We start from the raw sequence: 288,358 nt of genomic DNA, 5'->3' as shown, positions 1-288,358 counted from the left end.
CTGAACCCATTTAGATTTATGGTCCCCGCGATGGAATCATTACGTTACTGCGGAAGTGTCATAGACTATATAAATATATATGTAGTAGTGGAAATTTTCCGGTTGAAGCACAGAATTTAATGAATTCAATTGTGAATTCAACTGTGAGTTTCTATCACTGTGTGAACTGGATTTGAACTAAACGATTCAAACTAATTGAATTAATAATAATATTACGTTAAAAGTAATATTTTACGTTAATAAAATAAAGTAATAATAAAATAAAATATCAAATAAATTTAAACAGATTTTGTTTAATAAAGATTTCTGTTTTTTCTGTTTTCACCTATCTAGCCTCACACGCAGTCCTCCACGGCTTCCCGTGGAGGACTGCGTGTGAGGCTAGATAGGTGAGGTGATGCGAGTTACGGTTTCATCTGCAGAAAAAAATCATGGCTACTGTGTCTTTGGGGTTTTCGTGGCAAGGTGCACATAGACCACATGGAAAAAGGCAGGAGCATCACCAAGGAGCATTACATTGTACTGCTGAACCGATCGAAGTATACTAATCAGGCTTAACGTGCACACGTGGCCAGAAATAAACTGCTATTTCACCATAATGTTTCCGGGTTGTTACTGCAAAACTTTGTGATCTACGCTTCGAAGTGCTTCTACATACGTTGTATTCACCGGCGTTTTTATTCCTCTTTTCAAAGCTGAAGAAAGGCTCGCTGGAGGAAGGTTCTCTTCAATTGATGACAAAGTCAAAGCTGAGACCACCGCTTATTTTGAATGTTGGATAAATACACTAAGGGTTTTAAAAAGCTGAAAATTTTTTTTCTTTATAAGGCCGAGAACTTCCGATTTATTAGTTAATAATATATCTTTCCGTAACTGTATTGATACGGAATACTTATTACTTAATTGGTATACACGAACACTGTTTGAACACTTCCTTTTAAAACCACTGACTTATGATATTTCAAATTTTCAGACACACTAAGTCAAATAATATTATCGGGAAGATTAATAGTGTTCGGCAAGTGTCGACTATGCCAGTACACACCTGCTACCTCACTCCGTATTCAAATCAATCCGTGCAATTTCCTAGACGATCATTATTAATAAAATACTCAAAGAAATCTTTGTTTTTATATAAATTATATTATAATGTAAGGTAGTATTGATGGTTGTTTGTTTTTTTGTTTTTTTTTACTAAAATTACGGCATGATTCAATGTTGCTCAATAAACAAAAATAATTTGTAATTTTGATTTACAAAAAACTTTACGTTTTCCATCCTCAGAATCTTTTCAAAAATTCTTTCTGTTTACGTCTTGTATTGTAAAAACGAATATTGTAAAACGTGATTATTTTAATTTTTTTTTTTTTTTAGTAACTTGTTATGGTTCTTGACAACAGACAAGACATTAGAACGGTAATGTCCTTGATTGTCTTCGTCAATTCTGCACGCAACACGGCCTTTTTCTATACAACGAGTGACCTTGGAAGAATATCAGTACTTTGAATTCCGTCACTCACTCGATTCACTCTTTTGTTTTATATGATGTAGTACTGTTACCCCGTTGCTCCTTATTATTCTTGAAGTGTTACAACAAATTCCTGGTCGGAAGTCAGTTTCCTGTATGATTTGCAAATATTGATTCTATTGTCAGCAGCTAAAACGACTGGAACAAACAAAAATTGTTTTTTTTTTTATGGAGCCTCCCGTATTACTTTTTGTTCAAAAATAAAAGACCGGTTTATTGTATTCCATTTAATTTTATTTACCTATTACGATTTTAATTCAGCAGTTTGAGTAAAACGGTATAGTTTAATCTGTTTATTAGACTCTAATAATATTTTCCCTTTTAGCAGTTCCCGGTGTTTTCTAACAACTTATCAAACTTATTCCTTATGCGATTAAAGTACGTGAAAATGTATTCTTTTAATTATAAAGACATGCAGGCCTCCGTGGCCCGAGCGGTTGCGTCTCTGCCTTTCATACGGAAGCCCCGGGTTTGAATCCCGGTCAGGCATGGGGTTTTCACACGCTACAAAAATTTCATTCATCTCATCCGATGAAGCAATACCTAATGGTGATCCCGGAGGTTAAAAAAAAATTATAAAGACGTATGTTCTATTCACGTAGAGTTGAGCCTTACGATAATAGGAAACTACTCGTTTAATTTAAAGAAATTAAAAAATCACCACTTGTTAAAAGAATTAAATTTTACCTTTATTTTCGCCAAGAATATTTCGGTTCTGAAATCTAAGAGATTTATAAAACCTGAATTTCGTAACACAATTTAATAAGTAGTTTTCATACGATTATGGAAGTCAAAATCTATGAAATGACGTCCCGTTTAATCTATTCCATCCTGCACAAAGGAATATCATGGGTTGATCCATTTTTTTACATTTTTTAAGCGTGTGAAATATTTTTGTTCGTAAAGCTGATTTTATCATAGAGCTTCAAGAAGAAAAACCTTAAAGTGTTAATTGATTTGAAATTAATTAATTAAAAATATGTTAGTTTTAAATAATTACTCTGCAAAACTGTGTTCTCCACGAATCTTCTAATATCCCAAAGGGAGTAAAGCCCTCTTTTGGAATCACTATATCGGCTGTTTATAAATGAAATAGATAGGCTAAGAAATAAATTAATAACCATTATTAAAATATGCGTTTGATTTAAATATTACATTGTAATATAAACATCTTTTTTTTCTTAATGTGTACATTGCGGTCTGTTCAACTGGTGAATTAAAGTAACTCCCTTACGACCCGATGAGATGAGGATGGTACGAATGACATGTAAATGAGGTGTAGTCTTGTACAGACTCAGGCCGACGTAACGTGTGGTTAATTGAACGCTAACCACCAATGTACACCGCCTATCTACTGCCTAGTATTCAAATCCATATAAAAGTAACTAAACCTGTACTAGGAATCGACCTCAGAACTTTCAAAATCAATTGTCGTCGTAAATCAGTTGTTTAACAATTAAACAACTAGACGAGCCAAAAGGACTGTAATGTATAATTTGTAAATTATTTAGTTTATAAATATGGCAGATTAGGTTTTATGTCATTTCCTACCGTCTTTCTCTTCTATCTAGAGATGTTTAAAAACTGCTACTCTAGGCGGTGTTCAATTAATTAATGCTACTGTGAGTTCCCTGTTGTGCACGTATGAGAAAAGACGAGAAGAAAGTCTGTGGAGGAGTGGGGAACGAATTTTTGTTTGTAAAGTGTCATTACAACGATTTTAAGTGAAACGATATGAATCATATTTCACTCCCAAAAATAATATACCATCGTTAAGAACAAAAAGTATCCCGTGTCGTGCTTATTAAGGAGAGTGATGAATGAAGTGATGTGTCTTCTCTGCTGAACCGAATGTTTGATTGCATATCAGCAAGCCTAACGCTTATAGCCCGAACAGAAAATGAACATCATCACTGACAGAGAAAGAAAGTGTGTTTAATGCCTCTTTAGTATCACAGATGCATCGTAGGTATAAGAAAGACTAGGACGAATAATAAAAAGGAACATATTAATGTACTTCTTTCTGTAATAAAATAATGCGTTATATATACTGTTTCGATTGGAAAAAGGTAGGTGAAATAGGTTTATCTAACAGTTTCATCTTCCTGAAAAGAAAAAAAAGTCGTATTTCGCAGGAAGTTATAAGCACGACTGAACGGTTCGGTTGCCTGCACGTCCCAGTGCTCATATCTGACCTCACCTGTTATATCAAACTGTGAATTCAGAATAAACGTATAATATACAGCGGTGGCGTACGAAATGATCCGACCAGTTTTGTTAAGAGATATTTATATGAATCGCAGTACAGAAAATTAAAATACAAGTGGTTCACTACATACCTGGAGATTATGTTTTGCTTATCACACCTTCAATACGACCACCATCACGTCTAGCAACTTCTTCAAAACGAACTCCTATGTTGTTAATAACTCGACGAAACATATCCTTGTTTATCTTGTTGCATGCCGTAATGATAAGCACTCGCAGTTCCATCACACTAACCCACCGGGTCGGTCTAGTGGTGAACGCGTCTTCCCAAATCAGCTGATTTGGAAGTCGAGAGTTCCAGCGTTCAAGTCCTAGTAAAGCCACCTATTTTTACACGGACTTGAATACTAGATCGTGGATACCGGTGTTCTTTGGTGATTGGGTTTCAATTAACCACACATCTCAGGAACGGTCGAACTGAGAATGTACAAGACTACACTTCATTCACACTCATACATATCATCCTCATTCATCCTCTGCAGTATTATCTAAACGGTAGTTCCGGAGGCTAAACAGAAAAAAGAAAGAAAAGTTCCATCACACTAACCCACCGGGTTGGTCTAGTGGTGAACGCGTCTTCAAAATTTTGTAAAAATCATTAAACAAAAACGGTGTAGACTATCAAGTCGGTTCAAACACACCAATATAAGGTTTACTAAAACATATAACTCTATTGGTTTTGTAAATCATGTGTAAGATCCAAAAATGTTGGAAAAACTAGCTTTTTAATAATTGAAAAAAAACCCATAAAACCGGAAAAACACGAGATAAATAAATTTTATTAATTTAGCATATGTATTAACCCAATAAAGATTTATTAAAACCATAAATATTAAAAAGCATTTTTAATATTTAAAATTAGAAGAATGTATAACGTTTTAATTATGACAGATACTGAAAAGGAAACAACGTCTTATAAGACTATAAATTATCATTAACATAGTATGTGAAATCAAACGATAATACGAGTTAAGTAGAAGTTATAGATAATAATAACTTTCTTAGAAATCAATTAATAATTGAGAGCACAGTAAAAATAATAAGAATGTTCCTTCGGGGAAGTCTTACTAGACTTCTCATTGATGGTTTTTCATAATTATTTTACGTGATATGAAATCGAATAATAAAAAAAACTGCATAAAAATTTACAATCACATTTTTTATATTTAGTTTAATGATGCACTTTAATTATAATTACTATATGAAATTATCAGTATTATTTTTAAACTAAAATTGTTTGAAAATGAACATGAATCTTTTTTGGTTTTTTTGTTTTGTTTTTCTTATGTTTTTTTTGTTGTTATAAGTGCATATGCAAGCGCGCGCGCGCATACACACATAGAATAAATGTAATATCTATTGTGTACTCGTTTTATGCGCAACATATTAAAATTTAATGTAATAGAAGAGTAGAAACGCAATAAGATAAATTTTATCAGTTCATTAATTTTGTTAAAATGTGAACATAATTAATTGTCAACGTGCAATAATAAAATGAAAATAAAAGATATTTAATATTATTACGCTGATAACTTCTGTCTTATAAATATTTACCGTAGTAGTAATAATAATGGTATACTAGTAGCGATAATATTAATAGAATATATTGAAGTCAGAAATAATTAATTAATCTCTGTGACGTAATTAAAATTTACTGAATTTACTAAATAGCATGTATACCTTATTGCTATTTATATAGTTTTTTTAATATACTTTTGCGCGCGCACGCGTGTGTGTACCCGTATCTTATATATTTAATTGTTATACGTTACACCTATTTCATGTCAGATAAATCGTATGCGTATATTTTATTGTAATATTTAATGATGAATTGCTTTTTGAAGGACGACATAATTAATAAAGCATTTGGCTTTTTTTATACGGTGTTATTTAGTAGAACTAACATTTAGATATAAAACATAGATAGCGACTACATACAGCTTTATTTCTCTCATAAAAACTCCGATTAAAGAATACATACACACACACACACATATATACATATATATATATACATACACACAACAGACACTCATGGACACCACCTCCAAGATAAAATTCATTGGAGAAACTTCAGCACCATTCGAGATACAAACAGGAGTCGAGTTCTCTCCGCTGTTATTCAACGTGGTCTTGGACTTAATTATCAAACACAGTTAAAAACATGTCAAGGGGATTAGTCTGGGAAGATTAATGTCTGGTACAAGATACCAAAACAATCACAAGACGCCTGGCTCTTGCAGATGACCTGGCAGTACTCAGCAACAATAGGCAGGAAGCTCAAGAAGCGCTGGAATTTTTACACGTAATTGCTGCCGTAACGGGGTTACAAATATCATACGAGAAAACACAATACATGAAAAGACAAAACAACGATACAAAAATCGTACGCACGAGAATATAAAGAAAGTCGAAAAATTCAAGTGCCCAGGAGATTAGTTTGCTTGGTATTTCTCCCGCCACCACCCCATTCGGTCGCCCTAAAGTATAAAGATTTATGTGCCGCAAACGGCTACTGAACCTCGAAACAGTTTAGCGACCGGTGTCCTAAATAGCTCCTAGAGCTTATCTAACAGCGTGAGCGGACTAAGCGTGTTGTCATACACCACCGGCTAACGTGTCCCAATCGCTCACTTGTCATATATTTACTGAAACGGGTAGGCGCACCCCGTCAACTACTAAAAATATATATGATATCCATAATAAAATTTACTTCGTCTAGACAGAAATTCGCTGCCACCCCTAGATCGCTGAATGCCAGCAAGTACCTGTACACCATATTAAAGCGCATGGAGCTTTAATTGGCTGGTGGTCAGCCGTATATCTCTAGGTTAGCTTCCCACATCAGTACGGTAGGAGTCTTTCCCTTAAGTAAACTACTGATGTCGGTTGAATAAAGCAGCCGCATCAAGGAACTCCCATACGGTTCGACAATGCAGCTCTCGCCACATCGGCACGCTAATTACCCAGGGGAATATATATAAATGGGAGGATCAAATAAAACATCCGACATGAAAAGAACAGAAAAACTTCAGAAAGCATGCAGACTCGCACGGTCGTACTAAAACAAGTGAAGTATATAGAGTCAGGCGAAACTCAGACTCTACCGGAGGCACTGTACGCATCAGGAACCACCTCAATTGGTGCATCAGGCATCACAGGAACAGAAAAAATAGAACGGAAAATACTTAGAAAACGTTTTGGAGCAGTACATACTCGTAGACGTGGCATTACGGAGGAAGAGACTAAACGAAGTATTATTGAACGAACGACATACAAACATGACCAGAAAACGTAGACTCACGAAGAGGATCTTTGATGTAATGAACGGTATAATCAGGAAAACCAATCGGTTTCATGAAATAGAAGATGACCTAAGACCTGCAGGAATCAACAGGGAAATGATAGAAGAAAAAAAGAAGAAAAGTTAGAAACATAATTATGAACACGAAATATTTGAAGTGAAAGAAAAAAAAAGAAAAAGAAGAGAAAAGTGGACAGAACAAAGGGAACAAGAAATCAGTCAAACAATGAAGAGATTTTGGAAAAAGAAGTATAAAACAACTTAGGATCTTATAATCATGAAACATTGAAGTTCAAATACTGTCCTTAAGGGCAAAAATGAATAATAATAACGAATGAATAAATAAATATGTGTGTGTGTGTGTGTGTGTGTGTGTGTGTGTGTGTGTGTGTGTGTGTGTGTGTGTGTGTGTGTGTGTGTGTGTGTGTGTGTGTGTGTGTGTGTGTGTGTGTGTGTGTGTGTGTGTATGTGTGTGTGTGTGTGTGTGTGTGTGTGTGTGTGTGTGTGTGTGTGTATATAGATAGAGATAGACAGAGAGAGAGAAATGGTTGAGTTTCCCTTAAAGAGATGCTTAAGCCTCGTTTCCAGTTTTAAATGGCTCTTTAGTATTTGAAGGAAAAACGCTTATTAGGAGGTACATGTCGGTCATTAGATCTAGTCAGCGGAAAATCTTTAACGAGGAATAGACTTTATCATCTCGTAAAAGATATCCCGATATACCATGGGATTGACTGTGAAAGATGTGAATGCTAGCTATCTGTTGAGTGTCTAAGATACTTTTACTATGTGTTTTTCTCCCTAAGGATGATATATGAATCCTTTTTGCTACTTTCTTTTATCCCAAACGGTTAACTATGGGTTTTAGCTAGCTATTAAATCCGTTTTAAAACCGTAGTCACCTCTTTGAACTATGCGTATCTTGTACTTGTGTGGTCCACGGGTGTTGCTCTGTCCTTTTCTACTCGTTGGAGAGGTATTATTTCCTATCCGGTGCCTGTAGAAAAAGTCCTTTTTGGGTCTGAGGCATTTGTCGGGCAAAGCCTAGCCTTTTAGCCTTTCTAATTGATTATAATATTATCACAACATAGGCTATCTGCCATGCGGTCTCTTTGCACCCCCTGTCCACTTCCTTCTATTTTCAGCTAAACTTTTTAAGTTCATGATTGTTTCCTATTTTCTTTTTTAGATCGTGTAATCTTTAATTTTTTCTAGCCTTTCCACCAAAAATGTTGATCTTTTTATCATAGCTGTAATCAGTCCTTCTTCTTTCACGATACGCCTCTCTCGATTTGCTTTCCTATTCTGAACTGTTTTGATTAACTTTCTTTTTTCATTCGTTCTTCATATTACGTCTTCATTTTTCTTTCTGTTGAATTTATCTTCTTCTTACTATATTTCAAATCCTTCCAGCCTTTTTTTTCTCTTTTTCTTAGTATCCATTTTTACATTTATACAGAAGCACTCTCCGAACTTAACAATTCACATGATGGTTCTTCAAATAACTTTCTTTTGCTACAATAGTTATTTTTATTAAACGATTTCTTTGTTATTATTATTCATGGTTTTTTCTTTTCACTTTTTCAGTCTTCTTTTTAACACTGTACTTAAGTACCCGTACTGTTTTATTCGTTCATTTTTTGCAGACACTCATTGACTTATTATTGATTCTTATCGTCATTACTTTGGTTTTCTAAAAATTTATTTACGTTAGATATTCTGAAACAATATAATTTTTAAATCATATATTAAATATTTTTTTATTTATTTTCTAAAAACATCAAGTCATCAGTAAAATATATCGGATGCATTTTATTTTCTACATGTAAATTGTAAATTTGGAATTTTTTATTTTTTCCTGTTATTCACTTTACTTCTTGAATTAACTGTATTAAATATTTATAATAATCAATTATATATTACGGTCTTGGGTGGTGCTTTTTTCAGTTCACCCGGTGTCTTTGCCGACTCTTACAGACACCCTCTTAAGGTATCCTCGCAAGAAAAAATCACAAACCGATAAATCTGGTGATCTTGGGATTCAAAGAATTTCACATAATCTTGGGATGACACGGTTACCGAATGATTCTCGCACAGCTGCCATCGATCGCCTTACAGTGTGCCTTTCATCATCCTGTTGAAATCAGGCTTTGTGCTGGTGCGGGAAATTTTTCGATGTTGATGTAACAAAAGACTGCAGCGTGTGAACATACCGATCCGAAGTGATAGTCGTTGTGATCCGCTCCTCATTTTTTTGAAAAAGTACGTTCCGATGATCCCATGTGACGAAACTACACGCTATACCGTTACCTTGCTGCTGTGTAAAGAAAATTCATGAACTTCTAGTTTCTGGATTTAATGTTGAATATAGATCGTTTAGTTTTTTCTCTTTTTTTTTTTGTCTGAAAGTCGGGGTTGCTGTCCACCCAGTAACGATAATTCTTATTTTTCACGTAACCGGTGAGATGGAAATATGCCTCACCTTATATCCACAGCTTGTCCAGAAATTCGTTGACCTCGGTAATGCTTGCCATAATTTTTTGACAGAAATGAAATCGGAACTGGTGATCGTTCTTCTTCAGTTCTTGCGCGATTTACAACTAGTAAGGATGAAATTTTAAGTCGCAATGAAGAATTCGGCGAACAATTTTTCGGGACAACCCGACCGCCGGTGCTTGTTTTCAAATTGAACGCCGTAGACTCTGTACGACTGAGACGCGTATAGTCTCAATATTGTGTAGAGTACGAGCACTTCTTCTACGTCTTGTCGGTTTCTTTTACAGAGCCGATCCTTTCTTTTTTCTGTTTAGGGTCCGGGAATTACCGTTCATGTATTACTTCAGAGGATGATATGTACGAGTGTAAATGAAGTGTAGTCTTGTACAGTCTCAATTCGACCATTCCTGAGATGTGTGGTTATGATTAATTGAAACCCAACCACCAAAGAACACCGGTATCCACGATCTAGTATTCAAATCCGTGTAAAAATAACCGACTTTACTAGGACTTGAACGCTGGAACTTTCTACTTGCAAATCAGCTGATTTTGGGAAGACGCGTTCACCACTAGACCAACCCGGTGGGTTCGTTACACTGCTCCATGATAATTGAGTAGGCAAGAGAGAAGAGCCAATTTGAAACTAGTGCAACGAGATAGATGATGCTGAGCACACCTTTTTTGAGTGCAATAGGTGGGACACACTTAGACATAGTAAGCCACTCACAGGTATAACTTCAGAGACAGCAATCGAATACATGCTAAGAAGCGAGTTAAACTGAAATAATATTGCTAGTTTTGTTAGACAAGTCGTACTACAGAAATACTCCGATGAGAGAAGACAAGGTGTTGGCTAGAATAGGACCGGGTGGACAGCCTTGCCGGTGAGGTCCAACATGATGCGTTGTGTTGGCACTGATGAGCCACCAAGGACTCCGTGGTAACAGTCAGGTAACAGCACACTGAATACCGAAAAGACCCGGCACCACGTCACGACAAACTAGGTATGGCGTGGTGTCCAAAAGGGCAATAATAATAACAAAGAACTCTCAAAAAGAGCTAACCGGTAGGCCGACCTGCCATGCCGGTATATAGCCGGTAGGGGAGGCCTATTTGAGTTTAAAGACACTCCCCTGGGTGGCGTAATACCAACAAGTCGGTCCGGCCCAGGGGAGCTGAGAGAAAAAAAAAAAGAAAACATAATTGAGTGGCACAGCTGCCTCTGCATAAAGCAGTGCTGCCAACTGTACACGGTTGCCTCTAAACATTTCAAAACTTTTCGTTTTCTTTGTGTCGCCTTTATTATAATCTTCTTTTTAAGAATATTTTAAGTTTAATTTCATTAATATGTGAACAATTATTCCACTTATATAAATTGATCTCATCGATTTGTTTAAAAATACAATAAATGTAAAAATATCTCCCGTTACCGGTACCTTAAAGAAGTTTTTTTTAGATTTGAAAGAAAAAAGTAAAATTCGTTACTGAAAGTGTTATCCATTAAAGGTATATAATTTTTTTTTTTTTTTATTTGATGAAGGAGATTTTTTATGTTGTCTTTTGGTAATAGCATTAAGATTTTACATTACTATTTCTAGGAATGAAATTTTTAATAATTTTAATTAATATATTTTTCGGATTATTTAACTGGCCGAGTAGCGCTGAATCCCCCCACCTCTTTTCAGTTCCTCGTTCTTATTGGAAGATGAATAGTGAAGAGTACTTTTAATCGGGTGCCTATATTTTAATAAGTGAATGTTTACACTATGTCCTCTTATGTTTATCTCTTTTTATCTTTTTTTTTAAATTGTTCCTCACGTGAACAAACGGAAGTAACTTTAGTACAGCCTACATATATTAAAAATTATTTTTACAAATAATAATAGGAACTATACCCACGTCGTTTTATTCTTCAGCTGTTTATATAATGATTGACGCTCTAGTACCGGAACTTCAGTGTACTGAACGCGTTTCGTATGCTGTTACTCATTCGCTACTTTTTGACGAGCAAATTAAAAAACGTAATTCTGTTTACATCAGAATAGAACTAAGAACTCTTAGAGTGTTAATGTTTTGAATGTTGATGGCTTCTCTCTGTTTACGTCAGGATAAATCCAAGAATAAATAAGCTTTAACTTCTTTCTTTAATCGTTCGATAATTATTATTTGTAAGTTATATGGATTTTTATACCGTACATATAATTTAATTTGTTGCCTTAAAATTAGAGGTATTAAATAAACTACTCTTACTAAAATTATTTGAGAAATTACCTTAAATAGTTACAGTCCTAATTTGTTTTTAATTAGAATAAACATTACTTGAATTATCTTAATTTAAATTTGATTTTTGTTTACTTTATTTTACGACTATATTATGTGAACTCAAGCAATTTAGAAAAGAATTTTTTATAGTAACCGAATTAATAACGATTACAATTATCGGTAAACTATTAATGAGTTACTTTTATGGAATTTTAGTAGTATTTTATGTTATTTAGCACAGACTGTTGGCATTTGAAATACCGACAATCTTTTTTTTTCTTTTTTAATTAACTTGTTGTAAATAAGTAAAATAACTTAGTAACAAGTAGTAATTACACAATATTTCTAACTGGAATTATAAATTATAATAATGTAATTTTATAATCCTGATTTGCCTATTTCATTTTCCTGTTGGACGTAATATTAAAACAAGTTATATGCCTTGTAGTGCCATATATATGTCTGAGTGTGTGTGTGTGTGTGTGCGCGCACACACACACACACACATACACACATAGAGTTTTATAAATTTAATTTATTTTTATTTCGTCAGAGAATTTACTTTTATTAACTAACTGTCTAGTCGACTGTTACGATATTGTGACGTCATGTATGACCTAATTGGTCGTTGGCCCTTCATTATTTCAGTACTTATCTCTTTTCTCAGTCTGTTTGTCGTTTTTACGTTATATTATGCAATACGAGTATTCAACCTCACTTAACAACTCATATATGACGTAGTTATAAATAACAGTTACGATTAACCAGTCACAATGTAGTAAAATTGCAAAGTATTACAGATCGAAAATTGTATTTTATCTTTAACCCGTATTTTTTTGGGGTGTGTGTGTGTGTGTGTGTTAGAGAGAGTGAGAGCGAGGGGGAGAGAGAGAGAGTGAGTGAGTGAGTGAGAGAGATTAGTAAAGGTGATAGTTTGGAACATTTTTTATTTGACTTTAAAATCTCTTAAAATATATCTCAGTTAACTTTCTCTTAAAATAATTTTGACTTTACAATTCAAAGACAATAAAAAAGTGACTTTTAATTTCTCCTACCACCTTTTAAAGATGAAACATCGTAAAAAAAAAAATCAGAAAATCAATTTCGGCTGCAGCGCCAAATTACACTATAATTCTGTTCTTTTTAGTTTTTAAGTTTCTGATTTGTATTTTAAGATAAAGAACGTGTAAATAAATATAAGCAAAAATGTAATGGAAAAACAATATTTTCTAATTAATCTATGTAGAAAATAAAACAAAACTTAGATAAGCTCTGATTATAAATAAACGGTAAAATAAAAAAATGGGTTTATCTAAACTTGTTTCTAAAACAAAATGGTAGCCGAAAAACTTTTCCACCCATGTTAAAAAAATTCTGAGGCGGAGACCATATGACTTCCGTGTACGCATATTAAATTACATCCACACATTTTTTAAAATGAGAAGTACAAACATTTTTTTTCATTAACTTCCGACGTTTTTTTCATTTTTGTTCTTTGTATTGTAATTATTGAATTATTATTTATTGTAATTTTTTTTACACTCGGAGGTTAATAATTATTAATAAATGAATATATTTAAATTAAAAATAAATGTTAAAAAAAGGAGATTAAGTCGGATTCGAACTTATGTGATTTCCCCTTGTGAGATCCAAATATTTCATTAATTAAATTTTTTTTTTGGTTGTAACTCTGGAACCAATGAAATTAAGTACATTTAATGATATATCGTTAAAAATCTCTCAATGAGGGCTCATTACTGCGCTCAAGAGACGGCGCAAAATCCAATTTTTTTAGATTTTGGGCTTTTCTGGACATTTTTGGTCAAGTCGATTGCACTCAAAAGGAAAGGTTCACAACTAGATGTTAAAACAGTCCTAAATGAAAAATTTCAACATTCTTCGGCTAATCGTTTTTGAGTTATACAAGATATGTACGTACGTACAGACGTCACACCGAAAAAAATCAAAGTGGATTCAGGGATGGTCTGAATGGACATTTCAGTTGAAATTTGAAAACCGAAATTTTTCGCGATTACAATACTTCCTTTACTTCGTGCAAGGAAGTAAAACAATGGTAGTCCAAAAATAATTTACATATAAAAAACGAACCAAATTTGTCCATCCTTTTTTAAAAAAGTTTTTCTATATAATAAGCATAACCGTTTCAAAAAATAATAAACAACTTATAAAAATAACACAGAAACTACCTAAACTGCAGAACAAAAGAAAAACCAATTAAAGATATCTTGAAAAAATTAGAAGAAAATTATTGGCGTAAAAATAAAGAAATATAGGGAAGATTTTCACCAGAAAAAAAGAGTTAAAAATAAAAATCTCTAGTATTTTACAGAAAATTACAAAAAACCCGAAGACAAAATAAAAGAAATAATTTTAAAATCTAATCTTCTAAACGACAATTTAATAGATATCGGAAAAATTAATTATTGTAATGGAGAAATAGAAGAGAAGAAGCATTTGAACATAATTTTTACTATATTTTTATTGATAATATAATGTTAACGAAAGTTTTCCCTGACATACGCAGAGAAAAAGTTGTAAAAAATTACAATTAAAAATTATTTAGGTTTTATTAATTCTCTTATTAGAATTTTTGCTAAAGAAATAAATGCACCAGTTTCTGATAAATGCTTTAACCCATATTACTTGGATACAAAACCAATAACAACAACAATCTACGGTAAAAGAATAGACAATAATTTCCAGGAAAATAGAGCTTTTATGTATAAAGAAATTTCTTCACAAAAAACGACAATAAGATTTAATGTGAAATAAAAGACAAGAATTAGAAAGAATATATAAATTTAAATTATCCTTATTATCAATTAAGATTAGTTTATCTAATTGTTCTTTCGACGATTTTATAAAGTTTTTACGAGAAAATAAGGGAAAGTTAGAACAAGAAAATATTTACCACATGGACACAGATGTAACGCAAGATTTTTCTTGAATTTTTTCCGAAATAGAAATGGAATATATTTGTACTTACTTAAAAAGGATTTAGACTTGGAAGAAATAGAAACGATAATAGAGAATTTATTAGCGAACATGATTACGAATAATTTGGCCTTCTATGCCTTGGGCCATAGAGTTTTAATTTACGTATAGAAAAAAGTGTTTATCCTAAAGAATTAAAAAATATCACAATCGCTACAATTTATAAAACTAAAGGAGATAAATGCGATCCAAGAAATTAACCACCAATAATCTTTGCTCCCAATTTTTAATAAAATTTTCAAAAAATGCCTTTACGATAGATTGTATTTTTTTGTAACAAAATATGAAATTCTCTCAAAATTTCAATTCGGGTTTAGGATAAAATTAAATACAGATGATACTATCGCTAAATTAATTACAAAAATCGATAACATACTTGTAATCTTTCTAGATCTTCAAAAAGCATTCGATACAGTCGACTTTTTTATATTAAAATAATAAAATGGAAAGGATAGATGTTACAAAAATTGCTTGGAACTTATTTAATACTTATTTAAACGAAGGATACTATAATACTAGAATTAAATGTAAGACATCTATACGGGAAAGAATAACCTGCGAAACTGCAGAACCCTGCAGAACAGGGGTTCTGTTTAAGTCCATTATTATTTAATATGTACAAAAATGACATTACAAATTTTAATTAAACGGATAAATGTTAATTATTCTTTTTGCCGACGATACAACTTTAATCGTTACAGCAGACAAGGACTTATTTTCTAAAGAAAATGAAGAATTGCACAGTATAAAAGATCGGTTGCAAGCCGATAAAATATCTGTAAACATAAGGAAAACAGAATATATAATTTTTTCAAAAAATTATGACCAAAACGGAATATTAATTACGATTACGACCTTGACCAGAATTGTACCTGTTTTTACAATTAAGACTGTTGACTCTGACAAGTATCCAGGTTGGATAATAGATAAAAAGTTCAGTTTTAAGTTGCATATAGATAAAGTGATTACTAACATAGAATTACACAGAAAGCTTTAAATGTTGTAAAAGAGGAAATGTTTAAAAAAACAAAAGTTTTTCAAGTTTATAATAACTGAATTTAGAAAAGCAAATGTTTTAAAAGAGTATTCCGCTTTCATACAATCGTATCTACAATATGCGATTAAAATATGGGGGAAAGCAAGTTTATCGCAATTATTAGAACTGCGTAAAAAAATTGTAAAAGAATTTAAAATAGATAAAGTTTTATTAGAATATAAATTATATTTATAAAGTATAAAGGAGAAGTTAAAACACAGGAAGAAAAAATGTTTAGAGCAAAACTATATTATCAAAACTATAGGATATCAATACGTATCTCAATAATATATAACTAAAAAACCTATTGAAATAAATATTACCGACATGGTAAAGGTTTGTTTATAAACCGGCTAATTTAAGACTAGATCAACGCGAAAACTTAACAAAAAAACCCGTTTAAACAACGCTTACAGACGTTTAAATAGAGCTTAATTATTTTTAATATAATTTTGCTTATCGCTAATCCGTTAACCTAACGTTAAAATAAACGTTTATCAAACATAAAAAGACCGAAATGTTGCAAAATTTCGGTCTTGTTTTTCTGTTTAGCCTCCGGAATCACCGTAAGGTATTACTTAAGTGTAGTTTTGTACAGTCTCAGATCGACCATTCCTGAGATGTGTGGTTAATTGAAATCCAACCGTCAAAGATTACCGGTATTCACGATCTAGTACTCAAATCTCCATAAAAGTAACTGCCTTTACAACGATTTGAACCTTAGAAATCTCGATTTTGAAATCAGCTGATTTGCGATGACGAGTTAACCACTAGCCCGGTGGGCTAGTCTAGTGGTTAACTCGTCTAATGATCTAAAATGTCTAGCGGTCTAAAATGAGTCTTAATAAAACGTAATTGAACGCTATAAGATGCAATCTAACGTTTCACGTTTTTAGTAAAGCGTTTATAAACGTTATCACACGTCATACGACCGTAATGAATTTTAGTAATATGTTATCAAACATTTAAAAAAAATCGTTGGACGATCGTAAGAGATCTTTTAAGTAAGTACCTACAGTAGAATGAGTACCTAAAATCATAAAATAATTAATAATTATTTTTACCTAATCAAATAGACACCGTACAGAAAGTCTTTGCTACAGCCTTTACTACATAACGCTTATTTTTATTAATTTCCTTTGTAATACATTCCAGTCACGTTTTTCTTAATATCTAAACTATTATACAGAGCACATACACTATACACGGATACAGATTTAGTTTTATCTATTTCTTTATAAGAACATCTATATAACATTTTATTTACATCAAACTTAAATAAGTAAAAAATATTTGTATAATTATTGCCTATAATTTTCTGGACAGGTATAAATTAGGAGAATCTCTGATGACTTAAATTCTGATAAATCTTTACTAATAAATAATATATAGATAAAATTTTGTATAAGACGTCCCATTTCTTTGGTTTTACCTTTTTTACCCTCATCTCGATATTAGCTACTAAAAACTTAACGTTTTCCTGAAACTTTGAATACATGTAGAGAGGTGACTTTAATTGATTCTCATTCTCAGGCATCTTTACATACGTAGATATGTTTAAGACAGATTCTGCTTAATTTCTTTTAAAAGTCTTCGCTCGCACTAGATTTTCTAAAGAATTCAAATAAAAAATTATGTCTGTGTCAGTTATATTTAACTTTTTTCTTAAATATGACACACTATGCAGGCAGTCTTTAGATATGTTTATTTGGTACCTTTAGAATTAAAATTTTATCATTCTGACGTAGATCTAATAAAAAACTTAAAAATAAATCTGAATCCTCGGCATCTGCTCTTCCACTCATAACAACATCTCTTAACGTTTGTAACTCCATCATACCAATTTTTGTAGGATATATTTAGTCTAAAATGTATTTTTATAATCAATTTGACTAACAATACATTTACTTAAAAATACATATATATTTTTTTTCTTTTAATTTTTAAGTACCCTGATGTTACCTAATAACTGGCAAAGACAGCAGACCGAAAAAATTTAACTATTGAGAATGTATAATAATTTAATGTCGCTATCAGCTACTCTGTATCCCTCATACTGTGCCTCATTTTCAATCATTTGTTCAGTCATTTTGTGTTTTTTAGCCAATCTACTGACTTCTTCTAACGTAAAGCCATAATACAGACTAAACTTTGATCAAACGGAAAAGTATTACTCGCATCCGTTGTACTCCCGACAGCCTTACACAAGCGTTAAGGAGAGCCCTATCTACACGAAAATTCGATTTTAATAAATTAAAAATAAATTCCCTAATGAAAGAAATAATTTTTCCTGTATCTTTATCTGCATTAAAAATGGCTTTTTGAGCTGGAGCATCATATTCATCTATTATCACAATCATATTTGTTTTGAAATACATGCGCATACAGAATTTGACATAAAAATTTTAATCCTTATATTAGATCTGCTTCATTAAGGCTTTCTTTATCTATTTTCCCGTAAAAAAAATGTCCCAGTTCTCTAACCTGCCGTATATTTAAATTATTTCTTTTTAGAAAATAATGTTTCTTTCGTAAAACTATAAAAAAATTTATTAAAAACTTTTTCCACTTAATTGTTTTAAGTCTAAAAATAATGTCGGAATTTACTGAATATTTCATTTTAAAAAAATTAGAAATGTTCACATATGAATAAATGTTCATATATTCTTGATATTCACCACTTTTATTGTATTTATTAGAAAAAAACTTAAAAATTTCCTTTTTTCATTCTCTATTCTCGTTCCATTGCTGTCAAAACTCGGTCAACAAACCTATGAATCATGTTCATGTTGTTTGGTACTCTTACCAAAGTGCCTGGATGCTGTAATGAGAATACCGCACCGCTCACGGTCAAAAAACGTTTATTAAAGTAGATTTGTCAATAAAATACAATTGTGTTCTTACAATTGATTGAAATTCGCTGATAAATACACGTCTCATCTCCATGTTTTGTACCTAAAATGTGAAACAACAAATAAATATGTTTAATATAAATATTTATAAAGAAATCCAAATTAATATCTACATATTTTTATCAATAAGAAGACAGTTACTAAATTTAAGTTTTTACCCAGACAATAACAGAAAAAAATCTGATGTGGACACCACATGACTTCCTTGTACGCCTATTAAATTACATGTACACACTTTTAAACGTACGTAAAATTTTATTTCACTAATAACTTCTGATTCTTTTCATTTCTTTATTGTTGTTATTAAATTATTATTTATTGTCATTTTTTTTGTCATCACAGGTTAATAATTATTAATAAATCAATAATTTAAATTTAAAAAAAAGGAAATGAAGTCGAATTCAAACCGACGTGCCTTCCCCTTGTAATATCAAAATATTTCATTAATTAAGATGTCATTTGTTAAGTCGATTGCAATCAAAAGGGGAGATGCACAACTAGATGTTAAAACAGTCCTAAATCCAAATTTTTAACATCCTACGGCTAATTGCTTTTGAATTATGCGAGATATATACGTACGTACGTACAGAGGTCACGTCGAAACTAGTCAAAATGGATTCAGGGATGGTCAAAATGGATATTTCCGTTGAAATCTGAAAACAAATTTTTCGCGATCACAATACTTTCTTTACTTTGTACAAGGAAGAAAAAAGTAATGTGTGTATTTTCCGTAAATTTGTTGCACTCAGAAAACCTCATAAATTGTTAACTTTCTTTATATTGTGTGCTTTAAATCAGTAAAATTTTAAAGTGAGATATTCTAATACTATAAAACTAAATAGTTCGTCTCAAATAATGGAATATATTTTCGGCTTCGTTTGGAATAATTTGGAATAAACACTCAAAATAAAAAACTATTTGATTCTTTTTCTTTTCTTTTTTTGAAAAAAGAATCATCTTAACGCTTCCATAAAATATGTATTACAAGTTGAACAGCTTGTGGTAAATATAAAGTATAAATTACTTCTTTTTTTTTTTATTCTAGGAAGTGTAGTACTTATCTTCAGTGAATTCTAACTGTAGAATCTATTCAGTTTGACTTAAAAAAATTAATGGTAATACCACTTTTTTTTATACCAGATAATAACTAACGGTTCAATTTCAGTTACTTCAGTTTCAGTTTTTTCCCGACAAATTTTTTTAGCATTGTTACCATTACAAAGTCAAGAGGATTTTCGTGTTAAAATTACTCGAAATCTAAAATATTGTACAAAAGTCGTAAATAAAAATAATAAAATTAATAAAATATGATGGAAGTTAATGTAAATACTTACAAATGAGTGTCCAATAAAACAGATTAAAACAAACATTACTAAGAGATTCTGAAATAAGTATTTTGATGAAAATGACTCGAATGGCAAAAATAACACATCATGTATTCCACTTATCATCATCAGTATAAATAAAAGTTGAACGTTGTTTTTACACAGGAAAAACAAGGTAATAAAAGTAGCTTGTGTCATTTTATCTGAAATAATTACACACATTCTATTCGATGAAATTCTTCTTAATAAAAATAATAAAACATTATAAAACACTTTAATCTGAAAATGTTGTTATCGAGATAATAACCAATCATTAGATAATTAAAAAGATAATAATTTTATGTAAATCGATTGCGCAACACCACAGAAAATAATTATGTAAAAATTAAATTACCGACTAAAAAAACTACGTTCTAAAAAATAAAACGCTTGGGAAAATATAAATTTTCCTTCTTATACATATTTAAAGAAATATGTAATACATTAAAACAAATGTCATTTGTGTAGGAAATAGTTATTCTTTTGAAATATAATTAGCCTACCCGTATCTAAAAATTTAGAAAGAAATAAAATCTATAATATAGTATAGTTTTGCTCTGAAAATTTTCTTTTGTCTTCCGGTGTTTCTTTAGTTTATAAATATAATTTACAACTGGTAAAATTTTATCTATTTTAAATGCTTTGACAATTATTTTAAGCAGTTCTAATAATTGCGATAAATTTGCTTTGCCCCATATTTTAAATAGCATATTGTCGATAATATTTTTATGAGAGCGGATTACACTGCTTTTTCAAACAGTTCCTCTTTTACCACATTTAAAGCTTTTTTGTGTGATTTTAAGTTTGAAATCAATCACTTTATGTATACGCAACTTAAAACTTAACTTTTTATTATCTTTTATGCAACTTGGATACTTGTAAGAGTCAACAGTCTTAATTGTAAAACAGATACAATTACTGTCAAGAACACAATCAAAGTTATATATTAAAATTACGTTTTGGTCATAATTTTTTTTAAAAATTTATATATTTTACTTATGTTTACGGATAGTTTATCGGTTTGAAGTACGTTTAAAAATACTTTGTAAACCGGAAAAAAGTTGTTTATACAAGCTGTTGTGTAATATTATATCATAGTTTTTTTTATATCGTTTATTAGTGACAGTTGCTACGATTTAAAGAAATTAAGACGATTGTTTTTATATTACTGATTTTTATCTTCACTCGTCTGTTTTAACCCCGCGTTAATTGATTAATATGCGATCACGTTTTTACAACTAAAAAAATATTTTACATACAATAAAAATGTATAGTCATGTGATTTACTGAAAGAAAATAAGAAGTAATATGGAAAAATGAAGCTAATTTTATTTTTAATTATTTGTTAGTCATCGTTAAACGTGTTGGAATAAAGAAAACACATCACTTCTGTTTTTAAGTACTTCTTACTGGTATTCTATACAGATTTACACGACTTAATTCTTTATTCAAAGTCACGGAACGATTAATTTTCTGTCAAAGAATTTTTATTTAATTTATAAAGGTGGGGATGAAGTAACTGTAAAACATGTTAACGCATAAATTTTGTAATAATGTTATTTCATTATGTATTAAACGCGTCTGGTTTGTTACGATTTTCAAATCGGATCTCTTATTAATTGAATTTTTGTTTAATCCACATTTGTCGAATCTTATATGAATAACAGAAAAATCTGTATTTTATACTTAGTTCGTCGAATAGATAACGTTTACGCGAATAAAAAAGAATAATCTGGTTTATCAAATATAATTATACGACTTAGAAATAATTTTTTGAAAAAATTTGTACCGAATGCTGAGCTTCGTAGAAGTGAAACACGAGTTTTAATTAGTTGATTAATTATGCGGGTCGATGAAATTAGAAATCAAAAGATCTTAAGACTAATAAAAGAGGAGAAAATTTCCGTCATACTCTTCTAGAGCCGAACCTAGGTGGATCGGTCGATTATCACCCATATTTAGTTAATTTAGTAATATAGGCATGCCTAGAAGATAAAAACAGTAGAGGGAAACGAAGGTTTATATAATAACAATTGATGAAGTATTGTACGCGTATAATATATAATAAATCGATAGTAAATATATATATATATATATATATATATATATATATATATATATATATATATATATGAAACGGAGTTCGTTAGAAATTCGTCGGTAAGAGGCGACGAAGTCATCGAACTACGTTTACAGTTCTAAACATGACCTAACCTAACAGTGAAATGAAAATGGGGGAAAAAATAAGCGTGAAAACATTATATTTCAGTTCAATTACATTAGTAATAAAGAATGCTTTCAAAAAATACCTTCTTTCTTTTCCTGTTTAGCCTCCGGTAACTACCGTTTAGATAATACTTAAGAAGATGAATGAGGATGATATGTATGAGTGTAAATGAAGTGTAGTCTTGTACATTCTCAGTTCGACCGTTCCTGAGATGTGTGGTAATTGAAACCCAACCACCAAAGAACACCGGTACCCACGATCTAGAATCCAAGTCCGTGTAAAAATAACTGACTTTACTAGGACTTGAACGGTGGAACTCTCGACTTCCAAATCAGCTGATTTAGGAAGACGCGTTCACCACTAGACCAACCGGGTGGGTTTCAAAAAATACCTGGTATTTTACATACAACGTTTTTTTCCATTTGATGAACCACGGGACTCGAATATGTCATTTTATTCAATTTTTTAATGTACCTTTATGAATCACGCCCGCTAGATAGCAGTACTTGGTAGTACTAAGTACCGTACAAAAACTTTATAATGACTTGAAATAACAAAATTTAAAAAAATATATACTAGAGCTTGTTTTAAGAGTAAATGAAAGTACTGAAGTTGAAACACTTTTTTTAATTCCCATCATTACTTTAAAAAAAAATAAAAATATTAGTTTACAAAAGACTGTACTAGCTTTATTAAAAAAGGAATAAATAAAACAGAAATAAAGTCGATTGGTAAAATCGCATTTAACGATAAAAATCGAGGGTTACACTTACAAAGTAAGTGCAATATTACATCACGGATTTTCGATTCGTGAAGGTCATTATACTAGTTATTAAAAAAGAAAAAAAAATATGGTATGAAGTGAATGATATGACAAACAAAAAAAAAATTGGCCGTGAAATTCAATTTGTTTGTTCTAAGGCAATAAATATTAATAATAAATCCATAAGATAACATTCAGTAATTCATAAAAAAAAATAAAACAACCCAAAAAAACGCAGTCATATCCAAAAAAAAAATTATAATGTAATTGTAAACGGTACGGTAAGAGTCTCGCAGAAGTCATTTCTTCCGCTCAAAAAACAAAACTTTCTGCAATATAAATAAAACTGTTTTTAACATAACGATACTGATATCAAAAAAGGTAAGACACTACATTTCTATTATCAAAATCCGTTATTAATTTAGAATTTTCTTTATAAAAAAGATATATGTTAAATATATGTAATAGGCAATAGGTACACAATAATATATAATAAACAATGTTTAAACGTTCCATGTAATAAGCAAAAAAAAAAATTTGTTACAAAACTTACCGGTTCGATTTTATTTATATGTAATACATATCACATTTACAGAACTAATACAATTCTTATGATGATTCGTTGTTTAATAAATGAAATCGGGCCGGTAAGAGTTTTGTAACAAATTTTTCTTTTTGTGCTGATTACATGGAACGCTTAAACATTATTTATTATCTATTATTGTATATCTATTGTCTATTACATTTAACATGTATTTTTTTTAAAGAAAATTCTAAATTAATAAATAACAGATTTTGATAACAGAAATGTTGTGAGTTTTCTTTTTTGATATCAGTATCGTTTTATAAAAATAGTTTTATTTATATTACAGAATTTTTTTGTTTTTGAGCCCAAGAAATATCTGCTAGATTCTTACCCTACGATTTACAATTTCATTGTAATTTTTTTGGATATATATATATATATATATATATACATACACACACCTTATTGAGGTTTAGAAAGTAACACAGAACAGAAAAAAATATGGAATAGTATCAAACTAGTCAACTAGCTGAAGGCTCCATAAAAAAAGTAAATTAATAATGTAGAGATTTATTACATTTTTTAATAAACTTTCGTGCATATTCCAACGACATTTTTCATTTATTCGTAAAATTTATCGTATGTAAATTATATGTTCGACTGGTATGGATCAATATTTAGTACTTGTAAATGTATCATGAAAATTCTACACTAATTCATTGCGGTTCAGTAATAAAATATTACGAACGTACACTTTTACGTCACTAACCGAACGCTATATAAAGACCTGAAATTGCCGACTGTAATAGGCTAAATTAAATAAAAGTATTGGAAAAAATATAACAAACCCGTTGAATATAACAATCATTTGATACGGAACTCTTTCGATGAAGGCGGCTCAAATGTAATTAAAACAGACTTTCTTCATCCACTGTAAAATATTGCACAAAATTTTCTAACAAATTGGTAGAGCTTGAACTTGAATTCTATTTTAACCCGCAAAAAAAATTCTATTAATTTTTAATCTAATAATTTTAATAGTTTTCCATCTAAATTCGACATTTTATTAATCATTAAGTTTAGATAAATTTATTTTATTTTGTTATCTATTTGCTCTATTTTAAGTCATGTTGCAATTAAATCGGTTTTATTCTGCGACATCGGTTCATTTTCTTACCAGAAGGATGTTAGTTGTTTTTTTTAGCTACATTATTCGACACAAGTTGTAAATATGTAAATTAAAAGTTTTTAAAAATGAAATTTTAGTAGAAAGAAAAAGATTATGATTGAAATCATAATAAATTACGAATGAATATCATAATTGCTGAACAACGAATTGACGCATAAAAGTTTGAGGTTGTATCTCCCGATGCTTGTTCTGTAAGACTTTTCTTTAAAATATTTTCAGATGTATAAAACCTATCCATTTATAATCTTTTCCCATTTATAATGGTAAAAGACGTTTACCATAGGGAATTGTCCCAACCGTTTTTTCAAACCGGTGGCCCCAAATTGTGAACCAAATACCTGGATGTAAAAGCCATTTAACGAAGAGTGCACGGCACCCTCTCTTTTTTCTGTTTACCCTCCGGAACCACCGCGGTATTACTTCAGAGGATGATATGTTCGAATTTAAATAAACTGTACTGTTGTGCAGTCACAGGTCTACAATTTCTGAGGTGTGTAATTAATTGAAACCCAACTGCCAAAGAACACCGATATCCACGATCCAGTATTCAAATCCGTGTTGATTATGGCTTTTTATAACGAACGAAATTCGTTCCTTTTAGAATACTATATGAGTAATATTATAAGAATACGAGAACGCTAATCAAAATATGAACGCAAATTTATTTAATACTATATTGTAAAAATACAAATGACACACTAAAACGATTCAAATTTACTTATAAAATTTAAATCGTACCTTTAAAATTATCGTTTATTAAAATACCCCAAAGATTTCACGTACTGCAGTCTCTCCGTTTCATGATATTTACATATTTATTTTGCTTCTAAAAATCATTTAAACGTCTACTTACAGGATTCTTAATTCTGATTCGTTTACACTTTTCGATTGATATAAGCATCTGTTTGAAATTGTAAAAGGTATTTATTTACATAATTATTTTTTGTAAAAACTTCCATTAAATCGCGAGTGAAACGATTCGTAGAGATTTGATTTTCTTTCAGAACTAGCTATGAAACCGGCAGTAGAAACACTACATTACCCGATATCTATGAAAACAAAAAATATATAAATATTTTTCAGATAACGAGTTAATAACTAGAGGTAGGCTTGGCGCGCTATTCGTGTTGTTTTCTATCGCTGCACGCAGCAGAAAATAAAAAGGGATTAAACGAGTGCGCAGTACGTGAACGCCCTCTCAAAAAAAAATCCTTAGCCTGTCTGCCGTAATGGTTGTAGTAATTTTTTTTTTCAGAAAATTTTTTCTCTTCAATATTAGGCTAGTCTATATTTTTCTGTTTAGCCTCCGGAATCACCGGAAGGTATTACTTCAGAGGATGAACGAGGTTAATATGTGTAAATATATGAAGTTTAGGCTTTTACAGTCTTAGTTCGACCGTTCCTGAGATGTGTGGTCGATTGTAACCCAACCAACAAAGAACACCGGTATCCACGTTCTAATATTCAAATCCGTATAAAAGTAACTGCCTTCACTAGGACATGAAACTTAGAACTCTCGACTTCGAAAGCGGTTTATTTGCGATGACGAGTTCACCATTTTATCAACCCGGCGTGATAAAATTAGACTAGTAGTTATAGATATAATATTTGTCCGTAACTTTATTCACACATTAAATTCATTACCATAAGGCTCGAAAGATTCAGTATAGATATCAACTGGATTTCTAGCCGCCAACAAAATATAACTCCAGAACTGCTTTTCCGATTAGATTCTTTGCCTGACCGTAAACCGAAAGAATTCTGCAGCAGATTTTAGTAAAATCCCGTCCTTCAGATACTTTACCTATTAATCACGCCAAATTTTTTTGTTACTTTGCTTTAGATTAGAATATTGTTTTTTGACGCGTGAGTTCTTCCGTCGGTATATTCCGGTGTAGTCTTCATCGCAGTTTTTTTTTTTGGCATTCATATATAACTAAATATTCTATTATGATCATGTACATAATAATAGATTACGTAGATCAGATATTAGGTATACTTCTCTAATTATAATAGAAAAAATGAAGGATTCTAGGAACTTCCTAGCATTTACCTTGATGATGGATTAGCCGTGGTAAAACCTTGATCCGAGCAGCGACAAAAAATTCGCTATTAATTATTAAAAAAAAAAAATATTAAACTCCATATGAATCATTTAAAATATATGTATATAAATGTACGCGTTAATAGTGAATTAAATATATACTAAATTAACAAAAACTATTCAGGTTTTAATGAAAATTTCGGTTGAATGTCGATGTTGTTGGGTCAAGTAATCAGCTTTAGGGTTGATTTTTTTTGCTGTTTAAATCGGAATTTCACGTACACATATGACGTTCTGTTAATTATCAAAACATCAGTTTTTTTCTGAAATTTTTGAGAATTATACTTAAAAATAATATATATTTAATACTGATACGATATCAGACATTTTTTTAATGAATTTTTATGAATGAAATATTAATAAAATATTGCGTCAGCTCGGAATCGGATAATATTTAAACGTTCAGTATTTTAATTATAATTGGCATAGAAAAAATATTTAAATTGTTAAGTAAGCAACGTTTCGTATTAAACTGAATGGGCTTAGTGAAAACTTAATTTTTAGTGCAATAGATAAATTAAATATTAAAGTCTTTTCAAATATACTAAATTACTTAAAGTTCATTCGATTATGTAAGTGTTAAATTACGCAGTCTATTTTTTTTTAATATATATATATAATTAAAGGGTTCAATTGTACGTATTACACTAAATTTTAAATACTCATTTTTTGTCTTTTTATTTTGATTTTTGTAAGTTTGTTTAGCGAAGGAGCCATTTTATATTAATAAATAATATAAAATAAATAATTATTACCCTTCTAATTTAATATATTTTCTTTCTCGAACATATTAATTTTTACTTTCGCATCTAAATAGTACTATAGCACCGCTGTAGAAGGGAAAGTATTGTAATCGGACAAGTATTGTTTGCACATATAAAACTGAGACTAAAATCCGATCTTTTGACTCGGGACACAAATCTGAGACTCACAATTATTAAGAAAATTTTAGACAAATCTGAGATACATATCTGTCTCGGATTCAAAATTCACATCTGAGGCTCAAATCAAATTGGAGATAAAAATCTGACACTTAAATCAAATTCTGTGACTCAAGACACAAGCGTAAACTTCATATATAAGAAACAAATTTGAAAAAAACCTGAGATTCAAATCAAATGCTTATTTAAAAAATTCAAAACCGAGACTCAAATCAAATTGGAGACGTTAATCTGAAACTTAAATCAGATTCTCTGGCTCGAGATACAATTCTGAGACTCATAATTAGGAAAAAACGTTAGACCCAAATTTGGGACACATATATGACTCGCATATTTAAATTTCAAATCCGAGACTCTAATCAAATTCATGACAAATCTGAGACTTAAATGAATTTCTCTTACTCGAAGCACAAGCCTTAGCCTAAGAATTAAGGAGAAAATTTAAGTCCGAATTCTTTGACAAAGATCTGATTCTGAAATTCAAAATTCAAATTTCAAATCTGAGACTCGATTCAAATTCGAAATATAAAACTGAGACTAAAATCAGAGCCTCTGATCGAGACACAAATCTCAGACAAACAATTAAGAATAAAATTTGAAACCCAAATCTGAGACACAGACCTGATTCTCAGATTCAAAATTCAAATACGAGATAAGAATCTGACACTTAAATCAGATTTTCTGACTCAAGACACAAACCTGAGGCTCATACGTAAGATGCAAATTTGAAAAAACCTGCGCGACTCAAACCTGATATATTAAAAATCGAGGTTCAAATCAAATTCGAAAGAAAAATCTGAGGCTAAAATCATAATCTATGATTCGAGACTCAAATCTCAAACTCAGAATTAAGAAGTAAATTTTAGACAGATATGTGACTCTCAGATTCAAAATTCATATCCGACACTCAAATCAAATTCCAGACAAAAACTGAGACTAAAATCAGATTCTCTGACTCGAGACACAAATCTGATAGAAACTTTAAAAAAAATTTGTGACCGTAAACTAAGGCACAGATCTGATTCTCAGTATACAAGTTCCATTAACTTACTAAGTTGTACATTAATTGTAAGTTGTATGTGAAATTAAATTAGTTTAGTTAGTGCCAACTGTAACTGTTAGTACCGCCACACTTGCTCGAATGAAATACAGTATGCACACACGCTTTAGTTAGATTCATTGAGTTAAATAACGAAAGAATATTACATTTAAATAAAATGATAAATATTTTTAATTAAGTTGTGTGTGTAAACCGTGCAACAGAACAACTCACAGTTATAGAACTTTCTGACGATTGCAGGACTTGTAAAGCACTAACTATAATTCTTTGTCAGCTTTTTTTTATTGGATGAATATAAAATTACTGAACATTTAGTACTTTACTAGCATTTTTCGAGTTTACCGAGCATTTAGTTTTGATACTGATTATTTTTTTTTTACTGGGTGTCTATTATTTTACTGAGAAATTAAATAAAATTCTGTGTATTTATACTTTGCGTTTAGTAAAAATGCTGGGTATTTAATTTATGGGTTTTGAAATTAAAAATAAAAACTAATAATAAAAATATTCATAGCATTTATCCTCGTATAGTTTTAGTGCCAGATAGTTACTCATTTTTTAAATTTTAATTACGAAAGTATATTACTTAATGAACGGCAAGTATGAAGTGCTACGCAAGAACTACCGCATGAAAATAAACAAGAACAAAACGAAAGTAATGAAATGTAGTAGAAATAACGAAGATGGACCACAGAATGTAAAAATAGGAAGAAAAAGATTATGGAGGTAGAAGAATTTTGTTATTTGGGAAGTATAATTACTAAAGATGGACGAAGCAGCAGCGATATAAAATGCCGAATAGCACAGGCGAAACGAGCCTTCAGTCAGAAATATAATTTGTTTACATCAAAAATTAATTTAAACGTCAGGAAAAGATCTTTGAAAGTATATGTTTGGAGTGTCGCTTTATATGGAAGTGAAACTTGGACAATCGGAGTATCTGAGAAGAAAAGATTAGAAGCTTCCGAAATGCGGTGCTATAGGAGAATGTTAAAAATCAGACGGGTGGATAAAGTGACAAATGAAGAGGTGTTGCGGCAAATCGATGAAGAAAGAAGCATTTGGAAAAATATAGTTAAAAGAAGAGACAGACTTATAGGCCGCATATTAAAGTATCCTGGAATAGTCCCTTTAATATTGGGGACAGGTAGAAGGAATAAATTGTGCAGGCAAGCAACGATTGGAATATGTAAAACAAATTGTTAGGGATGCAGGATGTAGGGTGAATACCGAAACGAAACGATTAGCACTAGATAGGGAATCTTCGAGAGCTGCATCAAACGAGTCAAATGACTTAAGACAAAAAAAAATTACTTAATTTCGTAACGCAAAAAAAAAATTAATATATATTTTAAGGCGTTTTTGAGTTACTCTTGAACGAGTGCAAGAGTTGGTTACATATCGGCCGGCAATGTTGCACGGTCTTGTGATCCGGAAGATTCTAATCATTGAATTTAGTTTTATACTTTTTTCTTCAAAGTAATCGCCGCGGCTGATAAAATGGGTTAAGAAATGGAGACGATAAACAGGTGATGGAGACCCTATTTACAGAATTTACTTACTAAAATTCAATTTTCTTTGACCGCTACAAAAAAATCCGATCTCGGTGGTGGAGCGGTAACGTCTCGGCTTTTCATCCGAACGTCCTGGGTTCGAGTCTCGATCAGACATGGAATTTTTCATACGCTACAGAATTACATTTCGATATCCCACGGACAAGTGTTCAAGTTTATCAATAAAATTAAAATGGCGAAAAATAGTGTACCTTTCTAATTTATCCAAAGGTTAATGCTCTACGTAGGTACATACGTCACCAGAAAATTTCTACGGGTTTTTTACGTTTTCGAATTCAACGGATCGTGAAACATCGACATTCGCAGAACAACCGATATCGTACTTTTGAACCGATCTACATACTTGCCCCTTTATAGCTATAGTTGCTACATATCAGCGATAGTGCTAGAGTTGGGAAAACGTAGTATAAATGGATGCATTATTTTTAAACTAGAGAATTTTCATTGATTATATGATAACTGTATTCTCGTTTTACGTTCTTTTGTTTTATTAGCGAAAATTTTTGCTACCTATCTATTTTTCTATGTAGGAAATTAAGTCGTTCGTACTTTGTATATATGGTGAAAAGAAATGAAACACCTTGGACCATCCGGCAGTAGAAGGTACGAAAAAACTATATGGTTGTTTAAAAACCCTACTCTACTCGGCATTAATAGTACGTGCCGTACGTACTCCGTACTACTCCGTACGTATTACGGAGTAGATGAAAAGATAGGAAATGAATTTTTATCTCTTCTCTGGATTTAGGTAATCGAAAATTATTATTTTTTGCCCTAAGAAAGTCTTTTTTAGTATTTTTTTTATAACCGAAGTAGAAAAAGAGAAGACGTCGGATAAAAGCCGTAAAGAATTCAATAGATCCAGAATAATGAGCTTGTATATAATTCTTTGTGTAGATGATGAAGAGTAGAGAGGTTGTACAGCCGATTTAGAATCGGAAATAATTTTTTATATAGGGAAGACGAATTTTCTCTAACTCCATTTTAAAAAAGGAGAACAATAAGTACCGCAGGGAAAATCATAAAACGTTATTTGACTCCAATAGTGCTTGTTAATCAGCTCCATCTAGGAATAAAAAAAAATCAATTATTTATAATAATAATAGAACCGGTGATCGATCCAATCTTGCACTCGATTTCTATTATCTCGGTTAACCAAAGGTTAACCGTCCGGTAGGTTAACCGTTCTATAGAAATGCAGTATATATGTATATATTGAAATGTAGACGTTCATGGCCAGAACTTATGTTGTAGAGGTAAAAATAAACGTTTCATTCTCGTCGTAAGTATATAAATACCGATTAATCTTTAGTTCATCGACTAAATAATAATATTTACTATATAGAACTGGTAATCGACCGAATTCTGACCTCCACTACGGACCTTAGGTTCACGGTCAGAGGGATACCGGTTCGTTAAATACTTTTTTATATTCATTAAAAGGTGTATTTGATTCCTAGTGTTACGTATACCTTAGGTGCGTAGCGATTCAAAAAGATCTTTAACTAGTAAAAATCGTGAATTAAGAACAGCGTATATTTAGTATTAGGTCTGCGGTGTACCGTTTTAATTGTCTTAATACATGAAACTTAATATTATGTGAAATAAAACATTTATGTTTATTATACAGTAGGGCTGTATTATAACCGGTGTTTTGAAGTTCAGAAAAGCGTGAGCGTGCTATGTATTATCGTTGCGGTGCGGTGCGGTGCATGCAACGGGTGGAGTCCATTGTGTGTGTACGTATTGTGTAGGCCGAGCTACAGTTTAAAGAATTATTGTGGGTGGAAGAATGAGAATTAGCGGTGAGCGTGTTTCGACCGCATAAATAAAATGTAGTAATGAAAAGACAGAAAACTCGGGCAGGGCTGTCTTAGTACCCCTACCGTCCCTCCCGACATGCAACACGACTCGCTGTTGAAACTTAACTAAGATAAGTAACTAACGGAGTTAATATACCCGCCCGTCGCCACCTCGGTCTTCTTAGTTCCTACTATTTTGTGGTCGTCCTAAAATAAAATTGGTGATGACAAGGTCGATGAGTTTGAACGGTCAAACGAGTTAAATACAGAACGAATAATTTCTCTGCGTGCGGTCTGGTTATTTATTTGTCAAGTTTTTTTCTGCCGTAAGTTTAGCGCCTACAACTATTATTAAATATATTGCAATTAATTTCATTAATTAAAAGGAAGAACTTATTTATTATTAATAAAAATTCTCTTTCAGATCTTTCACCGTTTATAAGTAAAAAGGAATTTATAAAAAAAAGAATTGGCGGAAAAAACTAGGGGTTCAATTGTACTGATTCGAAAAAATCTTCATCTGTTTAATAATTCTCCTTTTATAGACAATTTATGTGTAATTTTCTAGTTAGAAAACCTTTTCGTCGTGGTTATACCGTAATTTCCCCTTTCTTGCCGTCCCTCTGCGGTTTCATCGATCCTCCACATCCTCACATTTATTTTCCTCAACGCCTTCTTACCGGGTTAGATACAACGGTATCAGGATAGGAGCTTAATCGGTTTCATCTGTGACGGCAGGCGCAATCTACTGCGGGATAACTAGTTCCCTATTGTTACTAGATGAGAATTTCGTATCGTATTTGGGATTTAACGGGGAATATAGTCGAGCCTTTTACACCTCTTATTATGTAATATATTCTGGTCGCACATTCAAATTATCCATTTTCTTTTTTATTTGTAAACTTATAAATGTTAATTAGAAATTAAGGCGTGTTGTGTAAAATAATCGTCTGAACTCAAATCGGTAGAAATAAAATTCAACTGAAATTTCGTATTGTCTGACTGATTATCTAGCGCAAAACAACAGTAGATTGAGTAACGATTGGGATAATCTTTAAGTAGAAGATTTTTTATGGAAAATTAGACATCCTTTTTTTTGTTGTTGTTTCTTGTACGTAAAAACCGTTCGGTTTTTCGTACGTGGCAAACAAAATCAAAAAAAGCTGCTAAATTATTCCATTACATTTCCGACTATTAATAATAAATATTAAAAGATCTAGAAACAAAAACAGAAAAGAGAATATATATTTTTTAGAGGTGACGAATAAACTTTATAAGAAACTTTTTCTAAAAACATTCATATATAGGTTAACTTTAACAAATTTGCTTAAATCAAGTTTTCTCTAAATTTATCATCCCCCCCCCCCCCCAACCAATAAAGACTAAAATAGGAGAAAAAACTTTTCTCCATTTTACGTTCGGGGTCTGTAATTTTAAAAATATTGTAGACATTTCATGATAGCTCAATATGTGAAGTACAAAATTAATTTTTTTTTTAATCTTAAAACCGAAGTAAATAAATCAAAAGAAAAAAAGCATATATTTCAGTTGAAAGGAAGTCGTGGTTGATTTAACAAAAAAAAATTGGATTATTTATTTATATATTGTTGATAATAAATTTGCTTTAGTAAAGTTTTCTCTAAAATACCTCCAAAGAAAATCGAAATTTGTTTTTTTACGTTATCCCTCACCCTTTGAACGATTTTTTTTTTTTTAATTAATATGTTGAGTGCCTCATATATAGAAATATATTTTGAAGAATAGAAAATTTTGAAGAGAATCGGTTCGGTCGTTTTTAATATATAAGCCAAAATAATTGACTAGTACGCGTACATACGTACGCACATATATTCATATGTTTTTCTGGTCTACGTTAAGGAGATGGACTTAAATATAACAATTTTCAAGAGTCAATATCTTATGACATGATCACCGTATTACCTCCTTTAACATAGCTATTCTGGCTATATTAGCCGGGGGAAGTAAAAGAAAAATTCATAGTATGTTTGTCCTTTCTGGCGAAGTGAAGAGGAATGATTTTCTTTCTTTTTTCAAGATTTATAAGTGTCCCGCTGTAAAGTGTTTTTTAATAGTCAGTTTTTTGATCGTTAATATATTCTCAAACCTGTTATTTTTATTAATCGATTACATTCTGATACCGAAAAATTCTAATATCGATATCAGAATTCTGATAACTGTTTATACAGAGGTCGCCTTTATAAGTTTTTACAAACGACCAGTAGACAGAGCTATTGAGATGTGACATTACTATTGTTGTAAAATTGACTTTTTATATGTTACAACAGTGGCAGCTCAGAAATCGACCAAATAGTTTGTTTACAGTGAATATTTTTAAAAAAATTTTGTGAAAAAAATGAAAATTTCACGTGAAGGTTTTCATCGGATGATATTTGACAACTTAAGTAAGAGCCTAACTCAACAACAGTGCCTCCAATCGCTTCGTTCAACTTTAAGCAACGAATCGCTATTAGAAAACTACTTAAAATTGATTGCAGAATTTCGTCGTGGTCGTGTTTCTGTCGGCGATGAATTTCGTGAAGATCGACCAAAATCAATTTTCCAAAAAATCATCGATGCTGTGATGAAAGAAGATGGGTATGCGACTAACCGTGAGATAGGGGCATCCTTAAGCATATCGAAGAAGACTACGGCGCATTCGATTTTGTATGAACATTTAGCTGCGAAAAAATCTGTTCCCGATGGATACCGCATAATTTGACCGAAGCTGAAAAATAGGCTCGTGTAAATCGGTGTATAGAAATGCTCAAAAATTTCGACCGACGAAATGCAAAATACATCATCGTAACAGGAAACGAAACTTGGATATATTTGTACGAGCCGGAAATTAAGCAACAATCAACGGGGGGTGTTCCAAAATGAACCGAATCAACAAAAGTGGTTCGATCGCTTAGCACTTCCATGAAAATGATCGCTTGTTTCGTCGATTAAATTGAACATGTAGCAACCGTCGCTTTAGAGAATCGAAGAACAGTTTATTCTGAATGGTATACAACGATTGTAGGCCAAAAGTCATCAATTAAATCAAGAAAAACAACAGAAAACGTCGTATCGTTCTTCATCTTGATAGCCATCTTTCATACAGCAAGTCAAATAATAGATAATTCGACGGATAAAAACACTGAATTAATTTACCTTCATCGTCCGTAATCACCCGATTGATTTATGGCCTAACGACTTCTTTATGTTCCAGAATGTCAAACAAAAAATGCGTGGATAGCGATTTTCATCAACTCAAGAAACTATTGAATCCTTCCAAAACCGTGTTTTTGAGTTACCAACTTCGGAGTGGGAAAAATGTTTTGAGAATTGGTTCGAACGCATGCAAAGGTATATAAATCTTAAAGGCGAATATTCTAAAAAAAAAACAATAAAAGGATTTGTACCAAAAATGTTTTTTCTTTCTTTGTTTAAGTAAAAAATAAAAGGCGGTCCTCGTATTCTGATATCGAATAAATTCGCTAAAATCTGAAATCGATTTATGATTTTACGTATATTTTTTTAAATTATTTTCATTACAATATTATAATAATAATAATAATATATCATTTAAATTAATTAAGGATTTACCAATGTTTTATAACAAATAATTATTTTATATATATAGATATAAAATGAAGTTGAATTTAGTTTTAAACTTTATTTATTGAAACCTTTTAAAGCTTACCCTTCCTTTATAAAGAATGATCTAAAAAGAGGTTATGTTATTATAAAACAACTTATTAATATCGTTTTATTTAAAGCCAATGATAGAAATTTTATACAAGATTTTATTATTGTTTTTTTTTTTTTTTAGACTAAGTTATTTCTGGTATTATAATTGATCCGTATGAATTATACGTAGAACAGGATAAGCTTTATAGTTTGCTGAATGGAATATACAGGTAATTTATTTTCATTAAAATACACTTTGTAAATCAAGCAGTTCTTGTTGAATCGGAAAGCAAAATGGAACGCTACAATAAACAATAAGCTTTTACGTATTAATAATACTTTGTTACCATGGTGTTCGTCAGTATAAATAACTGTTGTGAAGAGGTAGTCTCCTTTTATATCGTATTATGGTATATCATAATTTATTTTAATACATGATACTTTTATAGATAACGCCATATTTATGTCGCAAAACTTAATTAGGTATTTCCTGGTATATTGGGCGATGAGAAAATCATATTAGTGGATGTTGTGCAACTTTTGTGAAGCGTGTAATGTGTTTATTCTGTTTTCTCCTTGGGTCGGCCATAATATCGTCGTACTATCTTTTTTTACTTTTTCAATTGTTTTATGTTTTATACATTTATATGTACTTTTTTCTCATTAAGTAATAATTTTTTTCTGTTTTATAATTATCTTTATTAATTCCCGTAAAAAAATGTCGATGATAATTGTTTAACAATCAAGATTTGCATTTAGATTTTGTTTTTTATCAAACAAAACGATTCTTGAGCGATTTGTGATTTCTTTATCACAGTTCATTATTTATTCCAGTATCTGTATCAAATAGGGGGAAATTCTCTCGCTAAGAATAGCTCCAGCTGTGTTCCAGTAGTTTCTATTGTGTACTATTATCGTCTATTAAGATATTAGTCTTTCTCTTTGGAAGACTTCTTTCTTAACACTTCAAAGCCATTTAAGATAGTTATAGATAATTCCCCTCGATTTTCAAGTAGATTTATGCGTGAAAATGTTATATTCATTACCGTAAATAACATGCAACGATTAAAATTAAGGTGTCAACAGAATTTCCTATTCGTACAGCGACAATCGATTATAAATACTAAACCTGTTATCTTAATAATTTTATTAAACACTATTTTCCAATTAAATACGTTTATTTATAGAATAGGATGTAAAGTTAATTTCAATTACATTAATGATATTTGCTTATACCCTTTTACTTTACTACAAATTGTACTAGCAGACCCGGAAATGCTTTCCTATTGTTAAATTTGAGTATATATATATATATGTTAAGTAAATGAACACCATTTAAAGTTTGATAAAACTTTAAAAAACTGAACATTATATGGAACATCACAAAATTTAACTTTTCATTTTATAAAAGTCAGAATGTAAATAAATCCAATTGTCAAAACAGCACTACCGGATATAATTCAAACTACTCTCTAAACAGGTAGTCGGTTCAAAATACTCCTAACTTTCTTTCTGCTGGTCAGCTTTAAACCTTCTTCGGACAACGGGGACCATTTTGCAAAAACCCGCGCGTAAATCGGTCCGGTAGTTTTTTAGTCTATATCGGACACGCATACGAACATTGCGTTATATATAAAAGAAGGAAGTCTGTTTGTAAATTTATTTGTTTGTTTCTTAAATATCTAGACACCGGCGCCACCTAGCGGATATAATTTTTGCAAAAAACTTTCTTTTCAGGTAACTAATATATATTCTGAATATGAGCCAAATCCAATCATAAATACAATTTTTCGAAATATCTTGACACCATGCCATCCTAACGGATCCAAACTAATTCAGAAACCTTCGCGGGCGTGCGCACAACAATTCACCAAAGTTTCATCGCAATCGGATGAATGGTATAGAAATGCAGACCGAACAAACAAACATTCATTGTTATATATATATATATATATATTTATATAAAATAAAAAAATAAAAAATTGTAATTTATATATATATATATATATATATATATATATATATATATATATATATATATATAAATTACAATAGATTAAAGAGTTGGCGTTATCCATACGTATCTACGATCTTAATTGAATACGAATGTCAAAGACACAGTTATTCACTTTGTAAGTATTTACTGCAACAGATTCCTTTACATGTACTAAAGAACAAATAAAACGAGGTTGAGTCTTTGGTGAGGAAAACATCCCCAGAATTTTGTGGGATGTTTTTGTTGTATCTACTGACCTGTATAAATCGTTCAGCCCAATGGAAGGTGATAAAATTTGGAGGCGCGTACCCGCAAATGATATTCAACTCTTCAAGAGTTGATTTACTATCAAGTCAAATCTGGAATGCGTTTAATATTTTATTTAATTTGATTTAAATAGTTTTCTAAAATATTTCTTCACCAAATAGATCGTTTAGAAAAAACACTCTTGTGAGAGCCAGCACAAAAATTTTAAACGAAAGGATTAGGGTTGCGACATACTGTTTATAAGTGTTTACATAAATAGTATTAAAAAATAAACATTTTGGCATAAAACACCGCCGGGAAAACATCGGATTTCAGAGCTCTTTTCAAAATTAGTGTTCTCGTATTGAAAGAAAAGATCATTTTGAGTTAAAATTATTCGCTAAACTTTTTTTTTAATATTTCGTTACTGTTGAGTAGTTATTTAAGAGATGATACCGTGGACCACCTTTGAAACTAGGTGTGAAAAACATTTTACGGGTGCCATTTTGGTTATTTTTGTCGAAGGCAGAGGTTTTTCATTTCAAAACTTTCGTTTTACAATGCTTTTTATAATCTCCTATCCTTTCCGTTTTAAAGTTTTTGAGTTGCTCCCTCTACGGTGATCCCTTGGAGACTTGTAGTGTAACGGTCACATAAAAGTAGATAATTTTGAGGTAGAAACAATAGCTAAATTTAATTTTTCTTTAACTGTTGAAAAGGTATTTACGGGTCTCCGTACTCTGTATACACATGTAATATAAATTTTTAAAATATTGAGTTTTTGAATAAAGCGAATAGAAAATACCGTAAAGGAAATGAAAATAGATTTCTTTTTGAACCGACTATATTTTCGATGTCAGAAGATTATTAATAGATATCGAATAATTATTGTATTTATTTTAAGTATAATTTTGAAGGAGATAATTCGTTGTAAAATGAGCTAATTTATTTAAATTTCAAGCGTATTGCTAATTTCATTCATGTTTCTATAATCGCATCAAGGTTAATTTAATTAAAATATGATTAAACGGTTTCTTTTAACTACTTGTTTTTCTTCTTCTTCTTCTTTTTTCTGTACAATACCTTTTTTACGACTGCTGTAGTTTCTGTTACGTAACGCTTCCGCCTTTCATAATGGAACAGAAAATTGTAAATTAAAATATCTGTAACAGTCTGTTATACTCGTAATTCCATTAAAACATTTTTAATCTGATTTTTCATTACTTTTTTAATATTTTGTAGTTTTCTGTTTTTTTCTTTATTCCGAGTTGCGTTTTGGATATAATAGTCAGTCAAAGGTGGACGGTCTATCGACTGACAATGATAATTGTACTCGATGGAAATGGACATTGTACGATCGGTTCATCATTTTCTTATCAGCGATTCTTTTTTTCTTTTTTGTCTATATGAGTAATGAAGTTTCTATGTGATTTTTAAATGATGTTGTCATTCTGTGACTTTTGTCATCATTATTGGCGTTGAAATATATCCGTGTTTAGTGAAGGAAGATGTCTCATTACAAACTATGTGGAATTTGTTAAATCATTTATAAACTATTCTTTCGTTTGACTAAAACTGACTAAATTGATTATTGTCGATCGACTTAAGTAGTCGATTGAAAAATTGACTAGATTGATTGACTAAAATTATACTAAAAACATAAATTTTTTTTTTTTTAATCGAAGAATTTTATTTTCGATTTAGAAACCTATAAGAAAACGTTTTCGAGTGTTATACTAGGAAAACAAATTTACCGCTTATTATCTGAAAGAAACCGTATTGATTTTTACCGTCTAACAGAGATTTCTAAGTATTCTGGAATAAAATGGAAGATATTATAGTTAAATACTAATTTAACCGATGTAGGATAAAAAAATTAACGAAAGAAACCTGACTAGAAAAAATCTCTTATGTTCCCCAACAGTCTACTTTTACAGAATTTTATTTATTTATTTACAAGAAATTGCAGATTAAGGTAACAGGAATCAGCCCAAATATACCTTCTTAACCTTTTATTTTTTTATAGAGGTGGTGGAACCCCATTTACGGGCACCGAAGCAGTGTCGGACTCGCTAACAGGTTCCGCAAGCTGTTACAGAAAATGCGTATGTATTCCTCCTGCGCACTACCGACTAAACCTCCACCCCTGGCGACTCACACCTGCTGGGAAACCGCTAATAAAGCATTACTACAGGAGGGGGGTAAACATCATCTATACCAAACCACTACACGCACATACTGCACACCACAAATACCTAAAGGAGGAAAACATGCATAAAATAGCACTCGTAACAGGTACTAATTCGTAACACACACATTCATACAATCAAGCCAACACAAGACATGCGCACAACAATCATGAAGACATGGCTTATCCGCCAAAGCACATTCAACAGTTAATTAAATTTTCACAATCTCACCCAAAGTACACAAATTTAAAAAAAACCATTAACACACACACACACACACACACACACCCAAACTCAACTACTTACCTTCTTAACTTTAAATAAATACATTGTTTCTTTCTAAATTACTTATATAAAAAATAATGTAGATAAAATAAAAACAGAAATGAATTAAGCAAATATATGAAACTATAAAAATTTCAGGATGGTTCAGTTAAAGTACGAAACAAGCACTTACATCAGTGCTTCTTAACATCCATGTCTGTTCCTACACAAACAATCATTAAACTGATCAATATTTCTGTTAATTAAGCTCACAATATTGAAAAGTTTAAGAGAAGAATTTAATGTAAATTGGCACGCTGCATAGTACAGGATCTTGGAATAAAAAACAAAAAAACATTGCTGTTTAACTCGGGTACATAAAATTCTTTTTCTTCTGTTTACCCTTCCGCAGGGGTGGCCCTAGCATTTTTGCCGCTGCACACAAACCCAAAAAATACCGCTTCCCAAGCTTCAAAAAAATTTTTAATTAAAAATCAAACGTAATTATAAAAGAACCATGTTAACCAGAAAATTATATATAATTGAATTAAGATAATAATACTAATACAGATTTATTCAAAACAAAATTTACATTTTTAACGAACTTTCAAAGTAAAACTACTATTTTCAGAGATAATTAAAATGTACTTTTAAAACGATAAACAAAACTTTTAAAACAATAATAATATTATTGCACTAATAAATAGCGAATAATATTATTTTCTAGATTCAAGTAATCAAAATATATTTTTGTGGTTGTGTTTAATTTTTTTTGCGCTCTAGTTCAGGCGGTTTTGCTGCTCAGTAGGAAATAGCCTACCTTGCCAACCGCCTAGGGCCGGCCGTACCTCCGGAACCACCGTAATATATTACTTCAGAGGATGAGTTAGGATGATATGTACGAATGTAAATGAAGTGTGTAGTCTTGTAAAGTCTCAGGTCGACCGTTCCTGAGATGTGGTTAATTGAAACCCGACCACCAAAGAACATCTGTATCCACGATCTAGTATTCAAATCCGTATACAAGTAACCGGCTTTAAACATTACAACGTTTTGAATATTAGATCGTGAATACCGGTGTTCTTTGTCGGTTGGATTTCAATTAACCACACATCTCAGGAAAGATCGACCTGAGACTGTACAAGACTACACTTCATTTACATTCATACATATCATCCTCATTCATCCTGTGAAGTAATACCTTACGGTGGTTCCGAAGGCTAAACAGAAAACAGAGAGAGGCACATGAAAATACAATACAATGACTTTCGAAAATACAATGACTGTAGATTAGAGTATTAAAAAAAACCTTATATATATATAAAGCATTAATAATGCAATAACACTCGTCTAATTTTAAGAGGCCTGATACCTAACATAGCAGCATGTAACTGAGATACAGAAAAATTATAGACAAAGTTTTTATTAACCTTAAAATCTGTTTTGGATTAATTCTAACTTGTTAATCCGATGACTGGTGAAAAGAATCCATATGTGTACAGAGTACTCAACATATTTATATCAAAATCGGTAAATTATTATAAAAGAATTGAAAATGATAAACGTGCGAGATATATTATTACGTATGAATTATGAAGACACCAGGAAATGACTTTAAAAAAATAATAATTATATTTTAAAAAGCTAAGTTTAATATTTAAGTCGGTTGTTGTTTCTTGTAACTACCGTTAACTAATTTAACATTTGGCTCATTAAAAAGGAAAATGAAAATTTAAATAGTTTTTACGAAGCGAACTAAAGACCGTGTCATGTCGTTTCTTCTTTGCTTCTTTTTCCTTATTTTCTCGAGTGACCCTGTTTTTTTCCTCTTTTACTTTATTTTTGGTACTCTTTCTACCTTCATCCGCACGAACCTTTGCATTATAAATTATTTTTATAAACCGCATTCTATCCAAACACTGCTGTTCCTCTTTCATCCTTATATTTAATTCTCCTTTTTCGTTCGCTTTATGTATCCTTTTTGGCTTTTTAGCTTCCAATGTTTTTCGAAAATTTGTTTATTTAATCTTTTTTGGATTCATTCGAATCATTTATCGGAAGAATTTACTCTTCTTTTTCTAATTGCGGTTCAAATTCTTCTTGGGTTTTATTAATTTGTTTATTTGATTTTAGTATGTACTCTTTTGTGTTTTTCTGGGTTCGTAGATTCTACTTTGGATTTTCTTTTCAATTTTGAGGCGATTCTCTAGACCGGTTTTAATTTGCTAATTTAATACCGTATAAGAAAACCGGTCCGACTACAGTATCGTAACGCCTCGATTTTGCTTTTACAAAAAGATTCTCTTATTAATTTTTTTTTGTTAGAAAATTTAATTATTCTAGTTTAGATTTCCGGATTTCCGAGGCTGCTTTATCAATTTTATTTTTACTAATTATTTCTATTAAATATTTATATCGGGTTGTGGCATTTCTTTTTCTACGCGTGATATAGAAAACTAATATACTTGGGATATCATTTAATTTGTCACGATTTCTGATTTTTAAAAGGAATTTGCAAGTCTGTTTTTTCTTCTGTGTTTTTGAGAAAATACTTATTAGTAAACTGTAAGGTCATCTGCTAAAGCAAAGAAGATGATCTGGGGAATTTATTCATAGTAACTAAACTTACAAAATTATTATAACAAACTAATAAAAAGTAAAATCTCACAATAATGTTGTTATACATTGGTTATTTATTCTTATATAGTGGAAAAATAATGATTCATGAAAAAAAAATACCTACAATTTATTTTTTTGGGGTAGAGATAATTTATGATGAAGTTTTATAGGAAAATTATCATTATGTATTTAAATACACCAAAAAACATTTTTTTTTTTTAAATCTGTATTTTTTCTGTCCCTCACCACCAAAATCATCTCCAATAGATTTTGTTTACGTTTTCTATGTTAAAAGAAAGAAAACAATTCACTAAAAAAATGTACAATCAATAAAAAGTTACTTAAGATTTTGTAGTTTGTGGGAGGGAGGATGAATTATGATAAAATTTTATTTAAACTATTAAAAGTAAATAAAGTCAAAAAAGTTGTGAAAAATTATTAAAAAAATCGGTATTTTTACACTTTAATCATCTATCCCACCACAATATTGTACGCAAAGTATTCTTTTTTTTTATCCCTTCCACTAAAATTATGCCTAGAAAGACATTAAAAAATTCATTTAAAAAATATGCAATAAATAAACTGGTAACTTGTTGCGATTTTTGGGGAAGGAGGAATTTTGGGACAATTTTTTTTTTTAATGGTAAGATAAGAATACCAAGCATGTACCGAGCTTGGGGTTATGTTTGTAAAACTTTAAAAAAATTTAACACAAAAATACCTCCCCACTCCCTGAAGGTATTGACTCGTAGATTTTATCAAAAAATTATGCCCCGTATACACGAACGAGTCTCTGTTGCAACTTTCATCAAAATGGTTTTTCCAGTGAAATGTTATTCAGATTCAAACAGGCTAACAGAAGTACATATGTACAAATATTACTCCCACTTTGTTTTGTATTTTGGGGTCCCTACGTCATGAAACGACGAGAAATGAAAAAAACCCGTACCCCATTTTTTGGCTGATTATCATTCTTTCCTTGTTGCAGCATAGCTATGATGCCAGGAGAGTAAATATCAAAAACTGAAAACTTTAAAATATTTTTTTGCTATTAGAAATAATACTCTTTATTAAAATATTAGCAGATCCGGCAATGCTTCGCTGTTGCTAGATTTTATATATATATATATATATATATATATAAAATCTATATATCTATAAAATCTATATATATATATATATATATATATATATATATATAGATTAAATGATCACAATTGAAAGTTTGATAAAACATTAACAAAATGAACATTACAGAACTTCACAAAATATAAACTTTCCCTTTTACCTTTCCCCTTTTACTTTTTCCCTATTTTCCTTTTCTCGTTTTCCTTTTTTGCATTTTAATTTTTACCATATCCCCTTTCCACCATTTCCCCGTCACTATCCGCTACTTTCCCTTTCCTTCCAATACTTTCTTATTTTCCTTCCCCTTTACATTTCCTTACCCGTTTCTCTTTCCCTTATTCCCCTTTCTCTTTTCCCCTTTTCTTTTTCTCCTTTCCCGTTTCCATTTCGTTTACCGTTTTTCCTTTTCCCATTTTTCCCTTTTCCCCCTTTATCCCTCTTTCCCTTTTCCAATTTTCTTTCTTTTTTCCCCGCCTGTAAATCGGTCCAGTAGTTTTTTAGTCTGTAGCGGACACACATATCGGAAACATTGAAATGGAATCGTAAAATATTTAGTATAGCGTGTGATGCTTCTACGTCCACAGATAGCGCTGTTTTAAAAAAAAACATGTTTTTACCTGTGACATCTTAGGTATATAAATAGTAGGTATATAAAAACACGCGCGTATTCGAATGCAACGTTGTGTCAAAATTTTAAAGCAATCGGTGAAGAACTTTAGGAGATTTTAGATTATGAACAAACGAACATTTACATTTTTATTTATATAGATTATTCTTTGTGTAAGTATTCTCCAATACTACACAAGTACAGATCGCTACACTTTAATATTATGAATTTTGTACACTACTCTTAAAAAATGAAAAAAAAAGTTATTTTAATCCGTAACGTTTACAAGTCGGAATTGCGATTTTTCAGTTATATTCTAAATTCAAAAATTACTACTTGTACGTAAAGATTTACGTTATATTTTTAATGTGAATACGTGTTTATATATATATATATATAAACATATATATTATTTTTAATAATGATTCTTCTTTCTTACTTTTTCTTAATTTATATGCGTACTTGTGAGCTATTTTCGTTGGGTCGCTACTATGTCAGATGAGTTGTATATTTGTAAGATAAAATATTACAAAATTATTAATTTTAAATATAGGAAAGAGACTTCTTTTACCTTCTAGTCGTTTGATAAAAGAGATTAATTATGTAAATTATTTTGTTTACTACCACTATGTGTGGAGATTAAAATTTTGTTGGCCGGTATTAAAATTATTAAATTACGTTTATTAATTTAATTTTTAAATCAAATTTAAATACCCAGCAAACTATTTATTTTTATTTTTAAAAACAGTTTCAATATTACCTACTAGTAAATAATCAGTTTTAAAAAAACGATGGAAGTTTCATTCCTATATTTTAAAATTAATGAAATATAAATGTTTATTTATTTATTTATTTTTACTTTTATTTTCCTTAACAAATAATAAAAAAATAATTCATCTGGGGTCGTAGTGATCGCTAATCTATAAAAAAATTATTTCTCTCACTCTCTCTGTGTCTATATATATGTATATGGGTGTTTGTGTGTTTCTTTTCTTACGGAATAATAGAGCAATTGACATTTGAAAAGTTTACTATACGATTTTTCAATATGATATTTACTCGTAGGTATGTATAACATATGTATTTTCGCTAATATTTGTGATAATGTTACTAATTTATAAACTTCATTACCGTTCTATTATTATGTACATTTATAATAATAATATTACACTGAGGAGTGAGGAAAGAAATACATTAAACTAATAATAAGAACCTTGTATTCATTGCACGTAAGCACTATTTTAAGGAATAATTATTTTATTTATTTTAATAGTAACCACATTATCTCTTGTACACGTTATTTATTAACGTTTTACAAATAATAATAATTATTAATTTGTTGCCGGGTAACGATATTCAGTGATTAATTACATTTTTTGTCGTAGAATATAATAAATAAATATTATTTTTTATGATAATACTTTTCTGACGCAACATTTAATTGGAATTTCATATTTACTACGTCAAGAAACTTAAAAAGAAAATTGAAGAAATTGATTCGTTAATTTTTTTTTAATAAATAAGTGCCACGGATGAGTATAAAATTGTATCGTTCTGTCTTTTTTCCATTTATTTTGTCTGTTTCTAAGGAAATACGTGGAATAACAATGATAAATCTGCGAAATACTTTTAAAAATTATTGAATTTGTGTGACTATTGGTAACGATAAGCCTAAATTTCTATTTAATTTTATCGCTGCTATTACTATCGCCTCTTGAACCTTGCCTGTGTAATGATAAGTCAATATTATTTTGACTAATTTTTAATCTAATAAAATTTGATAATTTAGTGGAAAAAAAAGAAAAAAATTTTTTTTTTTAATTTAAACCTATGCAGTTTTTTAAATATTAAAATATTGCTTAAGTGGCACACAGGTACATATCTACTGTTACATCTCAGATCCCGGGTTTCATTCCTGTTCGGTTTTGAAAAATATATAATAAATCATTGCATAAGAAAACATTTAATAATAACATATTGAAACTCTGTTCAGCACAAAATGACATTTTAATATACGTTTTCAATTACGGATAATTTTTATTGATTTTCCTTAAATTATTAAATCAATCAATTGTAAAGGTCACGTGTTACTTATTTTCTTTTTACGGAAGCGAAATGTCAAATTTAATGTTGTATTAGTATTGAAACAGTTATTTAGCGATGTAGGCCAAACTGTCTATAAGTCATGTCTACAATAATGTACATTTAATCGGTTGTTTTTTCATACCGTTACCGAACTTTAAAATAAGAATTGAATAATTTTGCTTTAGGGATATTTTTGATATATGTTATGAAAATTTACAACTCGTTTAAATAACCTTTAATCTGTACAATAATAGTGTGTTATATTAAGCAATATTTTGATAGTTTCAGATTATCCATCTATTATATTTTCTTTCAGCTTAAAAGAAATAAAAATTGATCGAAAGAGAATCTATACAAACTGTCTTATACTAAAATGTAATATAGTTTCGTTTATTATTAATGAAATTTACTTTCTCCCGAGCAGAAGTAATAGCATTTTGATTTATTATGCGTACAAAAGCATTATCTTTTGACTCAAATAATATGATTTTTTTTATTATTAATCTTTTACTTTCTTTCAATTTTAGGTGGTTAGACGTCCTGATAATACTGATTGCTGTAAAAATCATTACCTATTGACGAATTTAACGATCGAATTACTTTGATAAATATTTCTGCTCATATCCTTTTTCCTTTTTTGTTCCACCCTGCTCCCCTTCCCGAGTCCATAACAAACCAAAGCACAGCCCGCGGGGTTGTCTACTCAAACGGGCCCTTTCGCCAGCCATAAATCTAGTCCAACCGGTCAACCGACCGGTTAGATCTTTTCATTGCCTGCCTTTAACTCCTGGGGCGGGGTATCCAAGCCCGATTATGTCGTTCCTGGACTCCACCCCAGAAGCCGGGACTCTGTCTTGACGCCAATGCCTCTAGTGAGAGCACCCTGTGTAGGGAACTTACAACGGGTCTCGGTCTTTTTCGCGAAGGGATGAGGGAGTCCCAGTGCCTCATCATTGCCGCCCATCCGTGCAAGCACAACGAACGGCAGCTCCGCAGGGGGTTGTCCCTCAATCCCTCGCCGCCTCATCCTCCCTGACTTTGCGCTTGAGTATCCGTGTCGCAAAGTCAGTTACCGCACGAAACCTTTCTGCCCCTGATAATATACAGACTATGATTGTGTCAACTGTAAGGAGCCCAGTCACCAACTCGCAGCAGCCCACGTCCGGCAGTCGAACACGACGTGTTCCGGTGTATCGAGCTCTCCGCAAGAAAGGCAAAAGGGGTCGTCAGCTCTCCTCCAGGCGTGTAAATATACCCCAAATACGCCGTGGCCAGACAAAAATTGGGTCAACCAGTAGGTGACCTAACCAAAGCTGTGATCGACCCAAGACTCGACCTGCCGGATCAGACGATATGTCCATCGTCCCATGGAGGACAGGTCCCGGCGGACCTGCCATTCTCAGAACAACGGTCTGTGCATATCACTCCTGTCAGCTCCTCCAATAATCCCAACCTTCCCTGGAAGGATGCTTCCAATGACTAGCACTGCCATGTTGTGTATTTAGTTAATTAGCAGATCACTGAAGATGCTGTGGAACACACATGCAAACGATTCTCTGTAATACATGATTTCATTTCATTTCTTCGAAAAGTAGTGTAATCTAGTAGTGTATCTAGTAAAGTAGTGTGATAATCAATATCTTCTTTTAATTCATAAATTTTGGTTAGTTTAATAGTGAAGGTTTTATACTATTGACAACACTTCAAATGAAAAAGGCATTAATCCACGTGACATTTTATTGAACTGTTGTCCAATTTTCTGGCTACCTGAAACTTTATTGACGTAGTTAATAAAATAAAAATTTCCAAAATTATCAAAATATATCTGAAACAGTTTAGGTAGCCAGATATCCAGTTCCTTTATTACTAAATCTTCATAAACTATGGTCTCGGTACTTCTTATAATGATATTGCAATCAAAACTGTTACATCAGGTTGCTTCAGCTGAGTTTCGAGATGAATTTTTTTTCTAGATACCAGTAATTACAGTTATCAGTTAACTTCCCCGGTTAATTATTTTTATTTTTTTTCAAATAGTTATAAGATCTTATTTGATTTCATTGAAGAGCGACGCTGAAAATTTCAGTCGTTATCATATTATATGAAACAATTTATTAAACGTGATTTGTATCATTAAAATTATTCCTGGTGTACAATTCTTAGAATTCATGGAATTTCTCGTTCATCGGAAAAGTTTTCTTCACAACTTTCAACAGAAAGTCTTTTCTCACTTGAAGAAAGTGAAGACTTTCTTCAAGAAAGTCTCTCTACATTCATAGATGAAGATATGGCAAACCCCCTCCCCGAGAATTTGCGAATACGGTTGACGTTCGCCGACTGAAAATCTGTACTGCGGTTTTTCATACAGTTAGATCGTCTTTTCACTACCATCAACGCCTTTTCGTTATCTTTGATTCTTTCTTCTCCGTTTTAGGTTCTGCGTAGATCATATATATCTTTTGATCGGTATTGAGATTACCCGAACTGTATTACTCTTTGTTTGATCAAATGTAGGGAGCGGAAACTAGTGTTTCTTATCTGGTGACTTCAAAATAAGTCTTCATTTGATCATTCAAAAGACGAACAGTTTCAGCGTTATCAGTAAGAATCCAAAAGAATTTGATCGATACAAAGCTAGTAAATACGCAAAAAAAAATAAAGTAATAAATCAGCAAATCATTTCATTTGATGATGAAATTAATAAGAGTAATCAAAGTAATCTTGTTTTCCATTCAATGATAATATATTGTGTAACAGAAAAATTTAATCACCAGTTATAGTTTTTCAATGTCGTGTTCACATTTATTAAACAAAATAATTTACTTTAATATCACACATGATATATTTTGTCGTTTTCTAAGTTTATTGGAAAATACTGAAAATTAAATAGCCTTTCCTTCATCCTCACGCTATTTTTGTACTACGCAAGTTCAATAAACTACTTGTCACTAAATTTTATAAAATAATGCTAGAATTTAATATCCTCTTCCTTTTTAGAATAAATTCGTACATATTTATTTATAAGAAATGGATTCCTTAATTCATCGTACAACAAATTCTATAAATTTGATCCTGAGTTATAGTGCGGGTAATTAGATTAAACCCCTGTTAGTTATCGGTGCAATGTATCGGATGAACAGTTATACACGAAACACGTGTGTGTCCCAAACCGAATGAATGTTTTATTCATATAACTATAAAGTATTTTATTTTAAAAGAATTTTATGTCGGTTGAAATACATTTATCTACCTTACTCGTTATTCTCTGCATGATTCTAAGTTCACCTACTCATATAAACTTTGTTAAATTTCAGTAACTTCTTCCTTCCCCTTTACTCTCGAGTTAACTAGGAATTGAATGCAGAACATGTTAGCGTAGTACTGTTCTAGAGTATATAAGTACGTTACATACAATTCCAGCAGTTCGAGTAGAGTAATTCAAAAGATGCAATAAAAAGCTACGTTCTCCTGAACGAACGAATTCTAGTCGAGCATCGGGACTTCAGGACGTGCTTAGCACACTTTTTTTTGGGTCATCCTCCTTTCTTTTTCTTTACTTTACTTTTTTATTCTCCATCTTTTTCTTTCTACCTTTTTCTCACTTCCTCGGTTATTCTCTACTACTTCTTCAACATCTCAACCAGCCAACCACCCGCATTTTCAACCGACACAGTTCATGTCAAGGTGATTTTTTTATTCTTTTTTTTTTTTTTTTATAAACCATTGCACGTTCCGCACCACACTCAAAACTCATTGTATATTCCGCATTGTAACTCCATATTTTCTTGGTGTTTTTCGCCTCATATTTTATTATATTTTTCTCTTCGTGTTTATTATGTTGTGGTTATTCTTCTCGATTATAAGACTGATTTTTTTTTCATAAATTTTCTTATTAAGAATTAATTGTTTTGTCGTAGATTTTATAATCTTTTCCATTAACCTTAACTAGCTTTATACTTTTTTCAGTTCTCTTATTCTATCTTTATTTTAATTTTTTGTTTCTTACATCTTTACTTTGTTTGAAGATAACTTTTTATTTCAAAAAAATAATTGGGTAGAGTAATTTTTACAGCGATATAAAAATATTTTGTTTTCTTCTTATTATTATTTTTGTTTTTCCCGCAATTTTATTTTTTATTGGACACTCAGCTGGTTTTGTCATCTCAGGCTTTTCCTTGGATTAATAAAAAAAAATTCTTTGTACACACACACACAACCAAGAAAGAGAAACAGAAAATGGATTGTTTGTACATAGTTTAGCGATAGTTTACATAGTTTACGACACCAGATGAGTAGTTTATTGATTATTTGTTAAAAATAAATAAATAAAAGTAAAAAATTATAAATAAATAGGCAATTATATCGTTGATTACAATTATAGGAATAACAATTGTCTTTCTTCGTTTTATGAAACCGATTATCTACCGTATTGCAACTATTTTTAAAAAATATTTTTGATGGATGTTTAAATTAGATTAATAAAGGTAATTTAATTACCCGCCAACAAAATATTTTTTAAATTTCCACAGGTAGGATTGCTATATAAAATAGTAATTACTACCTAAGACGAATCATTTTTTAAATATATATATATTTATATACGTACATACAGAGTGATTCACGAAGAATCTAATAAACCTTTAGAACAGGTTCTACTGATGAAAATTAAGAAAAGATTTCGAATAAACATAGGTTTGGAAACTCTTTGTGAGCGAGTGTCGGGTGGCGAATGATTTCGCCCTGACTGATTTTTGCGCCTTCGTTAAAATTCTGCCAAACTAATTCTTGGAGCCCAACTTAGGGGATAAATTTAAGGGGGAAATTTTTCCTAAAGATTTTTAAATTATTTGTTATTTTTTTAAAATATTTAATTTTTGTTTTGTAATAACGAAAATTTTATTTCGTTTAATACCCAGTTAAAATCTGCTACGTTTTATTATGTTTTGTTTTTAATAAACTTCAAAATTCTTACGTTACGAGTTTTTTTTTTTTTTTTTATTTTAGATGTTTATTACTCGTTTAACAAAGCTGTTTTAAATCAAACATATAATATTGTTTTACAATTCCAACCGTTTATCTTTACCGATTACCATCCTTTTATCTTTTATTATTTTGATCATCCCTCCTTTTTGTTCAGGTAGAACATAAAAAAACCATTAAATTTACTCTTTAACTTTGGTCTCAAGAATTACAGTGGGACTTAATTCTACCTAACGAAGCGTTTCCGAACCTATGTTTACATGAACTTTCTTCTTTATTTTCACCACTTAAAAGTTTGTTACACTCTTCGTGAATCACTTCAAATATATATATATATATATATATATATATTTGAACAAAAGTTTAATAATTTAATGTACAGTATTTACGTTTTCTCTTCTCCCTTGCAGGTTTTTTTTACATTCATTTTATCAATTTACGGTTAATTAGTTGACATTCTCTGCCTTTTCTTGTTTTTTAATAGTTATGTTTCATACTTCTGTCGATTTGTTATAGGTAATACAGAAGTTAAGCACCTACGTTTGTGAATGGAAGGACAAAAGTCGAGACTTAACTGGTTTGTATAAATTTTAAAGTTGTCTTTAACTCGATTGCTTTCTTATCTTTACAGTAATTAACAATACAAGTCTTGTATGGTGAATCTATTGGCTGTATTTAAATAAATTATATAATTAGACTTAATAATATAATTAAACAATTAAATAAATATGCATCGCATATATCGATATTTCCACTTGTTATTGATATTAATTCCTTAATCATACCGAATTCACGTATAATTTCTCTTTAAAGAACTTGATTTCATTTTTTTTCTTTTGTCTTTAATCTTTTACATTTTAGATTATGTTTATCTATCTCATTTTCATGAAACTTGATCATTATCATTATATTTGCATAGTGTACTTTTACTTCCTTGTACAAAGTGAGGAAGTATTATGATCGCGAAAAATTTCGGTTTTCAGATTTCAACGGAAATATCCATTTTGATCATCCCTCAATCGATTTTTACTAGTTTCGGCGTGAAGTTTGTACGTACGTATGTATCTCGCATAACTCAAAACGATAGCCGTAGGATGTTGAAATTTTGAATTTAGGACTTTTGTAACATATAGTTACAAAATCAAACCTTTTGATTGCAATCGACTGAACCAAAAGTGTCAAAAAAGCCCAAAATCAAAAAGAAATGTGGCTTTTGAACTTTTTGTTAACTGCAATAATAATCCCTGAATCAGAGCGTTTCAACCATACAACATGTACTTATTTTAATTACTTACAGAATTATAGCCAAATGAAATTTTATTTAATGAAATATTTAGATCTTACAAAGGAAAGGCACATCCGTTCGTATCAGACTTCATCTCCTTTTTTTTAACTTAAATATATTGATTTATTAATAATTATTAACCTTTGATTGTAAAAAACTTTTACGATAAATAATAAATAATTCAATAATAACAATAAAAAAATAAAGAAATATAAATTATCAGAAGTTATTAATGAAATAAAATTTTACGTATTTTTCATTTTAAAAAAATGTGTATGCATTATTTAACAGGCGTACAAGGAAGTCATGTGGTTCCATTTCAGATTTTTTTTAAGAATTATGTAATTTAAGAATATTATGTATATTGTTTGGTATGCAAGTTTATTTTTATATGTCCTATGTTTAACTTTACTCTATATTATTTGAAAGTTTGATAAGCTTTTATCTAATGTCAAACGAATAATGCGTGTACCTGTAGTGGTAAAATTGTCAATAACTATCATTAGTTAAATGTTATCTTCTTGTAAACTTTTACGTACTCATAGTATATAAGTTATTTTAAAGGCTGTAAAAAAATTTTTTAAGTGTTATTGTCTGTGTGTATGCGCTAAATTTCGTATGTGACGTTATCTTTTGTAGGCTAAAACATTTTAGATTAGATAAAAAAAAGGCTTTTGTTTTTGTATGTCTGTCTTTCTAAATATTACTGTAATATACATGTTATATAAGTACTGCACTTATCTATGTTATATAATACTTAAAAATTTTCCGAAGTTAATCCGTTTTTATATAATTTCTACTTTATTTATTAAAGTTTTAAGTTTTTTCGTTGGAGTAATGAATTTGGAAAGGTTGAGAAAAAGGTTGAATATTGTCTGTTGTATATTAATAAATGCTTGTATATTTTTTTTTTGATTTGCATAAATTTTTTCCCTAAACTGTAAGGGAAATTTCTTGGCTCAAATACGGCCACATCGTACAAGTTTTCGTTTTTCATCTACTTCAAGTATTACCGGTTTGGCAATTCATCTGCGTGTTTATTACTGTAATTCAGGACGTAATACTGATCTGCAGTATTAGATTATGTTAAAATAATTCAAGCAGGTTTACGTGAAAAAAATATTAAATTTTTACCAATCTCTTAATTTAGGAGTTCACTGTACAGTATTTTTCTATGTTTAAATTAGAAAGTGTTGATTTCGAAAATTTATACCTTTATAATAGTGAATCGATTTCGTTAGTATGAATTTATCCCTACAAATTAAATTTATCTGAATAGATAAATGGATTCACATCAGTGAACAGATACGTAACAATACATTTTAAAAATTTAATTTATAACTAGACGGGGAGTCTGGCTAGACTGGACCCCCTCCATGTTATCCTCATGGTTGTGAGAACGATAAAATGTTCAAAAATAGACATTTGAAAGTCGCTGTTGTAGATTCTTATATTGTTTAAAAGATTTTTGATTTAGGATTGCCTGCATTCAATAATGGTTCATGTACCTTCGGTGGTTCTTGAATTGGAGATAAATGTAAATGAACCTTTCCTGACGCAAACATATCCCTTTTGGTTCCTCTTTCCATTTTCGAGTATTTCGAGTATAACACATCTCTCTCATGACTCTCAATATGTTCACGATTGGCGTAATTAATCTGTTCATTACAGCTAAAGCCATTTCTATCCTTATGCGACCGTAGTAGCTATTCACAGTCTACTAAAAGAATGAGATTATCTCGGTTCTCTGAAACAGTGCGCGGCTTAGTTAGCTGCAGCTCGAGTCTGGGCGTAGCGCTCTCGATCAGCAGCTAACTAAGAATCGAGATACTCTCATTGTTTTAGTAGACTGTGAATAATAACAAACGTTACCTCTTTTTCTTGAAGGCATTTTTTTTACTTTTGACAATCCGATATCGACAGTCAGAGTAAACAATCATAAACCATAAAAGTTCGCTAAATCTGCTAATTAAAGCTAATTACAATAAAATTAATAATAATTTTACATTATTCATATAATACAATTTTAGAGTATTATGTTTATAAATCTGAAAACAGATCTATTTCTTTTACCATGATAACAGATAAATAATAATGTAAAAGAATTGATTTTTTCTTTAATGAATATCTTTAATATCTTAATCCCCATCAGGAAAATTGTAATAATTCTAATTAGAAATTACGACCAAGCCTCTAAAGTATAAATTTGCAAAGATATTAAAAATCTAACCAGTAGTTTTTGCGTGATGCGTGCTCAAGGACAATTCTAGTTATAATTTTATTATATACTGATTAATCTGTATTTTTAGAATTAATTTATGAAATTAATTATTAAAAATTATAACGAACAAATTAACCTTATACGTACATTTTCCTACCATTACTATAGAATATTAGTGAAACAAAAACTATATTTTGTAGTTAATGTTTCGTCTTGATATTTCGTTTTTAAAGTTCCGAAAGGATTAGGTATGAATTCTAAATTTAATTTTGATTAAGAATGAAATGAGCAAATATAAAAATGTGAAATTTTGAACTAGTAATTGATTTCCGGGTCTGATTTATCGATTGTTATATTTTTGAATATCATTAATCATTCTTCACCGTACTTTTATAAATTAAATACCTTTATAACTTTATTTCCATTGTTGTGTTCTCATACTTAGTTTTAAATATCTTGAGTGGTTTTTATTTCTTTGAAAATTTGATTAAATAATAATTAATATACGAATAAAATCTTACGATTGAATCTTTACAATATTTTGGGAAGAATTTTGAAATAGGACGGCTAGAAATCCGATTTACGGTTCCTCATTGGAAATTGTGAGTAATTAATGTTAAGCATAAGGCGTAATATTATGATCGGGAAAACATTTTTTCCAATCTTTCGTATTCTATCCGTAATCTTCCGGTAGATGGCTTTAAGATTGCATAAAAATAATAATTTTAATCAAATCTGACAAAATTTGCGTGCTTTTGAAAGATCACTGAGAATTTTTAGGAAAGTATTCATAAATAAATTACATTACTTTGTTAATTGATAAGTTATTGCGGGTTGAAAATAAAGAAGAACCTCCGTTTGAAGAAGGCTGAGAAAAAAAAACTCTATGTTTAGGTGCCACATGATTTAGCAATTTTCCGTCCGGGAATCGTTGCTAAAACGGAACGAAATCGAAATATTTTTGAAACGGCTCATTGCAAGCGATAAAAAATGAATTGACGTACGACAATAATGTTTGTAAAAGACCGTGGTCGAAGCGAGGTGAAGTTCCGCAAACGGTGGCAAAGCCAGGAACGACGCGCCCAGAAAAGTGATGTTTGTATGGTGGTACTGGAAAGTAATTTTATTCTATGAGCTGGTTCCGGCCGGTCAAACGATTGATTCTAATGTTTATTGTAAAGAACTAGAAATATTATGCTAGATAATAGAGATTAAAGACCACAATTGATTAGTAGAGAGGAGTTTTACACCGTTACAACGCCAAAGCGCCTAACATCATTGGTGACCAGTTAAAAGTTGAAAAACCTTGAACGGGAATTTTTAACACATTCACCTTAGAAATGGATGTATTAAATCCACCATGTAATTCAGATCTTGCACCGTAAGACTAGTATTTGTTTCAATCTCTACAGAAATTTTTCAGTGCTTTTTCGGTTATCTGGACTTTCCAAGAAAGGCTATGCTGTCTCTCTCTCTCTCTCTCTTTCTCACCCCCCCTCTCTCTCTCTCTCCCTCTGTGTGTGTGTGTGCGCTGCGCCCGTCATACGTTTGATTCCAACATCTACCGTCCACAAGTGAATCGAAAACTCCAAACGACCAAAACTGATCGATAAGAAAGGTTTCGTGTTTCATCACTACAACGCCAGACCACACTTATCTTTTTTGATCAATCAAAAATTAGCCGAGAAGTTTTATCGCATCCACCGTATAGTCCCTGACCTTGCACCGCAAGACTACCTGTTTCGGTCTATACAGAACTCTTTTAACAGTAGAAAATTAGCTTCAAAACAGACTTATGATTTTTTGTCCAGAAAATACGCCAGTTTTATTCTGACGGGATTATGATTTAACAATAAAAATGTCAAAAGGTGGTCGATCAAAATGGTACATATCTGGTTTAGTGAACTTCATTTGAAAAATAATACCCCTTGTATATTATTTTTGTATTAAAATAGGAAAAAACATTTTCCCCCAACCGCTGTGTAGATTGTTCATTAATTTTATTTCTTCTGTAAAAAAAAAACAATGAAAAGTTTTCACCGTATGAGCTGTGAGTAGCAACCGACAATCAAAATCTCATTATACGCTCATCCATTCTGTTCAGTACTAGAAAAGCAGCACTAGATCAAATTTGTGATCAGTCACTCTTCCTCCAGCTTTGTTATGTGTGTGGGCCCGCGCGCGCAGGACATGATTAGTTTTTATCAGGCGGAAGATTAGTTTAGTTAGTAATAACCTTATTTTTTATTTATTTATTTTTTTTTGGGTGGGGGCCGAGAAACGCCTGTGCGTTATCATCGCCAGGAATTTTCTTTAATAAAAAGGTAAAATAACTCTAAAATAATAAAACTTATAAGGTTTAAAATTAATATAATCATATAATAAAAATTTATTAAAACACAAGTAAAAAAAGGTGTAATAAAACTGAAAACTAATATCGCAGACGGAGTCTTTAAAATATAAAAGCTAAAATAATAGAAAAAAGAAATAACCTCATGAACGGCAAGTCGGCGAGAGATAGATACTGGATGTTCAATATCACCCGTCCGTAATAAATGGAGAAAAGGTGATACTAAATCATGAAATTCTTCCTCCGGAATTTTGGTGATAAAACTGATCATTTCTAAGACTACCATGATATCAGAAGTTTGATGTGAAATCGTGAAGAAACTTCGGACGTTAAACCAAAACAAATAGTGTAGAATGACAAGATGGAAGTCGCTCTGCCTCCCTCTGTTTAAATCTCAAAAAGAATCTACTAGAGTTGTGAAAGTTCTAAATTTTCAAACATCTGTCGTATATTTTCACGACGCATATCCGTTTTTCAATTTATAATTATAATTTCCATTAGCTGGAGTCTTCTCGTATAGAAGGTTGATAATTTGACGCCCGGTCGAAAAAGTAAAAAAGTATTTAACTCTGATGACTCCTTGATATTTTTCTCGAACATCGTTCTAACGATGAAGCCTAATTAATAACAATTCCTGGTACGGCAACTCTATAGTTTACCTGTAACACGTACAGGACGTTGCCTAAGAACTTCTAACGAAGGAAACTGTTTAACAGCCGGAGACCTACGTAATATCGTACGAATCGATTGGCCATCCCTCCCCCTAGGCGGCCGGGATTAAACCACTTTAGCAAAATTAATTTTCGGTCGTTGAAATCAATGCGCTAATGATCGCTCGATATCTTGTTGCTGGAGTTCTTCGGCAAGCGTCTCCAAACGTCGGGGTCCCTGTACGATAAATTATGAATACGGGTATTGACCCTGAAGAGAAATAATGTAGATAAGTAAGTTACGTATTTAATTTTTTTAACAGAAAATCGAAATTTAATTTTGGAATGAATATTTTCTATTTTTTACTACCTACGTAAGAAAATTATTTTATTAAATATTAATGAATTAGTAATTTCTAATTTATAGCTTACGCGGATGTATTTCCATCTTCATTATCTAATTTAATGTAAATATGTATGACCTTATTATAAAACAATATACTTTCATAATACGGCATTATAATGTGCGTAATTGTTATATATATATATATATATATATAAATTAAATATTTAACGGGCCGCATAGCAACAGTATCGTATTACGTAATATATTTATAAATTTATTCATACTAATATATCAGTAATGTTTTTTTCCTACGATAATATAAATGGAGTGCTTATTTTTATCTGAATTGAGAATACGTATACTTAAAAATAATAATAATAATAGTAATAAAAATAAAAATTGCAATCTTTTGTTATCTCTTTTTTTTACTTTTAATAAAGGTTATTTTTTTACATTTTTCTCAATTAAATTTTGACAATTAAAAAATTTTTTATTGTTTTTTTTTTTATGGCAGAATGTAAATTATCGCCTATAATTAATATGTGACGGCAATAGCTTACAGTTCCGATAATTAGAACAGTTACTATTAATTTGTATTTATTTTTTACGTAATTTTTATGTGATAAATTTCATTAATTTATATTTTGAATATCAATTTTTTTAAGTAGTGACAGAGTACCATTTAAGAAAATAAAGTTATTTTCATCCTAAACATCGCTTGTGGTTGGTAGTTTAAAAAATGTTCAAAACAAAAGGAATTTAATGTTAGTAATATATCGCAACTCTTACATAATTTTTAAACCGTCAAAAATTTTAAACGGAAAAGGCAAGAACGTAGCACATCATTTTGTATGGAATTTAAAAAAAGTATATTTAAAACTATCAAAGTGAGGATCATTTCACTGACAGTTTCAAAAGTGGTCTGAAGTAATTCTTAAATAACCATTCACCAGTGAAACTGTAAAAAAATTAAATTTTATATATGCTGCTACCCCAAAACAATCAATTTTGAGGTAAATATTAATACTTGAGTTGTACTATAGATCGGTTTTGAAACGATTTGTGAAAAAAATATTAAAAAGCCATCATTTTGGTTAAAGTTTCGTAAATTTAAGTTTTTATGTCAAATTTTACTTTCCCGTCTAGCGGTATAGCAGAGCTACAGCTTTAGAAGACAAACTATTGTAATCGGTCTAATTTGAGCATATATGGTTTTCACCGGATCTTGACGTTTTTACACCTAAGGAAACCAAAAAAAACCGAATGGAAATTTTCCGGATATTCATATGTATATATATGTGTGTGTGTGTGTGTGTGTGTGTGTGTGTCCGTGTGTGTCCGCTCTAACACTCCTTATATCTCCAGAACTATCGGACCGATTTTGACCAAACTGGACAGATATGGGGCTTTAATACCATTAAATTTCCAACTCAAAAGGTCAAGGGAACGAGGTTGTACTCAGAAAGGTAACTCACAGTGTCTCGAAATTTCGCATAATTAAAGTCTTATTTTTCTTAGGAACATTTGTTAACAATTAAAAAATAATATTTACAAAATCCCACCCCCCCAAAAAAAAAATTATCTAAATAAACTAGTGGCTAAGTGGCTACGGTGCGTCAGTAGCATCTTTTGTCACCACAACGAGCGCTAGTGTAGTACTGACGTATAGCTGCTGTAGTCATCCGCTATGTTGTGACGTCACAGGTAGGGCCTGGTTTATTACTATAAGATGTGAAAAGTTAGAGGGTGAAAGACGACTCCCGTTGCTCATCAAGGCTGGGAACGGGAAGAGGAGTGGTGACCGAAAGAGTCACTTGGCGGGTGTCTTCCTCTATGGGATTGTGATGTGACGTCACAGGTGAGCAGTAGAATTAAAAAAATAAATAATATTTAAAATTTAAAGTAAGTATTTAAAGCGGCTGCGAGCACCGGTAACACACGCTCAAATGAAATACGGTATGCGGGTGCGCTTTACTTAAAATCATCGAATTAAATAAACAAAAAATATATTTAAATAAAATGATAAATATTTTTAATTAAATTGCGTGTATGTGTGGGTAAGCTGTTCATCAGGAAAAAGCCGCGTAACGGACAAGTCCTACACCTGTGTTGTCAGCTTTTCGTAGCACGCACTATAAAATGATTTGTCATAGCCCTATTTTTTACATTTAAAATTTTTTAGTTGAACTCGGCATTGGATGCTTGTGGTATGGTGGTGTCGTAACAAAAAATATATCGTTTTGAGGTAGGACCATTTGATAAATTTTATTTTTCTATGTTGAAAAGTTTTTTAAGCGTTGCGTGCTTTATAAACACCTCTTTGTGTTTGTGTGTGTATGTGTTACTCTTTTATTTCATTCTCTTTGTTTTATTCTCGTTTACTTTCAAAATGGAATTCTTTCTTAACAATAAACTTATCCATTTTAGTTTTCCTTTTAAATCATTTTTTCTGTCACAAGAATGAAGATTAATTTTTTCTCTTTTTGCATAGTTACTGCACTCTCAAATTTTCCCCTTAATTCCTGAATTTGCCCTTCTAAAGTTGAAAAGCAAGGAGAACAGATTACATACTCCTTTATGAATAAGAGGCTTGGTTTTCATCTTCTATTCTTACAGCTATTACCTAATTCTCGTATAATATGTAAGTTTTATATCCTTGTAATTCTCTCGTATGTTATCAAATGCCTTCTTCAGATTTATAAAAACCAATTACAGGACTTTATATTTATTTAAATATTTATATTTGAATTTAAATTTTTATTTAAACATAATTCTTTTTGACAATATAAAACGACTCTCCTTTCCTCTTTTTTTATCAAAGCCAGTTTTTTTTTTAATGGAATTGAAAGAACAACTGACAACACAATTGTTTCTAATGCACGACTTACACATCCGCGCACACAAAACTTAATTTAAAATATTTATTATTTTACTTAAATATAATATTTTTTCGTTTATTTAATTCAATGATTCTAACTAAAGAGCGCGCGCATACCGTATTTAATTCGCGCTGGTGATGCTAGCGGCGACGGTCAGCACTAACTAAAATAATGTAATTTCACAATTTACATAGAACAAATTTAGCTTGTACGGTCGTCAGACTGGGATAACCGCAAGGCATAACTCATCAGATACCGAGTCGACCGGGCGACCAAGTTTAAGACCCAGCCAGACCGAGTTATTTTTTTACACGTTAAATATTATTCATTTATTTAATTATACCGCTCACTTGTGATGTCACAACATAGCGGACGACTACAACAGCATTTTTTGGTATGGGATTTGCAAAAAGATTTTTTTTGCAATTATTGTCATTTTTTAATTTTTCATAAATGTGCCTTAGAAAAATATGACATTAATTAGGCGAAATTTCGAAATACTGAGGGTGACCTTGCTCTACAACCTTGCCCTCTTGCCCTTTTAAGTTGAAAATTTTACGGCATCAATGTTCCATGTATAGAAGGAATCTGATCAAGTTTGGTCAAAATCGGTCGAGTAGTTCTGGGGATATAAGGTGATTTATAGGACAACACCGAACACACACACACGAATATTAACATCCAGAAAATTTTTATCCGGTTTTTTTGTTTTTAAGCGTTCCTTAGGTGTCAAATCGTCCAAGGTCCGTTGGAAACCGCATATACCCAAAATGGAACGATTACAATACTTTCCCTTCTAGACCTATAGCGCTATCTAGACAGAAAAGTAAAATACAACAGCTTATTAACTCTTAATTTGGCGCTTCAAAAAGTCGAAATTTAAAAAAGAATTGAAAAACTCATTTTCCTTTTATCTTATTTACTTTTTTTTTTAAGGTTATTTTAATTTTGATTTAGTTTTATTTGTTTATTAAAACAGAGTTTAGTAGTAAAGAAAAGCATAAAGCAAGAAATATTAGAAGTTCAAAGAAACAACATGTGTGTTATTTGTGTCTTAAGTTTTCATATAAACTTTGTTGAAGTTACGCGTAGAAATACTTTGTATGAAAAATATATCATTATAACAATTCAATAATAAGCGACCGTAACACCATGCTAATAAAAATGTTTCAAGTAGACCATTTAATTTTTTTTCCGATTCTTTAACCTTATTTATCTTTTTTCCCCTGTTTAGCCTCTGGTATTTTAGTCATAAGGTATTACTTCAGTTGATGAATGAGGATGATATGTATGAATGAAGTATGTAAGTTTTGTACAGTCTCAGGTCGACCATTTCTGAGACGGGGGGTTAATTAAAACCCATCCACCAAAGAACACCGGTTTCCACAATCTAGTATTCAAACCAGTATAAAAGTAACTGCTTTTACTAGGATTTGAACGTTGGAACTCTTAACTTCGAAATCGGCTGATTTGCGAAGACACGTTCACCACTAGACCAACCCGCTGGGTTCATCTAATTCTTCTGGAAAAAAATTGTACTACTAAACTATCATAGGAAGCTTCTCTACCAAGTGTGAATAGAATAATCAAAATCGGTGCATTTGGAAAAAAGTATGCTGGAACATGTATTGTAAAAAAAGGTACATCGGATTGAATTGAAAAAACCATTAATATTGTAATTGAGGTGCATTTGAAATGATAAATAGATCTTGATTTATAGCTACTTCAATATCATAAAGTACAGACAGGGTTATCATGAAAGAATGGTGCGAGTTCAGTAATTCATAGGAAGATTGTAGGGAAATTTCTAGATGTTATATTGGTATCCCTGAAGCCTCCAACCCAAAAGTTTGATTATCAGCAGTTGTAACCAAAACGTCAGTTCTTGTATTGTTGTTGCGGTGAGTTTAGCGAGTTACTACGTTCTCAGATAAAGACAAAACAAAGTGTGTTTTATTGATGGCCGAATTAAAATCCGTAATTTTAGTTCAACGTGCGTTTCGACGTGAATTCGGAAGAGATCCGCCACACAAAAATTACATAACACGTTGGTTCAAACAATTGGAAGAAACCGGATCGGTTAAGAAACAGAAATCAACCGGCAGACCAAGTGTACCAGACGAAACGGTTGAATTAATTAGACGATCGGCAATTAGGTCCTGGGAAGTCCATCCCACGTCGAAGCGTCGAAATAGGTATTCCAAAATCAACAGTTCACAAAGTTTTACATAAAAAACTGAAATTACACGCTGATAATAACCAGATACTGCAGGAATTGAAACCCGATGATGGTGTAAAACGTTACAATTTCGCTGCTGAAATGTTGAACAGAATAAGTGAAAACGAATCGTTTTTAGATTATATAATTTTTACAGACGAAGCTGCATTACATGTGAATGGATGTGTTAACAGACACAATTCAAGAATATGAGGCTCTGAAAACCCACACGCAATTGAGAAACAACGCGATTCGCCTAAAGTTAATGTTTGGTGTGGTGTGATGAAAAATCGTGTAATAGGGCCTTTCTTCTTTGCTGAAAAAACAATTAATGGAGTCGTGTATCTTGACATGTTAACCGATTATTGCTTTCCTCAGCCGTATGAACTCGAAAACATTCATCAAGTTCATTTCCAACAAGATGGTGCTCCATCAATGCACTTCATTACATCGGTCACGGACGCTTTGAACGAAAAATTTGGAGATCGATGGATAGGCCGGCAAGGACCCGTACTTTGGCCTCCAAGGAGTCCAGACCTGACACCTTGCGATTTTTTCTTGTGGGGGTACATCAAAAGCGTTGTTTATACACAAAAAATTCGCGACCTAAACCGCTTAAAAAACAGGATTAATGAAGCAATGACAACCATTAACGAAGAAATGTTAACTAATGTTTGGAGAGAAGTTGAGTATCGTTTGGACATTTGTCGAGCGACTAAGGGCGCACATATTGAAATTTATTAATTATGTAAAAAAATGTTTGAGACGACAAATTTGAAAAATAAAAAACCTAAACTGTAAGTAATTCTGTTTTAATTTAAACCATGTTCAAAACCGTACCATTCTTTTACGATAACCCTGTATTATAAACGGAAAAGTGGGTACATCGTTCAATTTCTGTTATACGTTCGAGGTTATTTTAGAAAAAATGTCGTCTTATTTTATCCTCCTAGGTCTATATTTCCGAAACAAAAAGCAATGTTCCCCAATTTCAATTTTATCTCGCTTGCCTTTTTTACATTGTATTTTAGAAAAAAATAGAGAGCGCCTTTTTACGATAATCATCTTTGCCTCAGGTCGAATATTTATATTTCAAGAAGAAAACAATAGAAGTAATCTAATGGCCGATTAACTGAGATGTATCAATAATTACTAATGATGTAGTTATCCAAACCGGTCCACGGTCCTTAATAAGAGGTGTCTGATATAAACCTATAGCCATAGGGAAGATAATATTTATGGATATCGATAGAAAAACGAAGTTAAAAAGTACCCTGTTATACAAATCTTTCGTATTTTGAAGCCATCTCTAGTTCTTTCTTTCTCCTGTTTAGCCTCCGGTAATAACCCTTCAGAGAATGTACGAGTGTAAATGAAGTATAGTCTTGTACAGTCTCGGTTCGATCGTTCCTGAGATGTGTGGTTTATTGAAAACCCGACCACCGATGAGCACCGTTATCCACGATCTAGTATTCAAATCCGTGTAAAAATAACTGACTTTACTAGGACTTGAACGCTGGAAGTTTCGATTTCCAAATCAGTTGATTTGGGAAGACGCGTTCACCACTGGACCGACCCGGTGGATTAAGCCATCTCTAGTTAGTGAGATCTTTCCTTCCACAATCGTTAGAGAGATAATTTTAACCCGATTAGAACAGTAAGTTGCGAATCAAAGATTTTATCCAGATCGGTTTGAATATCCGCTACAAAAAATGTATTTTCTATACAAATGGGCATCTGAGGCAAGGCTCAATGTATTTTAAGAAAATTCTAACCGACTACAGCAAATTGCGTACGTTAATATGTTTTGACTATTAACCGGTTTTTTTCTTGTAATCATTTAATAGAATATGTTTAAAAGAAAACAGATAGATATTTAGTGTACCTTTTTTCATAGAAGAGTCGGGAATTTCAAAAGATTTTATGTACAGCAAAATCGTTATAATTCTTGTCGGGGATATGCTTAAATTATTATTAATTTATTTAAATATTTCGTTTAAATATAGCAATAAAAAACGTCTTGTGACGTTGACTAATATTTAGGCATAATCATAAGATAATAGGGATCGAAAAATAAAAAAAGGAAGGCATAAACGAAATGAGGTTAGAAAGTTAAAGGTCAGTGCATCAAAGATCAAAATTTTATTTATTTGTATTTATTATAACAGTAATAGTAATAACAAAAATGTTGCTACTACTAGCTTCTTTTATATATATAGATATATACACACACACACACACACACACACACAACTTCAGGTTACGTTTTGGTACTTGTTGTAACCTTAGTCTTGTAAGTTTCAATTATATTTAAATGTGACAAGATAATAGGATTATCTCTTTTTGATTTTTTTTTATTAGTATTATATTATTATCTTTCAACAAATGGTATAAGATAATATGGAATTGTTTTTAATAAGTATTATGATAAATTTTAACTGATTTATTTTAGTTATACACACACATATATATATATATATATATATATATATATATATATATATATATATATATATATATATACACGAGCTCATACATGTCATATTTTTTTTACGCTTTCATTGTGTTATTCATTCTGTTTATTATTTGTTTCATAATGAACTTTGACCGGTTGATAAAAAGACTCGACTTAAAGTCTCGTCCACGAGACGAGCACGTACCATTCACGCGTTTATTATCTCTGTTACTCTACTTTTAAACCGTCTTATTTTATCTGTATATTGTATGTATTTTTTTCTTCTTTTTGACGTCACAAAGAAGCTGTTTAATGATAATGATACTAATTTGAAAGTAACAATAAAGACTATTTATAAAAATTATTATTAAGTTGCGTTGTGGTGTTTTTATCTTTTTTCTCCTTCTCACTCAATCGCTCTCTCTCTCACTCTCTCTCTCTCTCTCTCTCTCTCAATCTCTCTATCTCTCTGAATATGCGTGCTGTCATTCATACATATTCTCTTCAGCTCGTTATCTCTTCCTTTTTTTACGAGAAAATTTTTTATAGACATACGTAACGTATTTAAAATTTCAGGCTAATATAACTTATATGTAAATAAATGTACATTTTTCCTTCTTTCTTTTCCCTGTTTAGCCTCCGGTAATTACCTTTTAGGTAATACTTCTGAGGATGAAGGAGGATGATATGTACGAGTGTAAATGAAGTGTAGTCTTGTACAGTCTCTGGTCGACCGTTCCTGAGATGTGTGGTTAATTGAAACCCGACCACCAAAGAACATCGGTATCCACGATCAAGTATTCAAATCCGTATAAAAATAACTGTCTTTACTAGAACTTGAACGTTGACACTCTCGACTTTCAAATCAGCTGATTTGGGAAGACCTGTTTACCACTAGACCAACCTGTGGGTTACATTTTTTTTCTATCTCCGTAAAGGCAACTGTGTTATAATTATTTTATAGCTACCCATTAAGATGGTATTTGTGTGAAAATAGCATATAGTTCCAGGGAACAGCGTCGTCTTAGGCTCTGTTTAGGATAAAGTTATGCGATATGCTATATACCGGTCGGGTGATGAAGAAAAGATTTCTATATTATTCGAAATCGCCGAGTTCGCCCTTCGTCCAAATGTTTTAATCATATTCGCTTTGAGTATTTATACCGCTATTTGGCAACAGGAAATCCCATAACATGGTTTTCAAATTATTATACCCGATTATTTGTTGTTACTAATTGCTTTCAATGCAAATTATATCTGTTTGGAAAATCATTTTTGATTCTCTTAATAGAAAATATTTATGTAAATCCTCAAACACTTGGGGAACATGATGAAACATTGAAGACTGTATTTCTACTGTTTCTCGATCAATACCGAAGAAAGTCTCACCTAGTGTGAGAAATTACATTATTGTATGCCATGAGGAATATACGCGTTAAATATTTTATTATACCATTGAATTAGTACTTAATGGTGCGCAATACTTCATGTAAATCCATGCTAAGGTATTTTTTTTTTGTTTACTTTTGGAAGTTAGATCACTGCTACTTGCCGTTGTTACAAGTTGTGGTCGTGGGCCTTTCTTTTGCAGTGCTGCGATATGAAGACTTGTCTTGACATGCTGGTCCATTTGAAAGATTACCGTCTTTTATTTCTGATTGGTTATTTGAATTTGTTGAGTGACTGAAATCACATTACTTTCCGGTTTTTGTGTCTCGCATTGTGGCCGTGATTCACCAAGAATCAGTCTAACAAAAATTAGCCTTAATAAAAAATAAAAGGAGCTACTAAATGCTGATAACATTAGTTCAGAAATATCGGAAACACGGAAATAGTTTTTTAAAGAAAACGTCTGGAGTGTAGCGCTGTATGGGAGCGAATGTTCGACTGTAGGTACTCTAGAAGAGAATAATTTAGAAGTATTCGAGGCGCAATAAATGGAATGTTAAAAATCAGACGGACAGACAAAATCACTGAAGAAAAGGTACTCGCTCAAATAAAAAACAGTACGTGGAACCCACTGGTAAGCTATAACAAAAGGAAGAGACATACTAATTGAGACATGAGGGGGCCTTGAGCAGGTGATTATTGAAGGAGTGAATGAAGGGAAATCACAGAGAAAAGGATAGGTCAGAATATATAACACATCACGGATGTGAATTGTTCAAATTACGAACTGTTAAAAAAAAAAAAGCTGAAGAGAAAAGGCTCTGGAAAATCATTGCTAACCAATCTGTAGATTGATAACTGAGAAATTCTGGTTATTACAGATTTTTAATTTTCTTTAGAAACGTCCTTTTTCCTGTTTAGCCTCAGGGAATCACCGTCAGGTATTACTTAGAGCATGATATGTATGAGTGTTAGTAAAGTGTAATCTTGGTACAGTCTCAGGTCGACCATTTCTGAGATGTTTGGTTAATTGAAACCCAACCATTAAAGAACACCTTTATTCACGATCTACTATTCAAATCCGTATAAAAGTAACTGCCTTTACTAGGACAAACGCTGGAACTCTCGATTTCGAAATCAGCTGATTTGCAATGAGTTTACCACTAGATCATTCCGGTGGGTTTTTGTTTAGAAACAGGTCTCTACCTCCTGTTCTCACTGTGTTTGAGTTTGGCTGACAAAAAAGATCTTTCTTATTTATATATAACATAGCAACTACGTTTCACAAGGCCTAGTTTTTTCACTTTCTCTCTCATCTCTCTCTCTCTCCCCCAGTGTTCAACACTGAATAATGAAGGATTATTTTTTAACGCTTATTGGAATTTGAGATTTTTTTATGTTAATTAGTAGCAATTTATATTACTTTAATAATATCATAGAATTTAATCTGTTGACGTTTTTATTATTTTTAATAGAGTCAGACAAATTAGTCCAAACACTTTTTTTGATAAATTTAGAAATGAAGAAAATCCTCGTTGCATTCCTGTTATAAACGTATAAGGCTAATGTAAATTTTGATCGATGAAGCTCTATACAAATGACAAGAAAAATTAGCAATAGACTAAACTTCCATTCTTCTTTTCTGTGTATCTGTGTGTGTGTTTGGTGCCCGCGCGAGCGCGCACACACGCACACATAAATAGCACGTGTAAATAGTAATAACAAAAAATTATTTTGGACTATTATTAAGTAATTAAAATCGGAAAACAGTTAAAATAAATTGATTGATTCAGTTTAAACCTGGAAATGTAAGTTACGTTAAACGTTTTGACATTTACCTGCGTATTTGTACTAGGTATACATTTTTCCTTATGCCCAATTTCTATGACCTTTGATTTAATTCTGTCATTAACTTAATTAATTATTTACAAAAATATTTTTTAAAACAAAAATAATAACTTATAATTATACTAGCATGCAAATAGATTTTTTTTTAAGTAGAATTTTAGTAAAACGAAAACAATTTTCAAAACGCTGTATTTTCATAAAGTTAGACGTTATTATATTTATGGCTTTTTGAGTTTATTTGAAGCGTTATACCTCACGTGAGGATAGCTATTATAATCTGTTCATAGGAGAGGCAGCGTTTGTTAGCATGTTCAAACTAATGTTACTAAACACTGCCTGTATCAGCTCGAAATATTTTTATTCACAAATTTCTCTTCGTCTGCGAGATAATAATGACTATTTTTCGTTTCTACACGCATTTTCTTAATCAAACAAACATTCAAAATTTTCTTAAATTTTAATAATAATCATCAAATGTAATGTTACTCGTAGCTATCGCGTAAAAAATTAACCGTTAAATGGAAAATTGACGACATAAAAACACAAACTAATCGAGGACAATGAGGAATTATTAGGTAGTTAGAAGGGCTTATTTTTTTCTTACTCGGGTTAAAATGTTTTGAAAATATTACTTTCGCTGGTTTTTGTTTCAGTTTTATAAAGAAAAAATTTTGCTAAATAAATTAAATTACGCTATCACTGTGCTCGGAAGTCTACAGTATGGTAACGTAGCACTCTGCCTTTCATCCGGAGGATTCTGGTTTTGTTAGCCAGATCAGGCTTGCTAATTTTCGTACGCTACAAAAATTCAACTCTCATTATTAATGTTAGTTGTAACCGGGATAAAATCTAAAATTACTTTACGAATAAATAAATTGTAGAGAATAAGAGAAAAGTAATTGAGGAATCAATTAGTTTTTATAAAGCGAATTATTAGCGTCATCAAAGACATGACGCGACTATTATAAGTTGTTTAATGAAATTTTAATTATTTATTTATAATTTTCTAGAAGTTTTATACCGTTTTTCAATCTATTCTGTCACAGGTACTCAGTTGTAATTAGTACTAGCCGATTATACGGAGAGTTAAACGAAAAATAAAAGGTCAAATTAAAATTGCGTTCTCTGCAATTTGAAATGTAATATTTTTCTCCGCATTCCGATACGTGTTGTACATTATTCCGGGTGTAAAATTAAATTTTCTTACCGTTTTTAACTTTGAGTTAAAGGAGGCTACATCTGTACCGTTTGTCAAAATTATATTATAATAATAAATAATCTTTCAAGTTGGATGGTATGTAACTGGAGGAAAAGATTTTTGACAGATCTGTGTAATAGGATATGATTACGCTTAGAGTTGCATATGCACTTTCTTTTAAGACAGTATACTCCGGTGATACTCTCTACTGTATACCATCACCAAGGAATCAAGAAAGCTGAAGACGCAGAAAATTATATTATACGAAAATATTGAATACGGAAAAGAATATTTGACAAATATTGAATATTAGCAATGTATGATAGTAATTAGACGTACGTGCGTCAAGGCAGAAGTATCGGTAAAGTTGTAAAAAAAGCCGAAAAAATGAATTCCATAACTTGGGAGGTACAGTCGATACCTTACCGGTACTTTGTTACGGTATAACCGATACATTGCCGACACGTAACTTTCCCGCTCAAGTTATGCAATTTATTTCTCCAATCCAATCATTTTTAAGTCTTTTTTTATCTTTATGGTAAAATAATTTTTTTATATTAAAAACAGTAACCAAAATTATGAATTTTTTCACATTTTTCTGTAAAAAATATTTATTTCTAATTTTATAATGCATAGTTAAATAAATAAATAGAAAAAACTGATTATTTCTCTATAGTTGGAGAGGACTTAATGAAAATTGAAGGGTGGGACTATTGTTTTATGTTCTTGTTCTTTTGCAAACATTTACAGTAACTAAAAGCACAGCAAGTGAATACAGAATGACTTTTGTTGATATGCCCTATACTTAAACCTCTCTTTCTTTTTTCTACCGTAAGGTATTACTTCAGATGATATGTATGAATGTAAATGAAGTATAGTCTTGTACGGTCTCAGGTCAACCATTCCTGAGACGTGTGGTCAATTGAAACCCTACCGCCAAACAACACCGGTATCCACGATCTAGTATTCAAATCCGAATAAAAGTAAGTACCTTTATTAGGATTTGAACTTGAGAACTTCGACAACGAAATCAGCTGATTTATTACGACGAGTTTACCGCTAGACCAACTCGGTGGGTAAACAATTTTATTCTGGGTTAAAATTCAAACTCGTGAACTTGATAAAAAAAAAACTTCCGACTTGCATTTTATTTCGGCTAAAATACCCCCACCCTTTTTCGAATTTTTGCAAAAATGCCATATATTGGTTCTTCTACCCCCCACGAAGGTAGTACCAAGTTTGAATAAAATCGGTCCACGAGGTGCCGAATTATAAGACCAAATATACAGGCCATCATACACGTATAAACGTCTGACAAAAATAGATTTTTTGGTCTGGGAGCATTGAAATAAAAACTTTTTCGCAAATTATTAACAATTTATTTAAATCATTTTTTTTAAATTTATTTCAATCTGTTTTAAGGCACAAAACACTTAAAAATAATTTTTTACCGATCTGTATAATTTCCCGTTCTTGCTATAGCAGCATATATCGCTATAGCCGGAAAAGTAAAAATAACTTGAACGTTTTTAACATATAGTAATGAACCCCACCGGGTTGATCTAGTGGTGAACGCGTCTTCCCAAATCAGCTGATTTGGAAGTCGAGAGTTCCAGCGTTCAAGTTCTAGTAAAGCCAGTTATTTTTACACGGATTTGAATACTAGATCGTAGATACCGGTGTTCTTTGGTGGTTGGGTTTCAATTAACCACATATCTCAGGAACGGTCGAACTGAAAATGTACAAGACTACACTTCATTTACACTCATACATATATCATCCTCATTCATCCTCTGAAGTATTATCTGAACGGTAGTTATTGGAGGCTAAACAGGAAAAAGAAAGAACATATATAGTAATGAAGTATGACTGAAAACATTAATAGGCTATAATATAGGGTGATTCAAAGAAACGGGAAATTTTAAAAATTAAATAACGTTAATGAAAAATTTTTTTTAGAAAATGAATTTTATTTCATGTAATTGTACAAACGTTGTCATTTTAGGATACATACATTTTAGTTTATTTTTTAAAGATGACATCTTGCAGGTGACCTCTTCTACGTAAACACTCACGAAGTCTCTTCGTTAAATTGTTCATGGTTTGACGTAACATCTCGACTGGAATTTCCGCAATTGCTTCTCGGATCTTTGCCTTCAGTTCTTCCGTTGCAGCAGGTCTACTGTGGAACACTTTGTTTTTAAGGTGACCCCGCAAAAATTAATCGCACGCTGAGAGATCAGGCGATCTGGGAGGCCATCTAATGTCACCGTTTCGTGAAATGACACGTTGTCCAAACAATCGGCGTACAGCTGCCATCGATAATCGTGCAGTATGTGACGTTGCTCCGTCTTGTTGAAACCAGGCTGTGTTAAGAATCGGTGGAAATCTCTTTTGTTGTTGCACAACAAAGCTTTCAAGCACGGCTACGTAACGAGCCGACGTCACTGTAATAGTAAGACCGTTGTCATTCTCAAAAAAATTAGGGCTTATAACACCGTAAGACGACATAGCACACCACACGGTCACTTTCTGGCTGTGCAACGGACGCTGGTGTAGCTGCGTAGGATTTTCTTGTGCCCGGTATCTGAATTTCTGCTTGTTAACGAATCCACTGACATCCGCAGTTCGTGAACATACTCTTCGTTATCATATTTATCTTCTGAAGAATTACATTACAGAATTGTGCTCGCACAACTGCATCGTTCGGTTTCAGTTCCTGGACGATCTGCAACTTGTATGGATGGAATTGCAAGTCCTTCACTAACATTCTTCGAACACTTGAACTATGCAATAGTATGTAATGATGCTGAGAGACGACGGATTGACCGATGTGGACTTCGTGTGACAGCATCTTGTAAAGCTTGAACATTCTGTGGTGTACGGACGGTTCGCTCACGGCCTGGAGGTTTCTTTTTCATTGCCGAACCGGTTTCCTCAAAATTAGATATCCATGTTTTAATTGCACGTGCTGATGGAACACGGTCGTGCCGTCCCAGATTAAAATGACGGGGAAATTGTTTACGCGCTCCCTCCGCACTGTCACTTTGTTTTTGTAAAACGCTTTGATAGCAAATGCACGTTGCGCACCACTCCAAGGATCCATGACAACTAAATGGCAGGTTAGGTTAGAGAGACTGGCGCCACTTATCAAGTGGTACCAATCGCCCACGGCTACCAACACAACTTTCAAAATTTCCCGTTTCTTTGAATCACCCTTTATTATGAATATTTGGAAGGAATACGTGATGCAGTCCGTTTAATACTGTAATACTACGACGTATATCGAATGTTAGTAATTTGACTTCTCATCGTTGTGCCAACTGTCATATCGATACCGATAAATGATAGATTTTCCAAAAACGTATGCTCAATAAAATGTTTCCGATAAAAATATATTACTCTCTTTTAAAATATAAAGAAGATAATTTTATCAGCTTGTTTTTATTTATTTTGTTCACAGAGTAATTGAATAGATTCAAAGAATATCCTCATATTAGGGGTAATACAAGAAGCATGTATCGTTGTTGTAACATCATGAAAGTTTGAGATGTACTTCTGATTTAAAAGTCACGTTTCAATGTTGTTATTTCGTTTTTGTTTTGTTTTTATAGTTAAAAACGTGCTTTTAAATCTTCGCGAAGCGTGAACCTCGATCCTCCTATACTATTCATGACTTAGCTAATACTGTTACTGTTTATTCTTCAGCTCTTAAAAAAGACTCTTTTGTATCGTTTAAACATCTTGTTATTCTGTTCCTTTTTTCTTAAATAAATTTCATTGAACTCTTTATAAATTATTCAGTTTAACGACAGTAACTTTATTATTTATTATTTTATTTATAAAATTCTTACGCTTATTTATTATTTAATCGATTCAGTTCGCTATCTAAAATTAAATAAATTTATAATTTTCCTTCGAGTTGAATTTATTTAGTAGATTTTTTTTTTTTTAACTTATAACTTCTAATACGTTTAATTATTTATTTAAATAGATTCTAAGAGAAAAACATTAAGTTATTTCATCCAAACAAATAAAAGTAATTTCTTTTATATATATTTTCAATAAATTTCTCAACTGCACTTCAATTTGTACCGATAGTTTCCTTTTAATTTTTTTTATTTTTGCTATATTAACTACCTTACATTACGTAGAACGAAAAAATCTTCCGAGTAATAAGAATTTTTCAATTAAAAAAAATTTATTTTATTTTCGTTTCATTTTTACATATTGATTTATCTGTTATTTAGTATAACGATTTCTAACATGGTTTATCGAGCATATATTTTTACGGAGATGAAGTAATACGAACCTTGCCAGAAATCTAATCTGAGATCAGCTAATCTATCAACCGGCATACTTCATCAATTAGTTGGTCAATTATCATAGATATTATTAATTAAAATGTTAATCTCAGTATTCTTTCGTTATCTAATTTATCATTTGTTTCATTCACAGGTATTGGTAGCTTCGTCCCTTGTTTATGTAGTGTGATTATATTTGTAGAAATTAAGACAGGATGAGTTTTTATTTAGAAACCAACAGATTATTGGCCGTAGTTTTATGTCATACAGTAATTCGTACATGATTTTGGCCATAATTTGTACATAATTTCTCTATATTTAAAAAAAAATCTACCCGCCCATTTTTCGTATTATTTAAAAATAATACGCGTTTTCGTTTGTTCCCGATAAACGCGAAAAGTACAGAACCAATCATTACGAAATTTAAACTGAGCTTTCTTATGTGTCCCGGAATATTTATTACAGTTCAAACCTCTCTAATCTCACTCCTATACAAGTCATAAATTTAAAAAAAAAAGGAAATAATCTAAAACTTTTTTTACTAAATTTAATGTCGATGTCTGTTTTTTTTTTTTTGTCTTCAGTCATTTGACTGGTTTGGTGCAGCTCTCCAAGATTCCCTATCTAGTGCTAGTCGTTTCATTTCAGTATACCCTCTACATCCTACATCCCTAACAATTTGTTTTACATATTCCAAACGTGGCCTGCCTACATAATTTTTCCTTCTACCTGTCCTTCCAATGTTAAAGCGACTATTCCAGGATGCCTTAGTATGTGGCCTATAAGTCTGTCTCTTCTTTTAACTATATTTTTCCAAATGCTTCTTTCTTCATCTATTTGTCGCAATACCTCTTCATTTGTCACTTTATCCGCCCATCTGATTTTTAACATTCTCCTATAGCACCGCATTTCAAAAGCTTCTAATCTTTTCTTCTCAGATACTCCGATCGCCCAAGTTTCACTTCCATATAAAGCGACGCTCCAAACATATACTTTCAAAAATCTTTTCCTGACATTTAAATTAATTTTTGATGTAAACAAATTATATTTCTTACTGAAGGCTCGTTTCGCTTGTGCAATTCGGCATTTTATATCGCTCCTGCTTCGATGTCTGTAAAAGACGAATTTATATTATTATCGTAATACATGTAAAACCAAATTATTGTATTTTGATAATAAAATTAAAGGGATTGACGACCATTTTACATATTTAACAACTGTTGTTATTCATTCAAATTAATCTTTCTATTAGATAAGTTGTGAATAGCAAAAATTCTGAGAGCAACAAGCTATATACAGAGAATTACTAAAAATATATTTCCAATTTTTGAAATGCTATGCACATATAGCTCGACCGAAAATGAGATGGGGGATCCTAGTAAAACTATATTACAGCTCTCTCTCTTTCTTTCCTGTTTAGCATCCGGTAATTACCTTTCAGATAATTCTTCAGAGGATGATATGTATGAGTGTAAATGAAGTGTAGTCTTGTACAGTCTCAGTTCCACCGTTCCTAAGATGTGTGGTTAATTGAAACCCAACCACCAAAGAACACCGGTATCCACGATCTAGTATTCAAATACGTGTAAAAATTACTGACTTTACAAGGATTTGAACCATAGAACTCTCGACTTCGAAATCAACTGATTTACGATGACGAGTTCACCACTAGACTAATCCAGCGGGTACATTATAGGTGTGATCTGTGAAGGAGATGGATTAACAAATGTTATTCGTCCGATAACTACAACATAAGCTGTATGATTAGAAATACTGCCGACTGGACAAAACTGAACTTAGTAAAATGTAAATAAAATTTTCAGAAGTTGATTTTTACAAAAAAAAAATTAAACAATAGGAAAAATAAAGCCTATAAAAACTAAAAAATTTTCTGAAAATGGTTATCATGTTTTTGTTAAAAATAATATATAAAGCTTTTCGAAAATTCAATTTTATTTGTTCCTAAAATATTTTTTAAATTATTTGTTAATAATAAAGAAAGGTAATGATGTTAAAGAACAACTTACATCTGGATTAAAATCTGAATCTGGAGATTCAGAAGAAACAATGAACGGCATGTATGAAGTCCTACACAAGAACTACCGCATGAAAATTAACAAGAACAAAACGAAAGTAGTGAGATGTAGTAGAAATAATGTAGATATAAAAATATAAAAATAAAAAAGAAAAGATTACGGAGGTAGATGAATTTTCAAATCACTGGTTTGGGGAGACGCGTTTTTCTTTTAAAAAATCTAACCTAATTTGCAACTGTTACTATTCGTTTATATTCGTATATAAATTGTGAACGATCGGTTATATAAATTTTTTGTTTACTACTATAATTCTTTATGATATTTTTATTATTTTTTTTTTTTGGCAGAAGTCAAGGATGAATTCGAAGAAATAGTGAACGGCATAGATTTAATCCTTTTTAAAATTACTAAATTTACTCTGAAAATAAATACGACTAAAAAAAGCTGGTAGAATATCCCATAACTTTCCCGACTTTCCCATTAATAGTAAAATTTAAAGGATTAGAAAGAAAAAAACGAAAAGCAGAATATATATTTTTTAGAGATGAGTAATAAATGCTAAGAAAACTTTTTTTAAAGATATTTATATCTAGATTACGTACGGTTAACAAATTTGCAATAGTAAAGTTTTCTCTAAATTTAACATCCGCTACAATAAAGGCTAAAATAAGAAAAATAAAATTTTCAAAATCTTTTCTGCATTTTTGGTCCGGGGTTTATCATTTTTTTAAATTGTACACATTTCTTGATAACTCTATATAATTATGAAGTATAAACTTTACAAATTTTTTCGAAGTTATTTAAACCGAAGGGAGATAGAGCAGAAGAAAAAAAACATATATATTTCAATTTTAGAAGAGGGGGTTTAATTTTTTGAAAAAACCTTTTTTAGATCGTGTACGTATATATACTTCAGGTAAAAAATTTGCTTTAATAAAATTTTCTCTAAAATGCCTCTGAAGAAAATCGAAGTTTGTTTTTTTCGCGATAAACACCCACCACCACCTTAACGAATTTTGTAAAAAAATAATAAGATCAATGCTCCTTATATATAGATATATTTGAGCTAAATTAGAAGAAAATATATTAAGTCAATCCTGACATATAAGGCCAAAAGCAGAGCGTCATATACCTGTTATTTTGGTCTAAATGAACAAGTTGGACGCTACAACGTAAAGATTTGCAGAAACCCGATACCCCATTTCTGAAATTATCATCGCATCGTACTTTCCCTTTTAATGTAGTTATTAAAGCTATTGTATTTATATTCGCCGGGAAAGTAAAATGCGAGAAATGAAATGCGTTAGAAGAGACTATAATAGAAAATTTAATTTTAAAATAGGAGAACGTAATATTATCTCCTAACAGTAATAGGATAATTTTGTTATTTAAATAGTAAAATTAGAAAGGATGGACGGAGTATTAAAAATAGATCTGAAAATTATAATTTTTCTAAGTATTTAGTGAAATGAGGTGTTAACGTTTTATAATAGTAAAATATTAATTATAGGAAAAACAAAAAGAAAAATAATTAGCCGATCTTCGTGGCGATCAAGCATGCCATTTTTCATACGCTAAAAATTCCATTGGGCTAAATCACCAAAGCAGTCCATGCCCATCATTTCATTAAAAAAAAAAACAATAAATAAAAATTAAACGCTAGTAGATGAACAGGAAGAAAGAAAATCGCAACAAAATCTTTTAAAAAGAATTGGTTAAAGCATCAAAGGATAAAATTTGCTGATAAGAGGGACGTCTAGAAGGTAAAAAACTGTAGAAGAGAGCAACGATTGAATTATATACACCTATATATAAACAGATAATTGAAGATGTAATAATTACGTTGAGGTCAAAAAATCAGTGCAGAACAGAAAAGAATTGAGAATGGCATCAAACCAGTCGACCGACTGCTAGTAACACAAAAAAATCTATCGGTTTTCTTTTAATCGCTAAAAAAATTTCTTTTTATTTTGAAAATAGTAATAAGTAAAATCAATAGTAATAGTAATAGTAAAATAAGTAAACTGTTTATAGTATTTTATATACGAGCATATAGTATTCTTTATTGCGATTTACGAGCGATGAAGAATTGAAAGAATCTTTGAAACGTTGAGTATTTTCAACCTCTTGCTTGAGTCTTTAAGAAAAAACGTTAAAAAAAATTTAATTGTAGTATTTAAAAATCAAACGAGTTTTTTACGCAATAAATAAACGATAAGAAATGTTTTTAGCTAACTATTATTTGCATTATAACGATTAAAAAACATGCGACATGTAAAGGAGTTAGAAATATCCGTCAACTTGAAATCCATCTGTTCGAAAATTGTATTATTTCCTAACCTTAATAGAGTTAAAAATATTTGTTGGCATTGAAACAGTTTTATATAATTTATAATGATTTTTTTTATGTTGGCAGGAATTTAGGTTATTTATCGATGTAGGTTTTATATAATGTATGTTATAGTAAAACATTTTTGTAACAAGTTATGACTTACATAATAATTGAATTTTCTTATCAGCCGCTTTAGTAAATTTTCCTATTAAGCGGTGTTATTATTATTTGCTAGTATTCGTTTAATATTATTGCATAATTAATTATTATGAAATATTATTCATCTCTAAGATTAGTTTAAAGTTGTTTGTTTATTATTTTTTTAAATATTTGTTTTGTTTTCATTGAAATTATTTGATTCTTTATCTCATTCTTATTATTATTATTATTACTTATTTTTTGTGCATTTAACAAGATATACAGTTATTAGTTCGATAGTCATTTTCATTTTTTATCAGCTGCTTTGACGTCATATCGTAATCTTTTAAATACTATACTTCTGCGCCTCGCTGTTACGTTATTCTATAACACCGATATATCTTATTATCATAATGCTAATATCAAATTATTTTTTATTTACGTATTTATTAATTTTATAGTATAAAATATATTAACCTATATTGTACTCAATATGTTACCAGCATTGTCAAAAAAAAAAAAAAAAAAATGAAATTAAATACATTTTTCAAACGCCTGTGTGTAATCTAATTTTGACGTGTTTGCTTCTAGAAATACACAGCCTTAAGCGGGCTATACCCCTGGCAACCTGATCGGGGAAACTTTAATTCTTTTTCTTGTTCTCCCGATGTGGATGCTAGCGATCATAGTTCGTAAACGAATTTGTTTTCCGTCGAGTTGGATCAACTTGTTTTTCGTCAGTACCTTTTGTTAGGTGCACCGAGGTCCACTTGTATTTGGAGGAAACAAACCGTAGTTCATCACTGTTATCCTCTTGGAAGTGAGTTCTATGAATCCAACATTCCTTACGAATTTTATCTAAACCTATCGGCAATACTCGTGTATTTAAAAAAAGTTAAAAGGGATTTCTAAAAGGACAGGACAAAACGAGACGAACCATTAAACTTCTTTTACTCTTGACCGTCGAAAAAATCCTAAATACGGATTTAAATTTCTTTAAACCTAGGATTGAAACACTGGAACAGAGTTTTAGATGGGAATCAAAAATCGTGAAGGATCCATTACATCTGGTGGGTCTGAAGAAAGCGTACGTAAACACAAATTCTGGTACATGAGATTTTGTTGTTCATGTTGGACCATTTTTAAGGAAAAAAAAACTTTCTCGGTCAAAAATCGTCGTGTGTGTTGGGGGAGATAATAGTACAGCGAGCGGCGTATTGCTGTGCACATAGTCTGACTGCTGGCTTACCGCGCTATTAACTATCCTGAAAACTCATGACGGTGTACTCCATGCTGTGTAAGTATACGGAGCTATACGAGATGTTTTCGTAAAGGAATGACTATCTAACTGTTCCACCCGTCCTATCTATCTATCTTTCTCGCACTCAATTTCACAGCTAGCGCCACCCGCCATACACGGGAACAATTTGCCGATCTAAAATTAGCGAGCCAGATTTTCACGAGTGTAACACGCTTGTACATACCTTTACTATAACGATGCGACGGTCGTATTAAAAACATTGATTTTTCTTCTAATTACATTCTTATTTTGACGAAAACAAAAATAAATTGATTTAGTGTTGAAGTGGGGTTTACGTTTTCGGTGATCGTAAATTATAACGAATGAATTAGCATTTTTTAAACGAAAAAAATTGAAATTTAATTCTAATACGTCGGTACGACGTACAAATTTAATTAACAAAAAAAAAGTAAACGATCAAATATTTCAGGTCCAAATTAACGTTGTGATATACGGTTCTTTTATTCAAGTCACTCAAACCGATAGAGATAACGTTCAGGAATTAATGTACATCTTATCTTATCAAAATTCTAATGTAAAAACATGTCATACCTTATCTATTAGTCCCATTTAAAACGTTCTTCTTTTCAAGATAATATAATTATGTAAAGTGTAGTTCTTATTTCATTTTAATAATTTTTTTTCAGTATATAGAAATCTCGAAAGTTCGTTAAAATTTATCAGTTTATTATAATCATAGGTAAACACTGAAAAATAATATCGAAAATTTGTTCGCTTCAACTTTGAAAAATGATGTCGGTTAAGTGGAACATATCGGTTTAAAAGTTCAGTTAATATTGGAAAATTATTAGCCTTTTACAAACATTAAGTTAAACTAAGAAAACTTTTTAACAACGTTCTCTTGTTTTCTATAACCAGTTATCCAGCTACTGCAGTCTGAATATTTGTGTACAGGCAAATGCAATTACCGCTACCGACCTGCCAAAGCTGCAATGTAAGTAGAAATGTACCGGTAAACATGTAATCTGGAACAAACTGAGGTCGGCCATTCAAGAAATTGTGGTTAATGGAAACCCGACCGTCAAAGAATACCGGTATCCGTAACAATCAAATCCGTATAAAAGTAACTACATTTACAACGACTTGAACCTTAGAACTCACTACTTCAAAAATCAGTTGATTTTGCGAAGATAATTTTAACCATTAGAATATTTTTTTTGGCGGGGGAGATTTTTCTGGGCAAAAAATGCTTCCGCGTTATCATCGCCCGGACACGACACATTTGTTGCAATAAACAAATAGATGTCGTATTTTACTTCTTAATCAGAACAATAAAACTTCCAACTTCTACACGGCAACTAGCATGAACAGTCGATACGCACCGCAATAAATCAAATATCCGAATATAAACGGACGGCCTTAAGAAAAAAAAACATCCGATCTAAAATTTCCTTATTATTATCCAGATTCTAGTGGATTTCCACTAGAAGAAACCCGACGGGTTAAAAATAAGAATATTGAAGACAATTATGCATTTTTTTTGTATGAATATACTATAATGTTATATTTCTGATATACATTTGTCAAATAATTATTTAATCAGATTATATTTAGTAATGAACTTTCAAATTCGTTACGTTCAGTTTAGTTATAACCAGCTACATTAACGTTAGTTATTTTATATGTATTGATTTATGGATTGTATTTTTTTTTTCATTTTAAGTTCCATTAACTTGATTGATTACCTAACGGATGAATGGTGTGCTAACTTATAAACGTAATGAGTCCAGACAACTGTCTTGAAGGAATTAGGGCGAAAAAATACTCTATTACGGCTCATTGGATGTGTTACTAATACTCAATTTATAAAAAAAATAAGCTGTTTGTGTATTTTATATTTTTCATAAATTAGTATTAAAGTATATTTTTGAGGGTATTATATTCTTTATTTGAAATTTCCCCTTTAAGTAATGTAAATTTAATTTTTTTTTTGTCGTTAAGCTAATTTTTTTTTCAGTCTACTCAATCGGCATAGAATTATGTAAATTGTTTGATATTAACACGCATTCTTTATGTATTTTTTGTCTACAGTCATTTGACTGGTTTGATGCAGCTCTCCAAGACTCTCTATCTAGTGCCAGTCTTTTCGTTTTAGTATACACCGTACTTCCTACGCCTATAAGTCTGTCTCTTCTTTTAACAATATTTTCCCAAATGCTTCTTTCTACATCAATTTGTCGCAACACCTCTTCATTTCTCAGTTTATCCACCCGTCTGAATTTTAGCATTCTCCTATAGCACCGCTATATCCTTTCTTGTCAGGGATTCCGATCGTCCAAGTTTCACTTCCATACAAAGGGACGCTCCAAAATATACTATCAAAAATGTTTTCCTGACGTTTAAATTAATTTTTGATGTAAGCAAATTATATTTCTGACTGAAAGCTCGTTTCGTCTGGGCTATTCGGCATTTTATATCGCTCCTGGTTCGTCCATCTTTAGTAATTCTACTTCACAAATAGCAAAATTCCTCTACCTCCGTAATCTTTTCTCTTCCTATTTTTATATTCAGTGGTTCATCTACATTATTTCTACTAATCTCATTACTTTCGTTTTGTTCTTGTTTATTTTCACGCGGTAGTTCTTGCGTACGACTTCATCCATGCCGTTCATTATTTCTTCTAAATCTTTTTTACTCTCGGCTAGAATTACTATAAAATCAGCATATCGTAGCATCTTTATCTTTTCTCCTTGTACTGTTACTCGTTTTTTACTTGTTTTTTAACACCATTACCTTTCTTTATTATTAAGTAAATAATTTAAAAAATATCTTGGAACCAAATAAAATTTAATTTTCGAAACGCTCTCTATGTTATTTATAACAAAAACAAGATAATCATTTACTCAGAAAATGTTTTCGTTTTTATTGTTTTTTTATTTTCCTTTTGTTTAATTTTTGTTAAAAATCAATCTCAAGAGAATTTTATTTACATTTTACTAAGTTTAGTTTTATTTAGTCAGCAGTATTTCTAATCGTAAGAGTTATGTTGTAACTATCGGACGAATAGATTTATTAACTCATCTCCTTCACAGATCACACTTATAATGTTCCAGCTCTGTAGGTTTTAAACCCATCGGGTTGGTCTAGTGGTGAACTCGTCATCGTGAATCAGTTGTTTTCGAAATCGAGAGTTCTAAGGTTCAAATCGTAGTAAATCAAGTTACTTTTATACGAATTTGAATACTAAGATACCGGTGTTCTTTGGTGGTTGGGTTTCAATTAACCACACATCTCAATTACGTTGACCGGAGACTGTAGATGACCGTACTTTATTTACATTCATACATATCATTCTCTGAGGTAATATCTTACGCTGGTTTAGGTGGCTAAACAGAAAAAGAGACCTCTATGGTTTCCACAAGCTCAATATATGTCTAGCCTATATATATATATATATATATATACAGAGAGAGAGAGAGAGGGAGAGAAAGAGAGAGAGAGAGAGAGAGTGAGAGACTATAATTCCGAGTGCTTATAATACGGAGACTATGACTCCCCTAAAAATGTAACACCTGAACATGTCGAACCTGATGGATGGTTAAAGAGGCATCTGAGAACAAATCTGGATCCGTCGATGTAGACACGATTGTACCGAACATGCTGCCTGGGGTCGACAAATTCAGGGCTGTGTTACAATGTATAACAACGATACTACAGCACAAAGGTAGGGACAACGAGATAGCAAGGGGTGATGGACTGCCTCCTGTGGAGTCGTCGTTTGTCCGGGCTTGCCAGGATGGCCGACGATGATGAGACACGAAGACTCCGTCGTCCTCGAGCTATTAAGACCGGAACCCGGTTGGAGGCAGACAACTGTTACGACCAACACTCGGGTGGGTCTGGTTAGGTTAAGTTGGCGACGACACCTCCTGGAGTTGAGTTATCCTTAATTGCAGGTCCGGCTCCGAGAGGGGGTATATAAAACCAAAGAAAAAAAAATATATATATACCTAGCAGGAGTTTTATCTAGATCAATAAAACCCAAAACCGGGAAAACGGATTAAAGAGTAAGAGAAAATATGATCTACATATACGGTTTTGAGGTGATCAGCTTAAATAAGTACTGTTATTACGTTACTTTTCCTCCGGGAATTAAAAAGGCACCCGAGTAAAACAATTCGGAATAGTTTAGCGATTCTGGATAGTTTTATCTTATTAATTATACGGTTTAATTGATTCCCTTTTTGGAGATGATCTCTGCGATAAATGTCGAAAAATTATTTTGTAAAGTGAAATAATTTTAATCAATTATTATGACTTTATTTTGTATTATAAAAAGAGGTATTATGATGTAGACTCGATAATAAAGTTAATTCTTTTTCTATTACTCTTTTGTTAGATAATATTTTGTTAGTTGATCTGGAAATTAAATTACTACAGATTATAAAGTATTGTGTGTGCACGCACGCGCGCTCGTCTGTTCAAAAGAAGAATCAGTAACTTAAATCATTATAGATATATTTAGATACCACGTTAAAAGAAGACTACAAAAGTGAAAACGCAATAAAACAAAAATGGAAAACTAGTTAATGAAAGCATTTACAATAAAAGAAATAGTTATTATTTAATAAGGTTGAATTAAAGTTTAAAAAAGCGTCTAATGAAGTGGAATGATTTCTTTTTTACGGATGGGAAACATAGACACTAAGAATGGAAAACTTCTCTTTTTTTATAGTTTGAAATAAAACACAAATAGTTGCTATATATAAATAGTTGAAATATGAAAGTAGTTGAAATATAAATAGTTGAATTTGACCGGCTACGTGTACGTTGCATATTAATTTAAATATTAGTAATGTATAAGCTTGTGTCAATATTTATACAAAAATATATTACGCGATAAAGAATGAAAAATTGTACGTTGCGTAATAAAAATTGCAGGTTAATTTGTCTTGCTTTTGGAAAAATTAATTATTATAATCTAACCGATGAAGTTAGAAATTAATTTACGTTGTTGAACTTCCTGCTTACGTCGGTACATTTACATAAATATACTGGCAGTCCAAATTGCCAAGAGCGCTGATCTGAGCAAACGCACTGTTTACAAAACGCCCGCATGCCCACCCCGGACACTATATATATATATATATTTACCGGTTAATATTAACAACTGACTATAAGAACGTAATCTTACGCATTACCGTCTCTATGCATTACTGGCCCGTATGATATAATAAAAATGTAATATATTTTTATCTAGATATTAAAATAATCATTGTAATTATAAACATACAATATGAAATAATGCGGTTTTTAAACGTATAATTAATTAATAATGCACATTTGTAACCGACACGATAAGATTAGTATCGGTTTATTTATTTTTATGTGTTGTTTACGTTTGGAGTTGTCAGCTATAAAATACGTAAATAAGAGTAGCGGTACTCTAGTTAAAGCTCTAAAAGACTGTATATTTGTTTAGCTTATTTAATTCCAAATTCCAAATATATATGCAAATACACAACTAAAGGAAAATATGTATTTATTCATTAAATATAATTAAAAGTATAGTTAGTGTTTTAATCTTTTTTCTGTATAAATAACTTGTCGCTAAGAACTTTGTATTTTCCCACCTAAGACCGATTAAGTTTGGCCTTTTAACTTACTTTTGCGTTAAATTTTCTGAAAAAAAAAGAGAATGAGTATTTTTTTTTGTTTTTACAAACGTTTTGAAGAAAAATACGGTGTTGCTTTGAGTCGTAAGGTGGGATTGAGGGGTGAAATTGAATTTTCTTTACGTTTTTAAGTATAAGGAGTACGAAAATAACATTCACTTAATATATAATTTCCTTAAGTACAGACTGTTCAAAAAGCGATGCGATCATCTGGATGCGTCTAGTTCAACGACCGGGGTACGCCAGGGCTCTGTCCTGGGTCCCCTCCTCTAGAACACTGTATTCGATGAGATTCTGGCTCTCCCATCCCCGGAGGAGGTCAATCCATTGGCATAAGCTGATGATTTATCCCTCGTGGTAGTCGCGAAAACCGAGGATGAAGTGGCTGTAGCCGCCAGTATCGCGAACACCGGATCAGAAGGCAGGAGCTTCGGCTCTCCAGAGAAAAGCTTAAGTAATGGCGGGACGCAGACGCATCGCGCTTCTCCGCATTAAAATTGATGAGGTAGACATACTACAGCAGGGCACTGGATCCCTCTCTCTCGAAAGCACCTCCCGGAACTGCGTGATGCTTAATTGTAGGCCCGGACCCGTGAAGAGGGGTTGGGAGGTGGAGGTTTACTTGCTAGGGCGCAGGCATTTATGCGCAATTTAATAACATCTTGCGGAACCTGTTAGCGAGTCCAAAACCAGGAGAAATGGGTTACAAAATCCAGCAGAGAATAATCATTATCTCCGAATACATTAGATGTGACAGTTATGCCCAGATCCAGAATGGTTTCACAGAAAAGTATGGTGGATGCACCGAAAACGTCCTCCATCAAGCCGCTTTACGAAATATTCCAAGAGGCAGGGAATGCGGTAGATGCACCCGAAAGTGGACGACCGAAAATGTTAACACCAGAAAAGACGATCGACGTGAAAGATGCATATTCTGTTAGTCCCACGAATTCTGTGCGACGCCTATCTAACCAGTCTGGTTACTCCGTCGGTAGTGCCCGTACGGCATCGCCCAAGTGTTTAAAGATGCAACCGTACAGAATTCGTGTTGTTCGCCGGTTGTTACCTCCAGAAATTTGAAAAACGTGCGGGTTTCTGTCAACGATTCGTCATCTGTAACGCTAGATGTGAAGAACTCTACGATCGGTTTTGTTCTAACGAGGCACCGTTCCACCTCGATGGATTTGTGAATGCACAGAATTCACACATTTGATGTACGGAAAATCCACGTCAGCTGCACAAGTATCTTCTGCACGATAAAAAGTGAGTGTTTGGAGTGCAGTTTCGCGTACGCGAATCTTTATGACATTCTTTCACGGCACAGTAGTGAACAGTTAGCGCAGCATACAGATGTTGCAACAATTTGTAAACAGTATACCTACGCCCGTTTTGAGTACACGTTGCTTCAGCAGATCAGTGCAGCGGTTCGTATAGCTAACAATACTATAACTTTCTTGGATCAGTGTTTTCACGGTTAACCGAAGGAGTTATGGCCCCCTCGGTCTCCTGATTTATCCCCTCCTGATGTTTTCTTGTGGGGATACCTTAAGGATGCCGCTTATAAAATTCATCTTCACACCGTTCCCGAATCGAAGAGCGATGTGTAGCTCAAAAATTCTGTCCAAAATTGAACGATGTGTCGCTGCAATTCCTTAACAAACGTTACATTTATTGAAGAACATACAACGTCATATTCAATTATGTGAATCGCATAATGGAGGCCGCTTTCAACAACTATTGTAACTTACTCATTTTTCCATAAGGTCGCATCAGTTTTTGAACATTCTGTATATGGGCGTATGCATAAAAATTGTGGTTCGAAAATCAACAAAATTACTAAATCAGTTTTATTGAAATTTAGATACGATGAGGTTGCGGTAGTGAGAATTTGATAGAGATTGGTTTAGTTAAGTTCAGTTTAATGTCGGCAACAAACAACGTAACCTCAAATTAAGGTATGTTGTTTATTTATTTGTGTATTGTTCATACGCGCTTATGCAGAGAGTCACAGTGGTGAACGAGTTTATATTTGATGCTTGTGTAGGGTCTAATCGTTATTTTTAATTATTTCATCAAGTTACGGTTATAATGTTTTAATTTTCTTATGGTCGGCCTCCGTGGCGCGGGTGGTAGCGTCTCGACCTTTCACTCGGAGGCCCCGGTTTCGAATACTGGTCAGGCGTGGCATTTTCACGCTACAAATCATTTATCTCATCCTCAGAAGCGATTCCTAACAGTATTCACGGAGGATAAAAAAAAAAAATTCTTACAAACAAAAAGTATATTAATATTAAATAAATTAAAAAATTATACCTCATTTAATTCATGTTTTGTATATATTGCGCAAAAAATTATAAAACACAGTTTGACAAATAAAATAACAAAATGACGGTCTTCTTGCGCAGAATTGGACAAAAATTTATTAAATTTAAATCATCATCATTCGGTGTATGTTGTCCTGATTTTGTGTTTTATTCTATACGTTGATTTTGCGCAACATAATTTTCCTTTTTAAATAATGCCTTACAGGTAAGTGAAATATATAACAATTAAGTAGGTGGTATTTTACATTCTTATTTTTTCTGCTGGAATAATATTAGAAGAAGTAGTAAATTATTTATGCGTGTCGTCATCAAGAGTGTTAACCATTTTCAAACACTGATTTAAGTGATTATATACACGTGCCAGGGTCTTACTTTATAAATATGACTGCGCGTGCGTGCGTGCGCGCGCGCGTGTGTGTGTGTGTGTGTGTTGTGTTGTGTTGTTTTATAAATATTACGAGTAACTTACATGTTTCTCCATTTTTTTTAATTAATGTTGTTTTCTTTTTATGCTGACTTGATTTATTTAATTTTTCTTAATCAGGTTACGTGTGCATACCTCATTTATATAAATAATTTTTTATCTTTTTTTTTTCTTCATCATTTATGTAATCTCTAAATGGAGATACTTCTGTTTTAATTTTATTTGACTTATCCTTGTTTTAGTACACGTGCGTGTGTGTACTTGCCTATTTGATTCTTTACCTAATGAAATTTTTATGATATTTTTTACCTATTCAACAAAGCCCGTTTTTCAACATTTTTATCCTATTGTGATTTTCCTTGATAATATTTTAATTAGTTTATTTATTTTTTCTCTTTAGTCAATCGACTGGTTTGATGCGGCTCTCCAAGATTCCCTATCTAGTGCTAGTCGTTTCATTTCAGTATACCCCCTACATCCTACATCCCTAACAATTTGTTTTACATATTCCAAACGTTGCCAGCCTGCACAATTTTTCCTTCTACCTGTCCCTCTAATATTAAAGCGACTCTTCCAGGATGCTTTAATATGTGGCCTATAAGTCTTTCTCTTCTTTTAGCTATATTTTTCCAAACGCTTCTTTCTTCATCGATTTGCCGCAACTCCTCTTCATTTGTCACTTTATCCACCCATCTGACCAAGTTTGATCAAAATCGGTCCAGTAGTTCTGGAAATATAAGGTGATTTAGTGGTCAACATCGAACATACGTACATTAACATCCGGAAAATTTTCATTCGGTTTTGTGGGTTTCTTACATGTCTAAACGTGAATTTCTTGCGAAACCCGCGTACGCCCAAATTAGTACGATTACAATACTTTGCCTTCTAGAGCTATAGCGTTCTCTAGACGGGAAAGTTAAAAGGGTTTAGAGTAATCGGGTAAAATTAATCGCCTCAAAAATATCACAACCAAAATATGACACGAAATACGTGTCCCCCTCCTTCCAAATTTAATTAAAAGCAAAAAATATGTTATGTAAATCTGGCTGACCTCCATGGCAGATTGGTGGCGTCTCTACCTTTCATTTGGAGGTTATGTGTTCGAGTACCGGTCATGAATGAATTTTTTCACACTCAATAAAGCATTATTTATCATTAAGTTTCAATCGGTAGCTGTTTTTGGGTGCAAGCTAGAGTAAACAGAATATAGAGGAGTTAAATGCCTTTGGGGTTTCTCTGCTTCAGTCAGTTATGTTCAGCATCTGTACGTTGTTACGAGGGAACAGATTGTAGATATTTAATTACGGCTAATATATGTATACGAGTGTATGTGCACCCGCAAGTGCTGGCATGTTTGAATCTTAATAACATTTGACTAGGTAAACCTACTTTGATGAAAATTTGAACAAACACTCGTGTGTATATGGGGCAATTTTTGTATAAAATTTTTGGAGTCTGTATCTCTAGGGGAAATAAGAGATTTTTTGGGGTCAATTTTCTCAAAATTTTTCAAGCATAAGCTTTATATTAAGTTCCATACATTCTTTCGTGCTTGTCCAACCACTTTTTTTTTAATTTGCCCCAAAAATCTCTCCCTCTTCCGCATACATTAAAACAGAAATTTTTTTATTTATCGCATATTTATAACCGAATTTTTGTAACTCTTCCTAGGCATAGTAATAGTGTAAGTGAACCAATTAAAAACATTGGGAATAGGGAAGCCGATCAAAGTTCAAAAATATTGATTTTTTAAATTCTTTTTATATTTTTCATTTGTTATTATTTTTACACTATATAAGAATAAATAACCAATATCAGGAAATTATAATAACTTTGTTGTCACCTTTTCTGATTTTCTTATTGATATCTGAGATCAATGTAGTTATGTTTTGGAAAATAATTTTTTTCGTGTTATTATTAATTTCGTTGCACTAATTATAGATAGTTCAGGCCGGTGTACGACATGCGGCGAGTAACAAACGGTACGTCCTGCTTCATCCACGGTCATTATGTTAATGACAGAGATAAATGTAGGTAAAAGATAAAAAGGTAATTGTCAGCGTGGAGAAAGCAGGCAGTAATATTATTAATTTCTTTGTCTTATCTGAACTACCAAACACGGTATCTCTTGTGTTCTACCGTTGACGTAAATTAATTATTTCTGTTGTTATTTCCGTGGTTTCTATGTGTAAGATATCGTGCATTCATCGAATTCAGCAGTAAGGGAACTTCCGAAGGGCGTATCGTAAGCGTAAAGGTTTTTCCCATTAATTTCACTTTTACGTCGATTTAAAATAACTTAAGTTTCTGAAAAATACGATTTTTATATTTTCTTGAAAGTATTATGAACAGAGTGATTTAGGAAGTAAGATAAATAATTTGGGAATTGATTCTAAAGGTTGAAATAAGGAAAAATAATTAATACATCATGAAAACTACGTGAGATACTGTTCTGGGGTCTTTTTTATTCGTCTTTATTTATATATATATATATATTCGTAGTGTGTGGTCAAAACGTTTGGTTGATTTGAATTGTATTCATTTGAAATATCGTTGTAGTGTGTATATACGAGGGTATCCCTAAAGTAAACACCGCTCCTTAAGTTTGGTGAACCTGTGTCGTTCATGGCCACGCTAGTAATGTACATAGTGTATTGTTGCCTGTCAGTTGTTGTGTTGTTGTATCTTTGATTACGTGTCAGTTATTACGTTATAAAACGAATAGGAAAATCGATGTTGCCCCCGACGGTGAAATACGTGGGTGGAGTCAAACGATTTTTAAACCATCAAAACGTTAAGCCGGTTGAAATTCAAAGGAAGTTGATTGCTGTGTACGATGATAACGTAATGAATTGAAAGAAACGTTCGAAAGTGGTCTGAGAGGTTTAAAGGGCATGATGTAGAACGTACGGAGAGGTCCTCGATAAACTCCTATGACTTGTTGAAACGCGTCGATGATGAAATCAGGGAAGAGCGTCGCTCAGCGATTTCCGACTTGGCCCTTCTTTTCCCTGATATTTCAAGAGCTGTTACTGGTCCCATTGTTCACGACCATTTAAGCTTCAGAAAGGTTTGTGCATGTTGGGTTCCGCACGGCTTATCGGAACGTCCCAAAATATGGGATCTCTTTTGGAATTTTGATGCGCTTCACAGAAATAGGTATAATGAGTTCCTTAATTCAATCATTATCGGCGATGAAACATGGATTTCGTATTACATGCTAGAGAGAAAACGGCAGTCAAATTAACCAAACAGATCAACAAAGGTCAAGCCATTTGCATGCACACCGATGCCCGCAGTCTTTTGGGATCGGTTTGGCATACTGCTGATGATTTCGTGCCGTGTGGAACGACTATAAATGCAGAAACCTACTGCGAAACTCTACGTAAGTTACGGCGCGCCATTCATAATCGGGGACGTGGATAGCACAATAATGCACGACCATAAATTGCGGGTCCGACACGTGATTTACTGAAAACATCTGAATGGGAAATTTACGATTACCTACCATATAGACCGGACTTAACTTATTCTGATTACCGTTTGTTTGGAAAATTGAAAGAATTTTTGAGCGGTAAACAATTTGCGGGTGACAATGAACTTAAAAATGCTGTTAATCAGTGGCTAAATGGACTGACAGCAGAAGAATACGACGAGGGTATATTGAAGCTTCTGTATCGCTACGAAAAATGCCTTAATTCACGTGGCGATTATAGGTTACTGAGATTAGGAAAGTGACATGTTCAACAATTTCTTCATACATCCTCGGTCGTCCCTTACACAGACATTCAGTCGTTTCAGAGCGATGATACCATCGACGTATGTTACTATCATTTGGAGGATCACAATTAACCTTTCTACTGAACACAGGTCGAACTGTACTACAGATTCACTATTAAACTGGCAATCATAGAAAGCTGTCTGTTCAGTGGTCACCGTCTTTGCTAATGGCGCAGTCAAGCGGAAAGATACGGAATCAAACTACGGGAATGCGCGCATCTAAATCTGTCCTTTTTGTTCTTTGATTCTACACTGTATATCTCATCCAAGAAATATTATAACAAATTAAAGCCCCGATATTCTTTTTTGTACACCATATAATAAAGTCGGATATACAAATATTATTCATATCTTATTGTTCAGTTAATTCAAAAAATACATTCTAGTTTTCCATCACGACAGACAAAGCTTTTTTTTTGAAAAAGTTTTGTATTATTTGATGGAAAAATCATTTATGACCTAAATCTTATTTGAAGAAAATTTCTTGGAATATGCTAAAGGGTTTTCCCTCTATTTTCCCGATTATTACAACTTCAACGGTCGATAAATTCGTTAATAGATAAAAGATTTCCAAATATATTTAAAAATAAAGTCCTTTAAATTTGATTTGTTATAAAATGGTAGCTTTTTAAAATAATTATTTGTGTGCCTGTAACGGAAGCAGATTTTTGTTGCACTTAAATGTTTATTTTTACAGTACTGTTATGATTTCGTATACAGGTTTAAAATTACTATTAAAAACTGAGAATAGCCAGCAATTTCGGTCATCAGTTAAAAAATATTACAGTCGCTTCACTTTTAGAACATAATTCAGATCTTGTGGTTTTGTACGTCAATTTTGCTGTAAATAAATGTTAAATGCTATATTAAAGGTGACCAAAATTACCAACATTTTAATGGAAGTTATTTCTTCCTTAATAATTATTTCCTTATCAATGAAATTTCAAAATTACCTTTCCTACCTTAATATTTTGTTTTTAAAATAATTAGTTCGCTAAAAAAAAAGGTTTTTTTTAAAGAAAATATGAAAGACAAATTATCTTTAAATAATGGCTGCTCTACTAAAATTGTCATTTGAAAATAAAAATATAAAATTAATGTAACATAGGTAAAAAAAACTTAGTAAATTAAATTTTTTATGTAATCGATTAAAAAAATGTATGAAACATTTAAATATTCCAGCAGAAAAATAAACTCCGTGGTGCCGGTCTCTGTGGCGCGAGTAGTAGCGTCTCGGCCTTTCGTCCGGAGGTAACAGGTTCGAATCCCAGTCAGGCATTGCATTTTCACACAGGCTACAAATCATTCATCTCATCCTCTGAAGCAATATCTAACGGTGGTCCCGGAGGTAAAACAAAAAAATAAAGTAGTCAAGTAAACAAAGCCTTTGTTATTTGTAATCTTTCGTAATTCTTGCACGTTTTCATTAAATAAATGTTAAATCCCATCAATAACACAAAGAAAAATTATCTTATTTTATACATTTTTTGAAGAGATAAATACTCTGTATTTTTCTGAGTAATTTTGAATTCGATTGTTGATTTTTCATTATTTCACACCGATTGAAGAGCATGTTAGAAATTCTATTGAAAAAAAAAGAAGAAATTAATAGTTTTTCCAGTTACAAACACAAATGAAATTAATTAAATTATCTTCCCGAATGAAAAAGACTGAGTCCCGGTGGGGATGCTCCACTCGGGGTGTTCCCGTTAGAGGGGACACCCCGAGTGGAGCATCTTTTCCTTTGTTCTTAATATATAATTCACATCTGGTATATAGAATCTGTACAGAAGAATTGTGAGGAGATTGTAAGAAGTGTTAGGAAAAGACCAATTTGGTTTCATGAAAAGTATAGGGACAAGGGAAGCAATTTTAGGCCTCAGATTAATAGTAGAAGTAAGATTAAAGAAAAGCAAACCCACATACTTGGCATTTATAGGCCTATAAAAAGGCATTCGATAATGTAGACTGGAATAAAATGTTCAGCATTTTAAAAAAATTAAGGTTCAAATACAGACATAGAAGAACAATTCCTAACATTCACAGGAACCAAACAGCAACAGTAATAATTGAAGAACATAAGAAAGAAGCCGTAATAAGAAAGGCGGTCCGACAAGGATGTTCCCTATCCCCGTTACTTTTTAATCTTTACATAGAACTAGCAGTTAATGATGTTAAAGAGCAATTGAGATTCGGAGTAACAGTACAAGGTGAAAAGGTAAAGATGCTACGATTTGCTGATGGTATACTAATTCTAGCTGAGAGTAAAAAGGATTTAGAAGAAACAATGAACGGCATGGATAACGTCCTACGCAAGAACTACCGCATGAAAATAAACAAGAACAAAACGAAAGTAATGAAATGTAGCAGAAATAACGAAGATGGACCACTGAATGTGAAAATAGGTGGAGAAAAGATTATGGAGTTAGCAAAGATGGACGAAGCAGGAGCGACATAAAATGGCGAATAGTGCAGGCGAAACGAGCCTTTAGTTAGAAATATAATTTGTTTACATCAAAAATTAATTTAAATGTCAGGAAAAGATTTTGAAAGTATACGTTTGAAGCGTCGCTTTATATGGAAGTGAAACTTGGACGATCGGAGTATCTGAGAAGAAAAGATTAGAAGATTTTGAAATGTAGTGGTATAGGTGAATGTTAAAAGTCAAATGGATGGATAAAGTGACAAATGAAGAGGTGTTGCGGCAAATAGATGAAGAAAGAAGCATTTGGAAAAATATAGGTAAAAGAAGAGACAGACTTGTAGGCTACATACTAAGGCATCCTGGAATAGTCGCTTTAATATTGGAAGGACAGGTAGAAGGAAAATATTGTGTAGGCAGGCAACGTTTGGAATATGTAAAACAAATTGTTAGGGATGTAGGATGTAGGGGGTATACCAAAATGAAACGACTAGCACTAGATAGGTAATCTTAAAGAGCTGCATCAAACCAGTCAAATGACTGAAGACAAAAAAAAGTATATAGAAAAAATTTGAGAGGTAAAAGTAAAAGTATTAATTTATTTTCAAAACGCTTTTTTCAAACATAATGGAATTAATTTTCAACTTAAGAATGACTGTTTTTAATTATTGTACATGTTTACTAATACAACTAAATAAAATTAAAATACTAACGCTCTTACGTTTTAAAACCTAAAACAATGATTTTATTTGTGTAGCCAACGGAATCAATTTTTCTCATCCCAGGAGAATTTTTATCCTTATCTACTGAGGGGAATTCTGTTTCATGTAGTTAGCAATAATTTCCGTTGTGATTTTTTTTTAATGATGTTGTTTTGCACAGCGTCTGTTTGTCAGAAACATATGAACAGATTAGCGTCGTGTGTGTGTGTGTGTGTGTGTGTGTGTGTGTGTGTTGTATGCGCGTGTAATTTACTTATATAAATGCTGTACTGCTTGGTGAATTTTTTTCCTGAAACTGATTTAACAGTTTTTCCGTTTCATTTTACAATATCCTATTTGGTTTAGCTACGTGGCACATTTCATGTTCAGTTAATCTTTTTAAATTTGTGCTATGTTAGCAGATTTTCCATTTAAATTTACTAGGAGTAATTGAAAAAAGTACACATGATGAATCAATATGATTTTATTATTTTGAACATAATATAATTCGGTAGTTGGAAAAATATACCCGTATCTAGACTGTGCAGTTGGTGATTGACTATTTAGCGTATACAAAATTTCCGTTCAAAATATTTATTTACACTAATGGTTCATAATTGTAATTATAAAATTAACCAATTTTTGGTAATTCATTTAGCTTTCGATCAATCGTCTTAAAATCTTTATTTTATTTTATTAAGTATTGTGATCGCGAAAAATTTCAGTTTACAGATTTCAACGCAAATATCCATTTTGACCATCCCTGAATGCATTTTGATTAGTTTCGGCGTGACGTCTGTACGTATGTAACTCGCATAACTCAAAAACGATTAGCCGTAGAATGTTGAAATTTTGGATTTGGGACTGTTGTAACATCTTTAGTTGTGCACCTCCCCTTTTGATTGCAATCGACTGAACCAAAAGTATCCAAAAACGCCCAAAATTTAAAAAGACTTGTTCTTAACTGCAGTAATAAGTCCTCATTGAGATCTTTTCAACGATATATCGTATGTGGTACTTATTTTCATTGGTTTCAGAGTTAGAGCCAAATAAAATTTTGATTAATGAAATATTTAGATCTTACAAGAGGAAGGTACATAAGTTCAAATCCGACTTCATTTCCTTTTTTCTTTTTAACTTGTTTTTTTTTTTTTTAATTTAAATATATTGGTTTATTAATAATTATTAACCTCTTGATTGTGAAAAAAATTACAATAAATAATAATTCAATAATAACTATAAAAAATTTTTAGAAGTTATTAATGAAATGAAATTTTATGTAATTTTAAAAATGTGTATATGTAATTTAATAGGCGTACAAGGATGTGGTGTCCACATCAGATTTTTATTTTTTAAATTAGGACCTTTCTCGTCAGGGGGAAGGATGTAAGGCTATTTTAATGACATCGTTAGTTTAAAAAATACGTTTTGAGCACTTAAATTTTGACATCGTGAAATTTGTATTTTTTATTTTGGGTGATCCCAAATAATAATCGAAGCAAATAATAATCGATGTTCCTATTATGGAGGAAAGGGAATTTTTATTGTAGCGTATATCTAAGCTAGTAAACGCAAACCTTTGGTCAGTAATAATGTGCTAATATTCTAGGTAAAAAAAAACTTAAATATCTCATAGGATTGTTGGTGTATGGGTATCCTATGCCTGAAGAGGTCTTAAATCTATCTACCAGCGTTTTTTTTTTAATCATGATGCAGTTCCTTCGTGGTTATTCTGTGCTATCACAATAATGGTATTTGTGACCATTTGTACCTTTTCCTTAATGATGCATTCGTATCGGTTATCAGTTATGCGGTTGTAGCTGTGACTTCTGTTAGGTTCATCGTGGTGATAGTGTTAAAACCGTATAAAGCCAAAGTTTTCTTATATCTTAAGAGAGTTATCTATAGAAAAATTATTGTATAAAAATTCCTCTCCAAACAGTATATCTATCGGCAAAAATTCAAATCTGGTAAAGCAAAACTTCTTAATCCTGCTAAGCATAAAAATTTAGAAAAATTTACCTAAAAATGTTGAAAATTTTAACTATAGTAAAAGAAGTAGTGAAATGTAAATCAGCTTAAGAAAATACCGTGAATTATCAGTTTTTTTTTCAGTTTAATCATAGATTAATGGGGAAGGAATAATCCGTTCCCCATTAATGAAATATAGAAATTAATACCGTTTTATTAGGTAATTAATAGGTAGTTTTCTAGTAATTTTAATACATTATTATTTATTTAAATTATATTAATATGTTTTAATTTCTTTTTCGTTCAGTCATTTCCTATTTGTTTTTTTATTTTTTCAATTCTATTTATAATTTGATTCATATTGTCTTCTAAACATAACGTATTTTTTTAGATAAGATTTATTTACAGTAGCGGTCTTAGATTATTTACTATCTGATTTTAGATTTATTAACAAAGTCCTATTGTTTTACTCTGTTCTGTGCTAGTTATATTATTCTCGATGTTTTAACGTTATAATGAAGTGCCCATTATTATTATTTTATTAAATTTAAAACACATTGGCAAAGATATAAGTAACTGACATAGTAAGAAAATAAATACTGGTAAACGTATCAGATTCCCTACCGAAGGTTCAAATTCTACTGAAATCTTAGAAAATTAAATAAAATCTCGTACAATTCGTGAAAATACGATTTTTGCGTACGGGTTATAAAAAATGATCCGTCTTATTTACTATAAACAAACTGTCAAAAACTAACGGCTTGCTAAATATAGCAGATCAAGGATAAATGATCGAGTATTAAGGAACAATAACGCGTAGTGGTAAAAATGTCTGTAACCGGTAAACTCTTCGGTAAAATATAATCATTATCTTACAATATTAATAAATTTATTTTTAATAATTTTATTTGAGGTAAGATTTCTCATGTCAATACAAAACGTTTATTTTTTTATTATGAAATAGAGTAATTAATCACAACACATGAAATAGGAAAAAGACAATACAAATATTTATTTGTTTCTCTATAGAGAAAAAAATCTTGAATAAATAAATCTTGAATCGGTCAAGATTTATTTTCAAAATAGAAGAAAACCGGTTAAATTGCATTTTTACTTTTACTATTTGTGTGTGTGTGTGTGTGTGTGTGTGTGTGTGTGTGTGTGTGTGTGTGTGTGTGTGTGTGTGTGTGTGTGTGTGTGTGTGTGTGTGTGTGTGTGTGTGTGTGTTCTGTGTTTTTTTTATAACTAAAAAGATTATGAAGGATTAATAGGTTCTGTTTGAATCGGTCTTATGCATAAAAGTCTTGTTTCGATTTTGTCAACCAACTGTGTATTGCATTACAGTTTTAAACCAGTTTCCTGAGAAGGAAATAAAGTAGAAAAAAGATATATATATACTAAAACACTGGATCGAGAGAATAGAATAAGAAAGGTAGAGTGACAAAACGTAGTACGGAGAGTTGTAGAACAAACGTTCAAGTTAACCGGAATAATAAGCGAGCCGGCTCGCAACAACTCGTTTAAGCTTTGGTTCGGTTTTGCTTTGCTCAACTCACAACGATGCCCTACTTGAAGGTCAAAACTACGGCTGGGTTAATGGCACTTTATGACGTCATTCAAAGATGGCGGCATTGAGGCGGCGAGGCCGTGTCGCGTCGTCAACGATGTAAAGAAAGACCGGAGATTATAATGTACAGTATAGTATATAAGTGCTGCTCGACTAGTTCTGACTCGGCTTTTTCTTGGTCTTCATCCTTTTCTATTTCTCCTTCTTCTTTCTCCTGGAAACTGTACCATGAAGGATATTGAATGTTGTTGTTGCGTGTTGTTCCGCTCGTTGCACTACAATGTGCTGTAAGATGCGATTCGAATGTTATTTGTACTTTTCTTACACTAGTATTTCATCTTCATTTTACTTTGAGCTTACCTTATAACCTATTCTAATCGTCACATTATGTAATGCTACACAATACAGTCGTGTTTTTCTTTTAATTTATACACGTTATACTTATTTGTCTCTTTCATCAATCCTTTGATTAATCTGATGTTTTGCCTTTGGTAATCGTTAAACCACAGAATATTTACTAAAATATTCAGATTAAAGGCTTCCTGCAGACAACGTAAGCCCATTTCGCCTATTATTCTTCGATGTCGGGAAATTTTTTCCAGGATTATAGCAGAATAATAATGATCGACGATTTACGATGATCTTTTTCTTCTTTGTTTACGTACCCCTGTCGTATCGGAGATTAGTTATCACTATAATAATTTACATGCCTTAATTTTTTAAATTGAATAACAATTAAACCATTCATATTTATTGTGTAGCCAGGAGATTGTCCGTCAATAATACATTTGTCCTTTAATGTTTGCGAAGTATTTTTCACCAGTTAATGTCCCAACCTATTACACTTTATTACTTCCTTATACAAAGTAAAGGAAGTATTGTGATCGCGAATAATTTCGATTTTCAGATTTCAACGGAAATATCCATTTTGGCCATCCCCGAATCCATTTTGACTAGTTCGGCGTGAGACATACGTACGTACGTATGTAATTCGCATAACTCAAAAACGATTAGCTGTAGGATGTTGAAATTTTGGATTTAGCACTGCTGTAACATCAAGTTGTACATCTCCCCTTTTGATTGCAATCGACTGGACCAAAAGTATCCAAAAAAGCCCAAAATCCCCAAAAATTTGGATTTTGTACTTTTTCTTCACTGCATAAACTCATTGAAAGCTTTTCATAAGTGGTATTTATTTTCATTGGTTCCAGAGTTATAGCCAAATAAGGTTTTAATTAATGAAATATTTGCATCAAATTGAAATGTTCGAATCAGACTTCATTTCATTTTTTTTTTTAATTTAAATATATTGATATATATATTGATATATATATTATATTTAATATATTGATATATATATTAATGAAATAAAATTTTACGTAATTTTCATTTTTTAAAAAAAAAGTGTATATGTAATTTAATAGGCGCACAAGAAAACCCACCGGGTTGGTATAGCGGTGAATGCGTCTTCGCAAATCAGCTGATTTCGAAGTCGAGAATTCCACCATTCAAGTCCTAGTAAAGGCAGTTACTTTTACACGGATTTGAATACTAGATCGTGGATACCGGTGTCGTTTGGTAGTCGGGTTTCAATTAACCATACATCTCAGAAATGGTCGATCTGAGACTGTGCAATACTACACTTCACTTACACTCATACATATCATCCTCTGAAATAATACCTGACGGTGATTCCCGGAGGCTAAATAAGAAAAAGAAGGTAGGCGTACAAGGAAGTCATGTGGTATCCTGATCACATGTTTGGTTTTAGAATTGTTCGGTTGATCAGATTTGCAAAACTGTTTTTCCCCGTGTAATTACAAGACCAAGATCCCAAGGGAATATTTTGCTCATCCTCGAATCCGTATCTGATGAATTCCCCAACTAAATCTTAAATTAGATTTAATCTCATTTTCTTTACTTTGCGCCTCTTTATTGAATTAATGTCTCTGTACAACAATTATAAGCAGATATACAAATCAACCTTTAAGCGTGTGATCATTCGTAGATAATTTTAATTATTGACGATTAGTTGTTTGTTAAAGGATGCAGTTTATCATACACACGGACTATTTTGGATTTACTATCGTTTGTTAACTTTCCTGAACCTTAATTTTAATAAACGTAAATACTTATAAATTTTATGAAGTATTCCTTTTGAGAATATCTTGCTACAAGCGCATAAGTCTTTTGTGTTATATTTGAATAGAATTTTAGTTTTCATTCAAAATAGCTACATTTTAATATATTGTTCGTTAATAATTCATGAATGCAATACATATCTTTATTGCTGTAGGTTGTTTTATGATAAAAGGCAAAGATTAATGCAAAATTTTGGCATAAATGATTGTTTCATAAGTGGTATATAATGTAAACAGAAATAAATTTAAATTTACATAGCGTTTATTCTACACATTTCTTCTTTTATTTTCTTAATGATAACTTATTGTCACACGTTTAAAATTTACATATATTCACCATTATTTTACATAAATACATTTTATTATTTCTCTTTAAAATTACTTAACAATTTAAAAGGGTTTGTAGTGCCGTGTTATATCATAATTCATTGTTATATTAAAAAAAAACTTTATTTAAAAGATAACAGGACAAGCGGGATTTTGAATGGTATATTTGTTGACGGAGGTAACTGCGACGCATATTATTAGCCATTGACGTGAATTTCTGTAATTCGTTTCCACAGCAACTGCTCCTCACCATGGATAATTTACTTTTTGCTAGTAGCTTCCTTTCCGCGAGAGTTCTTTAAATATTACAAATGTAGTTAAAATAATTAATAAAAAAATGTAAAATTATTTTTATTAGATAAAGAATTATATAAAGAAATTTATGTATTATAAGCATTCATGATTCATATTTGTTTCGCTTGGCATTCTTCTTTTCCCTCCAAATTTCTTTCATTCTTTCAGAATGTTTTTATCCTTTTCATCGTTCCATAAAAGGCCTTCTTCCGTTCTTCAGACCATTTCGGACGATGTTGTCTAGGCTTCGGCGCTTCTGGTTTAACTTCCCATTTATCTATTTTATTTCTGTATGTGTTTCTCTCTGTGATCCCCTAAATCTTTTCGTGTTTCTGCGAGCCAGGAGATTGCAACTTTTAATGATGTTAAGTACGCGATTATTCTTTTGGTCATTCGGTTTTTTCCGGCAGCCTGCAAAGGCGTCCGAAGAATTTCATTCGTCTTTTCCTTATGTCAGTTTCAATATTAGAGTATGTTTCAACAATTTCGTTCGGTTGTAATCTATACTCTTCTTCAGTTTGTCTCGGTCCCAATATTTTCCTTATAATCTTCCTTTCCTGTTTCTTTATTTCTCTATTTCGGTTTTCCTATTTAAGATCAATGTTTCACTGACATATTAGGTGCGACAATAAAGTAATGAGACTGATATGAAAAAAAAAAATGTTGCTTACCGTTTTAGTCATGTTTAGTGTTGTCTCCTTCAAAGTAGTTCCCCTCTGATTGCACACACTTATTCCAGCGCTTCTGCCATTGATGGTAACATTTCTGGAACTCATCTTCTGTAATATCCTCCAAGACCCTCGTCACAGCTTTTTGGAAATCTTGTGTTGTTTGAAAATGGTGTCCATTGACCGCCATTTTGACTCTTGGAAATATAAAAAAGTCGCACGGAGCGATATCTGGTGAATAAGGTGGCTGTGGTAGTACTGAAATTTGTTTTGAGGTTAAAAATTGCTGTACTGACAGAGCAGTATGGGATGGCGCATTATCGTGATGCAGAATCCAATTATCAGCAATGTTGGCACGGACACGAAGAACTCGTTTACGAAGTCTTTCTAAAATTTCTTTGTAGAAATATTGGTTAACTGTTTGTCCAGGAGGCACCCACTCTTTATGAACCTTAGAATCCCTTAGAACCCCTGAACCCCTTAGAATCGAAGAAGCACACAAGCATGCATTTCACTTTTGACTTTGACATGCGAGCTTTTTTTGGTCTGGGTGATCCCTTTGAGCACCATTGCGAACTTTGGCGTTTTGTCTCTGGATCGTATTGAAAAACCAACCTTTAACACCAGTGATAACACGGCTCAACAAATCTGAATTGATTTTCGTTTGCTCTAACAGATCGGCTGCCACATTTTTCCGTGTTTCTCGCTGTTGTGTCAGATTTTTGGAGACCATTTTTGCACAAATCTTTCTCATACCAAAATCTTCAGTTAATATTAGACGAACCGTTTGATGTTGAGTTCTTCTGCAATCATTTTCACGGATAATCTTCGATCAGATCGTACGATTTCACGCACCCTGGTCAAGTTGACATCTGTCCGTGAGGTTGATGGTCGTCCACTGCGGTCTTCATCTTCAACATTCGTTCTGCCTTCACTAAAAATTTTATGCCACCGAAAAACTTGAGCTCTTGGCATAACCTCCTCTCCAAAAGCTTTCTGAAGCTTACCGTAAGTTGTCGTCGCGTTTTCACCCGATTTAACGCAAAAAGAAATGGCATACCGTTGCGCACACATTTTGCAGTTTCATTTCTGTGACGAGAGACACAAACACGTGTTAACTTATTACAGCACAACTCACGAATGAGCAGTCGCATCAATGTGCCGCTTGGACTAGAAGTAGCTTATAGACCAAGATCAAAAATGGTCTGCCTACGCAAGCTGCAGGGTTGCCACATCTTGCAAAGAAAAATCAGTCTCATTACTTTATTGTCGCACCTTGTATAATGCTGTGGGTTTAATAACTGTGTTGTAATGCCGGATTTTCGTTTGGCGCGAGAGGATTTATGTATTATTGTATATAAAAATAATATTTTATAGAAGTTGATCCGCACGTTCTTTTGTGTTAAGTAAAAAAAAGAAAAATTATCCTTCTTTCTTCTCTGTTTAGCCTCCGGAACCACCGTAATGTATTACTTTAGGGGTTGAATGAAAATTACCTACCGGTATATAAAAAATTTAAATAGATTTTCAAAAATTGTTCTTTGATAATAATATTACGGGAATATTTTATTTTAACTTTTTTTTCAGTTGACGAGCTTTGGTCATTTTGCCCTATGAGAATTGAAATTTGTAACGTATGAAAAATGCCATGCCTGACCTGGATTCGAACCCAGGACCTTTAACATATTCATTTTTTATTACGGTGTGTATATTAATTGATTCAAAAAATATAACAAAAATGATGTTGACATTTAAAAAGTTCTGATTTCAAATTTATACGCTATCATGAGTTTTAAAAAAAATAATTTTTAAAAGACAGAAAAGAAGGGGGTTTTTGTTTAAAATTTTAAAACAACTTTCTGGACAATAGATCTGATAAATTTTATGTATTTTATTATTATCCAAATCATCTTTTGGTTAAGTATATTCTGAGTTTAAAAAATGTCACTAAGAGAGAGGCGAACCCTTCGTAAATATTTCACTAAATACCAATGAAACGCGTAATGATCATGAAAGTTGTTGAAAAGCTATAATTTTATTTAGTTTCGTAACATAAAAAGTTTACTTTATCGTCGATTTTATTGCTTTTTACATAGGCAGCAGCAAGGTAATTGTCCTTTTGTCTTCGGTCAACTGCATCTTCCAGACTTAATTTAATACATTTTAAGTACCTGTACTTCCTGCTCCTCATTGTCATTTCCGGTCTGCATCTTCTTATCCTCTCTCTTTTTCTGTTTAGCCTCTGAAACCACCGTAAGGTATTACTTCAGAGGATGAATGAGGATGATATGTACGAATATAAATGAAGTGTAGTCTTGTACAGTCTCAGGTCGACTATTCTCGGGGATGTGTGGTTAATTGAAATCCAACCGCTAAAAAACCCCGGTATCCTCGATGTAATATTCAAATTCGTATAAAAGTAACTGGCTTTACTAGGATTTGAATCTTGGAACTCTCGACTTCGAAATCAGCTGATTTGCAATGACGAGTTCACCACTAGAAACCCGGTGGATTACATCTTATCCTACCGTAAACCTCAGTCCTTTAATAAATATACTTTCCTTCCCTTCTCTCCATATGAGACTAACTCTAAAGAATAGACCCTAAAAGTGTGAACCTTCTTTTTAAACTCCAAGAAGCATATTCATGGAAAGTACATTATGGTTCTGACTGTATTTCTTTTGAATTATTTTTACTCGCAGTACCATCTGAATAAACGCATTTCCACTGCGTCTAACATCATCTTCACACGAGTAGCCCAACAGTAAGCATATATGATGTGATCCAATAGTCGTATGATTGATTTATACCTTGCACTATTAGTCTTCTTAGATATCTGTGTGGCTACAAAATTAAGTTACGATTGAATTTGCGGATAATTAATTATCTTGGAAATGGATTCTTTCAGATTTTCATAAAATATACATAAAAATTTTAACATACAGCTTTATTATGTTCGTGGATTTACATTTTTCATAAAACTTTAAGAAGTTTATTTTCGGTAAATTAAAAAAAAACCTGTTTTAAAGCTCTGATTTCAAAGGTAAAACTTTTATCGGATAAATATTGGCAAAATCCAGATTATTTCAGATTTTCAACATTATTCGTCGTAGAAATAGATCTGCCAATTCTTAAATTACTAACTTTTATAATTATCCATTTCTTAATGATATTTTTATGTAGGTATCATGATTCTGACAACTACAATTCATAGATATATGAGGCACACACAGTTCTCGCATCGTTACGAATTTTATTTTATATCGATAAAGAAAATGAAAACAAAATAAGTTTTTCGTTTTTTACAAAATTAATTTGAAAAATGACAGGTGTTTGGGTAAACAGTACCTTCTTCAGATGTTACGCACAAAATACAATAAACAATCTTATGGTTTTGGTTTTTGTATTCTGTACGTAACATCTGAAGAAAGTAGTTTGTATCGAAACTGCTGTCATTTTTACTTCCTTGTCGACGAAGTAAAGGAAGTATTGTGATTGCGAAAATTGCGGTTTTCAGGTTTCAACGTAAATATCCATTTTGACCGTCCCTGAATCCATTTTGACAATTTTCGGCGTGATGTCTGTACGTACGTGTGTATCTTCATATAACTCAAAAACGATTAGCCGTAGAATGTTAAAATTTTTGATTTAGGACTGTTGTATCATCTAGTTGTGCACCTTCCCTTTTGATTGCAGTCGACTGGACCGAAAATGTCCAAAAAGCCCAAACTCCAATGGATTTATTACTTTTTCTTAACTGCAGTAATTAGCCCTCATCGAGTGATTTTCAACGATATATCATAAGTGATACTTATTTTCATTGGTCCTAAAGTTATAGCCAAATAAAATTTGAATTAATGAAGTATTTGGATCTTATAAGGGGAAGACACATCGGTTCAAATCAGACTTCATTTCCTTTTTTTTTACCTTTTTTTTTTAATTTAAATATATTGATTTATTAGTAATTATTAGCCTGTATTGTAAAAAAAAAAAATTATAGTAAGTAAAAATTCAATAATAACAGTAAAAAAATAAAATAAGAAAAAAAATAAAAAAGATTCATTAAACAATTGGAGGATCGTATTTCACTTTCAAATGAAATAAGTTTAAATGAAGTGCAGTAAAGAATGTTTATATGTATTTTAATAAGCGTACAAGGAAGTCATGTGGTTTCCACATCATTTTTTTTTTTTAACTAATTTTGTGAAAATCAAAAATCATATATTTCTTTCAATCTTTTTGTTATGATGGATTTTCATCAAGTAAAGGCTTCAGCTATCAATTATCTAATTTTAAATAATTATAGAGGAGTTAAAATAAATACTTTTTTATTAAAATTTATTTATTTTTTTTATGTTCTTTGTAAGGTTGATAGGGCAGGAAAGAAGTTCAATTTTGCCAAATTCTTTTCTAGCAACTAATTTTAATATTTTTGAGAAATCGTTTTACTTTTAAGGAATCTAACCGAGTTTAGTTCCTTCCCGGCCAATTATTATTATTTTTTTATTTTCTTAATATTTATCCAAAAATGAACGGCAAAGTCTGAAAATTTCGATGGGATTCTTTGGTCTACCAATCATTAATGTCTTTTTGGTGTAACAAACATTTCTTTGGCTGTTTTCTTCCTTAATTCCTTTCTACATTCATGGAACAGCGCAATATATCATTAATAAAAAGTACATCTATCTATCAACGTACCGATAGATAATGTATGAAGGTAAGACCGAGTTAGTTATATAAATTTCTTGTTACCTACGATTGTAAATTATCTGTATTACCTTTACAGGTTAAACTACTTATATATTTACTCGTACATTATTTATTTTTTTACGAGTATCTATTACTTTCAGGTGACTGACCTACGGTTAGCAATATCGGAAAACGATAAAATCTACTTGGAATTTCTTTACGAGAGGTACTACAAATTATTGTTATATGGGATGTGGAACGAAATGCGCTGCTAGCCGGGTAAGTAAATAAATTTATCAAACTTTAAAAGTTTGATCAGATTACTTTAATATAGAACATTTTTGATTATGAATAAATAATATTATTTTGTATAAAAAACAGCCGTGTTTGTACGCATTTATTTAATTAAAAATAATATGGAGTGTTACTTTTATCAGTTTAGTTTCCGTATTTGATATTTTATAGTTATTATTATTATTATTTTGATTACGTTAAAACAGTCTGCAGTACTGATTATTAATGTAGATAATTTCAGTATCGTGTTTCATATATGATGCGATATAAAAATTATATTAACTCTTTTTCTGTAAAACACACATTTAAGGAAATGAATAATTAAATTTAATATTAATTTCATGTATTTATCTGTATGGATATCGTTAATGGCATTTGTTTTCTATCGTATTTTGTCCTCGTGGATAATTTCATATTATATTTCGTCGATCTTGTTTTTACTCCTTTATAATTTTATTTATTTTTTTTATTTTTTCGGCGTTTATAGTTTGTAAAAAGGAAAGTACGGATATCATATCAAAAATGAGGTACGGGGTTTTTTGCAAATCTTTGTTTTTTAGGGTTTAATTAGTTCATCTAGACCAGTGGTCTCCAAATTGGGACAAAGTGATACTTGGGGGTTCGCCAAAGAAATAGTATAAATAATTTGATTTTTTACTAAACGTGCGCGCGCGCGCACACGTATATATTTTTTTATATGGGGAATAACTTATTATTTTCGTCTTAGGAGTACGCGAACAGAAATTTTGGAAATCGGTGATCTAGGCCATAAAACCACATGTATGGAAGGGAACGCAAGAGTGGCGAGAGTTTCATTATATCTTCCTACAGGGTTATTGGGTGTTAAGAGGGTCTAAAGACGACCTCCGGTAAAGCTCCTCAGGAATAGGAACGGAGGGGGTGGTGTGGCGACTGGTAACGTCACAAGGTGGGTGTCATTCTCCTACGGGGTTTGGATGGGTGTTATTTAGTGATGGTTATAAATTTTAAGTTGTATTTTTGGTGATTTGCGTTCCTATCCTTATGGACCAGCGTGAAAATTATTATTTACTGGGTCTGACCGTGGGAGACAGTTTTTGAGCCTCGTACTCCCGGCTTGATTCTCCTTCAGTCCGTCCGCTGAAGTCCTTTCGGTGCTAACGCCTTATATAGGTTATATAGGGAATACCGATTTTCTTCAAACTTGGTTCAAATATTTCTCTATGTATAAGACATCGATCTTATTTATTTTTTTTCAAATTTTGTTAAGTTGCGAAGGGATATCAGGGGAATAACCCAAAGTTCGATTTTCTTCAGAGGCATTTTAGAGAAATATTAAACCAAATTTATTACCTACAATGCAAAAATAATTATAAAAAAAAAAATTCTCAGAAAATGAAACCCCCCTTCTTAAAATTTAAATATATGATTTCTTGTTCTTTTGCTCTATCTGCCTTCAGTTTAAATATTTTTTGAAATTTTACGCTTCATATACAGAAATATCAAGAAATGTATACAATTTGTTTGTTTTTTTTTTTAATTATATATCCCCGACCTATAAAACAGAAACGATTTTTTTTTGAAAATTTTCTTTTTCTTATTTTAGTCTTTATTGAAGGGGTGTTAAACTTAGTGAAAACTTTACGTTAGCAAGTTTATTAACCTAAATACGAATTACTTAACCTACATACGAATTACTTTCATATTTTTACAAATTACTTTTCATATTTTTCAAATTTTTGATGTTTCTTAAAATTTATTCCCCGCCTTTAAAAATAATAAATTCTGTTTTTGGCTCAGACTCTTAATTTCTATTACTAATATTTTCTTCTTCATCACTTAAAGCGCTATTAAAATTAAAGCAGCTTTCCTACTTATACTGTATTCCAGACCCAGAATGAGAAGCATTTTTTTTTCTGTACTTGGCGAAGCCGGGAAAATCATGCAGTATTTTGCCAGTATTTTTTACACCTTCCTTTTACTAATTACGTATTTGGAGTTTTAAATAACAGTGGCACTTCATTCAACATTTTTAAGGGCGATTAAACATTACAGTTTCAAACGGAATGTGTTGCTACGTAGTCCAACGGACAGACTCATTTGGAATTATTTTTAATTTCCATCCGCTCAGACAATGTAACTTGAAATTCGGTAGCATCCGATCAAGTTTAACCGACGTCTGCTAATTGATGATCGGTTTCATGTTATGTGAAAGGATATAAATACTCAAAAAGTATACGGCGGATGAATCTAAACTTCCCAGCCAAGCTCTCCAAATTTTCCTCGGCTACCAAATGGACAACATCCTACATATATGATTTGGCGCTGTCGCAACCGAAAACGATACTTCCTGTTAGTCGGTATAATCTTTCCAGTCTGTTGACTGCAGAAATTAGAATCAAAGTACCTCATAATAAGTAACTTTTTTCCGATCTCACTCCACTCACTCAGAATTACATATACATAGAAGCTATGTCCGAGGGTGTCTACTTGTCCGCAATAAATACGCTCTTGAAATTCCCGTCTCCCAAATCTATACAAGTAGACACCGAAATCCCCCCACGTCCTGATAACAGCCGGGTGAGGAAAAACCCGACCTTTCATGCCTACTCTTCACCCAAGGCTCTAGAAGAGGAATTAACCTTCTTGTCCAAGCTCCCTTAGTAGCCGTGGCGTCCTAATGAGCCTTTTTGCAGTAGCAGAGTGGCGGTTCTTCAAACGGTTTAAAATCGTTCTGCGGTCATATTTTGTTCGTTACTTATAGCACAACTACTAATGCGCCTCTCTTGCTCGGTGTTTTCCAAGAATTCATTGATTTTTCCATTCGTTGCCCGATCAGAGCGAAATGCATCATTGACATCTGAAAATTTTCACATTAAAAACGCTTGAGCCGGCTTTGTGCCGCACTCACTGAATTATGTCCGTAAACATCACAAATATTTTAGCGCTCTGAATCGCGTTCTTCACTGCTTTTTAAAATAAAATTTCAAAATTTATCGAATTTCTTTTTTATTTTTAATAATTTTCAATAAATTTATTACAACCGGTTTTTTCAGCCGCGTGAGTGGCCAACCACCAAAGAAACCGGTATTCACAGTCTAATATTCAAATCCGTATAAAAGCAACTACCTTTATAAGGACTTGAACCTTAGAACTCTCGACTTCGAAAATCAACTGATTTTGCGATGACGAGTTAAAACACTGGACTAACCTGGCGGAAAACTAATGTAATTATAATCTTTCCAAAAATACTCAGTGAAACGTCATCTTTCCAAGTTAAGCGATCCTAAAGCTATCTATTGCGAGAATGCAAAGACATTTTTCTCCAGCCTTGATATAAGTATGTCATTTGATTATTTATCGGTTAAAATATTAATAGTCTATTAATATTAAGCCAATAACAACAATAATTCTTATAAAATCGTCCATTCCTTCATGTAGACCTTGAAATTTTTCAATTAAAAAATATCTCCTCTACAAAAAAAATGATTCTGAAATTTCGTAAAAAGTAAGGCCTGAATTATAAAAAAAACCACATGGACGAATCGTGAATCCTTTCTTTTTACGTTGAGTTCGATTAAAAGCTAATCATTTTATTTTATTTTATTTTTTTAATAAAATCATCCACAGATAGGTTTATTAATTAAGTAAATCATTTAAAACATAAAAAAATGTATAATTAATCTTTTACAGAAGGAACTTTTTGTCCATCTAGACTACTTATTATGTATTGTATCTTTTAATTGAATTTTTTTCAACTTATAAATTTAATTAATAAAGATTAAAATATAACTTATGTATGTTTTAATATTATTTTTAATTGTTGTGTAATTAATTTGTGTTTAAAAAACAGAAGTCATTTGACTGTTTGATTAATTAAAATTTTCAGTTATTTTTTTAATATATATATATATATATATATATATATATATATATATATATATATATATATATATATAAAATATGTTTTTAATATAGTAATTGACGATTAACTTAAGTGTATTTCTTTTTATATAATTTATAAATAAATATTATTTCTTTTATGCTTGTGTTTAAGTCCGTAAATTATTTTGAATGAACAATGGAGTACAATGGCCTAGTAGACAGGATATATAATTGTACGAGAATATAATGCTAGTAGTCTATATTAAATAATAAAAATGTATTTTTATAATCATATTGGACGGACGTCTTTTTATTTTACATTATTTTTGTTATTAATGGTTGTATTGTTAATTATGATTTTGATTATTATTATTATCAGTTTTGATAAATGTATTTTTTTACATTACTTTTTCTTTTTAAATCCGGTTTTATTTTTATTTTTTTTATTAATAAAATATATGTATATATATCGTTAATATATTTAAATTGTTAATGGTTTTGGATTATAAGGGTATGAATAACCCAGTTTTTTTTTGTGCTACTTACATTTAACCTTGAATTTTATTATCTCTTCTTACACACACACACACACACACAGAGAGAGATAGAGAGAGAGAGAGAGAGAGAGAGAGAGAGAGAGTGCGAGAGAGAGAGTGTGTGTAATTTTAATATATCAATACTACTGACTTTTTCCTTTAAATAAGAATATAATAAAAATATGAAGAATTATGAATTGTTTTTATTAAATGTAACAAGGAACTGGTAATCATCATCGTGGCTAATAATGGCATCCGATTTATTACCGCCTCATCATTTTCTCCAAAACAGATATTGTTTTAATCTAAACAATTACATTGCTCCTTCCTTTTTTATGTGATATTTCTGAGTTTTGTTTAGAATCCTAGCGTTAATGAATGATACAGAAAATTTTCATTTAAAAAATTAATTATAATAATAAATAATATCGACCTTAAAGAGGTTCACGACAGAAAGTTGTGTCATCCTGGTCGAATGTATTTTGATCGGCAGTTTATTTAATAGGTAATGTTTTAGGATTGCATGCATATTTTGTTGTTGAAAAGATGTCGTCTTGTTATTTTTATGTAACTAACCTCGCATAGGATCGGCCCTTAATAGTTTTTAAGTAGTATTATTGTTTTTTCTTTATCCTACCTTATGATTTCCTCTTCATCTTCCTTACATTTTCTTTACTATTTTTTTTTGGAAAATAGTAAATCTCATTACTACAAATGTGATCTATCCGGCCAACATTTGTTCGGTGTATTTCCTTAATGTAGTTTTCTTCTAGCCAGTCCTTTTCAAAAACTTCATCCTCTTTCAATATTTTTCTTATCTTTATCGACAGTGCCACATCCTCATCTTTAAACTTTTCGAATACTTCTTTTTAAAATTCCAACCTTTGCATACGTACACAACTTATACTACATACATGGGACTTCGCTCAAAACTTATTCGTCGGCATATCTTTATTTGTTTTGCTGTAAATAACTTCGTGGTTTTTTCTTCAGAAACTGCCTTTTTATAAGCAATCCAACTTTACGCTCTTTACTCAATATATATCAGTAAACTTTCGAAACTTATTTGAACGATCTAGTTTTACTTTTTACTTTTTTCCATGAATGCTTTCATGCTTTTGTTTTTTTTTTTATTGTTCATAATACTTATTATTATTTTTCGTAATTTCTATTCTCTATAGCCCTCCGCTTATGATAAAAAGTATATTTAATTTCGTTCTACATCTATTGTTATTAATTCCAACAATTTCTGTCCTCTCTATTGCTTTCATATACATTAAAAACAGACTCGGTCACAAGCAACAACCTTGCATTACTCCACTTCCTGTTGTTGTTTCTTCTTCCTCCCTACCCATTCTTAATAATCACCATACTACCAACTTTTTACAATCGTTTTACTGATTTTATTATAATTCTATATTCCAATTTATTGAAAGTTTAGCGTATAGATTTTTAAACGTATATAATTCAGCTTAAAATATGAATTACGAGAAATGTGATAATGGTGTTTTTTTACTTAATACGAGTAAGTTGTGTTTTATTTATTATCTCATCTTTATTTTATCTCCTGCATTGTATTTGTGTGTTTTATTTTTATTTTTTCATTCTCTTTATTCTTTTACTGTTTAGTTTTAAAAAATATTTGATGATATTATCATTATTATTATTATTATTACTCAGGGAAAGTTCTCACGATAGGTTATAACAGTAACAGTAATAATGATACTAACCAAAAAATTATCGTATTATATCCATTTTCTGTTATTACATCCGGTACTATGTAGTACTATTTTAAATAATAGAGTTCAGGAACGACGGTAAGGAGTGCGGATGTGTCCGCTAAGTTTTAAATCTGGAGAACATTGGGAACTATGAAGTATTGTTTCATCTAATAATTAACACAATCGTACGTTCATTGAATTCTCTCTCCCATAACCATCATAGACCGTGACTTACGCTGAAGTAAATTTCATATAATTTTTATTTTTACTTCTATTTGACCTTGAGTATATTAAAATGATTTTAATATTTTATTCTCTACTTAATCTTTTTCATCGTCACCTCTGATTATTTACAGTTATTTTCTTAATTTGGTCCTTGACACGCGTAATGTTTTTGTTTTATTCTTAGTTCTTCTACAAAACTATTTGCGATTTCCTTTGAAAGGAATAAATTATAACTAAATTATATTATTTTCTTAATCGGTCGGCTTCAAACACGGATCCTAATTCCGTTTGTTTTTCTGGTACCTGGTCAATAAATTGAGCATTCGGAATGGGGGCTACAACTATATGAATCGCTTAAATAGATAGTGCTAAGTTGATTTACGTAAGACTGAGAGGCTTATATCCGGTTACAATAATTTAGAACAAACAGCAAAACTAAAATGTTATTTCTTTTAGTTAATATGAAACGTTTTTATTTGTCATAACTAAAAATATGTGTTAATGAATTTTCTGATAATTTTTACTTAATTTCAGGTCGCTTGTCATGTCTATTGTTTTATATAATTTTTTTCTTACTAATGGACGGAACATGTCTTGCTGTTCCCTATAATCTGTTAAAATGGATCTTTTATTACGGGAACAAAAGAATTCGTTGATGATAGGTGAAGAAAAAAAGTTCTGTAAGATAAAAGTTAATGATATGGATTAATCAAAAACAGTATACGTTCAATTCATCTCGTTGTTCGGTTCATTATGTCGTGATTTTAATTTAAGGGAAACGTTACTAGTTTGTATCGATGTACCGGTACGTTTTGTAAAAGATGATTTTTAAAGTTTGTTTACGTCGGTTTCTTTGTAATATATTTATTTAACTCTTATTCGCCTTGATTTTCAATCCTCTTTGTCTCTTCGTGCTCTTTTTTTAATCGTTCCTCTTTGAACAAACCTACTTTTATTACATGCCATCGACAGGTTAGATGTGCCAGACATCGAAAATGAAGCACGACTATACTTTATACTTTTCTATCCGCTTTGAGTAACTGCCTTGTTGATCGTGGAGTATGAAAATTATCGTTAATTAAAGGTGAAGTATACACGAATAGTATATTACGTTCACTTATGCGTATACTTTGAACGTATACTGGACGGTTGCCACAGTCTGTTAGATAACGAAGTCGAGTAAAAGTAGATTAAGTATTGGCCAAGCGATACTCAAGTCATAATAATTACACCATTCATAAATACATTCACAAGCAGTCGTGAAGGTTATGTTGGGCTATCGCTACCGCGTAGATATTTGTAAAAATATTTGTCGATTCTACTTAACGGTTTTTTGTCATGTTGTCTGGGGTCGACTTAAAATTAATCACAGCTTCTTTTCGCACAATTTTTTCTCTCTTTTCACGGCCTAATCTTTCTTTGTCGTACATATTCTTCGTTCGGTCTGATGGATTCTTATGTTAATTTAACGAACGTAATCTATTCAGGCGTTCGGTGTTTGTATGTGCGTGCCTGTGTTTCAGATAAAACTTTTTCCGATCGAAGTACTTATGCATTTGTTTTGTTTTGATCCTATTCAATTATGGATGTCGTTTTTAATATATCGATATCAATGTTTGATGTACGGGCTACTTATGTGTCCTTATCTCTAACCGAACGGGGACACATTGATCGCAAATTAAGCTTTCTCTTTTCCCTTCCTTCTTCTGTCTTTGTATATTTTATACGCGTGAGTATATATTTGTATACGCTTATCCGTACACGTGTATGACATTATTAATAACGTATAGAACAATAATTGTATAATTTATAAGTTACGTAGTATGCGATCATAACCGACTAAATATATATGTGAGATGTAATCTCTTTAAAGAGGATATAAGAACTGCACGGGGAGAATGCATAATAAATTTCGGTTTGACGTATGACATACTTTCATTGATTTTATTAAACATTATTTATCGTTTTCTTTATAATTCACGTTATTACTATTATTATTTTATGTCTTTTAACGGATGTTGTTCACCATAACCGAATTTGTCCTTAGCCCGAATTTTTTCTACTATCTGTATCGGAATTTTTCCATTCGATGACAATATGGTTGCGTAATTAATTTTGAAGATTTTTAGAATAAAATTTAAAAATTATTTTTGTACCTTTTTGTACATCCACTTGTTCTTGCTAGAGTATATGAATTGTATATATATTTTTTATGTACACACTCTCTTTTCTCTCTGTTTCTGTTTAGCCTCCGGAACCACCCTTAGGTATTAGTTCAGAGGATGATATGTATGAATGTAAATGAAGTGTAGTTCTTGTACAGTGTCAGGTCGGCCGTTCCTGAGATGTGTGATTAATTGAAACCCAACCACCAAAGAAACCGATATCCACGATCTAGTATTCAAATTCGTATAAAAATAACTGTTTCATTACGATTTGAACCTTAGAACTCTCGATTCGAAATCAACTGATTTTCGATGACGAATTTATCTACTAGACCAGCACGGTGAGTTATATATATATATATATATATATACACTGCTAGGAGATTCCTGAAGCTTTTTCTATCAAAATCGTTACAAGGTTATTACGCGAGGGTTAGTATAATTAATGCTTCAGCCTTCATTTAATATAGAGAGCAAATTAATACTGTAGAATTGAAGCTGAACCGCTGACAGTGCACTCTTTTTTCATTCTTATTTTACTATATCTGATTAAATGCATTAACACGTCACAGTCCGATCGCTGTTCAATTTGTAAGGAGCATCTGAACTGGGAAAAAAAGGAAAAATCTTGAGAAGGAGTGGGAAATAATTCATTCATGGTTTCATCTAAACGGTGAAAAGAAATTAAGAAAATATAAGATTTTTGTTCAATTTCCTTTTAACTGGTAAAAAATTTGGATTGTTTTTAGATAATAATAATTATTATTACTATTATTTATAATGGTAAATCAAACATTGCACTCTTACGATTACCATTGAAACAGTAGGGCAGTGTGCGCGTAGGCTTATGATGTATTCTTCGCAAATCAGCTGATTTCGAAGTCAAGTTCCAACGTTGAAATCCTAGTAAAGGCGATTACTTTTATACGGATTCGAATACTAGGTCGTGGTTACCGGTGTTCTTTGGCGATTGGGTTTTTCAATTAACCACACGTCTCAGGAATGGCCGACCTGAGACTGTACAAGATACACTTCATTTCCATTCATACATATCATCCTCTGAAGTAATACTTTACGGTGGTTCCGGAGGCTAAACAGAAAAAGAAAGCTGTTATTTGATTATGGTACATCATACGTATCGCATTTTCAGGATAATAAAAAACCGTCTTACAGTATTTGTATCTTACTTTACTAGGATTTGAACGCTGGAACTGTCTACTTCCAAATCAGCTGATTTGGGAAGACGCATTCACCACTAGACCAACCCGGTGGGTTAAGAATATCATCTAACACCAAGCTTCCCTAACCAAATGTGAGGAGTGAAGTGATATCCTTTGCCTGATTTACTTACCAATAGCATATCAGCTTAACAAGCCCGTGGTAATACATATGCTCTTCAGCCGAACAAAGCGCACATTCATTTTGTTTCCCGTAGGGACAGGGATATGTAATGAAAATAATTCTGTTAAAAAATGCAACGTTGATTAAGTAAACAGGTGATGATATTGTTTTACATTTAGTAGACGAAATAAGTAACTCATTTATTTATAAACAAAAATGTATAACAATTGGTGCAATCTTTTTGGCGTGTTACATATACGACCGATTCAATGAAGATTTAATCATTGCGTATTTTAAATTAATGTATTACTGTTAATACATTTTAATATTTTTTAGAAAACTATACTAAATCTTACAGAGTATTCTGTATTTTATGAAACATCCAGATGTTTTAAAATTAACCCACCAGGTTGGTGTAATGGTGAGTGAACGCGCCTTCGCATATCAGCTGATTTGGAAGTCGACAGTTCCGGCGTTCAAGTCCTAGTAAAGGCAGTTACTTTTATACGGATTTGAATACTAAATCATGGATACTGGTGTTCTTTGGTGGTTGGGTTTCAATTAACCACACATCTCAAGAACGGTCAACCTAAGACTGTACAAGACTACACTTCATTTACATTCATCCTCTGAAGTAATACCTGGCGGTAATTCCCGGAGGCTAAACAGAAAAAAAGAAAAAGATGTTTTTTATTAAATGAATCACTGAATATTTAAAAGCAAAAAAACAATATCCTTGTGATTTATTACCAGTTGTTTTTTTATTATTAAAATAATAATAGAAGGTGTTTACAAATAAGTTGATATGTTGCTAACGTTATGAAATATGTTATAAGGTTTTAGAATTTAAATTTTAAAATTATAAATATATATATATATGTTTTTTATATGAATCTCCGTTATTATTCACGATTGAAACACGTGTATTATGTTTCTTTTTGTCACTCATTATCATATTGTAATGTTAATATCATTTACTACTGTAGTGACATTGAATTTTTTTTTTTGTTTTAACATTTTATTTTACCAGTAGTATTACTCGTATATCTTTAACCATGTGTTTGAAGGTTAATAATCTGTTTTATAACTATAAAATATCGTCTTATTATACTCCTCAGTAATGTTTCTGTTAACCCGTATAGTTTAAAACTCTTACTAAAATTTCTATTATTTCTTTTTAAATTGTTTAATTTTTTATCTAAGATTTATCAGTTATCAGAAATGGTTTTTCTTAGTAGCTATTTCTGTTAAAAATTTTAAAACTAAAACGGTTGGTGTGTTCGTTCGTTTTCACTAAATTAATGAATAGATTTGTTTATTAATTAAAAATAATCATGATAAACGGGAATGAAAGGATATTTGTTGAAAAAAAAAAATTGTTTTAATATATGGCTAACTTTTTTTGAAAATATATAGTATTTCATGAATTACCTGTGATAGCTATAACAATGAACGTGAATGAAAAAGTGAAATTTACGGCAGAATAAGGTATGTAGAATAAGGTGTGTGTGCGTGTGCGTGTGTGCGTGCGTGTGTGTGTGTGTGTGTGTGTGTGTGTGTGTGTGTGTGTGTGTGTGTGTGTGTGTGTGTGTGTGTGTGTGTGTGTGTGTGTGTGTGTGTGTGTGTGTGTGTGTTTGTACGAGCATGAGCGCAGCAGAAATGATTAGAAATCAAAGTTATAAAATGGGTTATGAGCATTAGACAATTATATTTTTTGAAAATCTTTAGTAAAACATTTTATGTGACCACTACATTTGTAAACTAATATCACCAAAGTAGACGTTATCTATGTACGTTGCTTGAAAGAGCCCAGACTCTTTTCCTCACCATTTCCAACGGAATCGCAGTTGTAATTGATTCTTTCAATTCAACGACTATCTGAGATCGCGTACGGTAGACTTTATGATTTAAGTAGCCCGGTTAAAAAATCTTTTAACATTATTAAATAACATTGAGAAATAGGTTAATTAAGGAATTACACATGCGACAAACAGTACTAATGAACGTAAATAAAAGTGTAACTGACTGGGTGGGACTAGGTCGAGGTGTTAAGCAAGTATGCTGCCTCTCACCGACACTGTTTAACAGTTACATTAAACATATGATATGGAATACGTTAAAAGAAAAACAAGATGAAATAAGTGTAGGTAGACGAAAAATATGATGCATAATGTTTACTGATTATATGGTTATTCTACGAGGGACGATCGGAAAGTAAGTTACACCCCCTCTATGAAGCAAACATATAACAATTTTTTTTTGAACAAAATTCTACATATTTTTATCTATTTTTCGACATAATCACCAAGTTTTTCTTGTCATTTTTCGTACCTTGTGACAAGTTTTTCAATTCCACTCTCATATAAATTTCGTCCAATTTTCTACAACCATTTAAGGATCGCTTCCTTCAATTCATCATCATTAGTGAAACGCTCCCTCCCATGTCTCGCTTGAGAGGACGAAACAGGTGGTAGTCACAGGGTGCTAGGTCACTTGAATTTTTGCAATAACTCCTTTGTCACATGAGCTGAATGGGGAGCAGCGTTGTCGTGGAAAAAAACGACCCCATCGCTCAATCTTCCGTGTCTTCGATCTTTAATGGCTTTACGCAATTTTTTTAAAGTCTCACAGTAAGATTCGCATCGATTGTTATTCGTCAAAGCATAAATTCCCCATAAACAACTCCCTCAGAATCGAAAAAGGTGTCAGCATAACCTTTCGAACATGTGGAGATGTTTTCACTTTTTTTAGCCACGGCGAATTTTTGCGTCTCCATTCATGTGATACTCGTTTAGTCTCAGGAGTGTAATAAAGCGCCCGGCTCTCATCCCCTGTGATAATTTGTTTCAAAAACTGTGGACCAGTCCTGGAATAACGTTGAAGAAAAGAAAGAGCAAACGCAAAACGTTGATGTTTGTGGTTGTCGGTCGACAGATGTGGCACCCGTCGTTCGCATATCTTACGGTAACTAAGCTGATCGTGAATAATCGTAAACATACTACCGTAACTGATGTTAAGTTCAGTCGAAATATCTCTAATTTTAATGCACCGATTACTCAAGATTATTTCATTCACGCGTTCCGCGTTACCCGTCGTGTTTTCAGTTGAAGGACGCGTAGTTGATGGCACTCACGCGCTTCAAAGATTTTTAACAGCCCTAGAGGAAGAAATGAAAATAAATATAGAAAAAACTAAAGTAATGGAAGTAAATGTCATAGAACATTTAGCGGTGAGGATAAATGGAGGAAAAATAGAAAAAATAAAGGTATTTTTGGTACTATGGAAATAAAAGAGAGGATAGCAACGGTAGAGGAAGTCTTCAGTAAGAAGAGGGAATTACTATGTAATAAAGATCTGAACTTAACGATGAGAGTGCCAAATAGTATGTATGGGCCGGCCTCCGTGGCGCGAGTGGTAGCGTCTCGGCCTTTCTTCCGGGCGTCCCGGGTTCGAATCCCGGTCAGAAATGGCATTCTCACACGCTACATATCATTCATCTCATTCTCTGAAGCGATATCTAACGGTGGTCCCGGAGGTTAAAAAAAAATAGTATGTATGGAATAAGAACTGGATTGAGAATTTTGAGATGGGATGGAGAAGGATTAAGAAAGCGGTGAATGAGGAAGTAATGAGCAGAATTAAAGAAGGAAAAAGGACTTATGCAGGAGATACACAATACAAAAGGAAACCGATCAGAATAGCGGCTAGAATAAGTGAAATACTGACAACCGCATCGTGGGTCAGTAGAAGAAGAAAGGAAGCGAGGAAGTATAAAGATGGTTAAGAAATGAGATGACGTAGGCAACTACATGGAGGTGAGGAAGAAGGCTTGCGACACAGATGGATGTAGTCGGCAGCGTAAGGGACCTGCCGCCAGGCAGAACACCAGATGATAAAGAATAGTCGCCTAGTGATAAAAAAAAAAGCGAATCGTATTCTGAAAACGATCAACTTAGAGTCTAAGCTGCATTGTGAATCGTAAAAATCTTGTTGAAACCGTACTAAGGGCAAACCAATATGATGTTTCCTTATTTTTGGTTGGTGGAAATCGTTCAACATTATATGAACGATCACGTGTTATCGTTATTGTCGATATTGTCGTTTTTTTCTTTATAAAGAAAAAAACTTGGTCCTAAAACTCCAAATGAATTCATTCCACACCACGCTACAACGTTTTCGTTATGCAGATGAGTCTGCTGTAATAAAGACGGGTTCTGTTTTGCTCGATACATTAAATTTTTTTATTGACATGTGGCCTTATCGAAACAAGTCTAATTATATATCAGTTTTCTTTCCGCTATGAAAAACTCAAGGTAGTAATTCGTGTACCGTTTTAATTTTAAACGGATTAAATTCAAACTCACGTATAACATCCCTCTATACTCCTATTTGATATACATAGTGCTGGAAACATCTGTGGTATCTTTGCGTGGCCATACGTTTTCTCTGGATGTTCAAACCGATCGTGGAAGGCCAAGATTCTTGTTTGGTAACGCCCAAGCAATCGATCTAAATACGTTCATCAAATTTTAAAAAATCTGGCACGTTCGAACTTTTTCAGATGTTGAAACAGCGTTTAAATTCCGGTTGTGTCACAGTAGATGAATTGCCGTTTTTACTGTACGGCAAACGGACGATTCTCATTCGATCGATGTTCCATGGTGACTGAATGTTTCGGATTTTTATTTGAATCAAAATAAAAAATGCGCCCATCGGCATTTATTTTTTGCGCATATTTTAAATCGTCTAATCAATTTTTCTGAACCCGTTATATATACAAAACCGTAAACGCCATGTTTTTACACTGATAGTTGGTATAATGGTGGTCGAGTGCAATTTTTTGAGCCGACTTTTTTTTAGCTTCCGGGACTGTTGTCTAGATTACTTCAGAAGATGAAATTGGGATGAAATGACAATTTTGTAGCTTGTGAAAATGCTACGCCTGATTTGGATTCGAATCCTGGACCTCCGGATGAAAGGCTGAGACGTTACTCCTCGAGCCACGGAGGCCAGCTGAGCGATCTTTCTGTACGTTATTTTCTTTTTTTCACGGAAAACAAGCCTTTACTGAATTATTTGGATGCGAAAGATAAGTTATAATAAATGTTCTAAAATGAAATATTAAGTAACGTTTTTATTTTTAAATATCATTTTGTACGTGATGTAATAACGGGTTTTTCTTCTTTTCTGTACACGTTTTTTAACGTGGCTTATTAAAACGGATATTCTACTAATTCGGTTTTTTAAATTTATTCTTGGCTTTAATTTTGAATATTAATTATTTTGATGTGCAAAGTCGTTATTGTACAATTTTTTGAAGTGTTAAACTCTGCTTGTATTCGAATTATAAGTAACGAATATATGTATTAAATCAATCATCAGTACAGTATCTTCACAATATATATGTAGTATCACTAACTGCTAGCGTGTTGCGTTTATTATTTATAAAATTTAATGATGTTTGAATAACAACTCTTCTTATTTGATGATGTCATAACGTCGGGTTTGCTATAAAAGGGAATAATGATGTTTTTTATGAAAAAATGTGCACGAATTTCCTTATATTATTTAATAATATTACTCGTGCCGGTATGAAAAGAAAAATATTTGTTCGTACTCTGAGTAGATTCAATTTAGATGTTAATTACATAAATAAATTTAATTTTAAATTCCTGTAAACTGTTTACTAGATGCTCTGAATTAAAAAATGTGTTTATTTCGGTTTAAAACGTTAATATATTATCCTTTTGGATTTCAAATGCTTCTCGAAACTTATTAGATATGTAAATATTTATTTTTCTCCTTATAAAACGTACACGGTATTCATTTAATTTTAAAAATTATACTAATTTATTTTAACATTCTGCTAACCGTTTAAAAGTCCATATATATGTAAACACGTGATGGACCTGCTACGTTGTAACATATGGATTTTATATTTCACAATTACTTTTTAAAATATAAAACAGTTTTATTTATTTATTAATGTACATGCGTCAGAACTACCGGTCCGACTGAATGATAGGTTAATCAATGTATTTATTTAACTTTCAAGAATATTTTAGACGTAAATTTATTCAAATAAATCAATTATTGTTTAAGCTATAAAGAATAAACAAAATGTGCAATATTTTACAGTAATTTTTCCTTCACAATATTTAGAGTCGTTGATTAAATACTATCTACAAAAGAAAAAAAATAGCTCTGTATTTCCAGAAAATGGATACGAAGAAAAATTCTCGACTTCGAAATCAGCTGATTTGCGATGACCGATTAATCACCGTCTATACACTGTACATAAAATATTGGTATATATACACTATAAATATATATTTGTGATATATCTATATCACTGATATCTATACACTATAAATAAAATTAAAATCGTCTGTAAATTGCTTGATGCTTTTCATTTTCAAGTTTTCTTCGAAAGCTGGAAAGTTAAAGAACTTAAAAATTATGAAAATTAAAGCAAAACCACATCTCAATTTATATTGGATTTCAGATGTACAAGGGATTACGCAAAAGAATGAGTAAACCTGCTTTGACGAAAATTATTGAATGAGCTTATTTTATATAGATAGCAATTTTTAAAATTGAAATTTTATCTGTTTATAATTTTTGTAATAATATCTATGTACATTTGAGAAAATTGTCGTACGAAAATTGAACCAAATAGAATTTTAAATAAATTTCATAGATCTCAAAACGGCCTTCATATTGGAAAATTGTGGGAGGATTTTTTTTTGTGATTTGGTCTTCGAAATTATATTTTAGAAACTAAAACTAGTAAAATTTCGATCAATTTTCATACATATTTTTTTTTCCATAAAAACATTTTATGAATCTCAAAATGCGTTTCATTTTGCAAAAACACCTTTTTTACGGGTTTTTTACTTCCTTGTACGAAGTAAAAGAAGTATTCTGATCACGAAAAATTTCGGTTTTCAGATTTCAATGGAAATATCCATTTCCACCATCTTTGAATCCATTTTAACTAGTTTCGGCGTGACGTCTGTATGTTTGTATCTCGCGTAGCTCAAAAACGATCAGCCGTAGAATGTTGACATTTTGGATTTAGGACCGTTGTAATATCTAGTTGATTGCAATCGACTGTACCAAAAGTATCCAAAAAAGTCCAAAATCTAAAAAAATTGTTATTTTTAACTTTTTCAACTGCAATAATAAGCTCTCATTGAGAGTGTTTCAACGATATGTCATAAGTGGTGCTTATTTCCATCGGTTCCAGAGTTATAGTCAAATAAAATTTTAATTAATAAAATATTTGGATCTTACAAGATAAAAGCACATCGGTTTGAATCCGACATCATTTACGTTTTTTTAAACTTTTTTTTAATTTAAATATATTGATTTATTAATAATTATTAACCTCTGCTTGTAAAAAAAAAGTATGAAAAAAATCAGAAATTATTAGTGAAATAAAATTTTATGCACTTTTAAAAATGTATTTATGTAATTTAATACGCGTACAAGGAAGTCATGTAGTGTCCACATCAGATTTATTCATGAAGTCTCCTTTCGAAAGATCAAAAGCTGATACCGATAGGAGCTGTTGAGGCAATACATTTAACAGTAGTAAAATGAAACTGGTGTAAATATTAAACTTCATATAATTTTCCTTAAACGTTGAATCGACAATTTTCTTTATATACTTGTATAATTATTATAATATGCAACTGAGAGTAGATAAAATTTTAAATCGATACCGGCTGAACTTTCAGAATACATTAGTAGTTATTCGATTCTCATTTCATAAACGGTATAACATTCAGTTTTATGTTACGTAATGTACTTAAAAGTAATTTAGATTTACGTTTATCCCGTTAACGGGTGTATACTTTGAGGATATTCAAGGTGAATATTACTTTCTTATTCGAGTAAAGAGAAGCTGATAAAGATCTGAAATCGGAATAAATATTTGATATCCAGAGGCAGCTATTTGATTGCAGTTAGCTACAACCGATTACGTCTGTAATATATTAAGGTAATGAAATGCGGAGAAATAAAACCAATATATTCGTGAAATAAACAAACTGTTATTTTAAAGTGCATAGCTCTGACCGTTAAATGTTTGTTTATAAACATGCCGCTTTATAATTATCATTTAGCGTTACTACATTAACCTTTAGATTTTACCAACCCTCCTCGTCGATTTGCAACCTATTAAATGTTTTTAGTTCTTTCACGTAAGCGATACAGTTTGGTTCGTACGGCAACCATAACCTAAGTCGACCGACCTCGCTGTTTGCTTATGCTGGTGTTATTTTTATGCAGCTGTTAAACTGAATATTATACATTACCCTCTTTACCGGTTCAATCCGGTTTTTCAATGATCGGCTAAATTTCCACCGCACAGTTTTTTTTTTTTCATCAGAATACAAAACGACGTCGGTAATTTATAATCTCTAGCCGACTGATTGAATGATTATCTTCTCCGGTTGAAGACCGGAGAAGATAATACTTTATTGAGAAGTAAATGAGCTTGCATTTAAGTACCGATAAATTTTAAAAGAGCTGTAAATAATACTGTTCACTTATAAGATTTGATCATTGTAAGTGACGAATGAAGATTCCTATTCTCCTACCGTGTGACTTTGAATGCGTTCGATTACTGCGCAGTAAAACTACAACCCCGATAATCGGATGTTCTTAAAATAGTACTTTAAAAGGTAATAGTAATCGCGGATTATCGAACAATAATCCGATTATCAAGTGATATTTTGAATAAACAACGAAACTTTTTATGAAAAAATATGAATATTATAAACATGAAAGTATGAAAATATATATGTAGTTTTCGTTGAAAAAGTGTTATTTTGACAAACTCATGTTAGTTACATTTACAAAACATGACCGATTAAAAAATATATATTTATAATAACTGTAAGTTTATTCTGATGGACGAATAAACTAAGTCGACGTAAATGATTTTACTGCTTAATATATTACGTGAAAATTATTTTATTACTATCATTACATAAGACTTTCTTATAGGGCTATTTACTGTTGAATCAGTGTTTACTAGAGTTTCCAAACTTTGCCAAACGTAATCGAATATCGCGTGCCGGATTAATATTAAAGCAGTTCACCGCCTCACTCTTACATTATAGATATTAGACCAAATTGAAGGCTAAGGTAAAAATAATCCGCTTGGTTTACAACCCTACAAAAGATGTATGATGTCATCATAGTTTAATGGAATAAACAATTAAAGTAATATTTTTCGTTTGGTTTTTTTTTGCAATCTGTGGATATTCTATAAACTCAAACTGCTTTTTTTTTTATTGAGATAGTAAAAAAAATCTCATATGGACACCACATGACGTCCTTTTACGTGTTTTAAATTACATATTCACATTTTTAGGTGCACTTCATTTAAACTTTTGAAAGTGAGATACGATCCTCCAATTCTTTAAAAAAGTGGACAGTTACACAATTCCATTGTGGTGGACACCACATTGCATCACATTTTTTGTGGTGTTCGTATCAGCATTTTATATTAGTTTATATATTAATTTCTTCACGTCGATCAAGTAGTTATATTGTGTAAGTGAGAATGTGTCGGATCTGTAACCATGCACACATCGGTTCGAACCCGATTTCATATACATATTTGTTTTTTAACATTTTTTTTTTTTTATTTAAATATATTGATTTATTAATAATTATAATTTTTGAACTATAAATGAAAAGTACATAAAATTATGTTTTACTAATTTCTGTTTTTTTCATGTTTTTATTTTTATTGTTATCGAGTTACTATTTATCATCAAACGTTTTTACAATCCGAGGTAAATAATTATTAATAAATCAATGTATTTACATTAAAAAAAAAAGAAATTAAAAAGCGTATGTATATATGAAGTCGGATTCGAACTGATGTGCCTTCCTCTGGTAAGATCAAAATATTTCATTAATTAAAATTTTATTTAGCTATAACTCTGGAGCCGATGAAAGTAAGTACCACCTATGATACATCTTGAAAAGCTCTCAATAAGGGCTTATTACTGCAGTTAAGAAAAAATCCAAAATCCTAATTGTTTTGCTGTTTTTAATAAAAACAGTAATTGCAGTTATTTTTTTTAACGTGGCATATCCCATTTCTGAGTTAAAACTTACATTCTAAATGAGAACAATTAAAACGCATATTTAATAATATTTGGAAGTATTTTTATTAAAATTGCTTTCAAAAAAATTATAACTGTACCGTATAGTTATATAACAACAGTGATAGCATATTCAATATAAAAATACAATAATTAAAACAAAGACTTGAATTGAAAAATTACACTTACATTAATTTAAAGGATGAATCTGATGTGCTTTAACGAGTTTGTTAATATCGGGCTCGAATTTACTTAAAAAGCAGCCCTAAGTTGCCGCGTTCGGTAACATGCAACCGATTTCTCTTTTTGGTTAACAACCTTTCTACAGCGCTAAATCTACGTTCAGACAAATAGGACGATGGGAATGCTATCAGAAATCATTGAATAAACGACTATAATCCAGGGTAATCTTTTTTATCATAAAATATTAAGTGTCCCTTTAATTATTTGTACTAGTGTAGTATGTATATCATTTTTTTGTACTTTTTTTTACGCAGTAAAGGAAGTATTGTGATCGCAAAAAATTTAGATTTTTTTTTTTTTTATTTCAACAGAAATATTCATTTTGACCATCCTTGAATCCATTTTGACTAGTGTCGGCGTGACGTCTGTACGTACGTATGTACGTATGTATCTCACATAACTCAAAAACGATTAGCTGTATGAAATTTTGGATTTAGGACTGCTGTAACATCTAGTTGTATACCTTCCCTTTTAATTGCAATTGATTTGACCAAAAAGCCTAAAATCCAAAAAAATGTGGATTTTGGATTTTTTTACTGCAGTAATAAGCCCTCATTAATAGCTTTTCAACGATATAATAAGCGGTACTTATTTTCATTGGTTCCAGAGTTATAGCCAAATAAACTTTAAATTAATGAAATATTTTGATGTTACATGTGGAAGGCACATCGGTTCGAATCCGACTTCATTTTTTGTTTAATCTTTTTTTTAAATTTATATATATTGATTTATTAACCTCTACTTGTAAAAAAAATACAATAAATAATAATAAAAAAAATAAAAAAAAATCAGAAGTTTTTAGTGAAATAAAATTTTATGAACTTTTAAAATTGTGTATAAGTAATTTAATAGGCGTACAAGGAAGTCATGTGGTTCCACATCAGATTTGGTTGGCCATCGCCATCCTAGACCGCCTGAACGCCCCCAATTTTCTGTGGGCGTTCTACCGCCCCCCCTGAAGGCGTCCAGCGCCTACAAGGGGGCGTTATCGCCTACTTTGAGAACGAATGGTCTACATACATATTATAAGTGTATTTCAACCAGTCCACGGTTGAAATTTTGTTTTTCGATCTTTTACATTTTTTTACTAAATTTACTGAAAATATTGCAAAACGTTATGTAATTTGTGTCAAAATAATTTTTTCAGGTAGATTTGCAATAGATAAAAATAAAGAAAATACGTTGATAATCAGAGTTTAATTAGTATAATTTAGGAATGTGAGATTGAATTTGGAGAAACCGGCTTAAAATTAATAGGCTAATTTAATCAATTAGATCGATCCAGAATCACGTTTTTTATCTTTATATGTGGGGAATAAAGATCGATAATAATTTCATCACGTTAACATATGTGATAAATCCAATCACCTTCCTCCGATTATTCCATACCGTTGATTATGAAATGATCAACTTCCCTAATATTAAAAAATTACATAAAAATCACATGAAGTAATATAATGTTATTTTAAGGTATGACGTAGAAGTTATAACACCCAAAATAATGTATCGTACAGCAGGCACTCTATTAGTCTCACAAAAAAGATAACTGCGATATTAGTTTTACGCGAATAAAAGTTTCTTTGATTTTTTTTCGGAAAATCAGAAGTAATGGACAAACTCGAATGAAAGGAAATAAATACGGGTGAGAGAATAACTTAAAAATAAACTACAAAATGGATGATATTCAGAAAAAATTTGAACAAATTAAAAATACAGAGTACATTTAAAACATAGTTAAAAAACGGGTGGTAATGGAGGTTATAAAAATAAATGATAAATAGTTTAAGAATAAATGGTGTGGGAGCATGGGAAGAGAAAGAAAACAAAAAGAGCCATTGATAAATGTCTTAAGATAAGCAATTAACGGATTATTTATTAATAGCATGGATAGCTCTAGTTTTAAATTTAAGAAAAACTTTCTTCTGAAGAGAAATGTTGTATACTTGGAACGTAAATGACATGCCACATCAGATTCTTTATACTACTACGTAAAAACGTAAAAAAACTAAAATGAATTTTTAAGAAGCATAAATGGACTGTCAGAACATCATCATCTGGCGTACGTAAGTATGAATATCATACAGATTTCTATTTAGAAAATTAAATATATTAATTTATCCTTGTATATAGATTTACGAATATGCAATCTTCGATTAAAAAGAATTCTTATTTATTCATAAAAAGTAACTCCAAACCAGATAACGGTCCCGTTTTCGTATAACTCAACATAATACTTCAGCTTACAAGAAAAAATTTAATTATGCTTTTATTGCCCATTTCTAAAATATTTATTGCATCATTTTAAAAATATTCAAACTAATTTATTCAAAATATAATTTAAATATTTTCCTTTACAGAAAAAATATTATTCTTTGATGAATTTAAAAAAAACACTAATTAAGAAAAAAACCTGACTTTTCTGCATTCAGTTAGTTCAACTTGTACACAAATATGAACACAAAATAATTTTCAATAACACTTTCTGAATTGTGAATAATTTTCTAGTCATTTTTATATATATATATATAATCTTCTCGTCTAACGCAATAGCAGATCTATAGCATTAGAAGAGAAAATAAGGTATCGGTCCAATTTGGGCATATGCGGTTTTCATCGGACCTTTACGTTTTGATACCTAAGGAACTCCAAAAACCGGATGGAAATTTTCCAATGTTCGTGTATGTTCCAGATGACGTGTTGTCAGCTTTTATATATATATAATTATAATATTTATTTATTTAGCTTAAATTTTTTTTTCTTACATATGGATTGATTCACCCCAGATCCTTACAAAGAAGCTTTTATGAGGCAATGTGAAAATATAAATTTTTAGTGTATGAGAAATAACAGATGATATGTTTAAAAATTTTGTTTGTTTGATTTAAAAAGTTTTGTTTGGTTTTCAACGTGGGCGGTGGGCGAAAAAGTTTGAGAATCAATGATGTAGACTATACAGAGTGATTCATGAAGAATGTAACAGAATTTCAGGATATGTTCTTCTGTGAAAATAAAGAACGTTCATATAAACTTAGGTTCGGAAACGCTTAGTTAGCTAGTGAAGGCTAACCCACCGGGTTGGTCTAGCGGTGAACGCGTCTTCCCAAATCAGCTGATTTGGAAGGCGAGAATTCCAGCGTTCAAGTCCTAGTAAAGCCAGTTATTTTTACACGGATTTGAATACTAGATCGTGGATATCGATGTTCTTTGGTGGTTGGGTTTCAATTAACCACACATCTGAGGAACGGTCGAACTGAGAATGTACAAGACTACACTTCATTTACACTCATACATATCATCCTCATTCATCCTCTGAAGTATTATCTAAACGGTAGTTACCAGAGGCTAAACAGGAAAAGAAAAAAAAACTAGTGACGGCTGGCCAAATATTTTGCCCTGATTTCTGCATCTTCGGTAAAATTAAATGAGACTGAATTCTTCTTGATCAGATTAAGGGTTAAATTTAGTACTTGTGTATGAAATTTTATCTGAAAAATTAAAAAGGAAAATAGGTCCCAGAATTGTATTTTTAGTATTTTTGTGAAATATAGAGTAAAAAACAAAACACAATATTTTATGTTTAGCGTAAAATAATTTTATTAAACGGGTAATAAATACGTAAAAGTTTTTAAACAGAATGTTGTAGAAAATTTTATTTGAAATAAAATCATATGAATACTTCTACAGAAACTAAATGCAAACGTCTCGGCCTTTCATCCGGAGGTCCCGGGTTCGATCTCGGTCAGGCGTGGCATTTTCACACGCTATAAATCATTCATCTCATCCTCTGAAGCAACATGTCTGGGTGGTCTCGTGCGACCAACAAAAAAAAATTCAAACGTAAGAATTTCGAAGTTTATTAAAAACAAAGCATGTCAAGATGTGGCAGATTTTAACATATTAAGCGAAACGAAGTGTTCAATATTACAATACAGAAGAATTAAATATTTTAGAAAAATAACAAAATAAGACAAACAGAAACAATAAAGCCAACTTACAAATAATTAAGTACACTGCTGAAAATATCCTCCGCCACGGTGGTTACAACACTTTGTCTGATGAAAAATTTTTTTTGTTGGCTTTCCTTATTTCAGCAGGGTTGTTTTGTATTAGTTGTACCGTACTGAGAATTCTAATAATTAACTCTTCTCTTTTTTATTATACTTTTGTTTATATACTAATGGTTTCAAGTGGCTTCACAGGTATTAGTCTAGAGGATTAATGTTTTTAGACCCCAATTTTTTGTCTTTTACCGCACATTTTTAAAAAACTACTAGAAATAAAATTCTGAAACCAATTTTTTACGCAATTTATATTTCGCTGACAATCTCCCGTCATAGCTCACGGTCCTCTGCTATTCCAATCAATGTGCTTAATGCTTCTCCAGCCGCCTCTACAGTTTGCTACAGCCATCTTTCCGGCGATCTTCCGCGTGACCGGCTGCCCTCGATTTTCCCCGTTCGACTAGCTTCTCAAGATTTTCGCTGGGCCTACGGATTAAATGGCCGAAAAAGCGAAGGATGCGCTGGAAGCATATTGCGGACAACCTCCCTTGTTTATCTAGCTCGTTTATAATCGAGTTGTTCGACCATTTTTCCGTCCATGCGACAAGGAGCACATTTGAATGCACATTTTGAATGCATCAATTCTCCTCCGGTCTTTCACCTAGATGGTCCAGGTCTCAACACCGTACATGAGTATTGGGAAGACTAGTACCTGAAGCAGTCTCAGCTTTGTATTTCTCGTGATTACCCTACCTTTCAAATATCTGTCAACTTTGTAAGCGCATCCTTCACATAGATATTTCTTCGTATTTCGGTTGACGAGCTCCCATCTTTATCTATTATGGATCCTAAATATACGAAACGGTCCAACTTTTCGAAATCACACAGAGAATCACCGACTGGAAGATCGTTGGCACTGTCTATGATCATAAAATTTGTTTTTCCGATGTTTAATTTCAGCCCTAGCGCCTCACTTTCTTGCTGAACTCGATCGAGGATCTCCTTTATTTCAACTTCAGAGCCTGCGAACAGAAACACGATCGTCAGTAAACCTTAAATTGGTCACACGCCGGCCTCCTATTCGTACACCGCTATGCCAGTTTTTCAGGCTCTGTTTCTCTGTTTTCATATTTCATATAAAACCACTAAATTTAGCTTTTTGCTTAGGTCCCAAGAATTACAGTCTGGCATAAATTTACAGATACCGAAAAAATCAGGGCAAAATTTTTCGCCAGCCGACACTCGTTAACGAAACGTTTCCGAATCTACGTTTGTATGAACTTTCTTCTTTATTATATTTTTCGTGTGTACCTTAATCCATTCGCAAAAACGAAGAATACTGAATTTTACAATAAGTAATCGAAAACCTATGTTAAGATTTTACCGAAAAATATATTTTTTATAAAAATTTGGTATGACCTGGGTCGGTTCCCTGTAGATAAACCCGGAAATTATATTTCCTGTCTGTTATCTGTATAACAAGGTTATTCCTAGAACTGTCTTAACAGGACCTCATAATCCTTTTTTATAAAATATATTGTTGCTGTTGTCATCTGTTCAGTCACGTCCGACCCTCGGCGATTCTATGGACAAGTTTTCTCCATCCATTTCGGTCATTGACTGCTTCGTTCAGTGTTTCATGGCCATGCCTGTGTCAGCTTTAATGGTATCAACCCAACTGGTTCGTGGTCGGCCAGGTCTCCTTTTGCCGCTGCCTATACCAACCATCATTGTCTTTTCTAATAAATTTGACCGCATGACATGTCCAAAGTACGAGAGCTTGAGCCGAAGTTCTTTGCCGTCAAGGTAAAGGTAAGGTAACTTAAAGGTAAGGTTGGTTTGACCCGCTCCAAAACTGCCCTATTGGTAATTTTGGCTGTCCATAGTATTAGCAGCATTCTTCTTCAGCACCGTAGTTTGAAAGCATCAGTTCTAGATTTATTAATGAGGGAAAGGTTAAATTTTAATCTCTACACAAATTCTGGAAGAATTCAACAGTATCGATATCGTTGTTTTTATTTTTAATTAATTTTTTTGGAATATTTTTTTGAAATTTCGAACAGGGGTTTGAGATTTTTTGATGGAACTGATTTTTAGTTCGATTAATTTCGGACGTATTTAAAAAAACATTTTCAACGATTATTTTAAAAAAAATATATGTTGAAATTTTAAAAGAAATTTGATGCGATTTGTGAGGATTAAGATTAACTGAAGGAATAATAATGAATGGGTAATCCAATAGTTTGAAATGGTTTTTGCAAGTTTATTAACAAAATAAGTATATTTCCATTAAAAAAAAAAATTCCTTTTATTGAATTTTTTTATTTATCATTTTTACATTCATCCGAGAATTTGTTCTATTTATTTACTGCATATTTTATTAATGATTGGAAATTGAGGCCAATAACCATATATTTTATATTATACAAACTTGATCACCTCTACTTTGTTGATAGATTAGTCCTATTAACATTTTGCAAGAACGAATTTATCTGTTATATAACTTCTGTTTTCTTGTCTGACATTTTTAATGAAATAAATGGTAGGCGTTGTTTTTTTAGTGATTTATATATTATTACTATGTTTTTCTTTATTTTGCTATCAGAGTCTCGTCTGGTGTTAACATTATAATTTGTATTACATATTTTAGAAAGTCTTATTTACATTAACCCTTTATTTTCTGAGAAATAAAGGGGGTTCTCTGCTTTAGCTTCACCAAGCAGAAGAAAAATATAATTTATTTCTTTCAAATTTCAGTAAAACTTCCTCCTTTTGGAATACTTCTTAGGTTTAAATACATAAAAAATAATTACCAAAAAGTATAATAGATTAAAAACTATTGCTTAAAATTATATAATACGGAATACAAATCGGCTCTAGACACAGTTCTATCTCTCATGTTAATTCTATTAATTTTTTGGTCTATCATTATTTGTAAGAAATAATGTATAAATTACTACATAATACATTTTCCTTTCTAAAACAGATTTAAATAAAAACTAATCTTCTATAAATACGAGGATTGTTTAATAATTAAAAGAGACCGTAAAAAGATTGATTAGCGATACGTTTTAACATAAACTCTGGTTATATTTAGGCTCTATCTGCGAGTCCCATCTTTGTGTGAGTTTAAGCTTTCTTTTTCCAGTCGTAAAAAATGTTTAATTTTGGTGTCACAACCATTCTTGTACTGCATTCTTGATTTTTTCATGCTGCCGAACCCGTTACCACTTACAAATTCTTTGAGAGGAGCAAAAAAAAAAAACATTTTACGGCTGAAGGTCGGCACTGTAAGATGGAGTCGACAAGACTTAAATCGGTTTTGGAATATATCCATCGCCTTAGATTAGATTCAACACGATGGGACCGTCTTTGAAAAGCTTCCCGCGTCTTTTAGTGATATGTGGGCGGGCGTTATGTACAAGAATTACTCTTTTGAGAGAGAACCAGGTTGTTTACTCCTTATTGCGGATTTCACTTTATTTTATAGCATATCACAATCGTTCTCGCTCGTGATTGTACCAGTATATGCCTATTCACAATAATTTCAATCGACTGGGTCTTTGTAGCCCCAAAACACCATCCGCATCGCTTTACCGGCTGACACGTAGGTTTCGAATTTTTTGGACGGGCAAAGTCGGATGTTTCCATTACATAATCTGACGTTTGAATTTCGGTTCAAAATGATAAATTCTAGTTTCATTAAAAGTTATTATGCGATCTAAAAAAGCATTACCTTCCGCTAAAAATAGTTAAGTTCCATACTTGGTGAATATATTTGTATTTGTAATTTTAAGTTTCTGTCACAAATTAGGTTGAACAGGTTTTACGGTATTTCAGCTTAACGTGGATAATGTAACTACAAATTTCAACATTTTCCCAAATTTTTATGCGACTGTTCTTACAAATAAGATATTTAATACGATTTTGCAACCCACCAGTAGAAACTAAACTACCAACGGTTATCCGTACAAAGGAAATTTGTGAAGCTTGCTCTTTTCTTTTCCTGTTTAGCCTATGGAAATTACCCTTCAGATATTATTCAGAGGATAAATGAAGATGATATGTATGAGTGAGCATTTTAAAAAATTTCAGCGTTTTAAAAAAAATGGGGTTCAAATACACAGATAGAAGAACAGTTGCTAACATTTACAGGAACCAAATAGCAACAATAATAATTGAAGAACATAAGAAAGAAGCCGTAATAAGAAAGGGAGTCCGACAAGGATTTTACCTATCTCCGTTACTTTTTAATCTTTACATGGAACTAGCAGTTAATGATGTTAAAGAACAATTTAAATCCGGAGTAACAGTACAAGGTAAAAAAATAAAAATGCTACAGTTTGCTGATGATATAGTAATTCTAGCCGAGAGTAAAAAGGATTTAGAAGAAACAATGAACGGCATAGATGAAGTTCTACGCAAGAACTACCGCATGAAAATAAACAATAACAAAACGAACCTAATGAATATATAGTAGAAATAACGAAGATGGACCACTGAATGTAAAAATAGGAAGAGAAAACATTATGGAGGTAGAAGAATTTTGTTATTTGGGAAGTAGAATTACTAAAGATGGACGAAGCAGGAGCGTTATAAAATGCCGAATAGCACAGGCGAAACGAGCCTTCAGTTAGAAATATAATTTGTTTACATCAAAAATTAATTCAAAAGGCAGGAAAAGATTTTTGAAAGTATATATTTGGAGCGTCGCTTTATACGGAAGTGAAACTTTGACGATCGGAGTACCTGAGAAGAAAAGATCAGAAACTTTTGAAACGCGGTGCTATAGGAGAATGTTAAAAATCAGATGGGTAGATAAAGTGACAAATGAAGAGGTGTTCCGGCAAATAGATGAAGAAAGAAGCGTTTGGAAAAATATAGTTAAAAGAAGAGACAAACTTATAGGCCACATATTAAGGGCATCGTGGAATAGTCGCTTTATTATTGGAGGGACAGGTAGAAGAAGAAAATTGTGCAGGAAGGCAACGTTTGAAGTATGTAAAACAAATTGTTAGGGATGCAGGATGTAGGGGGTATACCGAAATGAAACGACTAACACTAGATAAGGAATCTTGGAGAGCTGCATCAAACCAGTCAAATGACTGAAGACAAAAAAAATGTATGAATTTAAATGATGTGTAGTCTTGTACACTCTCAGTTCGACCATTCCCGAGATGTGCGGTTAATTGAAACCCAGCCACCAAAGAACACCGGTATCCACGATCTAGTATTCAAATCCTTATAAAAACAATTGACTTTAGTAGGACTTGAACGCTGGAACTCTCGACTTCCAAATCAACTGATTTGAGAAGACGCGCGTTCACCGCTAGGCCAACCTGGTGGGTTTGTAAAGCTCGTTCTGGCCGATTTAAACTGTTTGATCCAATTAAAAGTCGACTTTAAAATTCGTACGGTTAATAAACTGTTTACGGTACCTGTTTAATATCGATATAATTTCGACAGGTTTTACACCTTCAGAAAATAAAAATTTTATCACATCACACTTAAATTTTTCTTAAAAAAATGTAATCCAAATGAATGTTATCGCTCATTAACTAAACTCATATTAAAGCCCGTCGTTCCATTTTGGAGTGTGAGAATAAGGCGGTAATGGCATCCACTTATTCTGTTGATCCGGACATACTACAATTCAAGCGAAATGTTAATACCGGTTCGTTTAAATTATTTAAAATACCAATTGTAATTGTAATTTAAAGGAGCCATTATTAATACATAATTTACTACTAAGAGAAGAACATCCTTGAATATTATTTTTAATCGTTATTTGGAACCAAACTATTACACGCTTCAAATTCATCGAAAAGGATATAGCATGAATTAGTAGTTTAATGAATACAAGTTACAAAATAAAGTTAACCTTGAAAATCATCGTAAAAAACTCCACCAAAAATGTACCAAATCGAAGTAAATAAAAAAAAAAGTAAGAAATAGTCTGACTGATTATTCTGTTTCAGTGTATAATATTAAGCGATTCGGAATATTAATTTTCGCCGAGTAGGAATGAGCTTAGATCAAAAACTATTTTTTTAAATATTTTACGAGCTACATTCAATGCATTGTTTTATATACGAAGGCTATACAAAACTGAATTTCGATTGGTTGTTGAAAATATACCGGTTGCCATAGGAACTCCGCTCATGAGCAGTATCGAATAATATCCGCCTTGGTATAGTACCTCGGTTAGAAGTAATTATTCCTGTATATAAATCGCTGGTTCAGTACCCTAAATAAATATAGACATTGTTCACTTTGTATTTATATATGATTCTTTATTGTCTAAACGAATGATACAAAAACTTACGTGTCGGTATACATGAATATGTAAATGCTTAGCGTTGTTGAATAATATATATATGATTTATTGTATGTATATGTTAATATAATAAGTGTGAAAATTAGATTAAACAATATAATAATTAGTAGTGATATTCTCTAAACGTCAGCTGGTGAATTAGGCCAACTGGATTGTAACAACTTTATACTTTGCATGAATAAGAAGGAACAGTTAGTTAGTTCTTCATTTATAATTAATTAGCAAACCCGGTAATGCTATTGCTAGATTTGAGTATATATATATATAGATTAAATTAACACAGTTGAAAGTCTGATAAGACATTAACAAAATAAACATTACGAAACTTCACAAAATTTAACTTTCCCCCTTTACTTTTTCCCATTTTCATTTTTATCATATTCTCTTTCCCACATTTCCTCCTTTTTCACCACTTTCTCTTTCCTTCCCTAATTTATATTTCCCTTTCCCGCTTAATTTTTTTCTCCTTTCCCCTTTCCTTTTCCCCGTTTATCCATTTTCCCCTTCCTCACTTTTCCGATTTTTCGTTTTCTTCCTTTTCCCCGCGCGTAAATCGGTCCAGTAGTTTTTAGTCTAAAAAAAATGTTTTTACCTGTCACTGGTGTGACATCTTAGGTATATAAAAATACGCGCGTATTCGAATGCAACGTTGCGTCAAAATTTAAAAGCAATCGGTGAAGAACTTTCGGAGATATAAGGTTTTGAACAAACGAACATTTACATTTTTATTTATATACATGAGGTGGAAGTGATAAATGAGTCTGAAAAAGCAGTAGGGAAATAAATTTAAATTTTGACCGTACATTCTGTTCTGTTGGTAAAGCGCATTCTATGAAATCTGGAGGATTCGTTTTTCCTGCCTATCAAAAGGTGGTCGCTTGATTTGTTTTGGCGTAGGAATAATTCTTTGTTCTCCCGTGGTATGAGAGTAATTTACTTTATAGTATCAACAATAAATGGTGACAGATTTTGAAGCATCAGAATCCAAAATCAAGAAACTAAATAAACTTAACCGATTGTTTTGTCTATAGACGTAAATAAAACTTTATCTAACATAGTTATTTGAGTTCAGATAGTTATATTAAAAGTAAAAGGATACATCTATTCCTCTTTCCAAACAAAAGGACATAGGTTGTTATCGAGATTAATGAATGGACGTAAGTGATTGTGGTATTAATTTTATGACTGAGAGTACTGTTTGAGATTGATGCCAGAAATTCAAAAACGTGGCGATCCAAAAACGTCAAGCAGGCATTATCGTCTGAAAAATTATAGTTTAGAATTTCAAGAAAACGTTTCCCGTAGAACTCGAAACCACAGTAACGTCATAAGTTTTTGTGAGACGGCAAAGAAACTGTAGAAGTTAATCTAATATTAATCGCGTAACTATCATCAACCTTACATAATGACGGTCTACCTAGCTAACCAGCGGTTTTAAACCGATGAGAATTTCATGGATATACGAGGGGTTATCTCTAAAGTAAAGACCGTTTCATTGTAAAAAACATTTATTCTGAAAACTTTATAAATATTTTTAATTTCTCTTAAACTACATACCTCTCTTGTACTGCATACTTATCTATATCATCGCCACACGAATTAGGACATTTATCGTAGTAGTACACCAGTAACTATATATCTTCGTCGTATTCTTCTGCCGCCAGCCCATTTAGCCATTGATTAACTCCATTTTTAAGTTCATCGTCACCCGCGAATCGCTTACCGCTAAAATATTCTTTCAATTTCCCAAACAAATGGTAATCAGAAGGAGCTAAGTCTGAACTATATGGTGGGTCGGTTATCGTAAAATTCCCATCCAAATATTACCTGTAAATCACGTCACGGAGCCGCAAACATGTGGACGTGCATTATCGTGCAGCAGGAAGACGCCGTCGATCAACCGCCAACGTCACCAATTTTGAATGGTGCACTGTAACTCACGTATATTTTCGCAGTAGGCTTCTTCATTTATAGTCGGTCCACTCGGCGTGAAATCAATCAGCAGCATGGCAAACCAGTCCCAAAAGACTGTGACCATCATTTGGACGCAAATGGCTGTGGCCTGGCCTTTGGTCGATCTGGTTGGTGATTGAGGATGACGCCATTCACTTGACTGCCGTTTTCTCTCTGCCGTGTAATACGAAATCCATGTTTCATCGCCGGTAACGATCGAATTAAGGAACCGATCGATTTTTTCTGTGTAGCGCATCAAAAATTCCAAAGCAGATTCCATTCGGATTTTTTGTGACGTTCCGTTAAGACGTGCGGCCTCCAACATGCGCAAACCTTTCTGAAGCGTAAATGGTCGTAAACAATGCGACCGATAACAGCTTTTGAAACATCAGGAAAAATTAGGGCCAGGTCGGAAATCGTTGAGCGACGCGTTTCAACAAGTCCTCGGTGACTATTGAGGACCTCCCCGAACGTTATTCATCGTGCAGATTAATTCTGTTATTTCTACGGTTTCAAAAACGTATGACCCGATGTATTTCACAGTCGGCGGCAACATTGATTTTCTTAGTTATTTTATAACTTACACGTATTCATAGATATTATAACGCGACAACTTACAGACAACAATCTAGTGTGCACATTAGGTTTGTCATGAACGATATAGGTTTGCCAGCCTTAAAGAGAGAAATTTCCCAGCGGTCTTTACTTTAGAGATATCCCTCGTAGTTTATAAAGGAGTACCTTACATGCAGAAATCTTTGACGAGGGTTTGCAAAATCTGATATCGTAACAGAATGACTATCTAACTGTAAATGGAAATTATGTACAGAAGACAATTAATTAATAGAAGATACTTATACTTTTTATTTTTTACCTGAAGTCAGTTTTTTAATAGCCTTTGTGAGTAAATATGAGTGGAAGTACAGATATGAAAGCGACTTAAATATTAAAATGTATGTATTTTTTTTTATCCAGCCTGTAGTTTAAATTGATATTCGCCATTCTTTGCATTTCTACTTGTTTTTTTTTTTTAATATGTTTAATTGCGGTAGAAAATAAGTTGTCAAGTTACGTTGTCAATTGCATAAATACTTAACATAGAATACATTCATTCATATTTAAAATACCTACGATTAATGTGTAGGGTACTTAACATAATTTTTTTGACATGTGCGGTCGAATTACGAAAACGAGTTAATTATAATACTGAAATGAATAAAAAAAATCAATTGCAATAATAACAGTGATCGAGGTCACAATCGTACTATAGAACAAACCATCAGTTATGTATTTTAGTTTTAAACATGTTTGATATTTCTTTTGTACCACGTTTGGGGAGTTTGTTATCCCTAATCCCAAAACCTTCGTTATTTTTCGTTTTTCTTTCGATTAAATATTAATCGTTTTTTATTTATTGTTAATTCTAATATTGTTAATTATTATCAAATTAAATAATAATTTTCTCCCGATAATAGACCTAATGATTATGACAAAATTACAACTTCAATTTTATCACGTAACTCGACTATTTGTTAACCGATTTTAAAAAATACATTGTCATTTTGTTAAAAATAAAAGGCTTAATATTTTAGCATAACTTTGATAAAACTAATATTTATTGAGATATAACGGATTGAAAAACAAACATGGCCGCCATTTTGTAATTTCCGAAGGAATTTAAGTCCCGATTTTTTTCTAATTTTAAAATATTATTACCAAGACGCTTACCAAATATTAATGTGATTCGTCTATCCGAACTTGAGATATAAATTATTACATAAAAATAACAAAATGTAGGACAGGGGGAGAACGAAACCCACCGGGTTGGTCTAGTAGTGAACGAGTCTTCCTAAATCAGCTGATTTGGAAGTCGAGAGTTCCAGCGTTCAAGTCCTAGTAAAGTCAGTTATTTTTACACAGATTTGAATACTAGATCGTGGATACCGCTGTTATTTGGTGGTTGGGTTTTAATTAACCACACATCTCAGGAATTGGTCTCAGGAAAGTGAGATTGTATAAGACATCTTTTACACTCATACATATCATCCTCATTCATCCTCTGAAGTATTATCTGAACGGTAATTACCGGAGGCTAAACATGAAAAAGAAAGAAGGAAGAACGGAGTAGAAGTTGCCATTTTTCCTGAGGATATTTTTTGTTTACTTTACAAGTAGAATCCGAAAAAGTATAGTCAAGCCCACCATTTTAGAAACACTCTGTATATAATTGTATCCCCTAATATTTTCAAGACTTTTTTTCAAACTAGGACATAATTATTTATAATTTTTATAGCCTTACAATACAAAACCTTTACCATTTCTTTGACACAAGGCTACGTTTTTAAATGCAATAATACAATAACACTTCAACTCCCATAGCTAGTATTGTGAAATATATATCTGGACCAGCCCGAACGTAAATCTGGACAAGATATTTTTTTTTTACAAAAAAAAAACCATTCATAATCACGTTTATGGTTTACTTTGAACAAAAATTCTTTTTTTTTTAATTTAGGCAATACTTTTGGGGTGGCTACAATTGATATACAAGTCTACTTTTATAAAATTACTGTAACCAGATTTGGTGCAAACAGTTCAGATATAGAAAATTAATAATAAATATTTGGTAACATTCTGGATAAGATATTTACAGATCTAAATTTCTTTAACTGTCCGTAAATCTGTGAAATAAAATTGAAATTTGGAAATATTACAATGGACATTTATTCTAACTAAAATAAACAATCTAATAATTTTATGTAAATTAAGTTTTCTTTATAAAAATGTTCTACTATAAAATCTACAGTAACATAAGTTATTACAAAAATATTGATAGGAGGAACAAGATTAAAATTATTTTTTACATAAGAAATAAACAGTTCTAAATTTTCATTAACAAACTGAAAATTAAACATTTTCTACATCAATTTTTTATTAAAAAAAAAAAAGGGGGTAATTTTTATAAATAACAAATATATACACATTGTGTGATGTGAGGTTTTAGCCAAAATTTAGGGTGATTCAGAACACCAAAATAAAGAAAAAAGTTCATATCTACAAATGCTCCTTACTCACTTAATTTTCCCTTTATCGGCCATTTATGTGTTTTTATTATTATTTTTTTTTTTTTCAATAAAAATGTATATCTTACAACGGATTGTGAGATATTTTCATAATTTTTTGATATACAACTTCTACAAAATGAATGTCTGAAAATTCCAAAGTGACGTCTGTTTAATTATATTAATCATTACTCTGTAAATATTAGTTTTATTGAGTTATGTTTTATTTGATAAAATGTTCAATTTCTGTTATTAACAGAAATTATTATTACTTTTTTTTAAATCAATTAGTGAAGGAAATGTAAACAAGCATAAACTTATCCGGCTGCGTAATTTTTGCATCCACTTTAACAATCTTAGTCATCAACCGATTTTAACAAATGGGGTGTCATTCTGTTTATAATAAAAGGCTTAAGTTTTTTTTTTTAGTAAAACATAATTCGATAAATTAAATATTTACAGAACTAATTTAGGATTCAAAAACTTAAATACCCGCAATTTTAGAATTTTCAATGGTAAACTTCTCAAACGTTTTATTTACAAAATGTTGTTAGCTACGTATACAACGCCGGCCTTCGTGATACGGAATGATAACGTCTCGGTCTTTCATACGGAGATCCCGGGTTCAAATCCCGGTCAAGCATAGCATATTCACGCATGCTATAAAAATTGCCATTTCATCTCATCATCTGAAGCAATACCTAACGGCGGCTAATAGAAAAAAGTACATATACATCGAAATTGTTTAAAATATCTTAATCCGTTCTTAAGATATGATTTTTGATGAAAAAAAACATAAAATTGGGGCAGGGGGAAATTGGTTCAAGGTAGGGTATTTTTATCATGAAAATCAGTTCCTTAAGTTTAGCTAACATCTCCCAGGATCATGTATATATAGGTGTCCCAAAAGTTTCAGTACATAAAAAACAAACTTTTTTTTGTGAACATTTTTATGTACTGTACATAACAACCATTGTTTTGAAAATACACGTGTCCTTCACTGGTGAAGGACACGTAAATACAAAACATAAATCATCTCGAGAAAACTATCACCAGCACAATTACAAACAGTTGTGTTTTGTATATTTTCCTGATACGCCATGACCTTAATAAAAAAATGTTTATTTTTCCTATGTACGGAAACTTATGGAACACTTCTCTGTATAATAATTTTATCTGGATTTTTCCAAATATCTTAAATACGATGTTTTAACTTTTATAAAAGTAATGAAATGTAGTAGAAATAACAAAGATGGACCGCTGAATGTGAAAATAGGAGGAGAAAAGATTATGGAGGTAGAAGAATTTTGTTATTTGGGAAGTAGAATTACTAAAGATGGACGAAGCAGGAGCGATATAAAATGCCGAATAGCACAAGCTAAACGAGCCTTCAGTAAGAAATATAATTTGTTTACATCAAAAATTAATTTAAATGTCAGGAAAAGATTTTTGAAAGTGTATGTTTGGAGTGTCGCTTTATATGGAAGTGAAACTTTGACGATCGGAGTATCTGAGAAGAAAAGATTAGAAGCTTTTGAAATGCGGTGCTATAGGAGAATGTTAAAAATCAGACGGGTGGATAAAGTGACAAATGAAGAGGTATTGCGGCAAATAGATGAAGAAAGAAGCATTTGGAAAAATATAGTTAAAAGAAGAGACAGACTTATAGGCCACATACTAAGGCATCCTGGAATAGTCGCTTTAATATTGGAAGGACAGGTAGAAGGGAAAAATTGTGTAGGCAGGCCACGTTTGGAGTATGTAAAACAAATTGTTGGGGATGTAGGATGTAGAGGGTATACTGAAATGAAACGACTAGCACTAGATAGGGAATCTTGGAGAGCTGCATCAAACCAGTCAAATGACTGAAGACAAAAAAAAAACTTTTATAAAAATCAAAATTCATTTTGGGTTAATGATTTTTATTTATTTTCTTTGTTTACGTCGTATTTATTGCTTTCTAATAAATACTTTCTAAGAAATAAAAACAACAAAGCATTATATTTTTCTTTTTAAATCGACCGGACTTGATTACTTTAATTTTCTTATCATAAGGGATCACATAATTCTGATAGGTAAGTTAAGCGGTGCCTGCAGACCTTTCTTTGTGAGAGCACTCCTAGTATGTGTGTTAGTATAAGTTACTGTTTCGATTGTGAGAACAGATCTTATTATGGGTTGTTTGCCGTGGATAATGTGGGAGTTAAATCTAGTCTTTTAGAGAAAGTCGGTTACTGTACTTTATTATGGTAAACTGCTATGAAGCATGATATTATTATTGTTATTCTCTCGGTATTAATATCGGATTTGTCTTATATAAAACAGACAATAAAAAAAACGATTTAACCGAATGTAACCGATCTGAGATTAACCATAGCATGTATCTGGATCACGTAATATGTACATAATCTTTTGACGTTTTACAGATCTTGTTATTGGTTTATATATATTTAGTTTTTTTTCTATTTTTGTAATGTTATGCTTTATTTATATACCGTGTATGTATGAGTATAACGGTACAAACAACTGCGATTTAGAAAGCGTTTTCTTTTGCGGAAGTAGGAAACTTTTCTTTTTCGGTACATTATATTTACATATCTTTTATCTTTCTGTCGCTGATTTATTTAAGGTTATTTTTACTACATCGGTACAAACAGTATTACGGTATTCAAGTGATAAATACATCGTTAAGGTCACTATAACGGAAATAAAATCTCAATTTTTTACAACTTTTAATGATGAATTAGAAATAGAATCCAAGTATACCACCTACCATGCTCACCTAGGTTTAAAATTGAAAAAAGTTAAAATAAAATAACGTTACTTTTTTGTATTTTATTAACAGAATCACTGTAGAAGAACATATTTGTATTTCTATAACGTCAGTAAATCAGTTTATACTGTAAATATTTAATTAAAAGCATAGAAATTATAATAGGTATTACTTTAATTACCGTCATCAGTGCTCTAGTTTCTGCCATCCGTAGATGATATTTTATCTTTTTACGGCATTTATCTACGTATTCATTTAACCACAAATAATCTGTTCTTCACTTCCATCGATAGCGTCCGAAGTACAAAATTTCTTGAACGATTTCTTAATCAAATCATCCAGTATTTCTGATCAACCCGCAATAATCCGCTTACAAATCTGTACCAAAAAAGATTTTTTATTTTACGAGATGATGAAGTCTCATGTCGGCCATCCAGTTTATATAGTGTTTACGTTTTACGAAGTTCGGTTTCAAGCGGTCGGTCAGTTTACACAGTATCTAGAGTTTCAAGAATATATGTCATTTTCCTTTTTGTTTCTTTTTTTGTTTAGCCTCCTTAACCACCGTAAGATATTATTTCACCGGATGATATGTACGAATGTAAATCAAGTTTAGTCTTGTACAGTCTCAGGTCGACCGTTCCTAAGATGTGTTGTTAATTGAAACTACCGAACCACCAAAGAACGCCGGTATCCACGATCTAGTAACAAATCTGTATAAAAGTAACTGCCTTTACTAGGATTTGAACCTTAGAACTCTCGACTTCGAAATCGGTTGATTTGCGATGACTAGTTCACCGCTAGACGAACCCGGTGGGTTATGTCACTTAACCTGGAACAATAACCCGATCGCAATTAACAGAAATCTGTCTTCGCTTTACTTTATCGGTCAAACGACCCCTAAAACTGTCTGTTATAAGTATATTAGGGTTTCTTATTAAAACGCCTGGTCATTGCTCCCAGATGTATTTAATCCGACCCCGTAGTAACTAATTTACTCATCCGCCCTTTTTTTTTTGTTTTCATACGACAATAATCGAGAGGGGATTTTTTACTTTTCAGAAGTTGTTTTCTTTTAAAAATAAGATACGCGGGTAATTTTTTCCCGTCCGAAAGTGTCAGGATTACCTTGCAATTGTTTTTCGTAACCGGAAGTTCGTATCTCAACATTCTTTGGACCTAATTGTTATTGTTGATTGCATTTCGAAAGCTCCGGTCCGTATTCCGATTTGATCTACGAAATAATTGTTCTTTTTTTCATAAATTTAAAATATATCTTTGAGACTTTATCGGTTTATCTTTGTATGATTCCGTTTAAAGCATTGCTATTGTCGTCTTTCTTTCAATAGTAAAAACTATGTCGGTAAAAAAATCGGCTGACTTTAAATTCATCTCTACCGATATTTAATTCATCGGTGATTTCTAGGAATTTCAACCGCTATTTCTCGTTTACGTGAAATATCCGAGAAATTCGTTTTCTTTCATTCGCTAGTCACTAATGCAGCACTCTGGTATATCAAATTTTCTGTCTGAAACACAATTTCTATGCTCCTTTCCGTAAGCAATAACAGGTAAATTTCCTGCAACAGTAAATCAACGCAGTCTCTTTTTTTCACTCGTTCTGTAATTCAAGTGCACAAGAAAACTTTATGTACGTACGGAACGGTCGTTATCGGAATGAAAACCGATTATAAAATGACTACAAAATGATTTCATATAAAATAAGAATAGTCTGTGAGAAAAATGCTAAGAACAGCTTCCGATAGCTGACGCGCGTCATAAATACGAGGATAATTTTCTAATATTCATAGTTAGGTTTTCTTTTTATCTAAATCATTTTATTTCATCGGATGTACCTTCGAAGTCAATACAAAGCATCTTATTACATCTGTATAGATTATTAGTATATCTATATTTATATATATATAAGTTTAATGTTACAGCATCATCAATATGAAAACTTTAAGTCCATGTAGGATGATGCACAGGGGATATTCATGCAAGCGTCATTCCGGACAAAGTAGTGTTCATGGTGTATATAGGGTATACGATACCCTGTATTAACGCGATTTCTTTCTTATATTACTTGAAATTTCCTATTTAAGTTAAAATTTTTAGATATATCCTACTTTTACTGTTTCGTCTTCTCCTCTGATGAATTTGAGTGTCGATAGATTTCAAATGAACGTCTTCAAGTTTTCTTAGTCTTGAGAATCATTCTTCATTTTTTTGTTACTACTTTTCCCTTGCTGATTAAAGTTCTCTTCTTCACCGCTCTCTCTCTCTCCCTCTATCCCCCTCACCGCCATCACTCTCTCTCTCTCTCTCTCTAATCTCTCTCAAATTCCATCCCTTTCTTATTCTCTTCTCTACTTCGTTTGTCATTTTATTTTATTTTTTTTATTTTTTAATGTTGATATAATTTTTTTCTTTCTACATCACAACTACTACATTTAATAACTGCTTCTTTTTCTTGTTTTCTACCTGTTCGTTGTTTTATTAATTCATGACATTTTTTTTTTTTTTATTTAATTATAAATATGGTTTCAGTTCATTTCTGTTAATATGATTCACGCAGGAGTACTTTTTTTTAATCGGCGTTTGGATTAAGAGATCGAGGGGTTACGTAAATTCACGCCTAAAATATTTGGAGAAAAAATTAAATACATTTAGTTTGCTGTAAATCAGGAATTTATATCTTTACTTGTTTCCCTGCTTTAGGATATTCCTGATCAGACCGTCAAAAAATACCTTTTCCAATTTCCTTCTCAAGAAATATCACAATAATTTTTTTTTTAATTTATAGAAAAAATTCTTTTAAAATTTATCGAAATTTATTTTTTGTTATTTTATGAAAAAAAGAAAAAAAATAGTCGGGCAGATTTAATGTTGGTTTAAAAAACAAAGAATACGATTGGTTGGAATTTTGTGCCCGATAATGATAAGAATTACTTTCACCTTGTGATTGGTTAAAAACAAAGAATACGATTGGTTGGAATTTTGTGCCCGATAATGATAAGAATTACTTTCACCTTGTGATTGGTTAAAAACAAAGAATACGATTGGTTGGAATTTTGTGCCCGATAATGATAAGAATTACTCTCACCTTATGATCGGTTAAAAAACAACGAATACGATCGGTTGGAATTTCGTTCATGATGATGATAAGAATTACGAGGGTTATTTTTTTTTCAAGGTCCGATCGTTCACGAAATTAAAGCCACAGTGAAAATAAAAATTTTTTTATTTGTTACATGTACTTACGTAGTAACATAGGGTGAGTGAATAAGAATAAGCGGATAGGAATATTGTCATCAGGCATTGTCTTTCTCCATGACAATGCTCGGTCGCACACTGTTGCTGTAACCAAGAAGCTCCTGCAGCGTTTTCGTCGGTAATTATTTGATCACCAACCGTACAACCCGGGCTTTGCTCCATCCGATTTTCATCTCTTTGCTCGCATGAAACGCTGACTAGTAGGACAACATTTTGGCACAGACATCGAGCCTCGGACCAGCGGAGAAAAATAGCTGTAAACACAGGCGGCTCCGTTCTATGGCGAGGGTATTGGAAAGTTGGTACCACGCTACGACAAATGTCTAAAAAGGAGTGACGACTATATAGAGAAACAGCGTAACTATGTAAGTACTTGTTCGAAATTAAAAAAAAATTATTTTCAGTGTGGTTTTAATTTCGTGACTGATCGGAACTTGAAAAAAATAACCCTCGTATTTTAGAACTCATTTTTTATCAGATTTATAAAATAATGTAAATAATACGTACGAGTCATTATTTATTTGTAACTTTAACAAATGTATTTTTTTTTTATTCATTAATTTGGTGTAAACATTTTTGTAGAAAGTTATAGTATCACCGAATAATTTTTTTGGTTTTCTTTACACGTATGATAATATAAATAACGCATATTTTCTTTATAAAGCAGTGTAGTTCATAGCAAATTTAGAATAACTTAATAAATCATCAAGAACAATTTCCTAACTTAAGATGAGTAAAAATTTCTATATTTAAATATAAGTTCTTATTAATTCCGGTTACGAATTCACTTAAACGAAAGCTATTTATTTTTATATTAATTTTTTTTTATAATGGCCACACAGTAAAAAATATATTATGAAGTCGGTAAAGTATCGCATAAGCTAATAAGGTTTTTATAGTCTATTTTAATATTCCACTGATTATACTGAAATTTGTAGGTCCGGGGAATCATATGGCAGTTTGGTAATAAGTGCGTATGCTCGGACCAAGAATCTTAGCAATTCAGGCGACCTTTTCTTTCTTTTTCCTGTTTAGCTTCCGGGAATTACCGTCGAGGTGTTACTTCAGAGGATGAAAGAGGATGAAGTGTAGTCTTGCCAGTCTCAGTTCGACCGTTCCTGAGATGTGTGTGGTTAATTGAAACCCAACTACCAAAGAATATCAGTATCCACGACCTAGTACTCAAATCCGTATAAAAGTAACTAACTGCCTTTACTAAGACTAGAACGCTAGAACTCTCGACTTTCAAATCAGCTCATTTGGGAAGACGTGTTCACCACTAGACCAACCCGGTGGGTTAATTCAGGCCACCTGTAATTCTGTTACCATTTAATCTCTTGTAATAGCGGAAATGTTGTAAATGATTGAATATATAAAATATACTTACTCGGATATTTATTTTTCTTTATAATGATCTAGTTTCCAGAGGTTTTTTTTCAGTTCTTCAGTATTAGGTTGCAATATTATTTTTATTTTACATTTTCTGCTGTGTAAGAAACGCTTAAGTAAAAATATGGTATGATTTAAGGTTTTTAAATTGATATAGTACAGTTGTTAACATTCTCTTTTTTTCTGTTTCCAATTTTCACTGTTATTATATAAAATGTTTGGTTTAATAATGAAACCGGATGCTTTATAATTACCATTATCGATCTATATTACATAGATTTCTGTTGTGCGAATGATTTTTCTCATTATAATTTGTTTAATATGCTAAATTATGTATTATTAAAATGTGGTACGTGAGAAGTTGAGCAAATTCACTAAGATACAGTGTAATCGACTCTATTAAAAGATGGTTTTACTGTTCAAGTGAATAGTTTGTTTGTTCTTATGAATTATTGATTTAAAAGTTTTAATTATATTAATTAAGGAGTTTATTATAAGTATATTATACTTGCTATTAATTAAGTATTTATTATAACTTGAGATAAGTCGGTTTATTAGTATTGTAATAACTGTGAACTTATGTACGGAGTAATTCTGTTCAATTAACTCAAGCTTAAATTATATTATATTACAACCGATAGAAGAAACTTTCGATGTAATTATTACTTGCTTTCAAATTAAAATGATGGTAAAGGGATTTAGTTGGTTAATAGAAAATATATCGAATTTTATAATTTTTTTTTATATCACGTCGAAATTATCTGATGAAATAATATTTTTTAGTAGAATAAAACGAATTTCGGTTAAAAATCTACTAAACTTCGTACGTTTGTTTTTATTAAGAGAAAATTAGTCATGTGTGTAGTATAAAGTTAGTAATTATGAGCAACATAATATGATGTAGATGTTCGGTCAACCTCAAAATCAACATGTTAATATTTTTTCTCTTTATATTTTCTTATTCTCGTCTTTAGCATCACGATGTTCATCCACGGGTAAATTATTCACGATTTCATGAGATTAATAAGAAAATTACAAGCAATTTATTTATTTTTTTTTTAGGTGTATATTATTATTTATTAATTTAAATAGGATATTTATATAACTTCAATTAATTTTGTTTGACCTTCAGACAAGGATACTAAATTGTAACGTAAAAATATGGTCCTTTTAAAACTATGTTGTTTTATTAATAATTTCTCTCCTGGAAAGAAAGAAGGTTGCTGCTTAGCGGCTCGCTCGCTAGTAGCCGTTTAGTTACACAAGCGCTTGTTGTTTGTTTGTTTTTTAGTTGTTTTCTTTTTCTGTACAAACGCCATACACTTTATTTGTTGCCTTAGACAAAAGCGGCCGCTGCACTAACCGCTTCTTTCTTTCTTTTAAACTTTCTTTCCTGTTCTTTATGTAGGACAAACAAGATTGACTGACTGAATTGCTGACTAGCCGGCTGGCTAGTAACATTTTTACTAGTACTACTTTTATTATTATTGTTATTACTATTACTATTATCACTAAACTTGGATTAACTACTCGCGTAACGATTTTCTCTCGATCGCCTTTTTTATGATTCACGTCACTACTATCAATCTGTCTCATTCTACCTTATTATCTATCTCTGTCTCTCTTTTTTACTCGTATTATTTTTCTTTCTATACGTGTCTTGTATACGTCGTGAGATGCATTCTTTCATTTTTTATCTCTTTTTATTAATAACCTTTATTCTTATAAATCCTGTAACTATTTCATTATCGTTACACTTATGAACTTTTGTTCTCGTTTGTAGATTAATTAAACGGGTCATCATTCATCTTAACAATTTTTTTTTTGTTGTTGTCCGACTCGTAAATGCAGCAGCATTTGAATGAATTGAATGCCATCTATTTTGTCTATGCATTTTGTTATTTAAAATTAACGTTTTTTTTATCGTATTGCTGTTTATTTTTGTATTTTCGTAATTATTTTAATTTATATATTATTTTGTTCTTTTTTGTTGTTATTGTTGTTCTTATGGTGTGTTTGTGCGCGTGCGCTCATGTATTTTATCACCGTGGGCGCACAGCAATCTTAATCTTGATTCAATGAATTATGAAATTATTATTCCTTTTTTTTTTTATCTGTACTTTTAGTGAAATTTACGAAAACCTTTTAATACTTTATTTAATACTTTTCAATCTTCCTAAGATTTATAATATGATGAGTCTCTTGCGAGTATAGTCTCATCACAGAAGCATACAGTACAGATCTAATCCAGCTTGAACGATTGTGAAACAACTTTTCTAAATGACAGTTTAGATCCCGCTTTCCCATTCCTTTGTTAATTGAAATTATTTATCTGCTGTAATACCGTCAGTAAATCCCACTTTTTAGTGAAACATTTTTCTGTCTTTAATGAATTGTCATAAAAATTACTTTTTTAAATAGTTACCACATTTATATATATATATATATATATATATATATATATTTTAAATTGACCGTTTCAATAACCGGTGACAAACAGGCAAAGAAAGGAAACTTCTTACGTTTAATTTTACGTAATTCCCGCAGGCTTTCTTCAAATAAATGTCAATTGTAGAAAATAAGTGTTACTACAGTATAATTTTTTTTCAATCGCGTGGATTTTAAGGTGTTATTTTTCAAATATATTTTTACTTTCAATGGTTTCAATGATAATGAAGTTTGGTTTTACAGCAAAAAAATAAAAAATAAAAAATTCATTTTGAGAATTAAGCTGTTCACAACGTTACGATTATTGCAGGACACACTTTATGTGTGCATGGCGACAGCACCTTTGGTTGAATATTCTAGTAGTTAACTCGTCATCGCAAATCAGCTGATTTCAAGATCGAGAATTGTAAGGTTCAAATCCTATGAAAGGCAGTTACTTTTATTCGGATTAGAATACTAGCTAGATCCTGAATACCGGTGTTCTTCGGTGGTTGGGTTTCAGCTAACATCTCAGGAATGGTCGACCTGAGACTGTACAAGACTACGCTTCATTTACATTCATACACATCATCCTCTGAACTACACCTTACAGTAGTTCCGGAGGCTAAACGGAAAAGAGAGAGAGAGAGAGAGAGATTCCCTTAATTTGAGTTCCAGGAACTAGAGTCTGGCTTAATTTCATTGAACACGCAGAAATCAGGACGAAATCTTTGGTCAACCGACACTCCCTAATGAAGCTTTTCAGAACTTATATTTATACGAACTTTCTTCTGTATTTTACCAGTAGTATATGTGCTGAAAGTTTTTTTCTACATTCTTCGTGAATCATTCTGTATACGGGACGTATGTGTATGAAAATAAAATCATAACTCCACCGATTATTTTCACCGAATAGTTTTCACTATTTTTAAATGTTCTTGTATTTTACCCGTTTAGATATGAACACAGACTTCTGTATTCTTTTATTTCGCGTTATTCTTTCTGTTCCAGTATTGTTAATTATACTTCAACCGTAAACTAAAAATATAACGTAAATCATTTAAATACAAATGAAAGTTATTCTATTTTTAATCGGATTTAAAACCGGTTTCCATACGGATTATAATAAAATTATACAAGCACGGATTATTTATCATAATAATTCTTTTTTTTTTAAATAAACATTTTTTTAAAAATATTATTCTGTAAGTTACTAGTTCTTAGAACGCTACATAAAGATAATAAGAGCTTCTCGGTTAACAAGTAAAGAACTGAAAGTAAGCGGATAGAAATCCAGGGGTTTAAGAGTAACAAGAAAACTGATTTTCTGAAAAATAAGAAGCTAAAACATAATTTAGCTGGGTAATAGCAGTTTACGTAGTTCATCGCAAATCAGTTGATTTCGGATTCGGGAATCCTAAGCTTCAAATCTTAGTAATGGCAGTTACTTTTATACGGATTTTAATACTAGATCGTGGATATCGGTGTTCTTTGATGGTTGTGTTTCAATTAACCGTACGTCTCAGGAGTGGTCGACCTGAGACTGTACAAGACTGCACTTCATAAACAGTCATGCTTATCATCTTCTGACGTAATACCTTACGATGGTTCCGGAGACTAAACAGAAAAAGAAGACAGTAGTAATTTACTGCACCCGTGTCTTTACAAAGTGCAGAAAAGATTCTTGATTTTAGGGGTCTCATTTTTACATAATTTACTATGTTTACAACTGTCGTTAGTACAATATTCAGACCGGGATTCATTTTTTTCGAAGCCAGAGTTTCTCTGTGGATCATGCAGTGTGCCAAGACACACCGAGGAGATTTTTGTTTCATAAGTGTGATACCGGTGTTCTTTGGTGATTACGTTTTAATTAATCACACATCTCAGGAATGGTCGACCTGAGACTGTACAAGACTACACTTCATTATAATAAAATACGTGTTTACTGAACATTCTTGCGTTTAAATATATATATATGATACGCCCACATAAATGGGTGTAACTTCGTTTCGTTAACCTGAACAGGGAAGGACACTAGGGTACGCCATTCTTTTTCTTTTTATATATATTTTTATTTTATTTAGAAATCAGAAACTTGATGTATAATATACGTATATATGTATTCATACATATCATCGTCTGAAGTAATACCTTAAGGTGGTTCCGGTGGTTAAACGGAAAAAGGAAGTTTTCGAAATTGTGACTTTAATTTAAAAGTGATAACGTGTGGATTACCTCTTTTGAATGATTAATTAATTTAAATTTAATTGTATTTTTGTTTAGTCGGTTCTTTCCTCTTTTTTTATATAAAAATAATTAGGTTAAAAGTTGGATTTTTGGGCTAACTTCACTTTTTTAATTAGGTACAACGAAGGAAATATCTCTGTACACGTTGCACCTAATACCAGATATCTAAGATACATCTACGATAAAGAAACCGGTCCTTTGAGAAGAAATAAAGTTTCTTATTCAGGATTTTGCTTATGATCTTTGCTAAGTTTCTTACGCGGATAAATTTTTAGAAAAGGAGTTGTTTCCTTGATCGGGCGCTGAACGTTTCAGATATCATTTGAAAATTATAATTTTCCTTCATTGTAGATTGTGCCTATAGGCATTTAAAAGTTCACCTCGTGGATTATTAGATCTTATTAATAATACAACTTTTTGAGTTTTCTTTTGGTTGGGGGTGTGGAAGAAAAAACGCTGTATTTTGGTAAACCAATTTTTGTATCGCGTCTTATTAAGGATATACAATCGGTTGTAATAAAATCCGAAATATTATGAGTACAAAGAAAGCCTTTCATATTTGTAGGTGTAGATCCGGCCATCAACTTGTAATGTAAAGTGGGTTTTTGCCTTGCATAAAAAATTATTATATTTTTTGATCATCGCAAATCTATTTAGAGGGAATGCAAAACATGTAAATTATACATCAAGTTTCTGATTTCGAAATAAAATAAAAATATATCGTTAGATAAATATTTTAAGATATAAAAAGAAAAAGAATGGCGTACCCTAGTTTCCTTCCCTGTTCAGTTTAACGGAACGAAGTTACACCCATTTATGTGGGCGTATCATATATATATATATATTTAAACGCAAGAATGTTCAGTAAACACGTATTTTTTATAAATTAGAAATAAGAAAGATTTTTAACTAAACTTTACTAATAGTTCATTTAGAAAGTGTATTTTTTCATATGACGCATGTTTTATATTAAAAATTTCATAAATCGACTTTTTTTTAATAGTGTATTTTGTTTATCTGTATTACATACTACAGGATTTTTATCCTTTTAAGTTGTTTACATTTAATTTTCTCAAGCGTTTTAATAAAATTGGCACTTTAAAGATGTTTATACGAATTAAATGAATATAACAAAACATAGTAAAAAGAATTCACCGAAGTTTCTTCTATTTACATCACGGTTGAGGTTCCACATTCTCATTCGTACATTGTTTTCTTTGTACGTATTGATCCAAACCAGATTATAAATTTCAATCAAAGCGGCCCCTCTGTGTGTTAAAGAAAATTCCCTCCTTTTCCGTAATTCTTTATTCCTTCTTCCTCGGCAAGCGCCATGTAGGTCAGGTCAATCACCCTGGTTACATCTGTGGCGGTATGTTGCCGGCACCTTCTGGTAGTCGGCAAGGCAGTTGCTTTCTTATCGGATCTTAAATAAACTTAGCGACCGTGAACGCCTACAGAACTGTCCAAGAATTCTTATTTACTATTTGAGAATTACATAAAAAACCAGACTAGTGGATAACGTGTACTGTTATAAAGCCGGTGTTCTGTTACTATTTCTAATCAAACCAGCCTAATTTCATTTATAGAGAATTTACAGCTCTATTTCACAGAACGTATTTAAATCGCGAGACTGAATTTTACTTTTTACCGAACGATTTGATAAACTTTTAGACATTTTTATTTACGCCGCTATAGGACTGCTAAGAGTAATAGGTGAGAGATACGTGGAAAGGAGGCGGAGAGCGTATGCTCCATTTGTCGACCTAGAAAAAGCGTTTGACAGAATAAGATGGGATAAAGTACTATTAATTTTGGAAAAAGAAGGGAGTTGATCGGAAAAAGAGGCGCCCAGTAAAAGAGCTGTACTCTAACCGGAGAATAAAAGTGAGGGTAAGAGATGAAATGACAGGAAGAATAGGGATTGGAGAGGAGTGAGGTAGGGATGCTGCATGTCACACCAACGCTGTTTAGTATACATCTGGAAGAAATAATTGAATGCTTTCTGTATGAGAAAAGAGGAATAAAGATCGAAGGAAGAAAAATAGAATGTATACATTTTGCTGTTGACATGGCGGTATTGGCAGAGAGTCCAAGTAAACTAAATGAATGCTCGATGACTTAAATGAAGCTTGCGAAAGTCAGAATATGAGGATAAATAAAATGAAGACAAAATGTACGGTACTAGGTGGAAAAGAGAAGAGGATTGAGATTATGAGAGGAAATGATGTTTTAGAGCGGGTGAAGAAATTTCAGTACTTAGGGAGATTTATAACTCGTGACCTAACTTGCATTTAATAAGAAGGGAAAACTGCTGTGTGGAAAGTTAAACTTAGCGTTAAGGAAGAGATTAATCTTATGTTTTGTTTGGAATGTGATATTCTATGGACTGAAAAATGGTCGATGAGAAAGGCAGACAAAAAACGAATTGAGACTTTTGAGAGGTGAGAGTGATAAACGTCAGATGGTAAGAAATATTAAGGAGAATCGGAGAGAACAGGAAAATGCTAAATACGATTGAATATAGGAAAAGGAACTGGCTAGGACATTATATGCGAAAAAGGTGTTTATTAGTGGATGCAATAGAAATTGCTTGGTGAGTGGAAGGAAAGAAAGAGGTTTCAAACTATGGATGGCATTATGAAAAAGGGAAATATGCTGAAACAAAGTGGTTAGCATAGAATTGAGCAAGGTGAAGAGCAGCAGCCGTAACAGGACCTGCCATAATGGCAGAACACTATGAGCGAATGAATGTAGGCGGAATCCGGATAATTGATAAATTAAAAAAGGTTTTATCATAAGTACTGAACTTTTCATTCTAATATTTAATAAGTATTACATATAATAAAAATAAAAAAAAAAATAAATGCATTTTAATAATTAAAAAATACTTCAGAACCCTAAATGCTATACGAATTGCAAAAAATTCAATTATGTGGCGCGAGTGGTAGCGTCGTGGCCTTTCATCCGGAGGTCCTGGGTTCGAATCCCAATCATGCATGGAATTTTTCATGCGCTACATATCCATATACCACGCACAAGCTTCAAGCGTACGTGGTGATATTATAAAGAAAAAACCTAGTAAAACAAAGATCGATAGAAATGCATTTTCTGTTGAAGCAAAGCTTTATTTTAGATATTTTAAATAGTATATTAGTTTTTTATTATTCTGGATAACTGAACATCCGGAAAATCGGAATTCGGGTAATGAACGTTATTATTCATATTTCTGTAGTTATTCAGAATGAAATAAATAATACTTTTTTATAATTATGTTCCTTTTTTCTCTTTGAGTAAACTATTGCCTGTTATTTAACATTAATGTCAGTTATTTTATTCGTTAAGATATGTGTATCCAAACTGGAATCAGTCGGTCGACCGGTTAAGGTATCCACTGAGCAGAATCCCGCTCTTGTTCTAGTGTTAATAACATGTTTTCCAGTTCCGGAACTAGCCACGCTAAGGAAAAAAAAAGGTTTGGTTTCGCTATCCACGGACTGACCCCAGCCGTGACCAGTTACGTCGCAATATCTATTTAAGTGGCTTGCCGGTTAGTTATTGGCTCATTTAAAACCGATCGCAGGTTATTGTTATCGCTGGGATTTAATTTTATATTATTGTTTGATATTAGAATGTAATTAACAGTTCATCTTTGCGATCTACAGTTGATCGCAAGGTTTATCAAAAACAAATGTACAACTTTACCGTTTGACAAACATAAATAATCTTCCTTTCTCTTACTTTCTGCGTGAGCATGCGTTTTGTGTGCGTATATTTATGATGTGATGTTGTGCGTTTGCTTTAATCGGGTATATTATTGTAACTCGCAGTACATGACTTGTTTTATAAACGTTTATTGAGGCAAACAGTTCACATAGAACGAAGCCGCTGTTATTATTATTATTGCTATTATCGAAATGATTTAGAATTCTACGCTAGAGTCAGGCTTATAAATACGTGCTCTTCTGTATAACTTAATGCGGTGTACGCTACGTTGAGATATTCGATTGTCTAAGCAACATTTTAACTATAAACAACACACTCTTGGCTTGATTTACACGTCGTAATTTCGTGGTTTCATTTTGTCTGCCAGCTGGAACTGGAAGAGATTGTTATGTTATTCTTGTGCCAAAATGGCTATCTTCCATTATTCTAAAAACATAATCAAACCTCATATGCGTATGCACACCTCTTTTCGTTCGTTTTCTTTTATTTATCTTCCCTTTTCTTTTCTTTAACTTTTGTTTCTTTTTTTTTGGTTATCTTCTATAGAAACTTCCTTTTTCTGATCCGATACGTACAAAACTAAACTTTCCACCACATAAATATAATATTTCCCGAATTATACAGCATATAAATTTACGTCTTAACGTAAACGTTATTATTTTCGAATCGTGGACTGTATTTATCACTTACTTAATTAGATCATCAGTAACCGCGGCAGAGTCGTACATTTAACCTCATTATATTGTTAGCATGAAAGAAAATGAAGTAACTGATTTTTCATGCTGTTTAAGATGTTAATTAACCTGTAATGTTTTTATTTCTGCTAGTTTATACGAAGCCATTTTACCTCGCGTGAAGTTTGTATTATTTAACTTTATATATGTAACTTACCGGGTTGGTCTAGTGGTGAACGCGTCCTCGCAAATCAGCTGATTTCGAAGTCGAGATAGTTCCAAGTTGAAATCCTAAAAAAGGCAGTTACTTTTATACGGATTTGAATACTAGATCGTGTGTACCGTTATTCTTTGGTGGTTGGGTTTCAATTAACTACACATTTCAGAAATGGTCGACCTGAGACTGTACAAGACTGCACTTCACTTACACTCATACATATCATCCTCATTCATCCTCTGAAGTAATACCTGCCGTTGATTCCTGGAGGCTAAACAAGAAAAAAAACTTTATATATGTGACATGAAATACACTTCTAGGCCTTAACATAATTTTTACAATCATACTAACAAATTATAAAACACACTGTTAAAAAGAAACCGCACCATTACTTAATAAAAATACATTTACCAAACTCCCTGATGATTATAATATAACCTACCGGGTAATCTATTAGTAAAACTCGCCATCATAAATCTGCTTATCTCGAAATGGAGAGTTCTCAGGTTCGAATCCTAATAAAGACATTGGGATTTGAATACTAGATCGTGAATACCGGATTTATTTGGTGGTATTTTTATTTTTAACCTCTGGGTCCATCGTTAGGGTAAGTCTGTACAAAACTACACGAATAGTTGTGGGGGGGGGGGCTGCCTACGGAACAGCATCCAGAAAGCAGCATAGGATATCTGGAAACTTCCGAAATATTCATAAGATTACGTTACATAATAATGTTACTATCGATAAAGATGATGAAAAAATAATCGCTTGGAAATTAAGGTAAGCGAATTTAATCGAAGTCACTTTGAAATCCGTGTATATTTATTAAAATAGCTTATACGACACAATTATTCAAGCTTTATACGTATGATAAACAAATTAAAATCTATTAGCTTATGTTTGAAATCTAAGTAAATAACTGTCTTTAATTCTCGTTTATTGTTAGAACTTGTCCTTAAGCTCACTAAAAAAGATCAGCGCAGATCATTCATTATATAATTTTAGATGTATTGTTATAACATGGAAGTAACAAGTATTAAATTTCTTATTTAAAATTAAGTTATCTTTATTTCTTTTTTTTATCGTTGACGACGCTTGGGTTGGCAGTATGTCTGGGTTGACAGACAATACAAATAGAGAAATCTGTTGATCAGAGTAGTAATTTTCTTTAATAACATGAAGCTTATGTTGGAACGGTTTTCTTTTTTATAAAAGTTCCAAACAGCTACACAATACGTGAAATTGAATGTAAACATATCTTTCAATACTCAACGTATACTAATTAATCTTTTGTTTTAAAATCTTTTTACGGCTAATAAATTACTTGAAATTTTACTACGGAATGTATAGAAACTTTTGTCACCGACAACGACATGAAACATTTTAAACATTGACGATCCTGAAAATGGCCAATTTATTAAGTTAAATCTTGTAATTGAGGTTGGCGGACGTCTACATTAATTAACTGGTTCTAAAGAGAGCGTTTGGTGATACATTAACCCGAGCGTCTAAATCCTATGTGGTTATTAAAAGTACCGTTATTGCTCGACTGTAGACGCCGGAAATCGGGACTTCACCAAAACTATCGGCTGTAGCAAGGTGAGATTCTCTCAAATTTTTCTTCTTATCATTTTTCCATGATGTCATCTGGATCTCAAATTCGACATCTTTCTGGCCTGACAGGAGGATATTTTATCCCTCCTACTTATCATAAAACCTAGACATTTGTCCCTTACTGCTGGATCTTTCTAATTAAATATCGGGTATTTCGTTTTTTATTGATTTCGTTAAAATTGATAAATTTAATGTTATTTTTAACCGGATGGAATTTGTGATTGCATTCCGATCCTTTTTAAGTCGTAATTATGGTAAAATTTAACCGAGGTTATTTCTTGGAAAGTTGCAAAAATTTTGTTCTGTCCTTCTCCTGGCGCGATTCCCCTTCAATCCGTTCTGTGAAAGCCATTCGGACTAGATGGAATGCGGCGGATGGGGCCTTAGTTTTGTGGAGAGTGTAATGCACTTCCCTCGTATCTTGTTATTTATGTAGTTGCCGACAGGAGTGATAGAAGAGTTGTAATTGGTCGGTTACGCCCACGGGTGTTTTCAGAATGACGATCGTGATTCGTATCGGTCGCCATGGTGCATAATTTACCCCATCGATTAAAATAACGAGTCTTATTATTCTAGTAGATTGGCTGCTTTTTAATAGACAGATAGCGCGATAAAATAATACAGGTGACGATGATATCATCAATATCATATAATTTACGCAATAATTGAAATCTTTGAATTTAAAAAAAGTCAGGTTCGTTCATATGAAAAATAAATTTCACTTGGGGCTCCTTTATCAGAAAATTATATCATTTTATATTTATATACATATATATTCAAAATATAAAATTGTACGAAGGCGGTCCAGAAAGTAACTTACGTTTGTGCCTAGCGTTGAGATGGGAGGGGATAGAGCCGCCATTTTGGCGTCAAAACGTTTCTACGCTCAGTACGCATCAAGCTGTCGTAGCGAGTGGGCTGTGATTTTTCTACTTTGTTCGTTGTGAATTATTTAAATGTGCGCTTCAATAGAAAATCCCGCGAGTTGTGAGGCGCGTTCGTGATTAGGTTTTTACTGGCAAAAAACCTCAAACCAATTGCAATTCATCGGCAACTTTATGAGGTGTGCGGAGATGGAATAATGAGTGAAGGTGGAGTGAGGCATTCAGTTTAAAACTGGCCGCACCAGTGTTCACGATGAGGACCGCAGTGGTCGGCCTAGCCTTGTGACTCATGAACTGACGATAAAATTCGTGAAAATCGCCACATTACGATTACGGAACTCGCTTCATTTCCCCCAAATTTCACGAAGTTTACTGTATGAAATTGTATCTGGGAAGCTAAGTCAGTTATCACAAGTTTTGTGCCAATAATCTAAGGCGGCATATTTGTACAGAGAAGGAACTGAAAAGCTTGAGGATCGTTATGATAAGTCACTCAATTTAAATGGCGTCTATGTAGAAAATTAGTTTAGGATTGTTCCTTTCAAATGTATATAATACAATTTCTTTTTTATCATTGGTTGGTTTTTTATTTCAAAACCTAAGTTACTTTCTGGACAGCCCTCATATGTTTATATCCTATTTTATATTGTTTGTATCATGAAAATTAAAAATAATCATTAATTGAAATTTATTATAAAAGAAAAATTTTCTAATCCCCTTTGTAGCGTAGTAGCATCTCGGCCTTTCATATGTGGAGTCCCGGGTTCGAATCCGTGTCAGACATGGTATTTTTCATAGCTACAAAATTCCACTTCCATATTCCCACGTACATGTTTCTTTGTAAGTTTCTGCGGCGAATTAATTCACGGAACAAAAGAAATAAATAAACAAATAATTACGGATTTATCATAATACAATAAAATTACTTACATGTACGCAATACGTAAGAATTGCAAATGATAAGATATTAAATGTAATATTTAAAGTTATAATTTCCATATTTAGTCCCTTCTGTTACTGCATGCAAAGTACTTAACCACATGCAGGCGTTCTTACAATAAATTATACCTGTAGTCACTAATTGGGCTTCAACTATATCATAGTTATAATGCAGCCCACCCAATGCGGAAAAGACAGGAACGCAGGGAAGATTCTAAGCGATTACATCAAAAAGAGATTTAATAAATTTAAACTTAAGGATGAGTAATCACCTCCTAATTAGACTGTTGAAACCCTTTATATTATTAGCACATTTTATAGAAGTTGGTAACATATTAATTAATTTACCCCCTAAAAATAATTTTTTTTTTCTAAATAAAAATTATGAATTAGTCTTTGGGGATCTTAGTAAATGGACATATATGGTAGGGAATTCGCGGTCCATCATACCAGTCATTTAAAAAAGTAGAGATGGAAGCATAATTACATACGTATATTTAAAAGGTAGAATATTTCGTAAAAATAAGATAGAATTTTGCTCTAATCACCTTTTTTTTCTTTTTCCTGTTTATCCTCCGAGAATTGCCGTTCAGGTATTACTTCAGAGGATGATATGTATGAGTGTAAATGAAGTGTAGTCTTGTACATTCTCAGTTCGGCCATTCCTGAGATGTGTGATTAATTGAAACCCAACCACCTTAGAAAACCGGTATCCACGATTTAGTATTCAAATCCGTATAAAAGTAACTGCCTTACCAGGAATTAAACGCTGGAACTCTCGACTTCCAAATCAGCTGATTTGGGAAGACACGTTCATCACTAACCAGTGGTTCACCACTAACACCCGGTGGGTGCTCTAATCACCTTATCTGCCATCATAAGAACAAAACGCAATAGATGTGCTGTTATATTTCTTGCAGCTTAACGTGAGTTCAGTGCTATACCGGTACTATACCTTCAAGAACCGGCTGTAATTTATTCTAGCATGAACAAATGCAAACTAAACATTTCTAAGAACATTAAGTAAACAGATGTACTTCAAACGGTAAAAGTTACGCATAAATTTTAGCATATATTTTCGTTTTTACCGAAATTGACGATCTATAACAATTTTTCGTCAAAAAAAATCTCCAAATATTTAACTTGATCGTTTCCTAATATTATAGCACAACCACAGAATCGTATCCCAAGAATCCTTTGATCATACTGCATGGGTACATTAAACGAGAAAGAATTAGTAAGAGAAAGATTTAGGTAAATTGTATCGGGAGCCTCTCTATTCCAATGAAACTATTAACTTAAGTTGTGTAGATCGGACTGTATAAATTCATTCAATAATGAATCGTATAGTATTAACATCATTTATAATATCATCAGCAAACGCAATTATTAAATTATTAATATAAGGAAACCGTTTAATATAAGGAAACCATTTACATAGGTGAAAAACAAAACGGTCCCAGAAACGAACCTTGAGGGATACCACAATGTATTTCATTACGTTCACTTTCGATATTATCTATTGTCACTTTGCTTTTGAAAAAGTTTATATAAAAAGCCTACTTTTTCCAACGTTTAAGAAACAAATTCACGGTTTACAGTATCAGAGGCTTTTTTATATCTAAGAAAACTCCAATAATCTTTTTAAACACTGGTTGATCGTCAAATTATTATGCAATAAAGCAATGAAATTCCGTAGTGTCATCTCTGAATTACGACGGGAACTAAAATCATACTACAAATCACCAAAAAGGTTTATTGCATTCTAAAAAACTTATTATTCCAACTTTTTAAAAGTTTAGCAAAAAAAAAAACATAAAGATAACGATCGGCAATCCTTCAACATTTGTTCTCACTCTAGGTTTAAAAATAGGAATTACTGAAGTAGTTTTTAATTCACAAGGGAATATGCCCTTTTCAAAACTATGAATGAAAATTAAACTTAATGCCGGATATATTTCACAACCCACCGGGTTGGTCTAGTGGTTAACGCGTCTTTCCAAATCAGTTGTAAGTCGAGCAGTTGAACAGCGTTCAAGTCCTAGTTAAGCCAGTTATTTTTACACGGATTTGAATACTAGATCGTGGATACCGGTGTTCTTTGGTGGTTGGATTTCAATTAACCACACATCTTAGGAACGGTCGAACTGAGAATGTACAAGACTACACTTCATTTACATTCATACATATCATCCTCATTCATCCTCTGAAGAATTATCTAAACGGTAGTTACCGGAGGCTAAACAGGAAAAAGAAAGAAAAAGGCGAGAAATCTGTTTAAGAATTGTTGAAAATATTATATCATAATTTTTTGATCTGTTTATCCAATTATTGCTTTTGATCTGGTTGTTAGTAACTACTGCACATTAATGTAATTGTGTTTTAAGCAGCACTGTTACAATGACAGTGGTTATAAGCAGAAAAATAGTACTTTACTGAGAGAACTAATCTAACTTAAAAACAAGTTTGAGCAGATACTAGTGCAGAATTAATTAATTAATTTAGGGCAAAAAGTTAATATATTTAAGGATTATATTTACATTAGTTACAAGGTTTTCACCTACAGTTCAGTTTGATCTTCCACGTGTAATACATAATTTGAGGAATTGGAGTAATCTTTCCTTAAGCTACTTCTATATAAACGGATTTTTAAGTTTTAGAGGAAAACCATTTTCCTGTTTGAAATTATATTTCATCTGGAACGCAAAATCGTTGATCGGGAATGTGCTTTTCCCGCCTAGGTAAAAATATCTTGATTTATAGAGGAATTATGGAAGGGTACTCTTAGGTATCCTCTGTCTGGAAGCGGGGTGGGTTTTTCATAGTGTAGTTTTTTTGCTGAAAATAAGGTTTATCTTAGGAAAGAATGAATTATATAACCAGCCAATTCTATTCTTGATCGTTAATCCTTATTTCCCCATTTTCGATTCTGTTGATGCTCATCTGATCCTCTTAGATATGTCCCAAGATTTATCCTTAAAATATTGGTGTTATCAACCTGAGGAATTTCAAGATGATTTTGATTGTAACCTCTTCATTGGTAAAATAAAAAATAAAAATGATGAAAACTTATCGGGTAAGTTCTCCTATACATTTATAAAATAGGAATCTACTATTTTATTATCTATTTAATGAATTATGTTTTAAATGTATTTGCTGTTTATTTCTATGATGTTTTTCATTTTCATCTTTCATCATATTTTTTGTTATTCTTTGCTGTCGTCTTTTCTTCCACTCTTCTTTTTCATCCTAATTTGTTTTTTTTAATTCGTAATTTTTCGCTAGTATTTTTTTCTTAGTTTTATTTTTTCAGATTTCTCTATGCCGTATTTTTCATTTGTTTCTGTTCTAATCATTTTTTTCTTTTATGTTTCTCATTTTATCCATCGTTTCTTTTTTTCTTGTCGCTTTTAATCGCTGAATTTTTGTTAAAAGTACGTAAAAATAAATTATGTATTTTATAATTTTAACTTAAATACCGTGTATGAAATTGTGCGTGTGTATGTAGGCGCGCGTATGCGAGCCTAAAATAACTTTAATCAGAATTAATGTAGTTTTACTGCAGTGTTAATATCTTTCAGACACATTATTCTTTCATTTACAATTTCTATTTGCATTTATTTTCAAACAATTGACTACCCACATTTTACAATCATGTAATTTCCATTCGTAATGAATGTATGTATGTAGTTAAGACACATGTATAGGTGTGTAACTCTCTTCCTTGTATAATACATATAGGCGTATTTAAGATGTTTTAAGGATAATTCTGGCTAATATCCAGAATGACTTGTTTGTATATTACAACGTTGCTGGAGTTATGCCAAATCTGCCTAGACGTTAAAATCATATTTTTATAATTTTTTTCATATCGTTTATTTAGTTTATTTATCACACCTAATTTCCTTTATATTTTTTTTATATCATTTTGTTTTTCTTTTTGAAAAATTATTTACCGAGTTGAATTGCCTTCTTTCTTTCTTGTTATCACTTCTTATCAATTATCAGAAGGAAATACCGGTCAAAACTATAAATAATTTTGTCCTGTTGGTATTGCGTCTTTTTTTTAAATTTATTTATTTATTATTTTTTTGCTTGATGATATCGCCACATAAGCTTGACGCTTGTGCGTAGGATATGGAAATGTAGCGTATGAAAAATGCCGTGCCTGACCGGGATTCGAACCCAGGATTATTTGAAGATAAATTTTAAAATAAATATAGGAAAAAACAGTAAACATAATTTTTTTCTAATAAAATATATATTAATTTTACTAAATATAATAAAATTTAGTAAAATACATTATATATTTCAGATAAATTTTAATAAAATTTTAACGAATACAAAATTTTATTATTAATCTTATGTTTTGTTTAAAATAAATGTTTCATTGTTCAAATAAATGTGTCCTTGAAAAAGTTAAAAGAGAATGCGAGAAAGTACTTAAAAAGTTAAATATACACGGAAACATAAACGGGCGGTATAACTAAATTCATAAATACAAACATTCTGATTTTCGCAGACGATATTACAATTTTCACAAGTATGTAGACGAGGCTAAAATCAAAATTCAAAAAGTAAGCGAATGCGGAAGAAAAAGTGGTTTTCAAATTTCGTATGAAAAAAACCGATTGGTTTTTTAATGATGAACAGAACAGAACTCAAACCCTTAAAATTTCTGACAACATAGAATTCAAAAATTAAAAATGGGATGAAGAATAGAGTACGAAAAATGGAAATTGTCTATCATCTCCTGAAGAAGATTTACAATAAAAATTCGCTGTCATAAAACTCCAAAATTGAGGCGCCATAAAACTGTACTCCTATCAGAAGCACTGTACGGGGTTGTCTGCAGTTTTTCATAACAAGAAATAACAAAAGTAGAAAAAATAAATTTACTAATATTCAGAGAAAATAGGGAACTTAATCCGGAAAACAAGATTACAGTGTTATGGAGATTTATGCAGAATGAAAAACCGAAAACTGACAAAACAAATATTTAATTTCTAAATAAACAGATCAACAAAAACCGACCGATTAAAAAATGTAAACAGATGTAAAAACATTAAACATTTCTAAGGATCTGTGTAAAGACAGAGATAGATTTTGAAAAGTGATTCGAGAATCTAAGTTTCCAGAGATAAAGAAAAAGAACGGTATAAACTTGAATAGATGGACGGAAGAAAGGCGACAACAGAACAAAAGAATGAAAACTTTTTGGAAAAGAAAAAGTAGTCAAAACTAGACAAACGTGATCCGTAGTGTCGGAACGAAAAGAAAAAATTTTTTATGAGGAAGTAAGTAATAAAAAAAAATTAAGGGCGAAGGAACATTATCCTTATGAAGATAAATATTTTTTAAGATAAGATGAAGTATTCATCAAAATTATTTATATTCGTTCTGTAAGTTTAATTATTGGACTTCTTTCTTTTTCCTGTTTAGCTTCCAGGAATTACCGTTCAGGTATTACTTCAGAGGATGAATGAGGATGTAAGAGTGTAAATAAAGTGTAGTCTTGTACAGTCTCACTTCGCCCATTCCTGAGATGTGTAGTTAATTGAAACCCAACCACCAAAGAACACCGGTATCCGCGATCTTGTATTCAAATCCGTATAAAAGTATTATTTACTAGGACTTGAACGCTGGACCCTCGACTTCCAAATCAGCTGATCTGGGAAGACGCGTTCACCACTAGACCAACCGGGTGGGTTAATAATTATTGGACTTCATTTTTTTCATGAAAGTCAGGTGTTTAAAAAAGAATTAATATTATATATATAGGAAATTATTAAATAAAATTATTTATGAAGGTTTTTAAAAAACCATTAATCATTTGCGCATTCGATGGCTACACATCATCCTTGGGCTTTGTATAAAAAATATTACTTCATACTTTTTGTTAAGACACAAACATCAAATCTTTTCAAGAAAACGTCATAAATATTAGCATTTGTTTTTTGTGTCCTCTGATCGGAGTAAAGTGTTAAATTTTAAACAATATATTTATCGTTTGCTTGATAATATCTGGCTCTTTGCTTAAATCAAACTTTCTCAAAGTGGGCGATAACGTCCCCCTGTGGGCGCTGGAGGCCTTCAGGGGGAGCTATGGAAGGCCCACAGAAAATAGCGGGCGTTCAGGCGGTCTGGAAAGGCGATTTTAAAAAAATAAAGGCAAAAAATTATTCTCTCCTGTTACTACTTCAAACTGAAATTAAATAGAGACGCCTATATTTTATGATAAAAAATTATTGTATTCAAATTACTTTAACTTTGCAACGAAGAGGCTTAAAGAGACGAATAAAAAAAATTAAAACTCTACTTTTTTGACAGTGTACTTCAGATTACAAAAATCATCAAATTAAAAAAAAAAATCAGTGAGAAGAAGAATTTTAAAAATTTGAAAGTTTTTCTTCTTGTTTGATCGAGCGCATGGGGTAACGAAATTTTTTTCAGTAAACTGCATTAAAATCGTTCGAAAGTTTAAGACTTTAGTTTTAATTTCTTTTTTTTTATATCTATGATTTTTCTGTACCGAAATATTCCACTTTAAAGAGAAAAGGCAACTTTTGTCTTTAATGCGGCATATCTTTCGATCTAAGCATCGTATTGATACAAACAAACATGGAGATTAAAGGGTTTTGATCTAGCATTAATAACAGATTGGGAGGTGTTTAATGTAGCGTTGCAGTTGTTGGCTTTTGGTCATTATTTAAAGATTGAGACTGCAACATGAATCACCCGCTCTCAGCTTAAACCCAGATCATTAGTGTAATCGTAATTTTTCAATTGAAAGCTTTGTTTTAATTATTGCATTGTTATATTGAATATGCTATCATTATTGTTGTTATATAACTGTATAGATACAATTGTAATTTTTTTGAAAGCAATTTTAATAAAAATACTTCCAAATATGCGTTTTAATTGTTCTCATTTAAAAGTTTTCGGGGGCGCTAGAAAATTTTTGAATCTCACTGTGGGCGGTGGGTGAAAAAGTTTTGAGAATCAATAGCTTAAATGAATGTATTGAACTTTTGGATTGACTATTATTAAAATTTAACAGTTTCTATTTGGAAATTTGAAGCAGCAAACTAAAATCGTATAATTGTTAGATCTTTAATAAATAAGAATTTTATAATTACTCTCTGATAATCTATGGAAAATAATCTAGATCATCTAATAATGATCATCTAGATGAAAATTAGCAAAAATGAAAAATCTTTCTCGACTTTGGATATTTTCCGTTAAGTGTCAATAAATTATTATTTATTATACGTACTTTCGTCTTGTTTGTATTTTATTTTATTTTAAACGTTAAATGTACTAATTATTAACGTTTTCATTCTAGCGTTTAAAAAAATTCAAATTTTATTCGCAAATAAAATTCACTCATAGAATATTTTATTCGGCCGGGATTGGTAATTTTTCAGACAAGTGGGATGGACGCGTACCGTCAATGGAAACATCAAACTTACCGGATTTCGAATAAACACTAACGGTCAATCACTCGGAAAACTTTGTCGACCCCCAAACAGGAGCGCACACTAAAACGAGAGAAATTACATCGAGTTCGACCAAACGACGGAATAAAATTGATTTTTTAAATCTACTTTGAATAAAATTGAGTAGAACATTCCTTGAACCATATTATCTTGAATTTATCTGGCGCCAGCGCTTTCAAGATTGAGATTTGTTTCGACAAATCCTGATAAATATTCCCTCTTATGGCCTCTACAATGTTAAGTAAGGGTAGTTTTTATTTTTTTTATTTTTTCTAGACATTTAACAGAAAAAATCACAACGTTTTGTGAAGTGGTGCTATAATTTGTAACTGTAATTAGGTGAATGGAATGGAGTTAAATTTAAATAGTCATCACTGTATTTACATGCATATACTCCTTCATAATTTAATATGTAGAGGTTTAATAAAGTACGGCGTCCTTAAATAACTTTTCAGCTGTTAAACTTAGAAAATGAAATTTATTAGATAATCCTATCTGGAAATTATCTATTTTTCGGTACGAGATTATCATACCCTCCAACCAAACCCCAGTGGTAGGGGAATAATTAAACCATTTGAAATGAAAGGATAGCATTGTATCATTATTTTAAAGGGCATTAAAATAAAAATTTCGATATTGAAAACATCAGACTTCAACACCCCTAACTAAAATGGTTGCCGTTTTATATTTTTCACAATTATAATTTCAAGTGTACCTTGCAGTACACCCCAAGTATGTTCTCATAGCGGAAAATAGATCGTTTTGAGTTAGGAGTTGATAAATTTTTATTATTTTAAATGTTTCACTGTTAAATAGTTAAAGAAATACTGTAGAATACTTTTCAAACTGCGAACAAAATTAAACGGGTGACATTTAGGTTAGGATTGTCGTAATCCGAAGTGTTTTACGTTAAAAATCTTTATTTTCAATCCCTTTTAAATTTATGTATCAAAATCGTAACATTTCTGCTTAAAAGTAAATATTCGTTTCCGATTGTTGTTCCGGATTGTTGTCTCGTACAGATATTTTTAAGGTAGGGACATTTGCTAAATTTATTTTTTATTTTGTTTTATTCAATTGTTATTTTTGGGTACCCATATTATAAAAAATTCCTTTCGGCACGCCGGAAGGCGGAGGAAGATTTCACCGGTGCTAAGTAGTGGCTAAAAAATATTTGCACCTTAAAGTTAAGAAAAACTTCAAATTCACTCAATACAACAATTGTTGGATGTGAAAAAGGATTCACATGTTTAGCATATCTTCTTACAATTGCAGCAACATTTTGGTGATACCTTGCCGTAAGGGTTGGTAATATAAAAAATTTGATCCGCACAAAAATTTTAGGTAATGTACAGGACTGACGACTATTTTAAACCGATTCAATAATGTTCCTATTAAGGGAGGTATGATTCTTTTTTGTCATTGAAACTCCATTTTTCAACCCCTTGGGCCACTGGTTGGTGATGTAAAAAAACTTTACTTAGATAGGCTTTAGGCCCTTATCCAAAAAGTAGTAGGAACTTTAAACGAATTCGATATTATACTTAAGTAAGTTATAGCAATATTTTGTTTTTTTTCGAAAAAGTCCCTCTATTTCCACCTCCACGGTCTAATTTTGGCTGTTAACGAAGTTGACCGAGATTTTGGAACGAGTTATTTTAAGGAACAATTTAAAAGTGATTGGTGCAAAATTACGGCAGTTATTTGTCCACAGAAAGTGAAATATATAAATTTATACATAAACCTTTCAACTGACGGTGATTTTGAGGTCTGGGGGTTGTGAAACGCGAAGATATGTCGAAATTTTCCGGAATTCGAATCATGGTACTCATCACAAGAGGTAGCTTTCTTATGAAATCTGCCTAAAACCCAAAATCAATTCGAACTGAACGGTGTACATGATAACAAAAATTCCCCTAACAACAGAACTTTTTAATATTAGATTTAAAATACACATAACAGCAATAGTGGAAAAATATATTCGCTGTTAGAGAATAAGCATAGCAACAGATGTATTGAATGACAAACATCAGAGGATTCATGTTGTAAATACGATTAAATTAACAAAACATGTTAAAGATAAAAAAAATTGTACATCTGGTGAAATTATTATACAATCAGAAGTAGTAATAATAATAAATTAAAAAATCTGATGTGGACTCCACATGACTTCCTTGTACGGCTATTAAATAAATTACATATACACATTTTTTGCTGTACTTCATTTAAATTTATTTCATGTGAAAGTGAGATACCAACCTCCAATTCTTTAATAAAGAATATTCCTTTCATTTTTTATTATTAAATTTACGTTTTTATTAAGTTATGGTAAATTTATATAGTTGAAAGGCTCTCAGTAAGGACTTATGACTGCAGTTAAGAAAAAATCCAAAATTCAAATTTTTTTGTATTTTGGACTCTTTTGGTCCAGTCAATTGCATTCAAAAGGGGAGGTATACAACTAAATGTTACAACACTCTAAATCCAAAATTTTAACATTCTACTGCTAATCGTTTTTAAGTTATGCGAGATACATACGTATGTACAGATGTCACGCCGAAACTAGTCAGAATGGATTCAGGGATGGTCAAACGGAATATTTCCGTGGAAACCTGAACACCGAAATTTTTCCTTTTACTTAAAAGGAAGGAGGAGGTAAAAACAAAAACAGATTTTCTTGTTTAAATATGATATTTTAAATAGCATACACTTACATCTTACATTTATAGATATATAAAAATATGTTTAACACACGCGCACAAGATCGTGGTACACATGAAATCAGGCTTAACATGAGTAGAAAATAACATAAATAACTGTACATTAATGAGCCCATCATTAATAAATAGACAAACGTGTCAGTATAATCTCCGCTAAAGAAAACCAGTAGTACGACGCATGTTTGTTGTGTAGAAGGAACAAAATTAGTCTCAACATAAAATGTTGAGAATAGAGTTTGCGTAGTCATACTAATTATTAATTTATTATGTACACTGTGATTATATATAATTGTACTAGCGTACCCAGTCTTGACTTCGCCCACAATATAGATGTAGCTTCACTCGCAATGCTTTTTTAACAGGAAACTTATTTTTTTATAAATAAAAAATATTTAATCAACAATATTATATTTAGTCGTTTATCATTATTATCTTTATTTATCATTAAATCCTGATAAAACGGTAAATACAAATTTTTATGGAAAATACTGAAGGAATATACGATAAACAATGAATTGTTGCCCAAAACTTTAATAAAGGAAAACAAAAAAAGGAAGATAAGAAAATTGAACAATATTTGTTATACCGATCCATTTTAAGAATGAATTAATCAAATTCAATATAAAAGTCAAATAAAGTTAAACAAAAAATGTATTACAATCCCAAATCTAGGATCCCCATCGTGGCTTCGCCCGTGCTCTATGGTTACTTGCGCTTCCCGTGACGATCAGAGGGTCATGGCTCGCTTTGCTCTGCCTTCCCGTTTTCTCCATTTCCCATTCCTTCTTCCCTTACTTCCCTTTCCCCTTTCTCTTCCTCCACTTCCCATTTCTCTTCCTCTTTCCTCTTTTCCCTTTCCATTTACTTTCCCGTTTTTCCTTTTCCCCGTATTCCCCTTTTCCTTTTTTCCAATTTCCTCTTCTTTCCTTTTTTCCCTCTTCTCTTTTTCGATTTTTTCCTATTTCCCTTTTCCGATCTTTTCCTTTCTCCCTTCTTCCCCGGTATTCGATTCCAGTTTTCGATGAATTTCAGTATAGGTTCAGTTTGCCGCTAAGCAGAAATCGTGGTAAAATTCTTTGTTATTCCTAATTTAAAAATAAAGCCTTTTCAGGACACGTGTTTTTATTATGAACTTTTTTCATTAATTTAAACAGAGAACTACAGCTGTAAAATTTAACGGCATTCTTCTGGAGCACTCATATATACTCATTCTGTCGTTCTGCGCGCGAACACGATGTATTAATATTACTTATTTGACAGATGTAACGAATTACTCATTTCTATGCTTCACCTACGCTTTTAATATCAACCAATTTTTTTGCATCTGACATCTTCAGTTATTTACTTTATATATTCTAACTTTTTAATTCAATTTATATTAATTTATTTATTTTAAATTTAATTTAACATTATTTTATTTTATTTTAATTAAATTTATTTAATCACCTTCCTTTTCCCCCATTTCCCTTTCCTCCTTCCTGTTTTCTCTTTCCCCTTTCCGTTTCCTCTTACCCGTTTTCCCCTTTTCATTTTAAATTTTCCCCTTCTTCCCTGTTTACCTTCTCCCCTTTTACCTATTTCGATTTTTCCCTATTTCCCTTTTCCGATTTTTCTCTTTCTCCCTTCTTGCCCGCGCGTAAATCGGTCCAGTAGTTTTTTAGTCTACAGCGGACACACATATCGGAAACAATGCGATGTAATCGTAAAATATTTAGTATACTGTATGTTGCTTTTACGTCCAACAGATAGCGCTGTTAACACGAAATTTAGTTGTTTATCGATTTGAACCACTTAAAATCAAAATTTTACAAAATCCTTTTTTTAGTGCACGCCTACTTAAAGATATGAAAGTACCCTGAAAATTTTAAGTTTCCACCTATATTAGTTTTGGTTGTACGTTGCTTATGAGTCGGTGAATAAGTTAGGACATTCTCTTTTATATAAGAGATAATTTCATTCATTTTATCAATACAAAACCAATTTCCTAAAAAAAAATTAATAAAAAGAATTTTTTTGAATGTCGCCATATTGTTGTTCATATCGAACAAAAAAATCACAATATTTGATATTATACTTGTTTAGTTTCCGTACAAAATTTCGGTAAAATCGATTGTCATTTAAAACAATTTTCATTTATGTATAGCAACAACATTTTTTTTTATTTCCTTGTACGAAGTAAAGGAAGCATTGTGATCGCGAAAAATTTCGGTTTTCAGATTTCAACAGAAATATCAATTTTTATCATTCCTGAATCCATTTTGACTAGTATTGGCGTGACATCTGTACGTACATATGTATGTATGAATATGTGTACGTACGTACGTACGTACGTATGTATCTCGCATAACACAAAAACGATTAGCCGTATAATGTTGAAATTTTGGATTTAGGTCTGTTATAACATCTAATTGTGAACCTCCCCTTTTGATAGCAATCAACCGGACCAAAAGTGTCCAAAAAAGCTGAAAATCAAAAAAAAACTGAATTTTGAACTTTTTCTTAACCGTATTAATCAGTCCTCATCGAGAGCTTTTCAACAATATAAGTGGTACATATTTTCATTAGTTCCAGAGTTATAGCCAAATGAAATTTTAATTAATGAAATATTTCAATCGTACAAGGAAAAGGCATATCGGTTCGAATTCCGACTTCATTTCCTTTTTTTATACTTTTTTTTTAATTTAATTATATTAATTTATTAATAATTATTAACCTGTGATTGAAAAAAAATGTGTATATGTAATTTCCGACAACATAGAAATAGAGTACAAAAATTAAAAATGGGATATGACCCACCTCAAATCAAAACCATGCACGATAACTAAAATCCAGGTTACAAAGTTACTTATGTATTTCGATTTTCAAGAGATGATCTTTCGGAAGATTATATGAAGAAATATACATTATTAGGTTATATAGTAGACGGGAAAAATTCATTGAGATTTATAAGATAGAAAAGTGTATAATATTAACACTTGCACGATGCAGAGCACGAATAAGTTTGAATAGGATAAAAGGATAGAGCGTATGAAACCCGAGATAAGTATCTCTTAGCGTAGTTGAGGATTAACAGTACGTAAAAAGAGAAAAGTATAAGATTATTTTTCTGCTGAAAACCAGAAAATAATCTTCCTTTACCCACGCCCGCGTGTATGTATATGTAACCTAACTGCTGTAACAGACCTAATTATCCCTCTTTCACTGGGATAAACGTGTAATAATTTTATCTTGGTTTTATATTTCTTCTAATATTATGTTGTTTTTATCGATTAAAGTCTGGTCAGTTTCATTTTTTCCGGAATTGTTGGCCTGATTCTAAATAAACTGGATCTTAAAGTAACCGTTAAATTTCTTTACTCTTTAAGGTGTTTTATTAACAATGAATAGGATAGTTCTATCGTCTTCCGAAGACAAACAGTGACAACCGTCTTATGAACAACGATGTACTACTGTATGTATTATTATAATGTTGAATTGAGCATACGTGATTTGTTACAAATGATATGTCCATTTATTAATTGTATATTTTATAGTGTTTGAGATTTACTCCCAGCACGACTGCCCATGCGTGCGCGTTCGCAAGCGGATTGCTATGTCCAAAAGAAATGTTTTGAAAATACGGTGTATTATTTCTTTAGCGTTTGAGCCCCTGAGACGTAAGGAATATGAAAATGAATAACTTAAATTTGGCAACAGTGCTCATAAGATTATCGTACAGTGTAGTGCTATTTCAAGATTTGCATGCACTATAGTACCGTCAAGTCTATAAAATTAACATTTTAAAGTTTTGATATTTATAATATCATGAGGCTGTTATGAAAGTGAAACCTCAGATTGTTTTTGAGTTCAAACGTTAATGTATGTGTTGTTATTAATGTTACTGATATCGTCTTAAAAGAGAATAGGAAAAAAATGCCGGCCTCCGTAACGCGAGTGGTAGCGTCTCGGCCTTTCATCTGGAGGTCCTGGGTTTGAATCCCAATCAGGCACGGCATTATTCATACGCTACAAAACTTACATTTCATATTCCTACGCACAAGCTTCGAGTTTCTATAGTGAATTTCATCAAGCAAAAAAAAAATTTTTCTGAACTACTGTAAAGGACAGTGATTTTCATTAAATATTCCATAGACTTATAAATAATTAAATTCATTAAATACTTCAGAAATAAATTTATTAAACTTTGGTAAATTCTATAATAAATTATATAATCGGATTGAACATCTGATTGTTCAATCATTTAACATCTGAGAGTTCAATATTTATAATAGTAGAATAAGGAATTTGCCGGCCTCCGTGGCGGAGTGGTAGCGTCTCGGCCTTTCATCCAGGAATCTCGGGTTCGAATTCCAGTTTGGCATGTCATTTTTCATACGCCACAAAAATCCATTTCCATATTCTCAAGTACAAGCTTCAAAGATTCTACGATGTAATATCTAGTGAATCAAGAAAAAAAAAGAAAAATTTACTTATTGCTGGAAAAGAGATTGGTTGAAAAAATTTACGAATTGTTTCAGAAACATACTGAAATGATAAAGATATTCATGTTCTTTCTCCTCTTGAGCAGTACTAAGACTATTTCTTACCTGTCAGATTATATTGAAATTCTGTTTTAATTTTTATTTGAGTTCCGCGGATTTTTTCCAAGTTTTATATCTATTATTCCTTCAAACGTTTAAAAATGGCAGAAAATTTTAAGTTGGCTTTTTTTACTTCCTTGTACGAAGTAAAGGAGTATTGTAATGGCGAAAAATTACGATTTTCAGAAATCAGCGGAAATATCCATTTTGACCATTCCTGAATCCATTTTGACTAGTTTCGCCGTGACGTCTGTACGTACATTCGTATGTTTCTCGCATAACTCAAAAACGATTAGCCGTAGGATGTTGAAATTTTGGATTTAGGACTGTTGTAACATCTATTTGTGCACCTCCCCTTTTGATTGCAATCGACTGGACCAGAACTGTCCAAAAAAAAACAAAATATGGATTTATTGATTACTTGCTCCCAGGCGCAGCTTCGCTCGCGCTATATGGTTACCTTCATTTCCCGTGGTGGTCAATCTTTTTATTTTATATTTATTAGTCAAGTAACCGGAGGGAGGTGCAGTCAGTTACACGTACAGTAACGGTGGCATATCGGATTTTCCGTTGCTCAGCTGTTTCAGTCGAACGGGTTTGTGCTGTGTGTATTCGGTCGCTTTCCAATCTTGACTGTCTTTCGTCTTCAGTCTCTGCCGCACGAACAATTTTCATCATACCTGCTTTTTTTGTATTTCTCCCGATTGAAGAATGTCTTTTAGGCACGGCATGATATTTTGAAAAATGATCACAGAATTTAAAAGATTGCAGTTAAATACTTTACACGCTTTAAATTAGTAACACACACACATGATAAACAAAAGCAGCTATTTATTTATGTTTTTAAACAGCTGTAAAAAATTGTAAATGAATGAATCGTAAAAATTTATTTGAAATTAATTTGAAAATTAAATAAGCTTTAAGGAAGAAATAAAGCGTTTTAAATTTCGTTGTAAAATTTCTTTATGTCGGAGGTCCAAAAATATTAACCTATGTTCACCGCGGGGCTTCAAAGTGTAGGTGTGCAAAATTTTAGACAAATCTGTCCGGTAGATCTCGAGTTAAGTCGGAACAGACAGATAAACAAATATTGATTTTTATATATATAGATTATTAACCCGATTGAAAAAATCAAAAGTTATTAGTGAAACAAAATTTTATGTACTTTTCATTTTAATTCACAAATTTTTACGGAGGTTAATAATCATTAATAAACGAATATATATTTTTTTTAAATTACATATCTGTATATGAAGTCGGATTCAAACCGATGTGTGCATGGTTAAGGATACGACACGTTGTCACCTACACTAAATATATACTTGAGCGACACGAAACAAAATTATTATATAAACTAATACAAAATGCCGATATGGACACCGCAAAAAAAATGTGATGAAATATGCTGTCCACCACAATGCAATTGTGTACTGTCCATTTTATTAAAGAATTGGAGGATCGTATCTCACTTTCAAATGAAATAAGGTTAAATTAAGTGCAGCAAAAAATGTGTATATGTAATTTAAAAGGCGTAAAAGGAAATCATGCGGTGTCCACATCCGATTTTTTGTCTAACATTTTATTTAGTTATTGTGCTGCAAAATCGAACATAGAGACATACGGTAAAATTGAGATTAGTTCCCTTGTTTATTGAAACCGGTCGTTTAATCAAAAGATATTAACTACAAGGGTGTAATCGTTAATTGCATTGTTGTAAACTGAGAAATCTACGTATATTTTCGAATAATTTGTTTGTCTCTCAGGGAGATAAAAACAATACCCTTGGATTCTTTCCTTATGAATTAATCACGACGTTAGCGGATTCTATCGAGTGTGAATTTCCAATATAGATTAGATTAAAATGCGACTTCCATTTGAGAATCTGTAGGTTCAATGACAGTCACGACACGTATCTCGTCTGTATCAAAATATAATCGGGTTAGATTATTGAATAATAAATTCTTTAACAAAATTATTAGCTCGTTTTTTATTTATACTTCTGTATTATACAGCCTTCCAAACACCGTTTTAGTTTTGAAGTTATATATTATATTAACGTATCGACTGTCACGATTGCATCTAATCAACAGAATGTTACGCCCTCACTTGGAATCATTATCTAACGAGTGGGTTGTATTAGAGAAACATTAAAAATAGTCGCTTTATGTAACCTTGACCGAACTAATATTTATGTTTTTTCCTGAATTATTTTTCTTTTTATTTATTTATATCGAAAGAAACTTTGATTTCATGCAGATGTTCGGTTCCATTTCTAGTTTGCAATCGGCTGTATATTATTTATTGGCGTTTACGTTTTTTAGGTCATCGTTTACATATTACAGTTGTAAATAAAAACTGTACAGTCGGAAGAATTTAAATTGGCCGGTGGATGACGTTTCATGTAAAAAATAAATTTCGCGGGTATGGAAAACCTTCTTCTTCAACGCAAAGTAAATTTGTTACTGAAAACATCGAGTGAACTTATTACTGTTTCACGAACCTTCGATTAATCTTTTGTTTACGTTTAATGTCAAAGTTACGGCAGAAGTGTATTGGAAATCTGTTACGGTCACGAAAGACCAACCTAAATTATTTCAATTACAGATTAATTAATAAAAAGTTTGAAAATTAAAAAAAAAATAATAGATTATCTGAGAATACTAGGGACTGACTATTAGTTGAAATTTAATTCAAAATGAGGAATTGGTTTTAGCAATACATGTTTATAGTATGAATACATATGCAAACTAGAATGTCAGGATCATTATTTGGTTGCTGTTTATTCCATAGTTCTTTGCTTATGAGATTTCATTTTCGGTTTCACCATTACCAGCCATTTGTCGTTTGATAGTTATAGTCGGTCCTTAGTAATCCCAAATTTACATTTTTTCAACAATGTTATAAACGTTAATTAATTTTTGTTGAAATAATTTGAAAAATATGACCCTCGCGTAAACAAAATAACTTATAATCTTCTCTTATACATTTCTTCCTTTTCGTAAACTGTTAATAGTTAAAAATCTATACGCTTTTCGTCTCTCTCTCTCTCTTTATGTTTCATAAATATAGAAACTTAAGCTGCGAAACATTTTCCTGGACTTGGTGTATACTCTTAATTGATAAAAAAATGTATGAAGTTTCTTTCTTAAGAAATTGGTATAAACCAGTACTAGGATCAGTATACCTCGGTTAAGGTAGACTAAATTTAATAAATCGAGTTCTAAATTAAATTTATAATATAAAAAAAAATTAAAGTTTAAAACAAAATTTTCGATCGTAATTGATAGCGGTAAGCTTTAGCCCGAGCCAATAATTGGCTTACTGTATAAACAACATCGTAAGAACTGTTTCTTGGTACATCGTACAGCGATGAGTAATATCAGTCGAGGAGATATTTAAATTAAAACTTCATGTTTTCCGTCCTCTTTTTTATCGGAATAAGATATTCCAGGACAAAAACAAAAAAAGAGTTAATAGAAAACCAAATTATGATGGTTTTTTTGTCCTCAGTTATTTGACTGGTTTTATGCAACTCTCCAAGATTCTCTATCTACTGCCAGTCGTTTCATTTCGTTATATCCCCTACATCCTACATCCCTAACAATTTGTTTTACATATCCCAAACATTGCCTGCCTGCACAATTTTTTCCATCTACCTGTCCATCCAATATCAAAGCGACTAATCCAGGATGCCTTAATATGTGGCCTATAAGTCTGTCTCTTCTTTCTACTATATTTTTCCAAATTAATATTAAGTATTAATAATTTAAAATGAAATTTAAAAAATTTAATTTAAAATGAAAGGCACATTTTCGAACAGTAACAAAAGAAGACTGTCGGCGATAAACATCATGCTTAAGAGAGATTAAACCGTGAAAAAGTATAGTATCTCATCCGTTGCCGCTAATAGATAGACTTTAAATAGTGGGAGACATCAGGAATACTTCGCTCATCAGCAGTGGAAAAGAGTCTAAATCTTCAATGTATTTAGCAACGATGACTTACCGATGGAGAATTTCTCCCACCATCACAACTTTTAAATAACTTTGTATCTAAGAATATTATTTATTCTGAAATGAAAAATTGTTACGCATATACGTAGTTCCTCCTATTAACCGAAAAAATAAATATAATCTTAAAAAATTGGAAAGCACTTGCTCGTAACAGGGCAACATAGATCGAGTTAACACAGGACTTCACCCACCGGGTTGGTCTAGTGGTGAACGCGTCTTCACAAATCAGCTGATTTCGATGTTGAGAGTTCCAACGTTCAAATCCTAGTAAAGGCAGTTTTTATATGGATTTGAATACTAGATCGCGAATTTCGGTATTCTTTGTTGGTTGGGTTTCAATTAACCACACATCTCAGAAATGGTCGACCTGAGACTGTACAAGATTATACTCGTACATATCATCCTAATTCATCCTCTGAAGTAATACCTGGCGGTGATTCCCCGTGGCTAAACAAGAAAAAACACAGGACTTCGCTTCGTTCCTATATATAAATAAATATAATAAACATTTTTTTTCGAACAGACGAACTGCCAAAATATCAAATCAGAACTCGCTACATTTGCTCAGTTAGTCGTAGGTTAGATAAATCAATCCATCTTTGCATCTTCGTCCAATTTCTTGTATGATTATTATTAGATAATAAAGCGTCACATTTTGAAGTGCACAGAAAACTCAGATATACCATGTAAGGTCGATGGACCACTGAATGTGAAAATAGGAGGAGAAAAGATTACGGAGGTAGAAGAATTTTGTTATTTGGGAAGTAGAATTACTAAAGATGGACGAAGCAGGAGCGATATAAAATGCCGAATAGCACAAGCTAAACGAGCCTTCAGTAAGAAATATAATTTGTTTACATCAAAATTAATTTAAATGTCAGGAAAAGATTTTTGAAAGTGTATGTTTGGAGTGTCGCTTTATATGGAAGTGAAACTTGGACGATCGGAGTATCTGAGAAGAAAAGATTAGAAGCTTTTGAAATGCGGTGCTATAGGAGAATGTTAAAAATCAGATGGGTGGATAAAGTGACAAATGAGGAGGTATTGCGGCAAATAGATGAAGAAAAAAGCGTTTGGAAAAATATAGCTAAACGAAGAGACAGACTTATAGGCCAGATATTAAGGCATTCTGGAATAGTCGCTTTAATATTGGAAGGACAGGTAGAAGGAAAAAATTGTGTAGACAGGCCACGTTTGGAATATGTAAAACAAATTGTTAGGGATGTAGGATGTAGAGGGTATACCGAAATGAAACGACTAGCACTAGATAGGGAATCTTGGAGAGCTGGCATCAAACCAGTCAAATGACTGAAGACAAAAAAAATTTATATTTATCTACTTTATATTTATATTATTTAAAAATTTAAACAATCATATGTTATTACAATAAGTGAATCTACTGTTATGACTAATAGAAACAGACTTATATTTTTTTATGATTTCATATAAAAAAATCTTTACTCTTTACTACCGACTATTACGTGTTATTATTTTTAGAGTGTAGCGTTATTTATTACTGTATTCAAAAAGAAATGAAAATTATTCAATAAAAGATAACGTTGTTTCTATGTCAAGGACACTGTCACTGACGTATTCGACACGATGTTTTTATTACTATTATTATTATTTTAAGTAACCAATGAATACTCTTGTTTTTCATTAAAATTTAGTTGTGTAGAATAATATTTTTGAATTTATTTGAACAATTATTTAAATAGAACAACTTACTCTTACGGGTAATAATAACAATAGAATAACTTCTGACGAGTTATAATTATTAACGAACGATGTACCCTATTAATTAATTTGAATTAAATTTTTGTTTTGTTTTAAATTTCACTATTGTTCTTGTCAAATATAGTATAGTATTTGTCATGATTGTAATAACACTATTACATCTAACTGGGTTCTACTTCCAGGAAGGATCTAAAATGACGCAAGAATTAGATTATCACATTCATTATTACCATTGAGGTTAGAATTGTGGGAAATATTTTTAATATCAGCAATTATCAGACAAAATTACGCTGTACAAGGTTTTTTTTTAAACGTGATATTTTATATGCAATCTTAGGCTTGTTTTTACTTCCTTGTACAAAGTATTGCCATCGCGAAAAATTTCGGTTTTCACATTTCAACGATCGTATTCATTTTGTCCATCCCTGAATCCACGTACACTATTTTATGCGTGCGTACGTATATATCTCGCATAACTCATAAACGATTAGCCGTAGAATATTGAAATATTGGATTTAGAGCTGTTGTAACAACTAGTTGTGCACCTCATCTTTTGATTGCAATCGACTGGACCAAAAGTGTCCAAAAAAGCCAATAATCCAAAAAATCTGGATTTTGGACCTTTTTTTAAGTGAAGTAATAAGCTCTCATCGAGAGCTTTTTAATGATAATTACCTTTAGTACTTATATTCATTGGTTCCAGAGTTGTAGACAAATAAAATTTTAATCAATGAAATATTTGGATGTTTGAAGGGGCACATAGGTTCGAATCTGACTTCATATACATATATATTTTTTAAATTAAATATATCTCTTTGACTTCAGTCATTTGACTGGTTCCATGCAGCTCTCCAAGATTCCTTATCTAGTGCTAGTCGTTTCATTTCGGTATACCCTCTACATCCTACATCCCTAACAATTTGTTTTACATATTCCAAACGTTGCCTGCCTGCACGATTTTTTCCTTCTACCTTTTCTTTCTTTTTCCTGTTTAGCCTCCGGTAATTACCGTTCAGATAATACTTCAGAAGATGAATCAGAATGATGTGTATGATTGTAAATGAAGTGTAGTCTTGTACATTCTCAGTTCGACTATTCCTGAGATGTGTGATTAATTGAAACCCAACCTCCAAAGAACACTGGTATCAACGATATAGTATTCAAATCGACCCTCTAATATTAAAGTGACCATTCCAGGATGCCTTAATATGTAGCCTATAAGTCTGTCTCTTCTTTTAACTATATTTTTCCAAATGCTTCTTTCTTCATCGGTTTGCCGCATCATCTCTCCATTTGTCACTTTATCCACCCGTCTGATTTTTAACATTCTCCTATAGCACCCCATTTCAAAAGCTTCTAATCTTTTCTTCTCAGGTACTCCGATCGTCCAACTTTAACTTCCATATAAAGCGACGCTCCAAACATATGTATATGAAGTCGGATTCAAACCGATGTGTGCATGGCTACGGATCCGACACGTTCTCACTTACACCACATAACTACTTGACCGACCTGAAACAGAATTAATATATAAACTAATATAAAATGCTGATACGGACAACACAAAAAAATATGATGCAATATGCTGTCCACCAAAATGTAACTGTTTAACTCTCTATTTTATTAAAGAATTGAAGGAATGTAGTTTACTTTCAAAGGAAATAAGTTTAAATGAAGTGCAGCAAAAAATGTGCATATCTAATTAATAGGCGTACAAGGAAGTCATGTGGTGTCCAAATCAGATTTTTTTTTTTCAATGAAGAATTCAGTCGTCCATTTTAACAACTTTGTTTATGTTCCGGGGAAAAACCACGTAAATTAAAAAACTTAGCTAAATTTATATTTAGCTAAAAATATCAATATGAGGTATCAGAATCGAAATAGGTTACCTGAGAACGGTGGGGAAAATTGAGACGAACATGGTGCAAAAGATTTGCCTCAAAGCAGATAATTACGTAATGAAATATATAAATCTCGAGTAAGTTCTCTTCATTCTGATGTATTGCACCGACAATTGTATCTGTTAACTTTCTCGTACGTATGAAAGGTTGCCTCATCACTAAATAACAATATCAAGATAATTAGGATTGTTTTCGACACAATGCATTACCTCTGCAGCAAACTGATATCGTAGGCGGCGAGTTTTAATTTATACGCTCACAAACAGAGCCTCTTATGAACAATGTCGTGAATAGTGGAACAAGGGATTTGCAGGGCTGGCAGTGAATGCATCGCGTACGCGATCCACAGCCTCATCCAAATTATCCAGAAAATTTTGGATGATTTCCAGTTTGTGTTTAAAGTTGTATCCCGCTGACGAAGAATTGGATATAGTAGAATCGATATTCCATTCGGTTTGTAAACGCCGTTACGTTTAAGAACTCGGAGTTTGATTGAAACTCCGGTAACCAAAAAACGCACTGAATCTTCTGTTGTAGGGTTCAACAACTACATTGTTTGCCGGCTTGCCTGCGCATGCGTGTTCCGTTGACGTTGCAGAACAAATCGTGGAGATATTTGCTGTCGATTGAGCCTATGCTTAACAGAATACAAGAGCCGGTTGTCTAAATATAGACGTTACTTTTGGATACCTTTAGCCTGAACGCTCTGTATACGGATCATGTTTTCTTACTGTTCACCTTAATTTCTTATGTTTCATCACTTCTTCACCGATACAGATTTCATTATCCTCATCGAGGCTGAGGATGATGAAACCTGTAGAGCCGATTGCTATCTGGTTATGATTGCTATCTGATAAATCGTTCTCTTTTAGATAGATGAAGATGATTATCGTACGATATTGTATTAGGAAGAATTAAGAAGCACGGTTTTATCCTGTATGTTCGATCCCAAAGTTGGGATTTTTGCTAGCCACCTGTTAAACCGACTGAAAACACAGTTCTCGCACTGGTGTCACATAAATACCTAGTGCGTTGTAACTCAAAGAGAACGCCTTCTCTTTACTGGAGCTAATGAACGACTAAAATAATCACCGGAGAGGAATTATCAAAGATAAGGAAAAGGGCTACACGGTGAACGGATGATCTACCGACTGAAAGAAGACGAAATGAGACAGAATCAAACTACGGTCCTATATAAACAACGGGCATCCATCCGGTTAACAGTTATTCAGATAGGAAGAAAACATTTCAACCGTTTTCCCCCAGACCGGCTTAAATATATGTTACAACAAATTGCTTTCCCCAAATATTAAAAATGAGAAAACTCGAGACAAGAGGCAGGCTCCCTTAAGGAAAATACTTGTCCATCATCAGAATTTTTGAACTCGTTGAGATATCTAACCGAACTAGTTTATGAAAATCATAAGGGTCACGTTTCTTCGATGGAATCCGTACTTCGAAATCCTTCCTAAAATAAAATAAAAGAGAAAACTATCGCAGTGTTTTGAAATTCAATTTTTATCTAAAATTAATCGCTTAGTATTAAATTAATACAGGTAAATCAAAACTTATGCGACGAATCTGTATCAAATTTATATAAAAAATAATCGTGAAGGCATTTTTGAACTTACGCGATCAGGGGATAAATAGATAAAATTTTTTCTCAACCCGTTTTTGTAGAGTTGTCATTCGTAAATAGGCTAGAAATCTGTTTGGTAACGATTAAAAAACAGAGGTAATTTTAAATGATTTTTTTTATCATGATGAGTAATGCCAAAAGGGCTGGAGTTATTACTTTTTTATTAAATGAATTAGTATTTACTTTATTATTTTTGTTTTTGTGATGCGTCACTACATCTTTTATTCCTTGTTTCTTGTAGTAAATAAAAGAGCAAAAAGGTTTTCTAACGGTAAGAAAAACGAACTCCTCCTGGATATATATAATCTCGACTTTTTTAGCGTTCGATTTGGCATTTACTTATATTTTTCTCAGGTAACAATTATAAAATTTCGTACGATTAAAAAAAAAATTATTTAAACTTTTGAAAAAATATATGTTTAGCAGGAATAAGAATCTTTTTTTTAATTTATTTATAGTCCTCTGATTGGTTTATTTGGACTTTATTCGTTTTTAGAAATGAGAAACGACACGTAGTATCTGTCATATAGATAGACTCTATCTAATTCAATTCATGGAAAATTCTACTACAGTTTATTTATTTTAAAAATAAAATTGAAAAAACCAACAAAGCGAACAATTTTTTTCATTTTTTTTTTTTTTGTACCAGTTCATTGACATAATTTAAATGCGTATTTTACGATATAATATAACTGATACCAATGCATATGCTATATTTAAATATTTATTTTTTAATTTTTATAACTGTGATACGTTATTTCCTTGATAATTTGTTTTTTTTTTACTTGGTATAGTTTCCTGTTAAAAAAACACTGATAACGGTGAATGAGTGATAGGAAATGACAATACTATGATAAATGTAATTTCTTGTAGCTACTTACGATTAGAATGACCTTGAATTTACACACTCACACAAATACCTTTTTACACACTCGCACAAATAAATTGTAAAAATTCTGATATGAAATTTTTTTTTTTAGATTTGATGTAAACTTTACTTTCCTTTTTGTAAACTTTTATCCATAAAATTAATTACTATTTAAATATTCTGCTAGTGAAAATATTAAAACGCATCCTCGTTTAAACACCATTTATTTCAATAGATGGATGATTCTACCGCTTATCCATGTTCCTTACTTTTAAAATTTAAATAAAATTATTAGCTTTTATATAAACAATTTCCATGTAAATTTCAAACTTTTTTTTGTCATCACTTTCCGTTAACGACTTTCTTTTAAAATATGTTTAATTTTTAAATATCTTTTTTTCTGTTTAACCTCCGGAACCACCGTAAGCAATTACTTCAGAGGATGATATATATGAATGCAAATGAAGTGTAGTCTTGTACAGTCTCAGGTCGACCATTCCCCGAGATGTCTGGTTAATTGATACCCAACCACCAAAGAACACCGGTATCCACGATCTAGTATTCAAATCCCTATAAAAGTAATTACCTTTACTAGAATTTGAACCGCAGAAATCTCGATTTCGAAATCAGCTGATTTGCAATGACGAGAATTTAGGTGTTCACTTAGATCGTCGTCTTGACATGGAAGGTTCATATTAAAGAAAAAAGGAAGGGGGTAGGTAACAAATTTAAGAAGCTGTACTGATTAATAGGCAGGAAATCAGAATTGTCCTATCTAACCTCCGAAACCAACGTTAGATATTGCTTGAGAGGATGAGATGGATGATTTGTAGCACGTAAATAAGAATGCTATGCCTGACCGGGATTCGAACCCGGGACCTCCGGATTACAGGCCGAGACGCTACCACTCACGAAAAAGTGGGTTTGACGTATGGAATCCAACTCTAGGGTATGGTAAACGTTTTTCTGGGCCTTTTTAAGGCCATGGTTAAAGTTTTCTGTAAAATAAAAGAACTGAAAAAGAAAGAATCAAAAAGAATAGCTGGAAGCAAGATAATAATCTAATTCTACACTTTATCACATTCAAGAGTATTTGGTAAACCGTATTCGGTTTAACCGAATAAATAATAAAATGTGTATGCAGATAATAGTTTTTAGTATTATTAGATAATAACTTAATAAAATTTCCGCTTAAAAACACTATAGTCCAACGGCGCTTAATTTGAATTTCTTTGTACACAGAAATAAGTACATAATTAGTTTTTACTATTTACCTTTTTTTTCGCCCTTCCAATGTGTTTTTGGATAGATGTTGCAATCAAAGATTCCTTGCTTTCCACCATCTTCTGATCACTACTGAAAAAACAACCAAACCGCTTTCGTATTCCTTCCAGCGACTAAACTAGAAAAGGGAACGAACAAGGAACGTTCCATACACACACAGAGTAAAATAAAATTACCTTCCACCAGCACGCCAGGGTCGGCACTGCGGAAGCGACAGTGCTCTCTCTTCCTCACAGCCTCGCATGCAGCTTCCTATGTGTACATACGCAGCCGTACACTACGCTGCTGGAACTGTGAAGCGCACAGTTACATGCAGAGATTTTTGTATCTTTTTCATTAACTAGGGGATGGCTACTGATATTAAGCTTAACGATTATTCATTGTACAAATATAAAGAAAGAATAAAGAAAAAAGGACTCATTATATTAAATGTTATCGATAATGTCAAGTGGATGCTGCAGTTCCACAGTGCCTATACGCGAGCCGCCACTGTATATAATATACTGAATCTAATAGGTAGGGGACAGTGGGAATCTTATAATTCTGTATAGGTGCATCACACTACATAGACTTTTGCGGTCTTGCGCGAGGTCGGACGACTAAGCTAAACCATCTAAGCTTCTGACTCGACTTGGAACAACTTAAAGTTGTTCTTTTGCAAATATATTTTTCCCCTAATCTACTACAGCTCTATTTAATGTTGTACCTTGCATTTTGTGCACTGTTACAGCCCAGCTTAAAATTAAAGGTAGCATACGTCTTTTTACATCTCTCTAACCTTTTAGTAGCTTGAAAGGTTGTACTTAATGGTGTAATACGTACACCGCCACCTTTATCTTTCATTTTTTTACTGTTGTCGTCATCGCATTTTCTTAACACGACATTTGTTAACTCATCCCTTTTAGTCGGTCTCGTCGTAGGGTAGGAAGTTTGAATTTCTTTACAATTCCCGTAGCGCCGTTAGCTAGAACCTCAGAAATCGATGTATTATACCGTAATATAACTCTTGAATTCTTACCGATTGTACATTACGCAACAGGCCATCACAGTTATTGACGTCAACCGGAATAACATTTCCGGGGCGAGTTTCCTATATGTTGTAGATAGTAGTGATTCTTCAATAGCGTTAATAATATAAATTTTATTTGTTTTTGATGTCATATCAGTCATACTACGATTATATTCACCAATTAATTTAATAGTTGGGAATATTCTTACACCATTTCCATCTGCAACTTCTTCTGTTAAAGTACCCTCCTTATTTCGTAAAGCATTTCCAATCGGCCGGTTATAACTTATCCAAAACGTAAATTAATTAATAAACCAGTGAAATCCATGGTATTTCTTCGTCTCATGTTTATTGTTAGCTCACAAAATGAAAACTGATGCCATAGATTTATTTCTGCTTCACACCGAGGAGGAGGTTGAACAAAACATCAATGACCTTTGACTGGAGGCAGCTGCATTATATTACCAAAAAAAGCACATTAACTTCACCGAATAATTTATCTTTATTAATCAGATACAGAAAATTATGAAATAATTATTTTTTTTTAATTGATGTGGACACCACGTGACTTCCTTCTACGCCTATTAAATTACATATACACGTTAATAGTATTTTATTTCACTAATAACGTTTTTTTTATAGTTGTTATTGAATTATTATTTATTGTAAAACTTTTTTTACAATCACCGATTAATAATTATTAATAAATCAATATATTTAAATTAAAAAAAAGTTAAAAAAAGGAAATAAAGTCGGATTCGGACCGATGTGCTTTCCCCTTGTAAGATCCAAATATTTCTTTATTTAAAATTTTTTTGGCTATAACTATGGAACCAATGAAAATAAGTACCACTTATACTGTGTCGTTGAAACCTCTTAAATGGACTTATTACTGTACTTAAGAAAAAGTTCAAAATCCAAATTTTTTGGACATTTTTTATCCATTCGATTGCGATCAAAAGAGGAGGTGCACAACTAGATGTTATAACAGTCCTAAATTCAAAATTTCGACATTCTTCGGCTAATGGTTTTTGAGTTATGCGAAATACATACGTATAGTACGTACGTTACGCCGAAACTATTCAAAATTGATTCAGAGATGCTCAAAATGGATATTCCGTTGAAATCTGAAAACTGAAATTTTTCGCGATTACAATATTTCCTTGTACATGGAAGTAAAAAAAATTGAACCGACATCAAAACGCTGTAAAAAATTAAAAAAAATAATTTCGTCCAAATACTTAATTCCTTATACACGTTTTTGAGTCGACCCCTGCTTCTACAAAATTAATTTCTAGGTATAATATGAATTTTTTCTATAATACTATATAAATATACTTCTTAAAAACCAATACCAATATTACATCAGTGGAATTCACATTTGTGTGCTTTGATTGCTTTTCCGCTTGCGATTGTTACGTCTTTTTATACATGCCATCTATAGGTCCATAGTATGATCATGTATTTTGGCGCCGATTCAAAAAAGAATCCAAGCAATTAATTAAATTTGGACGAAATTATTTATTACTTTTTAGTGCATTTTTATGTCGGTTCAATTTTTTCTAAAATAATAATTAAAAAATTCATGATATTTAAATAAATACAGTACAAGGTCACCACATATCAAATTTTTATAATCTGTAACGGAAATTATTTTTTGAATGTCATTCCGTACCGAAATAGTATCTTACCGTATTATGAACCCACATAATTATATATATATATATATATATATATATATATATATATATATATATATATATATATATATATATATATATATATATATATAATTATTTAGAAAAACAAATTCTTTCATTAAACAAAAACCGTTTACATTTCAAATATTAAAGAAATATTCAAGGTTAACTGTTCTATATTCGTGCTAAAAATTTAAATTTTATCTCGGTTGTTAAAATAAATCTGATTACAATAACAAATAATTGTTTGAATAATAACAATATTAATTCATAGATTAAATAACAATGAAAATAATTGTTATATTCAATGAAAAAGCAAATTACTAATAAATATGCTGATTGAATATTATTATTTGTAATTTTTTTTTTAAATTTTCGCTGATGTTTTGTTTTAAATGAAAAAAAGAAGTGATAATTAGAAAAATAAGAAAAGTTTGCAATACACAAATAGAGAAGAAAAGATTTTATATATAAAAGTTAGAAATTTTGCAAGGTCAGATAGAATAAAAAATGCATTGATAATACGTCGTATTAAATAAATTGACAATTAATAAATTAAAAAAAAAAAAACCGTGAAATCAGCGTCTATAAACAGTTTCCCGTCACGCCATTAACATACCGATCTACGACGTATCAAGTGTCATATAACTAACGTTTATAATCAGCAATAAAATCTTAAGATATACATTATATTACATACGGTTTACGATTAATCGCTGATATTGTTATTTAATTATTAACTAAGATGTTTGCTTATATTACATTAAGGTGTATTGCGTCGTAAATAAAATAAATAATATGCCTAATGAACTTTTTTTTATTATATTTCAATGGCAATAAAGGTTAATGAATTTCCATCAAGAAATTGAAGAATCATCATATAACGTGTACATTTTTAATTTATTTTAAGATCACATCCAGTTATTTTACTCATTTCTTCATTGAGGCTCTTTCTTGAGAGAGAGAGGACTATATGCCGATTTCATTTAAGTATACCGTTACATCCATTAGAAACACCTAAATTTTTACTTCCTTGTACAAAGTAAAAAAAGTATTGTGACCGCAAAAAAGTTCGTTTTACAGATTTCAACGGAAATTTTGACCATCCCTGAATCCATTTTAACTAGTTTCGGCGTGACGTCTCTAAGGTACATACGTATGTATCTCGCATAACTCAAAAATGATTAGCTATAGAATGTCGAAATTTTGGATTTAGGTTGTAAAATCTAGTTGTGCACCTCTTTTTTTGATCGGCTATACCAAAAGTGTCCAAAAAAGCCCAAAATTAAAAGAAATTCGGATTTTGGACTTTTTCTTAACTGTAATAAGCTCTCATTGAACGCTTTTCAACGATATATCATAAGTGGTACTTATTTTCGTTGGTTCCAGAATTATAGCCAAATAAAATTTTAATTAATGAAATATTTGGATCTTAAAACGAGAAACCACATCTGTTCAAATCCGACTTCATCTCCTTTTTATTTTTTTTCTAACTTTTTTTTAATTTAAATATATTGATTTATTAATAATTTTTAACCACCGATTGTAATAAAATATTTCACGATAAATAATAATTATTCAATAATAACAATAAAAATTAAAAAAATATGAAAAAATATATCAGAAGTTATTATTGAAAAAAATTTTTATGTACTTTTCATTTAAAAAAAAAATATGTTACGTAATTTAATAGGCGTACAAGGAAGTCATTGTGGTGTTCATATCAGATTTTTTAAGAAATATTACATATTTTTTAATATTTTTATCGATACTGTTCGATATATCGTTACTGTTTAATATATTTTTTTTTAACATAAACATGGGTTAAGGTAACAAACCTTCAAAAATTATGTTAGTAAACCTAAAGAAGGTGATGATATCGTGTGTAAGATGATGATAAGGAAATTAATTCAAGCAATCCTTAAATCATAAATTGAATTCGTTAATATATATTTAATTTTGATGTTAATAGAAAGAAAATCGTTTATTGTATTTATTGAAACGTAACAAATCAAGCGAAGCGAGGAGTTTCTTTTACTCAATTTTATAGCACTTTGTCTGTTTGTGTTTGTTGGGTTGAGTACGACCAAACGCGTTTCAGATATTTATAAAATTTTGATGTAAGGTTCCTTGCTATTTGGTTGAACGACTTATATATAATAACGATTTTACTTACTGACATCATAGCTCTAGAGTAGCTATTTCCAAACTTTTTTCATTGCTTACCTAAGACGAAAATAATTATAAGTTGTACCCCATATAACATTATATATATATATATGTGTGTGTGCGCGCGCAGTCAAAAATAAAATTATTTATACTACTTCTTTGGTGTACCCCGAAGTATCACTTTGCGTACTTCCTGGGGTACGTGTATCTCACTTTGGAGACTACTGCTCTAAAGCTATGCTACAAAAAGGAAAGTATGGTAATCGGTCAAAAAATGGGGTATGGATTCTTTTCATTTTTCGGCGTTTCATGACCGAGAGACCTCAAAAAACAAAAAAAACACTTTGGTGTGATAATGTCCATACGTACGTATGCAAATGTGTTGGCGTGTTTGAAGCTAATATCTTTTGGCTGGATAAACCTATTTTGATGAAATTTTGTACAGAAACTTCTGTGTATGGAGCAATTTGTTAATAAAAGTTCCGAGGAATGTCCCGCGTACAAAAGTGGGCGAGAACTTTTGAGCGGTTAGTGGGGTAAATGTTTTCCTGGCTTCCGGGAATTCGTTTCGTTTTGTTTATTAAGTTATCGGTTTTATGTTTTACGAATTATGCTATTTTTCATGCTTTGATAGGTTTGAATATTCTGTGTTATTTTATTTAGCTTAGGTTTTAGGGTTATGATAAGTTTATTTTTATGATAGGAGTCAGTGTAGATTTCTTATGTTATTTATTCTTGTTTTGTATTAGTGTTTTATTATTTAACTTTTTTTAGTTAGTTTTATTTTGGTTTAGAGTTTTGTTATAAGTTTATTAAGTGTTTAGTTATTTGTAGGGTTTTTTGTTAATTTTTATGTGATTTATTTAATATGCGTTTATGTTTTCGACCGTCCACACTTCTTGTTTCTCGTTTGTGGTCTATTAGGTTTAAGTTAGGTTTTGTTTTATTAGGGCTAATAGGTTTGTTTTTGTAGGGTATTTTATTATTAGTTTTTCGATTTTGTGTTTATAGAGTTTTGGCGTGGCGGTCGGACCCGTCACATGGTGGGTGTTTTGAACGATATGTTTCCGCGGCTTAGTCAACTCGGTGGCTTGGCACGTCTCCATTATTAGGAATGGTGAATAGGATTCTTCATTTCTACTCGTACGTTACCCATCATTTCCACTTTGAACGGTTACGCGTTACATAAATTTTTCTTTGCGGATTGCATCAACACTGCGTTCATTTAATATGAAATATTTTTTGAACCGATTATCCTAGTTTTGTAAACGAAATTGCTAAATTAATGTAATCCGTTCAAAATTTCAAAATAATATTTTCACAAAAATGTTTTTAAATTAGCCTACCTGTTGATATTTCTCATTACATTTTTTTAAATGAATTGCTTTTGTTTGATTACTAAATAATTTTTCAAATTATCTATTATTAAATTAAACTAGTGGTGTTTAAAGACATAAACGAGCAAAGCCATGATTCTAATTCATTTGCTATTTTAGATTTTTATATAAGTATAATTTATTAATGATCAGCTTACCATGATTTTTCTAAAGATGTACATTTATTTAGAAATATCACAAATATGTAATTATATTTAAGTTGGATTCATATGTATATTTATTTTTACGGTCTATTGAAATATTAGCATTTTGATCAAAATGAGTTACTTACTACAAATGAATATTGTTAATCATAGTTGAACTTTCTTTTATTAATTTACAATAACCTTTTCAAAATTAAATTATGGTTTCAACAGCAACCCTTCTAACGTACTTAATTCTTGAAACAACGGCGTATGTTTGGCCAATTTGAAACTCGTTATCTCCTACATTCACCTTAAGAGTTATTATTTGAGATCTAACAATCCTAACTGAATATGCCAGGAGTAATGGAAATTGTTTTCGAGAACAAGAAATTTATTTTTTTAAAAGGATGCCACACTGCTGGTGCAACAGGCACAGTTATCAAAAAAAGTTGTACAATTTTTTTTTTCAAAAACACAATTACGCAAAGTTTCGTAATTTTTCTTTAAATTGTTTCTGGAGATTTCAAAATTCCTTATTATATTGATTGTGAATAATGCGATCGACTTTGAGTTCGTTACATTCCTCATTTTCTCGTAGCTGTTTCATTCGTCAATGGTATGTCGTTTAGCAACTAATAATACTATCTACTCTCTCACTCTATCTTACTCTCTCTTTCACTCTCTCTATCTCTCTGCGAAGCATACTGATTTATGTAATAATTCACACTTTTAATCTAGAACTCAAATTCTTACTTTTTTTTTAATTTCTTCTTTTTTTAAAAAAAATTTTAACTCATTTTTTTTAATGTATCTTTCCTCATGTGTATCATTATATGACAGACTATTATTTCAAATCTAATTTGGAAATATTCCAAAGGTTTGTTTACTTAACATCATTCTCATAACCTATACACATTTATTATTGTTTGATAGGTTATAAAAATGGAATCGAAAATGTATCGCAAAAACTTTATATATATATATTTTAGTTTGATTAAAAAATTCGTTATCAACGACCTTAAAAAACAAAAAATAACTTGTTTGCGCATCCATTTTAATGGGAAAAATTATCAGTTTATTTGAAAAATAGTCTATTTAAATAGATTATTTCAAAAAACATCTACTAAATTCTGGAACCAATATATCTACAAATACCAGAATAGATTGTACATACACTCTATGAATAGTATAGAAAATTCATGGAAAATTTTAAAACATTTGGCAAAGAATTTTAACGGCGCTTGCAAACAAACTTTAGCAAAATGTTGGCACAAAAAGGCTACGCCTGATTTCATTAGGCTTTGCTCATTAATAAAACTGTAATAATATTTTTATTTTCGTACAGCAACAACTGATATGAATTTCCTGTAGGTTGCATCCCTTTTTAACAGTCGGTCACTAATAGCAAAGAAAATCTAATCTTTCTTTGGAGTCTCTTGAAGTAAATTTTCTTCAGATTAAACTGTAAATCTTTTACAAAATTACCTGTTGTTTTTACTTCCTTGTACGAAGTAAAATGAAGCATTGTGATCGCGAAAAATTTCGGTTTTTTGAATTCAATGAAAATATCCATTTTGACCATCCCTGAATTCATTTTTACTAGTTTCAGCGTGAGTTCTGTGCGTACGTATTTACCTTGCATTACTCAAAAACAATTAGCTGTCGTATGTTGAAATTTTGGATTTAGGTCTGTTTTTACATCTAATTGTGCACCTCCCCTGTTGATTGCAATCGACTGAACCAAAAGTGTCCAAAAAAGCCCAAAAACCAAAGAAATTAAATTTTGGATTTAACTGCAGTAATAAGTCCTCATTGAGAGCTTTTCAACGATATATCATAAGTGGTACTTATTTTCATCGGTTCCAGAGTTATAGCCAAATAAACTTTTAAGTAATGAAATATTTGGATCTTACAAGCGGACAGCACATCAGTTCGAATTTGACCTCATTTCCTTTTTTTTATTTTAAATATATTGATTTATTAATAATTATAAACCTGGCATTGTAAAAAAATGTTTACAATAAATAATAATAACAATAAAAATGAAAAAAAAAAAATCATAAGCTGTTAGTGAAATAAAATTTTTTGTAGTTTTTAAAGTATGTATATGTAATTTAATAGGCGTACATGGAAGTCATGTGGTGTCCACATCAGATTTATTTATTTTTATTCTAAGCATCAATCGAACATCGATCGTTATTCTAACTTCGAACATTATTCTAAGGAGCACCGGATATTGCTTATTGACAACGGTCGAGGAGGACTTTTACTACATTCCCATTTTTTTGTGTTTGAGACCTTCTTGTGTTTGTACCTTCATTATGCTGACTACTTTTCCTCATAATTTTAACTCCGAAGCAATCTGTCGAACTCCGTGGCAGCGTATTGGCTTTTCATCCGGAGGTCCCGGTTTCGAATACCGGTAAGACATGGCGTCTTTTATTTGCTAAAGAATCTGCATTTCATATTCCCATCCACAAACTTCAAACTTATATGGTGAATTAATCATTAAAAAAAAAAATTTTTTCAAAACAGCAAATATTCGACTTGCAAATTGTGTTTTACATTATTTCTGAAAACGCTACTTTTCTACTGTTCAGCAACACATGGCTTTCTTAGTATAATAATAAATACATAAGCTGGTTTTCGGTAAACCCTAATCCTATTTAAATAAATCGTTTTCTCCTAGAACCTTATTTACGAAAAACATCTTTAAAAACACAAAAAATTGGAATATATTAAAAGTACCTCCTTGGCTATTATCAATAAGCGATGTTCGATGCTCTTGGTTTCAGTGCATGCGATATTGTTTATTGCAATAAGGTTATTTTTAGTGCTGATTTAACCATCCAAAATTAACGGTCGACAATTTGTACTTTATTTTAATATCCACTGAATTAATTCATTTCCGTTCTATTTTGTTAAATTCATTTCAAAAGTAGGTGATATATACTATTTTTAAAACCACCACTCTTCAAATATATCTAGACCGGTATCAAGATCTAATAATAATTATTGGAAAAAATTGTTTACATCACAATCCAATATAAACGAACATCGAAACATAAAATGAGCTTAGACGAGAGCTAAGTATGTGATTTTGTTAACGCACCATTGAAATTTAGGTCATGTGGACTTAAAATCAGTTTGATATGTAGTAACACATCATATTGAGCGCCGCTAATGAGAGCTTAAGAGAGAGAGAGAGAGTTGCCTAATGTACGCTTTTGCAAACTGAACATCTGTGCAAACAAAATTTGCATTTCTTACGTCTCCTTCGTAGTCGCTTTTGTCTGTTTCATTATAAAAATACGCACATAAAGTACATATTTGGTAAATCCTTGATTTTCACCGTTTTACTAGTCTCTCTCTATCTGTGGTTCTTTGTTGTAAACGTACAATTCCTTATACAACTTTTTTTTCATTTAATGATTGTTTTAGAAATTATAATTGGAGAAAAAAGCTGACAACAAAATTGTTATACTTTCCTAGCGTTGTTTATTTATTCTTACGTAGTGGAAAAATAAAGATTCGTGAAAAAATTTTAAAAAAGAAAAAAAAATTATTTTTTTTACTCCGCATTCCAAAAATTACCTCGAAGAAATGCTTTTGATTTGTTTGTGTTTGCTGTGTTAAATGGAAGAAACTAAAAAAATATTCTATTGAAAAATGTACAATCAATAAAAAATGACTTAAGTTCCTTTATTTTTATTTGGGGGGGGGGGGGTGAATTACATTGAAATTCTATTGTAATATATTATTATAAAAGTGTAATTAAACTAAAAAGTTTAAAAAAATTCAAAACATGTATATTTTTAAACTTTAATCGGCTCTCTTCTCACCCATCAATATTACCCAAAAACATTTTTTATTATGGTCACTTCTATTACTGCTATATTTAGGAAGACAAAAAAAAGTTCGGTTAAAAAAGTTGTAGTAAAGAGAAAGGTAGCTATTTTCGATTTTTGTGGAAGGGGGAGAATTTGGGGGCAAATTTGTTTTTTCATGTTAGATGAGCATGTTAGAGCACGTACGCATGTGCTGAACTTAATATAAAGTGGAGTTATGTTTGAAAAATGTCGAGAAAATTTACCTAAAACTTTTACCTTTTACTTTTACCTAAAACAAAAAATTGTCTTATATACACGAATCTCTTTACAAAATTTCATAAAAATCGGTTTATCCAGTCATAAGTAATTAAACATCAAACATACCAACCCATATGCAAACTATGAACACTCCTCTCATGATTTTTCGTGGTCCCTAGGTCATGAAATGTCGAGAAATGCAAAATACCCATACCCCATTTTTTTCACTGATTACCAATACTTTCTTTCTTGCAGCGTAGTTCTAGAATTATTTTTGTATGTAAAAGTTAGGAATTAAAAAGTTAAATTAAAATTGAAAACTTATTTTCATTAATCAGACAAATTTCTGATTGGTTTTTATACCATATCAACCGTACAATAATTTTCCTTTGCCTACATTACATTATTAAGTTAAGACAGCGTTTCTCAACTTTTCAGTATATGCGACCGAATTCTCACATAATTTTCATCGCACCCCTCCTTTCGTACAATAACAATGTATACAGTAATAATGTATTTTGACGCTAAAGCTACACTACGACCTTAATTACAAACCTTACAAATTACCAAGGATAAATAAATTTATTGATATTTGGCAACACTGTTCCGCTTCATTGAAAAATCCAGAATCGATGCCTCTCTATTGCTCTCTGTCTTACGTCCACCATATCGGACATTCTCGCGGCTTCGCGAGATATTCATCTGTCTGAACGCTCTGAAACGTCTGCGCAGACGTCTATAACTGTACCTCGTTCAATTCCAGCCATTCTCAGTCAAGTCGTTCCTTCAACGGCTATCAAATCTATCGTGAATGTGTATGTTCTAATTTGCACTTTATTTCTAGTTCACGTTATTAAATATTCACGGCAGTAGATTTATATAGAATAGTGGATAAATTGTTTAGCGGGCGTAAGCGACAATTAGACGATAGCGAAACATCAAGTGCACAGACGAGCGTGGTTATGAGAATAAAATCAAGAAAATATTCTAAAAAAAACTTAAATATTGAGTTTACCAGTATTGAAGTAAACGAAGAAGACAGGTCCCTGTGTGTTATTTGCTCAAACGTTTTGGCAGCAGAACGCATGAAACCTAATAAACTTAAACGACATTTATAAACGCTTCATAGTGAGTACGTTAACACCCGAGTATTCTTCGAATTAACATTAAAATCATATGAAAAGCAAACATTATTTTTTTTAAAAACTTTGTGAATGTTCGCAACATTCACAAATGAATGTAAGAGGCAGTTTTACCCGCCTCTTACAAAGTTTCATATAAAATATATTTCTTTTCTTTTCTTTCTTTTTCCTGTTTACCCTCCGGTAACTACCGTTTAGATAATTCTTCAGAGGATGAATGAGGATGATACGTATGAGTGTAAATGAAGTGTAGTCTTGTACATTCTCAGTTCGACCGTTCCTGAGATGTGTGGTTAATTGAAACCCAACCACAAAAGAACACCGGTATCCACGATCTAGTATTCAAATCCGTTTAAAAATAACTGGCTTTACTAGGACTTGAACGCTGTAACTCTCGACTTCCAAATCAGCTGATTTGGGAAGACGCGTTAACCACTAGACCAACCCGGTGGGTAATTGAAACCCGACCACCAAAGAACACCGGTATCTGGATGTAAAAAACCTCACGCTATTGGTGAAGAGCTTATTTTGCCAGAAGCAGTTGAGTTTGTAGAAACTATATTTGGAGATAATTTTGCCAAACAATTTTAATCCATAATACTATCAAATGATACTGTTGCCCGTCGAATTTGTGATATAGCTGATGATGTATAGAATCAGTTTTACTGGAAGTTGCGTGACAAATTGATTTCAATTCAGCTTGATTAGACAACAGATAGTACACATGCTGATTTCATCGCCTATGTTCGATTTTGTGATGGTGTGTCACTAATAGAAGACCTAATTTTCTGCAAACCAACAGAACTCAAAGAAACAGCATTCGGATTATTTGCTATCTTAAATAATTTTATAAACAAGACAAACAGAGGGGGAAAATGCGTCAGAATATGCACCGATGACGCTCGTTCAATGTTCAACAATCGTTCAATGTTTTCCCTTCTGACATGTAACTTACAATAAAAAAGGGACATTTTTTATCGGTAATCTTTAATTGTATATCAGTATCTCTGAAAAAAAGGGTTACAGTATCTATCATACCAAAAATATTATTTTTGGAAACGGTTAATCCGTATAGATTTAATTGCGATCAGCAACAATTCAGTTTTTTTATTTTAATATTCACTTTATTCATTAAACATAATTATATAAAAAGCTCAGTTTGTTAAATAATGTACAAAATGAGCGAAATCTATTGTTTACAAAAGAACTAGTCAAACGTTGGTAAAATCGGATCGTTGCAGTATCAGAGTGATTTTTAAAATAATGCTTATAGCGTTTTATTAAATAGATCCTCTTTGTATTATGAAACTATTAAATTTTTTTCTCTCGGTAAATTTAAAAACCGGTTATAATCAGTTTTTTATTTTTATTTATTTATTTATTAATATTGTTAATAGAATTTAACACGGCTGTTTTTGTTCGAATGAACAACTCGTTCGTGTTTGTACAATTTTTTTGTTTTTGTTTCTTGTTCATCGATTTCCTTAGTAATATTATAATTAAATAGAAATTTCAATAATAATAATATAATAAATCGATTATATGATGCATTTATTATATTACACAAGATATTTTTTTCATACAGTAAATTCCATTATTCGATCTTTGTATTTGTTAAAAATGATAATGTTATAAAGTTATGTAACATCTATTGAACACCGCGATTAATTGTTTAATATCATTATTGTACTTTTATTTAATGTTACATACTTATTATATAGGTTTCCTATAGATTATATACAAGCCTCTACATTGTACTGCATGTCATATGTTAATAACTACAGTATGTTAGATACGAATGTACCTGACAAACACAAGCGGTGTAATGCGCTCTAGTTTTATTGTATTAACAGCTGTTACTCGGTCGTAATTTTATTGTTATATCCTTGTATGTAAGCCTATATTGTTTGTATATATATATACCTAATGATATGATTCGTCGTAGGTATGATTTCATATCGTACTATAATGTAGGAATGTAATATAACTCGATGAAAAGAAAAATATGTCATAACTAGATCGATATATTATTTACTTAACGAGCGTTTAAAAAAGCTTTTTTTACTACTTTTCTTTGGGACCTATACGAAATTCCTTCTTTTTTGTAAATTGTAATCTGTAACTTTCCAATCGGTTAAACGACGTTCGGTATTTAGATGTTATGTATATAAATGTATTAGTCGCGGTATAAATTTGCCTGTGTGGTTTTTACTTACTTAATTATCCGGCATACAACCCAGTAAAACGAGTTAGCGTACATCAAAAGGCCTATGATCCGTAATTCTATTAGTCCATTCTACTATCTCAGCTTTCATCTCTTCACCTCATCCAGTGATCTACGTTTTAGCCTACTCATATCTATTTTGCCCTCGGTATATCGGTCACTTTGTTTATAAAATTCTTATCTTTTCAATTCTATAAAGGTTTAACCCGTTGTATGAAACAAAAAAAATATTTTTTCTTGTCCGGTTTATTAACATTTTATCTGTTCCGGTTTCTTTTTGTTTTCCTTTCGTAGTATTTACCTCGAATTGTTCCAGAGGACCCGTATTTAATATACGGGCTTGTCATCTTAGGTGATATTTACCTACTCGAATTTACAAAACTTCTCTTCCAAGCAGGTTTTCCTGTTGTTACTTCCTTAAAATTCAGCGATGTTACATAATCATGAATTTGAGAGGTAATAACTGAGGAGAAAACCACCTCTCATATCGTTACGGAGTACCACACTTTCTCTCTATTTCGCTTGAGTCGGAGGTCCCTATAGTCCGCCTCTGGCAGCAAAAAAATCAAGGAGAGTCTTACTTTGGTCTCCAATCAGGGTTTTTCTTTCTTTTATTGATAAATTACACAGTTTAAATCAACAATATTTTTTTTTTTTTTGGCCAAATATTCCATATCAACTCGTTAATAACTAATCTATTCTCATCCTTCTAATCCGCTATTTATGTCTACGGATTATCAACCGTTTTCCAAGTAACAATTTTTTGTTTTAATGATTTTTTTAAAGTTAAAGAAAAAGCTTTGTTCGTTTAGATAAGTAGATTAAGGCACATTTATGTACTAATTAAAATTAATCATTTTTATAAGGGTTATTTTAAAAACAAAATTTCTTGCGACGCTACATTAATTGTTGTAGAATAGAGGAACACTGCAGTAATGATAATTTATTAACATAGACTACCACTCGTATTGTATATTGCTGTCCGCAATACATAATACGTTGGGTAATCATTTTCTTTTGAGAAATTCTGTGTCATCCGTTTTAAACATGAATTTATTTAAGGATCTCAATTAATTTACAACAGAATAATTTAATTTTAATTTTTATACAAATAATCTCACTCGGCTTTTCAAAACTAACGTAATAAATTTCTTTATCCATTTTTGATCGGATCCGTGTCAAGAAAAACTAACCGTTAAAATGAAAAAGCATCGATGAAAAATTACAAAGTGGCTCAGTAAAAGTAGAACTAGCGTGGAGTTCGTGCTTCCGCAAACTCGGTTAGCGAGTTCAGAGGGCATTCAAAATATCCCCGGACGAAGACTACAGCAAAGGCAAAAGCTGAATTTAAAAATCACCGATGTAAATGCCTCGGTAGACATCCCAAGGAGGTCTTGCTTATTATAATGAGATGTAAAAAGTTAGAGGCCGAAAAACGACTCCCGTTAAAGCTCATCAGGGGTAGTGACGGGGGGGTGGTGGTGGTGTGGCGACCTGAAGCGTCACAAGGCGGGTGTCTTCCCCTACGAGGTTGGGATGATCAAAAATCGGCCTAATTTGGAGATGATAATTAAAAAATATTTGTTATTTCGCAGTTAATACGACGTAATGGTTCTTTTTTTCGTTTCATACGGGCGTAAAGTCGAGTAAGTTTAAGAAAGTGTTCTTTAAGTTTTATTCGGTTAAATAAAAAAAGAAAAGATATTCACTAATAAAATAATGTTGTGTAGCTTATCTGAAAGATGATTGGGAGGCGAAAATATAAGTGTAAATTAAATCTCCCTTAATGTTTTCGGTTATTATAAAGCAATTTGTTTTCAACTTCACATTAATCGGTCAGGTGTGCACTCGTATATTTTCCTATACCGGAACTTTGATTTTGAATTGTAGCAGACTCAAGAATGTGTGGATATTGTACCCACAGTAAGGCTGTTGGTTACATGACACTACCTACGGATCTCCGTAGGCAAAAACAAGGAACATTTTCGTGCGGTCTGATTTTTATATTCTAGGTTACATTTTTTATCAGCTCACAACTTTGGTAATAATATACCCGTAAAAATAAAAGTGACGTAAGGGTTAGGAATCAAGCCAAATAATTTTAATATCTAAGGAAAAGTTAATACGTAAACATTTGAACAACTAAACATTTATTAATCGAAACATCAGAGTAAAAAATAATATTTTATTCATTAAAATATTCCGATTTTACCACTTCAAATCTCCATAGAATTACAAAAAATTAGCGATCCCCAACGTGGTTAGTTTTGCTTGCTTCGTTCGGGTATCGTCTACAGTTCGGTGTTTCTGTAGCTGTTGTAACAAATGGTTCTGAATACCAGTAATGTTCGATCTGCTACACTTAAACAAACGGCTCATTCACTCACAGAGCTTGCTCAGTATTGTAGGATATGTTTTGGTTACAGCTGTTTAACCCGCCGAGTTGGTCTAGTGGTGAACGCGCCTTCGCAAATCAGCTGATTTGGAAGTCGAGAGTTCCAGGATCAAGTGCTAGTAAAGGCAGTTACTTTTATACGGATTTGAATACTAGATCGTCGATACCGGTGTTCTTTGGTGTTTGGGTATCAATTAACCACACACCTCAGGAACGGTCGAACTGAGATTGTACAAGATTATACTTCACTTACACCGATACATATCATCCTCATTCATCCTCTGAAGTATTATCTGAAAGGTAATTACCGGAGGCTAAACAGAAAAGAGAATTCCTGAATACTAGATCGTGGATACCGGTGTTCTTTAGTGATCGGGTTTCAATTAACCACACACATCTCAGAGATGGTTGACGTGAGACTATACAAGACTACACTTCACTTACACTCATACATATTATCCTCTGAAATAATACCTGACGATGATTCCCGGAGGCTAAACAGGAAAAGGAAGGTTACAGCTGTGTCCTTCGTCACACTCCGTATAAGAAAGTGATCATATTTTTCATTACAAAATACGATAATTATGAATACGTAATGTTAAAATAAAACGACAGGCAAAATTTTTAAATTACAACAAATTTTGTGTGAAAGAAATATTTCTTTTATTTTTTCCAAAAAGCAGTACCGCAACCTTAGAATATTAATTTTCTGCGCATTGGTTAAAAATTATTTGTCCATTTTTTCCGGATTTTACACAGTTTTAATGTAGAACTAAATATTAAATAAATATAAATTTTTTTTGTCTTACAATTAAAAGTTCATTCTTATGGAAATAAATGAAACAGTTTCCTCCCCCCCAAAAAAAAATACGAATTTTCCTAAATACAAAAAAAGTTAAAGTAAATAGCTTATAATTTTTTATATGATAAACGTTTATTTAAATATTGTATTTTTTAATTACATGTTAATATTCCAACTAACTCTGGGAGAACTTCGTTCAACAGTTAATAATTATGAATATTCTATTTTATTATCATTTATAACGACTAATTATATTACCAGTTCTCTATTACCTTCCTCATTTAAATGGGTTTATAGACTTGACCAACTTCGCCGTTTTTTTTGTTAATCCGACGACTGCTGCTTAGCTTACAGAAGGTTGGCAAACTTCTCATTATGACGTCATAAAAATGGTGAATCCATTTATTCGTTATGGAAAGCGGTCAGTGTTTTTAAATCATAGCAGCGTAACACCAAGTGACCTTCATTATGCTGATGCAATGCGTCAAGGAATTCGCATCAGATGTAAGGTCTTTAGTAGTATTCACCATCGGGTTACAGTTTATTATATAACGAAATTATTATAATCGCATTTATTTATTTTTTTTTAACGATATAATAGTCTTATAACCTACCTTCGGTTGACTTTAGGTCACCGTGTTATGTTTAATTTGGATTAGATCCATCTATTTTTTGCGTTGTACGTATTTATTTAATCTAATTATAAATATGTTCGGTTAAAACTAGGTGTTTATGTGAATGTGTAAATAGCGTGTCAATGTATAGGGGGCGAAACCATTAACTGCACATTAAGTTCACCCCTTTTTTAACTACATTAAGAGGTCCCGTCTTCTCCTCCTTCAAAATTCTATGAGCTATAAGTTTTTTTTTTTTTTTTTTTTTTAATAAAAAATATTTCGTAAAATCTGTTAGTACGAAATTGATATCTTAATCGACTTCTTATTTTAAACGACCAGTCTCAGTTGAAAATAAACAATGATCAGCTATGTTTCATTTATACAGAGTAATTCACGTAATGTTACCGGCCCTTTCTGAGCTCATTTTACTAGCGAAAAAAAATGAAAAAAGTTCATATAAAAATGGGTCAAAAACGCTCTGTTAATGAGTTACGGCTAGCGAAAAATTTCTTCCGGATTCCTGGGCAAAGAGTGGAATAACACCATACTGAAATTATAGGAACCCAAATTAAGGGTCAAACTTGATGTTTTGTTATGGTTTTTGACCTGAAAAATTGAAAACACAGGTTCTAGAATTATATCTACAATAGTTTTCATAATGTACGATGTAAAACTGAAAAAATGTCTAAAAAAATTCGCCCAACAATTCGCTACTAATATGTTATCGCATTCCAACTTTCACCGACTGGGATATGGTATGATGCATAAAGATAATGCATATAAATTCGACTGTTCCAGATATTAATATATCTATTTAAATAAAACTAGTTTTCATAATTACGAAAAAATAATGTTAAATGTTGCGAATGATTCTCTTGAACTCCTCAGAATTGGTGCTATGCTTGTATAAATCCAAAGCGTTTAGTTCTTGAACCTGGTAACTTTGGATGTTTAGTAATCCTTGGGTCGATTGAATACCGTAGTCCAACTTGTACAGACAACCGTCAAACTCATTTAACCGGAAATTGCAGCAAATTTTGTTTGATATGCTCTGTAAATTATTTATATCCCATTAACGACTATTGTTTTATATTTAAAACTTTCAATGTTACGAAAACATTGCAGAAGGAAATTATGCAATTGATTTCCCTGGAATAAACATTAAGGAATTCTTTTGGAATGATAAAACGGAACAACTGTAAAATTTTTATCGCGAAATAAGCTTTCAACAACGGAATATTCTGATCTGCTTGAAATTCGGAACATTTCCGGCTTTACACTAGCCAATGTGGTTGTGTAGAACAATGATGTCATCACTACAGAACGTTCCCTCAAGGTCACTAATATTAACACAAGCAGCAATACTAGGCAGTCTTCATCAGTTTTATAGTAACTGTTTAAAATTTTTATAGTCCGTTTATTTATATCGCAGTCTTTTTATGTAATTAAACGTTATGCATGATAAAAAAAGCAAGAGCAGTTTTGATTTTAACTTAAAATTGAAGTTATTCATTGTTTGTAATATATATATATATATATATATATATATATATATATATATATATAATTGAATGAATTATTATAACATTAGATTTTAACTATTATAACTTTCTATTTTTCTGTTTATCCTCCAAACCAACTTAAGGTATTACTTCAAAGGATGATATATATGAATGCAAATGAAGTGTAGTCTTGAACAGTCTCCAAAGAACACCGATATCCACGATCTAGTATTCAAATGCGTATAAACGTTTCCTAGAATTTGAACCTTAGAACTCTCGACTTTTACAAAAGTCTTAGAAAAATTTTAGAGCAAGTCATTTAATGATGTATTTTAAGTCAATTTGTATTATAGCAGGTATATTATATAGCCCTGCTTCACCCGATAAAAAAAAATTAGCGTTTAGGTTTATTGTCCAACGGTACGAAACAATTTTCCAAATCGGTACACAAGTGTAGAGCTCTCTCACCACCAGATCACACCAAATATGTATTGGCTTTACAGATCTGGCATCCTCAGTCAACACCCAGACCAAGGACGATCTACCCCCATAGGCAACCATTCCTCCTTAAATATATATATATATATATATATATATATATAGTGTGTGTGTGTATAAATGGATGATACAAGAATAAATTATTAAAATATTTAAAAATAAAATAATTTTTTTATTATTATTATTTAAAAAATTACAATTTTTATGTAGAAATAAATTATTTTGAGACTAATATATTTAGGGTATTGTGTAGTATAAACTGGAAGAATTCGACAATTAGGAAAAATTTGTTTAATGAACTCAATAAATTAATTATTCAATTATTTCTAGATAAATATTTAAAAATAATTCCTAAGAAAACCATCGTGTTTTTAGATTAAGAAAAAGCGAAAAAAATAAGACAATAAAATGTGATAAGAAGACTAATAAGGAATTATAACGAAGAAAATACAAATACTAAAATTTCAAAGGATAAATGAAGAAAGAGATAAAATACAAAGAAACAAAGTGATTTTTTGTGCAGAAAATATCTCCTACTATCTAAAAATTAGACAGATTTTCTAACCAAGATATTTTTATGAAGAGTAGCGCTTTAGGGTAGAGAAATATGAGGAACAAACAAATGCAGAGAGAATTGTTGCATGCTATATTACAAGAGTAAGTAAAAAAAATTAGATAGGTAGATAAGGAACAAAATAAAGAAGTTACCAATGACGATTATCTGAGGAGAGATTAAAAAAAATATTCCGTAAACAAAGTATTCTATCATTGATCTAAATCATTAATCTAATATTTTATCAGCCGTAGAAAAAAATACGGTATGTAACTTTATAATGGTCTTAAAGCACTCTTGCGAAGTTTATTAGTTTAGTTAAGTTAAGTTTAAGTTAAGTTAAGTTAAGTTTTTGATATACATCACTAAAGTTTTGAATGAAAGATTTGTAATTCGTTTTAAAGGAAGATGTTCAATCTATAATCAAATATTTCTATGTATGGGGCAATGGTCAAATTAACTTTTTTCAAATTTGCTCAGGGGTGGGGGATATCGCAAAAAAAGCAATTTCGATTTTCTTCAGAAGTATTTTAAAGAAAACTTTATTGAAACAAATTTGTTACCTAAACGCATATTAGAATGACTCACGAACAAACGGAAAAACTTTCAGGACAAGATCTACTAGGAAAATAATGAATGAAGTTTAAAAAACTTGATATAAACATATGAACTGAAGACACTTTGTTTTCGGCATGCGAAACATTTCGCCCAGATTTATCAGCTCTTCCACTAATAAAATGAGACCTACTGTAATTTTGCGGACTTAGATTAAGAAGTAAAGTTGATAATTACTTATGTAATTTGAGCTCTGGGAATCAGAATAAAACAGGTTTTATCCTATTTTCCAGAAAGTCTTTATGTTATCCCGACGTAAAACACAAAATTCAGTATTGAAAAACAAGGTTTTTACTTCCTTGTACGAAGTAAATGAAGTATTGTAATCGCGAAAATTTCGGTTTTCAGATTTCAATGGAAATATCCATTTTCACCATCCCTGAATCCATTATGACTAGTTTCGGCGTGACATGTGTACGTACGTACGTATTTATCTCGCATAACTCAAAAACGATTACCCGCAGGATGTTGAAATTTTGGATTTAGGACAAATAACATTTTAATTAATGAAATATTTGGATCTTACAAGGGGAAGATACATCGGTTCGAATCTGAATTCATCTCCTTTTCTTTTTTTTTAAACTTTTTTTTAATTTAATATTAATAACAATATAATTATTATAATAATATTATAATATAATTATAATTATTTAATAATATTAATATGTTTATTAATAATTATTAACCTCTGATTGTAAATTTATTTTACGATAAATAAGAATTCAGTAATAACAATAAAAAAAATAATAATATGAAAAAATATCAGAATTTAGTAATGAAATAATTTTATGTACTTTTCATTTTAAAAAAAAATGTGTATATGTAATTTAATTACAAGGAAGTCATGCGGTGTCGACATTAGATTTTCTTACTTTGATTTTAATCCGATTTAGTAGTTACCAAGCTGACGTTAATTTCTAAGTACACCGATATTTAACTAAGTTTCTATATTACACTCTTTATCCTTTTTTTTTTATATCGTGATTCTAGAGGAGAAATATCTTTAGCAGTTGACAGTTTTCTTTGTAATTTGAGCTGGGAAAAAGGATAAAACAGGTCCCAGAACTGTAACTCCAGTAATTTTTAAGATATCCGACGTAAAACAAAATTCGGTGTTGAAAAACAAGTTTTTTTTAGGTTTGTAGTACAGTAGCTTTGTTTAATAAATGCGGAAGATTCAATAATAAAACTTGTACAGAATTTTATTGTGAGAAATTAATGTGTAAATACAGCCGACAAAATTAAATAAAAACCTTTAAAAATCGTTTTTTTTATTGAAGCAAAACAGACGAAAGGTAAACAGAAAATCTTATTATTTTGTCTGTACCTAATAAACATTATTATCGTATTATTTTCAATCGGCGTTTTTGTTTTTAAAAAGAATGAATTTTATTAGAAGGCTGAAAAATCCGGGCGAAATTTATAGCTAGCCGTAACTTGAAAACAAAAAATTTCCAGACCTACGGTTATATGAACTTTTATCGTTATTATCACCAGTAGAACATGTCCTGAGAGTTTCTCCGTTTCTTCATGGGACACTCTGTATAAATAATCCATATTTTTTTTTCAAAAAATCTACCTCTACCTCTTAAAATAGAAATATGTTTTTTTGTTCTTTTGCTGTATTTCCCTTCGGTTTAAGTTTTTTTTTTTTTGAAAATTAATTCGAGATGTGAGGAAAAAACTATTTAAAAATTTCCATATCGACTTTAAAAACTTTGGAATTATAAATAACTTTTAATAACTTCTTACTAAAACTTAATTTTCTACGATTATTACCTCTGCGCAAACTAAACTATCCCCTTTTTAATTTTGTCACTAGTTTAATGCCATCGATACCTCATTTATAAAAATCTTTTTAAGAATTTTGATTTTTTACTCTTAATACTGCATGATTTTTAAGATAAAACTGTCTCTGGATAAAGGAAATTAAATTAGACCCAAATCTTTTTGCAATTTAATTCTAAATACGGAATAGAGGCATTAATATTTTAAAACCCTGTTGATTTGGAATAAAAATCTGTCAAGAGAACAGCAGGAAAAATTATACAAGTTTTCCTATTTATGAATTTGTATTAATAACCTCTTGTTTTTTGTTTTTTTCCTTTCGAATCTAATATGTTATTATTTCTTTTAGAACATCGTATTTAACTGTTAAAACTATACACTTTTTTTTATCAAAATGGGTTGGTAAACTTGAGCACGTTTTTATATTTAATTATTTACGGAGAATAATACTGTGGTTATTAATACATTCTATTGTAAAGATATTATTTGCACGGATGAACGTCACCTGCATTTAGATGGGCTTTGAATGTTCGTCTTTATTATATCTTTATAACCGACAGGAAACCAATTTACTTTCGCTAATAAACCCGATATGAAATGCTTATTATTCTTTAATATGATTACACCATTTTCTTCTACGATGATTTATATCGCACGTCACGTCGCCTACAACCGTTCAGTTACGGCACCTAACAGCTACATAATGATTATAACACGTATAATTATATTCGTTGCTTGCGTGAACGTATGTATATATGTAAACGTATCGGTGTGCATTTAAATAGCCACGTGAATTCTTTTACAACCTCACTCCTCCTTCTTACTAATTTTGGCACGATTACAAAATTGTATCCAGTAACGCTTTACATAACCCGTTCAAATAGCATATGTATATATATATATATTTATTTTTAATACTTTGCTTTAATTTCGTATTTATTTATATAATATGTTTGTAGAGTAGTTTAATTCATTTTATATTCTTACTTTTGGCATCGGTTTTAAAAAAGATTATACTATAATTCTAACTGCAGTCACATTATATTACGTCATAAATTTTATTTCATTTTTCGTTTTCAACCTAGTATAATTTGCATTACGTTTACGTATATTTCGCCCACGGCGATTTTTTTTTCAGAAGTAAGGTCAGTATTTTTATATACGCTACATAAAAAAATATAAATTAAAAGCGAATTAATTACCTATTGCATTGTATTATATATAGTATACATTACATTTAATATCTGTTATAGCCTCCACAATTTCATTTTGCATTAAGTTATTTTTAACTGTATGTAGAATGCGTACTTATTTTATAATATTATTAATTTTGTTTTGTTATTAGGTCAATTTTTTTTATCGTATTACATAATTTTAACGCTTAACTGGATTAAGTAGGTCATTGGCAATTCATTATTGTCGATACACACATATTGCGGTTTAGAAAAGGACAAGTTTAAAATGTTTTAAAAGTTAAAAATATAATTTCACTAAGTTAATTCTCTTGTTATTTTTTTTTTAAGATAATAAAATAAAATAAAACGAATCTGATACAGTATAGCTGATTAATAATTTATTTTTTAGGACGATATCACGTCTGATTAAATGAAACGCTGTTAAAAGCTTGGAACTGAACACAGCTGATACTTGGATGTTACGTTGATTAAACATCTAATAAATTTCCTTTGATAGCATACATTCTATAAAAAAAGTCGGTAACATAATCCGGTTTAATACGTTTTTCGTTGGAAATTAAGAGTGTTATTTTTCTTTGTTTCAGTAATTTAGATGAACCCACCGAGTTAGTCTAGCGGTAAACTCGTCATCGCAAATCAGCTGATTTCAAAGTCGAGAGTTCTAAGGTTCAAATCCAAGTAAATGCAGTTACTTTTATACGAATTTGAATACCGGATCGTGAATACCGGTTTGCTTTGGAGTTTCAAATAACCACACGTCTCAGGAACCGTCGACCTGAGACTCTACAAGACTATACTTCGTTTACACTCATACATATCATCCTCTGAAATAATACCTTACGGTGATTCCGGAGGCTAAACGGAAAAAAAGAAGAGAGAGTAATTTAAATGCAGTTGCACCTATTGTTGGGTTTATAAAGGTATTACGTGACCGGTTGCAGGATCAATATGTATAAGTTTCCACTACTGGGTTGAGAGGCTGTGTATTAATTTGTTTCTTTAACAGTCTTCCGTATGGATAAGGCCTATTTTTAGTTTGTGACGTTCATGAGTAACTACTAAAATGTTGTTTCTCTGTGAGTAATGATGTTCATTATACGTCGTGTCTTGTGGTGAACATAGTAAAGCTATTTTAGGTTGAATTCAGCTGCGTTTATCAGAATATTTGGCGTTATGTGTAACAGTATATTCGGCTCTGTTAAAAAAAAGGAACTTCTCAGTTTTCACGGGAAATTTCCTGGAATCTAAGAAATTTCTCGTCGGTGCTAAACGGCGGCGAGTGATGTGTTAGTAAAGTTTGGAAACATTTAAACGACTTTTCAACCGTTAATTATAGAAAAATTATATTAAGCAAATGCTTTTACCGTAAAATGATCTATTTTTCGGAATGAATCACGACACCCCAAGTTCCCAGTGGATTCTCGTATGTAACAGCTCAAAACGTTTAAATGAAAAAGGTTGGATTGTGACAAATTATTTTAAAGGGAATTGAAAAACAAAAATTTTGACGTATAAAACTTCGGGGTACGAAATCCTAGTCAAAATGGCGGTTATTTAACTTTATTTATCAGCGAATATTTTATTTTCCCGGAGTGTTTTATTTACATTTAAATAATTCAACGGTGAAACACAAAAAAAATTAAATTAGTAAATGCTGTTGCCTCAGAATAATCTATTTTTCGGTACGAGACCGTTGCTTGGAGTATGCCGTAGGTTATTTTTAGTGCAAGCTCCGAAAAATGATTAAATGGAGACCCTATTTTGGATAGAGATATTGCAGCTCGATGTTTTTACGTAAAAAGTTTTGTTTTTCATTGTCTTTTAAGGGGCAAAGGTTCTTTTGACCCTTTTTTCAAAGTAATCTGTATTCTGATCTCTGCACATTTCGTATACTCATTTATTACTTTTTAAAATTTTTATTTAACTACCGTATTGTTTTTAATTTTGACCTTCATTCTTAACGACGTTTTTTTGGCGGTCGATGAAAACATCGACCTTTTTGACATTTATCGACTTTTGGATGACATTCATCGATCTTTTAGCGGTCGATGACAACCTTCCGATGAATCGGGCAGTATTGCAGAGTAAAAGAGGTTTTATGTATTATTTTATAGGTATTTGTCCCAAGTTCCGTTTTTCTTATGATTTTGGCATACGTAAAGTTCACGGTATATCAGTCAGGATTGCTTTTTCTGAATCTTTTTGTCTAAAGGGCTAAATCTACGGTATATTTCATAGGATTAACGATATGATATGCGACAATATATTCAGGTTATTGTAAAAAGGCGACAGAAAACCGCTTCATTCCTAATTTTCCTTTTTAAATGTGCTATGAATATTTGTTACGTAATAAATTATATAGTGTTTGATAGCGGCTTTGGACTCGTGTTAGACTAACTACAGTCGTTATGGTTACGGCATCAGAGAAAGAAAAGGAAAGAATACAACACTGCGAGTGTTGTATTTAATGTTGGTAAATGACTTTGGATGTAATAAGGATTGATTCTTGTAGATGCTGTTACTAGTGTTAGACTTAGGCGTAATTTCCACCAACTTAACTGGTTAACCTTTTCTTAGAAATAACGTTAAAAAGAAATAAATAATTGAAAAGAAATTTATGTTCCTTTCACCGCTTGTTTTAAAATTATTACGACGACGTTCGCTTTAGAAAATCCCTAATGATACGACTGGGATTTCAGTATTAATTCTCCTTATCTATTATACTATTACGAATTACTTCTGATGATGAAAATGATGTCTTCTTAATTTACGAACGTGTTTATTTATTAATATAATTACTTCATTTATCCGACAATATTTATATCCTTGGGTTGCATATTTATCAACTTGATTAGACCTCTTAAAGTAATACATTTAAATTACGCGTATTTTCCCTTGCGGATTTCATTCGAATTACATAATAAATAATTTTGTTGTTAAATACAATTATTATTAACATGTTTCGGTTTTTTTATTTACATCATTACATGTTTTAATTAATATGTAATTTCGTTTTCTATTAAGGTTTGTCGGTGATTTCAATGAAATCATTGATCATATTTATTATTAATAGAACTTATTGCGTATTTGTTATTTATTTATAATCTATTATTCTGATTATTTTATGGTACTTATTATTAATTTTTTTTTTTTAATTATTGATTTATTAAAATATTTTAAAACAAATTGGGATGAAGAACATTTTTTTTTACTTATTTTTGGTTGTGAATAAACAGAAGCTCTGAAGCTTGTTCGTGGAATATGGAATTCTGTAGCGAATTAAAAATGCCATACCTGACCGAGATTCGAACCCAGGATTTCCAGATGAAAGGGCGAAAAGATTGATAAAAAGGTACAAAGATTGATCGATCTTCATGTAGATCAGTAGAAGGTTTTTAATCACTTACCTATTGTAGATTTAAAAAAAACAAACAGGGTATATTTAAATCATTTAAATTTAATACAAGATTAAGGTCGATTATCTGACCTTTCGATAGAACAATATCTGGAGTCTTCCAGTATATTCAGTGAAGTAAAAAGTTGTTCTCCGTTGACGGGTTTGAGATTTATCCGATAATATCGAACATTTCATTCTTTAATTAGGGAAAATAATAAACGCGAAGGAATGTTTTCTTTGTAATTTTAATTGGGGTGAAAATATCGGGATGGGTCATTATCGCCCAATACTCATGATTAATGTTCTGAATATAGTAAAACTCATGAAAATCGAATCAATTTTTTTTTAATATGACGAATAATCAACGGAAACATATCGTAATTAGAATTATAAAGGAACCTATAAATAAAAAGGACTAAAACAAGATGGATGTAATTAATCAGTTAGAAAAAAAATGAAAAAAGCTTACGTGAAGCTTTTTCTGACATTGGTTATTTGTTCTAATATAGCGGAAAAATAATTATTCATAAAAAAAGTTACCTATGGTTTCTTTTTTTATGATGAAGTTTTATTGTAAAGTTATCATTACATGTTTAAATAAACAAAAACAAATGTAAAAATCCAAAAAGTCAGTATTTTTTTATTTTTTCTGCTCTCTCACCCACAAAATAATTCCTAAGAAATTTTTTTGATTTTTCTTTTTTATTATGTTAAATAGAAAAAATTTAACTGGTTTAACAGAAAAAATTCCACTAAAAAATGTGCAACCAATAAAATGTTACCGTAAAATTTCTATTTTGGGGGTTGGAAGTGAATTTTGATAAAAGTTTATTGTAATATTATTACTAGAAATTTTTAAAAAGTTTTTTCAAAACTTTTTAAAGAAGGTTTTAAAAAGTTTTTTTTAAATTAATATTTTTAAACTTTCATCGGCTTCCCCACCCTTTATATTGTCCCCAAAATATTTTTTTCGGTCGATTGCACTAGTAATATGCCTAGGAGGAAGGAATTAAAAAAATTCCGTTAAAAAAATAGAGTAAATAAAAAGATAACTTTTTAGATTTTTCGGGGAACGGGGAATTTTGGAGCATTTTTTTTTTTTTTTTAATGGTATGGTAAGCATGCAAGCATATACTGAGCTTAATATAAAGTGGGGTTATGTTTGCAAAATCTTTAGAAAATTGACCTCCGAAAACGAATTACCCCATCCCATGGAGGTATCGACCCCAAAATTTTACCTAAAATAGCCCCGTATACGTGGAGTCTCTGAACAAAATTTCATCAAAATCGGTTTGTCCATTGTATTAATTAACACGCCGACATACGTATGACATGCATGGCGTATTTGTGACATGATATTACCCCTTACATTTTTTGGTTTTTTAGATTTCTGAGTCATGAAACGTCGAGAAATGCAAAAAACCTCATAACCCATTTTTTTCACTGATTACGAAACACTTTCCTTCTTAGGACATAGCTCTAAAGCTATGGTCACCAGAAAAGCAAAACTGAAATTGACAACATGCATATAAATAAATCAATAACAAAACTTTTGTACATTTTCATCTAGGTATGTATTTGTTTGTACAGATATATATGTAAAAATACATACCCGTGGATTGTATCTAAATACATACAGTACATATAGATGGAAATTACATCTAAGTAGAGCTAAACTTTTTCAGTGCAATCGATTACTGATAAAAAAAAATTATTGTACTTCTGACGGATTTTAGGAATTTTTCTGTTTTTTTTTTTTTTGTTTAACCTTCGGAACCACCGTTAGGTATCGTTTCAGAAGATGAGATGAATGATTTTTAGCGTGTGTGAAAATGCCATTCTGACCGGGATTCGAACCCGGGACCTCCGGATGAAAGACCCGAGACGCGACCACTCGCGCCACGGAGGCTGGCGTTTTTAGGTATTTAAAATAACTATTTCATCATCTAGAAATTATTTGTACTAGTTTAAATTTACGACGTAAAACCGCATAACATGCACAATTAAGGAGGATATAATGAGCCGTTATGAGGCAGTTACCTAGGGAGCATACAGGAACATCACCTGATAACATGAGGAAATCGTGCGTTAAACCGGTGTGTCTCAAACATAAACGATAAAGGACGATTTCTTCATGGTTGACGTAGCTTTTTATTTACTATATTCTGTAATTTTTTTCATTGTACCTTCAAGAAATGTTTTAAAAAGCATGCATTTTCTGAATTAATTTCATTTTGATAAAAGTCGGCAGAATGTAAAGTACCTTAACGACTAAATCGGTTCTTTTATTGTATGGAATTCCTACATGATATCCAGCAGAAAATTTACCCCTATTTATTAACAAAAACGAGTATCTCATAAAAGGATTGGCCCAAGCACTGATACTTGAGTAATCCCCTGAATTTCTGAAGTCATGTACTCTCTTTGCTTTATTTAGAGTGAACTCAGTTCATTTGTATTGATAGTTATATATTTAGAATGAAAGATAAGGTATCCAAAATTTCATTAAATTTGTTCTAATTTAAATATGTTAACATAAATATTTACTTTTGTTTAAAAATTCTTTCTGTATCACGAATGAAATAAAAATCAGAACAGTAGGCTTTGTTATTAAAGAAATATTAATTATTTATAAGTAATACGAATAATAATAATATTTATAGGTTTAATACTCATCGATAGCGTGCTAGGAATAATATATTTAATAATTTACATATTAATAAGTGTTTTATGAGTGCTTTTTTATTGTTAATAATAATGTTATATTTCTCATAGAAGATATAACATCCACAGAAATATGAAAATATTGATAAAAATTGTTGCGTTATCTGTTTGATTTGTTCTTACGGCTTTGACGCAACAACCGTTTGAGATATAAAAAGTATTATTCAGAGATGTTTTGTTTAATAATCTGTCGTTCACAATAGAATTTGTTGGTATTAGATTTGAACCTTCTACATTTAAATTGTATCTCGATGTGCAACAGTATGTTTTTCACGGTGAAGAAGTCAACGGGAAATAACGTCACGATCCACTTTTCCTTAGTAAATTTGGCACGGGATGCTTGTAATATTTGAGCGTGACTGTATTGTTTTCTTGAGTAACTGATGATGTTTCATGTCATTTCGCCTACAGCATTACTGGTTATTTTACGTAACATAAATAATATCAAAAAATGTATTATTTTTTAATGAATGTATTTGTATAGCAACTTTAAATCAAACATCTTTCTTTTCTGTTTTGCCCCCAGAACTACTGTACGTATTCATTCATGGATACGTACAGTGGTTCTGGATGATGTATGAATGTAAGTGAATTAAGACTGCATTTCAACTATTTCCTTCAGAATCTTGATATATCCATCACTTTTTAACACCATTTTTTTCTGGGGAAGTTTAGCTGATTGTCGGATATGAACCGGCGATGTACTTTCATTTTGATGCTTTTCTAATGTATGGAACCCTTTGCCCCTGGATATGAAAATGTGACTCGTCAGAAAACATAACAATTTTCCAGTTTCTCTTCTTTTCTGTTTAGCTTCTGGAAACATCATAAGGTATTACTTAAGAGGATAATATGTATGTATGAATGTAAATGAAGTGTAGTCTCGTACAGTATCAGGTCGACCATTCCTGAGATGTGTAGTTAACTGAAACCCATCCACCAAAAAACACCGGTATTCACGATCTTGTATTTAAATCCGTATAAAAATAACTGCCTTTACTAGGATTTGAACCTTAGAACTCTCGATTTCGAAATCAGCTGATTTACGATGACGAGTTCAGCACTAGACCAACCCGGTGGGTTAAACGGATCTGCCGCTGACTAAACACAATTATGACATATAACAAACATTTTATGAATGTAATGAAAAAATTAAAATTTTGTATTTACATTAGCAAAATACGTATTTTTACAAAAAATGTTTGAAACGATCGCCCTGCGCTGCGATACACAAAAAATATTGACCTCACTGTACCATTACCAAAAACAATACACCGGTCAACGATTTTCTCGTCTTGAAGGAATTTCAGTCATCCGATAACTGGTTTTTGTTGTGCTAATTAAATTCCCAGGTAAATGAAACCGTGCCTTTTATGACATGAATTACAGTAGCAGTTCTATCTGTCCATGTTTTCGAGAAGGTAATCGCAATAATTAAGATGTTTCTCGGCCTGCCTGTTCTCTTAAGTTGTTGCGCAGTGTTACACGATATGGTTTTAAATTTAAATCGTCAAAATTTAAATATTCCTAACGGAATATTGCCTATTTCGTTCGACATTGGAAAACGAACACATTTAACGCCATTTTTTAACCAAATCGTCTATACTACTCTTTTATAGGATACTTTTATAACATTCGGAAATTTTTTCTCGAATATTTGACTCGTTTCTTGAAAGAATCCAGAACCACATAGCAGCCCTTTTCTCTATCAAATAAGACATTTTAGAAAAATGCAACTTTAAAGAACGCAACTATAATTCACTGGTCTACGAATAGTGTACAACTGACGACAAAAGATGAGAGTAATAACATAGAATATCAATCGTGTCACTTGTAGCAGTGTTAAGGGTGACACTCAAATAACTACAATTCTAACCGGCTTAGTTCGGTTTTAAATTGTTTACCCGGTATAATTTGTAACAAGACCGGTAATTAACAGGAATGTTCAATCGAAACAACGTCTTTTAGGCGTTACCAGTCGTCCGTTATGTTTAAAAAATTGTTCGAAAAAAAGAGGAAAGTAGTTGAAAATATAATATTGGGAGAAATCCAGAAAGGGACTAAAAGGAACTCTTTTAGTAAAGCTAACAGGTCCGTTTAACAATCGTCCTTTGTAACACTGCCCGCTGACACACCTAAAAAGATGTTGTTCAATGAAAAGGGGTTACCGGACCAGGATAGGAATCTCATAGAAAAATGTGATGGCGGACGGTCATTCTCACGTTTCGAATTGAGTCCGGTTCTGCAGGTAAAGCGAATAGGTGTACAAATACTCCGGGGAAGACCCGGAGTGCTGCAATGAGTTCTGAGTCTGGGGGTGTGTGTGTTTTAATTATATATATTCATTAGTATATAAGTTTTTGTTTTTTTTGACTCTGCTCCCCTGGGTCGGTCCGACTGGTTGGTATTAGGCCACCCAGGGGAGTGCCTGTTATACTCTAATGGGCCTCCCCACCTACCGGCTGTATGTCCGGCAAGGCAGGTCGGCCCACCGGTCAGGTCTTTTGAGTCTCGTTTGCCCTTCTGTATCGCTACGCCATACCTTGGAAAGTCGTGATGCATCGACGGGTCTTTTACACTTGTATAGACCTATTCTCCCTCGGAGTCCCCAGTGGATCCTTGGAACTGACACACCTAAGCATGCCAGCCCTCACCACTGGGGCTATCCACCCTACCCTAATCTATTCACTCAGAAGCCCGGTTTCCTCTCGTCTTCGTTTTTTACTGTTAAGATATTCCTGGTAGTTCCTTCAATTCTTTTCCGATTGTCCTCACTATGTAGCATGTTACTAATAATCTCCTCAGGTCTCATCGTTGATAAATTTGTGTCCCGTCTATTTTGTATCCATCTGATGCATTCCTTGAAGGTACGGTCTGCATCGTCCTCAATGCCGCAGTACATACAGGCCGGCGTTTGTCTTCTCCCAACTCTGTGAAGGTAATAATTAAAATTACCGTGGCCCGTAAAGTATTGTGACAAAAAGAAGTCCACCTCCCCGTGTTTCCTATTGATATAAGTTAGTATATAAGTATATTCTTCTCCTTTCTAGGAGAAGAAAAGATTAGAAGCTTTTGAAATGCGGTGCTATTGGAGAATGTTAAAAATCAGATGGGTGGATAAAGTGACAAATGAAGAGGTATTGCGGCAAATAGATGAAGAAAGAAGCATTTGGAAAAATATAGTTAAAAGAAGAGACAGACTTATAAGCCACATACTAAGGCATCCTGGAATAGTCGCTTTAATATTGGAAGGACAGGTAGAAGGGAAAAATTGTGTAGGCAGGCCACGTTTGGAATATGTAAAACAAATTGTTAGGGATCTAGGATGTAGAGGGTATACTGAAATGAAACGACTAGCACTAGATAGGGAATCTTGGAGAGCTGCATCAAACCAGTCGAATGACTGAAGAAAAAAAAAATACTCATTAATACTTTTCTTAGAGATTTCTTAAGTAAAATGGAATTAATTACTGATATAATAATTTTAAAAAAAAAAATCATAATTTAATTAGTTTTATCGGCATTACCTCGAGTAAAAAATACTCACACCATTAATTCTCAGCCCCGTGAAGCGCTACTATACAGATATACCATGAAATACTTGATTTTGATTTTAAATCCTGTATAGTTACATTATTCTTATCCGGTTTTTCTTTAAACCTTTTAGTTTTAATCAGTATTTCACCTCTCAAGGATTTGTCTCTTATTTCTGAATTGATTATATTCACATAATTAATTTTTCAGTTTGCATTTTGTCTGTTCATTTAATGTTTCCAAATCTTTTCTACGTCAATATCTCAAACGCTTCCAACTTTTTTTTTCTTTCTTAAAGTCAGTGTTTGACAAAAATATGATTTATATGATTTTTCAGAAGCTGTTTCTTCAAGTTTAGCTCCATTTTATTACTACAAAATAACTACTTTTTATTCCATTTTCATTTTGCAATCTTGTTTAACGTTAGTAGGTAAGTGACTTTAACTGTTCACTTTAATTCTACTTTCGTTTTCAAATGTTCATTTTCATGAAAAATGTCGTTTAATTTTCATTCAAGTCATTTGTTGTATATATCCTGAAATTTATTATCTCTTTGTTTAAACAACTAAAAGCAACATGATGTCTGCAAACCTTATGTAATTTATTTTTATCCCATTAATTTTATAAAGATTATCTTTTAAATATACCTGCAACATATTTGCTTTTTTTTCTCTTCCCATGTCAAACTTTTCAGTTTTTCATCCTTTTATTTACATAGCCTTTTTTGATTCAATTACAATCTTTTAATAAATTTTCTACTTTCCCGATTAACATTTTGGCTTTTTAATATTTTCATTAGTTTATCTGTTGTTTTAACGATGGAATGTTTTATTTCTCATCTATAAAACGTGTACTTATTCTTTTACTTAATTCGTCTTATATATCCTCCAAAGGTCGTATTAATTTCATCACATCCCTTCCCTTTCTGAAATTTTTCCTAATTGTGTTTCTTCCCTGTTTGAATTTATATTGTTTGTTTGCAGCCATTTGTTCCATTTTTATTGTCAAGGAAGTATTGTAATCGGGAAAAATTTCGGTTTTCAAATTTCAACGGAAATATCCATTTTTACCATCCCTGAATCTATTTTGACAAGTTTCGGGGTGACGCCTGTACGTACGTATCTCGCAATTCAAAAACGATTAACCGTAAAATGTTGAAATTTTGTATTTAGAATTGTTGTAACACCTAGTTGTACACCTCCCCTTTTGATTACAATCGACTGAACCAAAAATGCCCAAAATCCAAAGTTTTTTTTGGATTTTGGACTTTAATTGCAGTAATAAGCCCTCATTGAGAGCTTTTCAATGATATAAGTTGGTACTTATTTTCATCGGTTCCAGAGTTATACCCAAATAAAATTTAATTTAATGAAATATTTGGATCTTAGGGGAAGGCTCATCGGTTCGAATCAGACTTCATCACCTTTTTTTTAAATTTAAATGTATTGATTTATTAATAATTATTAACCTCTTATTGCAAAAAGATTTTTACGATGAATAATAATTCAATAATAACAAAACAATATGTGTATATGTAATTTAATAGGCATATAAGGAAGTCATGTGGTATCCACATTAGAGATTTTTTTGTTTTATTTAGTCTTCCGTTCAGAATTTATAAAAGAATGTATTTTTGATTCGCTAACTGTTAAGTGATCTTGGAAATTTAATTAACCGTGCATTTTAGGGAATGGAATCTCGTTTTTATTCTTTTTTTACGAGCATGTCTTATTGTTATAGATTACATTACACCGTTTAGTTCAACGCCTAAATTATGTGTCTTGGGATTGGAAAACATTATAATTGTAGATCGAGCACGATCCCTGAAGTGAGCTCTGACAGAACATTATCTTCTTAATGTTAAAACTAATACGTAAATTATAAGCACCGAATCTAATTAATATTTAGTTATTATCTTTTGCGTACTACAGAGTAAAACAAATTACGCTAGTTACGTACGATGTTATGATACGTGAGTAGGAATAAAATAAAATAGAAACATTAACACAAAATTAATTAAATTAGTAGATGTAAGTACAATCTAATTTTATTAAAATATAGATAAAATGACATTAATAAAACAATAAAAATAAATTTCCATATTGTTACGCTAAATGTCATAAGTAAAGTTTCTGCGTATTTTACTGTTAAAACAAACAAAGGTTTTTTTAATTTGACATGACATTTATTAAACCAAATATTTACCGTTTTGATCGATCACCTTTTGTCAATTTTCAGATAAATTCATATTCCATCACTGATGAACGTTTTGTTTTCTAGACGAAAAATTGTGATAAGTAATTTTCATACATCTCTCTTTTGAAGCTTATTTTATACCGTTAAGATAGTTTTGTAGAGACCGAAACAATGGTAGTCTGATGGTGCAAGGTCAGGACAATTTAACGGGTACATCAAAACTTTTTGTCCTCTCTCTCATTTTTCGACGGGTCACGCAAGATGTGACCTTGTCATCATGAAAGATGACACTTTTCCTATCGATCAATTCCGATCGCTTTATGTTAATCCTTTGGTGTAATTTTTCCAGTTGTCGATTAGAGGTTAGAATCAATCGTTTTACCGGGCGGCAGTAGCTCATGGTAATTCTTTTCCGATCTCACCTCACATACATACACACATAGCATTACTTTTTTGGCGTCAATCCTGGTTTTGCTACTGTTTGCGGAGCTTTATCTTACTTCGTCCACAATCTTCCCGTACATTATTGTGCATGAATCCAATTTTCATTGCCTGTAAAAAACCGTTTCAAAAATGGGTCGATTTTGTTCCGGTTTAGCAACGATTCGCAGATGGAATCCGAGCCATTCAATTTTTCATTGTGATCTCTTACTGTATCCAAACATCGGATTTTTCGTTATATCCGGCCTTCTTCAAACTGTTGTTTGATCGATATTTAGTTCGTTACTGATATCATGACTCATAATGAATCAAGTCGTAAAGATGAAATCAAACAAGCAAGATGAATCTACCCACCGGGTTGGTCTAGTGGTGAACGCGTCTTCGCAAATTAGCTGATTTTGAAGTCGAGAGTTCCAACGTTCAAATCCTAGTAAAGGCAGTTACTTTTATACGGATTTGAATACTAGACCTTGGATACCGGTGTTCTTTGGTTGTTGGGTTTCAATTAACTACACATTTCAGAAATGTTCGACCTGAGACTGTACAAGACTACATTTCATTTGCACTCGTACATATCATCCTTATTCATCCTCTGAAGTAATACCTATCGGTAATTCCCGGAGGCGGAAAACAGAATAAAAAGAAAGATGAATCAAGCAAGTAAAGATGAAATTTACTCTAATATTCCAACTTAATTTGCTATATTTAATTTAAAAATATGAAAGGGCCAAAAAATAGAATAAAATAATTTAATTATTAAAACAAAAACATTAAGACACCGCGCAAGTAAAGATGAAATTTACCCCAATATTTCAATTTAATAAACTAACTAAAAATTTATTTTTAACTAACTAAAAATAATACATAGTATTATAATAATAGATTTATTTTATAAGACGTTGTTCAGAAAATAATCGAACTTTATTTTTTTAATCTTTATTATTAATTTTACAAATTATCGGTCGTTATCTTCTTCAAAGTACTTCCCACTACTATTCACACACTTTTCCCAGCGGTGTTTCCACTTCGCGAAGCAGTCTTTGATAGCTTCATTTGAAATGGCCTTTAAGGTCATTAATGGTCTCAAAACGGCGTCTTTTCATCACTGATTTTAATTTTAAATCGCAAGGAGCCAGGTCTGGCGAGTAAGGAGGCTGAGGGAGGACAATCATCTGATTTTCGCACAAAATTGACGAATTGACAAAGCTGAGTGTGCGGGCGCATTGTCGTAGTGAAGGAACCATGAATTGTCTCGCCACAATTTTGGTCTCTTTTTTCGGGAATTTTTTCACGTAACTATTGTGAAATGCCTCGATAATACGTACGGTTCACTGTTTAACCTTGGCAAGAATCAAAATACACGATTCCATTAAAATCGAAAAAACACGGAGCATATCCTTGCCATCGGATCGAGACTGACGTGCTTTCTTCGGGCGTGGAGATCCTTTGCCAATCCATTGTGATGATTGAACTTTTGTCCTGATGTCGTAGCCGTAAACCCGGCTTTCGTTTGCCGTTGGTCCTTTGCATGAATATTTCATCGCCATCGGCTTGTTGCAGAAGCTACCGTCAAACGACCGCTCGATGATGTTCTTTCTACTGTTCGGTCATCAAACGAGGAACAAACTTTGCTGCAACTCGATGCATGTTAAATTTTTCTGTCAAAATGTCACGGCAAGATCCAGTCGAGATGCTGACCTCTTCTGCAAGTTCTCTGACCAATAGATTTGCACAAACCAGTTCGTTGATTTTCTAAACGGTTGGTATCATCAGTTGAAGTCGAAGGCCTTCCTGGTCGAGTGTCATCCTCTATTGACTGACGACCAATTTTAAATCGTGAAAACAATTCGTAACATTGCGTACGACCCAGAACATCTTTTCCATAAGTTTGTTTCAAAAGTTGAAACGTCTGTAAAAGTTTTCACCGGTTTCATGCAAAATTTTACGTTGTATCGTTTCTCCCGAAAATCGCGCATTACCAAAATTGTTAACACAAACACGTTGCACTGAAATAAAAATAACACTAAAACTAAACGAGATATCAACAATCAAAGAATATGTGGTAATAGAAGAGTTTATGGGGAACACAATGCTGAAAACCTCACGTCACTTCTTAGTTGGTGTGTAATTAAAAATGTTCGGTTATTTTTGAGCAGAACTCGTACAATTAAATATTGAATATTATTATACGTTATTTAATTAATTATCTTTTTAAACTTAAATTTTATGAAGAATTATGCCCAGGAGGGTAATCTTGTCTATAAAGCTTAATTTTTTCTATGATTTCATCGACTTTTCCGGTCTTTGGCCGACCAGAAAGACGTGCAATATTGACATCAAAATTTCCAGATTCGAAACGCTTGAACCAGCTTTGTTCCACACGTACTAATATCGCATCATATTCACAAATAACAGACATTTTTTTAGAAGCCTTAATTCTTCCTTTTTCCTTTCAAAAAATACTCGGTGATAAGTCATCTTTCAAAAGCAGGAGAGTGTTACCAGATCTGATTAAGACAGTCAGATTTGATGTATTATCAGTCATGCGATCCTAAAGCCATCTACCGGGGGAATACGGAGAAACTTTTCCCCAATCCTGTATCTAAAATTCAAAAATAAAATATACGCATATATGAATTATGTGCTATAGTACAGTCAATTTGTATTTTTATTTGAAAATTCTTACCTACCGATTGATATTTTTTCCTTATGTTAGGTAGAGGTGATGAGGGAAGCTTAACTCCAGATTTTTAACATCCCCCTCATAGATTTTTGAAAAACTCAAAAATTTTTTGAAATGCGTTTTTCTCTGAATCTATACATTTTAAAGAAAAGTTTTAAAACAAAAAATGTAGAGGACATTCTCCTCTACAATTAATGTTTGAAGTTATGCCGTATAATTTGAATTTGAAATACTAGGTGGCGCTGAAGTTGTAAAAAAGTTTTTTCGGTTTTTTCACCGGAAAAAACTGTTTTTCGTCTGCATTGCATTTGGAAAAGTTGTTAATCTTAAAAAAACAGACAACTTTTATTTAAACAATTTTCTTGTACGACTTACCGTTTTGGAGCTGTAGCTTGTGAAAGTGTGAAAATGTTGTGAATTGGGCACGTCATTTCAGCGCCACCTAGTATTTCAATTTCAAATTATACGGCGTAACTTCAAAACCATTAATTGTAGAGGAGAATGTACTCTACATTTTTTGTTTGAAAAACTTTTTCTTAAATGCATAGATACAGAGAAAAACGCATTTCAAATATTTTTGGAGTTTTTCGAGTTTTTCAAAAATCTATGGGAGGGGGATGTTAAAAATCTGGAGTTAAGCTCCTTCAACACCCCTAACGCATGGAAAAAAGTACAATCGGTAGGCAAGGATTTTCAAATACAGCCTATTTTGATGACAAATTGCCGAAACAACGAAGATGAAATAAAAATAGCTTAAATAAACAATCGCTAATGCTGATTATTTACTGATTGATCGACGATTAGATTAACATAGGCTAGTATACATATCCCTATTTAAAGTAACGGTTCTAGACCGTCAAACCGACTATCGCCCAACAGTTTGAAAATATATTTTCAGTTACCGACTAGGAAAAACCATGTATTACCTTAATAGTATTTACCGGAAGTTTACAAATTTATTACCTCATAGCCTTTGAAAACGAACATTGTCTTGACGTAAATGATATATCACTTTAAGACAATCGTGTGGCGTGATGAGATTGTGCGGTTACGTTTAATATCTCTTTTGCAATAGGGTTGAATAATTGTAAATGTATAAATGTACAGTAGTAAAGATATAATAATCTGTCATACTACTCGTAATTCTTGTCTGAAAGGGTTTATATGTTTCATTGATATACCATTTATCATTCGTTGTCTTCATTGTCAAGAATTAAATGAAACTTAAGTCACGTACTTCGACCGTATATCATCGATTACCAAATAATATTCTTTGTTATCGTCGTATATTTTTATTTTCATTACGTCATTTAAATAATAATTGATTACATGCATGTATACACCGTACGTAAATTCCTGTGTCTAATCTTTGATATGGATTTGATTTTTTTTTACCTTTTAATGTTCTAGTATCTTATTTAACCTGAACCTATCTGGTTATACCGGGTGAATCAAATTAACCTTTACAAATTTTTACCTAAAAAAAAAACAACGTGTATAATTAGATCAAACAAATTTTAAAATACAGATTAAAAATTAAAAAAATAAAAAAATTAGCTAATAACATTCGTAATTCGTAATTATATCTAGATGAGGGCAATCTATTTTAGGAAGTATGTTTGTTTTTGACCTATAAATTCATTACGGCTAAAGTGGTTTTCATAAAACTGGTTTAGTTATTGTGTAAATTTCGTAAAACAATTCGTATAAATTTTAGAAGTGACTAGTTCATCAGTTTTGGAAATGTCCAAATTGGCGGAAAAACAGTTTTTAAAAAAGTAATTCTTTTCTGCATTAAAATTATTTGTTCGTGTTATAAATTAATTATAAATTTCTATAAATTGTATAAAGCAATTATTTAATTTAAATAAATGAATTATGTAGTTAATATATTTACTATATGTCTATTTTAAAGAAATTTTAACCAGAAAAAAAATTAATTTTTAATCTTTAGCTGAAATAATAATAAAATAAAATAATCAAATCAAATAAAATAAAACAATATTTTAGTTTTTTTGGTGAATTTGATTCGAAGAAATAAATATTTAATTTTTTTATATTTCGATTCAGGAGGGGTCAAAAGAATTTGGAAAGAACATTTTAAAAGGTCAGCCTTATTTAATTCGCTTATATTTTCAATTGATTATTTTTATCTACCATAATTTAAAAAAACACGCACTTTTAATGTTTGAATAAATTAAAAATTTGATATGGACAATACATATCATCCTTGAACGCTTATTAAATTACATTTTCACTTTTATTTTTTAAATGAAAAGTACATAAAATGCTATTTCATTAAAAACTTCTTATATTGTTTCTTTTTTTTTTGTTATTATTGAATTATTATTCTTCGTAAAAATTTGTTTACAATGAGAGGTTAATAATTAATAAATAATATAGTTAAATAACAAAAAAAAGTTAAAAAAGGAAGTGAAGTCAGAATAGAGCCGATGTGCCTTCCCCTTGTACGATCCAAATACTTCATTAATTAAATTTTTATCTGGCTATAACATTGGAACCAATAAAAAAATAAGTACCACTTATGATGAAAAACTCTCAATGAGGGCTTATTACTGCAGTTAAGGTCCAAAATCCAAATTTTTTGAATTTTGGACTTTTTTGGTCCAGTCGATTGCAATTAAAAGGGGAGGTGAACAACTAGATGTTACAACAGTCCTAAATCCAAAATTTCAACATTCTACGGCTAATCGTTTTTGAGTTATGCGAGATACATACGTACATGCATCACGCCGAAACTAGAAAAATGGATTCAGGGATGTTCAAAATGGATATTTTCGTTGAAATCTGAAAACCGAAATTTTTCACGATCACAATACTTCCTCTACTTTGTACAAGGAAGTAAAAATTAGTGAAATTTCTGCTGAAAATATCATTAATGAAAGATAAATAGCATTTTAATTTTTTGAATTTCCATTAAAAACTATTTCTAAAATAAATAGTAGGAGTTAAAGTTGAATTAATTATTATTCTGAATATTTCTATTGAACTCATTATTGTAATAATTTTAAATTTAATATTGATGAAAGTTCCAACATTTTACGAAAATATATCTCCCTGTAAATCACATCTAAAAAAGCTAAAGGGGTGAATCTAAACTGAAGTTGGATTTCGTTATTTTATAAATCGGCATACTTTGCAATTAAATTGTAACAAAATTTATCTGCGATATTATTAGAGTTAAATTATATGTAAATAAAATTTGAATTTAAATTTTAAACCCTCCTTCAATAAGAGGGAAATAGAATAAGAGTAGATGAATTTGGCTTTCTTAATTCTTATTGATATTTCTTGTTGTGTAAAAACCACCTTCGGATCGTTTTAAAAAAACAACTCTGCGTTCCATTTTGTTTCCTTTTCTAGAAGTATTGTTTCATTATTTGATTAATCTCGTTTACCTCTTTTTCGAAGAATTTTCTTCCCCTTTTTCCTCTTAGTTTTTCCTGAAAAGTTTTGAATCTTTTTTGTAATCTTTTTTCGGTCCAAAATTTCTTCATCTTTAATATTTAATTCCTTTAGAGCTTTTCCCATTTCTCAATACCAGTTATATTTTGTGTTTAATCTAGAAAGGTAACCAAAAATCCTTCTTTGTTAATCTGTCCTCTTCAATTCTTTTTAAAAATCTCTGTAAAAAGATAATTTTCTTTTCTTTATAGAGTCGATTACTTTTTCAAATTTTTGGTAAATTTCATAATTTGATCTTATTATATTTTATTTATTTTTTATATTTAGCACCAAAAATGTTTTTAATATTTTCCTTTCTTTTTTAGTCTCGGATTCTCTGGGATTCTTTGACTGTCATCACAGTTTCTGGTTTAATGTTGTGTTATAGTGTTTAAATTTTAGGTTAAAAGAAAGGGATTTTTTGTTAGTTCGTAGGTAAGTTCCTTTATATTTCCTTTCATTTCTGATTTGGATGATTCGAAGGAATTATATCGCATTATTTCTTTTAGACATTTAAATTTTTTAATTGTTTTAATTTTACCGTAGTTAGTATATATTAATAATTCGGCACAGCTACTAATCAAACTACTTCATGAAAATTTCTTTCGGTAATTCTCTTTAAAGGTTTAAACTCGATAAAAAAATTTCATATTTCCTGTTTAAATTCCATATATTCTTGAAAAATTTTAAATACGTAGTGATATACTGATAACGTAATATTAATGCGATCGATCAACCTTTCCTCCGTTGTTTCAAGTTTTTTTTGTTTCAACCTTTTTGGTGCTCGTGTCATCAGACCTTTTATTGGGCCTGAGTTCATGAATGCTCAAATGCTACATGTTCTCTGTCCTGTTGTAAAGAGGTAAAATTTTGGGCACTCACTGTGGCATCTATTAAAAACCTTGAACCTAGAAATGTGATTCAATAGGCGCCTTCAAAAAGTGCGTTGGACGGACAAGGTAACAAATGAAACGATATAAGCCGGTTGAAAAAGGAATCGGTGATTGTGTCAGTACCCGGAAATTATTCTATTTTGGCCACATCATGAGACATCAAGATAAGTAATGTCTGTTACATCTGGTTATCTAGGAAAATATACCCGGACATCGTGATGCAAGCAGACGGAAGACATCAGGCTAAAAAATTCGAGATAATGGTTTGGAATTATCTTTTTTCAGGACGGCGGTAAATAAAATTATGGTAGCCAACGTTCGCTGAGCGGATAAGTCACACGAATAAGAAGAAATAATGTACTATTGAGGTACGAAATTTATGTATTGTATTAATAGAAAACATCTCATTGACTCGTTCATCCGCAAATCTCCCGTTTCCCAATTAGTTAAAAATGTTAAAAGCTAATTTTTTTTAAATTATTGTTAAAGGTGTTCTGGAATAGTAGCTTGATTAACAATAATCCTTAAGGATTATTGGATATGAGATTTCTAAACTTAAAAAGAAACTATTTTCCCGTACGAACAACGGTACTCGATAAATTGTTTTTAGATTATATAAGAAAACTTTTTCCAGTTCAGTAAAAGTAATGCATATAATTGAATTTTTTCACAACAAAAACGGATTAATTAATTTGTTCCTTCACTGTTTCTTTCAGTCTTTCTTATGACTGTAATGCGTGAATGTGTTCCCTAATAATAACCGTTATACAACTGAATTCAAAATTTATTTTGTATAAATATTTTTTTACAAAACTTTGGGTGAGTTTGGCTATAACATCATATTCAAAGCTTAGTGAAGAAATACCATCAGGAAATCTTAATTACCATAATAGGTCTGGCATAAGGTTCTTGTTATTGTTTAGAATAACTAAGTCGCTTAGGTAGCGAATGTGTGTCATTTTTAGTCGTTGGTTCCGAAATGTTATAAACATTATAATTTACTACTGCGTAAAGCGTAGGCAGCACTGTAGAAGAGTATTTGAGTTATGAGATTTAACCGGTTTATTTTCAGTTGTAATTATACGTGGCCTATTAATAATCAGTGTATAATAAGATTAAGATGTAATCTAAAGAATAAATATATCAGTACTACGGTATAATACACAAAGGTTATTCAGTAACTGATGAATTTAATGAACGATATAAAACATTTTCCTGTCTGTTTATAATAATTTAAATAATATTTTGTATTATAAATGTTGCGCGTTGTTGAAGATTTTTAAGGTTTAACCTTCATTTAAAGTAAGCTATTGCGTGTTTATTTTGTGTGTTGTTTGAAGTGCAGAATTATATGTTTCCAGATAAGCAGCTACGTGTTGTAGTAAAAGAATTATGGTATTTCACGTGCAGTTCTCTGAAGACGAAAAATAGTGGGATCTATCTAGTTGAATACTGTACGCCGACGCAGCGCCTGTTATTTATTATTCATCCTCTTTATGTGTGTGTGTGTGTGTTTGTACTCATGCATGAGCGCGCTAGCGAGAGGCGAGAGAGGATGAGTGTGTTTAAGTGAGTAAAAGGATACGTGTTGAAACGGCATATCGTTGTGCGGACCAATAGGAGGCAAGAGTACGTTTATTAGACAATATGATGAGTGAGTGTAAAGGAATTAGGTGAAGGGGTATACAACAGGAAGGGGATTAGGGAGGATATATCCCGGTGACGTCACGCGCGACCATACTAATAAAACGGCAACCCTGTTGCGGTGACGTCACCTCTTATTATATGTTTATATCGGCAACACCGTGCAGGTGACGTCAGCGATCTGGTCTGGCCTAATGCCATCCCCAGCCATTTCTATCTACTACACAGCTAACTTCTACCGCCAGATTTCACCACTGTTGTCTGTTCATTCCGTTCAAGAAGCAAGGTTGCTAGCCCCCCTATCCACGAATCTCTCTGCAACTAATACCATGCGGTTTTACCAGGACGCTAGAAATAAAAGCAGGTCGAATGACGTTACCCTGTGAACTACAGCTGACGTGTCCCGGCTACTATTATTACTATTTTTATTATTACTGCATCTACTATTATTTCAGTAATGAATTTTCTGAAATCTATTATAAACAACAAAGCCGTTTATTTTTCTCCATTATTATCGATCTTAAAACCGAGTTCATTTGTCGTCTGCGATCTTATTCAATCTTTGTTGCTTCATCGACTAAAGAACATCTTTTTATTATCGAAATAATGTTAAATATTATTTGCTACTCATAAGAACCTTGGCCGTATTAGTTCTAATACATCATTCGCGTAGCTTGATCCAGAAATTTACAGTTTATTCCAGTTCAACTATTAAAAATAATTCTCTAAAAATTGTTTCAAGTTTTTTTAATATTTAAAAGAATTTTAATTTTTTATTTTACTGTAAAAATCCAATTAAAAATTTAATTTTTTAACGTAAGTTTTTCCCCTAGATAAAGTTTTAAAATGGATAATTAACTTTTACAAGGTAGAATGTAAAATATGCAAAAAAACGTTTCATTACTCTTTGTAAATAGAGTTCATAGAGATACTGGAATAGTAACGTAGAATGTTTTTATTTTTTTTTTCATGATTTACTTTTTTACCGGTTTCTTGTTTTATTTTTTCCATAATTATGTTTATAAATAATTTTTAGTTTTCCTTCATTCTCATTGAAATTAAATTAATCTTAATTTTGTTTTTTGTCTTTCTTCCTAAATTGTCAACGTAATATAAAATTTTATGTAATATCTGTTAAATAATTAGATATTTCCTTCTTTTACGATATTTATGTTATTACTATTGTGTCTTGGTCATAACCTTTTCCTTTTCGTCAATAAAGTTAATGAATTGGCTTTTTTTCTTGATGCCATCAGTCTTAAGTAATCTAAAAGTAATCTTTTAAAATCAATAAAATTACTAAATCCTAAGTCTCCAGTTATCTGGTTTATGAATTCCAATCTTTGTCTTTCTCTATAGTTTTCATCAATTTTATATCCTTTTCACGACAGATTAATTAAATCCTTACTCTCTACCACACTTAAAAAAAATTCTCTGTATCAAAAAGACCCCTATCCTTTTCCTTTCTGTTTTACCTACCGGCCATGTTTCGCTACCGTAACATGTTACATTCTACAAAAAAAAAAAAACTTTTTTAAGAGTCTTTTTGATTTTTAAATCTGTATTTGATACTAACAGATGTGCTCTGTTCGTGAAACCTCGCATTGTTGTGCCATGATGTCTGCCCTTTTCGCCCGTCTTTTGTAATTTCACGCCCTAAAGAGCAAAACTCTTTAACCTTTGGTGTATTATAATTCCTTTTCTTAATTTTTAATTCCTGATTACCCTCTTTTCTGTTTCAGGTCATTAACTTCTTTTCGCTTACCTGTATATAATTTTAAAGAATAATAATAATACAATTTTATTCACGGGTCTGAGCCCATAACCGATGTAAACTACACATTCCAGTTGGAAAAATATTAAAACTTACGTAGCTTTATTTGCTGAACCCAGTGAAGCAGGGAGCTAGTGAAAACGTTGCATCTGTTATGTAACTCAAATCATACTTAAGAGTTTCAGGTTTAATTTCTGAAGCAAGCATGTTACTTAATCTCTTTTCATTATAATGTCTTTTTGTTTTTAAATAAATCATATCCGATTTCATAACACTAAAAATAAAATGTTAAACAAAAATCCTCTGATCTCCGTGGCAGAATAATAGCGTCTTGGCCTTTTATCCGAAGGTACAGGATTCGAATCCCGGTCGGGAATAAATTTTTAATACGATACAAATATTTTAAAAAAATTAATGAGAATTACAAGTTTAGGTGTAAATCAATACAACACAATTCAAGCCGAAATTCGGACTGTATTGACCTAAATCTACGATCTTTATTTTTAGTCGATAGTGATTAATTTTAGCCTTATACTCTTTTTGTAGTATTATTTAAAAGTTTATTTTTACGATCGTACCTTCTAAGGATTAAGCTTGCATAGTGAAGATTTCTTTCTTTCCAAAATTCTTTCACGCTTTTCCTTTTTGTTACTCTCCTTTCTTCGGTCCAAGCATTGTGTTTCCTTTTCTGTTTCTTTGGAATTTGTGATTTATCTACTATTTTGTCTGAAAGATTGTCTGTCGAAAAATATTCTTTAGAAATATTTAATAATTGTAGATCTTTTTCAATTTCTTTAAACCAGCTTATTTTGTTTTTTTTTGTTTTTTTTTTTAAATAGTTTCGTAAAAATTGAACACACATTCAAAAAAAAAAAAAAATTATTTTATTAATCCACTTTCATCCATTCTATTTATTATTATTATTATTGTTATTTTGATTTATCTTGGTAGTCTCTATTATATCTACAGATGAATTATTTTTAGGTTTTTATTTTATTAAACATATATTTTATTTAGTCGCAACAATTAAAGTCATTAGCGAATCATGAATATCTGTGTGAATGTACCGGGAAACGTCTAGTCTTGAACAGACTCAGGCCGACCATTCCTGAGAATTTGGTTAATTGAAACCCAACCACCAAATAACAACGGTATCCACGATCTAGTATTTAATTCCGAATAAAGACAATTACCCATATTAGGACGTGAATGTTAGAACTCTCGTCTTCGAAATCAGCTGAATTATGACGACGAGTTTTACCGCTAGACCAGCCCGGTTGGTTCTCTATTTTTGTATTTGTATTTAAGTTCAAATTTTGTTCTATATAAGATATTTACATTAAATTTCAAACTAGAACGGTTGCAATTACGTAGAGATGAAATTACTTTTGCTTTAATTTTAACGACTTTAAATTAAGTTTAGTTTTATTTGAATTTTCAGTCTTAACAGAATATTGTAGTGGTTTTAAATAAGTATTAAAACTCTTGTTAAGGTAAATAATTGTAATTATTTCCTTTGATTGAAAAGGAATTATCGTTCTCCATGATTAAAATCCGAACAGTTGAAAGGAATCTTAATTATTTAATTAATTTATTACGTATTTTCTATGTATAATTAAAATTTTATTCTAACTTTTTATATCTATTTATATTTAATTGATTTAAAAATAAACGACTATTTTATATATATAGTAATTAATATTATAATTTATTGCATATTTACGGCGTACATCGTATTGTTTTATAAATTTAAATAAATTGTGCAATAAATTTTACAACGTTGTTAAAAACTCCATACTTGCTAATTTATATGGAATAATATGCAAATTAATTTAAATAAATTTAAATAACTTATTTATACTTGATTTCCTTACTTCTTGTTTAACTGAAATATGGCATACTTAATAAACCGAGATGTGTAAATTATGTTTTATTATAAATATATATTTAGGTCATGTTTATTTTTAAATTAAATTAAGTTTTAATTAGTAGATGTAACCCGCTTCGCTCGGATGATACCGATCATTTTATTACTTGAATCCGGTCGTGTATTTGAAAGTAAAAAAAAATTAAGAAACAAATGATTTTCTAAAAAAAGGTGTTTTTCAATTCATCCCGTATGTTTTTTTTTTACCGACTTTTCGAAGAAAAGTGTAGTATTACTTTTGGTTACATGGTGGATGGATTGTGAGGGGGCGAAATTGAATTTTATTTCCGTTTTGAGTTATGAGGATTCCGAAAATACCATTTATGTATAAAAATTTGTGGCTTGAAAATCTCAAAAACCACAACTTCAATTTCATAGGAATTTAGATATTCTGTAGTAGCGTATCTGAAGTTGTGCATGTGAAAATTTGGTATAGATTGGTTGAATTGTTCTTCAGTTACGCTCAATTTAATGTCTACAGTAGACAGAATAACCTCAATTTGAGGTTACGTTGACTTTATATCGGTGTAGTTTTCATACGCTCTTATGGAGTGAGTCACAGCGATGAATAAATTTAAACTTGAAGTTTGTGTGAAGGTATTACTCCTTAATCGAACTTATGTAATTCGTTATATTCAAAAAATCAGGACGATTCTGACTACGAAATAGTGAGAGCGTCGGAAACGAACAGTCGGTCTTCTTGCGCAGAACTTCGCAGGATTTTTTAAATTTCTTATGTACATGTGTTACTTGTGACCAAAAGTACCGATTTCTTGTTACGTACAGGAAGTTCCTTTATTTATTTCTAAAAAATCTGATGTGGAGCCCACATGACTTCCTTGTACGCTATTAAATTACATATACACATTTTTATAAGTACATAAAATTTTATTTCACTAATAACTTATAATATTTTTTTCTTTTTTTTATTGTTATTATTGAATTATTATTTATTGAAAAACTTTTTGTACAATCACAACTTAATAATTACTAATAAATTTATATATTTAGATTTTTAAAAAAAAAAGGTTAAAAAAAGGAGATAAGGTCGGATTTGAACCGATGTGCCCTCGTAAGATCCAAATATTTCATTAATTAGAATTTTATTTGGCTATAACTCTGGAACCAATGAAAATAAGTACCACTTACGATACATCGTTGAAAAGCTCTCAGTGAGAGCTTATTACTGCAGTTAAGAAAATGTCCAAAATCCGAATTTTTGGGATTTTTGGTTTTTTTTGGACACTTTTGTCAGTTGATTGCAGTCAAAAGGCGAGGTTTACAATTAGATGTTACAACAGCCCTAAATCCAATGTTTCAACGTTCTACGGCTAATCGTTTTTAAGTTATACGAGATACATACGTACAAATGTCACGCCGAAGCTAGTCAAAATAGATTCAGGGTTGGTCAAAATGGATATTTCCATTGAAATCTGAAAACTGAAATTTTTCGTGATCACAATACTTACTTTACTTCGTGCAAGGAAGTAAAAATTAAATGAATTTGAACCAGAAACAAAACAAAAAAAAAATAGAATATTACATTTGTTAAAGCGGGGAAAAAAATTTAAAAGATTTCTAGAAATATTCTTTCATAGATTAATGTTTAATACGATTTTTTCTAAATCTAACACCCCGTCTAATAAAAGGTAAACTAGAACGTAAAATTTTTCAAAAAGCTTTTCTTCGTTTAAGGTCCGGGGTTTATAATTTTGAACAATTTTAGACATTTTTTGATAGGCCTATATAATATGATTTACAAAACATCAAAAAATGTAAAAAAGATACATTAAAACCGAAGGGAGAGCAAAAAGACAAAAAAATACATATATTTATAATTCATATACATATCAAAATAAATATTCATCTATAGTTCATAAATACATATAATTTTTTTTAAGAGCTGGAGGTTGATTATTTTGAAAACATTTTCGATCTATTTATACAATTTAGGTATAAAAAATATGCCAAAGAAACCCTTTTTCTAAAGTGCCTCTGAAGAAAATTTCACCTTTAGATTTCACCTTTAGACGTGAAGTAAATAAAAACTGATCTTACATATCGCAAAATATTGTCATAATTAACTTTCAAGCTGATGGCCTAATTTTCAGTTGTTCATTGTACGGAAAAATTCTAATATTTTTAACCGATTAGTCCATTTAAGGATCTTTGTTCCGCTCAACAACTCTTCATTTCGTTAAAAGTAATTTACCAATCTCTTCGGGTTTGATATCTTCTGAAATTAGAAAACAGTGCACTATTTTCCGTTAGTGCATTCCGACAAAGGAAAACTCATCTTAAATTAACTTTTAAATACAAATGCAAATAGCTATAAACGAAACGATACTTCAGATCAACAGATTCTAAATTATAATTTTCAATTAATATTAAATAATCAAATGTTTCGTCAAATCTGATGTGGACACCATATGACTTCCTTGTATGCCTATTAAATTACATTTACACATTTTTAAAAGTACATCAAATTTTATTTCACTAATAACTTCTGATTTTTTTTCATATTTTCTTTTCTTTTTATTGTTATTATTGAATATTTTTTATTATAAAATCTTTTTTTAAAATCACGCGTTATTAATTATTAAATCGATACATTTAAATTTAAAAAAAAGAAAAGTTAAAAAACTAAATAAAAACTAGTTAAAAAAACAAAAGATAAAGTCTGATTCGAACCGATGTGCCTTCTCTTTAACATCCAAACATTTCGTTAATTAAAATTTTAATTTTAATTTCAATCGTAATAAAAAAGGGAGGTGCATAACTTGTTACAAAAGTGATAAATCCAAAATTTCAACATCCTACGGCAATCGTTTGTGAGTTATGCGAGATACATACCCACATACGTACAGACGTCACGCCGAAACTAGTCAATATGGATTCAGGGATGGTCAAAATGGAATTTCCGTTGAAATCTGGAAACCGAAATTTTTCGCGATCAAAGTACTTCCTTTACTTCGTAGAAGAAAGTAAAAAAAAGTACTTTGTACCTTTTTTATTGCAAGATAACATAAATTTAACATATTTTAGACGAAAAATCATGTTCTCATATTTTCATTTTTTTTGTCGTCGTGATTGTTTAATGTTGAATTTTGTAGTATAATAATTATAATTTTTTATTACTGTACAATCTGAATTAATTGTTACAATCAATATTTTCAAGTAAAATTTAAAAAAATGAATCGGAAAAGTTAAAGTTAAAAATATTTTAAAATTCCATAACCTTAGCTCACAGTTGTCTTTCTGTCTTTTATAAATCTGTGAGTAGATAAAAAAATAAACAAAAAGACAGAATTTTTTATCTATATTTTTTTATCTACTCACAGATTTATGACCGTGCGTTTATTTCTTTTTCCAACGGATCATTATTTTTTAACTAAAAAAATGTTAAAACAAATTAAAAAAACACTGATAAATAATAAGTCTTAAATTTTTGTTTAATTACATTTAAATAACTATTTGGTATTGCGTTTTTATTTTTGTTTAATATTTATTACCTAATTTATTATTTCATTTTTAAATATCGATAAGGTTTGTTGAAATGTCGTATGTTGCGTTCTATCCGCATACAAATTAACGTACTGGAGAAACAATATTTCTTTCGTTCAGTCTTTTTAATAATTAATTTTTTGTAATTTTTTAATAACGATAACTTTTCTAAATTTCACAATAACTTGTTGAAATAAAAATGAAAATCCGTTACAGGTTATATAGAATGGCGATTCAATACATTAAATACATTTTTAATTTATAAAAAATATAATATTCAGAATGTATCACGAAGTTCTCCCTAGAGTTTCATAATCTAATCTACTTGTGAAAATAATGAAAAGAGTTCATATAAACATAAGTCCTAAAATGCATCGTTTGTGAGTTACGGCTAGCGAAAGATTTCGTTCGGATTTCAGCTATCCCGGTGAAATGAGGTCGTACTGAACATTTTAGGACGTTAATTAAAAAGCAGATTTAGCGTGATATCTTATGATTTTTGACCTGAATAATCGAATAAAATAGGTTTCAGAACGGTATCTGCAGTAGTTTTTTATAAATCTGGGATGAAAACCAACAAATTGGGGTAAAAAACCCGTCTTTTTATGTTTGACGTACAATAACGTTGTTAAATCGGTAATATACACGTAAAACTTTTAAATAAACCTTGTAAAGAATTCAATTCTGAATAAAATAGTAAGTAAGTAAGTTGAATAAAATAAAGAAATTTTAGAAAAATTCGAATTTTATTTAGAAACAGTACATTACTTCATTTGTTAGTAAAGTATTATATAATTTAAACAAAAATCAAATTTTTTTGGTGATATGAAAAATTTGTAACAACTACTGTTAAAAAATGTTTAAGAAAATATGGAAATTACACAACTGTAAAATAAATAAATAAAAATTACTTAGATAGTAAGTGTTACTAGTAATATTACTTATGCAGTAAGCATATACGGACAGAAGTAAATACTCATTTTCAACATGGATTTAGCGTCACTTCATGGTGCGGCCTTCTTCACAATCAGCTGTTTGGACCGTTTGTATTACCTGGCACCTTAAATGCTGAGATCTACTTGTACTTTCAAGAAATATTGCCATAACTGCTTGAAGATGTTCCTCTAGCAGTGAGTATACTTCCAGCACGATAGTGCGGCGCCTTTCCACTCGCTTAAATCATCCCCGAGAAATGGATCTTTCGCGGAGATTCTCGTACCTGGCTACCAAGATCGCCTGATCTAACACCTTTAGATTTTTGTGTATGGAGATGGATGAAAACTATTGAATACAAAACAAAAATACATTCTCGTGAGCAATTAATTGTCTGCACTAAGGATGGGGTTGTGCAACTTAAGGACATCTCTAAAGAACTAAAAAAGAGCAAAAAAAATCCCTTTCAGCACGGCAAAGGCGGACGTAGAATTCACCGGTGCTAAGTAGGGGATAAAAATGATTTCCACCTTAAAATTAAGAAAAACTTCAAAGTTACGCATTACGACAATGGTTGCATGTGAAAAAATGTATTACGTGTTTAGTATACATACCACAAGCCCAATCTTACAATTTCAGCAACATTTTGCTCATCCCTTGCCGTAAGGGTTGGTCATATCAAAACCTTTTCAGACAAAAGTTTTAGGTAATGTTTAAAGGAATAACAAGTACTTTAAACCGATTCGATACTGTGCCTATTAAGGGAGATATGATTTTTTGTCTTCGAAACGCTATTTTTTCCACCCCTTGGGCCAGTGGGTGGTGATATCAAACAACTTTACTTAGATAGGTTTTAGGCCTTTATTCGTCCTTTAAAAGAATTGGATATTTTACTTAATAAGAATAGCGATATTTTTTTTCGAAACAGCTCCCCCTCATTTCCACCCTCATGGTCCGACTTTTCCCATTAACGAACTTGACCGAGAATTTGGTTCGTTATATTTTATGTATCAATATGAAAGTCATTGGCGCAAGATTACGGCGGCAGTTATCGTGTCCACAAAAAGTGAACTATATATATATATATATATATATATATATATATATATATATATATATATATATATATTTATTTATATAAATGTATATATAAATTTTTGAACTGACGGTGGTTTTGGGGTCTGGGGAATGTGAAACTCGAAGATATATCGAAATTTTCCGAGTCAAATCATTGTGCCCATTACAATAGGTAGCTTTCTTATGAAATCTACCTAACAGCAGTACAGAAGCGTACCAAGAAATGTTGAAATTGGCAGGTTCATTTTTTGAAAAACAGTCATTATAAACTGGTACGTATCATGCACTTTGATATAACGTATTGTTCTAAATAGAATTCGAATTTTTTTAACTTTTCTTTGTTTTATTCAACTTAACACCATTTTGTTAAGAATTAAGTTCTCTACAAGTTTTTTTTAAAAGTTGTATGTGTTTATTACCCGTTCAACAAAGTTATTGTACATTAAACATCAAAACAGATTTTTTTACCCGGATTTATTGGTTTTCACCGCAGATTTCTTAAAAGCTACTTTAGATACGGTACTAGGATCTATTTTATTTCATTTTTCAGAAAAAATAAAATGATATCAAATCACAAATTCTGCTCCTTAATTAATATCCTAAAAATTTCAGTACGACCTCATTTCACCGAGGTAGCTGAAATCGGAGCGAAATTTTTCACTAGCCGGACGTCGCAAACGAAACAGCATTTTACGACATATGTTTTTATGAACTTTTTCCATTATATTCACTAGTAGAATAGGTTATGAAAATATCGTGATAGACTATATGTAAACTTTATATATATATATATACGAGTATGTTACTGAACTTACTCCGGCGTTATATTTAATTCAACATTTAACCTTTCCCCAGCTAATGATTTAAGTTTTGAAAGGTACAAAAAATAACAGAAAAACAGTCCGGTTCCAACTGGAACTTTTCGTTAAAATTATTAATAAACGTAAATGTTTTTTCTTTAAAATTATTAATTATTTTTCATTAAAATATTAATAATAAATATTTTTATAAAATAGATATAAAAAGTTTTCAACTGAACGGAGATATAATATATTGTTTCCCCACAGAAAGCGATAATTATTTTGTAACTTTACAATATCTGTTACAGTTTTATAGTGATGACTGTGGAGTATATAACCACGGCCCTAAACTATGGAACTGGTTTTCTCTAAAAGTAATGATGTCCACTTAACAGCTAACCATTTATGATTTAGGTATCTTCATTTGTAGGGTTTAATATCACTTACATTTCAGTGGATGATATGCATCAATATACTCAGTACAGTGTAGGATTAGGTCGGTGGGTCGTATATTAAAACGTTCAGGTTTAATAAATTGAACAATAGAGGGATATATATATATATATATATATATATATATATAGAACGTAAAAACTGAAATTTAAAACAAATAACTGAGGATACAGTAATTATGTTAAAAATTACTAGGGAACAGAAAGGAATGAAGAATGACATCAAATAAATGAAATCACTGATGATTCAAAAGAAAAAAAGATTTAATTTATAATGATTTTTGCGCTCCTCTTGATCGATCTCTTAAGGTGGTTCGTGCAAGATAAGACCGCTCATCAGTTAGTTATGAAATAAAAAAGAATGAAAAAGAGAAAAAATAATTGGTAAATTAAATAGTTACATTTTCAATTTTTAATGGTTCTTTGTTTTCCGTTAAAAAAATACAAACATTATTACGTATATATTACATATATTATTATTACGTAATAATAATATATCGTCGTTTTTACTGCGAAGACAAATTTTTTACGAATCTCTCTTAGAGTATAATATTTGTGAACTTTCGATTTCATTGCAGTTTCAACGATTACACGATACATCTATGACCCTCCATCAATAGTAAATTTCATGAATTCGACACGGTGTGGGAATTGTATGAATTCGTTTCGTGATCTTTGTCTTGAGGTCATTGAAATTTAATAGAATTTCTATTATGCTATTGGTTAATACGTAAAAACTTCGCGATATAATAGGTAATGGATAAAATTAACGATTTTGTTTCATTATAAAATTTATTTATTATGTGGCGAAAAAAAAATTAGCTCGTAAATAACAAACGATAAAGCTATTAGGCTACGTAAAATTAATCTGTTTTTTTTTTATCAGTTATTTGATTCGATTTACTTCCTCGTTGTTCTTCTTTTATCCAGTAAGCTCAATTACAAACAGGCTGAAATGTTTTTCGAATTTTTTAATGCTTAAAATTAATAAATAGAATAATAATTTTAGTTTTACGACTACTTATTCGATGAAATGTTATAAAAATAGTTATTTTAAGCTTGGATTTCATGAAATTGAAAGTAAAAAACATCTAAAATATCAATATTTTGAATTATCCTAATGTCGTCTCAAAAATAATGTACGGTTCATCAGAAGTAAAGAAAATTTATTTGTACACCGAATCAAATTTACAGCCCTTAAATATAACCCACCACCACCATATTTAGTTTGTAGTTTATGTGTATGTAATTTTAAATCTATGTTGGTTTTCCTTAAACCTTCGCCCTCTTTTCAATGTAATATATGAAGGTTTGTTTATAACTGTTCGACTACCTCCTCTCCTCTTTTAACCGATTTTCCTACTTTATCCCTATTTTCAGGAAGTGAGGACAACGGTTTTACGGATAGAGAGGCTGTCTTATAATAAAATAACATAAATACAAGCAGCTGAACTACAGTTTAATATATAAAATCTGTAATCGTTACTTTTAGTTGTCTTTAGATTTTGAGTAAAAATAAATGGGGCGACGATAAGTATACGGTGAAATAAAATAAAACAATGAAATTAAAATAATTAAAAAAACAAAAATCACCCGAAGGAAAAATTATCATCGTCATGCGGTTATCTGCCTTGAGCCAGATCCGTTTCCATTCTCCTCTGTTCCCAGCTACAAGTTTAGGATCTTTCGGGCTTTTCTTTTTTATACCGCTTGTTGATTCTTCTTTCTTTTTCCTGTTTAATCTCCGGGAATTACGGTTCAGGTATTACTTCAGAGGATGATATGTATGAATGTAAATGAAGTGTAGTCTTGTGGTTCGACCGATCCTGACATGTGTGGTTAATTGAAACCCAACCGCCAAAGAATACCGGTATCCGCGATCTAGTATTCAAATCCGTATAAAAGCAACCGCCTTTATTAGGACTTGAACGCTGGAACTCTCCAATTCCAAGTCAACTGATTTGGGAAGACGCGTTTACCACTAGACCATCCTGGTGGGTTCTGTTGATTCTTCTAACATTATTTTAATCAAAATTTCTTCTCTAATTATACATCCCGGTCTGTTAACTTTCCTATTTTTAATTTTTCTTTTAAAGTTTTTGTTTTCGTTCAATTTACTTATTATTTATGTAGTCTTCATTTCTATCTGTCTTATTTAATCTTTTCTAATCTCCATACCCTCATTTCTAATTCTTGTAGCCTTTCTTTACTTTTTTCTTACTGTCCATGTTTTACTTTCACGTAGAAATACATTCCACTTCTAACACTTCACAAGACGCTTTCTTAACTGTGTCATACTTCATGATAATTGTTTCATTCTAATAAATGCTTGCTTAGTCATATTTTTGTCTACATCTCTTGCTAAAATCGTTTCGGGATCTGATTGATAAAACTTCTCACGATGTTTTCCACACAGATATAAACGGGAAGCGTTTCAAGTCCGGAACATCAAATAGAAATCTGTGCCACGATCATAATTCTTTGAAAATTATTTGGACGTAGCATTCCGATGTCTTCTGTCCGTAGATGAACCGTCTCTAACATAAAGACGCAGGTATTGCTTTGAACTCGCCTCACATGGGAACAGATAATTTTGTAAAATAGTTTTTAATCTGGCTCCTATTTAATATGTCTGTTTTGGGAAATCCTAATAGTAACTGAACTGCTGCTGGCGTAGTTCTCAGGCAGGATTAACAGAAGACTCCCATCATCAACATTTTTTATCCTGTTCTTCAAAAATATTACTTTTTCAATTTTTCTTTCAATTTTTAAAAATAGCACCTAAATTAAAAGCAAACGAATATTAAAAATTTACTAACGTTAATTTGAATTCCAATTCAAAATATCGTAATTTAAATAAGAAATGAAAACAATTTTTTACATTTCAGCTTGTTTTTTGAAGTCAGTTTTATATTTTATTTTACTAAACTACGGTTAAATCTAAAATATTATAAGTTTATCATAAAAATATATTACAAGTATGTACAACTTAAGTTTATATGCGTAGATTCATTTAACATTTAAAATAAAGCCTTTTTCAAATTGTTCAAAAATCTTGTTTTTTAGTCTCCGGGACCACCATTAGTTATTACTTCAGAGGATGAGACGAAATGGCAATTTTGTAGCGTGTGAAAATGCTATCCCTGACCGGGATTCGAACCCTGAACTTCCGGACGAAAGCCCGAGATTCTTTTTTATACATTTAGGACACGATAAGGTAAGTCCATTTTCTAGCCATTTACAATAAAATTTTGTTGGCAGATATTTATAATATTATAATGGTATCAAGTTATGTACCATTACGCTGTTACAATCCGATATTAAACCTTGATGATGATGATGCTAAATAAATAAAAATTTCTTTACTTCGTACAAGGAAGTAAAAATTAAAGCTTCAAATTAAAAAAAAAATTATTAAAAATAAAAAAGGTTTCGAATTAAAATAATTAAAGTATGAAATTAAAGTTTTCAATAATTTTTTTCCTATTTCCACTACACAGAAGACTTGATATAAATCGTTTCCCCTAGATATAGAATAATTTTTGTAAATTTTATATATATGTATATTTTATATTTATAAAAACCCGTCTGTAGTTGATAGGACTTGACGTAAAACTAGTTCGGTTTTTTTCTTAAATTCATCTTTCTGCTTCGTCAGTCTTAGCACACTGATCTGGTTTTTATTTTTCCTTCTTACGTTGAACGTCCAGGTGAATCTAGTTTAACTCGATTATGTCAGTTCTGTTCCAATCTTGTCATTAATAACGTAAATCTAACGTGATGTGATGTTGCGTTTGCCTGAAGCATTGAAATGATATTTTCTAGATTGTTTTCAACACGTGACTTAAATTCTATTATAACTTGTTTTAATATATATTTTAAAAAGAACAAATTTAAAAAAACCGCCTGCAATGTTTGAACTCTCCTGGAATTACAATTTTACAGTGATATAATTGTGTTTAATTAGTACTTTTGTAATTGTTATTTATTAATTAAATAAAATTAATTCAAAATTCAAATTAATGTTAGTCAATTTTTAACATTTATGTGCTTTTAATGTAGGAACAGTTTTTAAAAATTAGAATTTAGAATATTTTTTAACAACAAGATATTACTGTTCGTGATGGTTGTTGTGTGCTCTGTTGATCCTGACAGCTATGCTTGCAGTAGCTTAATTTACTAGTAGGGTTTCCCAAGCCGTTCATATTGGCGATTAATAGATTAAAAAAATACTTCATAAAACAATTGTTATTAATTTTCTTATTTCAAGAAGAATTTTTTTTAGATTTTTGTTGAACCTATTAAAAAAATGTAAAATTTTGAAAAAAATCTTTTGCTCTTTAAATTATCATAAAACGTAAATTAAAACACTTCAAAGTTTTGGCTATTAGCTGTACGAGTAACTCTTTCTGGATATACATTCTGGCTATTAATTCAAAATAAATTAATTTTTAAATTGTTTAATAATTAATTTATATAAGCAGTTTACTTAAGGTTCACTTTCCACTCTGGTTAACATCTTATTCAGTAAAAAATAAATAAATAAAAACAAATTATTTTAAACGTATTTAGAACCTCTAAAATCCTGAAAACACGTTAAAGTTGTTCTCACTGTTGACAGCCGAGGTGATGTCCAAGGGCACCGGGTCCATGATGGCCTACAAAGTGTCATTTAAAAGACCTAATTTATTCGCAATTTACAACCTATTTAGTTTTCCCAAAATACGTCTGTAATGCTTAAATAAAACTTTATGCATAGAGTTGAATATCACGTTAAAAAATCTCGTTAGGTATCCTATTCCTGAGTAACTATGAGCAAGAGACAAATATTTCTCGATATTATGAATCGTAAACTTTTGTGGAAAACCTAAAAATTACGGTTAAAATTCTGTATTAATAAAATGAATATAATAAATGTAAGAATTCACTTAAAAAAAATTGAAGTTAATTTTGTGAGCTAACTGTTATTTTAATTCATTTAAAATAAAATAAAAAAATCCCGTCAAGTATTTTTATGATTTATTTAATATTTATATGAAAAAGTATGGTTGTATGTGTGAACAGTGTTCAATATAAATATTAAATAAATTATGTAAAATACTTGATGGAATGTGTTTTATATATATAATATATATATATATGTATATGTATATATATATATAAAACAAACACATACTAGCCGACCCGTCTAGATAGAACCTGGACAATCTGGGCCCAGGTCGGTCCAGGTGAACCCCGGAGCCAACTTAGGGGCTCCTCGAGGCCTAACCCAGGGCCGCAGAGCTCGCTTCGCTCGCCGTTCCCGTGTTGCAAGCGGGCGGCATCTTGGCACCCGCAGAGTTCGCTTTGGTCGCCATTCACGTCTACCCAGAGGGCTCCGCCCCCTGGACCCACGCACTGTTCGTTTTCATGATTGTGAAAAATAACAATTACAAAGTATTGAAGATTTATAGAAACCTGAAAAAGAAATTAAATTACAAAAGACAGAATAATAGTAACTATGGTTAACTAAAGTACAAACACCTTTGACGATGAAAAGTTCATAACTTATTTTTTTGTCGTGGAGGCAGAAAGGTAATAATGAAGTAAAAGGATTGATCTTTTTTCGTTGACGTATCTTCATTTCACAAAATGCAAAACAATAGCGTTTTTTTAAAATAAAATGTTATTAAAAAATGTTGAAAACTAAGTGGGTCGAAAAAAGAGATTCCTAAGACGAATAATTTAGAATTTTTTGTGTCAGAATCTTGTTAAAAGACGAATTAGGTTGTTAAGCCGTATTTTAAGAAATCTAAGTTTAATTTATTTGGTAATAAAGTATTTGTGATAAGTAATAACTGTAGTGGAATTCAAAGATTGGAATTATTAAAAAAAAAAAAGAAACTTAGGTGTAGTAGTAATTACAGTTGAGATTAAAAATTTGGCTCGGAAAGAAATGAAGGAATATCATCAAGTAAAGCAATGTTAAATAACTAATAAATGCGGAAGATTTAGTAACAAAACTTTTAGAGAATTTTATTTTGAGAAAATCAATGTAAATGCACCCAATAAAAGTGTATAAACTCTTTTAAAAATCGGTTTTTTAATGAAGCAAAAGAGACGAAAAATCGTATTATTCTGTACCTAATAAACATTCTTTTTAAAGACAGTAACGCTAATTACTGAAAATAATTTTGAAAGAAATACAAAATTTACAAAACAATATTTTTAGCTGTGTGTATTCAATAATAAACAGGTAAAACGAAATAATTACGTAAAAACCAAACCGAAAATGTATGTTTAGAAATATTTAATAAAAAAATGTATCGTATAGGTTGGCAATACTAACAGCTGGTCAACAATTAAAATTGTGTATCTGTTGTCATCTATTGTCTACGGATAAAGGAAGTCTAATGTTATCATATAGCGGTGTAAAAATACCGTTTCAGTATTTTAACAAGGAATATTTCGAAATAATTTCTGTTTATGGATTTTGTAACGGAAATTCTGAAGCTGCTCCGCGTGAATATCAGGTATGATTTCCTGGAATGCGGAGATTCTATATACGAAAACGTTTTCTTCGGTATATCAGCATTTACGAACAAAAGGGTCATTTCCAACGTTTTCGTTTTCGGTTGAACGCCAAGTAAATCATTGTGTTAACGATGAACATCGTGCGATTCAGCATAGCCGAGGTACTAGTACAAGGCGAATTTCATGTCGTTCTGGTTTGTCAAAAAACAAAGTGTGGCGCATCCAACGGAAAGAAAATTTGTATTCTCTCGCCTTCGGAAGATTCAAAATTTGTGGCCAACAGATTACACCCGGTGGTTAAACTTCTGTCATCGGCTTCTAGATAACGCTGATCAGGTAAATTCAATTTTATTTCCCGATGAAGCCACTTTTATGTAAAATGGAGTCTTCAATTCTAAAAATAATCATTTACGGAGCGAAGACAATCCACATGGTATTGTGGAAACTAGTTTCCAACATAGATTTTACATTACTGTTTGGCATGGCATTATTTCTGACAAAATTCTGGGACCATTTATTTTTAATGAAACTATTTTAATGAATGCCGTGTACATTTTGAATGCGGGAATTTCGAACTATTACTGTAACGAAGATTGGTTATTCTATTACCATTTATCGTTTCATGTATTTTGCTTTTTTTCTACATTAAGAATAATGTTTATTAGATACAGAAAGAATAACCCAATTTTCTGCCTATTTTTCATTGGTTTTCCTTCAGTAAAACACCGATCTTCAAAATTTTTTATCGGCTGTATTTACATTACTTTTCTCAGAATTAAATTCTCTACAAGTTTTGTTATAATTCTTCCGCATTTATTAGTCATTTAACAAAGCTATTGTACTATAAACCTAAAAAAAAGCTTGTTTTTTGACACCGAATTTTGTATTTTACATCGGTTATCTTAAAAACTACTGACGTTACAGTTCTGGGACCTATTTTATCTTGAGCTGTTTTATTTTGAATGCGAGTTGTTCCCAGCTCAATTTACATAACAAACCACCGACTTTAATCATCAATTTGGGTCGAAAAAATTACGGTATGACTTCTTTCTATTAGGAAAGCTGAAATCCAGTCAAAATATTTCGCTAGCCGTAATCTAAAACAAAGCGTTTACAGACCTATATTAATATGAACTTTTTTCATTATTTTCACCGGTAGAACATGTTCTGAAAGTTTTTTCGTTTCTTCATGGGATACTGTATTTATTGTATGACATTATTAATGCTTGGTTAGTTACAATGGTTATCCAAGACTTGGGAAATAATAATAATAGTAAGAATAAAAAATTTGAATCAAAATCACTACCTGTCTATTTGTGTAAATGAATGCGAACTCTCTCGTTTCATAATTTATTTAAATTTAAATTCATTGTACTAATGGTTAAAAGATATATTTTATTATTAAAAGAACAGATGTTTCTGAATATTCTACTTTTTTTTTACTAAAAGAATACTGTAGGAAACATTTAAAAAATTTTAATTTGCATTAAAATAATGTTTACGGTATACTATTTTTTTTTTCCATTAGTTTAGTAGAAAAAAAAAGAATCAGGTAGATGTATTTTTATAAAATATCTTTCAAACTCAGCCATCCCATTTCTCAAAAAAATAACGTATAAAAAATGGATTGTTCGTTACCTGCTATCATGTTTTAAACCCTTTACCGCAACAAGATAAAGAAAGAAAATACTGCATTAGAATTTTATATTTAAAATATTATTTTTGGCTGTATTATAGTGAGGTTTTCAAGATGTGCCGTTATTTTTAATACCTGTTTTTTTTTTCATCTCTACTACAAAAACGTATATATATATATATATAAATTTATGAATAGTATAGTTTTTTATTTATACAAAAAAAATTATTTAAATTTTAAATAAAACAAATTATTTACGAGTTTTCAATTAATTATTATTAATAAAGTGAATGATTAGGAAAGTGATAAATAAATCTAGAATTAATGAAAGTAATAATTTTAATTAATTAATTAATTTTTTTTAAACGACCTATTCCATAACTGACCTCTAATATGGTGGAAAAATTATCACAAAAAGATTTTAATATTACGCAATTTATTTATGATTTTTACGAATATATTTTTTCACGTAGTCGCCACTTACATTCACGGATCTTACATACCGTGACACCAGAATTTGCAGAATTTAATCGAAGAAATATTTACTGTCAGAGTACCTAGCCAAATATCAACCTTAAATATAAACTACTCATTGATTTCAAAGCTTTAGTTAGACTATCGTCTTGGCAAAAAAAAACTACAGAATATTCAAAAAGTGACGCAACCTTATGGGAAGCTGAGGAAGTTACAGAAAGTGGTCTCCATTATGCGTTCACATAATTGAATATGACGTTGCATGCTCTTAAACACGTGTAACGTTTATTGAGGAATTGTAGCGACACGTTAAATTTCGCTTTGCAATTCGGGAACGGTGTGAGGATGAATTTTAAAAGCACCATCTTTAAGGTATTCCACAAAAAAAAGTCAGGAGGGGATAAATCAGGAGACCGAGAAGGCCACAACTCCTTCGAAAACACAGATCCAAGAAAGTCATAGTGTTCTTGGCTATACGAGCCAACGACACTTGCGCAATGCCGCGTGGGTTCTAATGACGGAGAGACCAGACTGGCTAGAAAGGTGTCACATAGACTTCTTGGAACTAACAGAATATCCATCTTGCACGTCGATTAAATATTCTGGTGTTAGCACTTTCAGTTGTACTTTTGGCTGCATCTGTCACGTTCCCTGTCGCTTGGAACGTTCAGCCGCTTGATCGAGGACTTATTTGATGCGTCTACACCGTACTTTTCTGTAAAGACATTCTGGGTCTGAACATTACTCGCACATCTAATGTATTGTGAGACAATGAATATTCTCTGCTGCAATGAGTTGTTTAATCTATTTTTTTCTCAATAAAACCTGCAACAAATAAAAATAATATTCTTCCGTAAGGTTGCGTCACTTTTTGAACACCTTGTTGTTTGAAGACACACGTATACAGACATATTTGTTTTAAAAAAAGCAATTAATTTAAAGTACAGTTCATATAAAAAAGCCGGCTGTACTAGAAATTTTTTTCTATATATTACATGATATATGCGAGCGAGTGAATGAGGTAACCGTATCATTTCCGTCTTTATGAATCGAATTTTAGTAGATATTTATTTACTTGTTTTGTTTGTTAAAATAAATAAAACATTATCGCTTTACCTGTCGTATTTATCTTTATTATATATTTTATTTACACATTCTACGTTGTTCTGCGTGAAACATAACGTAATCGACGAATACCTGGACATACCTATAATACATGTAATATTACCTGAGTGTGCGCGTGTTTACAAGTTACTATTACGATAGCATATTTATATATTTATCTGGGTAAGCAAGTATATACCCTATGAGAAAATTTAAATGGGGTTCCCCTATTTTTACTTTACCTCGTACAATTCGATTGTTGTTAAACCGCGTAAATGTAATAATTAAATATAGCACCCGATCAAAATTTCACATATTGGAGTTTTTCAAATATCGACGTTTCAAGACCTTCTTAGTTCAAAACATACAAAAATGTTATCGAAATTATCAAATTTTGTCTAATATCCCCCGACCGGTTCAACATAAATTTTTCGAAAATGGGTCAAAAAACTTCTATATATAGGGCATTGATAGCATTAAATTTTGGACAAAATTAAAAAAGAGGAAGGAATCATTTTTAATTGTTGTATACTGATCGTAGAAAATTGAGATCTAATACGATGAAAATACTTATTTAAAATTCTAAAGTTTTAAGTAAACCGGATTAAGAGATGAGGGGAGTAATTTATATTCAACAACACTTCTAAGTAGTTTTTGTCTTATACTTTGAAAATCCGTTGACCAAAAAAGTTGAAATTCAGCAAAAATATTTGGTTATATAATTTTTTTTTTTTTTTTGTTATAAATGAATCTGAGAAATGTAATTTACGCACCCCCCCCCCATAAATGGGGGAGTGTTGGACTCGCACGGGTTCGGCTAGATGTTATTAAGAGCCTATGTGTACCCGCACCCTACCAACTAAAACTCATATCTCACCTTTTCTCCTCCTCTGGGGTCGGTTCTGCAGTTTAAGCATTACGCGGGTTCAGGAGGTGCCTTTAGGTTCCAGGGGTCCAGAGTCCCCGCGCTTCATCACCGTCGCCCATCCGCACAAGCGCAGACGCACGACGGATCCACAGAGGGCTGTTCTTCGCCCCTCACCTTCAAGTCACTTTCTTCGCCTGAGTCTCAGGTCTTGTGTATGGAACTCCGATTGCTTTCTGATGATCTTCAGTCCTCTTACTGATACGGGTCCTGAATCAGGCTTTATCCCGTTCTCTAGCTTCTCTCGCTTTAGTTTTCAGGATTGTAGTTGCTAGGTGTATTACCTTGTCCCATTCCGTTCTTCCTGTCAACATGTACGGAACTGTTTCTTCCGGAGAAAGCCAGCTTAACTCGACATCTTGTCTGACCGCATCCCGCCGCTGGCATCGGTAGATGGTGTGCTCAACGGTATCCTCAAGATCGCAGTACCTGTATAGAGGAGACACTCTCCTGCCAAATCGATGCAGGTAGGCTTCAAATTCGCCATGTCCAGAAAGGAGCTGGGTTATATAGAAACCTACCCCACCCAGTCCTCTCTGCACCCATACATATATACTCGGAATTAATTTGCTCGTCATATAATATTTTACATTTGAGTTCCCATTTTTTTTTTCCAGTAAACTATAATTTATATTAAATACCATTGCATCAAATCAGGTTGCCTTATTGAGGTAAATAAATTTTTAATTACAAGGGAGCGTAAATGTGACTCTACTTAAACATCAACTTTTTAAATTTTTACTTGCAACATTGAAAATACAACTGTATGTAGTATTGATATAGACGAGAAAAGAACTTTTTTTTTAAAAAAAAAAAGAAGGGTCTCACCTAATTTTACAATTTTAAGAATGTTAATTTTTTGTACATTATCTTTTTTTCAAATTGTAACCGTAATTAAAAATTTTTTATGAGATAGCTACTGTCGAGCAAGGGGGGTTAAATGATACCCAGATTTTATTTAATAATTTTTTTTCTTAATTATATTGTTAATACCGCATAATTTTTAAAGTAAAAACTTTATTTTATGAAGGGGATTAAATAGGATACAATTTGTACTTCCTTGTACGAAGTAAAGGAACTACTGTGATCGCGAAAATTTTCGGTTTTCAGATTACAACGGAAATATTCATTTTGACCAACCCTAAATCCATTTTGACTAGTTTCGGCATGACGTCTTTACTTATGTATATATGTATCTCGCATAACTCAAAAACAATTAGCCGTAGAATGTTGAAAGTTTGGATTTAGGACTCTTATAACATCTAGGTGATTGCAATCCCCTTTTGATTGTAATCGACTAAACCAAAAGTATCCAAAACTGCAGCAATAAGCCCTCATTGTGAGCTTTTCAACGATATGTCATAAGCGGTACTTATTTTCATCGTTTCCAGAGTTATAGACAAATAAAATTTTAATTAATGAAATATTTGGATCTTACAGGAGAAGGCACATCGGCTCGAATTAAACTTCATGTCCTTTTTTTAAATTAAATATATTGATTTATTAATAATTACTCACCTGACTGTAAAAACATTTTTACAGTATATAATAATTCAATAATAATAAAATTAAAAATATCAGATGTTATTAATGAAATAAAATTTTATGTACTCCTCATTTTAATTCAAAAAATTTTACAAAGTTTAATAATTATTAATAAATCAATATATTTAAATTTAAAAAAAAGTGAAAAAAATTGGTATATGAAGTCGGATTCGAATCGATGTGCTCGTGGTTACAGATCCGACACGTTCTCACTTACAGCGCATAACTACTTTAGCGATGTGAATCAAAATTAATATATAAACTAATATAAAATGCTGATATGGACGCTACAAAAAAAAATGTGATGCGATGTGGAGTCCACCGCAATGCAATTGTGTAACTGTCCCTTTAGTAAAGAATTGGAGGATCATACCTCACTTTTAAGTGAAGTAGGTTTAAATGAAGTGCAGCAAAAATTGTGTATATGTAATTTAATAGGCGTAAAAGGAAGGAAGTCGTGCGGTGTCCACATCAGATTTTTTATTCTAATTTTTGATATTTTACTTTCAGTATTCCATAATAAATGTATTAATATTTAAGAACAATATGGCGTATTTGACATAAAAATATGTCGAGGGCCGGTAAGATTTTTTTTCTGTTTGTCGTACCACTGAGGATTATCTTTGCATAATAGTTGGAACTTTTTTTGTTTTCCCAATATTTTTCATTTGTTGGTTTTCTTCCTCGGTAGATTTTCTTCCTGTACTCCTCTTATCCTTCTTCTCTGGCAACTTAGATTTTCTAAATTGTTCTGTATTTAAATAGGTTTCTTTGGAGATTTTTAAAGTTTTAAGATCGTTTTCTATTACTTTAAACCGGTTAGTTTCAATAGTCCTACTCTTATAAAAGTTAAATATTTATTTTCTTGATCTGTTTCGCTAATTCTCCATAAATGCCAATATAAATCTCATCTCCTTCTCCGGATAGTGTCTTTTATGTTTTTCCAAAAAATTTAGCGTCATATAACGCCTCCAGAAGAATTACTATTTTGTAATGTCGGAGTTTAGCATTATGCGAAAGCGATTTTTTTCTTATTATATAAATTTCGTATTAAGTTGAACGCTAACACCATTTTCTGCTTTCGCTCCTTTAGCCCTTCCTTTTCTAGAGCGTTTGGCGTTATTACTTCTCCGAGATATTTAAATTTTGATACTCTTTTAATTTTTTTATTTTCGAGAATTCTTAGTGTTTCTAATTTATTTTTGTATCGTTCAAAAGCTATTTTGTTTTTTGAAACAGCTATTTTTGTTTTATAAGCGCATAATAAAATAGGATACTTTTTATTTTAGATATAAATTTTTTTTGTCTCAAAATAAAATTTAAAATCATTTACGCTATTAAAGAAACCATAAGTAAATATGATCACATATAATCGCATATAGAGAGGCTTCAATGGAAGCTTCTAAAAAATTACATACAAGTATTATTATACAGAACATTTAATGTAAGTACACACGTAAAGTTAGATCAAAGAATAGCGCCGTTGGTAGTTCAACACAAAACAAAAACGGTCATAAGAATTCATAAAAAAGAAAAAAATGAGTGTAAAACTATAATTAATAATGAAAGAATAATAGTTAAAACTGAACGAAATGGAATGTGATGGGTAACACTAATTTGATGCAGTTACCAATGGCGGCTCGCGTATAGGCACTGTGGAACTGCAGCAACCCCAATTTCCACTTAACGATAACATTTAATATAATGAGTCCTTCTTTCTTTATACTTATACAATATATAATCCTTAAGCTTAATGTTAGTAGCCATCCCCCAGTTTATGAAAAGATACAAAAATCTTTGTATGGAACTGTGCACTTCACAGTTCCAGCGGCATGGTGTTTAGTTGTTGTGCGCATGCGCACATAGGAAGCTGCACGCAAGGGAAAGAGGGTACTGTCGCTCCCGCGGTGCCGACCCTGGCGTACTGGTAGAAAGTAGTTTTTTCTTTTTACTCCGCGTGTGTATGGAACGTTCCTTGTTCGTTCTCTTTTCTAGTTTAGTCGAAGGAAGGAATACGAAAGCGGTTTAGTTGTTTTTTCAGTAGCGATCATAAGATGGCGGAAAGCAAGGGCTCTTTGATTGCCAAATCTGCCGAAAAACACGCTGGAAGGGCGAAAGAGTAGATAATTAGTAAAAACTAATTACGTATTAATGTACATAGAAATTTAAATTAAGCACCGCTGGACTATAGTGTTTCTAAGCGGAAATTTTATTAAGTTATTATCTAATAATATTAAAAGATACTATCTGTATTGACATTTTACTGTTTATTCAGTTAAACCGTGTACCGCATTCTTGATTGTGATTAAGCGTAGAATTAGATTATTATATCCTGCTTCCACCTACTCTATTTGATTCATTATTTTCGGTTGTTTTATTTTACACAAAATTTTAACCGCGTACTTGAAAAGGATCATAAAAATTTTTTTTGGAGCAGAACCCCCACTAATTTAAGCTACAAGCGGCCACTGACATCTCAAATCAAATAAAGTCGTCAAGGTCCAACACATGGAGTCGTTCGTTTTAATCTTCTAACTTTTTAGCTATTCTCTAGAAGGGTAATAGCTAAATAATTCTCTGGTTTTTAGCGGTAATTTATAATTTGTTGCGAATCGTATTTCTTATCGAACATACGGTAAGTCCGGATACTCTCGAATTTCACTGTTTCTTATGAACTAAGACACCTCTGTGATGTTCCTCGGTAATTTCTTTTCGATAGCTTTTTAATCTCTACGTTGCCGGTTTGCTGTACCCCAACCTATAGGTCCAAATCGGTTTTAGGATCGTCGTGTACGGTAATTATTTGTCGGTTAATGAAAGCCGTGAGCTCTTGCTCAGCAACCAGAACATTTTCTTAAACTTAATATCCAGTTATTTTCTCTTTTCTCTTGTATGAACCTTCCACGTTAGACGAGGATCAAGATGGAGTACTTTGAGTATGAAGTGTGAGAACGCCATCGAGATGGACCCGTGAGCAGCCTCCTCTCCTCATTGCGAATATCACGTGACTCGACTTCGCTTGATTAATCCTAATCTTCTATGTTGACACCCATCCGTTGATTTGGTCCAATTCAGATTTAAAAATATATATTCATTCATATACAAAAATAAAAAAAGTAATAATAAAGCTTGTGCAAGTCAGTTATTTTTATCAATTTTTTTCTTTTTTTTAATTTCCGGGACCACCGTTAGGTATTGCTTCAGAGGATGAGATGAATGACAAGTAGCGTGTGCAAATGCCATGCCTGACGGGATTCGAACCCGGGAACTCCGGATGAAAGACCAAACGCTACCGACTAATTATTTTTATCGATTAACTTTGGTGTAAATGATTTATTTACACGATTCGAAATGATTAAAAAAGTTTGTAAAATTAATAATTAATCCAAAATGTAAATAGAAAGAGAAGATATAATGTTCTTTTTTGAAAAAAAAAATTATTTTCACATGATGTATTTTCTTTATTTTATATTCCCTCTGTAGGTATATTTCTATGATCTCTGCAGAAAAAAAAACCCTTTTTTATAAATGATGTCATTTTATTTGAATACCAGTATAATTCTCTTTGCTTAATTTTCATCTTGGTATTTTTTACGTTCATTAATTGCATAATAATTTGTTATAATAAAAATGTATATATATATATATATATATATATATATAGTATATAAATTTTATTCATTAAAATTTTATCTTGCGATCATAAATCAATTTCTTTTAGTTCGTAGTTTTGTTTTTGTTTGTTTTTTTTTTTTTAATAAAAACTCTTAAATTCGCATTGTACATGTGTTGATATTATCGTCCTTGAATTTCGTTTCATGGCCTCTAATCTTTCTTAATTTTTATTCTTTTTACTGTATCGTTCTTTGTGAAATTGTCAGCTGGTAAGGCCAGGTGGTATTTTTTTGACTTACGTATGTTGTTATAACTGATGATCCTATGATGTATAATTATATTGAATTGTTGTTTATAACTAAATCACATACGATTATTATTTTTATTATTATTACTTTGTATTATCGAATAGTAATACTGATATTTTTAGTTTTTTTTTTTCATATTTTACATTAATTCGTGATTTTTATATTGTATTGTTATTTGTTTCTTTTGTACTAAATATACGAAAAATGTTAACATCTAATAATTTTAAATTACGGCCTTATTTAGATAAATCGACCGAAGAAAAAATGTTATATTTTCCAAAATTCACATTTCGTGACGTAAAATTTGTGAACAGCTGTGTGTACATCTCTGAAGAGCTTACTTAAAATATTCTGTTTTTAATAGTACTATAATAGAATAATACTAAAGTTGTACGGCTGATTGTATTTGTCTTTTAGATGAAATAGGTGTCGTGACTTTATTCCATAAGCACTCGGCTTAGTAATAATTTGTATTATTGATTAATCACAGGAAGGAAATAATTTAGGAAGCAGGAAACTAGAATGCAAAAATTTATATTCAGGCAGATGTGGATCCGTTTCCCCGCTAGATTACATCAGAACTAGGCCGGTTCTCTTACAGAATCCGAAACGGGAAATAATAGATTAAGAATAAAAAAGAGAATGATAGGTAAAAAAGGACGACGAACATCAAAGTGCAGTATCAAAAGAGTTCAAAATCTTCATCTACCGGGTCTTCCCACATATTTCTTCTGGAAATCGGTGCATCGTTATTCAGGTGGGAGCTACGATTTTGCATCGAACGACTTAAATAAATGAAAATAAAAGTATTTTTACCCCAGAAAAATTAAAGAACCACTCGAGTCCTGAAACAGGGTTGTAAAGGATTTAATTTAGATTTTTATATAACATTTTTAAGTTTGAATTTACAGAAGAGAGATATTAACATTTCTATTAGGAATTTTAACCTGTTTGTTTTTCTCATAGCAACACAGCTGAATAACTTTTATAAAAGCATTTATTAATCCAAAATTTAAAAAAATATCTATTACCATAATTTTTTACTATTTAAAAAAATGATGGAATAGAAATAAATTTTAAAGCATTTTTGAATTAATTAAAATTGTTTTCCTGGAATGAATAAGAGAATTGTTTGAGAAGTACCAGTTTTTCTATTACATCAAAGTTTTTAATAACAGTTTTTGACTTCCTTGTACGAATTAAAAAAAGTATTGTGATCGCGAAAAATTTCGGTTCCCAGATTTCAACGGAAATATCCATTTTGACCATCCTTGAATCCATTTTGACTAGTTTCAGCGTGATGTCTGTACGTGTGTACGTAATTATGTATCTCGCATAACTCAAAAACTATTAGCCGTAGGATGCTGAAATTTTGGATTTAGGATTGTTGTAATATCTAGTTGTGCACCTCCTCTTCTGATTGCAATCGACTGAACCAAAAGTGTTTAAAAAGTCAAAAATCCAAAAACATTTGGAATTTGGACTTTTTCTTAACTGCAGTAATAAGCCCTCATTGAGAGCTTTTCTTATATCATAAGCGGTACTTATTTTCAATTGGTTCATTGGTTCCATAGTTAAATAAAATTTTAATTAATGAAATATTTGGATCATAGGGAAAGGCACATCGGTTTAAATCAGACTGATTTTTTTAACTTCTTTTTTTAATTTAATCATATTGATTTATTAATAATTAATAACCTCTCGTTGTAAAAAAAAAATTACGATGAATATTAATTCAATAATGAAAAAAAATGGACAATTCATTTTAAAAAAAATTGTAAATGTAATTTAATAGGCGTACAAGGAAGTCATGTGTTGTCCACAACAGATTTTTTTTTTATAATAGTACCACTAAATGTAAATTTTTTTTACTGTTTCACCCCATTGTAAGCCTTTTTTACAGCATTATAAAATGCTGTAAAAGCATTTTTATTCTCCTGTTGGATTACGGTTGAACATTTATATAGTGCACTTGGATACTTCCACGCGCCACCCAATTCCAAAGTTTGGTAAGGGTTTCTGTTAAAGAAGTCGAGGCCAAATACCTGCTGAGTCTTTAGTATCTGAAGGGAAAAACGTTGTTACAGAATATATTTAAATTGATCTACGTAAAATCGTTAATCAGTAATTTTCTGCACACATGGTGGATAAAGGACTTCGATTTTCCGAAAGATTATGGGCGGGATGAATGTCCATTGACCGAAAAGAATCAGAAATACCCCTTTGATTGGGATCTTTCAGTGGATCATTCATCTCTTTTTTTTAGGTTTGATTCTTTCTTCCTGGATTCTTTTCTGTATTCCTCGACGACTTTCATGGGTCCTCTTTAAGGATGTTGTCATCTGTTTTCGTCGATGGTAATTTTTTATTTTTATTTTTGAGTCTTAATTTAGAGGCCGGCCCCGAGTCTTTTGTTTTCTATTAGGTTGCTTTACGAAACCCCAATTTAGGACTGAGATATTTATCAAGTAAACCGGGATACTTAAATATTTATAATACAATGGAATTATAAAAAACTACTTTTTCATTTCATTCTTCTTGATCTTCCGCCCATCCATCTTGTACTAAATCTCTTTGTAAAAATAACCTTCGACCTTACCTCTGTTCGTAGTTTACCCATTCCCTAATCGTTATTTATCTGTTATACCTTATTGTATTAATTCCATTTATTTTTTAGTGTAACATAAATGCATATTTCCCACATTTCCCAAACCGGTTCAAAATTTCATTTTTTTTTTTAAATTCTTGGCAATATTTTTATTCAAATCCTTCTCGATAAATTTCCGTTTCTCCAGAATGTGTTACCACCGACAATGTCTTTACCACCATCAAATACTTTTACTCTTATATTTTTCCTAAATTTATGTTGTCGCGTGTTCGCGGCTCGATGAGAGATTAACAATTTAAGAATATTATGTAATTACAATTAATTAGTTTAAGAGTATAGATAAAATAAAACAGCTAATAATTGATAATAAAAATGACAATAGTAATAATAATAATTAATGACAATAACAATAACCATAATAATAGTAATAGCGACCGAAATAATAATAATAATAACAGTGTATAATAATAATAATAAATGTCAATAATAAACAATGATTACATATAAAATACGATTTAAAATAAGGTCAGGATTTATTTAAAGGTAGTTAAATTGTAAAAAATTCAGTTCAATTAACAAACACATTATCATGACCGCTAATATTTACACTAATAACAACTGATATTGTTTTATTACGAAGATAAGATTGGTCTAAAGTTCTTTCGCCGCAAATACCTTATTAACAAATAAAACTACTCTATAGTTTACGAATGAATTTAACACTTTTATCCCTTTCTCTAACTGTCTGTTGCAATTCATCGGATAACCTCCTGAAGTCCCCCACTTTTCTTGTGACGTCACCTTAATCGCATCGTACTTGTACGCACTAGATATTCGCTCCTTCACTGACGCATAATAACTCCTCGCAGAATACTCGCTTCATTAAAATGAACTCGACTCGTGTTCTGTGGAGTATTTATATTTCTGTCCTCTTAATCTGCAGAACCAGACCCAAGTTGAAGCGTGAGAATTATCTTCGGAGACATTTTCCCATACATTCCTACCCTGGTTCAGTTTTTCTTCTCGTTGAAGAACATCTATCATAGATGTGTCAGCGGGCGGTATTACAAAAAAAACTATTGTTAAACGGATCTGTTAGCATAAGAAAAAGTATTCCTTTTAATCCCCTTCTGGATTCTTTCCATCGTTATATTTTCTACTACTTTCTTTTTAATCGGCAGGAATCCGTTACTCAGGTCTGTTACACCGGTCTTCTTATAATATAATAACCGTTGACTATTAAAAACGTTTCCTTATACAGGACGTAAAAGTCCTGAAACAGTTCCCATAGTTGAACCTACCTAAATGAACGATACCGGTAACCCGGCAATTTAGTCTAAAAACCTTTTTAAAGTGTGTATTTCATTGAATATAAAGCAGGATAAATTTTAATCTTTTAAATTTATGTTGCTGATAAATTATCCTTTTTCCAGTCAATCGGGTGAATTTTGTTGTTAAAATTATTAAAGAATGGACAAATTAGATATTGTAGAAAATAGTTCAGAAAAAATGTTTCATTTCCCCCCTTTTAAAGCCAATAAATTTTCCTAACAGTTTAAGTACAGTACATTAAACGTATTGATAAATCTGTAATCTGCCATAAGTTTTAGTCTCGCTTTAAGATTTATACCGAAAGAAAAAAATATGTTAAGTATTGTTTGGTTCTCATTTCTAAGAATTTGTGAGAAATCTGAGTGGGCGTTACGTGGACTGAGACAAGTTTTTATTATTTTATGTGTAATCCTACGTTTTTCAATGTTATTTTTCTTTGAACGTTAATGTTTTCATAACGTTATTAATGTGAGTTTTGGTTTGTTTTTAAATTTACTGTATTTTATGTAGTTTTTTTATTTTTTACGCTAAATACTACGATAGACTTTTGTTAGTACGTGTAAAATGTATATGAAAATAAAAATAACGGCTACGTAAATAACTATTATTTTATGAACAATCAAGGATCTATTTATTCCATTTGTTGTTGAGCACGTCAGTTACCGGAATCATTAATCCTGTTGTATGTTTGAAAAATTTAAAACCGGCAGTCGAGTGAGATTACAAGAAACAATATGTTTCTTGTTGTAGTTTAAAGTAGTTGTTTACACGGTATAATTGCTATGGTTACTTTTTTCTTAATGTATTTGTGTTATTCTGTAATTCTATTCCGAGAAATGTTTATATTTATCTTTAGTAGAAACATAGAATTTGTAACGTCGAGAAATAAATAACATTTCTCTCTCTCACTCCCTCTCTCTGTGTGTGTTTATTTCTTAAATATAGAAAAGGGATAATGAACGTGAAAGTAAACGAAGAAAAAGTGTTTTTTTTTTGTTAAAATAATAAAAAAAAAGTTTGTACATTTCCCTCAATAGTATGGTGTTTTTTGAGTCGCTTAAATTATGGCTGGGTCAAAAGGGATCCCGTTTTAAGAAAAAAGAAAAAATACATAAAATGAAAATACCTTTTTATTATAAATCGAATATATAATATAATAACATAATTAAATACTATATATAATACAAAATGTTAATTGGAAGACTGAAAATAGAAAAAATTAAATTGTGAAAGAATTTTATCTAAAAAATTTGTAAACTTTTATTTTCCCGACTAGCGCAATAACATTTCTTTCTTTTTCCTGTTTAGACTTCGGTAATTACCGTTCAGATAATACTTCAGAAGCTGAAATGTATGAGTGTAAATGAAGTGTAGTCTTGTACATTCTCAGTTCGACCGTTCCTGAGATGTGTGGTTATGATTAATTGAAACCCAAACCCCAAAGAACACCGGTATCCACGATCTAGTATTCAAATCCGTGTAAAAATAACTGACTTTACTAGGACTTGAACGCTAGAACTCACGACTTCCAAATCAGTTGATTTGGGAAGACGCGTTCATCTAGCGCTATAACTGTAGAAGGAAAAGTATTGTAATCGGTCCAGTTTGGGCATATGCGGTCTTCACTAGCTCTTGGCGTTTTGACACCTAAGGAACCCAAAAATCTGAATGGAAATTTTCTGGATGTCCGCGTGTGTGTGTTCGGTGTCGCACTCTAAATCACCTTATATCTCCAGAACTGCTTGACCGATTTTGACCAAAATTGGTCAGACTACGTCTGTATACGGGATATTAATGCCATTAAATTTTCTGCTTAAAAGGTCAAGGAGGTGAGGCTGTAGAGCAAGGTCACCCTCAGTATTTCGAGATTTCATCTAATTAAGGTCTTATTTTTCTTAGACACATTTGTTTTTGTTAACAATTAAAAAATAATAATATTTGCAAAATGTTTTTTCAAAATCGCATCCTTACCTCAAAAAATGCTCTAAACTAGTGGCTAAGTGGGTATACTGCGTCAGTAGTACCTTCTGTCACCACATGGAGCGCTAGTGTAGCACTAACCTACAGCAATTGTAGAAAAATATTAATTGTAGAAAAATAAGCCGTGCATCTCAGAAAAAAACCGCGTGGCAGGATAGTCCTACAATTGTGTTGTCATTTTTTTTTTTTACTGTTCAATTAGGTACATTAAATATAACTTTTTTATCGGTTTTTTCTGTTGAATATTGTTTTATATGTCCATAATTGTTATAAAACCTGTAAGACATACTAAAAATGTTAACCACAAAAAGAGGTATATTCTTGGATCATTTTTGATAAGTTTTTCCTTACCTAATCATCGTCAACTCGTCAGTGTAGTTTGTGCAGTTCACTGTTATAATGATATGGGTCAGCAAACTGCTTTCTTCCATTTTCCACACTGTTATCGCTATGACTGCACAAGTGACATCGATGTCGTTTTGGAACCGTTACTAAGGTTTCGTCTTCGCGTACGAGTATGTACATATTAACATACGTAGACTCTTTGTAATATTCTTTAGCTGTGTATTAACTGCTGTCGAATCAACTTCATTCCGAGATTAATCAATAAAAGTTGACGATCAGTAATTTTTTCTTCATCTGCAGCATTTCTGATGATGTACGCATTGACACCGGCAATGTTTACACCACACTACAATGTTCCGTACCACACTATTGCGGGCCACCATCTAGTTTTTCTACCGACAGAATAGTTAGTCGGCACATTTCTGATCTAATGAATCAATACCGGATTTAGTAATATAAAATTCAACTATTTCAGGTTTATTTTCAGAGTTTTTGTTGACTGACCCATCATCGTGCGTTGTTGGCAATAAATTTAAACTGTTCCCTTTCTTTGAAATGCGTGAAACAATTGTTTTGTCTCTGGTAAAACCGAAATTTTAACGATGAACCGGTCGTTTATTTGCTTTAAAGGCTAATAGTATTTTCATGTTGTTACTCCGAATCGTTCTTTGATAAGTTAGACCTTTCAATGGCAATTTGTCGATAAGTTGTAGTGAAGTGAACCGGTTGTCTGCGGTTAGATTTAAAAACAGGTTCTACAAAATGAAGAACATATGCAGAAGGAATTAGAAGTTTTTTCGGATTTGGAATGTAGTCTCTTCCTATGTAAACATAGGTAGTTTGTAGATAACATCTTCTAGAATCACTCAGGCTCGTAACTTTCAACTCGTACTTTGCAGGCTTACCTTTCATGTAAACTTGAAACTTACACCTTCCTCGGAATGGTAGCAGAATTTCGTCAACTGTGAAGTATTCTCCACAGGAATAGCTTTCTTTATTACTCCACTATCAACCTATTAAAAATATCGGATATCGGTGCAAGTTGATCATTTTTCAAGCTTTCCTTATGTGTTTTTCCATTGTCAAAACGACTCTAAGTAAAATTAAAAACCGTTTTAGTGTCGATACACCGAAAAACATACCTTCCACTTCCATTTTTTGCAAATAAAGATTCAAAATCTTCACGATTAGATTTAAATACTCCATTCAAATACAGAAGGTCTAAAAGTTCTTCGATTTCCTGATGTCATTGTATTCGACAAACTGACATTAGCCATAGCAGTTTGGCCATAACGAGTAACTAATTCAGTAATCTTTTCATTTGTTTATCCAATAATCATAATCATAATCATATACTCGTATTTAAAAAAATTAAAATTTATCAAAGCCGTCTTTCTGGACTTTGTTTGCAGATCATTGATTTTGAATCATATTATTGTACGAATTGAAAATAAACAAATGAATATCTTTTCCGGTTAGAGATGGGCGGAGGTCTACGTGGCGGAGTGGTTGCGTGTCAGCCTTTCATCCGGGTATCCCGGGTTCGAATCCCGGTCAGGCGTAGCGTTTTTCATACGCTAAAAAAATGTCATTTCCATATACCTACGTGTACAACCTTCTTTGTAAGCTTCTGTGGTGAGTTAATTCATCAAGCAAAAAAAAAAATTGTAGCTTTCATAGTTAAAAGAAAGAGTTTAAAAATTCCATTATTTTAACGTAAAACTTCGATTTTAAATCTGACTACTCGGTGTTACATGAGGATTAAAAAAGAAAAATAACTTTTACTATAAACAAGTAAAAATAAACATTGTAACTATTGAAAAGTTAGGAGATTGACCCTGGTTGTTACAGCTTTAATTCTATTCCGAATACTGTGTATTGGCAATCTCTTTAATAGGTATCTTAAAGATTATTTTTAGCCGTTCAGTCAGTGACAAGTGACTGACTCGGTTTACTTACTGGTCGGACGATGTAATGAGTTTTTAAGTGTTAAAAGCGGCCATTGAGAAAATGCTGCATGTCAAAAATAAACCTCTTTATGTTGTTAAATAAAAAAAAAAATCTTTTGTTACGTCGTTAATGCTTTCGGATATTATTCTGTAATTATGATTTTACGAGTATGTAATGTACAGCCGAATATACCAGTATAAACATTTTAAACCTACATTATGTAAGCTAAGTATTAATATTTTACCGTAAATAAACATTTTTCTGGTGCTCTGTATAAGATATAAAAAAAGACGACTTAAGGAAAATGTTACATGAAAAAGAGATTACGGTTAAAATATATACCAACATTGTTTTTCTGTACTTTTCAATTCAATTCAATTTATTTTGGCTTCATACAATATATATTGTATCGTTTTTACATATATTAGTTAAAGTAGAAATGATATTTAAATCTAAAAAAATCTTTTTTATCTTTAATATTTACGTGTTGCCAGTAAAATATGATTTGAGCCCTCATTACAAATACAGATCAAAAACTAAAAGTGAAATGTATGAGGTGATTTGTTGAATTTTCAATGATTAATGATTTAAGGTGAGATTAATTGTTTAAATTGAGAAGATCTAGGAAAAAAATACTCAAAATGTTTCGTTTGCACAGTTAACATTGAAGTAAAATTTACATGATTTGTGTTTATATATAAAGTTTTTTGTTCGACTTAGGTGGTACTGGTCCACACTTATAGCGCTAGTTGAATGCATCTTCCCAATCTCCAATCAGCTGATTTGGAGGTAGTGAGTCCTAGTAAAAAGCGTTTAAGTCCTAGTAAAGTCAGTTATTTTATACGGATTTGAATACTAGATCGTGAATACCGGTGTTCTTTGGTGGTTGGGTTTTAATTAACCACACATGAGTGATTCGAACTGAGACTGTACAAGACTACACTTCATTTACACTCAAAACTTATCATCCTCATTCATCCTCTGAAGTATTATCTGAACGGTAGTTCCCGGAGGCTAAACAGGAAAAAGAAAGAAAGGTGGATTGGTGTAAAAAATCTGATGTGGACGCCACATGACTTCTTGGATGACTATTAAATTACATAAACACATTTAAAAAATGACACCGACTTATAGAGTTTTGCATGAAGTATAATTTAGTAATTGCCAACACCCAATTTAAAAATCATAATAGAAGAATATACACTTGGAAAAAGCCAGGCGATACTGCAAGGTATCAGATAGATTATATCATGGTTAAGGAAAGATTTAGAAATCAACTCGTTGACTGCAAAACTTACCCTGAAGCAGACATTCATAGCGACCATAATTTGGTGATAATGAAATGTAGATTGGGGTTTAAAAACCTGAAGAAAAGGTTTCAGATGAGTCGGTGGAATTTAGAGAAGCTTGAGGAAGAGGAGGTAAAGAAGATTTTTGAGGAGGACATCGCAAGAGGTCTGAGTAAAAAAGATAAGGTAGAAAATGTAGAAGAAGAATGGGAGAATGTTAAAAAGGAAATTCTTAAATCAGCAGAAGCAAACTTAGGCGGAATAAAGAGAACCGGTAGAAAACCTTGGGTTTCAGACGATATATTGCAGCTGATGGATGAACGTAGAAAATATAAGAATGCTAGGGATGAAAAAAGTAAAAGGAACTATCGGCAATTAACAAATGCTATAAACAGGAAGTGCAAATTGGCGAAAGATGAATGGATTAAAGAAAAGTGTTCAGAAGTGGAAAGAGAAATGAACATTGGTAAAATAGACGGAGAATACAGGAAAGTTAAGTAAAATTTTGGGGTACATAAATTAAAATCTAATAATGTGTTAAACAAAGATGGTACACCAATATATAATACAAAAGGTAAAGTCGATAGATGGGTGGTATATATTGAAGAGTTATACGGAGGAAATGAATTAGTAAATGGTGTTATAGCGGAAGAAGAGGAAGTTGAGGAGGATGAAATGGGAGAAACAATACTGAGATGCTCCTGGAACAGACGGAATACCTGTAGAATTACTGCGCAGTGCAGGTGAGGAAGCGATTGATAGATTATACAAACTGGTGTGTAATATTTATGAAAAAGGGGAATTTCCGTCAGACTTCAAAAAAAGTGTTATAGTAATGATACCAAAGAAAGCAGGGGAAGATAAATGTGAAGAATATAGAACAATTAGTTTAACTAGTCATGCATCAAAAATCTTAACTAGAATTTTATACAGAAGAATTGAGAGGAGAGTGGAAGAAGTGTTAGGAGAAGACCAATTTGGTTTCAGGAAAAGTATAGGGACAAGGGAAGCAATTTCCCTTGAAGGGGTTCAAATACAGAGATAGAAGAACAATTGCTAACACGTACAGGAACCAAACAGCAACAGTAACAATTGAAGAACATAAGAAAGAAGCCGTAATAAGAAAGGGAATCCGACAAGGATGTTCCCTATCTCCGTTACTTTTTAATCTTTACATGGAACTAGCAGTTAATGATGTTAAAGAACAATTTAGATTCGGAGTAACAGTACAAGGTGAAAAGATAAAGATGCTACGATTTGCTGATGACATAGTAATTCTAGCCAAGAGTAAAAAGGATATAGAACAAACAATGAACGGCATAGATGAAGTCCTACGCAAGAACTATCGCATGAAAATAAACAAGAACAAAACAAAAGTAATGAAATGTAGTAGAAATAACAAAGATGGACCGCTGAATGTGAAAATAGGAGAAAAGATTATGGAGGTAGAAGAATTTTGTTATTTGGGAAGTAGAATTACTAAAGATGGACGAAGCAGGAGCAATATAAAATGCCGAATAGCACAAGCTAAACGAGCCTTCAGTAAGAAATATAATTTGTTTACATCAAAAATTAATTTAAATGTCAGGAAAAGATTTTTGAAAGTGTATGTTTGGAGTGTCGTTTTTATGGAAGTGAAACTTGGACGATCGGAGTATCTGAGAAGAAAAGTTAGAAGCTTTTGAAATGCGGTGCTATAGGAGAATGTTAAAAATCAGATGGGTGGATAAAGTGACAAATGAAGAGGTATTGCGGCAAATAGATGAAGAAAGAAGCATCTGGAAAAATATAGTTAAAAGAAGAGGCAGACTTATAGGCCACATACTAAGGCATCCTGGAATAGTCGCTTTAACATTGGAAGGACAGGTAGAAGGAAAAAATTATGTAGGCAGGCCACGTTTGGAATATGTAAAACAAATTGTTAGGGATGTAGGATGTAGAGGGTATACTGAAATGAAACGACTAGCACTAGATAGGGAATCTTGGAGAGCTGCATCAAACCAGTCAAATGACTGAAGACAAAAAAAAAATTTTTTTAAAAATGAAAAGTACATAAAATTTTACTTCTTTTACAACTTATTAAATTCTAATTTATCATAAAAATATTTTTACAATCAGAAGTAATAATTGTTAATAATTCAAACATGAACTTTATTTATACAATTAACATTAATACAATTGGTATACATTAACTGTAAATAATTAACTTTTATTGTCCGATAATATCAGGGGAGTAATGAACTAAAAGATAAGAATATTTTTCAATCTATTAAAGATCGGGCATACATACCTCGGTGTATATGTTGTTCTTGTGAAGATCTGTTTTTCGGTCAGTCTGTAGTTAACTTTAATGAAGATAAAATTAAACAGAAATTATACTAGAAAATCCAAAAATAATACGATTCTAAATTATAATTTTCAATATATACACATTTTTAAAGGTACATAAAAATTAATCGCTAATAATTTATGATTTTTTTTCATGTTATTTTTAATTGTTATTATTTATTGTAAAACATATTTACAATCACGGGTTAATAATTATTAATAAATCAATATATTTAAATTAAAATAAAAAGTTAAAAAATTAAGAAGGAGAACCGATGTGCCTTCACGTTACAAGATGAAAATATTTCATTAATTAAAATTTTATTTGGATATAACTCTGGAACCAATGAAAATAAGAACAACTTATGATATATCGTTGAAAACCTCTCAATGAGGGCTTATTACGCAGTTAAGAAAAATCCAAAAATCCAAAATAATTGGATATTGGGCTTTTTTTCGATACTTTTGGTTCAGTCGTTTGCAATCAAAAGGGGAAACGCACAACTAGATGTTACAACAATCCTAAATCCAGAATTTCAACAAACTACGGCTAATCGTTTTTGATTTATGCGAGATACAAACGTATGTACAGACGTCTCGCCGAAACTAGTCAAAATGGGTATTTCCGTTGAAATCTGAAAACCGAAATTTTTCGCGATTATAATACTTCTTCCTTTACTTCGTACAAGGAAGTAAAAACGATGTATTCTGTTATTGGCCGGCTTAAGATATACATCTTATAACCATTTTCTTTTTACTTCTCTGGCTTCACAGCTCTACAGCTATGCTGCAGAAGAAATGCAGCATATGGTAACCATATGTAGAAATGCAACATGCATGGTAATCAGTCAAAAATGGGGACTGGTTTTTTTTTTGATTTCTTGACGTTTCATGACCCAGGGATCCCAAAAAACAAAAAAGTGGGGGTAATGTTTGTACGTATGTATGTATGTTCATATGTTGGTGTGTTTGATTAAAGCTTAATAATTTCTGATTGGATTAACCGATTTAGATGAAGTTCGGAGCAGAGACTCGTGTATATGTGACAATTTGTTGGTAAACTTTTTGGGGGTCGGTATCTCCAAGGGTGGGATAGATAGTTTTTTGTGGTCAATTTACTCGCAATTTTGTAAAGATAACCCCACTTTATGGATTCGTACGTGTTTACCTTATCATTTAAAAAAAAAATTGCCCCCAAATTCTCCCACTTCCCCGAAAATCGAAAAAAAGCTCTTTTTATTTATTACATATTTATATAACAGATTTTTTAAAATTATATTCCTAGATAAACTAATAGTGTGAAGGACCCAAAAAAAGGTAGAATATTTTGAGGGTAATATTGGGGGTAGGGAAACAGATCAAAGTTTAAAAATATTTTTTTTTTTTTAATTTTTGATTGTAGTTTTGAATAAGTGTGTAAAATTATGCGCCAATATATGCGCCAAATATAATTATTTGGGGACAATTTTTTCATAATTTTTCAAGCATAACCTCTCACTTTAACAAAAAAAGTTGACTCAAAATTCCTCCTTTCACAAAAATCAAAGAAAGGTATCTTTTTATTTATTGCATATTTTTTAACAGATTTTTTTATGTATTCCTAGGCATAGTAGTAGTTTAAGTGACCAAAAAAAAAATACTTAGTAGTAATATTTGGCGTGTGGGAGCCGAACAAAGTTTAAAAAAAGGATTTTTTGAGTTAAATAATTTTTTTTAAGCTTTCTTAAGTTTTAGGTGACTCTTTCATCTATAATTTTTCCATTATATAAGAGTAAATAACCAGTCCGAAAAAAGTATTAGAACTTTGTTGTCAGCTTTTTTCTTGACCCTATCAATTCCTGATCGTATACCATTTGGCGTATGCCAAATGGTAATTATGTTTTTTTAAGTTAATTTCTTATGTTGTATTCACTGTGGTTTTATTTCGCTTTTAAATTCGTCAAAGGCTTTTTCCATCTACGCTGTGTTTTTATATTACTGTTGTTTAGTTTTTAAATGAATTTTTACTTGTTTCTTTTCAATATTTGTTTTTTACTATATAAATATCGTATCCGGGCGCTGATAACGACGCTTCGTTGTGCCCCCCAGGGAAAAATGTATCTGGAGAGTTAGTGCGTAGAAAAATCAGTTAACCACATACAGATTTTATCAAATCTAATGTTTGAAACTGTTTGTACATCAGATATATATTGAAACATACGTACCGAATACTTAATTTTCTTTTTAATAAATAAAACATTTATTAATTATAATGGAACGAATGTAAATCTTTTCTTCTGTAAAAAATGTTAACGAATCTCTTTTTAATTAATTAACAGAAATACAGATAATTCTGAGGGAAATTAAAAGTTATCGAACACTCTCTAGATCGCGAACAGCAGCGTGACCTGCTCACAAAACCCCCAACTCTGTCTCTTTTAAGACACAAAATATATCAATACCCAGCAATAAAAATTAAATACCTGCCATTTGATTAGAAAGATTCAGCAGCAAAAGACAAACGTCTAGATTCTGCGATAAGTTGAGAAATAATACAACTCCCGACACACTTGCTTTCCGTTCCGTTCCAACCGGTCACGGAAAGCAGCAGCTTTGTAATTCAGTGCTAGGTTCATATCCTGAACCGGAGGTTACCTTATATGTTATAACGATGAAGAAGTCGACATAGGTTCGATAGATCTGTTCTTTCGCTGTTAGGGAGCTCGGCTATCTAATATAATTCCGTATATCGTCTTAGAATGCGTGTGACCCAGACCTATTAATGTGCGATAAAACCTCATTAGGCGACGAATATCAAATGCTGGAATTGATTCAAAACTCTTCCCATTTTTCGCTTATACATTCAAGTATTAATTTAAGACTCAAATACCGTTTAGGATCTCCACCCCCACCCAAAAATGTCTAATGCAATTCCCATTGATTCATCGATTTTGTTTTTTTCCAAAATTAATTATTTTTTCAAAAGTAATAATATGGAACAGTAATTTTAAAAATAGTAAAATGAAAAAAGACAACCGTTTTGCGAACTACATAATTACGTCACGTAAATTATCATGCTGGAGCTTCTTGATGTGACAAACAACTTATACTCTAACCTTCACCTATACTCTTAGTTGTCTTATTGCATATTTTTTCACCGATTGGCTGATTTAATCTTACGTGTCGAATAAAAGAATAAATGTACATTCATAAATAATTTATTAACTTATAATTATTTAATTTTTCGTTCGGCTGTTATTTCTATTCAAATTTTTTACGTCTATTATTATTCATGTGTATTTATTCAAGCTTGTGCGTTTCTTTCATTAATGTTTGGGAAAATATTAAATATTAGTAATGAATTTCCTTATTTGATATTTTTTCTTCACGCGTTTATACCTGTGTTAAGATAACCAATAAAATTTTATATCGGTCATTAACCGTTTTTTTTCTCTTTTTTTTATCGCCAAAGGAAAATTTATAATGAAATGCAAAGCAGTTATTCTTGAATATATATCTTTTTCATTGCTACACGAGCGTAAATAAAGAATAAACACGTGGTAACACTTGACTCATGTTTTTGTTTAAATAATGTGTAATCCATGCATATGTATTAAACGATGCTAATGTTACATTGTGTACAATAATGTTTTTCTGTTGCAAATTACGCGTAACAATTTTATGTTATCTGGATAAAAAAAAGAGGAAAAAACCAGCGATGTATCAATAAGTATCTTATTACCAGTTTATAATATAACTTTCATAGATGACTGCGTAAATCGTATTATACTGAACGATAGGGAAAACTGCAGTTTTTTTAATATTATTTAACAAATTAATATTTGGTTTATTTTACTTCAGTTTTTCCCTTTATATAATTTTCTCAACCTTTGTACTAAGCTTAGTGAAAATTTTCTGGTTACTCATATCCGATTTCACACAGACCAGTCCAGAGACAGTTACATCAATTAAATCTTATTTAGCATAGAATACTTTAATATAAATCGTTTAAAGTAATATTTTGATTTGTTTAAGTTGTGTGTTAATTTTACTTGCTAACTTGATAAGGGGAAAGTACTCAATTGAGTGGATTTGTTTAACCGTAGTCTTAATTAATCTGTTACTCTCGTTAAAAAATAAATATGAATGAATAATTAACATACGTATGTGTAATTTACCACCCTATTTCATTTTAACCAGTTTAAAAGATAAAATGCGGCAGAGATGATTTTAAATAAATTTTTAAATTCATATTAAATTCTACAGCGTAATTCTTGTCATTACAATGTATTAAACCAGTTTATAAAACATCTGATAGTTTTGTTCTCGATTTGATTATCCTTTTACCGATATAACATTCTGGTTGTTAAGATTATCGTCACGTTAGGATTTTTAACCGTTTAATACAAGGTGAGTCACGACAACCCGACGAGTTTAAAAATGAAATAAAAATACAAAATGTAATTTACCTAAGTATCTTTTAATAAGTAATTTCAGCAAATATAATGCCATTTCTTGGCGTAACTTCATTTTTGCTTTCCCGTCTAGATAGAGCTACAGCTCTAGAAGGGAAAGTATTGTAATCGTCCAATTTGGGCATATGCGGTTTTCACCGGATCTTGACGTTTGACACCTAAGGAACCCAAAAAACCGGATGGAAATCTTCCGGATGTTAACGTTCGTATATGTGTGTATTTGTTCGCTGTTAGTCCCTAAATTCCTTATATTTCCAGAATTACCGGACCGATTTTACCAAACTTGGTCAGGTTACTTCTGTATATGGAGCACTGATGCCATTAAATTTTCAACTTAAATGATTAAGTGGGGTGAGGCTGTAGAACAAGGTCAGTATCTCAAAATTTCACTTAATTAGGGTCATATTTTTCTTAGGCACATGTGTTAACAATTCAGGAATAAAAATATTTGCACAAAGAAAAAGGTTTTGTAAAATCGCACCACCACCTCAAAAAATTCTGTTCTAGTTTGCTTCTTTGTTGTGACATCATAGATGAACAGTAGAATTAAATAAATCAATAATATTTTTTCTTCTTTTTTTTCTGTTCAGCCTCCGGGAATTACCGTTCAAGTGTTACTTCAGAGGATGAATGAGGATAATATGTACGAGTACAAATGAAGTGAAGTTTTGCACAGACTCAGTTCGACCGTTCCTGAGATGTTTGATTAATTAAAAGAGGACCATGAGAGAATACCGGTATCTACGATCTAGTATTCAATCCGTAAAAAAGTAACTGCCTTTACTAAGACTTGAACGCTGGAATTCTCGACTTCCAAATCAGCTGATTTGGGAAGACGCCGTTCACCACTAGACCAACCCGGTGGGTTAAATGAATAATATTTTAAGTGTAAAAATGTAACTTGGTCTGGTCGGGTCTCAAACTCGATCATTCGGTTTACTTGGCACCTGGTGCGTTAAGCCTCGCGGCTACACCAGTATTCCGATCGTCCAAGCGAAATCTGTTCTATGTAAGTTGTGAAATTACATTAGTTTAGTTAGTCCGGACTGTCGCCGCTAGTACCGCGCGAATTACATACGGTATGTGCACGCGGTTTAGTTAGAATCATTGAATTAAACTAACTAAAAAATATTATATTTAAATAAAATGATAGATATGTTAAATTAAGTTGTGTGCGTAAGAAAAGTCGTACAATTATGTTTTCAGTTTTTTTAAATTATATTTTAGACGATTCTCCTCCACCAATTTCTACATCGTGTTATATTTTGTTTCGCAGATTTCTTGTACGGACGCATTAGGTTTAGTAATGTTATTAGGTGTACTGAAGAACACTCTAGGTCTAAACTATAGATTTACCCAGAGAAAATAATCGCAAACTGATAGGTCTGGAGAACGTGCAACATGGTCTGGAGTATGCAACATTACCCCCTTTAGAAATTATGTAGCCTGAAAACATCTCTTGAACTATCGCCACGGATACTCTATTAATGTGGACTCTTGATCACCAGGCTGGAATCAGATCACATTCTAATCGATTCCACTACGAAGCGGTTCAGGAGTAAGGAAATCTTGAAATATCTTGTGTTCCGGTCAGAATTGACCGTCATCACGGGCCCTTCCTCTTCGAAGAAATAAGGGTCTACGATCCCAAAACTTGTCATTGTACATCATACTTACACGTGGAATGTGAAGAGGACTTAAATAAACCCTTTTAGGAATCGTATTAAACCAGTAAGAAATTTTTGTTTGTTCATTGTGCCCGATAAATGAAAATTCCCTTTGATACTTATTAGCATAACTATTTAATCGGTAAACTAGTTTCAGAAAAACAAAATTTGTATAAAATGTCACCCGATTTGCTTTGCCACGCTTACATAGAGCTTGAACAACACCGGCGTCGTTTTGAGTAGATTGTTCAGTTCCTTAACCCTTTTGGATAGATTCATGTTACTTATTCTTTAATATAATCCAGCTAGATAGGACTGTAACCGTGCAAACTACATTTTTGCACTTTCCCATGTAGGATTTTTTTGTGTAGGATGAAGCGGCGCTCTTCTCTACAGAAGAATTCTGTTTCATGTCAGCTGGAATTTTGTTACATAAAAAGGTCGGTTTAAGAGTTTGATGTTTATCGGGTGAGCTTTGACTTTCTAATTAATACCGTCGAAACCGAAACACTTTCACGATCTTGAGTCATGTTATCTGAGAAAAGAAATATCGGTTGTTATCCGGTGAAATAATTATGCGAGAAAAGATTAAAAAGAAAATTACCTGCGGGTTGAAGTAATTTATAGTTAAAAAGCCAGAGGGAATTGCTCGTTACAGTTTGAATACTCTCCTTTAATCAGCCGCTTTTAAAATTCGGTTACGCATCATGGATTTCTAGCCGTCGGAAAGAAATAATCTTGAGTAGTTTTAAGTGTTGTGTAATGGATTTCAATTGTTAATGCATATTTGATGAGACATACCGGGTATGTAGATTGAATAACTGTATTAACGAGGATATTTCAGTTCTCATACAACGCGAACAACTTTGTTCGGTCAAGTGTTTAATTCGGTCAAGTGTTTTTTAAAGAAGTTTTTAATTCTTGTTCGGTCGAGTAAGTTCTTCTATAATTGTATTTTTTTTTTTTTTAATATTATTATTTAAAAACAAAAAAGTTCAAGATTTTATGAGCCTTTTTATTTTAGTGTTACTCTTTCATTTTTAAAGATTTCGTAGCAAACTGTAAATTTTCTTTCCATGTGCTTCTTTTACGCGATAAATATATTGTCTTTAAACGAATTTATCTGAAGCACCTACTTATATCTTAACCTGTATTAGTGCTGCGCTCTGGTAACTTAACCGGATATAAAAGAACCAGTTCTTTTGCGCGCGCTCTTTTTTTTTCTTTCTTTGTCTCTCTTGGCTTTACAAAGTAGAGAAAAATAAATTGCAAATCATTCCGTAGTATAATAATAGCCATGGTAGTCTATTATACAGCGTAATAGTTTGAGGTGGGGAAATTGTGCACGAAATAAACTTTTGGTTGTGTCATGTAACCGACTTGCTTATCTACTGATCCGGAACTCTCTTTGCGTTTTCTCAGTTCAGTTGATCGTTTTATTCGGTTCAACACACACGACCGACCGACTGTGGTACGGTTGGGTAGTGGTTATTACTTGGTGGTCAAGGTTTTCTAAGATTCCCTCTTCTTCTTGTTTGTTCATCATCATCATCATCACCAACGTTACCCTCCTTCTTTTACGTCTGTTCTAACATCATTTAATTTCACGACTTGCACGCTAACCGCGTCATACTTTATATCCATGGATCGTGTCATATCTTCGTCGGTTACTCAGTTCAGTTATTCATTTCGTTTTTTTCGTTCTACTGAATGAATCTTTTTAATAAACCAGATTACATAACATTTTAATTATGGTAGCGCTTTTCCTGTATTACTTGTTATCTTTTCATTATTATATATATCGTTAAATTATTATTTAATTGTTAATTAATAGATTAAATTTTATAAAAATATTTTTAGTTTTTCCAAAGTTTGAGTCATTCAAAATAAAATTACCGAATAAGTACTTAATTATTTATAATTCGCGTATAACTATTTTAATTTATAAAGAACGCGTTAGGAATGAATAATTATCCTATTCGTGGATAAAATAAAAGGAATTAATCCGGTATTTTTAGTTGGATGGATCAACGGAAATCGTAATAAAACTTTGATTATAGCACCATCACAAAATTCAGAATAAATAAATAAAAACGATAAAAATATTAAATAACAATAAACCAATTAATGGATAAGTAAAATAAGTCCTAACAAATTTAGAATATTGCAGAGAAAATTATTTATGCACGTGCATAAATTAAAAATTTAAACAAAATTTAGGTTCAATTTCTATTCAGTCCACCAGGCCGATCTAATAGTTAACGGGACGTCGCGAAGTCGAAGTTTAGGAGGTTCTAATTCTAGTAAAAGTTAGTTGCTTTTATACGGATTTAAATACTAGACAGTGAATACCGGTGTACTTTGGTGGTTTATTTTTATTTTTTATTTTTTTTTTATTTTCCTCTTCTCATCTGCTCTCCTAAGGCCGGACCCGCTTTTACAGCATATTTCGGCTGTGGGAGAGGTGCCACTGCCTTTAACCACTCGAGTGGACATACCGGGCCGGGCTTCGCCGTTCCCAGCAGCACCACCTGGGACTAGGTCTTCTGCACGCCTCGTTTATAGTCAGGGTCCTCTCCCCCCGGAAAGGGACCCTTACCGGTCTGTGGTCTTTTCAGCCGTCGCCTCTAACCATCCGAGTGAGCACGCTGGATCCGGTCATGGCGTTCCAGCAGCACCACTCGTACGGCCGGGACTAGGCCTTCTCCTTGCCTCGCCTCTAATGGGGGGCCCTCCGAAGGGGTTCACCCACCGACTCTATGGTCTTTTTCGATTCCTTAAATTTCCCAGTTACTCCTATTCCTCTCCAGACTCTTTTCATCCGCCATCTTTCTCGTACTGTAGTTCTACAAAACCCTTCGTTCTCAGAATACCACCGTACATGCCAACGATAAAGGCCCAATTTCTAAGACCGTACAGCACAGCTGCTACGATGTTGTCAGGCATAACCCCACCGATCACCGCAAGGACCTCCCTTCTATTCTCCGTCCATCTGGCGCGATGGAAGATGGTGTTTCCACCGAGTCACTGCTCTCCCAGTAGAAGCACCGATCCGATCTCTTCCGCTTCCTCTCAAACAGATACTTATTGAAGCAGCAGTGGCCGGACAGGAATTGTGGTGTCAGCCGAACGACAGTTCTCCACGTCTTTTTATCAGCCACGGCTTCAACTCCGGGATTAGCCTCCAGGTCCGCTTACCCACCTCTGACCTATCCGACCTCGCCTGCCGGCTTTCTAGTAGCATCTGTTTCGCCTGGCCCCTTGGCACGGTACTTTGGTGATTGGGGTTCCATTAACTACACGTCTCAGGAACGGTCGGCCTGAGTCTGTTCAAGACTACAGCTCATTTAGATGTCATACATATCATCCTCATCTCATCGGGTCGTGGGGGTTGGTTACTGTTAACTAGTCGAACAGTTTGCGACGTACACATGAAAGAAAGAAAAATTTCTATTCAAAAACTCATCGACAAAGTAATAAAAAAAAAAATTTATTAAAAATAATCGTTTTATTTTATTTTATATAATTTGATCGGAAGATCTTTCAATAGATTTAAACTGAAAACGAAACGTAATAATTTTTTCGGAATCGTATTATAACGAGATTTCACTTTAGAGTTAAGCGATCTTTTTTTTGCCAAAGTCACATAGTCATAAATATGGATAAGTTATAATTTTTAATTTATTACTATCGGTGTACAGATTCATAAAGGTATAGATAAACCGATGGAGATATGAATAATCAGACTCCTATTTCCATCGGTATACAGTTAATTCTTACGGGTCCCACCAAACAACGATTTTTATATCTTGAAAATTCGTTTTATTTTTAGAAACCGCAAGAGATAATATTATATTTTAGACGGAAATGTACGTAGTAAAAATTAAATAAATAATAATGATAACGTGCTTAGGATTTTTATTAAAACGCTTCAAAGCGAAACAATATTGCTTTATTTTCTTCCAGACGATATTAAACTAATGGTAAATAATTTAAATTAAGTTTTTTATCTCAAAATTTTGTATATTCTCTACAGAAGATGCTACAATACATCGTAAGGGTTGGACTTTACAGGAATATTACTCGAATTTGATTTTACGTTAAAAAAACTATGTCGTTTAAATAGCATAAGAAATAATATAAAAATATGTTTTGAATGTTAAATTTAAACAAAAGTATTCCTTCCCGTAAAAATGTTGTTTAACTTTTTATAATTTAATTTTATTTACCAAAAAAAGGTTTTTCCACTGTTTATGGTCATTTCCGAACGGTAATAACTTTTTATATTTTTGACAACGGAGCGGATAGATTGAAAAATAAATTTAATGTTATTTTTTATTCATAATGTCATTTTTATTAATTTTTTTATCTATTTAATCTTCCATACTGATTGTAGAGAGTGTATTGTTTCCCACAGCAAGTGCATTAAGTTATTGCATTACACTGCCTATCTAAGTCTTATGATTGTGTCGCATGTAAAGCTTATTTAAGGTACAAGCAGCTTTAACCAGAGTTGCTTTTTCATAGAGAAATTACGTTAATTACGTAAGCTGATATTATATAATAATATATTCGGCGCTTTGAAAAAAAGAGAAACTATTTCACTCCTCTTTTTTCCTAGTAAACCTAATAAACACAAAGGACAAAGGAACTCCATAAGTCTGCGTATCCTATTCACCGGTTATACACACGGAGTAAAAAAAAAAAAACTACCTTTTACTAGCACGCCAGGGTCGCACTGAGACAGCGACAGTGCTCTCTCCCCCACGCAGCCTCGCGTGCAGCTTCCTATGTGACAACAGTCCGTGCGCAACAGTCAAACATCTTGCCGCTGGACCTGTGAAGCGCACAATTCCATACAAAGATTTTTTTTGTATCTTTTTCATAAACTGAGGAATGGCTACTGACATTAAGCTTAACGATTATATACTGTACAAGCATAAAAAAAGAATTAAAGAAAAAGGGGCTCATTATATTAAATGTTATCGGTAATATCAAGTGGAAATAGGGGGTGCTGCAGCTCCACAGTGCCGATACGCGAGCCGCCACTGGTCTTACGTAAAAAGAAACTTTTCCCCGTCTTTTGAATTGTGTGGCATAAGTATCCGTTTGAATTTGTTGGTGCTTAACAGTCACGAAGTCACTGATGATTTATGTCGGCTATGATTCATACATATTAACGTCTTATTAATATTAACTTGAAATATTTTTGATCAATTATGCTTTGATTTTTAAGTACTCATACGATATGGATTCATCACGCATTGTTGAGTCTTAGATGCTGCTATACAGTTTACAATTTATGCTAGTTTCTTTTGGCATCAGTAAATATAATTTAAATTAATACGCTTAAGGTATTGTAAAATAAATAAACAGGAAAAGCGAAAATCTAACCGGTTGAAGTATGGAGTGACTATTACTTTTTATTTTTTTCATATTTTATTTGTTAAATCTGTACCTATAAAGCAACTTGTTCTGACTGACTGACAGATTCATCAATTCCCAGCAAAAACTACTGCAAATAAATTGATGAAAATTTGTATACATCTATTTCTTACGGTGTAAGTGCTTTTTTTTTTTTAATTCCGAGTAATGGAGTAGCAATGAAGTTTACTATTGTTTTAATCTCTCAGTAATAAATGAATGTATCAACTTGATTTTTGATGAATGTAATATTCATGTAAATATCTAAAAGCCAATTTCTAGATTTTTGAAATTCCGAGTTTAAAGGAATAAAATGGATTTTGAATTTTTTTTGAAACCAGGATATTTTTGTAATTTCTCGGTAACAGATGAAGGTATCAGCTTGATTTTTGGTGTGTGTAATTTTCCTATAAATATCTAAAAACCATTTTCTATATTTTCGAAACTGCACCTTGAAAGGGCGAAGAAAAGTATTTTTGGGGTTTTTTGTGGGCAGTGAAGTAAAGTAAAAAAAATTTCAACAATGATTACTAAATGATATATTCTCTAGATTTGGGCTAGAAAATATTCTTTAGATAAATATTTAAAAACCGTTTTCGGATTTTTTTGAATTTCGATTCTTTAAGAAGTGCGACGGTGTACGGCGTGGCGGTTAAACCAACACATTCACTATTACTGTATGTACGAGGCGAATGGCTGTACCTACCTCCTGCTACTTGACTAAAACATATAAAATAAAGTAATTTAAAAAAAAAACTAGTAACGAAGTACGGTTCCCTTTCAGTGATTTTTGCCAGGTAACTCTGAGAACCAGGTAAAATACATTTTTACCCGTACGAAATACTGGTAACTAGTCATAAACTAATTTTAAGATGGAGGCCGACTGTTTTGAAACCCACAATCTTTGACCGTTCAAATTTTCGGGTTCTGTACTCATCAAATTGTTACTCTGAAGAAATCACAATACACCGATATTTTTTTATAAATTAAACAGGCTTTAATTTTTATTTATAATTATTATTCTCACAAGCGTGAGTTTAATGGACGTAGCAGGAGTACAAGGGGCAGAACCCTCTGACTAGACGGGAAGGGCGAGCGAAGCGAGCAATGATCGGATAAATATTCCCTGACCGCGAAGGGAAAAGCAAATAATATGTAGCGTGAGCGAAGCCGCGAAGGAATGATATACTTTTTTCGGCTTACAAATATTCTTCAGATAAATATTTAAAAATCATTTTCGAGATTTTTTGAATTTAGATTTTTTAAGGAGTGCGGTAATGTACGACGCGGCTTTTCAATCCAACTCGGCCACTGTTACTTGTGTGCGACGCGACTGGCCGCATCTGCCTTCGGTTGTTGCTTGACTAAGAAATATAAAATAAAAAGAAAATTGACCGCGACGGGAAGCTCAAGAAAACATATAGCGCGGGCGAAGCCAAACGGGGAAACGCTAATATTTTCATAAAGATACTTTTGTTATGTACATTAATTTATCGCGTTCGATGAAAGCTTGTGTATGATTGATAATATGGTATTGAACTTTTAAGGAGAATACTAAGTCTGACCGAGATTCGAACCGGGAAACTAACGGAGAAAGGCTAATGAAACTGCATCTAATTATTACAGAGGTCATAAAATAATTAATAATTTATATAAAGCTACTATATTAAAAATAGTTTTGCGTTAATAATAGTAATACTATTTTTATTAATGACCTAGTCAACCGTGAAATAATTATAAATGAATTTACAATACGGTATTATGCAATATGTAGTTCATAACCTTTATTATATAACTACGAATACAGGTTGCTTGTTTGCTTTCATTCAAGGATAATTTTTAATATACATAACGTGAATTTAATGAAAAAATTAGGACACAGATTTTATTAAACTAACTTTTAAACGCTTAAGATTTAATTAGCGATTTAAATATATTTTGGGTAAATTTTACTTCAAGTCTTCCATGACTCTCCCCCCTCCCCAGAATCCATTTATTATATTTGTTGAAAAAAAATCGGGTCGTGCTATGTCGGAGCGCACGACCGTTGGCTTAACGTGAAACGTTATAGATCTTGGATGAAGTTTCTCCGAGCTACAGACTGACCAACTTATCTGTAAATTTAAGTGGGGGAGCCACCATCGTATTTTTTTAACAAAACTGAGTCTCCAATAGAAAATGTTATTTCCTTCATTTGGCCAAATCTACAGATAAATTGGTCGGTCTGTATGTCAGCGAGTCACTTTTAGTGTATTGAATTGAAATAAGACGTCTTCGACAGATGTATGGGTGTTATCTTCACTAGAGGTGCTCGCATCGTCGGCGTCGTTCACTGAGCAAAGCTGGCACGGCGCCAGCTTTGCGACCCGCCAGAAACATCCTCGCTCGCTCGGTACCGGACATTGGGGTACCTGTGCGTGGCCCATAACCTCCCCTTTTCAACGATATGCGTAATTTATATTTCCGGCTGGCTTTTGCGCGGGCTGAGGTTGACATATTGAATTTTTATACTTACACGTTTACTTTAATTTTTTACACATAATATTGTCGAAAATATACTTATTATTACTTAAATCGATCTATTTCGATAAACTCCAAACATAAACACACGAATCTCCGCACTATCACGTCTAAGTCGTGAGCTACACTGAATGGAAACGAGTGAGAGCGCCAGTTTAGGCCGATCTGCTCTGTGCCCCTTCACGTCAACCCGCTCACCAGTGACGCAAACACAAAGTCGTTTCCTGACAATGTTGTTTCAATGCTCTCTAATTTTGTTATAATATTACATTGAAAATGTATTGTTTGAATACATCTAAGATCTTTATCAGTTATTTTAAATGTTTAGAAAATTTTCTACGATAGTCAGTTTCAATATGGCGGATTTTTTTGAATATTATTATTTCGCCTTTTAAAAAAATTAGCTTACTTATTTATTATTGCTCTTTTTTCATATTGAATCAGATATATATACATATATATATATATATATATATATAAACATGTCGTGATTAATTCATAATCAATGCCCATTAAAAATTACTCAAGATAGAAATATATATACACGTTTTCCTTCGGTGTAAGTGCACACTAAGAAAGGATTTTTTTTCAATTCTGAGTTTAAAGGGCTAAAATTGATTTTTAATTTTTTTGAAACTCTGCTTTTTTTAATCTCTTTGTGATAAATGAAGATATCAACTTGATTTTTGGCGTATTTAATCTTCATGTAAATATCTAAAAACATATTACT

The sequence above is a fragment of the Lycorma delicatula genome, chromosome 10, assembly GCF_047948215.1.
Source record: "Lycorma delicatula isolate Av1 chromosome 10, ASM4794821v1, whole genome shotgun sequence".
In the NCBI taxonomy this organism is placed as follows: Eukaryota; Metazoa; Arthropoda; class Insecta; order Hemiptera; family Fulgoridae; genus Lycorma; species Lycorma delicatula.
Note: the sequence above shows the minus strand (reverse complement) of the source record.